Genomic DNA, 223,379 nt, shown 5'->3' with positions numbered 1-223,379 from the left:
AGAGTAATTCAGACTGTGGCCACATGTGACCAACGTGTGGGTAGAAGTCAGTCCCTATTTCACAGTCACACTGTCCTTATTTTTATATATTTCCATTATTATTTCCTCGGCCAACATTTACAATGGGCAGAGTCAGACTGTAATTATAGTCCCATTGTCACCATTGGTGGCGTTTCCCCAGGAGATGTAGTTACAGTGTGACACACATTTACTTAGGAAAAACCCATCATAGGTGTTGAAGTATAAATTTATAATGGAAAAAAGGTGGCAGAAAGTGCATGTAAGATTTTTAACACAGATTTTCCATAGTCCCTGTATCTGGTAACAGCCTCAAAGTATTATCTAAAGCAGCTCTAAATCTGGCTTCAAATCCCCTATCAAAGGGTGTAAACCCCAAAGTGTCAATATCGTCTTCCGTACGGCTGTTTATATACATTTATATCATGTTTCTACATTTTCAATTTTTACTTCTGAATTTGGATCTGCAGGAGGTATCTTCCCAACAAACCCAAACCAATCCGATTCCTTTCCTCTCCAACCAATTACCCTCTCCCCCCAGTAGGCTCCACCGGGGTGATGGTGGGAGGCAGGTCAGGCACAGATTTCCCATTCTGGAGGGTTGGAGAAATTCATATACCTGACGAGGAAGAGCAGGTTCTGGGAGGAAAAGGATAGCCAATCACTAACTGAGCAACTCATTGACAAGTGAAGTGAAACAGCAAATGCTTGGAGATGACACCCAGCTGAGATCAGACTGTAGGACATTTCAATCCAGGGCTGTAACAGTGCCACACTTGTCAGAAAGGCAGAATTTGGAAACTCTAAGGCGGTGTATTTCATTGGCTGGTTGCTAGACCAGCTGAAAAGAACATCAAATCCTTCCATGACCTTTTGTAGAGCATTCATAGGAGAGCGAAAGAGAGATAGAAATAAATGGAGCGTGACAGCGAACACGAGAGAGAGAACATGCAAGAGAAAGACCGAGTGAGCAAGCGAAAGATAGACGAAGAGTGTGCGAGAGAGAGAGACAGAGAGACACGGAGAACGTGTGAGAGAAAGAATGTGCAAGAGAGAGAACACATGCCAGGTACGAGGAGCGCGCGCGGGAGAGACAGAGAGCGCGCGGGAGAGACAGAGAGCGCGCGGGAGAGACAGAGAGCGCGCGGGAGAGACAGAGAGCGCGCGGGAGAGACAGAGAGCGCGCGGGAGAGACAGAGAGCGCGCGGGAGAGACAGAGAGCGCGCGGGAGAGACAGAGAGCGCGCGGGAGAGACAGAGAGCGCGCGGGAGAGACAGAGAGCGCGCGGGAGAGACAGAGAGCGCGCGGGAGAGACAGAGAGCGCGCGGGAGAGACAGAGAGCGCGCGGGAGAGACAGAGAGCGCGCGGGAGAGACAGAGAGCGCGCGGGAGAGACAGAGAGCGCGCGGGAGAGACAGAGAGCGCGCGGGAGAGACAGAGACAGCGCGCGGGAGAGACAGAGACAGCGCGCGGGAGAGACAGAGACAGCGCGCGAGAGAGACAGAGAGCGCGCGAGAGAGACAGAGAGCGCGCGAGAGAGACAGAGAGCGCGCGAGAGAGACAGAGAGCGCGCGAGAGAGACAGAGAGCGCGCGAGAGAGACAGAGAGCGCGCGAGAGAGACAGAGAGCGCGCGAGAGAGACAGAGAGCGCGCGAGAGAGACAGAGAGCGCGCGAGAGAGACAGAGAGCGCGCGAGAGAGACAGAGAGCGCGCGAGAGAGACAGAGAGCGCGCGAGAGAGACAGAGAGCGCGCGAGAGAGACAGAGAGCGCGCGAGAGAGACAGAGAGCGCGCGAGAGAGACAGAGAGCGCGCGAGAGAGACAGAGAGCGCGCGAGAGAGACAGAGAGCGCGCGAGAGAGACAGAGAGCGCGCGAGAGAGACAGAGAGCGCGCGAGAGAGACAGAGAGCTCGCGAGAGAGACAGAGAGCTCGCGAGAGTGAGAGAGCGCGCAAGAGACAGAGCGCGCAAGAGACAGAATGCGCAAGAGACAGAGCGCGCAAGAGACAGAGCGCGCAAGAGACAGAGCGCGCAAGAGACAGAGCGCGCAAGAGACAGAGCGCGCAAGAGACAGAGCGCGCAAGAGACAGAGCGCGCAAGAGACAGAGCGCGCAAGAGACAGAGCGCGCAAGAGACAGAGCGCGCAAGAGACAGAGCGCGCAAGAGACAGAGCGCGCAAGAGACAGAGCGCGCAAGAGACAGAGCGCGCAAGAGACAGCGCGCGCAAGAGACAGCGCGCGCAAGAGACAGAGCGCGCAAGAGACAGAGCGCGCAAGAGACAGAGCGCGCAAGAGACAGAGCGCGCAAGAGACAGAGCGCGCAAGAGACAGAGCGCGCAAGAGACAGAGCGCGCAAGAGACAGAGCGCGCAAGAGACAGAGCGCGCAAGAGACAGAGCGCGCAAGAGACAGAGCGCGCAAGAGACAGAGCGCGCAAGAGACAGAGCGCGCAAGAGACAGAGCGCGCAAGAGACAGAGCGCGCAAGAGACAGAGCGCGCAAGAGACAGAGCGCGCAAGAGACAGAGCGCGCAAGAGACAGAGCGCGCAAGAGACAGAGCGCGCAAGAGACAGAGCGCGCAAGAGACAGAGCGCGCAAGAGACAGAGCGCGCAAGAGACAGAGCGCGCAAGAGACAGAGCGCGCAAGAGACAGAGCGCGCAAGAGACAGAGCGCGCAAGAGACAGAGCGCGCAAGAGACAGAGCGCGCAAGAGACAGAGCGCGCAAGAGACAGAGCGCGCGAGTGAATGAGATTATATAAGAGAGAGGCAGAGATTAATATGAGGGGTGGCAAATGGTACTTTTGTAAAAAAAAAGGTTTACCTGACCAAGTAAGTTTGTGCCGGGTGCCCAAGCTTTTTTTTAAACCCTCCCCCTGACACCCAGAAGCCAACAACTGACCAATACAATGCCCCTACGAACCACAAATCATCGGAGGGGGGTGTGGAGGTCAGCCGAGGTGCTCATTGTAACGGAAGCTCCCATCTTCGGGATGTGGGGGTCAGTCTGTCACGTTTCGCGATGACTACAAGATTCCCTCCCGAAAACGTCACTGGTTCGTTTATAAAAATAAAAAAGGTACAAAAAATTATATAGATGATTTTTTTCAATGTTTTTTTCTTGATACAAACTATAAAACAGTTTGAGCAGCTCTTATATTTAAATAATGATTTTTAGTTTAACTTTTGATTCCCCCCCCAATGTCATTGATACAACTGTATTCAAGCATAGTCAGCGATACAGGGTTCACTCCCTTGGTAAGAGTTTCAGTAATAGATGCAAGGTATTACCACCAATTCAGTTTCCCCCATACCCCCGGGTAACACAATGTTAGTGCACAGGGACATCTCACTGTGTCTGTCAGTCAGCTTACAAAAAAGACAGGCTGAATAGCTCAAAACTGAGAAAGTGGAAAAACTCAAAACTTCAGTACATTAAACCAGCAACTACACCACGACATTACAAAGATTAAGCTACTCTTTAAAGGAAATGTACCCTAATGAGCAGTCGAAATGCTGCAAGGGGGGGGGGATAACAGTACCTACCCCAAATGTCCTTGCTGTAAAATGGACTTTTTATTTATTTTATTCTATCAGTGGAGGTCTAAGGGACATGTTTCAATGATTTTATGCTTTCATCCACCAACACTGGGGTAACTCAATGTCACGCCTACTGGTTTGAAAAGGGTCCAGACTGTAACCACAACCATTGCAGCCGGGAATCAGATAATGGCAGAAATGGCAGGTATTCAGACCAGCAATCAGAACGGCTGTAATTCTTAACCTCGTTCTAGTTGTGTTCAGCAAATGTGCTACACCGGCAGCTTCATGGATTTAGATTCTCTCCCATTCCCTCCTGGAGCTGGCAGGCAGCTGATACGTCTCACAGCTCTGTGCACCCTTCCCAATGCATCAGGCTCCCCAGCAATGGGGCCCGGCAGCTGGGCTCGGGGTAACCGGCAGCCCATCAGCCAATGGCCTGGCTCAGAGTACAAAATCTCAACACACTGACTGAAGGCAGCAAGGGAGCAGGTACGTCCCCCACTGAATCACACTGCCAACTTCTGACTCCATGCCATTGTGAATGGACAGCACTGCCCCACTGGCAGCACAACTAGAGGGTGGTCTGACAACCAGATACAGATGTGACAATCTGTCTTCTTCTGGGTTGGTGCAAATCAGCAGCTGGGAAGTGCAGAGCACACCAACAAGGATCAACGGAGACAATTAGGTGGCAGGGCTACCTCACTCACAGCATTTACAAATAGTGGGACTATTCACTAGAATACAGAACCCTTTTTAAAGTCACTTCCAAACACTTAGTATTGGTGGAGATAGGACTGTCTCCGCTCCTGCTTGATGGGGTAGGATTTGAAGCCCTTGTTCATTGTTTTGTGCTGGGAAGCTTGCTGCTGCTGTTGGGACTGTTGTTGTTGCGTGTAGGAAAAGTTGGAAGAGATTCCTGTAGAAGGAGTGTTGTCACCGGCTGTTGACCACACGGGCGACTGGAGGATCTGCATGGAATCATTCCACTGGCTGACTGGGTTAGTCATCTGATACAGCGAGGTCCCAGGATTGGGCATTGTGTTGGTGAGGGATGCGGAGTGTTGCCAGGGGGCCTTCGGAGGCCAGGTCTTGGTCTTGTTATCCTGCGTAAGAAACTATCACAAATTAGTGTAATAGCGAGGTACATCACAGCAGAACTCTGCAATAAAAATCAACCTAGGTAAGAGGTGCTTTATACAGAGGCCGAGAGGAAATTGATAGAACTTAGTTAAATAAACAACTCAGACAAAAAAGTATGGTAGCAAGACACAGGAAAAGTGATCCACGATAGTACTAGACTTCTATCAATAATACTACGGTCTTAGTAATGGTACTGGTGTGTCTTCTATGGTCCTGCAGTTTCAGCAAAAAAGTGCGGAGTGTGCAAAATCTTTGTATTGGGTCAAATGCTGAAAGTAGTATCCTGATATGAATCCAAATTAAAAACAAAAACTGGTGCAAACACTTCGAACATGGAGACGACCAGCACTGGACCCACAGCAGAAATGTTAACTCAATTCCTCTCTCACCACGAATGCTGCCCGAGATGCTGAGAATTTCCAGCATTTCCTCTAAATTTCAGATTTGCTGCCTCCACAATATTTTACTTTTGTCCTTCAGTCACTCGTTGCCCAGATTTGCACAGGTGGAAAACTGGTTAACAAACAGAAAGGAAGGATAAATGAGGCATTTGCAAGTTGGCAGGATATAATTATTGGACTACCACAGGGTCCATTAGACCATAAGACATAGGAGCGGAAGTAAGGCCATTCGGCCCATCGAGTCCACTCCGCCATTCAATCATGGCTGATTTCAACTCCATTTACCCGCTCTCTCGCCATAGCCCTTAATTCGAGAAATCAAGAATTTATCAACTTCTGTCTTAAAGACACTCAACGTCCCGGCCTCCACCACCCTCTGTGGCAATGAATTCCACAGACCCACCACTCTCTGGCTGAAGACATTTCTCCTCATCTCTGTTCTAAAGTGACTCCCTTTTATTCTGAGGCTATGCCCCCGGGTCCTAGTCTCCCCTGCTAATGGAAACAACTTCGCTACATCCACCCTATCTAAGCCATTCATTATCTTGTAAGTTTCTATTAGATCTCCCCTCAACCTCCTAAACTCCAATGAATATAATCCCAGGATCCTCAGACGTTCATCGTATGTTAGGCCTACCATTCCTGGGATCATCCGTGTGAATCTCTGCTGGACCCGCTCCAGTGACACTATGTCCTTCCTGAGGTGTGGGGCCCAAAATTGCTCACAGTATTCTAAATGGGGCCTAACTAATGCTTTATAAAGCTTCAGAAGTACATCCCTGCTTTTATATTCCAAGCCTCTTGAGATAAGTGACAACATTGCATTTGCTTTCTTAATTACGGACTCAACCTGCAAGTTTACCTTTAGAGAATCCTGGACTAGGACTCCCAAGTCCCTTTGCACTTCAGCATTATGAATTTTGTCACCGTTTAGAAAATAGTCCATGCCTCTATTCTTTTTTCCAAAGTGCAAGACCTCGCACTTGCCCACGTTGAATTTCATCAGCCATTTCTTGGACCACTCTCCTAAACTGTCTAAATCTTTCTGCAGCCTCCCCACCTCCTCCATACTACCTGCCCCTCCACCTATCTTTGTATCATCGGCAAACTTAGCCAGAATGCCCCCAGTCCCGTCATCTAGATCGTTAATATATAAAGAGAACAGCTGTGGCCCCAACACTGAACCCTGCGGGATACCACTCGTCACCGGTTGCCATTCCGAAAAAGAACCTTTTATCCCAACTCTCTGCCTTCTGCCTGACAGCCAATCGTCAATCCATGTTAGTACCTTGCCTCGAATACCATGGGCCCTTATTTTACTCAGCAGTCTCCCGTGAGGTACCTTATCAAAGGCCTTTTGGAAGCCAAGATAGATAACATCCATTGGCTCTCCTTGGTCTAACCTATTTGTTATCTCTTCAAAGAACTCTAACAGGTTTGTCAGGCACGACCTCCCCTTACTAAATCCATGCTGACTTGTCCTAATCCGACCCTGCACTTCCAAGAATTTAGAAATCTCATCCTTAACAATGGATTCTAGAATCTTGCCAACAACCGAGGTTAGGCTAATTGGCCTATAATTTTCCATCTTTTTCCTTGTTCCCTTCTTGAATAGGGGGGTTACAACAGCGATTTTCCAATCCTCTGGGACTTTCCCGGACTCCAGTGACTTTTGAAAGATCATAACTAATGCCTCCACTATTTCTTCAGCTATCTCCTTTAGAACTCTAGGATGTAGTCCATCTGGGCCCGGAGATTTATCAATTTTTAGACCTCTTAGTTTCTCTAGCACTTTCTCCTTTGTGATGGCTACCATATTCAACTCTGCCCCCTGACTCTCCGGAATTGGTGGGATATTACTCATGTCTTCTACTGTGAAGACTGAAGCAAAGTACTTATTTAGTTCCTCAGCTATTTCCTTGTTTCCCATCACAAAATTACCAGCATCATTTTGGAGCGGCCCAATGTCAACTTTTGCCTCCCGTTTGTTTTTAATGTATTTAAAGAAACTTTTACTATCATTCCTAATGTTACTGGTTAGCCTACCTTCATATTTGATCCTCTCTTTCCTTATTTCTCTCTTTGTTATCCTCGGTTTGTTTTTGTAGCCTTCCCAATCTTCTGACTTCCCACTACTCTTTGCCACATTATAGGCTTTCTCTTTTGCTTTGATGCATTCCCTAACTTCCTTTGTCAGCCATGGCTGCCTAATCCCCCCTCTGATAACCTTTCTCTTCTTTGGGATGAACCTCTGTAATGTGTCCTCAATTACTCCCAGAAACTCCTGCCATTGCTGTTCTACTGTCTTTCCCACTAGGCTCTGCTCCCAGTCAATTTTCGTCAGTTCCTCCCTCATGCCCCTGTAGTTACCTTTATTTAACTGTAACACCTTTACATCTGATTCTACCTTCTTTCTTTCAAATTGGAGATTGAATTCTACCATATTATGATCACTGCCTCCTAAGTGCTCCCTTACTTTAAGATCTTTAATCAAGTCTGGCTCATTACATAACACTAAGTCCAGAATGGCCAGTTCACTCGTGGGCTCCATCACAAGCTGTTCTAAAAAGCCCTCCTGTAAACATTCAATGAATTCCCTTTCCTTGGGTCCACTGGCAGCATTATTTGCCCAGTCCACCTGCATATTGAAGTCCCCCATGATCACTGTGACCTTGGCTTTCTGACATGCACTTTCTATTTCGTGGTGCATTTTGTGCCCCCGGTCCTGACCACTGTTAGGAGGCCTGTACATAACTCCCATTATGGTTTTTTTGCCTTTGTGGTTCCTCAACTCTACCCACACAGACTCCACATCATCTGACCCTATGTCATTTAGTGCTATTGATTTAATTTCATTCCTAATTAACAAGGCAACCCCGCCCCCTCTGCCCACCTCCCTGTCTTTTCGATCGGTTGTGAATCCCTGGATGTTTAAATGCCAGTCTTGAACCCCCTGCAACCACGTCTCGGTGATGCCTACCACATCATACCTGCCAGTCACAATCTGGGCCACAAGCTCATCTACCTTGTTCCGTACACTGCGCGCATTTAAATATAGCACCTTTAATTCTCTATTGACCGTCCCTTTTTGTTTTCTTAGTGTGGTGGACCTTGGTTTACTGAGCCTTTCCATACACTGTCATATTTTGTGGGATGGGGACTATCGTAACCTCTCCTGAGTTTTGTCTTTTCGTGCTTTTTTGTATTCCTAAGCAGCTACGCTTCCCACTGATTACTTCACCTCTTGGTTCCCTGACTTTCCCTTCCCCCCCAATCTTTAGTTTAAAGTCCTATTGACCACCCTATTTATTCTTTTCGCCAGAACACTGGTCCCAGCTCGGTTCAGGTGGAGACCATCCCAACGGTATAGGTCCCCCCTGTCCCAAAACTGATGCCAGTGTCCCATGAAAAGGAACCCCTCTTTCCCACACCACTCTTTCAGCCACGTGTTAACTTCCCTTATTCTTGCCTCCCTATGCCAATTTGCACGTGGCTCGGGCAGTAATCCGGAGATTATGACCCTTGAGGACCTGTTTTTTTAATTTGAATCCTAGCTCTTTATAATCTCTAAACTGGTCCTCTTTCCTAGACTTGCCGATGTTGTTGGTACCAACATGGACCACAACAACTGGATCCTCCCCCTCCCTCTCCAGTATCCTTTCAAGCCGGTCAGAGATGTCCCGCACCCTAGCACCGGGCAGGCAACATACCATGCGGGACTCTTTATCCTGCTCACAAAGGATACTATCTATCCCCCTGATAATAGAATCTCCTACAACTACAACTTGCCCCGGGTCAGTGCCGGGGTCACGACAATTTAAGATTTCTATTAAAAACTTAAAGGGCGGCACGGTAGCACAGTGGTTACTACTGTTGCTTCACAATGGCAGGGACCCGGGTTCGATTCCTGCTTGGGTTACTGTCTGTGCGGAGTCTGCACGTTTTCCCTGTGTCTGCGTGGGTTTCCTCCGGGTGCTCCGGTTTCCTCCCACAAGTCCCGAAAGATGTGCTGTTAGATGAATTGGACATTCTGAATTCTCCGTCTGTGTACCCCAACAGGCGCTGGAATGTGGCGACTAGGGGATTTTCACAGTAACTTCATTGCAGTGTTAATGTAAGCCCACTTGTGACACTAATAAAAATTAATTAAGACCAAGAGACAGAGAGTGATGTATCCAGATTTGCTGGCAATGTAAGGGTAGGTGGTAATGCAAGGTGTTTGATAAGGTGCCGCAACAAAGGTTACCACACAAAATAAGAGCTCATGGTGTCAGGGATAACACATCATCATGGATAGGGAATTGGTGAGCTAACAGAAAGCAGAGAGTAGGGATAAATGGGTCATTTTAGGTTGGCATGCTGTATCTACTGGAATGCCACAGGGATCAGTGCTGGGGCCTCAACTATTTACAATGTCCTGGATGGAGAGTACAAAAGTCTGATTGCAAAATTTGCTGATGACACAAAGATAGTGGGGAAGTCAATTGCGAGGAGGAACGAGGAGTCTGCAAAGGGATATAGGGATAGGCTGAGTGAGTGGCCACAAATTTGTCAGAGTGTGTACAATGTGGGAAAATGTGAACTTGTCCACTCTGGAAGGAAGAATAGAAAATCAGCGTATTATTTAAATGGAGAAAGATCACAGAACTGTGAAATACAAAGAGATCTGGGTGCGTGACAAGAACCACAAAAGATTAGCGTGCAAGTATCAGGTTCATGGTGGAAGATATAGGAGGGATGTCAGAGGTAGGTTCTTTACTCAGAGAGTGGTTGGGGCGTGGAACGTAATCCCAGCTATGGTAGTGGAGTCGGACACTTTAGGAACTTTCAAGCGGTTATTGGATAGGCACAAGGAGTGCACCAGAATGATTGGGAGTAGGTTGATTTGATTTTAGTTTCAGACTAGTTCGGCACAACATCGTGGGGCGAAGGGCCTGTACTGTGCTGTACAGTTATATGTTCTATGTTCTACAGTAAGTGATTAGGAAGGCAAATTACATGTTATTTTTGTCAGGAGAATGGAATGGAAAAGTAGGATGTTTTGCAAGAGTTGATGAGATCACATTTGGAGTTCGGAAGAACGAGAGATTATCTTTCTGAAATATACAAGACCTGACGGCCCTTGGCAGGGTAGATGCAGAAAGGATGCTTTCCCTTACGAGGGAGCGTTGAACCAGATAGATAGAGTTTGAAAATCAGGTGTCTCCCATTTAGGCCACAGAAGAGGAGATTGTTTTGTTTCCCAGTGTCGATAGTCTGTGAAAGTCTCTTCCCCAGTGAGCTGCAGAGGCAGGCTCATGAATATATATTTTTTTAAACTTGAGTGCCCAATTCGTTTTTTTCCCAATTAAGGGGCAATTTAGCGTGACCAATCCACTTACCCTGCACATCTTTGGGTTGTGGGGAGTGAACCCCACGCAGACACGGGGAGAATGTGCAAACTCCACACAGACAGTGACCCAGAGCCGGGATCGAGCCTGGGACCTCAGCGCCGTGAGGCAGCAGGGCTAACCCACTGCGCCACCCTTCCCACTGAATATTTTCAAGGCTGATTTAGAACACTGATTGACAATAGAGTCAAAGGGTTATGGGGAGCTGCCAAGAAAGTGGAGTTGAGATCAGCTATGAACTTATCAAATAGAGGAGCAGACTCCAGGGGCCAATGGCATCCTCCAAATTCGTATGTTCATAAAGAGGACACAAAGAGATACAGACACGTTACGTGCGTGGGCTACAAGATGGCAGATGGAGTATAATGTGGGGACTTGTGAAGTTATTCACCACAGTAGTAAGAATGCAAAAATACGTGAGATTCATGAATATTCATGTTGAGAGATTTGGGTATAGAACACAGAGCATACAGATTCTGCCCATCGAGTCTGCACCGACCCACAAGATGGGGCTGGTTTCGCACAGTGGGCTAAGACAGCTGGCTTGTAATGCAGAACAAGACCAGCAACGCGGGTTCAATTCCTGTTCCAGCCTCCCCGAACAGGTGCCGGAATGTGGCGACTAGGGGCTTTTCACAGTAACGTCATTGAAGCCTACTTGTGACAATAAGCGATTATTATTATTATTACTTAAGCCCTCACTTCCACCCTATCCCCGTAACCCAATAACCCCTCCTATCCTTTTTGGTCACTAAGGGCAATTTATCATGGCCAATCCACCTAACCTGCACATCTTTGGACTGTGGGAGGAAACCAGAGCACCCGGAGGAAACCCACGCAGACACAGGGAGAAAGTGCAGACTCCACACAGACGGAGACCCAGCGGGGAATCGAACCTGTGACCCTGGCGCTGTGAAGCCACTGTGCTATCCACTTGTGCTACTGTGCTGCCCCAATTTTGTATGTTCATAAGGAGGACACAAAGCGCTTACAAAGAGATACAGACACGTTAGGTGCATGGGCAACAAGATGGCAGATGGAGTATAATGTGGGGAGTATAATACTGGCTCGGAAAATACAGAACGTTAGAAGGCTGGGACAGGAGGCAATTAGGAAGTCAAATGGTATCCTGGCCTTTAGTGTAACAGGACGGGAACACAAGAATAAAGATGTCTTGCTACAATTGTACTGGGCTTCGATGAGGCCACACCTGCCGCTTTGGTCTCCAGTGAAGGTGGTGGAGTGAAGGTTCACCAGATTGGTCCCTCTCTGGAGTTTAACAAATCAGGGGCGATCTCATCGTAACTTACTAGATTCTGAAGGAGCTCGACAGCGTATTTAACAGGTTATTTCCCTGACTGGGGAACCTAGAACAGGGGGTTGATCATTTAGGACTGAGATGAGGAGAGATTACTTCACTCAAAGGGTTTGCGAATCTCTGGAATTCTCTACCCAGAGGGCTGTGGATTTTCTTAACGTTGATTATATTTAAGGCCGGGGTTGTCGGGGACATTGTGGGTGGGAAAGAGGTATTAAGACCGATCAGCTACATTAATGGTGGGGCTGGCTGCGGGAAGCAAATAGTCCACTCCTGCTCGAATATGTGTTGTTATAACTTGTTACGTGAAGTAGTTCTACAGCAGTGAGTTCTCCCAGTGAGCCAGAGAAGACACAACCAAGAGTGAGTTTGGGAATTTGAATCTAGGTGGAAATTCGAAGCTTTGGGGGGGGGGGGGGGGGGGGGGGTGCTTTTTATCACTGGTAAGTAGTTTTTCTTTTCATTGTCTAATTTATATATTTTTTATTTTGTTTTTTGGAATTGTAGTTGTATAAGTTTACCTAAGGTTTAAGACATGGCAGGAGATCCCAGACCCGTGTCATGCTCCTCGTGTGCGATGTGGGAGCTCAGGGACACGTCCACTGTCCCTGGCTCCTTCACGTGCAAAACGTGTGTCCTGTTGCAGCTCCTGTTAGACCGCTTGACGGCTCTGGAGCTGCGGATGGACTCACTTTGGAGCATCCGCGATGCTGAGAACGTGGTGGATAGCACGTTTAGCGAGTTGGTCACACCGCAGGTGAAAGTTACTGAGGGAGATAGAAAATGGGTGACCAAAAGACAGAGCAAGAGTAGGAAGGTGTCCCCTGCGGTCATCTCCCTGCAAAACAGATATACCGCTTTGGATACTGTTGAGGGAGATGGTTCACCAGGGGAAGGCAGCAGCAGCCAGGTTCATGGCACCGTGGCTGGCTCTGCTGCGCAGCTGGGCAGGAAGAAGAATGGCAGGGCTATAGTGATAGGGGACTCAATCGTAAGGGGAATAGATAGGCGGTTCTGCGGACGCAATCGAGACTCCAGGATGGTATGTTGCCTCCCTGGTGCAAAGGTCAAGGATGTCTCGGAGAGGCTGCAGGACATCCTGGCCAACTATTGTGGTGCACATAGGCACCGACGATATAGGTAAAAAACAGGATGAGGTCCTACAAGCTGAATCCAGGGAGTTAGGAGGTAAACTAAAAAGTAGGACCTCAAAGGTAGTTGGATTGGATTGGATTTGTTTATTGTCACGTGTACCGAGGTACAGTAAAAAGTGTTTTTCTGCGAGCAGCTCAACAGATCATTAAGTACATGAGAAGAAAAGGGAATAAAAGAAAATACATAATAGGGCAACACAACATATACAATGTAACTACATAAGCACTGGCATCGGATGAAGCATACAGGGTGTAGTGTTAATGAGGTCAGTCCATAAGAGGGTCATTTAGGAGTCTGGTGACAGTGGGGAAGAAGCTGTTTTTGAGTCTGTTCCTGCGTGTTCTCAGACTTCTGTATCTCCTGCCCGATGGAAGAAGTTGGAAGAGAGTGTAAGCCGGGTGGGAGGGACCTTTGATTATGCTGCCCGCTTTCCCCAGGCAGCTGGAGGTGTAGATGGAGTCAATGGATGGGAGGCAGGTTCGTGTGATGGACTGGGCGGTGTTCACGACTCTCTGAAGTTTCTTGCGGTCCTGGGCCGAGCAGTTGCCATACCAGGCTGTGATGCAGCCTGATAGGATGCTTTCTATGGTGCATCTGTAAAAGTTGGTAAGAGTCAATGTGGACATGCCGAATTTCCTTAGTTTCCTGAGGAAGTATAAGCGCTGTTGTGCTTTCTTGGTGGTAGCGTCGACGTGGGTGGACCAGGACAGATTTTTGGAGATGTGCACCCCTAGGAATTTGAAACTGCTAACCATCTCCACCTCGGCCCCGTTGATGCTGACAGGGGTGTGTACAGTACTCTGCTTCCTGAAGTCAATTACCAGCTCTTTAGTTTTGCTGGCATTGAGGGAGAGATTGTTGTCGCTACACCACTCCACTAGGCTCTCTATCTCCCTCCTGTATTCGGACTCATCGTTTTTCGCGATCCGGCCCACTACGGTCGTATCGTCAGCAAACTTGTAGATGGAGTTGGAATGGAGATGGAGACGGAGTAATCTCAGGATTGCTACCAGTGCCACGAGCTAGTCAGAGTAGGACTGTCAGATACATAGGATGAATGTGCGGCTCGGGAGATGGTGCAAGAAGGAGGGATTCAAATTCCTGGGGCATTGGAACCGGTTCAGGGGGAGGTGGGACCAGTACAAACCGGACGGTCTGCACCTGGGCAGGACTGGAACAGATGTCCTGGGGGGGGTGTTTGCTAGAACTGTTGGGGAGGGTTTAAACTAATGTGGCAGGGGGGATGGGAACCGATGCAGGAAGTTGGAAGGTAGTAAAACAGGGACAGAAACAAAAGGCAGTAAGGGGGAAAGTGTAAGGCAGAGAAGCCATAGTCAAAAATCAAAAAGGGCGACAGTACAAGATACAGTGATTGAGGGGAGCTCAGTGAATAGGCCCAGTAATACTGAAAGGAATAAAACGGAAAGTAAAAACATTAATGGTAAGCAACTACAGGTTGTTACATGAAGATATGGGTTCAATGACAAGGAAAATTAGGAGAAAAGTTAAGAGGAAATATAACTTAGGATAGGTTACTGATCGAGGTGTTAAGATTCAAAACAGAGGTAAAAAAGCCAACATAAGTGTACTTTACCTGAATGCTCGTAGTATTCGGAATAAGGTAAATGAGTTGATGGCGCAAATCATCGTGAATGACTATGATTTAGTGGTTATTACTGAAACATGGTAGTAACCATGTTTATGGTTATGGTCACGACTGGGAGTTAAATATCCGAGGGTATCAAACTATTCGGAAAGACAGAGTGGATGGTAAGGGAGGTGGTATAGCTCCGTTATTTAAGGATGACATCCGGGCAATAGTAAGGGATGACATGGTGCTATGGAGGATAAGGTTGAATCCACTTGGGTGGAAATCAGGAATAGTAAGATGAAAAAAATCACTGATAGGAGTAGTCTATAGGCCATCAAATAGTAACATTATGGTGGGGCAGTAATTAACAAAGAAATAACGGATGCATATAGAAATGGTCCAGCAGTTATCATGGGGGATTTTAATCTACATGTCGATTGATTTAACCAGGTCGGTCAAGGCAGCCTTGAGGAGGAGTTTATAGAATGTATCCACGATAGTTTCCTAGAACAGTATGTAATGGAACCTACGAGGGAACAAGCGGTCCTAGATCTGGTCCTGTGTAATGAGACAGGATTGATTCATGATCTCATAGTTAGGGATCCTCTCGGAAGGAGCGATCACAATATGGTGGAATTTAAAATACAGATGGAGGGTGAGAAAGTAAAATCAAACACTAGTGTTTTGTGCTTAAACAAAGGAGATTACAATGGGATGAGAGAAGGACTAGCTAAGGTAGACTGGGAGCAAAGAATTTATGGTGAAACAGTTGATGAACAGTGGAGAACCTTCCAAGTGATTTTTCACAGTGCTCAGCAAAGGTTTATACCAACAAAAAGGAAGGACGGTAGAAAGAGGGAAAATCGACCATGGATATCTAAGAAAATAAGGGAGAGTATCAAATTGAATGAAAAAGCATACAAAGTGGCAAACTTTAGTGGGAGACTAGAGGACTGGGAAATCTTTAGGGGGCAACGGAAAGCTACTAAAAAAACTATAAAGAAGAGTAAGATAGATTATGAGAGTAAACTTGCTCAGAATATAAAAACAGATAGTAAAAGTTTCTACAAATATATAAAGCAAAAAAGAGTGGCTACGGTAAAGATTGATCCTTTAGAGGATGAGAAGGGAGATTTAATAATGGGAGATGAGGGAATGGCTGAGGAACTGAACAGGTTTTTTGGGTCGGTCTTCACAGTGGAAGACACAAATAACATGCCAGTGACTGATAGAAATGAGGCTATGACAGGTGAGGACCTTGAGAGGATTGTTATCACCAAGGAGGTAGTGATGGGCAAGCTAATGGGGCTAAAGGTAGACAAGTCTCCTGGCCCTGATGGAATGCATCCCAGAGTGCTAAAAGAGATGGCTAGGGACGATAATTTACCAAAATTCACTAGACTCTGGGGTGGTCTCGGCGGATTGGAAATGAGCAAACATGACACCACTGTTTAAAAAAGGAGGTAGGCAGAAAGCGGGTAATTATAGGCCAGTACGCTTAACTTCGGTAGTAAGGAAGATGCTGGAATCTATCATCAAGGAAGAAATAGCGAGGCATCTGGATGGAAATTGTCCCATTGGGCAGACGCAGCATGGGTTCATAAAGGGTAGGTCGTGCCTAACTAATTTAGTGACATTTTTTGAGGACATTTCCAGTGCGGTAGATAACGGGGAGCCAATGGATGTGGTATATCTGGATTTCCAGAAAGCCTTTGACAAGGTGCCACACAAAAGGTTGCTGCATAAGATAAAGATGCATGGCATTAAGGGGAAAGTAGTAGCATGGATAGAGGATTGGTTTATTAATAGAAAGCAAAGAGTAGGGATTAATGGGTGTTTCTATGGTTGGCAATCAGTAGCTAGTGGTGTCCCTCAGGGATCAGTGTTGGGCCCACAATTGTTCACAAATTACATAGATGATTTGGAGTTGGGGACCAAGGGCAATGTGTCCAAGTTTGCAGATTACACGAAGATGAGTGGTAAAGCAAAAAGTGCAGAGGATACTGGAAGTCTGCAGAGGGATTTGGATAGGCTAAGTGAATGGGCTAGGGTCTGGCAGATGGAATACAATGTTGACAAATGTGAAGTTATCCATTTTGGTAGGAATAACAGCAAAAGGGATCATTATTTAAATGATAAAATATTCAAACATGCTGCTGTGCAGAGAGACCTGGGTGTGCTAGTGCATGAAAAAAAGTTGGTTTACAGGTGAATAAGAAGGCGAATGGAATTTTGTCCTTCATTGCTCGAGGGATGGAGTTTAAGACGAGGGAGGTTCTGCTGCAATTGTATAAGGTGTTAGTGAGGCCACACCTGGAGTATTGTGTTCAGTTTTGGTCTCCTTACTTGAGAAAGGACGTACTGGCACTGGAGGGTGTGCAGAGGAGATTCACTAGGTTAATCCCAGAGCTGAAGGGGTTGGATTACGAGGAGAGGTTGAGTAGACTGGGACTGTACTCGTTGGAGGGGGGATCTTATAGAAACATATAAGATTATGAAGGGAATAGATAGGATAGATGTGGGCAGGTTGTTTCCACTGGCGGGTGAAAGCAGAACTAGGGGGCATAGCCTCAAAATAAGGGGAAGTAGATTTAGGACTGAGTTTAGGAGGAACTTCTTCACCCAAAGGGTTGTGAATCTATGGAATTCCTTGCCCTGTGAAGCAGTAGAGGCTCCTTCATTAAACGTTTTTAAGATAAAGATAGATTGTTTTTTGAAGAATAAAGGGATTATGGTGTTCGGGCCGGAAAGTGGAGCTGAGTCCACAAAAGATCAGCCATGATCTCATTGAATGGTGGAGCAGGCTCGAGGTGCCAGATGGCCTACTCCTGCTCCTAGTTCTTATGTTCTTGTGTACAGCTGGAACCGGTAAAACTGTACCCCAGAGATGTAATATGCCCCCTTCTCCCCAACGCTCATACACTTATACCTCGGACGTTTGACCATGTAACATTTGGAGAGAACAGGACATCTGTCCAACTGCTTCCACCCCGGCAGCAGGAAGGGTGGAAGAGAAAACACAGTATATTTTTACACATTTGTAAAACGCAAAACTTTAATGATTGGAAAAGACGATTTATGTTCATACCTGGCAAAGGTCATCTGGTGTGGGTAAGACAGGAGGAGATGGTAGGTTAGCAGTCTCTTGATCGCCACTGCTGTGTTTTCTGCAGAACAGAACAGAAGTGAAGGTATCTACACACAGCAGGTCCCTCACAAAGAGACGAGAGATGGAATATTTCTCTCGCATCGTTCACAACCTCAGTTTCATGGTCAATGGAAGCACCCACTAACATGCACTGTTGCAACTTGGGAAATGTGACGGTCAACCTGCGCACAGTAAGATCCCCCAAATTGCAATCCCATCCACCTGAAAGGGTAGATGTGGCACTCCCTCAGTGTGACAATGGCAGCGTCAGCCTGGATTCTGTGCTCAAATCGCTAGTCTGGGAATTGAAATCATGACTCAGAGACACGGGTGTGACACCTAACCAAGAATCTCAGTTCAGTACTGAGAGTGCTGCGTGGTCAGCCTGTTCTTTTTTTTCCATAGAATTTGCAGTGCAGAAGGAGGCCATTCGCCCCATCGAGTCTGCACCAGCTCTTGGAAAGAGCACCCCACCCAAGCCCACACCCCCACTCTATCCCCATAACCCAGTAATCCCACCAAACACTAAGGGCAATTTTGGACACTAAGGGCAATTTAGCATGGTCAATCCAACTAAGCGCAATTTTGGACACTAAGAGCAATTTAGCATGGCCAATCCACCTAACCTGCACATCTTTGGACTGTGGGAGGAAACCGGAGCACCCGGAGGAAACCCACGCAGACACGGGGAGAACGTGCAGACTCCGCACAGACAGTGACCCAAGCCGGGAATCGAACCTGGGACCCTGGAGCTGTGAAGCAATTGTACTAACCACTGTGCTACTGTGCTGCCCTGATCCACCGTTCTTGGTGGATGTTATACGTCCCCAGCACCAAAGAACAAGCAGCTCTCTGTGACCTCCGTCAACATTCCTCTCACAGCCAACGTCATCAAAGAACAGTTTAATTGGCCATTCAATACACAAGCAGGTTGCTGCGACAGAATATCTGACCTGTTTATCTATTTAACAGGCACCGCACATTAAAAGTGCAATCGTGCCTCAGCCTGAAGGGCGCTGCATATGTTAAAGTATTATTTATCCAGTAATCATAAAATGAAGGCCAGAGATCAGAATCAGGAATAAAAACGGGAGGGATTTTCAAGTACTTTAAAGTAGAACAGCAATAGAATTTAAATAAGGAGGATTATTATACAGCAGTTGTGATATACAGAGCAGAATGGCCAGGGATTACTCAGCTCTGCAATAATAGGGTCACCACTTTTGACCACCCCCTCCGTTCTTGGGTATAAATTACCCCCATATGAGTCTCAAATGGTCACATGCCATTCAATGGGCAGAGACATAAGCTTAGGTCAGAGTGAGAGTGACAATTACATATTAAAAACCATGCTAGTTAACCAAGTAGGAGAAACCTGGGTAGAGGATTAACTCATTAAACATCAGCGTTAGCAGAACAGCTCGTAAACATGGTCAGTGAACGGTGATAATTCGTTAATACTGTTAAAGATAGGCGATAATTCGTTAACACAGTCAGTGATCGGGGATAACTTGTTAACACTGTCCGTGATCAGGGATAACTTGTTAACACTGTCCGTGATCAGGGATAACTTGTTAACACCGTCCGTGATCAGGGATAACTTGTTAACACCGTCCGTGATTGGGGATAACTCATTAACACTGTTAATTATCAAGGATAACACTGTTAGTGATCAGGGATAACTCATTAACCTAAAATTAACACTGACAGTGTTAAAGATGCTGTTAAATATAAATTGCTGTTGTTGTTAATATTGTCTTTGATGACAGATAAAAATTAAAAATTAAAAGGTTTCATTTAACGTTAGTAACGTGTAGCTGGAGCTGCGACTTGCAAGTCGGAGGAGGTGACGAAATTGGATCTGGTCAATTGAGTAATTCACTTTGGTCTCCATATGACAAGAAAATTAAAAACTGACTGAAGGGGATAACGCTCTGGGATTAACGCAGAGTCCTAGTCCCAAAAGGAAGCAGGGTGAATTTCTGGAGGTTCGGAAATGAACATCAACACCCAACCATCATCAATGGTTGGAAGCTGAATCAGGACCCAGAGTTGTGGCCTTCAGCAATTCACTGTGTCTGGGAATTCATGGGGACAGGATTTTAATTTCACCCCATTTCTTTGGGTTCTGTGTTATAACCCAGGGGGCCCACAGTGGGCGAGGTTGGACACGACGCCCGTCAGGCTAGACAGTTCTCTGCCCAATGGAGCCATGTTTTACATCAAGTCAGTCAGTAAATTAGCTTCTCACCTTCTCTGTTTGACAGCAGCAACAAGGTCAGGCCCTGAGAACATGGAAAATAAGCTGTCTCCATTGGCAGATGAAGCCTCATCGCTGGAGCTGGCAGAATCGCCCTGGGTCCCTGACCAGCTCATCATATCTCTGCACAATACAGGGGTGAGGAGTTTGCAGGTGGTGGGGGAGAAGAAAGAGACATATACTCAGCTCCAGATTCATCCAGGAATTTCAATCCCATCTTTCTCGGGGGGGGGGGCATGCACATAAGACCATAGGACATAGGAGCAGAATTAGGCCACTCAGCCCATCGAGTCCGCTCCGCCATTCAATCATGGCTGCTATGTTTCTCATCCCCATTCTCCTGCCTTCTCCCCATAACCCCTGACCCCCTTATTAATCAAGAATCTATCTATCTCTGTCTTAAAGACACTCAGTGATTTGGCCTGCACAGCCTTCTGCGGCAAAGAGTTCCACAGATTCACCACCCTCTGGCTGAAGAAATTCCTCCTCATCTCTGTTTTAAAGGATCGTCCCTTTAGTCTGAGATTGTGTCCTCTGGTTCTAGTTGATCCTACAAGTGGAAACACCCTCTCCACGTCCACTCTATCCAGGCCTCGCAGTATCCTGTAAGTTTCAATAAGATCCCCCCTCATCCTTCTAAACTCCAACGAGTACAGACCCAGAGTCCTCAACCGTTCCTCATACGACAAGTTCTTCATTCCAGGGATCATTCTAGTGAACCTCCTCTGGACCCTTTCCAAGGCCACATCCTTCCTTAGATACGGGGCCCAAAACTGCTCACAATACTCCAAATGGGGTCTGACCAGAGCCTTGTATAGCCTCAAATACATCCCTGGTCTTGTATTCTGGCCCTCTCGACATGAATGCTAACATTGCATTTGCCTTCCTAACTGCCGACTGAACCTGCACATTAACCTTAAGAGAATCGTGAACAAGGACTCCCAAGTCCCTTTGTGCTTCTGATTTCCTAAGCATTTTCCCATTTAGAAAATAGTCTGTGACTCCATTCTTCCTTCCAAAGTGCATAGCAGGTACAGGATGGTTATATAATAATAATCTTTAGTGTCACAAGTGGGCTTACATTCACCCTGCAATGAAGTTACTGTGAAAATTCCCTCATCGCCACATTCTGGCGTCTGTTCGGGTACACGGAGGGAGAATTCAGAATGTCCAATTCACCAAACAGCGCGTCTTTCGGGGTTTGTGGGAGGAAACCGGAGCACCCGGAGGAAACCTACGCAGACACAGGGAGAACGTGCAGACTCCGCACAGACAGTGACCCAAGCCGGGAATCAAACCTGGGACACTGGTGCTGTGAAGCAACAGTGCTAACCACTGCCCTGCCGTGACAGTGAGGCATGGATTCAGAAAATGGGAGAAATAACAGTGACGTTCTCTGGATTTAAGCAAATGAAATGTTAATCGCTGCATTAAAAAGATTATTAAAACTGGTCACTGGTTCAATCGGCCTGGACTAGCACATTTAGTAAATGGATCACTGAAAGCAACAGTGAGAATAAACTCACGGTGCTCACACTCTCTTGGGACACATGCACCCCACAACTGCCAATACCAATAGCAATAGTCACACACTCACTGCGCCAAGGCACACGTGTGCACCACACCCTCCGCACTCCAGCCAATACATCTGCCCCCTCCCACATGCCTATTGCACATGTCTGCCTATCCCACCCGTGACATGACTGCCTGCCCTCCCCATGCTACAACACTACGGGAGACACATACCACACAATGACACAAAAATACACTGCCCCCTCCAATCCCCCCCCCCCCCCCCCCACACACAGGGAGCCCCCTCCAATCCCCCCCCCCACACACACACACTCACAGGGAGCCCCCCCCCAAACACACAAGGAGCCCCACACACACAGGGAGCCCTCCCCCACACACCCACAGGGAGCCCCCGCCCACACACACACAAACACACAGGGAGCCCCACACACACACTGTGCCCCCCCCCCGACACACACACGGGCACCCCCCCCACACACACACACACACAGGGAGCCCACCCCCACACACACAGGGAGCCCGCCCCCACACACACACACAGGGAGCCCCCCCCCACACACACACACACACACACACGGTGCACCCCCCCCCACACACACAGGGAGCCCCCCCACACAGGGAGCCCCCCCCCACACACACACACACACACAGGGAGCCCCCCCCCCACACACACAGGGAGCACCCCCCCCCCCCCACACACACAGGGAGCACCCCCCCCCCCCACACACACACACACACAGGGAGCCCCCCCACACACACACACACACAAAGGGAGCCCCCCCCCCCCAACACACACAGGGAGCCCCCCGCACACACATTAAGATACTTCTTGCGTTTGATTATACTGCATCATTTTACTCTCCTGCACTAGCCAAGTGTGTGTGAAGACCTATTGCACCTACCCCTCAGTAAAACACTCTGACGGCTGCCACGTCCTGTGAGGCTCGTCGGGGATGGGCCAGTTGGTCCTCGCGGTGCTGTGCCGCCGGACATGTTGCACTTGTCGCTTCTGCTGCATAGCTTGACTAACACCAGCCACGTATCGGGCAAACTCTGGGTCTGAACCAACTAGAGAAAGAGAGAGAGAGAGAGAGAGAGGGAGGGAAGCACCATGGCAGCTCCGGTCATTGACATATTTAACTGTTTCCGAGACAATTCCCAACTGTTTAATCTACTTGGCTGAACAATCTACCACACTGATAACAAATTAATTTAACACCAGTCACCTGTCTATAATCATCTTTGCTGACAGGATAAATAAATGTCAGAATAGGCTGTAAAATTATACACCACAGCCGTCACAATCATCAAGAGGAACAGGAAGAAGCAAAGATCAACTTTGGGTAACTCTTGCCTGTTCCTTCCTTTATTCATTACTCTCTGGCAGCGAATGGCACATTTCAGACAAGGTGTCACAGTTCCTGGGAGTTATAGAGGAGTGAGGGGAAGAACTGTACAAACTAGTAAAGACCCAGGTTCAATCCCTTCAATACATGGTGAGGGTGACAGCGGGACTCGCATCGAATTCTGGTTTTTCTCCCAGCTCCGCTCAGCCTGTCCATCAGCTCATCTCCCGCTTCCTCATCCATATTCCTACTGAACTGCTAACTTCATTCCTGGCCCTGGTGGTAACTGCCCCCCTGCCTTCCTTTCAAATCTGTGGTCATCACCAACAGACCACCCCAATCTGAAGAAACGTCTGTTCGTGGCCCCTCGACCGTTACAAACTTCTCTCCGACCTCCCTTTCCTTCTGCAAAGTCCTCACTGCCTTTCAATTGGGCGCCAATCGTTCCCACCGTGTGTGAATGTCTCCGATCATCACAAATTACAACCCATTTGGTTTCCTGAAACACCAAAACACACACTTTAGTCTGGATTTCAAAGCTGACAGATTGATCACTATCGATCTGGAATGCAACACTACGGAAGGATGAAATCAGATGGAGGACTGAGGGTCACCCAACTCCAGAGCATTTCCTTCCAGTTCAACAGCCTTTGTAAGGCCCATACAAGCTGTGTAAGGAGGTTTCTGACATTTTACTACAGCTGTCTCAGGGAAAAGACCATGTCAATTGTTGATCCACGGGCGAGGAAGTTACACTAAACTCTCCAGATAAACAGGTTCAGCAAGTACTTGCAACCTTTAAAGAACGATGCATGCAAACACCTTGCCAGGAATGGCAAGGAGGGAAATTCCCTCTGTTTGCAATCCCTCCAATCTCCTGTGTCAAACAGACAATGATTTCTTGTCCAATCCGAAAGCTGCGAGCTTCATGCAAGGTCAGGCAGATATTCCTCAAAATCTTTGCCCTATTATGTATTTTCTTTTCAGGTACAGAACGATCTGTTTGAGCTGCGCGCAGAACAATACCTTTCACTGTACCTCAGTACACGTGACAATAAAGTAATCTAATCGCACACCTAAGTCATCATGTCTATCTTTTCATAGGCTCACTGCTGTCCTACCGGCTAATTTAGGAGCATGCATCAAATCTGGGACCTTTGACACAAGGATCCATATGGCCGGAGTGGCCGAGGCCTTTTAAAATGAAGCAGAGGTGTGGAAAACCACTTGGAAATAGTTTACCTGCAGGATCAAAAGGCAGGATGTCTCCCAGCATTCCAAATACGCCATCACTCTGGACCCGATTGGGCCATGTGTTATTCCTGGTGTTCGCCACCTTTGGCCCCAACATGTCAGACATGACATTGTCCATGATGTTGTCCATGTAATTGCCAACGAGACCCAAGCTGTACAAGTCCGAACTCAAGTCGGACTGCACTGCGATGTTGCTCCACTGGCTCATAGACCCAATTGGAGACAATCCTGCTCCTGGGCTCGGTGAAGTCTGCTGAGATGAGCTGTTTGGCCACTTCGCGGGGGCTCGAGGGGTTTGTGGGCGTGCTGGCGGTGGTTGTTGCCCAATGGGTTGAAGGAGGTGCTGGTAATATTGCAATTGTTGCTGCTGTTGCTGGTGCTGGCGCTGTAAGACCTGATGGGAATTCGGCAATGGAGTGTGTGGTACAGTCTGTGGTTGCTGCAAGGTAGCTGATTTCTGCTCTGGCGCAGTGATCGAATTCCTTCTGTTAATGAGAGGCGATGCTTTTTGGGATTTGCCCATGTTGAACCCAGAGAGAAAGTCAATAACATCTTGCATTTCCTGGTCACTTGGCAACTTGATGCCTTGATCGTCCTTCCCATCATCCCCTTTGAAGATATCCCTCTTGTCTATAGAGAAACCATTGACCATTGGGTTGGAAGAGCCTCGGGAGGCTTCCTGTGAATCGACAGTCTTTGGGAAATTTCCAATGTTCAGAATGCTCTGCAGCCTCAGGTCTGAATGGCTGGACAGCTTGGCCTTCCGTTCCTCCTCAGAGCTGTTAATGGAGAAGCCACTCTTGGAGGGCGTGCTTGGGATCGAAAAGCTCCCTCCGCTGCTGTTACTCGTGCTGTTGCTGCTGCAGGAGTTTCGCTTTGTGAAACGAGAGGTAAGCTTCGCAAAAGTCTTCTGCAGACCGCCAGAGGACTTGACGATAGCCCCATTCCCTGTGGGAATATCCACGTGAGTCCCAAAGTCAGTGCATTCCCGTCTTAGCTGGATCTGAATGCTCGGTAAAACCTGCTCCCTGCGAAGTTCAACAAAAATAGCAACTTACTATCCAACAGTGCCACATCGTGTTATCATAGAATCCCTACAGTGCAGAAGGAGGCCTTCCGACCCATTTTGTCGGCACCGGCTCTTAGAAAGAGAACCCTACATTTTTTAAAATAAATTTAGAGTATCCAATTATTTTTTTCCAATTAAGGGGCAATTTAACATGACCAATCCACCTGCCCTGCACATTTTTGGGTTGTGGGGGTGAAACCCACGCAAACACGGGGAGAATGTGCAAACTGCACACGGACAGTGACACAGAGCGGGGATCGAACCTGGGACCTCGGCGCCGTGAGACAGCAGTGCTAACCACTGCACCACCGTGCTGCCCTAGAGTACCCTACTGAAGCCCACACCTCTACCCCATCCTCGTAACCCAGTAACTCCACCTAACCCTTTGGATACTAAGGGGCAATTTAGCATGGCCAATCCACCTAACCTGCACATCTTTGGGCTGTGGGGGGAAACCGGAGCACCCGGAGGAAACCCACGCAGACACGGGGAGAACCCACGCAAACTCCATAGCCACCCAAGGATGGGATCAAAGCCGGGTCCCTGGCGCTGTGGGGCAGCAGTGCTAACCAGTGTGCCACCGTGCCGTCCAATCTAGATTTTAATCTAATCGAGAGACACTTAAGTACGCAAAATTAGAGAGCTGGAACATGAATAAGAAAAGGTTATTTCCATGCGTGAGTGAAATTGTACCAAGAGCAGTAGAAACAAAAAAATTAGGGAGGAGGAAGAGGACCTTTTTGACTCAAATTACAACAGAATTATGGAATACGCTGTATGGGGAGGGGGGGGGCGGGGCTGAAGTGAACAGCAAGGATGACATTGAGACACGCATCAGGTGGGTTTCTGCTTTCAATGATTGGAATGCATCAAGAACAAGAGAACATAGACGCAAGATGAAATGAGTTTGATTTAGAAGAGAGGAGAAACACTTTAAAAATATTACATGGTTGTAAGGCTGACCAGATTCAGAAGATTAGTAAGAAGGTCAATTTCCCGCACATCCCATAACCCTAGATATCCTTAATATCTAGAAATCTATCGATCTCCGACTTCAATATACTCAATGATTGATGCGGTACAGCATTCCAAAGATTCACTATCCCTCGAGTAGAAATTCCTCCTCATCTCTTATTCTGAGCGGTGTCCCCTGGTTCTAGGCTCTCAGCCAGGTGAAACATCCTTTCTGCATCGCCCCAGTAAGAATTTTAGAATCATAGACGTTTACAGCATGGAAACAGGCCCTTCGGCCCAACCAGTCCATGCCGCCCAGTTTTGTATGCTTCAATGAGATCGTTTTATAGGAGAGCACTTAGAAAACAAAACAATGGCAGGATCGGACAGAGTCAGCATGGATTTACAAAAGGGGAAATCATGTTTGTCAAATCTACTGGAATTCTTCGAGGATGTAACTAGTAGGGTTGACGAGGGGGGAGCCAGTGGATGTGGTATATTTGGACTTTCAGAAGGCTTTTGACAAAGTCTTGCATAAAAGATTAATGTGTAAAATTAAACCGCATGGTATTGGGTTAGTGTATTGAGATGGACAGAAAACTGGTTGGCAGACAGGAAACAAAGAGTAGGAATAAATGGATATTCCCGATATTCGAGTCTTTTTCAAATTGGCAGGCAGTGACGAGTGGGATACCGGCAGGATCGATACCAGGACCCCAGCTATTCACAATATACATTAATGATTTAGACGAGGGAACTAAATGTAATATCTCCAAATTTGCAGATGACACAAGGCTGGGTGAAGGGTGAGCTGTGAGGAGGATGCAGAGATCCTTCAGTGTGATTTGGACAAGTTGAGTGAGTGGGCAAATGAATGGCAGATGCAGTATAATTTGGATAAATGCGAGGTTATCCACTTTGGTAGCACAAACAAGAACTATTGTCTGAATGGCCATAAACTAGGAGGGGAATGTACAACAAGACCTGGAAGCCCTCATACACCAGTCACCGAAGGTAAGCATGCAGGTACAGCAGGTGGTAAAGAAGGCAAATGGTATATTGGCCTTCACAGTGAGAGGATTCAAGTACAGGAACAAGGGTGTCTTGCTGCAATTGTACAGGGCCTTGCTGAGCCCACACCTAGAATATTTTGTGCAGTTTTGGGCTCCTTATCTAAGGAAGGATATCATTGCTTTAGAGGGAGTGCTGAGAAGGTTTACTGGACTGATTTCTGGGATAGGGAGAGATTGAATCGGTTAGGATTGTATTCGCTGGAGTTCAGAAGAATTGGGGAAAGCTATAAAATTCTAACAGGACTGGACTGGGTAGATGCAGGAAGGATGTTCCTGATGGTGGGGGGTGTCCAGAGCCAAGGGATACAGTCTGAGGATACGGGGTAGACCATTTAGCACAGAGATGAGGAGAAATTGCTTCACCCAGAGAGTGGCCAGCCTGTGGAATTCATTACCACAGGAAGTAGTTGAGGTCAAAACATTGCATGTTTTCAAGAAGCAATCAGACACAGCACTTGGGGCGAAGGGGAATGGAATCAAACGATATGGGGGGAAAGGCAGGATAAGGCTATTGAATTGGATGATCATCCATGATCATAGTGAATGGCAAATCAGCAGGCTTGAAGGGCTGAATGGCCTCCTCCTGCTCCTATTTTCTATGTTTCTACCTCTCGTTCTTCGAAACTCTCGAACATTCAAGGTCCGGTCTCCTCAATCTCTCTCTTCGTAGGACAATCCCACTATCCCAGGATTCAGTCGGTGAGCTTCATTGCACTCCCTCTATGGCCAGTATATTCTTGCTTAAGGAGATCAAAACTGTCCAGAATACCCCAGGAGCGGTCTCACTATAATTGCAGCAAGATATCTTTACTCTTGGTCTCAAATCTTTTTGCAATAAAGGCCAACTTATCATTTGCCTTCTGAATTGCTTGTTGCACCTGCGTGTTAGCTTTCAGTCACTTATGAAGGAGACCTGGGTTCCTTTGGGTAGGGGCTGGTTTCGCACAGTGGGCTAAACATCTGGCTTGTAATGCAGAACAAGGTTAGCAGCGTCGGTTCAATTCCCGCACCGACCTCCCCAAACAGGCGCCGGAATGTGGCGACTAGGGGATTTTCACAGTAACTTCATTGAAGCCTACTTGTGGCAATAAGTGATTATAATATTATTATAGCAACACATCCCCAATCTCTCACCACTTAAGAAATATTCTGCATTTCTGTTTTTCCCACCAAAGTGAATTCTTCAGATTTTCCCACATTATTTTCCATCTGCCGTGTTCTTGCTCAATCACGCTGTCTCATTCCCTTTGAAGCCTCTTTGTATCCCTCCTCACAACTCACATTCCCACCTCGGAAGAGTGTCAGGCTGGGCTATGAAGTGGGGTAAACAAGCTTTCTCTATTCTTAAGGCTTTTCGAGCTCTGACTGCATGTTCCACACTGTACCTTCTCTCTTTCCAGCTGGACAAGTCAAACACTGCTGTGTATAACACATCCACCAGCCCGAGCGTTTTCTCAGGGTCCAGGCTCCTCTGTAACAGAGACATGGTGGCAGGGTCCTCCTTCAAACACCTTGGGGGGGGGGGGGGGGGGTTTAAAAAAAGATGAATGAGAAAACACAATTACATTTCCACCTCTTATTTCTTTGGTGCCTCTCACCACACACCTTCCTGATGGTGGCTACCTACTCCAGGAGGCAAAACTCACAATCAAGTGGCTGGCTTTGACATTTAAAGGACCCGGTTCTAGCTCAGTGGGTAGCACTCTCATATCAGAGTCAGAAGGCCATGGGTGCAAGTCCCACTCCAGAGAGATCAGCACAAAATCTAGGCTGATAGACTAAGGGAGCGCCGCACTGCCAGAGGTTCAGTACTGCGGGAGCGCTGCAGTGACAGAGGGTCAGTACTGAGGGAGTGCCGCACTGTCAGGGGGTCAGTACTGAGGGAGTGCTGCACTGCCAGAGGTTCAGTACTGCGGGAGCGCTGCAGTGACAGAGGGTCAGTACTGAGGGAGTGCCGCACTGTCAGGGGGTCAGTACTGAGGGAGTGCTGCACTGTCAGAGGGTCAGTACTGAGGGAGTGCTGCACTGTCAGAGGGTCAGTACTGAGGGAGTGCCGCACTGTCAGACGGTCAGTATTGAGGTAGTGCTGCACTGTCAGAGGGTCAGTATTGAGGGAGTGCCGCACTGTCAGACGGTCAGTACTGAGGGAGTGCAGCACTGTCAGACGGTCAGTATTCAGGGAGTGCTGCACTGTCAGTGGGTCAGTACTGAGGGAGTGCTGCACTGTCAGAGGGTCACTAATGATGGAGAGCCGCACTGTCAGACGGTCAGTATTGAGGGAGTGCCGCACTGTCAGACAGTCAGTATTGAGGGAGTGCTGCACTGTCAGTGGGTCAGTACTGAGGGAGTGCTGCACTGTCAGAGGGTCACTAATGATGGAGAGCCGCACTGTCAGACGGTCAGTATTGAGGGAGTGCCGCACTGTCAGACAGTCAGTATTGAGGGAGTGCTGCACTGTCAGAGGGTCAGTACTGAGGGAGTGCTGCACTGTGAGACGGTCAGTATTGAGGGAGCACTGCACTAATAGTCAGTACTGAGGGAGTGCTGCACTGACAGAGGTACCATGTTTCGGATGAGGTGTTAAATTGAGTTCCCACCTGCCCTCGGAGATGGACATAGAACATTCAATGGTACTATTGAAATAATAGCACGGGTGTTGTCCCAGTATCCTGGTTAATATTCATCCCTTTAACATCATCGCTCAAACCATTTAATTAGTCCATTATCTCATTGCTCTTTGCAGGAATCATAGAATTTAGAGTGCAAAAGGCGGTCATTCAGCCATCGAGTCTGCACCAGCCCCTGGAAAGAGCACTCTACCTAAGCCCATACCTCCACCCTATCCCCTTAACCCCAGCTAACCTTTTGTTTTAGATAATAAGGGCAATTTAGCATGGTCAATCCACCTAACCCGCACATCTTTGGACTGTGGGAGGAAACCGGAACACCCGGAGGAAACCCACGCAGACACGGTGAGAACGTGCTGACTCCGCACAGACAGTGACCCAAGCCGGGAATCGAACCTGGGACCCTGGAGCTGTGAAGCATCAGTGCTAACCACTGTGCTACCGTGCCGCTCCTGCTTTTGATGTGTGCAAATTAGCTGCTGCAATCTTTTACATCATAACTACACTTCAACGCTACTTAATTTTGAATACTTTGGAGCATCCCATGGTCATGAAAGGCGCTATATAAATGCAAGTGTTTCTTTCTGGTGCAGAATGTTTTCCATCCCCAAGACACAACTGAATTTCACAGGCATCAACCTGCAACTTATTACTGCATGCAAAGGAACTGCCATTTTGTCAGCATCCTTCCATCTACGCAAGGTGATGGGTCATGTAACAAGCCAAATCCATTGGTAAAGCGGATGTAGCAAGCCAAATCCATTGGGAATGGGGATGTAGCAAGCCAAATCCATTGGGAATGGGGACGTAGTAAGCAAAATCCATTGGAAATGGCGTAGCTTCATGCTGTGTACTTTTGCTGATGGCTGAAGAAACCAATCGGTCTGTGAGAGGCAGGTTCAGCCACAAGTGCTACACATGAAGTGGTTATCAGGGATTGTGGGTTGTTGCTTCTGGTGTTACCAAGCTGCTGTAGCCATTGATGGTGGTGCACATTGGCCCACAGGAGATGTCACTATTTCCCTCTATCATTAGCTAGTGTCCTCCAGGTGCGAGGATCAATGTTGAGGGCCTTCCTATCACACTTGCAAGCATCTTTGAAGTGGAACTGCGGGGCATCCTACTGGCTCTGGCTAACACCCCCCCGACAAAAAAATCCTTGGGCATGCATCGGTCTTCCACTCTGCAAACGTGCTTCAGCCAGTGAAGTCGCCGCTGTTCAATGAGTGTCAAAATACTTGGGAGATTTGAAAGAACTCCCACTATCAATAGTGAAGCAGACTTACGCAGGACTGGTGTGTTAGTACCTGTCACATGCAGACCAAAAACACTGATTTAATAGGTCTAGAAATTACACTCCATAACATGGGTTACAAACACATCAATATGAAATCCCTATTTAAATAGTGGTATTGACCTAGAATAGAAACAAAGATACTGAGGATGCTGGGGATCCGAAAGGGAAATAAAAAGTGCTGGGAGACTCGGCAAGTCTTGCTGCACCTGTGTGAGAGAGAAAGAGAGTTTTGAGTCCAATATGATTATTTTTCTCGAGTTACGAAGAAGAGGCATATTGGTCTCGAAATGTTAACTCTCTCTCCACAGATGCTGAAAGGTAACCCACTTATTTTAAATGGGTTATCTCTTCTGTTAAAGTAGAAAACCAAGAAATTACAAGCAAACTTAAGGACTGAAACAAGTGTTTACGCAATATAATTACAGAATAGCCATAAGTCATATTGAATTGTAAACACTAAAGAGCAGTGTAATTTATAGTTCTACCTTAATAGTCAATCCACAGGGAGAAAGTTTACAATGAAGGAGTTCACAGATCAGGCATGTGCATCTGCACCAAGACCCACAAATCAGCCGTGGTCACCTTTGAGGGGCTCTCTGGACCAATGTTCCCTCTAAGCTGTGTCGCCCCACAGTAACAGTCCCTACAAAGGCTGCGCAGAGTCGGCCCTTTTCAGTGACACCAACCCCCCATATAAACAAATCACCCGGACATTTCAAATAAAACTCAGGGGGAATGTTTATCCCACCCCCAGCACAAGTCTCAGCCTTCAGGAGATAAGACAAAGAAAAAATAATTTGATGTTAGTTCTGGCGTTATAGAAAATTGCAGCAAATAGTACTCATTAAAGTCCAAAGAGAATTTTAAGTGGGGCAACATATTGAACTCAAACGTTACAACCCAGAAAACTTAATAAGCCATTGATTGCTTTCATTAGCACCATCTGTGTAATGATTCAATTCAGTCTGTGTGAATGTGGAGAGTAGTGAACAGGCCCAGAAAGAAATAACTTGCTCACCACATATACTGCGTATATAGTGTGCCTGCAGCCAACATCTCACCATTCTATTCATAGTCAATGTTATGAAAGCTCAAACATTCCATACATTAGCAAGCACTCTCCCCTTAAACCAGAAACCTAGCATGCGGGAGAGAAAGAGTGTCAAACACAGATCTTTCAGCTGCAGCATCTGGGTTTAAACCTAACCCACACAGACTGGATTAAAGACACCTCTCCCTAGTGACTGTCAAAGAAGTTTCAATCTTTTTTCAAAAAAAATTTAGAGTACCCACTTATTTTTCTTTTCCCAATTAAGGGGCAATTTAGCGTGGCCAATCCACCTACCCTGCACATCTTTGGGTTGTGGGGGTATCACCAATGTTGACACGGGGAGAATGTGCAAACTCCACACGGACAGTGACCCAGGGCCGGGATTCGAACCCGGCTTCTCAGCGTCGTAGTCCCAGTGCTAACCACTGTGCCACCCTAAGAAGTTTCAATCTTAATTCAGGCCTCAAATTAACAATCTCACTAAGAAGTCAAAGGATTATTAGCCTGGGAACTGCCAGGCAAGAGACTGAGGACATGTGGCTAGGGCAGTGTCGAGGGAGCTTTCTTCATATCTAACCAATGCTGCACATGGCCTAAGACCTGTTTGGTGTTGAAGCCAAAATTCTGGTCCCGAAAAGCGGGGCACACACCAAAAAATCCATCATGCAGCTCTTAGCTGTGAACTGATATTCCAAAGGCTCGATTCTGCACGTGTCTCTGAGAGTTCTCGCTGCTCCTTTGAGATGGACAAGTCAGCGATCACTTCCATTGTACCCTTTAAAAACAATTACACTTACCATGTTGAAGGGACCTGAACCAAGATCCTGGAGCCCTCCAGGCTGATCTGTGGGGCGTAAGCTTCTTTGTTCTCAATTTGCGCTGTGTCCACCACCACCTGATAATAAAACAAACATCAGAGCAACATCACTCCAATCACTGGCCTATGGGGAGGAATAAATCCCACTCTATTGATGAATCTAAGTTCTGCACAAGTAATTTTCATTAATTTTCTCCCACTTCTCTCCTCCCTGGACTACAAGTGCTCATCATCCCGCCCAGCGACCAATCTGCTGAGTGTATTGAGCAGAGTGGGGAAAGTTTTACCCGATTGTCAGCCGGCACACAGACACATTGCTGGTTATGGATATTTTGATAGTTCAAAGGTCTTGATCGTTTTCTCTCCTGTTTAACTCAAGAGATTTTGGGCAGCACGGTGGGGAAGTGGATAGCACTGCTGTCTCACGGCACCGAGGACCCGGGTTCGATCCCGGCTCTGGGTCACTGCCAGTGTGGAGTTTGCACATTCTCCCCATATCTGCGTGGGTCTCGCCCCCACAACCCAAAGATGTGCAGGGTAGGTGGATTGGCCACGCTAAATTGCCCCTTAATTGGAAAAAAAAATGAATTGGGTACTTTAAATCCATTTTTAAAAATTCAGAGATTTCAGTGTTAACACGTAAATCGAGGGACCTTCCAACCCTGACTCAACACAAATCAAATAATCCAGGAAGAGAGTTCCAAAGACTCATCACCCTCAGAAAAAAACTTTCCGCAACTCAATAATGATACGACAATATTATTAATAAAGAGGTAATGCTTGAAAGGTTAACTTGGTTGAAAGTTGATGAAATCCCCTGACCAATTGAACTTTCCGAGAGCGAGAAGGAAGTGGTGGTTAATCTTTCAAAATTCTACAGACTCTGGAACGGTTCCCGTAGACTGGGAAGTAGTAAATGTCACCCCGACTATTTAAGCAGGAAGAGGGAGAATGGAGGACTACAAACCTGTTAGTCTGAAGTCAGTAGTGGGGCAAATTTTATAATCTATTATAAAGGGAGTGATGACTTGACATTTTAAAAAGAATGTTAAAATTGGGCAGCGTCAACATAGATATAGGTAATGAAAATCATGCTTAACAAACTTGAGTTTGCTGAGAATGTTACTTGCAGCATTGATAAAGGAGAATTAATGCACATACGTGTATTTGGATTTTCAGAAGGCTTTTGATAAAGTCCCACACAAGAGGTTAGTCAATAAAATTAGAGCGCGCGGGATTGGGGAACTATATTAGTATGGATTGAGAATTGATTAACAGACAGAAATCAGAGAGTAGGATTAAGCGGACCATTCGGAGGTTGACAGACTGTTACTGGTGGGGTACCACAAGGATTAGTGTTTGTCCACAGCTGTTCACAATCTATATAAATGATTTGGATGTGGGGATCTATTATAATATCTCCCAATTTTCTGATAACATCAAATACACTATGTGCATTAATTCTCCTTTATCAATGCTATAAGTAACATTCTCGGATAACATCAAACTCGATGGAGATGTAAATTTGAGGAGGATGCAAGAAGGTTTCCAGAGGACTTGGACAGGTTAAGTGAATAGGCTAGATTGTGGCAGATGGAATATGTAAATAAGTGCGAAGTTATTCACTCGGTAGAATACACAAAGATAGAGTATTTCTTAAATGGTGAGTGGTTGGGAAGTGTCCTTGTGCATGAATCACTAAGAGCTAGCATGCAGGTACAGTAAACAATTAGGAAGGCAAATCATATCTTGGCCTGAGCATGGATGTTTCGCAGCAGTAATATAAAGCCTTGGTTAGACAACACCTGGAAAACTGTGCACTGTCTTGGTCCCATTACCAAAGGAAGGATGTACTTACCACAGACAGATGCAATGGAGTTTCACCAGGCGAATCCCGGTGATGGCAGGATTGTCTTATGAGGAGACTGGGTATGTATTCACCAGAGTTTCTAAGAATAAGGGGTGACCTCATTGAAACTTACAAAGTTCTTACAGGGGGCGACAGGCTAGATGTAGATAAGATGTTCCCCCTGGCTGGCAAATCCAAAACCGGTGGACATAATCTAAGAATATGGGGAAGGCCGTTTAGGACCCAGATGAGGAGGAATTTCTTCACTCAGAGGCAAGTCTTTGGAATTCGCTATCCCAGAGGACTGTGAAACTCAATCATTGAGCAGGTTCAAGGCAGACATTGATAGATTTGTGGAAACTGATGACAGAGGGATATGGGGATATTGGGGAAAGTGGCATTGAAGTAGATAATCAGCCATGATCTAACTGAATGGTGCAGCAGGCCCAATGGGCCGAATGGCCTACTCCAGCTCCTATGTTCCATCAATCTGGACTAGATTTAAACAAAAGTCCCATGGGTTGAAGAATACAGACCCAAATTCTAAAGGTGGAAGGATCATGTGTTATTCTTGGTGCACCCCCTGGTATGCAGCTAATGGAATGATGGTTAACACGTTAACTTGTGATTTCAACCAGATGCTGGGCGTTGGATTACAATGGCCAGATTGGCTGGCCTACAGATCTTCCTGCACCCCATTTTTACAGGATTACTTCTCATTGATGATGTTTGGTTAAGAGTAGAATACAGTGAATACAGTTTGCAAACCCTCACCCAGCCACTCCATGGCACAGCTGCTGCCCAATGCAGCCACTGGGCTATGGATTGTGCCATTTCCAATACCGACCGTAACAGAAGGTAAACTGCAGTCACTTACCAATCCTGCCTGTCCAAAAAGCAACTGCACAGCAGTTTTGCAGGCACCACGCCAGGTGGATGGGCAGACCTGATTGAGTATCTCTGTCGGAGATTCATCGCGCGGGGAGACTTCATTCTGTCCAGCTGCCTCCTTGATGAGCTGCACCATGGCTTGCTGCAAGGGGAAGCAAACAACGGCCACGTGAGCTTTCCGTATAACAGTCACACGTTAAAACAAATCCCCTCCCTTTAATATCAACCTTTACAGTTTAAGGAGAAAAATACAGTAGGTTTGCAAAAACACCAAGGTAGTCTGAAGAATGAGATGAGACGGCACCATCTTCGCCTGTGAATCATTTCCTCATATAGCCCGTTAACTGTGGAGCTCAAATAACAACCATTGTGCAAGTCACCAGTGCCGAAACAACTTCACCAAGGAATCAAAGTAGTCTGAAAGAATAGAGAGAATCTAACAGGAAAGGAAAGTTCTAAACCATAACCATTCTTGGTGTACAATCATTACAAAGGAACAATCAAGAAGGCAGAGGGCTGATCTGGAGTGGCAAGCAGGAAGTCAAATGGCAGAGCGCTCTGGTCAAACTGCGTCCAATTCTACTGGCCCTGGAGCAAGTGCAAGCAAGCAAGCAACACGTGACTGATGTCTAACATCAGGGATGCCGAACTGAGGGGAATGATCGGAAAAACCTAGGTGTTTCAGTCTTGTGGATGTTTCAGTCTTGTGGAGAGGTGATTTAAGACCTTACAGAGCAACAAGAGACAATAAGCTGGATAAATCTATAGCACGACTGTAAAGCAAATTGTGAGAATGGTTCATAAGTTGTGAAAGGTACATTTAGGGTGGATGGAAGAGAATTACAACAGAGCAATTATTGAGCAGAGTAGTCGAGACAAAAACCCTGGCATCACTTAAAAACAGCTGGGTGTACCAACTGTGAGGGCAGGCGGTGGCTAGAGTTTTCCCCCAGCTAGACAAGGTACTTTGAGCCAAATGGATCTTCCAGACTCCAACCTATTTGTAAGCAATGTACCCAATCTCATACAGAAACCTTATTAAGGATTATTAAAACAAGAACCATTTGTCCCTTGCAGTGGAGAGTTTGTGTAACATATCAGAGTTCTGGCTGCAATGCGAAGGTGTGATAGGCCTCACAAACACACGCCCCACGAGAGCACAATAAAAACCTGTTTTTAAAAATGCATGTTGACGTCAGTCCTGTGGACGAGTGGAAAATAAGGAGCACAATATCTATTAAACTGACCATTAACCACAGAACCAAACCACTTGGGCTGACCACAAACATCTCCAGCATGCTTTAATCAGCGAGTTTCCCATGCACTTAGTGATTCATCCTTTTTCCATTCAATTTCACTCCAGTTCACCAGAACTTTCCTTCATATCACTCTACTTAAAGATTATATTTACATAACTATGGCCTATTTGTGGCCTAAACGTCTGCAGTGGGGGGGGGAGATGTCTTTGTCTGGAGAGACATGTGGCACAGGAGGCCATTCAGCCCACTGCACTTGTGCTGTTTCTTTGAAAGATCTATCCCAGTAACGCCGCCCCCAAATCTTTCTTTTTCAAGTATTGCCCATCTGAAAGTAACTATCGAGTCTGCTTCCATCCGTTTAAGGCAGTGCATTCCAGATCACATCAACTGACTGTAAAAACAATTAGCCTCAATTAACCCGGCTTTTGTTGTCAATTATCTTGAATCTGGGACTTCTGGTGGCAGCTATGTGGTGAGCAGTCGCACACGCGATGGCTCCCACCAGACTACTTTGATTTTGGTCCTTTTTGTCCAGTGCATGGGCAACCTTTGAAAGGAAATTGGTTTTTCCTTAACTAATAAGGAAGAATTGAAGAATAAGACTCTCTCGTACGCGTAATGTCGGGTAAATATCACACGGCAGAAGTCAGGCAAGGGATCGGCATCAGTCTCAGAAGAGGTTCCTCAAGCTTCAACCGGGGGGGGGGGGAGACACGACGCACGGGCGGACACCACGTGGAGGTTTCTGCTGCACAATGAACCATCTGTGTCCACTGAGACGTGGGCTAGCTTCTTGACAAGACGCAAGACGCATTTAAGCAGCGGCAGGTGGTCACTGAGGACCCGGGGAAGGCAATGGAGGGGGCTTTGGCACCTATTCGGGCAGCCTTGGAAAAGATGGACCGGCGGACAGAGGTACAAGGTGCAGCGATACAGGATATCGGGAATCCAGGTGGTCCATGACTGGGCCTTGCTCCAGAAACCGGCGGCATGGTAGCACAGTGGTTAGCACTGTTACTTCACAGTGCCAGGGTCCCAGGTTCGATTCCCGGCTTGGGTCACTGTCTGTGCAGAGTCTGCACATTCTCCCCGTGTCTGCATGGGTTTCCTCCGGGTGCTCCGGTTTCCTCCCACAAGTCCCGAAAGACATGCTTGTTAGGTGAATTGGACATTCTGAATTCTCCCTCAGTGTACCCGAACAGGTGCCAGAATGTGCCAACTAAGGGATTTTCATAGTAACTTCATTGCAGTGTAAGCCTACTTGTGACACTAATAAAGATTATTATTAAATCAACTTTTCTAACCAGATGGATTGGGCGAAGGCCAACTTGAATAAGTGAAATGCCCGCCCTCTGAAATTAGCAGGAAGGGTACAGACAGTGAAGATGAATATTCTCCCGAGGTTTTTGTTTTTGTTCCAGGGTCTCCCGGACTTTCTTCTGCAGGGTTAGCAAATTGATATGTGCTTTTGTTAGGGCTGGAACCTCAGTGAACCTGTCAGAGAACATTGTCAGTGACCCACAGAATGAGCCTGTGAGAGAACAGTGTCCGAGACCCTCAGTTGGAAGCAGAGGTAGAGAGAGTCAGTGTGATGAGTGAAGTGATTGATTGTTCAATAAGGGTAAGGATAAGCCAAGTGGCTACAGGTCAGTCAATTTAACCTCAGTGATAGGAAAGCGCTCAGAAGCAGCAATTATGGACATAATTAAGTCACTTGGGCAAATGTGGGTTTGCACAAATTTGTTAAGGGGAAAATCATGTTTAACTAACTTGCTTGGATTTTCTGATGAGAGCAGATGAGGGTAATGTGGTGATGTGGTGTACATGGGCTTCCAAAGATAAAGTGCTGCTCAACAGACTTCTGCAATAAAAGGGACAGTGTAGAACTTCAAAAGGACATAGCCAAGTTGGCAGACTGGGTGGACGCGTGGCAGATGAAACTTAATGCAAAGAGGTGCAAAGCGATTCATTCAGGAGGATTTAGTGGGAGAACGCAGAGAGACAGCATAAAATAACAGGTACAATTCTAAAGGGTGCGCAGAGCAGAGGGACCTGGGTGTATGTCTGCAGAAGTCATTGAAGGTGGCAGGACAGGTTCAGTTCATAGAATCTACAGTGCAGAAGGAGGCCATTCGGCCCATCGAGTCTGCACCGGCTCTTGGAAAGAACACACTACCCGAGGTCAACACCTCCACCCTATCCCCATAACCCAGTAACCCCACCCAACACTAAGGGCAATTTTGGACACTAAGGGCAATTTATCATGGCCAATCCACCTAACCTGCACATCTTTGGACTGTGGGAGGAAACCAGAGCACCCGGAGGAAACCCACGCACACACGGGGAGGATGTGCAGACTCCGCACAGACAGTGACCCAAGCTGGAATTGAACCTGGGACCCTGGAGCTGTGAAGCAATTGTGCTATCCACAATGCTACCGAGCTGCCCTTGAGAGGTTGAGAGAGCAGCAATAAAGCATACGGGATCCTGGGGTTTTATAAATAGGGGCATAGAGTACAACAACAAGGAAGTTCTGATAATGTTTATGTATAAAATACTGGTTTCGCTTCAACTGGAGTGTTTCATCCAGTAGTGAATACCATATTTTAGCAGGGCTGTGAAGCTATAAGAAAGGCTACAGGAAAGGTTCATGAGACTTGTCCCAGGCATGGGAAGCTTCAGTTACATTGATAAAAATTAGATTTTACAGGATATGGCCTTTGCTGGCTGGCCAGCATTTGTTGCCCATCCCTAATTACCCTCGAGAAGGTGGTGGTGAGCTGCCTTCTTGAACCGTGCAGTCCATGTGGCGTAGGTATGCCCACAGTGCTGTTAGGGGGCAAGTTCCAGGATTTTGACCCAGCGACAGTAAAGGAACGGCAATATATTTCCAAGTCAGGGTAGTGAATGACTTGATTTGATTTACTGTCACATGTACCAAGGTACAGTGGAAAGCATTGTTCTGCGTGCAGTCAAAGAACAAAGAAAAGTACAGCACAGGACCAGGCCCTTCGGTCCTCCAAGCCGGGGTCCGTATCCCTCTATTCCCATCCTATTCATGTATTTGTCAAGATGCCCCTTAAACGTCACTATTGTCTCTGCTTCCACCACCTCCGGCAGCGAGTTCCAGGCACCCACTACCCTCTGTGTAAAAACTTGCCTCGTACATCTCCTCTAAACCTTGCCCCTCACACCTTAAACCTAGGCCCCCTTGTAATTGACCCCTCTACCCTGGGAAAAAGCTTCTGACTATCCACTCTGTCTACGCCCCTCAATTTTGTAGACCTCTATCAGGTCGCCCCTCAACCTCCGACGTTCCAGTGAGAACAAACCAAGTTTATTCAACCTCTCCTCATAGCTAATGCCCTCCATACCGGGCAACATCCTGGTAAATCTCTTCTGTACCCTCTGTAAAGCCTCCACATCCTTCTGGTAGTGTGGCGACCAGAATTGAACACTATACTCCAAGTGTGGCCTAACTAAGGTTCTATACAGCTGCAACATGACTTGCCAATTCTTATACTCAATGTCCCGGCCAATGAAGGCAAGCATGCCGTATGCCTTCTTGACTACCTTCTGGACTGACTCCAGACAGATCGTTCCATACATGAAAAAACATAGGACATACAATAAATACACAATGAAAATACAGAGACACAGGCATCGGGTGAAGCTTACAGGAATGCAGTACCACTAGGTGGGGAAGATGTGTGAAGAGATCAGTTCAGTCCATAAGAGGGTCATTCAGGAGTCTGGTAACAGCGGGGAAGAAGCTGTTTTTGAATCTGTTAGTGCGTGTTCTCAGACTTCTGTATCTCCTGCCCGATGGAAGAGATTGGAAGAGAGAATAACCCGGCTGGGAGGGGTTTTTGATTATGCTGCCCGCTTTCCCAAGGCAGCGGGAGGTGTAGACAGAGTCAATGGATGGGGGCAGTTTTGTGTGATGGACTGGGCTGTATTCACGACTCTCTGTAGTTTCTTACGTTCGTGGGTCGAGCAGTTGCCATACCAGGCTGTGATGCAGCCAGATAGGATGCTTTCTATGGTGCATCTATAAAAGTTGGGCAGAGTCAATGTGGACATGCCGAATTTCCTTAGGAAGTATAGGCACTGTTGTGCTTTCTTAGTCATAGCATCGATGTGGGTGGACCAGGACAGATTGTTGGTGATGCGTACCCTGAGAAATTTGAAGCTGTCAACCATCTCCATCTCGGCCCCGTTGATGCAGGCAGGGGTGTGCACGATACTTTGCTTCCTGAAGTCAATGACCAGCTCTTTCGTTTTTCTGACATTGAGGGAGGTTGTTGTTGTTGCACCATGCCGCTAGGTTCTCGGTCTCCCTCCTGTATTCTGATTCATCGTTGTTCGAGATCCAACCCACTATGGTCGTATCATCAGCAAACTTGTAGATGGAGTTGGAGCCACATTTTGCCACGCAGTCATGTGTGTATAGGGAGTATAGTAGGGGGCTAAGTACACAGCCTTGCGGGGCCCCAGTATTGAGGACTACCATGGAGGGGGTGTTGTTGTTTATCCTTACTGATTGTGGTCTATAGGTCATAATGTCAAGGATCCAGCTGCAGAGGGAGGAGCCATGTCCTAGGTTTTGGAGTTTTGATATGAGCTTGGCTGGGATTATGGTGTTGAAAGCGGAGCTGTAGTCAACAAATAGGTGTCTGATAGAGGAGTCCTTGTTGTTGAGATGCTCTCGAGATGAATAAAGGGCCAGGGAGATAGTGTCTGCTGTGGACCGATTGTGGCGTTATGCAAATTGCAATGGATCAAAGCATTCTGGGAGATGATGTGTCTCATGACACATAAGGGCAGCACGGTAGCACAAGTGGATAGCACGGTGGCTTCACATCGCCAGGGTCCCAGTTTCGATTCCCTGTTGGGTCACTGTCTGTGCAGAGTCTGCACGTTCTCCCCGTGTCTGCGTGGGTTTCCTCCGGGTGCTCCGGTTTCCTCCCACGGTCCAAAGATGTGCAGGTTAGGTGGATTGGCCATGGTAAATTGCCCTTAGTGCCCAGGAAGGTTAGGAGGGGTTGTTGAGTTACGGGGATAGGGTGGAAGTGAGGTCTTAAGTGGGTCGGTGCAGACTCAATGGGCCGAATGGCCTCCTTCTGCACTGTATGTTCTATGACCAACCTCTCGAAGTACTTCATAATGATCGATGTCAAGGCCACCAGACAGTAGTCATTGAGGCATGTTGCCTGGGTGTCCTTTGGCATCGGTACAATGGTGGTCTTCTTGAAGCTGGTGGGAACGGAGTAGGGAGAGGTTTAAGATGTCCGCAAACACACCCGCCAGTTGGTCAGCGCAGCATCTGACTGCACGAATAGGGACTCCGCCAGGACCCGTTGCTTTCTGAGGGTTCACTTTCAGGAAGGCCGATCTGACTTCAGAGGCTGTGACAGTGAGCTGGGTGTGTCCGAGGCTGCTGGGGCAGTTCAGAACGCTTTGATGATTTCCTGCTCAAACAGAGCACAGAACGCATTGAGTTCATCGGGGAGGGGGGCGCTGCTGCTGAAGATTCTACTCAGCTTTGCAGCCCGTTATGTTGATTGAGCCTTACCACAACCGACGAGAGTCCGTGTCGTTAGTCTGTGACTCTAGCTCAGTAGTGTCTTGGCATCCCTGATGGCTTTGCGGAGGTCGTACCTGGATTTCTTGTGTAGGTCAAGGTCGCCTATCTTTAGCGCCTCAGACCTGGCCTTCAGCAGGGAGTGAATCGCCCGATTAAACCATGGTTTCCGGTTGGGGAACGTACGTACTACCTCCTTTGGCACGTAATCTTCTACACACTTGCTGATGAAGTCTGTGACGGTGGTGGCATACGCGTTTAGGTTGGTGGCGGAGTTCTTGAATATGGGCCAGTCCAAGCAGTTGTGTGGGAGCTCTTCTGTTGCCTCGGACCAACATTGCATGACCTTCTTATCCAGATTCTCCCACTTAAGTTTCTGCTTGTATGCCAAAAGAAGGAACACCATCTTATGGTCCGATTTTCCAAAGTGCGGTCGGGGGATGGATCGGTAGGCACCCTTGATGTTTGTGCAGCAGTGGTCAAGGATGTTGGCGCCCCTGGTGGGACAGGAGATGTGTTGGCGGAACTTTGGCAGTACAAGTCCCCGGCCACGACGAACAAGGCCTCCGCGTGTTTTGTTTCACTTTTATTTATAGCGGGAGACAATTCATCAAGCACCTTCGTCACTTCCGCCTGAGGTGGGAGGTAGACCACAGTGATAATGCAGAAGTGAACTCCCATGGAAGGTATTCCAGGTGCAGGAAGTGAACTTTCAGGTGGTAGGGTTCCCAAATATCTGCTGCTCTTGTCCTTCTAGATGGTAGTGGTCGTGGGTTTGGAAGGTGCTGCCTACGGAGCCTTGGTGAGTTGCTGCAGTGCTTCCTGTAGATGGTACACACGGCTGCCATTGTTTCAGTGGTGGAGGGTTTGAATGTTTGTGGACGGGGGAGCAATCAAGCGGCTGCTTTGTCCTGGATGGTGTTGAGCTTAGAGTATTGTTGGAGCTGCACTCATCCAGGCAAGTGGCGATTATTCCATTACACTCCTGATTTGTGCCTTGCAGACGGTGGACGGCTTTGGGGAGTCATGAAGTGAGTTACTCGCCGTACAAATCCTAATCTCTGACCTGCTCTGGTAGCCACAGTATTTATATGTCTGATCTAGTTCAGTTTCTGGTCAATGGTAACCCTTCAGGATGCTGATTGTGGGGGGTTCAGCGATGGCAATGCCATTGAATGTCATGGGGAGATGGTTTGATTCTCTCTTATTGGAGATGGTCATTACCTGGCACTTGTGTGGCACGAATATTACTTTCCACTAGTCAGCCCAAGCCTGGATATTATCCAGGTCTTGCTGTATTTGCACGTGGACTGCTTCAATGTCTGAGGAGTCGCGAATGGTGAACATCATCAGCAAATATCCCCTTAACTGACCTTATGTTGGAAGGAAGGTCATTGGTGAAGCAGCTGAAGATGGTTGGGCCGAGGACACTACCCTGAGGAACTCCTGCAGAAATGTCTCAGGACCGAGATTACTGACCTCCAACAATCAGAACTATTTTGCCAGGTCTGACTCCAACCAGTGGAGAGCTTTCCCCCCTCCGATTCCCACTGATTGCTGTTTTGCTGGGGCTTCTTGATGCCACACTCGGTCAAATGCTAGTTTGATGTCAAAGGCAGTCACTCTCACCTCCCATAAATAGATGAGAGAAGCTGAGGTTGTGCTTCTTTGCGGAGGTTGAAAGGAGATTTGATAGAGGTATTCAAAAACATGAGGTGCCTGGATTGGGCAGATAAGAGAGAAACTGTTCCCATTGATGGAAGGAACGAGAATCGGAGGGCAGAAATTTACGGTAATTGGGAAAATAAGCAGCTACAGCACAAGGAAAAATGTTTTCATTCAGCTTGTGGTTAAATCTAGAGCGCACAACCCACGAGTGTGGTGGTGGAGGCTGGTTCAAACATGGCTTTCAAAAGGACATTGGATAATTATCTGACGAAGAAAGTTTGCAGGGTTCAGGAGAAAAGACGGCGTGGGACTAGGTGCACTGTTCTTGCGCGAAGCTAGACAGATGGTAGGTTGGATCCTCTGTGCTGTAACCACTCTATGAGCGTATGTCACCCCAACACATTTGTATTCTAACCTTTATGTTGGCAAAATAGCAAGGTGAAAAACAGAGTTTGAGTGTGTTTTTGAGCAGTGTTTAATGTTCTTGTTGGGGACAGGACAGTGGTGTAAGGTGGAATTGAGGTAGATCAGTCTTATTGCATGGTGGAGCAGGCTCAGACACAACTGCCCTACTCCAGCTGCGATTTCTTATGCTTACTTCCTTGGCTACTGAATGTTAAAAGATGTCTGTTCAGTAAATACACACACATGGCACACCTTTACCATACTGTACAAGCTTTTGCAAGTGCTTTCTTTTAGAATGGTGTCACTACAGCCACACAGTCCACGACTTCTACTGGGCAACGCTGCAAAGGTGCTGAGTGAGGGGGAAACATGGTTCACAGACGCTGACTGGAGTGCTCTGCCCTGAGCTGCTGTCACACTCCGCACCCCACCCCGCCACCCTCTCCTTCTGTGCTGTTTTCTTTCAAAGACATTATAGTTATTTCATCCACCGCAAGCTCTCGACAGAAATTAAAGCACTCCGACTTCAGGAACTGGAAACAATGGGGTGAGAGATTAGAAGTCTGCGTAAAAGCCAATCTATCACAGACATCCACCAGACTTTACTGTAGGGACACAACGAGACATAGGAGCGTTGAAACGATGATAGATCCAAGGCCTCAAAGGAAATTACCAGCTGGAAGGGAATGTCGCTGCCCTTTCAAAATACCAACGTGTTGATTGGAAAATTTTATATAATCAAAACCTTCTGTCACATCTGTGAACACACACACACACACACACACACACACACACACAGAACCAAATGCATTTGATATAAGCAGCTGTCAAGAACAATGGTCATTTCAGCCAGAGTACATCACATGCTTGGGATCAGCTCGCTGTTTGCAAAAATAAAACTATTAAACCGTCAATATAATTAACCCTTGAAGAGCTGGAGTAGCATTGCTGCATTATACATTTATTATCCAAGGAATAGTTGAGGTGTACAGACGAGGAGCTACCCCAGACTGTTGCAAGTTAACTGACTGCAGGCAGAGGGGCTGTCGTGGGTGTTAGAACTAGCCTCGGTATCAAAGAATGGGAAAGTCAATGAACGTTTGTTTCTCATGACTATCCAGCGACCCCTGATGGAAGTGCATATGTGGATGTTGAGCAGGGACTGATTTGGGCTCAGCTGTGATGCTTCCTCCAGTCAAACAGCCAGTCAACATTACCAGTAAAGCTCACACCTGGGCAATGGTCATTGTGAGAGGTATTACAGGATATTCGGAGCACCAAAACACGTGCATGAGCATAGATAAAAGTGGGACACAGGCCCAGAAGAAGCACTGTGATTAAACTTAGCCAGTCCCAAAAGGGAAAGCAAATTCCACATTGCACTCTTCCCCAGCTCCCCAGTTTCTATTCATCAAAACCAAGTCCACCCCCTCTGGAATAACCCAGGAACTGAATGCATCTATTCCACTTCGTAATTACTCCATTGCTTTCACACTGAACTGCAGGGCACGCTTCCTTAAAGAATCCTGTGAATGCACCACTGCAAACACGTCCTTCCAATGTATCACCCACTTGATAGTGAATTCAGGCCGGGAATCTCCTGTTATTTGTTCTCGAGCCCAGCACAAGGGGTCGATTGCACATCAGACACACGCTTCTGCACACTTGCACCATTAGCCCCAAGTATTCTGGTAGGTCACATTCAGTGGATGAACAATACGCCTGTTTACTGTCAATAGGTAAACCAGAAACAGTAAACCCTGAGCCGGCCAACTCCCACACGGGGTACAAACTGCTGAATACCGTATGTTGCTTCTGCTAATTTTAATGGTAGAAAAGCACAGTTTCCACTCAAATTACTGTGCTTGTTACAAAAAATAAAACATCTCAATGTTCATCCCACACTCTGCATCATATGATTCATATAGAATCAGTCTTGTGCAGGAGGCTATTCGGCCCATCGAGCCTGCACTGACCCTATGAAAGAGCACACTAACTAGGCCCACGCTCCGCCCTATCCCTGTAACTCCATTTAACCGTTGGACACACAAGGGGCAATTTAGCTTGGCCAATCCACCTGACCTGCGCATCTTTGGACTGGGGTGGGCCATTCACCAACCGTGGCAGCCGGGAACACATTAGCAAGTGGTTTCAGTCTATATAAAGGACAATCAGAACTCTTGTCCTTCTGTGCAAAGTAGTATAGGGTGCTGGAGTACTGTGTAAACCTTTGATCTCCTTATCTAAGGAAGAAAGTACTTGCCTTGGAGAGGGTGCAACGTAGGTTTCACTGGACTGATTCCTGCGGTAAGTGGGTTGTGGTATGCAGAGTGATCGAGTAGAATGGGCCTCTTTTTGCTGGAATTTATTAATAAAATTCTTTATAGAGGTCTGGACAGGGTAGGTATGGGGAAGCTGTTTCCCCTGGCTAGAGAATTTAGAACCAAGGGTTATATTCTCAGGGGCAGAGGTTAATTGTTTGGGACTGAGATGAGGAGAAATTCAGAGGGCTTTGATGTTTGGATTTCTCCATTCCAAAGGGCCATGGATGATCAGATAAGCCTATTCGAGAATGAGATCAATAGGTTTTTAAGCATTAAGGAAATAAACAAATTACAGGGATAGAGCTGCTAAGTATAGTTGAGGTAGAAGACCAGCTCAATGGCCCCCTATGTCGTATATATTTATTTTCACCAACCTGAAGGATCTGTCTATGAGCAAATCATAGCAATATGAATAGCTCCCTTTGAAGTTGCAACCACAGGCAAGACCAAATGTATATATTTCCTCCCCTCGATTGCCAATAGTGTTCCTTAATTGCCAATAGTGTTCCTTAACATAAAAATCTTTAATAGAAATATGACCAAGGTCCATCATCTACCATCCTGGTAGTTGTACAATACAATGACGATGGAGTTGTTGACTAATCACTGTGGTCAGCCTCTACTAAATTATCTAATAATAAGCTTTATTGCCACATGTAGCCTTACATTAACACTGCAATGAAGTTACTGTGAAAAGCCCCTAGTCGCCACACTCCGACGCCTGTTTGGGTGCATGGAGGGAGAATTCAGAATGTCCAAATTACCTAACAAGCACGTCTTTCGGGACTTGTGGGAGGAAACCGGAGCACCCGGAGGAAACCCACACAGACACAGGGAGAACGCGCAGACTCCGCACAGACAGTGACCCAAGCTGGGAATCGAACCTGCGACCCTGCTGCTGTGAAGTAATAGTGCTAACCACTGTGCTATACAACAGACCCACATGAGGTGTGGAAAACCCAGAGTAGTGGAGAGCTTGCGGAACCATAGGCCTCTCAAGCACTCTATAACCACCACACTTCCATGCTCAAATTCCTCGCACACTGCATCCCAAAATATTATTGATTGGAACTCTGACGTGAGGCATAACTGATGCTTGACCCTTCACAGAAAGGGCCGGCAATTAATTGTCCTAGTTCCACTAACATAAATGCCGTAGATTCTGGAAATTTGAAATAAAAGCAGAAAATGCTGGAAATATTCAGCAGTTCTGGCAGCGTCTGCAGAGGCAGCAGCCGAGTTAACCTTTCACCCAATGACCTATCATCAGAATGTTCGAGTGAACGGTCATCGACCTGAAATATCTATTCTGTTTCTCTTTGCAAAGATGCTACCAGACGTATCTCATGTGATTTCTGTTTTTATTTCAGATTTTTACTGTGTGGTCTCCTTCTTTCCTATACTCCAGCTGTGCACGAAGGCTATAGTCTCCAAATCCCCTTTTGAAAATGCTAAAGTGTCATTGTCACCTAAAACATAAAACAGGACATCATCATCATCTCCCATAAACCTGGGCCCCCAGATGTCGTCTCTGAAGAGAGAGTGTGTTCATGGTGGTGAAGTGTACGGAGGTGCAGCACGGAAGCCAGATCCAAAGACAGAACAGCTTGTTGCAAATAAACAGAAGATGATGAAAGGTCGGGGGAAAATCAGGAATAATACTACAATCACACTAATCAGTACAGTAAGAGGTCTTACAACACCAGGTTAAAGTCCAACAGGTTTGTTTCGATGTCACTAGCTTTTGGAGCGCTGCTCCTTCCTCAGGTGAATGAAGAGGTATGTTCCAGAAACACATATATAGACAAATTCAAAGACGCCAGACAATGCTTGGAATGTGAGCATTAGCAGGTGATTAAAGCTTTACAGATCCAGAGATGGGGTAACCCCAGGTTAAAGAGGTGTGAATTGTGTCAAGCCAGGACAGTTGGTAGGATTTTGCAGGCCAGATGGTGGGGGATGAATGTAACGCGACATGAATCCCAGGTCCCGGTTGAGGCCGCACTCATGTGAGCGGAACTTGGCTATAAGCTTCTGCTCGGGGATTCTGCGTTGTCGCGCATCCAGAAGGCCGCCTTGGAGAATGCTTACCTGGAGATCAGAGACTGAATGCCCTTGACTGCTGAAGTGTTCCCCGACTGGAAGGGAACATTCCTGCCTGACGATTGTCGCGCGATGTCCGTTCATTCGTTGTCGCAGCGCCTGCATGGTCTCGCCAATGTACCACGCTTCGGGACATCCTTTCCTGCAGCGTATGATGTAGACAACGTTGGCCGAGTCGCACGAGTATGTACCGCGTACCTGATGGGTGGTGTTCTCACGTGTAATAGTGGTATCCACGTCGATGATCTGGCACGTCTTGCAGAGATTGCAATAGCAGTGTTGTGTGGTGTCGTGGTGCGGCCTCAACCCATGAGTGCGGCCTATACCGGGACCTGTGATTCATGTCGCATTACATTCATCCCCCACCATCTGGCCTGCGAAATCCTACCAACTGTCCTTGCTTGACACAATTCACACCTCTTTAACCTGGGGTTACCCCATCTCTGGATCTGTAAAGATTTAATCACCTGCTAATGCTCGCATTCCAAGCATTGTCTGGCATCTTTGAATCTGTCTATATATATGTTTCTGGAACATACCTCTTCATTCACCTGAGGAAGGAGCAGCGCTCCGAAAGCTAGTGACATCGAAACAAACCTGTTGGACTTTAACCTGGCGTTGTAAGACTTCTTACTGTGCTCACCCCAGTCCAACGCCAGCATCTCCACATCATGGCTACCATCGACACTGCAAACTGCCGGCTCAAAGTGGAGAGGATCTCCAGGAAGATCGCGCATATAGACACTGACATTAAGTTTCTACAAAGATGCAAGAAAGCAGACAAGATCCCGAAAGGGCTACAGATCACAAACCCACTCAAGTCGACCTACAACACAGACTACACTGAGAGACTCTGCCGTCGCACCTCTCTCACACTCCTCAAGCACCTTGTACGCCAGCTCTACAGCAGACGACGCAACCTGGAAACCAAGATAGAGGCCATATTCTCAACTTGCGCTCAGGACGCAGCAGACCAGCTGCGGAACACCGCCAAACAGATGAGACAACAATACTATGCCACCTATATGCATACTAAGAACAGAAAGCTTGAGAAACTCGGCATCACCACCAGCAGCAACCAAGCCACCCCCGGTACCACAGTAGAAAACAATACAGGGAAATCTATTGTCAACTTGTCAGACTACACCCTTCAACCAGACGAAATCGAAGTCCTCAGCAGAGGGCTCAATTTCTGCACCACCACCAAAATGGACCCCATCAGTCTCGCGGCAGACACTGAGGAATTCATCAGGCGAATGAGGCTCCGGGAATTCTTCCACAGACCCCAAGAGGCCAACAGCAAACCCAAGCAGACTACCAATGAACCGGAACAGCAGCCCGAGAGACCTGCGGTGCGGCAACCGAAGAGGAAAGAGTCGATTTGGACCCCTCTGGAAGGCCGCTGCCCTAGACTCGACATGTATGCTCAATCCGTCAGGAGTCGCGTCAATGCCAGATTCATCAGTCGCATTCACAAGACAGCCCCGAACGTCACCCAAGCACAACGCGATGCCATCCGCGCTCTCAAGACCAACCGCAGCATCGTCATCAAACCAGCAGACAAAGGAGGGGCCACTGTCATACTGAACAGAACGGACTACCGCAAAGAAGTATACCGACAACTGAACAACCAAGAACACTACAGACAGTTACTCGCAGATCCGACCAAGGAACACATCCGCCAATTTAACAGACTGATCAAGACCTTGGATCCAGATCTTCAGCACACCATATGTGCTCTCATCCCAGGTACTCCCCTGGAGATCTCTACTGCCTCCCGAAAATACACAAGGCCAACACACCAGGCCGTCCTATCGTTTCAGGCAATGGGACCCTGTGTGAGAACCTCTCTGGCTACATCGAGGGCATCTTGAAACCCATCGTACAAGGTACGCCCAGCTTCGGTCGCGACACGACGGACTTCCTACAGAAACTCAGCACCCATGGACCAGGAACATTGCTCGTCACAATGGACGTCTCGGCACTCTATACCAGCATCCCCCATGACGACGGCATTGCTGCAACAGCCTCAGTACTCAACACCGACAACTGCCAATCTCCAGACGCAATTCTGCAACTCATCCGCTTCATTCTAGATCACAACGTCTTCACCTTCGACAACAAGTTCTTCATCCAGATGCACGGAACAGCCATGGGGACCAAATTCGCACCCCAATACGCCAACATCTTCATGCACAAGTTTGAACAAGACCTACTCACCGCACAGGACCTTCAACCGACGTTATACACCAGATACATCAATGACATTTTTTTCCTTAGGACCCACGGCGAAGAATCACTGAAACGACTACACGATGACATCAATAAGTTCCATCCAACCATCAGACTCACCATGGACTACTCTCCAAAATCAGTTGCATTCTTGGACACACTCGTCTCCATCAAGGACGGTCACCTCAGCACTTCGCTTTACCGCAAACCCACGGATAACCTCACGATGCTCCACTTCTCCAGTTTCCACCCGAAACACATTAAAGAAGCCATCCCCTATGGACAAGCTCTCCGTATACACAGGATCTGCTCAGACGAGGAGGAGCGTAACAGACATCTACAGACGTTGAAAGATTCCCTCGTACAAACGGGATATGGCGCTCATCTCATCGATCGACAGTTCCAACGCGCCACAGCAAAAAAACCGCACCGACCTCATGGGACACAACCGACAGAATACCCTTCGTCGTCCAGTACTTTCCCGGCGCGGAGAAACTACGACATCTTCTTCACAGCCTTCAACACGTCATCGATGAAGATGAACATCTTGCCAAGGTCATCCCCACACCCCCACTACTTGCCTTCAAACAACTGCGCAACCTCAAACAAACCATTGTTTGCAGCAAACTACCCAGCCTTCAGAACAGTGACCACGACACCACACAACCCTGCCATGGCAATCTCTGCAAGACGTGCCAGATCATCGACATGGATACCACCATTATACGTGCGAACACTTCAAGGCGGCCTTCTGGACGCGCGACAACGCAGAATCGCCGAGCAGAAGCTTATAGCCAAGTTCCGCACACATGAGTGCGGCCTCAACCGAGACCTGGGATTCATGTCGCGTTACATTCATCCCCCACCATCTGGCCTGCAAAATCCTACCAAATGTCCTGGCTTGACACAATTCACACCTCTTTAACCTGGGGTTACCCCATCTCTGGATCTGTAAAGATTTAATCACCTGCTAATGCTCGCATTCCAAGCATTGTCTGGCATCTTTGAATCTGTCTATATGTATGTTTCTGGAACATACCTCTTCATTCACCTGAGAAAGGAGCAGCGCTCCGAAAGCTAGTGACATCGAAACAAACCTGTTGGACTTTAACCTGGTGTTGTAAGACTTCTTACTGTGCTCACCCCAGTTCAACGCCGGCATCTCCACATCATGACTAATCAGTACGTTTAGCTAAATGTAAGATTAAATCATTTTTGAAACACAATTAGCGGACGTGTTCTAGGGTTGAGATGCAGGAAGTGGTAAAATCTTTTCCAGACAACACCTAGAGTGTGTGTTCTGTTTCAGAAATTGCATACTTTAAGGTTTTACAATTATTTCAAATAGTTTTTAAACAGTGATGATTAAGATCTTGTGACAGAAAAAGTACAATTTTAAAAAAAAAATTTTTAAGCGTAGTTCCTAACTTCAGTGCCCTGTTAAACCCCAAGCTACATGTCGAACCCGATAATCCCTCTGCCACAAAGAGCACCTATTTCAAACTCTGTAACATTAACCCTGCTTCAGTCCAGCTGCCGCTGATAAATGCATGCATGCCAAACACAGCTATTACTGTACTCTCCCAGATTGCAACCCATCCACCACATTCTCAACTCTGGTGACCGTATCTTCGTTAACACCAAGTCTCGTTCGTCCATCATCTCGGAGCTCACTGGCCTACAGTGGCTGCCAGTCGATCAATCTCTAGATTTTAAAATTTCTCAACCTTGCTCTGAAATCTCTCCATGGCCTCACCCCTCCCCACCCATCTCAATGTACCATTTCCAGCCCATACCACACCTTACCAAACACTGCTCATCGTTGTCTCTCTTGTGCATTCTCATCACCACCCCCCTCATCGCCCTTTTCTTTATCCTGTCAATGGCAGCCAAGCCTTCAACTACCTAATCCTCTTGCTGTGGAATTTCCTCCCTCTGTCCACTTCACCCTCCTTTAAGCCCAGTCCTGGGAACAAGCATTGTCATGGCTCCTAACGTCCCATCTTTTGTTCAAGGTCTATTTTCCTTTTCTCTCTGTGAAGTCCCACGGATCTTTTATTAAAAGGTTTTACATAAACGCAGCTTTTGTTGCTTATTCATTTCGCAGACAACGTCGTGCAATCAGAATGATTATTTTTTTGGAACCATATAACAGTATCAGACGATAACGTCGTAGCCCTCTTCTACACCCATCCAAAATCTCAATATTTCTCATCACACAAGGAAACCAAAACTGGACACAGAATTTCTTTAAAGATAAACAATTGTTAATCAAAGTAAGAGTTATTCAGAACTTTGCAGCTGTGAATAAAGTGATGATCGAGTTAATCACAAGTATCATTGTTAATCTCTCATTTACAAAATTGCACTGTGAAATGTCACATTTTAGATTACATGTAAAAATAAATTCCAAGTCCTTTACAGAATATATTTATAAGGGGTTAGCTACCATCTTAAGCTTCAGATTCTCTGCTCCAGACTCACTGAAGGAGACACCCTTCAGGAAATGAGGTCCAATCTGGACAGGTACAGTGGGAAGCTCACACTGAAGTGGCTGAGCAGGATACTGCCTCCTTCCTGCTTGGTTTACCTCAGCCTCGCTGCAGCAGCCCTGTGAAAGGATCAGAACAGGAGACAGACATGGTGAAAAAAAGACTAATCCAGCAGATTGATCGAGCACCAGACACATCTTAAAAGCACCCCAACACCCAATCAAAAACCCAAACCTCCTGCCACTTTATTGGCAAATCACTCAAACACAATCCAAAGGTGGGATTTTTGTTGACAATCATCCTCCTCAAACCCTTATTTTTGTAGGAAGTCTGTGAGTCAGAACAAGAAGTGGGCCCTGGCTCTCTTCTGTGACAGACTTAATGGACCAAAGGTTCTGCCAGCTGACAGACTCCAGGCAATTCCTTTCTATTTGTACTTACATTTGTCACGTTAGGTCCCTTGTTTGAATTTTGTGGCCTTGGACACCTTGACGTGCTGCTGCTCCATTGATGGATAAACCAAAAATCAGAACACTGAGTTGCGTCAGTATCAGTAACAGCCACATGCGAATTCTCCAGAACATGGCTGCAAACCCCATTTGTGCCCCAAAGGTGTGTGACGTTCCTGCTGTTAACAGCCTAATCCCTGCCCATTTGAACATTTCAGCTACAAATTTCTCCCCTCTGTAATTAAGCTACGGCTTGATTTAATGCACACTTTTACCATACACAAGGAATCGGTCCGGTCACGACTCAGTAAATCCCGCTGGGAAATTTGCTCTCCCTGTCTCTGGAGAAATTTCAGTCAAGGTAGAATCCTCAACCCGGATCAGTGAAATCAGTGTAGACCGAGGACCGAATCTAGAATCCTCAGGCCTGGAGAGCTCAGTGCTGCTGTGGTCAATTTCTCTACCCATCAAAATATTGGAAGCACTGCACAGATTTGGCTGCTTGACTAGCCCATATACCCTTCCTTTTACTTTGATCATCTGGAAATGGCAACTGATGACCTTAGCACAATGTTTTAAATTAAGTAGATTGAAAAACTGCAAATGATGGAAAATAAATCAAAATATAAAATGCTGGAAAGACAAGTCAATTAACACCTGTGATATGAACAGATACGGTTAATGCTTCCAGTCCTAAAAACAACCTCTGATCACCATCTTCTGCTGTCTGCCACTAAGCCTACTTATCTACCAATGGAATTGGCCAGAATTTAACTTTATTTTTTAAATTTAGAGTACCCAATTCATTTTTTTTCTCCAAATTAAGGGGCAATTCAGCGTGGCCAATCCACCTGCCCTGCACATCTTTGGGTTGTGGGGGCGAAACCCACGCAGACACGGGGAGACTGTGCAAACTCCACACGGACAGTGACCCAGAGCCGGGATCGAACCTGAGACCTCAGTGCCGTAGGCAGCAATGCTAATCACTGCACCACCATGCTGCCCCTTAACTTTTTTTTAAAATCAAGAGATCAGTGCAAAGTCACTCTTCAGCTTCTATTGCCGAGAACAAGTCAGAACATTTTCCTAGCAGGTGGCACGGTGGCACAGTGGCTAGCACTGCTGCCTCACAGCACTGAACTCCCAGGATCAATCCCTGTCCCCCGTTTGTGTGGAGTTCGCATATTCTCCCCGTGCCTGCGTGGTTCTCACCCCCACAACCCAAAAGGTATGCAGGTTAGGTGGATTGGCCATGCTAAATTGCCCCTGAAGTAGAAATAAATAATTGGACACTGAAATTTAAAAAAAAAAATTCCTAATGTTTTACAAACTTCCTTCAACGCGTGCAATACTTACTCTTCACCACCAGAGGTCCATTGTCTATTTCAGCAGATTCACATGAAATGAGCAGGTGGGTGCTAAACTCCAGGTTGAAATTACACCTTCCTACTTTGCTCCTTATTGGGTCGTCTGCTCTTTATTCAGCTAAGATCAGACTTACTACCATTATCGTTACCCAACCAACCCAAGGCTGTTGCAACAAGACACCCATCGGATGACTAAAATCTTCACTTACCTGTAAAGATGATTCAATAGCTTTCGGGTTCAGGTGGAATCCTGCCTTGACTGCATATTCGCAGTGACCCAAGCTCTCCAAAGCCACTTTGTAAGCCTATAAGACAATTAAAGTTGGAAAGTTTTAATCAAGAACATAAATCTTCAACGCAGGTACAGCAAGTGATCAGAAAGGCAAATAGAATGGTGTTGATTACAAGGGAAATGGAAATTTTACTAGTTATACAGGGAATTGGTGAGACATCTAGTGTATTGTGCACAGTTTTGTTCTCCTTTTTAAGGATATAAATGCGTTTAGAAGCAGTTCAGAGAAGGTTCAATCGACTGATACCTGGGATGGGGAGGTTATCTTCTGAGGAAAGGTGGGGCAGGCTGGACCTGTATCCAGTCCAGTTTAGAAGAATGAGAGGTGATTTTATTGAAACGTAACCTGAGGGGACTTGACAGAGTGGATGCTGAAAGCGCGATTCCCCCTGTGGAGGAGACTAGAGCTCAGGAACACAGTTTAAAAATAAGAGGTCTCCCAGTTAAGACAGAAATTGTTTTCTTTGAACGTCAAAGAACAACAAAGAACAAAGAAATGTACAGCACAGGAACAGGCCCTTCGGCCCTCCAAGCCCGTGCCGACCATGCTGCCCGACTAAACTACAATCTTCTACACTTCCTGGGTCCGTATCCCTCTATTCCTATCCTATTCATGTATTTGTCAAGATGCCCCTTAAACGTCACTATCGTCCCTACTTCCACCACCTCCTCCTGCAGCGAGTTCCAGGCACCCACTACCCTCTGTGTAAAAAAAACTTGCCTCGTACATCTACTCTAAACCTTGCCCCTCTCACCTTAAACCTATGCCCCCTAGTAATTGACCCCTCTACCCTGGGGAAAAGCCTCTGACTATCCTGACTATCCTCTGACATCATAAGTCTTCGGAACTCTTTTCCTCCGAGAGCAGCGGCGATAGGGTCATTGAATATATTTTAACGCAGGGGTAGATAGATTTTTGACGAACAAGGGGGTGAAAGGTGATCAGGGGTCAGCAGGGATGTGAGGTTGGGGTTATCAGATCAGCCACAATCCTACTGAACGGCAGAGCAGGCTCGAGGGGCCACGCCTGATCCCGATTCATATGTTCATAAGTATGTTCGCATGTTAATTGAAACAGCAAAGACAATGTGCGAATGACCTGTTACACAGAAACAGGTCATTCGCGCTCTCTGCTGGCACTGAGATACCACACAAGTCTTTATTTATTTACGGGATGCACGGATCGCTGGCTAGGCCAGCATTTACTGCCCATCCCCAAATGCCTTTGAGAAGGTGACGGTGGTGAGCCACCAGCATGAACCGCTGCGGTCAGGGAGGGAGGTTCCAGCATTTTGATCCAGCAACAGTATGGACAGTGGGAGCTGGTTCACACACACTCACATCCAAACTAAAATTCCATTATAGAAGGCCCTTGAAATCATCATCTCAAGTTGCACCCACCAGCCACTGATAACCACCTAGAGATATTCAGCTGGGAACATTCTGCACAGACACAAGCCAGGTTTGCAGCCAGAGAATCCATAATTGCACTATTGGATGTTTTTCACATTTCATGAGTGGCATGAGAAGTGTCCAACAGTGTAAGCAGCCTGTTAAGAAACAATTCTTCCGTGTTAACGCCCAGTAAAGTGCTGCTGTTTTATGAGTTCTTTAATACAGAAGGCTTGCTGAGAGCAACATTAAATATGCTGATCCATACCCTCCAAGTCTGCAACTGTAGCTTGTTTTCTCCCCCCAGTCGAGTTTTCAGAGGACATGATGGTTTAACACAGAGTTAAGCAAATCCCTGAGCCTGAGTCCAAGGTAGGACAAAATCATTTAAAAGAATCAGACTTGAATCATTCAAAGTTCACTGAAACAAACACATGAAGCACTAAGCCCTCCTTCCAAATTAGACTTAGGGTAAAGACAAGCGAGTGCTGCTACCCACAGCTATTCTTCAGCTCTAAGCCACACTCATTGTCAGATTCTATGACATGCTCTATTCAAAATGAGCCGTAGCATTGCAGAATGGGAGGTTCTGTCAAAGAAGCTTTGATGTGTTTCTGAGCCTATTCTGTAGCGAGCACAGGCTGCAGTCAGAAAGCAAAGTTGCCATAGTCCCAGATGACCATAGGCTGCTTTCCCCTTTGAGGGGGGAGAGCTGACTGGTGGTGATTTAACCTCAGGATCACCACACCTCAGGTGAGGGGCAAGGTTGAGAAGGCGGGGCCTTCATGAATAACCTCAGCCAGAACGGAGATTGAACTCACGCCGTTAGCCTTGCTCTGCATCACAAACCACAATTGTGGTTGAGGGAATGATCGTTTATAGAGATACTACAATGTGGGTTTTGCAGAATTACTCACCTGCAGAGCACTGTCGATCTTCATGTTTAAATCTTTCAGCTGATGCTCGGGGATGGTACTGGTTTGAGAACAGAACAGCTGCTGTACTTCAATTCCAGCCAGGCAGCCATCGCTTCCCTTCTCACGGAGCCGAGATGTAACCTTTCAAATATAAAGGCAAATATCAATGCAAATGAAGATAAAAATGTTGGAAATACTCAGGTTCACAGCATCTGTGGAGAGAAGCAGAGTTAACCTTTCAGGTCGATGATCCTTCATCAGACGTCAGTTCTCAGTTTTAACTTCAGATTTCCAGCAATTGTAGTGTTTTGTTTTATATTAACGCCAATACACTTTGCCTGCCTGAATGTAGTGCGACTCTAGTCATCAGTACAGAGAAAAAGGGGCCAATCAACACCTCAAACCTGTTCCACAATTCGATTAGATCACGGTGTGGAGAAGCCGGCGTTGGACTGGGGTGAGCACAATAAGAGGACTGGGGTGAGCACAGTAAGAAGTTTTACAACACCAGGTTAAAGTCTAACAGGTTTGTTTCGAATCACTAGCTTTCGGAGCACTGCTCCTTCCTCAGGTGAATCGTTGAATAGAGTGTACAGGGTGACAGGACATTGTCTCAACAGTTGCTCAGACACAGAGCAAGTCCCAAAAGACGTGCTGTTAGGTGAATTGGACATTCTGAATTCTCCCTCCGTGTACCCGAACGAGCACCAGAATGTGAAAAGACTAGGGGCTTTTTACAGTAACTTCATTGCAGTGTTAATGTAAGCCTACTTGTGACAATAAAGATTATTATTATAGAAGTGACATAGAGATGACATTCTAAATAGGAATTGGACAGACAATCTGGGGGTGGGACTACCCATGTGAGGGAAGTAACGATGCTAAATGACTATCGAATGCTGCTTTTCCACCAGGTAGTTAATTTTTTTAATTTATGCATGGGATGGCACAGTGGTTAGCACTGCTACCTTACAATGCCAGGGACCCAGATTCAATTCCGACCTGGGTGACTGTCTGTGTGGAGTTTGCACATTCTCCCTGCGGCTGAATGGTCTCTTTCCGCACTGTAGGAATCTGTGGTTCTGTGGATGCGGGAGTCACTGGCTTGGCCAGCACTTATTGCCCATCCCAAGCCACTGAGTGGCTTGCTGGGTCATTTCAGAGTCAACCACATTGCAGTGCATCTGGAGTCACCTGTCGGCAGGTAAGGACGGCAGATTTCCTTCCCTGGTGGACATTAGTGAACCACGTGAGTTGTTACAACAATCAACAATGATTTCATTATTAATTCCAGATTTATTTTACTGAATTTGAATTTCACCCTGTGCCATGGTGGGATTCGAACCAGAGTCCCCAGAGCGTTACCCTGGTCTGTGGATTACTCGTCCAGTGACAACACCACTACTCCATTCCCTCCCCAATCCAAGACTTATAGTTCCAGCAAAGATAAACACAGAACATCAAGAAACGCTTTAATAAAACTGAAATGCTTTTTAAAAGTGTTAAACTACCCAACGTGCTACATTAGCAGTGTTATTCAGAAAAGGCCGTATAAATGAAATAAGCAGCTGTCTACGAATAAACTCAAACATCATTTTCAATAAGAAGGAATGGCTCTCTGGTGCTATTTCTAGCAGGGTGGGGGAGATTAAAATAAAACAAATAAATGTTCACAATGAGTGCAGCATGATTGCTGCCGTCTCCCAACACTACACAGCCCAGCAGGATATCCGGATGGGAGCCTTTCCTCTTCCTCACCCAGCCACTCCCAGTAAAAGGTCAGGAAAACAAAAACATTCAACTATCTTTCCTTAATTTAAAAGATATCACCAGAACTGCAGTTGTAGCATTTAAATCCATTTATAAAGTGTCATGTTATAACGCACTAGTTTCTTTTCAGAGAAAACTCATTGCAAATCTATGACAGATGAAATACAGCAAAGTTGTCAGGCATTGTGGACAGGAACATTAGCCAAAAGGAAATTGGTTCAAAATCAGAAGCTTGTTCCAAGAAGATAAGCAAATCAGTTCAGACATCTGGCAGCACAAAAAGCCAGCTCAGAAACACCTTGGGAACGACACTTGCTACTTGACTAAACCGTAGATCATTGGTTGGCAGGACATCATAAAATGTACAATCATGTACAGAGCGGCACAGTGGTTAGCACCGCTGCCTCACACCGCTGAGGACCCAGGTTCGATCCCAGCCCCGGGTCTGCGTGGAGTATGCACATTCTCACCCCCACAGCACAAAGATGCGCAGGGTAGGTGGATTGGCCACGCAAAATTGCACTTTAATTGGGGAAAAAATAATTGGGTACTCTAAATTTTTTTTTTTTTAAATCATATGCCTTCTGAGCATTTCACAAGTTTACCCAGTGCCGAACTGAAGTACAAACACCAGGAGGATGTCACGTTTAGTAATTATCCTCAAATATGAGTTCGCAGATCCCAGTCACGGAGTCATTAAAATACTACAGGGGTCTTGGAGAGAGCGAGAGCGCGGGCGAGCCGGGGAGGGGCGCGCGGGCGAGCCGGGGAGGGGCGCGCGGGCGAGCCGGGGAGGGGCGCGCGGGCGAGCCGGGGAGGGGCGCGCGGGCGAGCCGGGGAGGGGCGCGCGGGCGAGCCGGGGAGGAGCGCGCGGGCGAGCCGGGGAGGAGAGCGCGGGCGAGCCGGGGAGGAGAGCGTGGGCGAGCCGGGGAACTGGAGAGAGAGGGGGAACTGGAGAGAGAGGGGGGGAACTGGAGAGAGAGGGGGAACTGGAGAGAGAGGGGGAACTGGAGAGAGGGAGGGGGAACTGGAGAGAGAGGGGGAACTGGAGAGAGAGGGGGGGAACTGGAGAGAGGGAGAGGACTGGAGAGAGAGGGGGAACTGGAGAGAGGGAGAACTGGAGAGAGAGAGGGGGAACTGGAGAGAGAGGGGGGGAACTGGAGAGAGAGGGGGAACTGGAGAGAGAGGGGGAACTGGAGAGAGTGGGGGAACTGGAGAGAGAGGGGGAACTGGAGAGAGAGGGAGAACTCGAGAGAGAGGGAGAACTGGAGAGAGAGAGAGGGGGAACTGGAGAGAGAGGGGGAACTGGAGAGAGAGAGAGGGGGAACTGGAGAGAGAGAGAGGGGGAACTGGAGAGAGAGAGAGGGGGAACAGGAGAGAGAGAGAGGGGGAACAGGAGAGAGAGGGGGGAAACTGGAGAGAGAGGGGGAACTGGAGAGAGAGAGGGGGAACTGGAGAGAGAGGGGGAACTGGAGAGAGAGAGAGGGGTAACTGGAGAGAGAGAGAGGGGGAACTGGAGAGAGAGAGGGGGAACTGGAGAGAGAGGGGGAACTGGAGAGAGAGGGGGAACTGGAGAGAGAGGGGGAACTGGAGAGAGAGGGGGAACTGGAGAGAGAGGGAGAACTGGAGAGAGGGAGAACTGGAGAGAGAGAGGGGGAACTGGAGAGAGAGGGGGAACTGGAGAGAGTGGGGGAACTGGAGAGAGAGGGGGAACTGGAGAGAGGGAGAACTGGAGAGAGAGGGAGAACTCGAGAGAGAGGGAGAACTGGAGAGTGAGAGAGAACTCGAGAGAGAGGGAGAACTGGAGAGAGAGGGAGAACTGGAGAGAGAGGGGGAACTGGAGAGAGAGGGGGAACTGGAGAGAGAGGGGGAACTGGAGAGAGAGGGGGAACTGGAGAGAGAGGGAGAACTGGAGAGAGAGAGGGGGAACTGGAGAGAGAGGGGGGGAACTGGAGAGAGAGGGGGAACTGGAGAGAGAGAGGGGGAACTGGAGAGAGAGGGGGAACTGGAGAGAGGGAGAACTGGAGAGAGAGGGAGAACTCGAGAGAGAGGGGGAACTGGAGAGAGAGGGGGAACTGGAGAGAGAGGGGGAACTGGAGAGAGAGGGAGAACTGGAGAGAGGGAGAACTGGAGAGAGAGAGGGGGAACTGGAGAGAGAGGGGGAACTGGAGAGAGTGGGGGAACTGGAGAGAGAGGGGGAACTGGAGAGAGGGAGAACTGGAGAGAGAGGGAGAACTCGAGAGAGAGGGAGAACTGGAGAGTGAGAGAGAACTCGAGAGAGAGGGAGAACTGGAGAGAGGGAGAGAACTGGAGAGAGAGGGGGAACTGGAGAGAGAGGGGGAACTGGAGAGAGAGGGGGAACTGGAGAGAGAGGGAGAACTGGAGAGAGAGAGGGGGAACTGGAGAGAGAGGGGGGGAACTGGAGAGAGAGAGGGGGAACTGGAGAGAGTGGGAACTGGAGAGAGAGGGGGAACTGGAGAGAGAGGGGGAACAGGAGAGAGAGGGGGAACTGGAGAGAGAGGGGGAACTGGAGAGAGAGGGGGAACTGGAGAGAGGGAGAACTGGAGAGAGAGGGAGAACTCGAGAGAGAGGGGGAACTGGAGAGAGAGGGGGAACTGGAGAGAGAGGGGGAACTGGAGAGAGAGGGGGAACTGGAGAGAGAGGGGGAATGCGAGAGAGAAGGAGAACTCAAGAGAAGGAACACAAGAGGGGAATGATTTACAGTTCTACAGCCTCTCAGACTCAATGCTGAGCTCAAGCACTTCCGACCATAACCACTGCTCCGAATACTTCAGATAGCACGGGCTGGGAACATTAAATGCTGCTGCCGATTACACCTTCTCCATTTTTTCTTTCCTTGCCTTATAGCCACCCAATTTTGCACCATCAACCCTTTGTCATGTGATTCCTCCTATTTCCATCCTATCCCAGAGCTTCCCCTTTTTTCCCTTGCCTTTCCCACTTTTGTACTGGCTTGAAGCCCGTTACATCTCCAGCCTTTTCCAGTCTCGAAGAAAGCTCAGCGACTGAGACTTTAACTATGCTTCCTTTTCCACAAATGTTTTCAGTCCGACTTGAGTGTATTTGTATTTTCTGTGTCTCATCTCAACCGGTCTCTGGTTTGTGCGGATTTGGCTGAACAAGTAAGGAGGCAACTGGCCTCAGTGTCTTCCATTAGTTTTTAAACGTTCAAAGAAATCAAAATATTTTCAGAAGACATACGCGGAGAGTTAAATCCTCAAAAAAGGACAACCTGACTTAAATATAGCAAGTGAGATTCCATTAGGAAACTTCACAATGCAGCACAACAAGGAAGAATGGATCAGCACAGATGGTGTGAAAAGGCCAGACTCCTGTATCCCAGCAAAAACTGACATTAGATAACTAGCCTCTATCGATGGAGGAAATCCAGATCCGTTGTGGAAAAAATGGGTTTTTATTTTATTCATTCTTGGAATGGAAGCATTGCTTGTAGGGCAAGAATTTGTGCAGGTTAGGTGGATTGGCCATGATAAATTACCCCTAGGCGGGGTTACGGGCTAGGGTGGGGAATTGGGCCTGGAAGGGTGATCCTTCGGCGGGCCGGTGCAGACTCAATGGGCTGAATGGCCTCCTTCTGTACTGTAGGGATTCTATGATACTTAAAAAAAAAAAATTTAGAGAACCCTATTCACGTTTCTTTCCCAAATAAGGGGCAATTTAGCGTGGCCAATCCACCTACCCTGCACATCTTTGGGTTTGTGGGGGTGAGACCCACCCAGACATGGAGAGAATGTGCACTCGGCATGGACAGGGACCCGGGGCCAAGATCGAATCCAGGTCCTCGCCGCCGTGAGGCAGCAGTGCTAACCACTGTGCCGCCCTGGGCTTCTACGATTCTAACTATACTGAAGACTGCTGGGCCAGCGCACTATGAGGAGCAATTTGTATCCCATCCGTCTCCTGAGCACTGAAGTGAGCAAAAACTCAGGAGGAAAGTCATAGAAGCCTGCAGACAAATTTGATCTCTTCCCTTTCTTTGAACACTTTTATTAGCTATAAAATCATTGGAAATTGGAGAAATTAAGCTGCTTAACTGGGTTTGGGCAATTGGAAGCGGGAGGCCATGTGATGAAACCTCCAGGAATACGTTCAATCAGATTTGGCCACTTAACTCCCAACTTCAAAGTGGAACCAAAGTGCTCGGCACTCCGCTCTCAGCCCACAATAAGCAAGGAAATCATTTCAGGTGATGCATGTAAAAAAAATCATTACCTCGGAGGCTCCCCCCCATGACTTCACGGCCTCTTCCAATTCTGTCACGTGGCCAGCCTTCATGGTCTCGCTCCCCATTGCGTTCTTCCTCTCCTGGGCTTGAGCCTCTGCCAGGCACGAGTGAGCTATCGGCTGAACTCGATGTAACGCCTGGGACAAGAACTGGAAGTGGACCTGCAGGACGGTCAGGAAACATCGGCCCAGCACCTGAGGAACAGGAAACAACACAGGACATCACTCGAGACCTGCCAGATTGTGCACATGGTTCAAAATTAGTTCAGGCAGCAGCAAACTTTGGCGTGAATGCTGGGCAAACCTGTTGCAGCAGTTCGGTCAGCATATTAGTTTGACATGCACGGCTCAGAGGAGAGAAAGTACCGTAAACTGTTGCCAAATACACAATGAATAGATTTTTCACTCTCCACATAGATCAAGTTAAGGCAAGATAATATACAACAAGATGAGTGGAATGTATTCGATTACACTCCTGACCTGTGCCTTAATGAGCTGGACAGTCAGCAGGTAATTATTTGTCACAGACCTGCCCTGGTAGCCACAGTATTTATATGGCTTGTCCAGTTCTGTTTCTGGTCAATGGAAACCTCTAGGACGTTGATAGATAATTGGATAAATTACTTGAAAGGTAAAAAAAATTCACAGCCATGGGGAGAAAGTGTCCCAAAGCGCTTTACAGATAATTAAGTATTTTTTTTAAAGTATAGTCACTTGCCGATATAAGAAACACAGCAATCATTTTGCGCACAGCAAGCTCCCACAAACAGCACTGTGATAATGACCAGATTCCTCACAGTGCCCTGATTAACCATACGGTTAGCACAGTTGCTTCATAGCATCAGGGTCCCAGGTTCGATTCCCGCTTGGGTCACTGTCTGTGCGGATGTTCTCCCTGTGTCTGCGTGGGTTTCCTCCGGGTGCTCCGGTTTCCTTCCACAAGTCCCAAAAGATATGCTATTAGATAATTTGGACAGTCTGAATTCTCCCTCGGTGTACCCGAACAGGCGCCGGAATGTGGTGTCTAGGGGCTTTTCACAGTAACTTCATTGCAGTGTTAATGTAAGCCTACTTGTGACAATAATAAAAGATCATTGTGTACTCCCTATAACTATTTGACCCCCCTAAATGCATGACTTCACACTTCTGTGTTAAATTCCATCTGCCGCTTTATCACCAACTCCACCAATCCATCTGTATCGTTTGGGAAATTATAGCTATCCACCACACTGACCACCACTCGACCAATTGATGTCATCTGCAAATTTCCAATCACGTTCCCCATTTTCACGTCCAAATCGTTAATATATAACACAAACAGTAAGGATCCCAACACAGAGTCCTCACCGTGCCCTGATCAACCGTTCTCCTCAACATCACCAGAACAGATTGACTGCTTATTCATCGAAACCACTGCAACTTGCACTGATAAAGCACCTTTAAAAAAAAAATGTGCCAAGGTGCTTCATAGGAGTGATCATAAGGAGTCACAAGACAGGAGTCTGCAAGCGTTTCCTCCGGGTTCTCCAGTTTCCTCCCACAGTCCAAAGGTGTGCAGGTTAGGTGGATTGGACATGCGAAATTACCCTTAGTGTCCAAAAAGATTAGGTAGAGTTACGGGGATAGGGTGGAGGTGTGGGCTTAAGTAGGGAGCTCTTTCCAAGGGCTGGTGCAGACTCGATTGGCTGAATGGCTTCCTTCTGCACTGTAAATTCTATGATTCTAAGAGGACATCAAAAAACCTACTTGTTTGACCAAGCTTAAGAAGCATCATAAAGGAAATGGGGAGGGAGAGAGGCAGTGAGATTTAGGGACAGATTTAGGGGTGTCACGGTAGCACAATGGTTAGCACGGTTGCTTCACAGCGCCAGGGTCCCAGGTTCGATTCCCGGCTTCGGTCACTGTCTGTGTGGAGTCTGCACGTTCTCTCCGTGTCTGCTTGGGTTTCCTCCAGGTGCTCCGGTTTCCTCCCACAAGGCACGAAAGATGTACTGTTAGGTGAATTGGACATTCTGAATTCTCCTCCGTGTACCTGAACAGGCGTCAGAATGTGGCGACTAGGGGATTTTCACAGTAACTTCATTGCAGTGTTAACGTAAGCCTACTTGTGACACTAATAAAGATTATTATTATTAGAATTCCATAACTGTTATGTAGGTAAGCACTTAGGATTTCCTAAACAGCAAGATCCCACATATGGCTGCATTGCAGGAACTCTCCAGTGTTACCCTTCAAAAGCAATAGACTGCAAAGTTCATGCAAATCATTAAGAGAAAATAAATAAAGCGAGACACTTTTCAATTTCTTTGAACAGACTGCATTTTTGGCATTGATCGTTATGAATGTTAAAGGATATAAACTAGGGGCATAAATGGAAGATAGCCACTAATAACCCAACACAGAATACAACATGTGGCTACAACTTAGAATTTGCTACCACAAGGGGCAGTTTTCTTTTTATTCGTTGATGGAATGTGGGCGTCGCTGACTTGACCAGCATTTATTGCGCATCTCTGCGGGCATTTAAGAGTCAACCAGTTGTGATGAATAGTATTGATACACCCATGGGGAAATTAAATAAACATGATGGATGGAGGAGAAGGATATGCTGTTAGGATGAGATGAGGTTGGGTGAGAAGTAATGGTGGGGAGTAACAAACACGGGCATAGACCGACTGCGCTAAACGGCCCGTGTTGTAAATTTGATGCAACTTTACGCAAAATATGCCAGTGGGATATTTCAGAGAAAGCTCATACACCAAGCAAATAACCAACCCACAACTTAAATTCCAGCAGAAACGGAGGCTCAGGTGGTCAGCAGTCACTCGGTCTAGAGTCTGGGCCATTAGCTTTAGTGGAAACAGTTGTTCAACGTCATCAATCTCAGACCTTGATCACGGTCACCCCATAGTCATGGTTTCTGTTGGAACAACGTTCCTGTTTCTCTGCAGACCCTTCTTACAGATTGTTACTGAAATAGATATTGCTGCTAAAGGGGGATAGCAACAGAGAGGATTTATCCCCTGCCTTGAAGGATTTGTAACTTAAATCTCTTCAATTCTCTGTTCATAACCCACTGTCCAGTTGACCTGGAACCCTCAGCCCATTCAATCCGATTTTGCAGACTTCCTATATCACAAGCAGCTGTTTCCTCAGGGAAGTATCTGAGAGGGAGGGAGATGCCTGGAAGGGAAATGCTACTGTTGGTGTTTCAGCTCTGACCACTAGCCTTTTCACTCAGACAACCAGATTCCACATTCTTAGCAGCTGCTTTGCTGTAAGAATTATAGATAGAGCTTGCCCTCTGAGAAACAAAACACACAGCAGATTGGAATTGTTGTTGTGAAATGTATGGCTTTTAAAAAACTGGTTGTTATAAAAACATGACAATGAACAGACTCATTAAAAGCACCGTGCATTTTCAATTATCCAATTTCCAATTAGTCCAGCTCCTTCTGACTGAGACCAATTTAGAATGTAATACACATCCCCAGTATTCAAGAAGGGAAGTCGGGAAAAAACAGATAGTTATAGGCCAGTGAGTCTAACATCAGTGTTTACATCAGCTATTAGAAAAAATTCAGACGGACAGAATTAATTTCCACTTGGGGAGCCAAGGGTTAATCAAGGATATTCAGCATGGCTTCATCAAAGGGCGATCGGGTCTTACAAATTTGATTGAATTTTGAGAGGTGGTGACTAGGTGTGTAGTGCAGTTGATGTAGTCTACATGGACCACAGTAAGGCTTTTGACAAGGTCTCCCTCGAATATGAGATTGGAAACCCTTCTTGGGATCAAATGTGAGACCAAGGTTAGGAAGAGACTGGCCTAATCTCAGACTTAACCTAGTTCTCCTGCTATGGAGAGGGTTGATTTAGTAACGAGGGAACATTGGAGCGGGACTGCAATCAATCATTTTGGCTTAGTGGCAGGAGGCAGAGAGTGATGGCTGAAGGTGCTTTTTATGACTGGAAGCCCGTGTCCAGTGGTGTACCGCAGGGATCGGTTCTGGGTCCCTCGCTGTTCGTGGTGTACATTAATGGTCCAGGCATGAATGTAGGGAGTATGATCAGTAAGTTTGCAGATGACACGAAAATTGGTGGTGCAGTAAATAGCGAGAGGAAAGGCCTTAGACCACAGGACGATACAGACGAGCTGGTCAGATGAACAGAACAATTTAACCCTGAAAAAGTAATGCATTTTGGGAGGACTAAAAAAGCAAGGGAATATACAATGAATGGTAGGACCTTCGGATGGACAGAGGATCAGAGGGACCTTGGAGTCCATGTCCATAGATCCCTGAAGACAGCAGGACAGGTAAATAAGGCAGTTAAGGCAGATGGAATACTTGCCTTTGTTAGCCAAACTGTACAGGGATTTTATGATGGAGCTGTATAAAACGCTAGTTAGGCCACAGCTAGAGCACTTGTGCGCAGCTCTGGTCAACACACTATAGGAAGGAAGTGATTACACTACACATGTTGCAGAGAAGATTCACCAGGATGTTGCCTAGGCTGGAGCGTTTCAGTTGCCAAGAGAGGCTGGTTAGGCTGGAGTTGTTTTCCTTGGAGCAGAGAAGGTTGAGGGGGGGGGATCTGATTGAGGTGTATAAAACTATGAGGGACATAGATAGGATGGAAAAGAAGGAGCTTTTCCCCTTAGCGGAGGGATCAATAACCAAAGGGGGCATAGATTTAAGATAAGGGACAGGAGGGTTAAAGGGGATGTGAGGAAATCATTTTCACCCAGCGAATGGTTGGAATCTGGAATCTTACATGGACGAGTGGTATAAACGGAAACCCTGGAAATGTCATTGCATCAAAGGCTAGGCCACGTGCTAGAAAATGGGATTTGAATGTATCGGTGACTGATGGCTGGCATGGACACAATGGGCCGAAAGACCTCTTTCTGCATTATAAAATCTCTCTGACTCCATCTAAACAATATTGAAAACACAATACTGGACAGCACAGGAGCACAAGTGGATAGCACAGTTGCTTCACAGCTCCAGGGTCCCAGGTTCGATTCCCCGCTGGGTCACTGTGTGCGCGGAGTCTGCACGTTCTCCCCATGTCTGCGTGGGTTTCCTCCGGGTGCTCCGGTTTCCTCCCACAGTCCAAAGACATGCAGGTTAGGTGGATTGGCCATAATAAATTGCCCTTAGTGACCAAAAGGGTTAAGAGGAGTTATTGGGTTGTGGGGATGGGGTGGAAGTGAGGGCGTAACTGGGTCGGTGCAGACTCGATGGGCCGAATGGCCTCCTTCTACACTATGTACTATGTACAAGACCTGGACAATGAGAGCATGTATGGCTTTATAAAAGCTTGAGGCTCATAAAAAAGCGATTAAAAGTGATCATTCAACCCTCCAAAGTTTCTTATTTTCAGGCCCTAGTGTCAGGTGGGCGTTTGACTCCCAGTCAGAAGACTGAACGTCCACTTTGGAGTCATGGGCAGAGAATCCAGGCTGGCACTCCAGTGCGGTACAATGTCAGGCATGTCGTCCTTCAGATAAGAAGTTAAACCGCCTTCCTTTGAGGTGAATGTAAAAGGTCACAGGGCACAATGCCAAAAAACACAGATGCTACGACTGTTTTCATCGTAAACCACCCAGATGCCAGTCCCTCATTTCTATTCAGGCAATAGAATGGTATATTTGGTGGACACCATAACCTATGATCAAGTGTTTTGTTCAATGTGAACTCAAATCAGAACGTTAACAGCATTAATACTCATTTTTGGTGCAGCACAAGTGGATAGCACTGTGGCTTCACAGCTCCAGGGTCCCAGGTTCGATTCCACACTGGGTCACTGTCTGGTGCGTTGGGTCACTGTCTGTGCGGAGTCTACACATTCTTCCCTTGTCTGCATAGGTTTCCTCCCACAGTCCAAAGACGTGCAGGTTAGGTGGATTGGCCATGCTAAATTGCCCTTAGTGTCCAAAAAAGGATAGGAGGGGTTATTGGGTTACGGGGATAGGGTGGAAGTGAGGGCTTAAGTGGCTCAGTGCAGACTCGATGGGCCGAATGGCTTCCTTCTGCACTGTATGTTCTGTGTTCTAGATCTAGAGAGATTTATACAGAATGTAATAGCTACAGTGAAGCCTGAGGTACATCAAGACCCAGAGTTACTTAAAATTACATCAAAAGCTCAGAAACTGACCATTCTGCCCAACTGGGCTGTGCGATATTTATGCTCCGCACAAGTCTCCTTTAATACTACCTTTATCTCACCCTGTCAAGATATTCTTCCATTCCTTTCCTCTTCACCTGTTTATCTAGCTTCTCCTTCAATGTATCTTTTTTATTCAACTCAACCACTCTCTACAATAGCATGTTCCATATTTGCACCACCAGTTTCTTTTGAATCCTCTACTGGATTTATTAGCGACTATATCTTACAATTACCTTCTCTAGTTGACACATCCACACATGGAATCACCACCTCGCAACCCCTTTCATATCTCTGTCTTCACTCTTCTGGAGAAAATCGCCCCAGCCTGTTGAGTCTTTTCTGGTAGTTGCACTCTCTCAGGTTTAATATCATGTTTGAGGCACAGGGCACACAGCCTAAGCTAACCTCATGTGTTCTCTATAATTATAACCTGTAGCATCTGCCAAAAGGATTGATAAAAGTGGCCCAAGCTATCATGTCCATCGTCATGACTATTAGTTCAGCTTTCTTGGCAACACAGGCACCTGCAAGTTAAGACGTTTGTGTGTTCAAGCTCTTCTTCCAGAGGTTCAGTAAGTAATCTGGCCAACCCTCCATCACAGCACTTGTTGCAGCCTTCTTGGGATGAAATGTTAAACCATTGCGCCCAAAAACCTGTTCTTGTGTTTAAATGGGTGTTGTTGGCCCTACTGCATTATCCCAAGAGTAGGAGGACATTCACGATCAGTCTCCCAGCCAACATTCCTCCCACCAAAAATAAATAAACTGGCTTTGTGTTGGTCTGATGGCTGCTCGTGGGACTCTGCAATGCTCAAATGGCTGCTCTATTTTACCAGAGTAAAACGTTACTGCATTTCAAAACCAGTTTGTTGTACGTGAATCACTTTTAGCTGTTTGAGAGATGTGATAAAGCACCTCTAAATGCAAGCCTGTCTGTATCGAATGGTACAAAAATGACAGCTAGGCTGCTCAGGGCTCTGCAGTCACAGACAAAGAGTGAGGACACTTTGCCTGCATCACAGAGAACATTAAAAATAACATTACCTCATCATCTGGAAGTCACTGAGTCAACATTTGCCACAAAGTCACTAGAGTTCAAAGAGAATATTTTATTGGCTGAAGTGCTTTGATACAGACATGAAAGGTGCTATAAGTGAGAATGTTAATGTAATAGTGCATTTAATTACTATCCTGCCGGCTTATCTGGGACAGAATTTGCTCCAACAATCTCACCCACCAGGATCTGAATCTAGACAACTACACTAGTATTAAAACCATTTGCAATTCAGCTCTTGGAGGTATATACAGGAGACTGATTATGCACTGGTCTACATGACTATAATCTTTTCAGCAAATACTTGAGACAAACTCATGTGAAACTCTGGGTTTGTGAGCTCCAGTTACACCGAACTGAACAAACACCCACTGGAAAATATCCAACTCCAACTGTCTCTCTCCACCAACAATCTAAACTTTTAGAGCTTCTTTTCAGTCCTTGTGGGTGGATGATACCTTTGCACTGTAGGTGAACACAAGTTATGCTTATTTGCAACAGGGGTGATAATTCACAATTCTAATCGGGCAATATACCAACCCCACTTGTAATCTGCAGTTTTCTGACTTTAGCTTCCTATTAATCTCAAAAGGAATAGAAGGAATTCAGCCCCTCACAATTCAATAAGGTAATGCTTCATCTTGTAACTTCAAGGAGAATGGACAAACTTTATTTTGTATAACAGGCTTTCATGACCATCGGACGTGTCAAACACTTCACAGCCAATGAAGACACTGCAAATGCAACAGCCAATTTGCGTGCAGCAAGCTCCCACAAACAATAACGTGACAATGACCAATTTGCTTTCGTAATGTTGAGTGAGACTCTCCTGCTTTTTTTTCAAAGCAGTGTCATGCGATTTCTTACATCCGCCCGAGGGAGCAGGCAAGGCCTTGGTTTAAAATGTCATCTGAAAGACCACCTCAGACAGTGCAGTACTCCCTCAGTAATACACGAGGATCTCAGCATAGATTGTTGTGCTCAAGTCCAGGAATGGAAATTGAGCCCACAATTCAGCAGCGATGTTACCAGCTGATCCACAACTGAGACACCATCCACTTTGACAATGAGTCATCGGACTTGAAACGTTAGCTCTTTTCTCTCCCTACAGATGCTGCCAGACCTGCTGAGATTTTCCAGCATTTTCTCTTTCGTTTCACCATCCACTCACCTTGATTTCATTACCCTTAATATCTTTTGGCAGAGGGCAGCACAGGGGCGCAGTGGTTAGCACTGCTACCTCACATGCCAAGGACCAGGGATCAATCCTGTATCAGCAGGTTACAATGTAGAGTCTTCTCCCACCACTGTTCTCTCTTGTTCCGCCCTCCCCCAATGCTCAAGTTCCCTACAGCTATCTTTAACGAACAAAGGTTTCATTCCCAGGGAAATAAGTCACTCTGAGCTCACAAGGCCACATCACTGATAAATGTCTTTTGAAAAGTATTACTTTTCCCACAAAGAAATTCAGATGCATGAAGGCATTTTTAAAAAAAACTTAGATTTCCCATCCAGTCGTGAGTCTCCTACCAATCAGCTGATAGGAACTGTGTTCATAGAGAGACAGAGCATGAGAATACGGGGAGAGAGAGAAAAGTGCTGGTGCGAATGACTTTCAGAAAGGCACACTTTCATTTTGCTTTGTGTCTATGTGCGTGTAAGGGGGCTTTATTCTGTCTTCAAAATACAACTTCATGAAAGTGAGTGGAACTAAATAAACAGCCAGAGGTCTGCTTCCCCATCACTATCCAGTTCTTATTTTGGGTACTAATTAAAGGCTATGGGATAGTGTGAGAAGGTGGAGTCGATGTAGATCAGCCATAATCTCATTGAATGGAGGGCAGGCTTGGGGGCCAAGTACACAGCAGCTCCTATTTCTGATGTTTTTATTGAAATGTGATGTTATTCAAGGTCTCTGAGCCTACTAGCACAAAACATCCAAACTCAAAGAATCACTACTTGAGCAAGGAATCAATGAACTCCCACTGCACGTGGAACACAGACATCTCAGAATCATACAGCAGATGATGTGGTCATCTGGTCCATTGCCCCTGGGGTCCCTTGAAAGAGTCATCCATTGAGGTGCACTCCATCTGCTCTTTCCTCATCAAATCATAGAAAGGTCACACAGCACAGGAGGCCATTCAGTCCATCAAGCCCACACTGGCTCCCCATATGAGCAAGCTTGGGCTGACAAGTGGTAAGTGACATTCACACCATGCAAGTGCCAGGCAGTGACCATCTCCAACAAGGGATAAGCTAACCATCACCCCTTGCCTAGATACGTGCAGCTCCAACAACACAAGAAGCTCAACACCGCCCAGGACAAAGTTGCCCACTTGATTGTTATCCCATCCACAAACATCCACTCCTTCTGTCCCTCCACCATTGATGCACAGTGACAGCCGTGTGTACCATCTATAAGACGCACTGCAGGAACTCACTAAGGCTTCTTAGACAACACCTTCCAATCCCATGACCACTACCAGCTCGAAGGACAGGGCAGCAGACACATGGGAACCCCACCACCTGAACATTCCACTCACCATCCTGACTTGGAAATATATCACCATACTTTCACTGTCGCTGGGAGAAAACCATGCAACTCTATCCCAACAGCACTGTGGGTGTACCCACACCACATGGACTGCAGCAACCAAGAAGGCAGCTCGTCATCACCTTAATCATCACTGCTCTGAAGAGAATAATCCCAGCTTCTCTAGTCTCTGCACATAACTGAACTCCCCTATTCCTTGAACCATTCTGGTAAATGTCTCCTGCAACTTCTCTGCAGCCCAGACATCCTTCCTCTAGCGTGGGGCCCAGAATTGATTAATACTGCATCATTCTGTCATTGTCTACCAAAATATATCACTTCAGAATGGCAAAAATGCTTCCGTTTGGGTAGGAAAATTAGACAAAGTGAATAGTAATGAGGAAATTCAAGAGCGTTGCTATTCCTCCCTTCTACAAAACAAAATACAAGTACAACCAGTTCTTGAATGTCAAGTGACCCAAATTTTAAAAATTCAAATTAAACGTTAATGAATATGTGCAGAGTCAAGACCTCAAATGTGACAAGAGCCTGTGTTTAAACACTGTACTAAACCAGACAGAACATACTAGTTCAGAATCACATGTCAAGCAATTAAATTATACATTTACAACATCCGGTCAATAAATCCAGCATTTCTCAGGCGCCTGCTTCATTGGCAGCTGGTTTAACGCTGTTCCAATCAATTTATAAGCAGCCTTGGGTGAGGCTGTGATCTAGTATGTCAGTAAATATTTGTGAGGTGTCAATAAACAAAAGTCCCTGGGCTGTAAAGATCTTCAGCGTTACTCACCTAGATTGCAATTTGTCAATCTGACGGTCTTGCTTCAGGTTAGAAAATATCACTGAGCAAATAACCTGAGACAGGGCGGGACACAGTTTGCTAGCTTTCCCAACATGAATGCTTCAATCATCAAAGCACCAATTTTGGCCTCTACCAAAGTTCCAATCATTTGATCTATTTCCTTGCATTTCCATACTTGCTTTCAAGTCCCTCCCTCACCTGCACCTTCCTCCAGCCCTACAAACATCCGAGGTCTCAATGCACCAAGCACTTTGCCAATTTTATTCTTACCACCATTAGCTGTTGTGCCTTCAGCTGTGAAGGCCCAAAGATTTGGAATACGCTCCCTAAATGACTCCACCTCCATTTCCTCCTTAAGACATTTACAATCATAAAATTTACAGTGCAGAAGGAGGCCATTCGCCTCGAGTCTGCACCGGCCCTTGGAAAGAGCACCCTACCCAAGCCCACACCTCCACCCAACCCCTGTAACCCCACCTAACCTTTTTGGACACTAAGGGCAATTTAGAATGGCCAATCCACCTAACCTGCACATCGTTGGACTGTGGGAGGAAACCAGAGCACCCGGAGGAAACCCATGCACACATGGGAAGAACGTGCAGACTCCGCACAGACAGTAACCTCCAAACCTATCTCCTTGACCAAACGTCTGGTCATCTGCTGAAATATCTCACATGGCTTGGTGTCAAATTCTGTTCCAGAAAAGCTCCTGCACTGCTCCTTGGGTCAGTTTACGATGTTAAAAGTGCTAGATAAACACAAGTTATTATCCTCATTGAAACAGTACTCTCATCCCATTTTATGCTTTGTTTTGCCATCACAGGAGAAAATGCAAAATAAGAAATTGCATCATGAGTATTTGTCAGCAACAGTGCATAGTGAATCCTGCTGGCACAGGTTCCGTCAGGCACAGAGACACTGGGCAACAGTGGGCAAAATCAACATTCCACATGGAAGCCAATCTCTGTTACACTGCCTTAGTACCTGGGATATGATTGGGGGTGGCTTCTATGGCATCAGAAAACAGTGCAGAATGAGTGTCAGCCGACAGAACAACTGGTGGCAATGACAGTTACCTAACAATAATATTCATTTATACAGTGCCTTCATTGAAGCAAAACATGCCAAAATGTTTCACAGGAAGACTATTAGGATACCTCTGGATCGTGTCCTAGGCCCAACCATCTTCAGCTGCTTCATCAATGATCTCCCTTCCATCATAAGGTCAAAAGTGGGGATGTTCGCTGATGATTGCACAATGTTCAGCACCATTTGTGACTCCTCAGATACTGAAGCAGTCCGTGTCCAAATACAGCAAGACCCGGACAATGTCCAGGCTTGGGCTGACAAATGATACGTAGCATTTGCGCCACACAAGTGCCAGGCAACGGCCATCTCCATCTCGTCCCTTGACATTCAATGACATTACCATTATTGAATCCCCCACTATCAACACCCTGGGGGGTACCATGGACCAGGAACTAAACCAGGCTGGCCATATAAATACTGTGACTGCAACAGCACGTCAAAGGCTAGGAATCGTGCGCCCAGTAATTCACCTTCCGACTCCCCAAAGTCTGTCCACCATTTACATGGCACAAGTCAGGTGCAAGGGAATGCTCCGCACTTGCTTGAATGAGTGCAGCTCCAACAGCACGCAAGAAGTTCAACACCATCTCGGGCAAAGCAACCAACTCGATTGGCAGCCCCGTCGACTAACATTCACTCCTTCCACCAATGCACAGTGGTCGCAGTGTGTGTCTGCAAGTTCCCTTCCAAGTCACTCACCATTCTGAGTTGGAAATACACCATCGCACCTTCACTGTCGCCGGGTCAAAATCCTGGAAGCCCCCCCCCATGCAACAGCAGTGGCCTACACCACATGGACTGCAATGGTTCACACTCCCACCTTCTAAAGAGCAATCAGCAACCAGCAATAAATGTTGGCCTCGTCAGCAATGCCCACATCGCATTAATGAATTTTTTTTTAAAGAGCCACATTAGGAAATATTACACCCACACACCACACCCACACACCACCCACACAGGCACACCACACACACACACACCCTCCACACGGGCACACCACACACCCTCCACACGGGCACACCACACACACACACACCCTCCACACGGGCACACCACACACACACACACACACACACACACACCCTCCACACGGGCACACCACACACACACGGGCACACAGGCCCCCACACACCACACACACACACGCACACCCTCCACACAGGCACACCACACACACGCACACCCTCCACACAGGCACACTACACACACGCACACCCTCCACACAGGCACACCACACACACACCCTCCACACAGGCACACCACACACACACCCTCCACACAGGCACACCACACACGTGCACACCCTCCACACAGGCACACCACACACACACACACACCCTCCACACAGGCACACCACACACACACCCTCCACACAGGCACACCACACACACACCCTCCACACAGGCACACCACACACACACCCTCCACACAGGCACACCACACACGTGCACACCCTCCACACAGGCACACCACACACGTGCACACCCTCCACACAGGCACGCACACACACACACACACACACACACCACACACACGCACACCCTCCACACCACACACCCACCACGCAGGCACACACACCCTCCACACCACACACCCACCACGCAGGCACACACACCCTCCGCACAGGCACTCCGCGCGCGCACACACACCCTCTGCACAGGCACGGCACACAGGCACACCCGGCACACCCGGCACACCAGGCACACCCGGCACACCAGGCACACAGGCACACCAGGCACACCAGGCACACAGGCACACAGGCACACAGGCACACAGGCACACACGCACACAGGCACACAGGCACACACACACACAGGCACACACACACACAGGCACACACACACACACACGCACACACGCACACACCACACACCCTCCACACAGGCACACCGCACACCCTCCACACACACACACCACACACCCTCCACACACACACACCCTCCACACACACACACCACACACCCTCCACACAGGCACACCACACACACACACCCTCCACACACACACACACCCTCCACGCAGGCACACCACACACACACACACACACACCCTCCACACAGGCACACCACATACACACCCTCCACACAGGCACTCCGCACACACACACACCCTCCGCACAGGCACACCACACACGCACACCCTCCGCACAGGCACACCACACCCTCCGCACAGGCACACCACACCCTCCGCACAGGCACACCACACACACCCTCCGCACAGGCACACCACACACGCACACCACACATGCACACCCTCCGCACAGGCACACCACACACACCCTCCACACAGGCACACCACACACCCTCCACACAGGCACACCACACACCCTCCACACAAGCACACCACACAGACCCACACACATAGGTAAACCACACACACACACACTCCACACATGCACACCCTCCGCACAGGCACACCACACACACCCTCCACACAGGCACACCACACACCCTCCACACAGGCACACCACACACCCTCCACACAGGCACACCACACAGACCCACACACACAGGTACACCACACACACACACTCCACACAGGCACACCACACACACACACCCTCCACACAGGCACACCACACACCCTCCACACAGGCACACCACACACACACACCCTCCACACAGGCACATCTCACACACCCTCCACACAGGCACACCACACACACACCCTCCACACAGGCACACCACACACACCCTCCACACAGGCACACCCTCCACACAGGCACACCACACACACACACAGGCACACCACACACACACACACAGGCACACACACACAGGCACACCACACACACACACAGACACACACTCCCTTCTCTCTCACACGCACATCCTACCCCTACATGCCCATCCACACTAAATGGCCTCCTTCTGCAGTGTAGGGGGTCTATGATTTCACCCCATCACGGTGAATATCCAGAACTTACCACTTAGGTGATGGTATCGGTATAAACACTTTATCAGTGGAGCATCAACAACTGAGCCTATTGTAAATTCAAACTAGTACGCTGTTCCAGCCATCTCTCCTGCATTAAAATTGTTAAATATTTCACCATTACTTTGTAAAGGAAACGCTACAAGAGGGGACATCAGAATAATGCGCACAGCTGCAGTGACTGAGACGCACACAGTGATATAGGTTTCTAAATGACTGTAAACAGAATCATAGCACCGGCAAGTGGATTTGGCGTTGCAAATTAAATAAAGCAATGCTTAAACACTGAGGGTATGTGTGAACCGGGATAAGCTGAAGGCTGACCAAGGTTCTATAGTGAGGAATATTCAATTGTCCCCTTGCACTAACGAGGCCTTGTTCCAGCAGCCGGGCTCCCTCACTGAGGTCATACACTGACTTAGTCATGAAACAAATGTCGTCTTTCTTCCTTCCTTCCATTACAATTTAACAAGTCAATTCTGCATTCAGCATCGTATTTCCTCCTGAGGCCAAACTAGGTTTCCACATATTTCTAATTTTGTATCTGATTTTCTTTAAAACAATTCCCTTTTTTCGGGAATTCTTCCACTGCATTAATCCTCCCAGCATGGTAATAACTCTTCCCCTCTTATGTCAAGCTCTGAAGTGTAACTCAGCTCCAAGTTTTAAATGGGCAAAATGTGGACACCATACATTATTGTCCATGTATATTTCAAAAACATAAAATGAATATTTGGCATGAATGACCTTTTTTGCTCTTTCAGCATGTCCTTCCACTACACGCTGTACAATCTGTACCATCAGGGTTACACTGGTTGCTCTGTGCAGCACAAAAATGGTAAATAACGTTCAGTTGGAAATGCTTTTGCCTCTGATAATGCAATGCCTTCAAATTCCATTCTGGAAACTCGAGAGTATAATCCAGACTGATAGTCCAAAGTATACTGATCGAGTGCTGTACTGTTGAAAATGTTGCTACTGTAGGCCAAGGCCCTAGCTGCCCTTCCCAGAAGGTGTAAAAGATTCAATGGTACTAATCAAGAAGAATGAGATGATCTCTGGTGTTCTAGTCAATATTCTACTCTCAACAACCAACTAAAACAGATGAGTATTTCATCAACTGTTAAGGTTTTAATGGAATCTCTACAGAGCAGGAGGCGACCATTCGGCCCATCGAGTCTGCATCGCCCCTCTGAAAGAGCACCCTACCTAGGCCCACTGGCTGCCCTAACCCCGTAACCTCACCTAACCTGCACACCTTTGGACTATGGGAGGAAACCAGAGCACCCGGGGGAAACCTACGCAGACACAAGGAGAATACAGACAGTCACCCAAGGACGAATTGAACCCGGGCGCTGTGAAGCAGCAGTGCAAGCGGCTGTGCCGTCCGATTGAGACATCCTCATACAAAGGAACTGCAGGTTGTTATATTCAGCTTCAATTTCTTTACTACATTAATGGTGTCACTGCATAGTAACCAGTGTAATTGTTCCCTCACCCCCTCACTGAGTCCAATTAATTGATTTTAGTTTTAATCAGTTTGCTATTCAATCTGCCAACTTAAACATCCACTCCCTCCATCACTGATGCACAGTGGCAACTGTGTACACCCTGGAACCTCCCAAACCTCTACCATCCAGTAGGGAAAGGGCAGCAGATACATGGATGGGGACACCGCCATCTGCAAATCACAACCCACTGTTCCTTCTTTGTCATTGGGCCCAAAATCCTGAAGTCCCTCGCTGACATCACTGTGGGTTAGTTTTCTGACACCACACAGACTCCAGCAGTTCAAGAAGGTGGATCACCACCATCATCTCCAGGGCAATTAGCGGCAGACATTGCCAGTGCTCCTCACACCCAGAGAATCAGAACTCTACAATATGGGTATTTGTGGGAGGGGTTGACAGTGAGTGAGTGTGGGATAGCTATTTATGGACCAGGCCTGATTTTCACCTTTCCCAATGTCACAAATGTCAGTTCTCAGCAAAGATTACAAAGTGATCAGGAACTTTGCCTCAGCGTTCTCAGTTAGCCGAGTTGAAAGTGCAGTGCGATGGCGCAGTGGTTAGCACTGCTGCCTCACGGTGCCGAGGTCCCAGATTCAATCCGGCTCTGGGTCACTGTCCGTGTGGAGTTTGCACATTCCCCCCGTGTTTGCGTGGGTTCTGCCCTCACAACCCAAAGATGTGCAGGCTAGGTGGATTGGCCATGCTAAACTGTCCCTTAATTGGAAAAAATGAATTGAGTACTTTAAATTTATAAAATAAAAGTCCTGTCTAGCCGAATGTAGCCAATTCCTTTTCGTTGAATCACATTACCCCCACCTCAGTAAATACAAACATACAAGAACATAAGAACTAGGAGCAGGAGAAGGCCATCGGGCCCCTCGAGCCTGCTCCACCATTCAATGAGATCATGGCTGATCCTTTGTGGACTCAGCTCCACTTTCCTGCCCGAGCACCATAACCCTTAATCCCTTTATTCTTAACAAAACTATCTATCTTTATCTTAAAAACATTTAATGAAGGAGCCTCTACTGCTTCACTGGGCAAGGAATTCCATAGATTCACAACCCTTTGGATGAAGATGTTCCTCCTAAACTCAGTCCTAAATCTACTTCCCCTTATTTTGAGGCTACGCCCCCTAGTTCTGCTTTCACCCGCCAGTGGAAACAACCTGCCCGCATCTATCCTATCTATTCCCTTCATAATCTTATATGTTTCTATAAGAACCCCCCTCATCCTTCTAAATTCCAACGAGAACTCAATCTCTCCTCGTAATCCAACCCCTTCAGCTCTGGGATTAACCTAGTGAATCTCCTCTGCACACCCTCCAGTGCCAGTACGTCTTTTCTCAAGTAAGGAGACCAAAACTGAACACAATACTCCAGGTGTGGCCTCACTAACACCTTATACAATTGCAGCATAACCTCCCTAGTCTTAAACTCCATCCCTCTAGCAATGAAGGACAAAATTCCATTTGCCTTCTTAATCACCTGTTGCACCTGAAAACCAACTTTTTGCGACTCATGCACTAGCACACCCAGGCCTCTCTGCACAGCAGCATGTTTTAATATTTTATCATTTAAATAATAATCCCTTTTGCTGTTGTTCCTACCAAAATGGATAACCTCACATTTGACAACATTGTATTCCATCTGCCAGACCCTAGCCCATTCACTTAGCCTATCCAAATCCCTCTGCAGACTTCCAGTATCCTCTGCACTTTTTGCTTTACCACTTATCTTAGTGTCGTCTGCAAACTTGGACACATTGCCCTTGGTCCCCAACTCCAAATCATCTATGTAAATTGTGAACAGTTGTGGGCCCAACACTGATCCCTGAGGGACACCACTAGCTACTGATTGCCAACCAGAGAAACACCCATTAATCCCCACTCTTTGCATTCTATTAATTAACCAATCCTCTATCCATGCTACTACTTTCCCCTTAATGCCATGCATCTTTATCTTATGCAGCAACCTTTTGTGTGGCACCTTGTCAAAGGCTTTCTGGAAATCCAGATATACCACATCCATTGGCTCCCCGTTATCTACCGCACTGGTAATGTCCTCAAAGAATTCCACTAAATTAGTTAGGCACGACCTGCCCTTTATGAACCCATGCTGCGTCTGCCCAATGGGACAATTTCCATCCAAATGCCTTGCTATTTCTTCCTTGATGATAGATTCCAGCATCTTCCCTACTACCGAAGTTAAGCTCACTGGCCTATAATTACCCGCTTTCTGCCTACCTCCTTTTTTAAACAGTGGTGTCACGTTTGCTAATTTCCAATCCGCCGGGACCACCCCAGAGTCTAGTGAATTTTGGTAAATTATCACTAGTGCATTTGCAATTTCCCTAGCCATCTCTTTTAGCACTCTGGGATGCATTCCATCAGGTCCAGGAGACTTGTCTATCTTTAGCCCCATTAGCTTGCCCATCACTACCTCCTTGGTGATAACAATCCTCTCAAGGTCCTCACCTGTCATAGCCTCATTTCCATCAGTCACTGGCATGTTATTTGTGTCTTCCACTGTGAAGACCGACCCAAAAAACCTGTTCAGTTCCTCAGCCATTTCCTCATGTACCATTATGAAATCTCCCTTCTCATCCTCTAAAGGACCAATATTTACCTTAGCCACTCTTTTTTGTTTTATGTATTTGTAGAAACTTTTACTATCTGTTTTTATATTCTGAGGAAGTTTACTCTCAATCTATCTTACTCTTCTTTACAGCTTTTTTAGTAGCTTTCTGTTGCCCCCTAAAGAATTCCCAGTCCTCTAGTCTCCCACTAATCTTTGCTACATTGTATGTTTTTTTCCTTCAATTTGATACTCTCCCTTATTTCCTTAGATATGTAGCAGAAGGCCATTCGGCCCCTCGAGCTTGCTCTGCCATTCAATATGATCATGGCTGATCTGATAGCAACCCGTCCACCCAATGACCGATTACCCTCTTCTCATGAATCTATCCACCACCTCTGCCTTAAAAATATTCAAAGGCTCTGCTTCCACCACCTATTGAGGAAGTGAGGTCCAATGACCCACGACCCTCCGAGTAAAAATATTTCACCTCATCTCTATTTTAAACGGGCGACCCCTTATTTTTAAAGTGACCCCCCCCAGTTCTAGATTCTCCCACAAGAGGAATCACCCTCTCCACATCCACCCCCTCAAGATCCATCAGGATCTTTTATGTTTTAATCGAGTTGCATCTCCAGTAGATACATGCCTAGCCTTTCCTCTAAGACAGCCAGCACTGCCTGCAGTGTGCGTCTGGATTATGTACTCTGGATATCTAATTCTGTAACATACACTCAGCTCCAGGGCCGTTGACAGAGGCAGGATTGATGATAATAATAATAATAATAATCTTTATTATTGTCGCAAGTAGGCTTACATTAACACTGCAATGAAGTTATTGTGAAAATTCCCTTGTCGCCACACGCACAGCACGTCTTTCGGGACTTGAAGGAGGAAACCCACGCAGGCACGGAGAACGTGCAGACTCCACACAGACAGTGACCCAAGCTGGGAATTGAACCTGGGACCCTGGCACTGTGAAGCAACAGAGATAAGCTTTCACCAAACCAAAGTTTATTTTCCTTTTCGGGAAAACCAGGGTGAGGGTTAAAAAGTAGAGGATTGGGAACAATTACTGGAAACTGCTTTTATCATATCCCAAGCACATTTCCTGCTGATTCCTGGCCATTGTGTGCTGAAGGAAGTACAAGCACCCACTTTAATGGTATTCACTCTAAAAGCCTGTGTTAACATTAAGAATTGAATACACATCAAGTGTAATAAGCTATTGTGGTGACTGCAGGTGGCTGTACACACTTAAAATACGTCCTTTCTTCTTGGTTTTTACAAAGCTTAGCATTGTACAATTTAAAACTCTTGTCAGTATCCCATCTCACTCCCAAATCCCACTTACCCATCACCCTATACTCTGGAAACTACATTGGCTCCCAGTCCAGTAACACCTCAATTTTAAATTTCACAGCCTCACATTCAAATTCTTCCAAGGCCTCACACCTTGATTTCCATCACTCCTCCCTTGGCCATGCCTTCACTTGCCTTGGCCGGAAGCTCCGAATTCCCCTTCCTCAGCCTCTCAATCTCTTTCCTCCTTTTAAGACACTCCTTAACCTACCCTCATGTTTTTATTTCAGGTGAGAATTTGATCAGATTACATTTTCCATGTTAACAACACTATACAACGGCAATTGTACTTTCAAAGGTAAATCAGTGAATTGGAATGTGTGTCTTAAGGGCACAAGACGTTAACAAGTTTATGGCCTTGCATTATATGTTGTCACATACAGCAATGCAAGTCACTCCAGAAAGCATTAAAAATTTTGTGGGAGTGCCACAAAGTCCAACATTGCAATTAGTATAATACTTATAGAGAACTTTTAAGGTAATGAAACATCCTATAAGACCGTAAGGTATGGAAACGGGGGTAGGCCCTTCAGCCTGCTCCGCCATTCAATAGGATCATGGCTGATCAGACATTCCTTATATCCACTTCCCTGCCCTTTCCCAGTAACCCTTGATTACTTTCCCAAGCCACTTCCCAGGAATATCATAAAACAGGCACGCCACCAAACCAGATAAGGAGATAGGTCCGGTGACCAAAAGCTTGGTCAAAGAGGTAGGATTGAAGGAGTGTCTTAAAGAAGGGAAGTGCGGTTGAGGTTTGTGAAGGGTATCTCAGAGCTTCGGGCCCAGAAACTGAAGGCATGGCCACTGATGGTGCAGTGATTAAGATTGGGGATGCTCAAGAAGCTAGAATCAGAGAAGCACAGAGAGGGTTGTGGGATTGGAGAAGATTCCAGAAATAGGGAGGGGTGAGACCATGGAGGGAATTACAAACGAAGATGAGAATTTTAAAATCAAGACATTGCTTGACCGGGAGTCAATGTAGGTCAGTGAGCACAGGGGTGATAGGGGACTTGCTGCGTGTTAAGACCGAGCAGCAGAGTTTTGGATGATCTCGGGTTTATGGAGGGTAGAATGTGGGAGAACAATCAGGAGCCCAGAAGCCAGTAATGCAACAATTGTAGTGCCTTGTGATCTGAAACCTCAGACATATCTATCTTCAAGTGCCTTGCCAACTCTTCAAAAGAGAACGGAGTCAATGCCTGATAAGGCAAAGGAAGATACAAATGTCTGAGCTGCTGTATTTCACAGCATGTGAACCAGTAACAGTTACAATCACATTCACTTAGTTCAGTTGGTAAGCCTCCATCGCCCTGGTGAGAATATTCTACACACATGTATTAACGCAGAGACTGAAAACCTACACCTATCAAGTGTATGTACTTCTCCAAAGAGGGGGAACAAAAAAACTCTGCCGACAACATTTTGAAGAAGCAAATTTAAGATTGTCAACTAATGGAACAAACGGATAATGGGGAAGAAACCGCTACTCAGTGGTGAGAATGTGGAATTCACAACCCATGGAATATTTGACGTGAATAGCATAGATGCAATTAATATGTCTCCAGATACATATATGAGAGAGAAAGAAACAGAAGAATATGTTGATGGAGTTAAAGGGGGGTGGGAGACGGTTTGCATGAAGCATAAACAATAGCTTTGATTGGCTGGGCCAAATGGCCTGTTCCACTGCTGTAAATGGGCTGGTTTAGCTCAGTGGGCTAACACAGCTGGTTTGTAATGCAGGACAAGGCCAGAAGCGCGGGTTCAATACCCGTACCAGCTTACCCGAACAGGCGCCAGAATGTGGCGACTAGGGGTTTTTCACAGCAACTTCAAACATCCAATCAGTTGCCACATGGAACGCCTTGTGGAATACGCCAGAGTAAATCTATGGCCTGGCAACCAACACCACCATCATTTATATAATGCCTTTAATATCATAAAACATCTCAAGGTGCTTTACAGGAATATTTTGCAAGGAGTTCTGCACTTAGACGACATTTTCTTTGAGACATAAGTAAAAGGAAACACTACTGTTGACCTCAAACTTTCGCCAGGAATTTATCTTAGTAAAAGTTATAAACCTTCCCTCTCCAGTACTTGGCTGATGGCTCAGCAGGTTAGGGCAGGAAGCAACTGAGCCACACAGACTGCGAAAGACCGCAGTATCAATCTGTGGTTGGTGCCAGTTAACCAGACAGTGGCGACTGGTGACTGTTTGGAAAGAGAGAGAATTGGACGTTGTTCTGATTCATGTCCATAGAGCCAATAATCACCGTCCAGGCTCAAACAAGGACAATTACCCAGGTGAAGTTATTGGAGAAATGATAGTATAGGATCAGAAAAGCAAAGAAAAGTCATGGAGATACAGCAGCAAATTAAATCAGTTTAGTCAGTGCAAGAGAACAGTCCCATAGTGAAAATGTTCAGCGCTAGCAACGTGATACCAGAGGCAGCTGGAAGAAAAGCTAACAATGCCTGTTCGTGCTTTTCTCATTCAACTGGGAGACATTAGTCAATGTTTCAGCAGTTGTTTAAGTGAAACACAAACCCTTCCTCATAGGGCTTGCTGTAGTGCTCAGAGCTTCAATGGCGTGCTTCCCTCTCTCCACAATCAATCCTTTCACAGAACGCCCACCTGAAAAAATATTTTGTTCTACAAGCATATCAGCATAAAGATCAACAACTGCTCATTTCCTACATTGTTCTCTCATCCTTTATTCAACTTCCTCCACAGCCTCGCCTTCAATTACTGCAACCCTGTCCAGTTCTCCAGCCCTCACATATCTGCACTCATCGGATTCTGGCCTCTTCCTAGCCGCTATTTTTCGCTTCATCATTGGTGGCCACGGCCCCAATCACTGTCCTTGTGGAGTTTGCACATTCTCCCCGTGTCTGCGTGGGTCTCACCCCCATTACAAATGTGCAGGGTAGGTGGATTGACCGCGCTAAATTGTCCCTTAACTGGAAAAATTAAAATAAAAATAAAAATTGGTGGCCATACTTCAGCTGCCCAGACCATAGGCACAGGACTTCCTTCCCCAAGTCATTCTGCTTCTGTACCTCGCTCCGCTCCTTTAAGACATCCTTAAAAGCTAACTCTTTGACCAAGCTTTAAGTCATCTGTCCTTATGTTTCCCAAGTAGTTGTGTGAACTAGTAACTGAAGAACACTTTGGAATGTTTTGTTGTGTTAGAGGCACTGACTGTGTGAATGCAAATTGTTGCATGTTTTGTTTGAACAGCCATCAAGTGTGCATCAAGTCTTCCAATACGTTGCATTTCCAGCGAATCAGAATCTCGATCTATCCTGCCCAGCACCTCATAGCAGCCAGCTCCAGAATAGTGGTGGCACATATCCTCCAGGCCACATCGAGTCATACCTTAAGTCACAGAAAGATGGTCAGCACGGTAGCACAGTGGTTAGCACTCCTGCCTCATGGCGTTGAGGTCCCAGGTTCAATCCCGGCTCTGGGTCACTGTCTGTGTGGAGTTTGCCCATTCTCCCCGTGTCTGCGTGGGTTTCACCCCCACAACCCAAAGATGAGCAGGATAAGTGGATTGGCCACGCTAAATTGCCCCTTAATTGGAAAAAATGAATTTCATCACCCAATGTAGATGGAACATTTGCCCCTAAAGTCCCTTTAGGCTGCATTAATGGAAAAAGAGCTTTGCAAGCAAGCTGATCCCACGTGTCAGGGGGCTGTGTTAGAAGGATAGATTCATGAAAGCTGGGCTTTTGAGTCTGCAGAACACCCACCTGAAGACTGAATTTTGGAGGTACTTGAGACGGCGATGTGAATGGAAAAGTAAATCTAAAACATGTCCAAACTCAAGAATAGTGTGTGCAAAGGGGAAATAAATGGTAGTTCTGCTGACTAATTAAAATGGGGTTGAAGTGCTTTGTGATTTTGTGAGTCTCGTTACATCCCAGAGGAAGAATCACTATCTTGCTGTAGCTGTCATCTTTGGACAAAGGACTGTCTAGTATTGAGGTTGTTTAAATTGGCATGAATTAAATTGCGGACTCCCTTTTCCATCGATGTCCTCCCAACTCTACCAAAATGGCAACTCCTTGCTGAATTTGAAAATTACGTAGGTTAAAATTAAACACCACAAGTTCCCTCCAAGCCACACACCATCCCAACTTGGAACTATAATCGCCGTTCCTTTACTGTCATTGGGTCAAAATCCTAGAACTTCCTTTCTAACAGCTCTGTGGGTGTAGTCACACCATATACACTGCAGCATAGATCATCATAGAATTTACAGTGCAGAAGGAGGCCATTCAGCCCATCGAGTCTGCACCGGCTCTTGGAAAGAGCACCCTACCGAGGCCCACACCACCCTATCCCCATAACCCAGTAACCCCACTCAACCAACCCTAAGGCCAAGCAGCAGCTCATAAGGTAGCTCATCAACACCGTCTCAAGTTCAGTTGAGAATGGGCAATAAATCCGTGGTCAGCACTGCTGTCTCACGGCACCGAGGACCCGGGTTCCATCCCGGCCCCGGATCACTGTTCGTGTGGAGTTTGCACATTCTCCCCATGTCTGCGTTGGTCTCACTCCCCACAACCCAAAAAGATGTGCAGATAGGTGGATTGGTCATGCTAAATTGCCACTTAATTGGGAAAAAAATTGAGTACTTTAAATTTATAAAAAGTAAAGAAAAAGAGTATGGGCAATAAATGCTAGCCTACCCGGCGACCGCCGCATCCTATGAATTATTATTATTATCTTTTTAAAGTGATGTTATGGGGGGGGCACGGTGGTTAGTTATCACTGCTGCCTCACAGCACCAGGGACCCGGGTTCAATTCCAACCTTGGGTGACTGTGTGGAGTTTGCATTTTCTCCCCGTGTCTGTGTGGGTATGCTCCAGGTTTCCTCTCAGTCCAAAGATGTGCAGGTTAGGCCGATTGGCCATTCTGAATTGCCCTTTAAGTGTCCAAAGATGTGTCAGTTAGGTGGACTGGCCATTGTCAGGGCTGTGGAAAAAGTACAGGGGAGTGGGCCTACGTAGAGTGCTCTTTTGGGGGGTTGGTGGGACTCGATGGGCCAAATGGCCTCCTTCTGCACTGTCGGGAGTTCTATGAGTAGCCTATTAAGTGCAAGGGGCATGGCTTCCTATTCCTCTAACCAGAATGAAAGGTTCTGGTGGACAAGCAAGTTTGATATAAGAACGGAGACACATGAAATGTGACAAAGAATCAAGTGGGTTGCATTACAAAAAGGTTACATTAGCAATTCATGATTGTACACCTCTGCAGAAAGCTCCCTATGTGGTACTGCCTACGTGGCACCTGCTCAGTATTTTGTTAACCAAATGATTGCTACCAAGTGTAGCTGAACACCCTACAACCATTGCACTAATATAGCAGCAACACTCCACCTCGAAAGAGTGCTGAGAAATAGTTATACACCATGCAAACTGTTACAAATTTCACCAGTCCACACTAGATATTATCCTGTATTTTGCTTCATAGGTCACATCAAGATTTAAATGTTAGATGTAGTTATGCGCAGGATGTAGTTAAATGGCTATTGGCCTGGGGGTCAACAACTTGGAGGTCACCAGTATAAATGCCACCACGGCAAGTTATTCTAACAATCTCATTTTAACAAACCCAGTAACCTGTCATACGATGTGTGCTTCTGACTGACCTGTCAGTTTCTCAAGAGTAATATGGAGAGCGAGAGAAAACCATCTGCCCTGTTAGCTCTAGATGTTGATGACTAATTGATAGCTGAGAAACCAAAGTAACTACCTTAAATGGAGTGTCCCCAGCATCCGCACTTCCCAACCTCTTCCAATGTGGAAGGTCACGCCACTTGCACCATCTCTTCAGGATAAAATCAATGAAAACATTTTGCCATCAAGCTGTGACCGATATGCTGCATCCAATAATTTCCCATTGTTTTCACGAGGATATTTCCACTTGTAGGAAAAATTAGAACTCGAGGGCATAGCCTCAGACTGAAGGGACGATCCTTTAAAACTGAGATGAGGAATTTCTTCAGTCAGAGGGTGGGGGATCTGTGGAACTCTTTGCCGCAGAAGGCTGTGGAGGCCAAATCACTGGGTGTCTTTAAGACAGGGATAAGACAGAGAGTGTCTTTAAGACAGGGGCTGTTTAGCACAGGGCTAAATCGCTGGCTTTGAAAGCAGACCAAGGCAGGCCAGCAGCACGGTTCAATTCCCGTAACAGCCTCCCCGAACAGGCGCCGGAATGTGGCGACTGGGGCTTTTCACAGTAACTTCATTGAAGCCTACTTGTGACAATAAGCAATTTTCATTTCATTTCATTTCATAGATAGGCTCTTGATTATAGAATCCTGACAGCGCAGGAGGACATACAGCCCATCGAGTCTGCACCGACCATCTGGATGAGCACCCTATCTAGGCCCAACCCCCACCATATCCCTGTGACCCCACCTAGGGACAATTTAGCATGTCCAATCCACCTAACCTGCACATCTTTGGATTATGGGAGGAAACGATTATGGTAGGAAACCCACGCAGACACGGGAGGAATGTGCAAATTCCACACAGTCACCAGAGGTTGGAATCGAACCCAGGTCCCTGGCGCTTTGAGGCAGCAGTGCTAACCACTCTGCCACCGCTCTTATTAATAAGGGGATCTGGGGTTATGGAGAGAAGGCAGGAGAATGGGGATGAGAAACATATCAGCCAAGATTGAATGGCGGAGCAGACGCGATGGGCCGAATGGCCTAATTCGCCTCCTGTGTCTTATGGTCTTATTGTCTCGAAGTCAAAACATCATGGAAAAGTGCACAAACTGTTGGCTGTTTAATCAGAGTCTGATCTAAGCATCTGAATCAATGCTATAAAAGGCTTGTGCCTCAATGCATATCTGGTAAGTTGAATACTGTATAAGAATATTAACTAATATAGGTAAAGATCCCAAAATGTTACAGCAACTCAGTGTCCTGGCCAATACTTGCCCATCAATCGAGATCACGAAAAACAGTTTATCTGGGCATTTATTTAATTGTCCAGTTGCATATTCTCAATAAACATCGTTCCACCATTGATGTCTCGGTCTTAATCTCTGGAATTCCCTCCCTAAACATCGCTGACTTTACTTCTCGCTCCTTCTTGAAGACCATTATTAAAACCTACCTCTTTGACCAAGCTTTTGGTCAGCTATCCCAATATCTCCATTTATGGTTGCGTTAAATGTAGTTTGATAACAACCACGTGAAGCACCTCGGGACCTTTTACCACGTTAAAAGAGGATATATAAATGGAAGTTGTTGCTGCAGGTTTCCAATTTCATGAGGGAGAGAGGCAAAGGCAAAAAAGGAAATTTATAGGTGGTTATGCGTGTACAAAAGATTGAACGTGCAGGAGATAAATACAGGACGTCCTCAGTTAATGTCATCCCACATGACATTATTCCACATTGACATTGATCTCCAATTAATACCTGGCACTCAATGTGATGCTGCTGTTTTGCATTAACAAAGTCTTACTCCTGGACATTCCCGCATTACACCCGTGTCGAGGTAGCGAGAGCTGGGTCTCGGGAGCGGCGCTGAGCTCAGCAATCTTGGGAGGAATCAGTCACTGGAAGCAGCCCAGAGTGCACTATCCTGTAGTGGTCCCCAATGGGTTTTTTAAAGGCCGCTAGGCTGGTTAAACACGCAGCACCCTGGACAGTGTAGAAGGGTGATGTGTGCACGGTGACATCGAGAACCCTGCAAAACAGCATCTTCCTCCTGTCACGGTCTTGGTTGTCCTAAATTGTTGTGGCATAGTTCATTAATTTTACCTATAATATTTGTTCATAATCAGCCGATAAAGAGGCAGTGATTATGAAATGCTTTTTTGCTAAGAAAAGTTAAAAAAAATAAATTTAGAGTACCCAATTCTTCTTTCCCCCCAATTAAGTGGCAATTTAGCGCGGCCAATCCACGTACCCTGCACATCCTCTTGGGTTGTGGGGGTGAGACCCAGGCAGACACGGGGAGAATATGCAAAATCCACACGGACAGTGACTCGGGGGTGGGATCGAACCTGGGTCCTCGGTGTCGTGAAGCAGCAGTGCTAACCACTGCACCACCATGCCACCCTTTGCTGAGAAAAGTAACACATCAAGTGAAATAAAGAACAAAGCAAAGTACAGCACAGGAACAGTCCCTTCGGCACTCCAAGCCTGCGCCGACCATGCTGCCCGTCTAAACTAAAATCTTAAAACACTTCCGAGGTTTGTATCCCTCTATTCCCATCCTATTCATGTATTTGTCAAGATGCCCCTTAAACGTCACTATCGTCGCTGCTTCCACCACTTCCCCTGGTAGCGAGTTCCAGACACCCACTACCCTCTGTAAAAAAAAAAAAACTTACTTCGTACATCTCCTCTAAATCTTGCCCCTCGCACCTTAAACCGATGTCCCCTAGTAATTGACACCTCTACCCTGGGAAAAAGTTTCTGACTATCCACTCTGTCTATGCCCCTCATAATTTTGTGGACCTCTATCAGGTCGCCCCTCAACCTCCTTCCTTCCAGTGAGAACAAACCAAGTTTATTCAACCGCTCCTCACAGCTGATGCCCTCCATACCAGGCAACATCCTGGTAAATCTCTTCTGCACCCTCTAAAAAGCCTCCACATCCTTCTGGTAGTGTGGCTACCAGAATTGAACACTAAATATCAAGTGTGGTCTAACTAAGGTTCTATACAGCTGCAACATGACTTGCCAATTTTTATACTCAATGCCCCGGCCAATGAAGGCAAGCATGCTGTATGCCTTCTTGACTACCTTCTTCACCTGTGTTGCCCCTTTCAGTGACCTGTGGACCTGTACACCAAGATCTCTCTGACTGTCAATACTCTTGAGGGTTCTACCATTCACTGTATAATCCCTACCTGTATTAGTATTAGACCTTCCAAAATGCATTACCTCACATTTGTCCGGATTAAACTCCATCTGCTATCTCGCCGCCCAAGTCTCCAAACGATCTAAATCCTGCTGTATCCTCTGACAGTCCTCATCGCTATCTACAATTCCAACAACCTGTGTCGTTCTCAAACTTACTAATCAGACCAGTTACATTTTCCTCCAAATCATTTATATATACTACGAACAGCAAAGGTCCCAGCACTGATCCCCGCGGAACACCACCAGTCACAGCCCTCCAATCAGAAAAGCAGCCTTCCATTGCTACTCTCTGCCTTCTATGACCTAGCCAGTTCTGTATCCATCTTGCCAGCTCCCCTCTGATCCTGTGTGACTTCATCTTTTGTACCAGACTGCCATGAGGGACCTTGTCAAATGCCATACTGAAGTCCATATAGACAACATCCACTGCCCTACCTGCAATCATCTTTGTGACCTCCTCGAAAAACTCTATCAAGTTAGTGAGACACGACCTCCCCTTCACAAAACCGTGCTGCCTCTCGCTAATATGACCACTTGCTTCCAAATGGGAGTAGATCCAGTCTCGAAGAATTCTCTCCAGTAATTTCCCTACCACTGACGCAAGGCTCACCGGCCTGTAGCTCCCTTGGTTATCCTTGCTACCCTTCTTAAACAGAGGAACAACATTGGCTATTCCCCAGTCCTCCGGGACATCACCTGAAGACAGTGAGGATCCAAAGATTTCTGTCAAGGCCTCAGCAATTTTCTCTCTTGCCTCCTTCAGTATTCTGGGGTAGATCCCATCAGGCCCTGGGGGCTTATCCACCTTAATATTTTTCAAGACGCCCAACACCTCATCTTTTTGGATCTCAATGTGACCCAGGCTATCTACACACCCTTCTCCAGACTCAACATCCACCAATTCCTTCTCTTTGGTGAATACTGATGCAAAGTATTCATTTAGTACCTCACCCATTTCCTCCGGCTCCACACATCCCTCCCCTGTCCTTCAGTGGGCCAACCCTTTCCCTGGCTACCCTCTTGCTTTTTATGTACGTGTAAAAAGCCTTGGGATTTTCCTTAACCCTATTTGCCAATGACTACTCGTGACCCCTTTTAGCCCTCCTGACTCCTTGCTTAAGTTCCTTCCTACTTTCCTTATATTCCACACAGGCTTGGTCTGTTCCCAGCCTTCTAGCCCTGACAAATGCCTCCTTTTTCTTTTGACGAGGCCTACAATATCTCTCGTTATCCAAGGATCCCGAAATTTGCCATATTTATCCTTTTTCCTCACAGGAACATGCCGGTCCTGAATTCCTTTCAACTGACATTTAAAGCCTCCCACATGTCAGATGTTGATTTACCCTCAAACATCCGCCCCCAATCTATGTTCTTCAGTTCCCGCCTAATATTGTTATAATTAGTCTTCTCCCAATTTAGCACATTCACCCTAGGACCACTCTTATCCTTGTCCACCAGCACTTTAAAACTTACTGAATTGTGGTCACTGTTCCTGAAATGGTCCCCTACTGAAACGTCTACCACCTGGCCAGGCTCATTCCCCAATACCAGGTCCAGTACAGCCTCTTCCCTAGTTGGACTATCTACATATTGTTTTCTGAATCCCTCCTGGATGCTCCTTACAAACTCTGCCCCGTCCAAGCCCCTAGCACTAAGTGAGTCCCAGTCAATATTGGGGAAGTTGAAGTCTCCCATCACAACAACCCTGTTGCTTTTACTCCTTTACAAAATCTGTCTACCTATCTGCTCCTCTATCTCCCGCTGGCTGTTGGGAGGCCTGTAGTATACCCCCAACATTGTGACTGCACCCTTCTTATTCCTGATCTCTACCCATATAGCCTCGCTGCCCTCTGAGGTGTCCTCCTGCAGTACAGCGGTTATATTCTCCCTAACCAGTGGCTCAACTCCTCCACCCCTTTTACATCCCCCTCTATCCCGCCTGAAACATCTAAATCCTGGAATGTTTAGCTGCCAATCCTGTCTCTAATGGCAACATCATCATAGTTCCAAGTACTAATCCAAGCTACAAGTTCATCTGCATTACCCGTTATACTTCTTGCATTAAAATATACGCACTTCAGGCCACCAGTCGCTGTTTTCAGCAACATCGCCCTGTCTGCTCTTCCTCAAGAGCCATAGTGGCCCTATTTCCTAGTTCTCCCTCAATTTTTTCACCTTCTGACCTATTGCTCCGGTACCCACCACCCTGCCAAATGAGATATTATAAAGCACTCTTAAATAGGTGAATGCGCAGTGGATATCGCTGGAGCTTTGACTTGTCAACAACAATGGTGAGAACAATTATTAAAAACACTGATAAAAGAATAGTTGAACTGGCAACTCCTTTGACTGCTGTTAGAGTAACAAATAATCAGATGTGGAAACACTGCTAACTATTTTGATTGAACATCAAACTCATCAACGCATGCGTCTTAGTTTAATCTTATTTAACAAACGACAAGGTGTTCGTATGATGATCGTAAGAAAGGCTATGGTGAAAATTCAAACACAGAACCATTTGACACTAGTCATGGGCAGTGTGCAAGGTATAGCTAACTTGCGTAAGTTGTCTCTGCCTCGCTATTGGAAAGGAAAGTGCTGAGAACACAAGCCCGCTGTACACAGAGCTTTGTATTTCTGGTTGGTTTGCTTTCGGTCCACACACAACTTCTGATGTGACAGCTGAGGCCTTGGCAATCCTGTTGCTGATTTCAGCATCAAGGGAAATATTGCTGGTAATTGTTGATCTGAGGTATGTGACGCTGTTAATGACCTCCAGAATGAGGTTATCAACATTGATGCAAGGTGGAGCCTCTATGCCTTGGCCAATAATATCCTGATGCTGATCATCATTCTACCCTACTCGCAGGCCCGGGAGAACTACCCTACCAGCTGTTGCAAGTGAACTTCAGTGTGGGATGCTAGCATGGCGGAATCAACAAACAGCAACCCACAGACTAGGACATTGTACACTGGTCTTGGCATGCAGTCATACCAAGGTGAACAGGTCTGGCATGCAGGTAGACATTATCAGTCGCCGAAAGCATACAATAGCAGCGCTGGGAAAAATCGTCACAGGGAGTTGGCATTCAGATGCAGATTTATCCTACTGCCGCTGAACTTGAAAGCCTCCAATGATGCTCCATTGTCACTGATGAAACTGTGCATGTTCTTGTGGCAGCAGTGCTAACCACTGTGCCACCGTGCTGCCCCTTCCATACAATACTTAACAAGGAGTTCCCTCGGTAATTGTTAGTTATTGTGATCCCCTTTGTTTCCGTACACGGTGACTATTTTTGCATCACGCCTGTTGTGAGAAACAAATCTTTTCTTCCAGAAGAAATATGCTCATGGTGGTGCTGCAGTGGTGCCAGGTTTTCACTTTTGATAATTTTGGGTGGAATACCATCATTTCCTAGGGCTTTATACTGTTAAGACAATCCATGGCCTTGTTGAGCTCTATTATGGTGGGCTTGCAGGGTTTCAACCTGTATTGAATGGCACAGTGCCGAGCAGTCTGCTGGGACTTGATTCAGGTAGCTCTGCAATTGTGTTTGCTTTTGTTCATGAGGATTCTCCTCTTGGTTGCAGTAACTGGCTCCATTGGAGTCCAATAAGCCTCTAACCAATTAACATTCCCCTGAGCTCTCTGCCCATGCACACAGTACAGTTATAGATAGTGTTGAGCAGATGATCCGATATTGACCCCAGACAAGAGCCTGATCGGGGATGCTGATGAACTTCTGGATCCTTTCTGGGTCAGTGGTATGGCAAATGTTGATCCAAGGATGACCTTTCTTCTTGAAGCGTTCAACACTTTCTTGAAGCGGTAGACACTTTCTTGAAGCGGTAGACACTTTCTTGAAGCGGTAGACACTTTCTTGAAGCGGTAGACACTTTCTTGAAGCGGTAGACACTTTCTTGAAGCGGTAGACACTTTCTTGAAGCGGTAAACACTTTCTTGAAGCGGTAGACACTTTCTTGAAGCGCTAGAGTTTCCCTGGCTGAAGCCGGCCTTGCTACGCACCAGGAAATGGTGTCAATCAGTGCCACGAGAGCTAGTTGTAATGAGGACACTGTTACGGTTGCTGATGGTGTGATCTAGCTGGTGCCAGTGACATGATCTTGGGTGTATCCAGGACATTTTGAAGTAGTTGTTTGTTACACAGAGTCCATGGCAGCAGCATAGCTCCAGAAATCTCTGTCCACTTCCATTAATCATGCCAATTCCCTGGAGATTGGCCAAGCTGTGTTGTCGGTATCCAGCATTGTCCAGGCTGTGTTGGCAATACCTACCTTTGTGATGACGTCCCCCAGAAGGAACAGTCCCTCAATACTGGGAATTCTGATGGCAGTGTCAAGTACCTCATCAACTGGGGTGGAGGCGAGTGTCGGGCAGAGATGCGCGAGGTTAATTGGGCCTGTGGTTCTTGAAAAGTGTAGCCTCTTGTGATGGATTCAATAATGGAGTGTATTTGTTGCTGCAAAACCTAGTTTATGCTCAAGTGTTGCCACGTGGGTTTTCCCCTGTCAGAAGAACACGTTGTGGTTTCTCTTCAAGGGATCCACTTTGAGTGAGCCTGGTTTCTTACAGCACAGCAATGTCTGCGTTGAACTTTGTAGGTTCTTTCTCGATCACCGCTGCCTTGACTACATCACCTAGAAGATTATAGGTAAGGCCAGGAGACATGGTCCTTATGTTACAGCTTGTGATGCACCAGACTGATGCCTTCATTGTTGAGTTTGTCTTTTCTGGTGCATAGACAAGCATCATGCCCGTCGAGGGGACGGCTCCCTAATCTCCAAACACCATTTAAAGTGAACAGGCCGTGGTGGAACAACAGCTCGAGATGGGCAGTAGTTATCCAATGAGATGCAAATCTCTCCCACCATCGGAAGTAACTCATGGCAGTCATGCTCCATTAACTCATTACGAAGTCTTACAACACCAGGTTAAAGTCCAACAGGTTTGTTTCGATGTCACTAGCTTTTGGAGCGCTGCTCCTTCCTCAGGTGAAGGAGCTCCTTCCACAGCTCCTTCCTTCACCTGAGAAAGGAGCAGCGCTCCGAAAGCTAGTGACATCGAAACAAACCTGTTGGACTTTAACCTGGTGTTGTAAGACTTCGTACTGTGCTCACCCCAGTCCAACACCGGCATCTCCACACCATTAACTCATGGCAGTCATGCTCCATACCAGTGAGAGCTTATAACTGCCGACTGTTTCTTCCCATGTTGTATCAGCTCCACTGCCTCAGACACATATTGGGCATCTCCTGGCAACGCAGACACATATTGGGCATCTCCTGGCAACGCAGACACATATTGGGCATCTCCTGGCAACGCAGACACATATTGTGCATCTCCTGGCAACGCAGACACATATTGGGTATTTCCTGGCAACTCAGACACATATTGGGCATCTCCTGGCAACACAAGAGTGCTGAAAATGGAAGTATGGCAGAGGGCAGGGATCTCTAGCATTTTTGCCCTCGAGTCAGCAGCGACTCCATTGACTGGGTGAGTTGAATGGATGACAGCTGCATTCCTAAACCCATGATCTGGGGTCAGCTTGCACACGGCCAATAGGTTGCCCATGTCTGAGATACAATATGTCTGCAAGGGAGACTTCAAGTTGTCTTGGATCAGAGTCGATGCATGGGAAGCCCTTGCCGCTGATTAGTTTTTAAAAATTCATTTATGGGATGTGGGCATCGCTGGTTAGGCCCGCATTTTTTGCCCATCCCTAGTTGCCCTTCAGAAGGTGGTGGTGAGTTGCCTTCTTGAACCACTGTGGTCCCTGAGATGTAGGTATCCACTGTGCTGTTAGGGAGGGAGTTCCAGGATGTTGACCCAGTGACAGTGAAGGAATGGAGATATATTTCCAAGTCAGGGTGGTGAGTGATTTGGAGGAGAACCTCCAGGTGGTGGGGTTCCCAGGTATCTGCTGCTCTTGTGCTTCTAGATGGTAGTGGTCATGTGTTTGGAAGGTGCTGCGTAAGGAACCGTGGCAAATTCCTGCAGTGCATCTTGTAGATGGTACACACGGCTGCCACGGTTTGTCAGTAGTGGAGGAACTGTGGAAGGGGAGCAATCAAGCTGGCTGCTTTGTTCTGGATGGTGTCGAGCTTCAAGTGTTGTTGGAGCTGCATTCCTCCAGGCAAGTGGAGAGCATTCCATTGCACTCTTGACTTCTGCCTTGCACCTTTGACCTGCTCTGGTAACCACAGTATTAATATGACTAGTCCAGTTTAGTTTCTGATCATTGGTAACCCTCAGGATGTTGATTGTGGGGGATTCAGCGATGGTAATGCCACTGAATGTCATGGGGTAATGTAGGAGATGATCATTGCCTGGCACTTGCGTGGCGTGAATGTAACTTGCCAGTTGTCAGCCCAAACCTGGAATTGTCCAGGTCTTGCTGTATTTGGACACGGACTGCTTCATTATCTGAGGAGTCGCGAATGATGCTGAACATTGTGCAGTCATCCGCAAACATCCACACTTCTGACCAAATGATGGAAGGAAGGTCGTTGATGAAGCAGCTAAAGATTGTTGGGCCGAGGACATTACCCGGAGGAACTCTTGCAGTGATGTCCTGGATCTGAGATGATTGACCTCCAACCATCACAAACATCTTCCTTTGTGGCGGGTACGACTTCAACCAGAGAGTTTTTCCCCTATTCCCATTGACTCCAGTTTAGCTAGGGCTCCTTGATGCCACGCTCAGTCAAATGCTGCCTTGATGTCAAGGGCAGTCGCTCTCACCTCACCTGTGGCATTCAGCTCTTTTGTCCATGTTTGAACCAAAGCTTTAATGAGGTCAGGAGCTGAGTGACCCTGGCTTAAGCGCTGCATGATAGCAATGTTGATGACTCCTTCCATCACTTTGCTCATGATGGCCAGTAGAACTGATATGGCAGTAACATGGTTGAGTTGGATTTGTTCTGTTTGTGCACAGAACACACCTGGGCAATTTTCCACATTGCCGGGCAGATGGCAATATTGTAGCTGTACGAGAACAGCATAGGTAGGGGTACAGCGAGTTCTGGATCAGTACTATTGCTGGAATATTGTCAGGGCCCCATAGCCATTGCAGTGTCCAGTGCCTTCAGCCGTTTCTTGATATCACGTGGAGTGAATCGAATTGGCTGAAGACTGACATCTGTGATGCTGGGGACCACGAGGAGACTGAGAAGGATCATCCATTTAAAAAAAATAAATTTAGAGTGCCCAATTCTAATTTTTTTCCAATTAAGGGGCAATTTAGCAAGGCCAATCTACCTACCCTGCGCATCATGGCGTTGTGGGGGCGAGATCCACGCAGACATGGGCAGAATGGGCAAACTCTGCACGGACATGACCCCGGACCACGTTCGAACCAGGGTCCTCGGCGCCGTGAGGTAGCAATGCTAGCCACTGTGCCGCCTCTAGATGGATCACCAACTCAACACTTCTGGCTGAAGATTGCTGCGAATGTTTCAGCCTTGTTGTTTGCACAGATGTGCTGGGCTCCTCCATCATTGAGGATGGAGACATTTGTGGAGCCTCCTCCTCCACTAAGTTGCTTAATTGTCCACTACCATTCATGGCTGGATGTGGCAGGACTACAGAGCTTAGATCGGATGCATTTGTTGTGGAATCGCTTAGCTCTGCTGCTTATACTGTTTAGTACAAAGTAGTCCTGTGTTGTAGCTTCACCAGGTCGACACCTCATTTTTCAATATGCCTGATGTTGCACCTGGCATGCTCTCCTGCACTCTTCATTGAACCAGGGTTGATCTCCTGGCTTGGTGTTAATGGTAAAGTGGGGGATATGCCAGGCCATGAGGTTACAGATTGTGGTTGAGCACAATTCTGCTGCTGCTGATGGCCCATGGTGCTTCATCGATGTCCAGTCTTGAGTTGCTAGATCTGTTCGAAGTCTATCCCATCTAGCATGGCGGTAATGGTACACAACACGATGGAGGGTATCCTCAATGTGAAGGCAGGACTTTGTCTCCACAAGGACTGTGTGGTGGTCACTCCTACTAATACAGTCATGGACAGATGAATCTGCAGCAGGCAGATTGGTGGGGATGAGGTAAAGTGTGTCTGTCCTTCTTGTTGGGTTCCTCACCACCTGCTGCAGTCCCAGTCTAGCAGCTCTGTCCTCTAGGACCCGGCCAGCTCGGTCTGTGGTGGTACTACCGAGCTGCTCTTGGTGACGGGCACTGAAGTCTTCCACCTAGAGTACTTTCTGCACCCTGTCACCCTCAAAGCTTCCTCCAAGTGGTGTTCAACATGGAGGAGTACGGATTCATCAGCTGATGGTGGCCGGTATGTGGTAATCAGCAGGAGGTTTCTTTGTCCATGTTCAAGCTGAAACCATGAGACTTCATTGGGTCGCGAGTTGATCTTGAGGACTCTCAGAGCAATTCCCTCCCAGCTATTTTCCACTGTGCCGCCACCTCTGCTGGGTCTGTCTTGCCGGTGAGACAGGACATACCCAAGAATGGAGATAGTGGTGTCTGGGACATAGTCATACTCACAGAATCATACCTTACAGACAATGTCAGGCTGTTGCTCGACAGTTCTCCCAATTTTGACACAAGCCTCAAGGTGTTAGTAAGGATGACTCTGCAGGGTCTGCCGGCGTGCCTGTGTCGATGTCCGGTGGTGCGTTCAGGCTAATTCCTTTTTTGCATTTTGTAGCAGTTGAATACAACTGAGCGGCATGCTAGGCCATTTCAGAGGGCTGGGTCAAAGAGTCAACCACATTGCTGTGGGTCTGGAGTCACATGTAGGCCAGACCAGGTAAGGATGGCAGATTTCCTTCCCTAAAGGACATTAGTGAACCAAATGGGTTTTTACGACAATCAACAATGGTTTCATGGTCACCATAGACTTTTAATTCCAGATATTTTATTGAGTTTAAATTCCACTCCTGCCGTGGTGGGAATTGTACCGGGATCCCCAGATCATTACCCTGGGTCTCTGGATTACTAGTCCAACGACAACATCACTACTCCACCGCCTCCAGTACCTGGAGACAAGCAGTCAGGAATTACATGGAAAAAGCAGAGAACAAAATAAATGGCCAGATGGCAGAAGAGAGACTACCAGAAGGAACAATGATTAGTTGATCTCAGGCTAGCGATATTCATGTGCCAGCTGTGGCAGAGGTTGCCACTCACCAATCGGCCTCGACAGTCACAACAGACAATGTTGCGTCTAAGATTGGGTGGGCGTGGGAACCTTGCCAGTGCCGATGATAAAGCAACTGATTCCTTAACTAAAACATGAAGTGAAATCATGGAGGAGGGTGGAAATATTCCTCAACGAGTGTTTAATATTCCCCACTTGCCTGGATGAGTGCAGCTCCAATAACACTCAAGAAACTCGATACCATCCAGGACAAAGCAGCCCCGCTTGATTGCTCCCCCTCCCACACACATTCAAACCCTCCATCACCGACGAAGTGGCAGCCGTGTCTCCCATCTACAAGATGCACTGCAGGAACCCGTTCCTTAGACAGCACCTTCCAAACCCACGACCACTACCATCTAGAAGGACAAGAGCAGCAGATACCTGGGAACCCCAACACCTGGAGGTTCCCCTCCAAGTCACTCACCACCCTGACTTGGAAATATGTCGGTCGTTCCTTCACTGTCGCTGGGGAACTCCCTCCTGAACAGCACAGTGGGTGTGTCTACACCTGCAGCGGTTCAAGAAAGCAACTCACCACCACCTCACGAAGGGCAACTGGGGATGGGCAATAAATGCTGGTCTAACCAGCGATGTCTACATCCCATAAATGATTTTTTTTTTTTTTTTAAATTAAAAATGTGGATGAGACTGGCTTATTCTGGAAAAGGATGCCTTCCAGTACATTTCAAAAGGTGAAAAGAGAATGCCGGGGGTAAAGCAGAACGGGACATTGTTGCCTGTTGGGAGCGTAGCAGGTGATTTTAAACCGAAGCCGATTCTTGTTTATCCCAAACACCCAGCACAATGAAGGGTTATTCAAGGAACAAGCTACCTGTTGTGTGGAGGGCTATCAAGATGACATGGATAACCCAGCAATTGAGGATTGGTTTACATCCTACATCTGTCAAACTGCCGCAGGCTATTGTTCAGTAAATGATCTTGCCAACAAAACTTTTCTCCTGCTGGACAATGCTGAACGTCACCGTGAACGTTCTTCCACCTAACACCACCTTCATGTTTCAGCCTATGGATCAAAGGGCAATTGCAACCTTTGAGGCCGATTCCCATCCAAGAGGTTTTGGACAGACCATCAGAGAAACTGAAGGCGAAGATGCCTCTATCCTAAAGTAATTTTAGAAGAATCACAACATCGGTAAGGCCATTGATAACATCCCTGTGGCATGCAATGAAGTTACCTCATCCAATAAGAATGGTGTGCTGGGGAAGTGTGGCTAGATTGCAATAGAGTCAAAGGTTATGTAGAGCCTATTGAGAAAGTCAAGGGATGATCCTAGAAATGGTGAAGCAAATGGACTGGATCAGATAAAGGCCGAAGACTGTTTGTCTCCTGTGTAGAGGCTTTGTCTACAAGGACCAGAAAGAAATGGAAGCGGGCCGTGGGGGGGGGGGGGGGGGGGGGGGGATGAGCAATAGGGACAACCAACCAAGTCATTGCTCAAAATCACTCAAGAGATCGAAGAGACAATGACCATCTTTGATCAAGAAGAGCAAGACAGAAAGCATTGTTCAAGAGTGAACAGAAAGATTAACAATGCAGTCAAATGCTATAGGGAGTTCTATAGGAGGAAAAAATGCAAAATTGCAGCTGTTACTGGAAAGATTATTGAAAAGCCACACTGCAAAGAACCCTTCAAAGGATGCTGCAGTCTTAGTAATAGTCCAGGAAAAAAAACCTTCCAACAACCCTCCAAAATATCTTCCCAACCTCCAACAAAACCCACCTCCACTCATCCATTCCCCAAAATGGCTTCACAGCTTGGTGAATATCTAAACTCTCTTTTCTTAACTTTATTACGTCATTTATTGATGTTTTATACATTTTCTTAACTTTAAAGCATTAATGTGCATGTTGGTATGGAAAGATATATACCAAAAGCCTCGCCCAAGAAACGAGCACAGGGCAGTAGAGCGGAGCTGCTGATTGGCTGTTGTGGGGGAAATGTCATAGAATTTACAGTGCAGAAGGAGGCCATTCGGCCCATCGAGTCTGCACCGGCTCTTGGAAAGAGCATACGTCCGTGTGCTCACCCTAACTTGAAGGTGTACCTGAGCAAGAGGCCCTAGCTGTTCAAGTGAAGACAAGCATCCAGCAGAGGGCAGTAGAGCGGAGCTGCTGATTGGCTGTTGCGGGGGAAATTTGCATACGTCTGTGAGCTCACCCTAACTTGAAGGTGGTTTGTGGAGGAGCTGTTGTCAAGTGACACTTAAACCCAAAACACTTCAGTGTTTCCATCCCTCCCCCCTCCTCTAACCAAAAAAAACCAACTGCTGTAAAGATCAAGGGGAAGGCTCGAGGGCAGGTAGAAGTAGAAAGAAGTTGAACCGTGATGTCACAGCCTGCAGGTAAGAGATTGGCTGGTGACTGGTAAGTACTTTTTCTTTTATTTTCCCTCAGGTGTTATCGTGCGGGGCGCAGAGGTTGCTGAGTGAGTGCTTGCTGAGAAGGGGAGTGAATAACAGGTAAGCTCTTGCTTTCTTTTTCTTTTTTTATCTAGAGGGGATGGCAGGGAAAGTAGTGCAATGTTCCTCCTGCAGAATGTTTGAGGTGAGGGACACTGTCAGTGTCCCTGCTGATTTCATCTGTGGGAAGTGCACCCATCTCCAGCACCTCAGAAACCACGTTAGGGAACTGGAGCTGGATGAACTTCGGATCATTCGGGAGGCAGAGGTGGTCTGAGATAGAAGCGTCAGGGATGTAGTTACTACGAAGAATAAAGATAGATGGGTGACGGTGACAGGGGCTGGGAGGAAGCAGTCAGTACAGGGATCCCGTGGTCGTTCCCCTTAGTAACAAGAATACCGCTTTGGATACTGATGGGGGAGGGGGGGGGGGGGGGGACTTACCAGGGGTAAGCCATGGGGTACAGGTCTCTGACACAGAGTCTGTCCCTGTTGCTCAGAAGGGAAGGGGGAAGAGGAGTAGAGCATTAGTCATTGGAGACTCCATATTTAAGGGGATAGATAGGAGATTCCCTGGGAACGAGAGAGACTTGCAGTTGGTGTATTGCCTCCCAGGTGCCAGGATGCGTGATGTCTCGGATCGTGTTTTCGGGATCCTTAAGGGGGAGGGGGAGCAGTCCACATAGGTACCAACGACATAGGTAGGAAAAGGGATAGGGATGCAAGGCAGGAATTCAGGGAGCTAGGGTGGAAACTTAGATCTAGGACAAACAGAGTTATTATCTCTGGGTTGTTACCAGTGCCACGTGATCGCGAGACGAGGAATAGGGAGAGAGAGGAGTTGAACACGTGGCTACAGGGATGGTGCAAGGGGGAGGGTTTCAGATTTCTGGATAATTGGGGCTCATTCTGGGGTCAGTGGGACCTCTACAAACAGGATGGTCTACACCTGGACCAGAGGAGTACCAATATCCTGGGGGGGAAATTTGCTAATGCTCTTCGGGATGGTTTAAACGAGTTCAGCGGGGGCTTGGGAACCCGAATTGTAGCATACAGGAGGTTGAGAGTTGTGAGGTCATGAGTAAGGTTTCAAAGTTACAGGAGTGTACCGGCAGGCAGGAAGGTGGTTTGAAGTGTGTCTTCTTCAATGCCAGGAGCATCCGGAATAAGGTGGGTGAACTTGCAGCATGGGTTAGTACCTGGGACTTCGATGTTGTGGCCATTTTGGAGACATGGATAGAGCAGGGACAGGAATGGTTGTTGCAGGTGCCGGGGTCTAGATATTTCAGTAAGCTCAGGGAAGGTGGTAAAAGAGGGGGAGGGGTGGCATTGTTAGTCAAGGACAGTATTACGGTGGCAGATAGGACTTTTGATGAGGACTCGTCTACTGAGGTAGTATGGGCTGAGGTTCAAAACAGGAAAGGAGGTCACCCTGTTAGGGGTTTTCTATAGGCCTCTGAAAAGTTCCAGAGATGTAGAGGAAAGGATTGCAAAGATGATTCTGGATAGGAGCGAAAGCAACAGGGTAGTTGTTATGGGGGACTTTAACTTTCCAAACATTGACTGAAAACGCTATAGTTCGAGTACTTTAGATGGGTCCGTTTTTGTCCAATGTGTGCAGGAGGGTTTCCTGACACAGTATGTAGATAGGCCAACGAGAGGCAAGGCCATATTGGATTTGGTACTGGGTAATGAACCAGGACAGGTGTTAGATTTGGAGGTAGGTGAGCACTTTGGTGATAGTGACCACAATTCGATTATGTTTACTTTAGTGATGGAAAGGGATAGGTATATGCCGCAGGGCAAGAGTTATATCTGGGGGAAAGGCAATTATGATGCGATGAGGCATGACTTAGGATGCATCGGATGGAGGGGAAAACTGCAGGGGATGGGCACAATGGAAATGTGGAGCTTGTTCAAGGAACAGCTACTGCGTGTCCTTGATAAGTATGTACCTGTCAGGCAGGCAGGAAGTGGTCGAGCAAGAGAACCATGGTTTACTAAAGCAGTCGAAACACTTGTCAAGAGGAAGAAGGAGGCTTATGTAAAGATGAGACATGAAGGTTCAGTTAGGGCATTCGAGAGTTACAAGTTAGCTGGGAAGGACCTAAAGAGAGAGCTAAGAAGAGCCAGGAGGGGACATGAGAAGTCTTTGGCAGGTAGGATCAAGGATAACCCTAATGCTTTCTATAGATATGTCAGGAATAAACAAATGATTAGGGTAAGAGTAGGGCCAGTCAAGGACAGTCATGGGAAGTTGTGCTTGGAGTCCGAGGAGATAGGAGAGGTGCTAAATTAATATTTTTCATCAGTATTCACACAGGAAAAAGACAATGTTGTTGAGGAGAATACTGAGATTCAGGCTACTAGACTGGAAGGGCTTGAGGTTCATAAGGAGGAGGTGTTAGCAATTCTGGAAAGTGTTAAAATAGATAAGTCCCCTGGGCCGGATGGAATTTATCCTAGGATTCTCTGGGAAGCTAGGGAGGAGATTGCTGAGCCTTTGGCTTTGATCTTTCAGTCATCTTTGTCTACAGGAATAGTGCCAGAAGACTGGAGGATAGCAAATGTTGTCCCCTTGTTCAAGAAGGGGAGTAGAGACAACCCCGGTAACTATAGACCAGTGAGCCTTACTTCTGATGTGAGCAAAATATTGGAAAGGTTTATAAGAGACAGGATGTATAATCATCTGGAAAGGAATAATTTCATTAGAGATAGTCAACACGGTTTTGTGAAGGGTAGGTCGTGCCTCACAAACCTTATTGAGTTCTTTGAGAAGGTGACCAAACAGGTGGATGAGGGTAAAGCAGTTGATGTGCTGTATATGGATTTCAGTAAAGCGTTTGATAAGGTTCCCCACGGTAGGCTACTGCAGAAAATACGGAGGCATGGGATTCAGGGTGATTTAGCAGTTTGGATCAGAAATTGGCTAGCTGGAAGAGACAAAGGGTGGTGGTTGATGGGAAATGTTCAGACTGGAGTCCAGTTACTAGTGGTGTACCACAAGGATCTGTTTTGGGGCCACTGCTGTTTGTCATTTTTATAAATGACCTGGAGGGCGTAGAAGGATGGGTGAGTAAACTTGCAGATGACACTAAAGTCGGTGGAGTTGTGGACAGTGCAGAAGGATGTTACAAGTTACAGAGGGACATAGATAAGCTGCAGCGCTGGGCTGAGAGGTGGCAAATGGAGTTTAATGCAGAAAGGTGTGAGGTGATTCAGGAATAACAGGAAGACAGAGTACTGGGCTAATGGTAAGATTCTTGGCAGTTTGGATGAGCAGAGAGATCTCGGTGTCCATGTACATAGATCCCTGAAAGTTGCCACCCAGGTAGAGAGGGTTGTTAAGAAGGCGTACGGTGGTTAGCTTTTATTGGTAGAGGGATTATTGAGTTTCGGAGCCATGAGGTCATGTTGCAGCTGTACAAAACTCTGGTGCTGCCGCATTTGGAGTATTGCATGCAATTCTGGTCGCCGCATTATAGGAAGGATGTGGAAGCATTGGAAAGGGTGCAGAGGAGATTTACCAGAATGTTGTCTGGTATGGAGGGAAGATCTTATGAGGAAAGGCTGAGGGACTTGAGGCAGTTTTCGTTAGAGAGTAGGTTAAGAGGTGACTTAATTGAGGCATACAAGATGATCAGAGGATTGGATAGGGTGGACAGTGAGAGCAATTTTCCTCGGATGGTGATGTCTAGCACGAGGGGACATAGCTTTAAATTGAGGGGAGATAGATATCGGACAGATGTCAGAGGTAGGTTCTTTACTCAGAGAGTAGTACGGGCGTGGAATGCCCTGCCTGCAACAGTAGTGAACTCGCCAACACTAAGGGCATTCAAATGGTCATTGGATAGATGTATGGACGATAAGGGAATAGTGTAGATGGGCTTTAGACTGGTTTCACAGGTCGGCGCAACATCGAGGACCGAAGGGCCTGTACTGCGCTGTAATGTTCTATGTTCCATGTAACCCCATTCATAACATCGCGTCTATGTTTTGCATGGCGTTGCATTTTCTAGGAAACAATTAACGGCACAGAAATCAGAAACAAAGCAAGTTGGAAATAGACAAACAGCCCTTCTGCGCGTGAAGAGGAAATAGAAATTGACTAAAGCCTGGGTAATTGACGCAAGACATGAGCTTACTGCATATGGCCAACATATTCCACTCATACTACTTTAAACCAGCTGTGTTATTGAACTGCAACACGAACGGCCCAACTGAAACCTGCTCCCGAGGGTCAAGTCTAAGCTTTTACATAGTCACAGGACCTGTTCCTGTGTCACACCACCCCCAAGCAACCCCCCCCCCCCCACCCCTCAGAAAACCTCTTCAACCTGGACACTACAAGGTTACCAAAACATAAAGACCATCACAGCTAAATGTAGCTATCTTGGTCACAGGCAAACTTCTACCACGGGTAATCGGATAGTGAGGAAAAATTTCACCTTCCCCTGACCCAAGGGTTTGAGGCCAAGTGCGGCCCACTAGCTACTACCCTGGCTGACTACCAGAGTATACCAGGGATAAAACCAGAGACCTACACAGCTCAAACAGCACTATATTCTCCAAAAAGTTGGAACTTTTACAAAAGTGCCATTCAAGGTGTTAGCAGAGGCTCTGTGAGGCGTGCTCGCACTTCCGAGTTAGTTTGTAGGTTCAAGTGCCATTCCGGAGACTTGAGAAAGCAACCCAATGCAATCCTGAGGGAATGCTGCACTAGAAGATGAACTTCAGATGGAAATGTTGCTCTCTCAGTTGGAAATAAAGTTCTCACCAGCACCCTGGTCAATATTTAATCTACAACCTCATCAAGAACAGAATATCTGGCTATTTATTTCACTGATATTTGTGGGTCCTTGTGCACAAATTAGCTGCCAACTTTCCCTCCATTACAACACCAAATGTACTTCAGAAATACCATATAGTCTGTTAAGTGCTTTGGGACATAAAAATATTGAACAATTCAAGAGGAGGCCATTCGGCCAATCGACCCTCTGAAAGAGCACCGTACCTAGCCCCACGTCCCTACCCCATAACCTGCACATCTTTAGACATTATGGGGCAATTTATCATGGCCAATCCGCCTAACCCGCACGGGGAGAACGTGCAAACTCCACACAGTCTCCCAAGGCCAGAATCAAACACGGGTGTTAACCACTGTGCCGCCCGAGGTCGAGATTCTGAGAAGTTCCATCGAAATAAAAGTCCTTTCTCCTTTCCAATAAGGGCTGTCAGCAATAATACAAATTCAAATGCGAACAACCCCCACACACAGTTGCAACAATTCTTGTAAGATTCACCACACAAGCTCTTTGGACAATCCCTCTCCAACAAAACATAAAAAAGTTTGAAACAATCCTATTTGTTTGTATTTTCAATAATTTTATGTCTACAGTAACACGTCTCAGTTAGTTAAGAAACTCTTGTCAGTTTCCTTACCTCAATATCTTGAAGACTGAAGTCATTCTGATCTTTGAAACTTGCTGTCCCTGCACTCAGTTCCATCAGCATTTTCGCAATTTCTGGCTTTATTGCTGCTGTGAGTCTGCTTGCTGCCTCCATGACATGTACCTGCACGTCTTTCAGTTGCATAGCTGCTTTAGAATAGTGTGAGTTTCGAAAAACACTGCTGAAGAGGTCGGTGAGGAGCGTGCTGGCTCGGCAAAACACGTTCAGTGCATCCAGGTATTTGGAAATTCCCTGCTGGATGTCAGCTATCTGGGTGGTGGGTGCCAGCGGAGGTGTGATGGCAGCGGTGGATGCCATAGGTGCGCTCAGGGTCCTGCCTAGCTCAGGCATTGGGTACTGCTGGTGTTGTTGCACTTTCTGCTTGGACCCGCCAAGCAGAAACCGCCGCTTATAGTCCATTTTATTTTCCCGCGCACTGCAACAATACATAAGTGACGGTGCTTTATCCGTGAGTTGTTGTTTGCTTCGGGTTTTTTTGTATAAAAAGTCTTATCAAGGTAGCAATTTTCTTCTGGTCAAGCGTTTCAAACAACTTTGAACATGGTATGTTCTGCAAATAGAGTCAAGAGTATCACGTACATAATTCTAGCTCTAGAGCATGCCTGAAGGCAAGCATTTCCACATATGCACTGTCCGTCAGCACAGGAGTCAATTGCGGAGTGGGCCAACTGTACTAGTTGTCTGTAGGTGCAGCCCTGCTGCAACCAGTCAAGTCGGGAGAGATAATAATTAAAAATAAGAGAAGCTTTTCAGAATTGGTTACTGGTGCTCTGTCTCCGACTTGCACATTCATAAGCAGCTTCTACTTTTCAGAAAGCTACACAGCAACGCGTGGAGGGGTCTAGCAGAGCCTCATGCTATTCCAATGATTGCAATAAAACCTGTCACAGTGGCCAACCAGGGGAGTCAGTGCCATTTCACTCCCTAAAGAAATGAGGGTTGGGGAGGTGAAAGAAAGTGAGCAGACCCAGGAACAATGGAATCGGCTCGCCAGTTCAATTAGTATTAGAGCAGTGTCTTTTTGTTTTGAATCATACGGTGTTCATTGAACACTTGCTAGTTCCAACACAGAAGCCAGAACACCTTCACAGAGCAAACACACAAAAAAAAATCTAATCAGCAGACCTACCAAAATGGACTAAGACACTGATCAACAGCGAAAGTTAAACTTAAAATATTAACTACTCAGTGCTTGGACTACTGCTCGAAGCTGTCCACATTACTCCTGTCCCGTGATCAATTCAAGTTCTTCAAAGAATTTTTGACAGATCCAGTCGGTCAAACGTAATTAATTTGGATGTAGTGTTTCAACCGTAACACTGAAACAGGAACCCTCGAGTGTCTATGTTCCGACTCCCGTAGATTTCACAGGCTGCCTCCTCCTCCCTTCATACGTACTGGGTTTTTAAATCCTTGGTGAGGTAGTTTGGAATCGACAGCGGAAACAAGTGCTGCTTCCAAATTGCTTTATGCATTCAGTTGCAGTGTGAAGCAGGACAGCACTAACGTACTGCTAAGGCCTCTAGGTCATTTCCTGAAATAAAGAAAGAGAAATCAATCCAAACAATACATTTGCAGAACGGAAGTTAGAATTCTGGCTTAAAACATCCCTTGAGATTATAACTGCCACTGCTTTAGGGAAGTGGCAGGTTGGGAAACCAACTATTTGAACTTTTATTTTTCAAATTATGCCTGATCTTTTTAAGGAGCAGTTAGATAAAAACAAGGGAGCGTTGATATGGATCGGGTGAGGTCGGATTGGAGGAGGATCATAGAACCATTCGGCCCATCGAGTCTGCACCAGCCCTTGGAAAGAGCACCCTGCTTAAGTCCACACCTCCACCCTATCCCCATAACCCAGTCACCCCACCTGACCTTTTTGGACACGAAGGGCAATTTGGCGTGGCCAATCCACCTAACCTGCACATCTTTGGACTGTGGGATGAAACCAGAGCACCCGGAGGAAACCCATGCACACACGGGGAGAACGTGCAGACTCCGCACAGTCACCCAAGCTGGGAATTGAACCTGGGGCCCTGGAGCTGTGAAGCAATAGTGCTAACCACTGTACTGCCGTGCCACTCCATATGGAGAACAAACAGACCAGCTGAGTTACATAACCTCTTTCTGTACTGTGCATTATATATAGAATGCTTCCTTTCCTTCAACATTGGATTTCAATGTTAAATTAAAGCTGGTGTCTCCCCTATTCGCAGAGCATCAACTTTATTGGGGTTTGTGAACACTGGCTCCAAGGACCTTTTTTATTCATTCTCGGGAAACCCATGCAGACACGGGGAGAACGTGCAGACTCTGCAAAGACAGTGACCCAAGCAGGAATTGAACCTGGGACCCTGGCGCTGTGAAGCCATAGTGCTAACCACTATGCTACCATGCTGCCTAAAGGATATTAGTGAACTGGGTGGGATTTACAATGATCTGGCAGTTACATGATCATTACTGACACTATATTTATTTAAAATAACTAAATTCAAATTCCTCAGCTCCCTGGGTGAAATGTGAACTTATGTCTCAATCATTAGTCCAGGCTTCTCAATTATCTTTCCTATAACATAACCATGTTGCATCTGAACCCCGAATGATGTGCTAATAATTAAGTGGAGAGATTACACAAACTAGGGCTGTATTCTCTAAAATGTATATAGGTACAGGACAATTTGACTTGAAGGGGAACTGATAAGGCCGAGTCTAGATCTGGGGCACAACCGAAAAGTAAGGCCTTCCAGAAGCGAAGTTAGGAAACAGCTCGATCAATTGTTCATTTTAAATCAGAGATGGATAGACTTGGCTAACCAATGGTGTCAGGGAATATGGAGGAAAGAAAGGCATTATGGATCACGCATCAGCTATGATCTCACTAAATGGCAGACTCGAGGGACTAAATGGCCTATAATGATGTTATTATATTCCTGTATGAGCTGCTCCTCACTATTATGATGTACAGGCATCAATGGTTATGGAACAATGTCAGGTACATGAGATTGACATATAGATCAACCATGTTCTCATTGAATGACAAAACAACCTCAAAAGGTCTAAATAGCCAATTGCTGTTCCTGTGAGGCAGTAGCACACTTGAATGGGAAGCACCATGACTAGCACTGTTACTTGGTACATACACACCAGTCAGAATGTCATAGTTAGCCCTGCACAAATATTGAATTCTCGGTCCCCTTCCCCACTTCCAGCAGAAAGTTTAGCCGCACATTACTAAATGAATGCAGGAAAGCTCACTGGGAGTCACTCTTCCAAGACCTACGCTGTCAGCTAACAGAAGCTTTAGCTGTCCACCTTTAGCAGGATGCTATGCAAATAACGCCCTCATTATGGCAGCCAAAATTTGAATACCTTTGCCAGTATTTTATTATTTTCCCCCCTTTCCTGAGGTGCAGTTCCATGATCCTCACTGTCTTCTGGCGTCTTGCCAAATTAGTCAATCTTCATGACCCCCCCCCCCCCCCCCCCCCTCCCCACCATTCTCTATACATGGGCATCGCTGGAAAAATCTAGAATTATTTCCCATTCCCAATTGCCCTCAAGAAGGTGGTGATGAGCAATCTTCTTGAATGCTGTAGTCCATGTGATGAAGGTATACCCACAATGGAGTGGGTATTAGAGTTCAACCCCGTGACAATCAAGGAACAGGCAATAAATATCCAGGGCAGGATAATATGTATAAACGTGGAGGTTAACTTGCTGGTGGTCCCCATGCACCTGCTGTCCTTGTCCTTCCAGGTGGAGATGTGCAAGGGTTTGGAAAGTGCTGATAACCAGAAAGGCATTTTGAAGACTAGCTAAAATGATTGCTGTCCTCACTGGATGTACACATGGACAGTTGCCAGTGAGTGTCGGAGACTGACCAGGTGCCCTTTCCAGCATTAAGAGATTGTCAATTGAGTACTCAAGCTACTGCTCCAACTGAAATTGGTCAACTGGGCACAGGCCGGGGATCCAACCTGTAGGACTGCATGGTTCAGCAATATAGCAGCCTGTTCCTATACCCACAACCTTTAATCAAGCTGGGGCTGTGTGTCTTACGTACAGAGGAGATAGCCAAAAGCCTTTGATTTCTTTCTCCCTTTCCAATGCACAAATAGAAAATATAGTATGTCTGCCAAAAGAGGTGTGCCAACTTCCAAGGCCAAAGTCTTGAAAAACTATTAAATCTTGTAGCACTACCACTAAAAACAGGTTCATTATTCAAATCTATGCACGTTCATGGAGGTAACGAAGGGGTTGGAGCAATCTCGGGAATAATAGTCTTTCCAATCTCAATTTTCACTCAGAAAGTAGGGTACTGGAAGCCATTACATTTTTATTTAATTACATTTTTACTGGTTGTCGGGGTTTAATACTCAGAATGACAGATTTACAGCACAAGTATCAGTCATTACACAGCCTGCGATGTTGAACCAGACAGAAAAATGCCACGCATTCCTATGATGCCTTTCACAATCTTAGTATTTCCCAGACGATGAACTAAACATTTCATGGTCACTCAGGTGTTTGTTGTGATAGACAATCAGGAAACTTAACGTAATAAATACAAACGCGTCGGCAATTTTTCCCTTTGCGCCTTCTTCACCACTATGATCAGGGCTGATCCTCCTTCTCAAATCGACCTTCCCACACAATCACACGCCATTAACTGCCTAGACTATTGCAACATTTTCCAAGATTTACAGTAACACAGGAAATTTGGGCAGAAAATGCCAGTCAGGGTGGCATGGGGTGCAGTGGTTAGCACTGGGACTGCGGCGCTGGGGACTCGGGTTCGATCCCGGCTCTGGGTCACTGTCCGTGTGGAGTTTGCACATTCTCCCAGTGTCTGCGTGGGTTTCACCCCCCACAACCCAACGATGCGCTGGCTAGGTGGTTTGGCCACGATAAATTGCCCCTCAATTGGAAAATAAATAAATAATTGGGTACTCTAAATTTTTTTAAAATAAGAAAAAAAAATGCCACAGTCCAGTGGCTAATCCCAAAAACTAGCTCCTGCAAATTGCTCACCCTATCAAATCATTCTCCAATTTTACCAATCATTTGCCTCTGTCACAGCAATGCAGTTGACTCTTAAATGCCCTCTGAAATGGCCTTACAAACCAGTCGGGTGTATCCACCCACTACAAAGGAAACAAAAAGGAATGAAACCGTGCGGACTGCCCAGCATCGACCTGGGACTGGAAATTACAAGAGAAAACCCAAACTTGAAAAGTCCTTTTTCCCAACATCTGGGGGCTTGTGCCAAATTCGGGAGAGCTGTTTCACAGACTAGTCAAGCGACAGCCTGATATAATCGTACTCATGGAATTATACCTTACAGTTAATGTCCCAGACTACCATCCCTGGGTATGTCCTGTCTCACCTGCAGGACAGACCCAGCAGAGGTGGCGGCAGTGGTATACAGTCGGGAGGGAGTTGCCCTGGGAATCCTGGGCAACCACCTGCTGATTACCACATCCTGTTCCCACTCAGCTGATGTCAGTCCTCCTCCATGTTGAACACCACTTGTAGGAAGCACAGAGGGTGACAAGGGCGCCGAATGTACTCCGATTGGAAATTTCAATGTCCACCACCAAGAGAGACTCGGTAATAGCACCAGCGATGAAGCTGGCCGGGTCCTAAAGGACGTAACTGCTCAACTGGGACTGCAGCAGGTGGTGAGGGAACCAACAAAAGGGAAAAACACTTGGCATCATCCTCACCAACCTGCCTTCCACAGATGCATCTGGCCATGATAGTATGGGTAAAAGTGACCACCGCACGGTCCCAACTTCACAGTGAGGGTATCCTCCATCGCTTGGTGTGGTACTACAACCGTGCTGATGGGATAGACTTTGAACAGATCTAGAACTCAAGACTGGACATCCATGAAGCACTGTGGGCCATCGGCAGCAGCAGAACTGAACTCAATCCATAGAGACCACAACCTCATGTCCTGGCATATCTCAATTACCACCAAGCCATGGGATCAACCCTGGTTCAATGAAAAGTGCAGGAGAGAATGTCAAGAGCAGCACCAGATACACCTAAAAATGAGGTGTCAACTTGGTGAAGCTACAGCACAGGACTGCTTGCATGCCGAACAACATGAGCAGTGATAGACAGAGTTAAGCAATTCCACAACCAACGGATCGGATCCAAGCTCTGCACTTCTGCCACATCCAGTCATGAATGATGGAGGATAATGAAACCACTCACTGGAGTACAAGGCTGCACAAATATCCCCATCAATGATGGAGGAGCCCAGCACATTAGTGTAAAACATACAACTGAAATATTCGCAACAATCTTCAGCCAGAAGTGCCGAGTGGATGATCCGTAGCAGTCTCCTCTGGAGGTCCCCAGCATCACAGATGTCAGTCTTTAGCCAATTCAATTCACGTGATATTAAGAAACAGCTGAAGGCACTGGATACTGCAAAGGATATGGGCCCTGACAATATTCCAGCAATAGTACTGAAGACTCGTATCCCAGAACTAAACGCGCCCTAGTCAAGCTGTTCCAGTACAGCTACAACACTGGCATCTACCCGGCAACATTGAAAATTGGCCAGGTATGTCGTATATCCTGTACACAAGAAACAGGACAAATCCAACCCAGTCAATTACCACCCCATCAGTCTTCCCTTGAGCATCAGTAAATTGATGGAGTCATCATCTACAGCACGATCAAGCCGCATTTACTCAACAATAACCTGTTCACTGATGCTCAGTTTGGGTTCCCCCAGGGTCAGTCAGTTTTTGACTTCATTACAGCCTTGGTTCAAACGTGGAATAAAGAGCTGAACTCCACAGGTGAAGCGAGAGTGACTGCTCTCGACATCAAGGCAGGATTTGCTGAGCATGGCGTCAAGGAGCCCTAGCAAAACTGGAGTCAATGGGAATCAGGGGGAAAGCTCTCCACTGATTTAGAGTCATGCCTGGCACAAAGGAAGGTGGTTGTGGTGGTTGGAGGTCAATCATCTCAGTTCTAGGACATCACTGCAGGAGTTCCTCAGGATAGCATTTCGGGCCCAACCATCTTCAGCTGCTTCATCAATGACCTTCCTTTCATCATTCGGCCAGAAGTGGGGATATTCAGCACAATTTGCAAATCCTCAGATAATGAAGCAGTCCCTATCCAAATGCAGCAAGACCAAGACAACAGTGCCACACAAGAGCCAGACAATGACCATCTCCAAGAGAGAATCAAACAATCACAATCTCCCATCCTGGGGATTACCATTATCAGAAATGAACTGGACTAGCCATTTAAATACTGTGGCTTCAAAGAGGAGGTCAGAGGCTAAGAATCCTCCGGTAAGTAACTCACCTCCTGACTCCCCAAAGCCTGTCCCGCCATCTACAAGGCACTACTCAGGAGTGTGATGGAATACTCTCCACTTGCCTGGATGAGTGCAGCTCCAACAACACAGAAGAAACTTGACACCATCCAGGACAAAGCAGTCCGCTTGATTGCTACCCCTTACTCAAATGTTCACTCCCTCCACCACCAGCGAATTGTGGCAGCCGTGTGTACCATCGACAAGATGCACTGCAGGAGCTCACCAAGACTCCTTAGACAGCACCGTCCAAACTTGTGGCCGCTATCATCTGGAAGGATAAAGGACTCACCTTCCTGACTTGGAAATATATCATCGTTCCTCACTGTCACTGGGTCAAAATCCTGGAATTCATGCCCAAAAGCACTGTGGGTGCACTTACACCACATGAACTTCAGCAGTTTGAGGCTCACCACGACTCGGGCAATAAAGTATGGGCAATATTCGCTGTGAAAGAGTGTATGAAATCCTTCCAAACTGGAGCCTGTCCCCACCCCATCAGAGCCCATGCTTCCTTTCAGGTGAGATGTTACGCTGTGGCTCCATCTACTCTCTCAAATGGACGTAACAAATTCTCTGGCTCCAGAGCAGGAGATTTAGCCCCCAATGTCCTGGTCGACATTTACCCCTGAACCAACATCACTAAAAAAGATTTTCTGGTCATTACCATATTGCTGTTTGTGTGAATTTGATAGGAATAAACTAGCTGCTGCATTTCCATCTATTAGAACAGTGCTCACATTTCAAAAGTACTCCATTAGTTGCAAATTGCTTTGGGGAGTGTGACGGTCATGAGAGATGCAATATGAATGCAAGTTTTTTTGCATCGTTTTGTGTTGTTTGATTCTGATTAAATGTATAGAATCTTGAATAATGTCTCCCTGAGCTTGCCCTCCTATCATCAGCTCTCTACATCTCTTTATAGCTAAAATGCTATAAAGCTCTAAGTTCAGTTCTCAATTCCTGTTGTGCTTCAAATACAGCAGATTTCCAGGTCGATATTTGAACCATACACAATATCCTACAGTATCCACACCTTGAGGGGTCTTGACAGGGTGGATGTGGAGGATGTTTTCTCTTGTGGGAGAATCTAGAATGAGTCATTGTTTAAAAAAAAAAGAAGTCGCCCATTTAGAACAGAAATGAGGCAAATTCTTTTGCACTCAGAAAGTTGCGAATCTTTGGAACTCTCTTCCTGAAAGGGCGTGGCAGAGTCTTTGAATATTTTTAAGGCGGGGGTAGATAGATTCGTGGTAAGCAAGAGGGTGGTAGGTTATCAGGGATAGGCAGGTTGCAGATTTGAGGTTACTGTCAGATCAGACATGATCAGCTTAAATGGCGGAGCAGGCTCGAGGGTGGAATGGCCGACTCCTGCTCCTTGTTAGCTTCTGGAATCCATTCCTGACGATACCTGTCACAACCTTGTTAACTTTCCTTACTGCTGGGGGCACATCCTTTGTTGCTGACACAAGTGAACAGATATCCCAATTGCAAAACACCACAAGTGTGTGTGAAGTCAGTAGCACAGATGGTGGAATTAAATCTCAAACAGAAATAGTCAGGGCAAATGTGGAAGCTTTTTTTGTGCTCTACTTCGATTCTACTTCATTTTAACTGGTTACAAACTCAGGACACCACAGAACATTGTGCAGCAAGACAAGCTGGTCTTTTGAGTGTTGTCACTGTTGTAATGTAAGGAATGCAGCAGCTAATTCACAAACAGCATTTTTTTTTAAAACAATTTTATTGAGGTATTTTAGGCATATATAAAAAGTGACATTGTACAGTACAAAAAGAAGTCAAGACACAAATTAAACATAGTGCAAACCACGGCTCTGTTCACGCATGGACCTGCCTCAATATCCCCCTACTCTACCTACCGCCCCCCCCTTGTTGACGCTTACTCCTCTGCAAAGAAGTCGATAAATGGCTGCCACCTTCGGGCGAACCCTAATAACGAACCTTTCAAGGCGAACTTGACTTTCTCTAGGCCAAGAAAGCTCGGCATGTCCGATAGCCATACCTCAGCCCTCGGGGGCTTGAGTCCCTCCATGCTAACAGTATTCGTCGCCGGGCTACCAGTGAAGCAAAGGCCAGAACGTCGGCCTCTCTCTTCCTGGACTCCGGGTTCCTCTGAAACCATCTCCGGGCTCATTACCACCCCAGTTTTCAATACCCGGGACATGACGTCTGCGAAGCCCTGCCAATACCACGAGTTTAGGGCACGGCCAGAACGTGTACATGGTTAGCCGGCGCATCTAGCACACTTGTCCTCCAGCCCGGAGAATTTACTCATCCGGGCCACCGTCATGTGGGTCCGGTGCACAACCTTAAACTGGATCAGGCTGAGCTTGGCACATGTTGCGGTCGTGTTTACTCTGCTCAGGGCCTCTGCCCAGATACCGTCCTCCATCTCTCTTCCCCCCCCCCCCCCCCCCCCGCCCCCCCCGGAGCTCCCCCTCCCACTTCAGCTTCAGGTCCTCGGTCTGCGTATCCTCTGCTCCCATTAGTTCCTTGTAGATGTCCAAGACTCTACTGTCTCCCACCTCTCCCCTCTAAACTACCCTGTCCTGCCTCTCCTTCGGCGGGAGACTGGGAAGGACGGCACCAGTATGCGTACAAAATCCCACACCTGTAAGTATATAAAGTCGTTCCCTCCCGCCAGCCCAAACTTCTCCTCCAAAGCCCTCACGCTCGGAAAGCTCCCTTCCAGGAACAGATCCCCCATCCTCACAATCCCCGCCCTCCTCCAGAGTCGATACCCCCCCCGTCCATGTTCCCCGGGGCAAATCGGTGGTTGCCGCAGATTGGGGTCCACACCGATGCTCTAACCTCCCCTACATGCCTCCTCCACTGGCCCCAGATCCGAAGAGCCGCCACCACTATCAGGCTGGTGGAGTAGTGCCGGCGAAAGCGGCAGAGGCGCCGTGACCAGGGCTGCTAAGCTAGTGCCCCTGCACGAAGCAGCCTCCACCCGCTCCCAAACCCACCATCCATTTCCTTATCATCGCTATGTTGGCCGCCCAGTAATAGTTGAAGTTCAGCAACGCCAGCCCCCCTTCTCCTCTTCCTTTCAAGCATCACCCTCTTCACCCGCGGGGACTTCCCTGCCCATACAAATCCCAGAATAATTTTATTCAGCCTCTTAAAGAAGGACCGCGGGAGAAAGATGGGGAGACACTGAAAAACAAACAAGAACCGCGGGAGAATTGTCATCTTAACAGTCTGCACCCTCCCCGCCAATGACAGTGGGAGCGCATCCCACCTCCGGACCTCCTCCCTCACTCGTTCCACCAGTCGGGACAGGTTGAGCTTGTGCAACCTGCCCCAGTCCCCTGCCACCTGAATCCCCAAATATCGGAAACTCTCCCCCACTAGCCTGAACGGCAACCCCTTCAGTCTACTCTCCTGCCCCCTCGCCTGAATTACAAACAACTCCCTCTTAGCCATGTTCTGTTTGTATCCGGAGAACCGGCCAAATTCCCTCAGGGTTGCCATAATACCGTCCATCCCGCCCCCATTGGGTCCAATACAATAACAGCAGATCGTCTGCGTATAACGAGACTCTATGTTCCACCCACCCCCGGACCAGCCCTTCCCAGCCCCTAGAGGCTCTCAGTGCAATTGTCAGTGGCTCTATGGCCAGCGCGAACATCAGTGGGGAGAGAGGGCAGCCCTGTCTTGTCCCACAGTGCAGTCTAAAGTAGTCCGATGTCATCCTGTTCTTCCTTACACTTGCATCCGGGGCCTGATATAATAGCCTAACCCAGTCGATGAACCCCGCCCCGAACCCGAACCGTCCTAGTACCTCCCACAGATACTCCCACTCGACCCGGTCAAAAGCCGTTTCAGCATCCATGGCAACCACTATATCTACCTCTCTACTCTCCCGGAGCATCATAATCACATTGAGCAGCCTTCTTAGGTTGGCCACCAGCTGCCTCCCCTTTACAAACCCGGTTTGGTCCTCCACAATTACATCCGGTACACGGTCCTCAATTCTAGTCGCCAAGATCTTGGCCAGTAACTTGGCGTTTACGTTGATCAAAGAGATCGGCCTGTATGACCCACAAGCCTCCGGGTCCTTATCCCGTTTCAGAATAAGCGAGATGGTGGCCTTCGACATGTCGGGGGTAAACTCCCTCTGTCTCTTGCCTCGTTAAAGACCCTGACCAGTACCGGCCCCACTACCCCAGCAAATTTTTTGTAAACCTCCACCGGATACCCGTCCGGCCCCGGGGCTTTACCCGGCTGCATGACCTTCAGGCCCCCCCCAATACCTCTTCAATCCTGACCAGAGCCCCCAGTCCATCCACCAATCCCCTCCCCACTCTTGGGAAGGTCAGTCCGTCCAGGAATCGCCTCATCCCCCCCCCCCCCGGTCCCCCGGGGGGTTCCGAAGTGTACAGCTTCCTATAAAAGTCCCTAAAGACCTTGTTCAGCCCTGCCGGGTCACCCACTAGATTACCCTCCCCATCCACTACCCTCCCTATTTCCCTAGCCCCTTCCCTCTTCCTTAGTTGTTGCGCAAGCATTCTACTGGCCTTCTTCCCATGCTCATAAATCGTGTCTTTTACCTTTCTAAGCTGCTCTACAGCCTGGCCTGTAGTCAGCACCCCAAATTCGGCCTGCAGCCTCTGCCGCTTCCAAAGTAACTCTGGCCTAGGGGATTCCACGTAACTCCTGTCCGTCCATAGTATTTCCTTAATCAGTCGGTTAGTCTCTGCCCTGTCTGTCCTGTCCCTGTACGCCCGGATTGAAATCAGCTCCCCTCTCACTACTGCCTTCAGTGCCTCCCAGAGCACCGCTGCCGAGACTTCTCCAGTATCGTTTGCCTGCAGGTAATTCTGCATGCATTTCCTCAGCCGCTCACACACCGCCTCGTCCGCGAGTAATCCAACTTCCAGCTTCCATGGTGGGCGCTGAAAGCTGTCCTTACAAACCTGCAGGTCTACCCAGTGCGGAACATGGTCCGATATGGCAATTGCCAAATATTCTGCCCCCACCATTCCGCCCAGCAGGCCCTACTCACAACAAAGTAGTCAATTCGGGAATACATCTTGTGGACGTGGGAGTAGTACGAGGACTCCCCCACCGTCGGCCGGCTAAATCACCACGGATCTGCTCCCCCCGTTTGCTCCATGAACCCTCTCAGTTCCTTTGCCATCGCTGGCAACCTGCCCGTTCTTGAGCATGACCGGTCCAGGCTTGGGTCCAGGACCGTATTAAAGTCCCCGCCCATGATCAGCTTACGCGAGTCCAAGTCGGGGATCTTCCCTAGCATCCTCCTAATAAAATCCACATCGTCCCAATTAGGGGCATGCACGCTGACCAGGACTACTCTCACCCCTTCGAGCTTGCCCCTCACCATAACAAACCTGCCACCCCCATCCACGACTGTGCCCTCCGCCTCAAATTGTACCCTTTTATTAATCAGGATCGCAACCCCCCCCCCGTCTTAGAATCAAGCCCCGAATGAGAGACCTGACTGACCCAGCCCTTCCTTAACCTAACCTGGTCTGCCACTTTCAGGTGCGTCTCCTGCAGCATGACTATGTCTGCCTTCAGAACCCACAGATGCGCAAAGCCCTCTTCACTGGCCCATTTAACCCTCTAACATTCCAGGTGATCAGCCTGGTTGGGGGGCACTTCGCCCCCCTCCCCCCTTTGCCGATCAGCCATCCCCTTTCCTTGGCCAGCCCCCCAGCCATGTGTCGCGCTTCATCTGGCCCACCTCCTGGCCGGCTCCACCCATGACTTCCTCACTGTTGCCATGCCCAGTTTCCATTCCCATCAGCAGAACAACTCCCCCCCCCCCCCCCCCCCAGCAACACCATCCTTTCACCTAACCCCTGCTCTAATCTAACTAGATGTACACCCCCTACCTCACCTTCCGTTGACTAGCCCCACTCAGCTAGCCTGGGGCTCCCAGCCTCGGCGCCAGCACGTCTCCCACCCATTGTTCCCAGTCACCCCTCCCCCGACCCATCCATACCACTTCCCCAGATCAGCCCTACTTAAGCAAACACTCTATACAAGTCATAAACAACTCCCACAATAGCACAATTCAAGTTAAACGAGAAAAAAAAAGATAAGAAATAACAGGCACTCTCAGTCCTTCCCATACAGACACAGAAAAAGATTGCACAGTTCCCCTGAAGCATCCATCTCAACCCAACCCTTTTAACTGTTTTCTTTATTATTCTCCCCCAGCCAGACTCCGATTAATCAAAGAGTCCAAAAAGGAAACATTCAGGTAAACCGCGTAAAAAAACCACATCTCTACCACCTTCCAACACCCTAAAAAGGTCTAAAAAAGAAACGACAAAAACGGACCCAAACATGCCGGCAATTTTCAAACCGGGAGACACCACCTATACTTAAAAGTTCTAACATGAGTCCAAAAGTCCTCAGCTCAGGGCCAACCCTTGCTTCTTAACGAAGTCCATCGCCTCTTCGGGTTCCTGGAAATAGTGGTGCTGAACCTCATACATAACCCAGTCGCGCCGGAAAAAGCAGCCCGAATTTCACCTTGTTTTTATACAGCATCTCCTTCACCTGCCTGTAGCTTCCCCTCCTCCTGGCCACCTCAGCGCTCACCTGGTAAACACGCAGGGTGGTATTGTCCCAAGTACAGCTTCGTGTGCTCTTTGCCCATTGCAGCACCCGTTCCTTGTCCAGGTACCACCATCGCTCGTGGGGGACCCACTCGTCGCGGCTGTCTTACCTGCACGGTGTGTGCCATGTCCACCACCGGCGGGTGCAGGAACACCTCGTTCCCCAGCAACTTCTGGAACACAAATGCGGCAGCGTCCAGCCCCTCTGCCCCCTCCGGGAGGCCCACGGTTCTCACGTTCTGCCGGCGAGATCTGTTGTCCAGGTCCTCCAGCCTTTCCAGAAGTACTTTTTGCTGGTCCCTCAACCTCCGAATTTCCACATCCGCCACCGCTTGAAAGTCAGCCTGCTCCTCCACGGACTTCTCCAACTGATCATCCAGCCTTTTTTCTATCCGGTCAATTGACTTCTGTAGCGGCTCCAAGTTGTCACGTTTAAGAGCCAAAAAGCCCTCCTGCATAGTCTGCAGCAGCTGCTCCATTGTGGGTTGGGCTGTTGGCGCCTTGCTCTGAACACCAGACATGCTGGTCCCCCTCAGCCTCCACTGTGCCCTTACTCGACCACTTCTTCTGCTGTTTACAGTCCCTCCGCTTCCTAGGTCCATATAATTCTGTATGGGTCCTGTGCCTGAGTACTATTGCTTTCCAGTTCTGCGCTCAAAAGCGCAACAAAGTGGTGGTGGTGGTGGGGGGGGGGGGTCCAAAAGTCCGACCGAAACGGGAGCCACCAAATGTGTGACCTACTCCCTCATAGCCACCACTGGAAGTCATTCACAAACAGCATTGAGATAAATATCCGCATTTGCTGGCATAGTTGCTGTAGAATAAATGTTGGTATAATGGAAGGTCTATGCATTTTCATACTTTGTCCACTTTTAACTGCTAAAAACCTAACTGTGCATTCGGAGCTTTATGACACGGAGAACAGTTTGATTTGTATAACACCAGGAGTGAAGGTGATGATTTAACTTGTCACTTTTCTTAAAGCACAGTGTGCCAATATCCCATGTCAGTAATATCAGAGTCAGAGCTTCACAATAAAACTGGACGGTCATTCATACGCAGTCCAGGAGGAGGATCACCCTGTCGAAGGTGTTTCCCCCTGAATGATGTGTTAAATGGAGCCTCTGACTGCCTCTTCCTGTGGCTCAGGTGGACATCGTGGCACCGTTAGAGAAACAGCAGCAAGTGCCCTGGTCATTATCTTTTCATCAAATTAAGTAGTTGCTCATTACACTGATATCTGTCTGACTTGTCATAATGACTCTCTACAGAAGTGATTGCACTTCAGAGCAGTTCCATTGTATGAGATACAATGTGACTGAAGGTGCAATTAAATGCACATCCTTTTATCCTTCCAGTGACAACACTGAGCTAGGCATTCTCATCATAGAATTTACAGTGCAGAAGGAGGCCATTCGGCCCATCGAGTCTGCACCGGCTCTTGGTAAGAGCACCCTACCCAAGGTCAACACCTCCACCCTATCCCCATAACCCAGTAACCCCACCCAACACTAAGGGCAATTTTGGACACTACGGGCAATTTATCATGGCCAATCCACCTAACCTTGGACTGTGGGAGGAAACCGGAGCACCCGGAGGAAACCCACGCACACACGGGGAGGATGTGCAGACTCCGCACAGACAGTGACCCAAGCCGGAATCGAACCTGGGACTCTGGAGCTGTGAAGCAATTGTGCTATCCACCCACAAGTTTCCTCCCACAATCCACAGATGTGCACGTTAGATGGATTGGCCATTCTAAATTGCCCTTCGTGTCCAAAATGTTTGGGTGGAGTTACTGGGTTACAGGGATATGGTGGAGGTGTGAGCTTGGGTGGGGTGCTCTTTCCAAGAGCTGGTGCAGACTCGATGGGCAGAATGGCATCCTTCTGCACTGTAAATTCTATGGTTGCACACGGAAGCGGAGCAGACTCGATGGGCCGAGTGGCCTAATTCTGCTCTAATGTCTTATGGTCAAAGTGCCCTGGAAGTTAATCTGGGAGGGGGGGGAATAGATAGAGAACTGTTCCAGAAGGAAGGCAGAGGAAAGTGACATATAAATAGCAAGCTTGCAGATTTGGCTTTTGTTGAAACTCTGACAGAGCTTTTATCCTCAAATGAAAAAAAAAATCAACTGTGACAAGGGGCTAAATTAGGATCGAGCTATTGACAATTGGCTTTGTGCATGTAAATTCCGGGGGAAGAGAAAAAAGGGAATTTAGTATTATGCTCACCATCTACAAAATGTGTGCGAATGATAATGATTGTGCGACAGACCACATTATGCAGCATTTATTGCACTGGATAGAAGTAGCACTGACTTTGGGCATACAGAACATTATTTTCTGCAGTTACAGAGCATTATAGGCTGAGCTTTCACAGTGCAGCTCTGCAGTTAGCGCTCCCAGAACAGAATATCTCTTGTCCTTGCTCCTGGCTGCAAATCAATAGAAAATCTCCAGAAAGCGTAAATCCAAAACAGACAATGCCTGAAATCATCAGCAGGTTCACCTCCATTTATGAAAGAAAGTAGGCCATGATTTTAGCAAACGTGCAGCAAACTCAGAGGGTTCTCGGCTGGTGAAGGTTACCGAAATAGGGAGGGGCGAGGTCATGGAAACAAGGACTGGGATTTTCAAATAAAAGTGTTGTCAGGTTAGGTGCCAATGTAGGTCAACAAGCACAGGGGAGATGGGGAAAAGGTGTTTTTGCTGTACTGAGCCTGCCATTCCATTATATACTCGAACTCATGAACCTTCACATTCTAGCTAAACGAATTAAATGCAAACTGCTAAAAAAAAATGTCCATGTTTGGAAAGTGAATGCACAAAGCTGTGAAATAACTCAAATTACTGTTTCGGTACATATTATAACAGATGATCTTGTCATCGTCTTGATGTTGTTTGTGGGGCTCTGCTGCACCCAAATTGGCTGCTGTGTTTTCTATACGACAACAGTAACAGCACTGCACTAACTACTTTCCTGCTGTAAAGTACTTGTGGATGCTCTGAGGTCATGGCAGGAATGCAAGTTCTCTGATGGCTATTTACGAACACCTCGAATGTGAATGTAGCAAGTCATCAGAATTATAGCAACTTTCTCGCGCTCTCTTAAGTTTCCATGGGAAAGCTTGCTTTCTGATAGGTCCATTATAATAAAAAATAATAATAACCTTTTATTGTCACAAATATGAAGTTATTGTGAAAAGCCCCTAGTTGCCACATTCCGGCTCCTGTTCGGGTAAGCTGGTACGGAAATTGAACCCGCGCTGCTGGCCTAGTTCTGCATTACAAACCAGCTGTCTAGCCCACTGAGCATTAAGAGGCCATTCTTCATTTGTGAACTTATGAGAGGGTGAAACCTGCACCATGGCCCAGGTCACTTCTGATCTCAGCTGACATTCACGCACAAACATCCACAAACATCTCCCAGTGTCTCTGGATATCACTGAGGCAAGACCTGTAGCTTATTCATAGAACTTTACAGCGCACAAAAAGGTCATTCAGCCCATCATGCTAGTACCGATTCTTATTAATAATAATACTAATAGTAATAATAATCACTTGTCATCCTTCAGCAGGAAGCTGTTAGAAGACGGCGGAGCTAAGCTGATGCCGGAAGCAATACTCACATTCCCCTGCTTGACCTCAAGTCCTCCAACATTTGCCTTTTCAAGTATTTACCATTTCCCTTTTGAAAGTTTTTTTTCGAAACCCAATTCTTTTTTGTTTCCCAATTAAGGGACAATTTAGCATGGCCAATCCACCTACCGAGCGCATCTTTTTGGGTTGTGGGGGTAATACCCACGCAGACATGGGGAGAATGTGCAAACACCACACCTACACTGACCCGGGGCAGGGATCAAACCCGGGTCCTCGGCGGTGTGATGCAGCAGTGCTAACCACTGCACCACCGTGCTGTCCAATCCCGACTGAGTCTGCTTCCATCGCCATTTCAGATAGCACATTCCAGATCGTCATAACTCGCTTCGTAAAATAATTCTCAACTCCCCTCTGGTTCTTTTGACAATTACCTTAAATCTGTGTCCCCAAGGGTGGCATGTGGCACAGTGGTTACCACTGGGACTGCGGCGCTGAGGACCCGGGTTCGAATCCCGGCCCTGGGTCACTGTCCATGTGGAGTTTGCACATTCTCCCCGTGTCTGTGTGGGTTTCACCCCCACAACCCAACGATATGCAGGGTAGGTGGATTGGCCACGCTAAATTGCCCGAATTGGAAAAAAAAGTAATTGGGTACTCTAAATTTATATATATATATTTTTTAATTGTGTCCCCAGGTTACTGAACATCTGCTAGTCAAAACAGATTTTCCTTATTCACTCCAAGAAATCCCTTCACAATTTTGAACACCTCTATTTTTAAAAATAAATTTAGAGTACCCAATTCATTTTTTCCAATTAAGGGGCAATTTAGCGTGTTCAATCCACCTAGCCTGCACATCTTTGGGTTGTGGAGGTGAGACCCATGCAAACACGGGGAGAATGTGCCAACTCCACACGGGCAGTGACCTGGGGCCGGGGTCGAACCTGGGACCTCGGCGCAGTGAGGCAGCAGTGCTAACCACTATGATCAGCGTGCTGCCCACGAATGCCTCTATTTTAAGCAGTCTCTCCACGTGAATGAACTTTCTGAGGGCGATGGAAGAGGATTCAAACTCTTTAAAAGCAGTGATGCAACTTGATAATAAAAAGAAACAAGCAGTGGGGTTCATTTCTAGAGCAGAAAATTTCAATAGCAGCACGGTTATATTCAACTTACACAGAGGCTTGATTCAACCACCGAACAATTCTGATCTTCACATTACAAAAGGGATAAAAGATCAAATTTGAAAATGATTTACAAGGATGCTACCAGAAGTAAGTGGTTACAACGAAGGACATAATGGGCTGGCAGGGATCTTCCAAAAATGTGAAGTCTTAGGGATGACCTGAAAGAGATATCTATATCTACCCCAATCAAATATTTCCATACATTAAGATTTTATTTCAACTCATGAAGGAATCAGAAACTATTATTTTAATTATTGTCCATTCCTAACTGCCCCGAGGAAGGTGGTGACACTGTGTGCTGGGAGGGAGGGAGCTCCAGGACCCTGACTCTGTGATAATGAGGGGACAGCGACACCGTCCCAAATCATGGTGGTTTGTGGATTGGAAGGAAACCTGCAACTCGTGGCACACCCGTGAACCTTTGGTCTTTTTCCTGCTGGGCAGAAGAGGTCACAAGTTTGGACAGTGGTGGCAAAGAAGCCTTGGTGAGTCGCTGCAGTGCGTCTTGTAGATGGTGCATGCTGCGAACACTGGGCACCAGTAGTGGAGGGAGTGGATGGGGTGAAAATCAAGCAGGGCTTTTTTTTTGTTGCCCTGGATGGAGGCGAGCTTCCTAGTGTTTTCGCAGCTGCACTTACCCAGTTCATGACTTGTGCCTTGTGGGCAGGCTTTTGAGAATCAGGAGGCAAGTCGCTCACTGCAGAATACCCAGCCTCTGACCTCCCTCTTGAGCCTATGGCATTTTTAAGCAATGTACTTCTATGTCAAGAATTAACGTTCCAGGACTTCCGGGAGTGACGGGGTTGTGTAGGGTGGACACAGGAATGTGGCTCTCCTCCTGGAAACTTGAAATTAGGCACTTTTAGCCCCCCAAAAGGCTGCTAAAAACCAGGGGGGAAAACCATCCTCCTCCCAACACCATCACAACGAATAAGGCATGCCAGGCAACAATTTGAGGAGCCGAAAGGTAGGCAAAACCAACAAAAGTCATGAGAAGAATAATGAGGCGACGGTGAACACATGGGATGAAGAAGAATCGGCCGCAACCGAACAGGATGGGCTGCCAGAGCATATGCCGGGCTACCCCCGATAAACGATTGGGTGGACTTCCTAACACAGGAGTTCCAATTGCACAGAGATGCCATCACATTAGAAATGATGGCGACGGTGAAGGCGGCGGTAACAGAGGCACGGGTCCCCTTTCAAGTGGCGCTGGAAAAGGCAGAGCGACAACTGGAGACACAGGAAGCGACGATCATAAAACTGGAGAAGTTTGCGACCGACCAATGCGACTGGGTCGCCTCACTGGAGACAAGAGATGGCAAGGTCGATGGCGACACAAGGGACCTGAAGGGGAAGGTTGAAGACCAAGTGAACTCGATGCACCATCAAACCCTCCGCATTGTGGGCCTACTGGAGGGTACCAAGGGGCAAGAACCTGACGTTACGTGGCCCAGATGCTGGGCAAGTTGGCTGGAGGGGAAAGTTTCCTCAAGTGGACAGAGCCCACGAGTCACTCCGGCCAAAGCCCAAAACCGGGGAGCAGCTGCGAGCCATCGTCCAAAACTGAACCAAGACCGGGAAAAGATCCTGAATTGAGCAAGGCACAAACTGGTCCTATAGGTAGGACGGTCGCTCGATCCGTGTGGACTAGGACATTGGGGCAGACCTGGCCAAACACAGTGTGAATTCACTGCAGCCAAGGTGGCTCTATGCAGAAGCCAGGTGCGGTTTGGGATGCTGTACCCCAAACTCGGTGACTTTCCCGGGTAAGGAGTTCTACTTCACCGCACCGCAGAAACAGACAATTTCTTGCATAAACACGGGCTGGGATGACAGCAACACCAGCAGTAAACTCGAAGGGAAATCCCGGAGTACGGGGTGGGGGGGGGGGGGGCGTCAGAATACTCAGCTGGAACATCAGGGGACCTCACGGCCCAGTGAAAGATCCAGAGTCTTCCCCCATCTGAGAGCTGACATAGTCTTCCTCCAGGAGAACCACCTGAAGGAGAAGGACCGACGGCGAGTAAGAGAGCGCTGGGTGACAGACTTGCCAATCGTGCTACAGAACAAGGAGTAGGGAGGTGGCCATGCTGCTCAATAAATGGACAGCATTTACAGTGCCGAGGGCGGTTACGGACCAGGGGGGACGGTATGTCATGGTTAGTGGTGTCCTGGAAGGGGCACCAGTGGTCCTCGCAAACGTGTACTCTCCCAACTGAGACAGCATGGAATTCATGAAGAAAACCATGGCAGAAATCCTCGACATATATACACACTGACTCATCACGTTTTGGGAGGCGGGGGGGGGGGGGGGGATATTAACTGCGTACAGGTCCCACAGACAGACAGATCCAACCCCAAGTCAGGGAAAAGATCAAACATAGCGAAGGAATTGACCACTTTCATGTGACAGGTGGGGGCAGTGGACCCATGGAGGTTCACACACCCAAAGGAGTTCTCCTTCTTCTCCCGGTACACAGGAATGGCCTCTTCGCAGTGGGGAAAGCGGAGCTTCCAGGAATAGGAGGAGAATCGTAATCTCCGACCACGCTCCTCACTACCGTGTGAGCTTGGTTACCAAGAGGAGCTTCCCACAGTATGTCAGTAGGCAGAGGAAGATCACAGAAGATAATAACCTGAGCTCTGTCCTGCACAGCGTGAAAACTGCCAGATCAATGACTCGGCAATATTTATGCACAGTAAAGTTTGACGTTTAAATGAAGATTTCCAACGGAGCTTGACATCTACAGACAGCTAATCCTATAGTTCTATTTTGATTTAACTATCTTATAATCTATTTAAATCTGCCTTTAGAGGACGCTGTATTTAGAGGTCCTGAAACACAGCAGAACTTAATACACAACACAGATTATCGATCGGTTCCTAAAGGGCCCAGTTAATTCACAAGATATTTTTCAGAATGAAGGCAAAAAAGTTTTCCTTGGCTTTCCCAACAAATCCAGGCCGACCTGAACAGCACAGTGCTGCCTCCGTCACAGTTAAACCCACAGCCGCATTTCTTTTATACTCCATGCCACTCAATAGCCCGAGTTACTCAGTGTGACCATTTTGTTCAGAAGCTAAATTCTCCTATAAATACACTGGTAGAAAGGAATTCCAATGAGTCATACTGAACCTTGTCTTCTGATCTTCAAACGGTACAATTCTATCAAATATACACAATGTTCTTGCAACTAAATCCCAGTGTACATACTGCCACTGAAACCACAAACAGGTCCATGAGTGCACAATGTGACTACACTAACTCCAGCAGCCTGCAGCAGTCACGTGGAAGCTGCCATCTGAGTGATAAGAGCTTGCATTTATATAGCACATTATCACATGCTTCAAAATATCCCCCAGCACTCCGAATACAATAAACTACTTGAACATTTCATGTAAATGTGTTCTTTGGACAGCTACAACAGAACTAAGGCTATATTTATTGCTCGCTTTTACTTGCCCCGAGGTGGTGACAAGAGACACAAGGGCGTCTTGTGGTAGGTGAGGGTGGCGAGACAAGGGAGCCTTGAACAAATTAAGTGGCCTGCCAATCTTGTAGCAGTGATGCAGAAAGAACCCAAAGTTCCCCACTTCATCATTAGTTGTTCAAATGGTTTCAGGATTTACCCCTCTCGTAGTTGGGCCCGGAGTCCAATCCGGAGGTTGTAAACTCAAATCGTACCCTGGTAAAGTTGTGAAAATCAACTCAACCAATCCAGCAGCACAAAAAAAGACAAGGCAAGCTGCCAGAATGTTATAAACACCCAGTAGATACACCCAGACCCTTCAGCAAAGGGGAAATTCCTAAACTCTGGTACTTGGGGCTCCAGGCCAACCGTGTGGTTGGTTCTTAATGTCTTCTAAAGTGGTTTAACAACCAACCACGGCAAAACACAAGAGGAGGGAGAGAAAAACTATTTTGAACAGCCAGTTGTCGTGCTCTGGGATGCCTTCAGGCTTTCCTGAAAGGGATATGGGAAAGTAGAAATAATTGGTCAGTTATGCCAAAGAGCTGGCACAGTCACGATGGGCTGAAGGACAAGCTTCTATAACGTACGATTAATTCTTTACTATATGTTTGCTTTCTAGATTTTTCTGAGTAGATCGCATCAATCTCGGGTTCAATCCCTGATCTATGCAGAGTTAGTTGAACACAGTAGATGGAGGGATGGGGTGGTGGGGGCGTGCCGTGGGGGCACGCGATGTGCTGTAGTTGGTCTCAGTCGCACCCTCAAAGGAAAATCTACAAGGGTTCCCATTGCTCAGTGTTTTCCTGTGACCTTGTCTGGAGGTCCAGGCGTCAGAATATTGATGAGGACAAGATTAGGGTTGGTTAGAAAACCCCACCCTGGGCAGCACGGTGGAGCAGTGGTTAGCACTTCTGCCTCATGGCGCCGAGGTCCCAGGTTTGATCCCGGCCCCCGATCACTGTCTGTGTGGAGTTTGCACATTCTCCCCGTGTCTGTGTGGGTCTCGCCCCCCAAACCCAAAGATGTGCAGGGTAGGTGGATTGGCCACGTTAAATTACCACTTAGTTGGAAAAAATGAATTGGGTACTCTAAATTTCTTTTTTTTTTTAAACCTCCCTTTAACCTCTTTACCCAGAATGTGACAGGAATGTGGAAAATACTACCATAAGGAGTCGTTGCATTGATGACTTTAAGCAGAAGTTAAATAGGCACGAGGGAGAAAGGGGTAGGAGTGAGAAGAGGCTCCTATGGAGCATAAATACAAGCATGGCGTTACTGGGCTCAATGGCTTGTTTCTGCGCTGTAAATTCTATGCAAGTGATTTGACAAATTTATGAAAAGAACTGGTGTTTGACCCAAAACCATTGTGGAAACGTCTTTACCAGAAAAATTATAGCAATTCAAGGAGAATAATAATAATCTTTATTATTGTCACAAGTAGGCTTACATTAACACTGCAATGAAGTTACCGTGAAAAGCCCCTAGTCACCACACTCCGGCGCCTGTTCAGGTACACAAAGGAAGAATTCAGAATGTCAAATTCACCTTTCAGGACTTGAGAGAGGAAACCGGAGCATCCGGAGGAAACCCACGCAGAGACGGGGAGAACGTGCAGACTCCGCACAGTCACCCAAGCCGGGAATTGAACCCGGGACCCTGGCGCTTTGAAGCACCAGTGCTAACCAGTCCAACCGGGATGGGCAATGTTCAGCCATGCCATGGTTTTCTTCGACAAATATACAAAAATAAAATACATATGTTGAACACTGTCAGAACGCAACTGCATGAATGTACCTTTTACTAGTATGAACCCGTACCTCCTTCAGCTAGTTTCACAGCTCGGTTTAAAGCTACTTAGCTTTTCCATACACTTACTTTCTGATATACCGCAGTATCATCTCTCTATATGTCTCCTTTCAAAGCTTATAAAGTCTGTTTTCTTCAGCACTCAAAGATGAAGGATCAATCTCCTGGCACATCAACTCAGTATACAGATATCTCCCTTTGGTTACAGGGATCAGCAGTCAAGGTAGTTTGACCAAAGAACTGTGGACTTTGACCGGGGCTTCCTTTAAGTTGCATCCCAGTGTGTTGGTTATTAAGTTAGTTATTCTATTGGCTTTGTGGATTTGCTGCTCTGCATTGATTGGATATATTGAGCGTTCAATTTCTTCGTTATTTTTGCATCATTAATGATTACGTTACTTGCCAATTTTCCCCACCCGTGTGCAATATTTTACACCAGTCTGGATTGCATTGCATTTAATCTTCCACTGTTCTACCCACTTACATATTTTGTTCCATTATAATACAAGGGAAGCCTGCTGACCGACCCACAGTAAAACACCAGGCAGCCCAGGAAGGCAGCAGGCCTCTGCACCAAATAAAACAGAACCCCTCCACAATAATTCATTCTGGCAGTTTCAAGAGCGACTTTCCGAACTCCGCATTTTTGTTTTTTTTCATGTAAATCCATTCGAAATTTCACAGGCCAGAGGGCAAAATGCAAAATCCATTGCAATTTAGTAGAAAGCGGAACTTGCTTACCCCAACAGTTCCGACTGCTTCAAATTAAATAGAACTCATTTTGAAAATGTCACTTTCATGCACCAGTGAAGGAAATTCATCAAACACCCATTTCCTTAAAAGTAAAGAGTCATACACACGCATCCTTTGTTGAGTGCATATTATGCAGCATCAAAAGTTGACTCAGACAAATCGATTAATGCCGAATATATCCATCAATACATATATTAAAACCAAATTCAGTCTTTAAAAGAATAACATCCAACAGGGAAACACCAAATACTGAAAACAGTGGTACTCAAAAGGCACCAGATTGAATGAGTCATTCATTGAGAGAATTTACAAATTGCACGACTTCAATCACGCATTCATTCACTCACTCTCAAGTCACCTACTACACCATCTGTAGTGAAACATTTGCAGCACTGTCTATTCCCTCCATTGTATTGTCAGCATCATTCCATCAGCAATTAGCTGCAATTATAGTTGACAATAGTGACTAAACCACAATTTGATGTTCAATATTTCCCAATTTCCTTTCCAAGGTACTGTCAATCAAGTTTTGCTACTGGGATTGCCAAGAGCAAAAACTGTACTGATGCCAAGAACCAAAACTAGTAAAGGTATGGAGAGTTTAAACTGATGACAGATTTCAGATTACCTACAACACTCAATGCTACCCACAGCTCAGTGGGTAGCATTCTCACCTTTTGATCAAAGATATTACAGGTTCATGTCTCACTCCAAAGCACAACAAAGTTGACAGGCCCAGAACACTACCTAGGGAGTGGTGTGTTGTTGGAACTACTTTCAGATTAGATATTAAAGAAAGGTTCCTAACATGGATATAAAGGATCCCAGGACATTCATTTGAAGGGCAGGGGAGTTCTTCCCAATAACATGGGCAATATTTATGTCTCCATCAACATCACTAAAACACAGATTAGCCGGTCATTATCACAGTGCTGTTTGTGGGAGCTTGCTGTGCGCAAATTGGCTGTCACAACCCTTACTTTATCACAGCGAATACACCTCAGAAAATACTCAATTTCATGTAAGACACTTTAGTGTTCCAGAGTGTGTGAAAGACATGTTATAAGTGCAAGTCTTTCTTTCAATATTGTGGAAGTTTAGTTATGAAGGTCTTCTACATTCATTTTTTGCAATTCCACCCAACAGTCATTTCCAAATCTGACTGAATCCCAAACCCAAAGATCCAGGAGCCCTAGTTTGAAAACCTGTGCTATAAACTCTACCTGTAGATCCTCTGCTTCCCTGGACAAGTTACCTTTAGACTGACTTTTCTTTCATGACCTATGCATGATCCAAGTCATGATATAAAAACAAAATGGATCACTACAGATCATTTGTGACCGACAGATCCAAGCAGATGGCAGAACATTTTTTTCTCACCAGTTCTTTTTTCTGCCTCCTCCGTAAGACATTCACTCCTTGCTGGGGCTAGTTTCCACAAACTCGGATTGCCACTCCACATTTTAACCTAGATAACAAGTTATTCACCCACAGTAGTCCTCACAGTTTAACCTCATCCTGTTCTCACCCAACATACAGAGTGGTCAAGCTGCGCTCTAACAGAGTCTCACAATGCAGACCAGGATCAGGTTACAGAACAGCACTCTCGCCATAAACGTGAGCAGCTCATGCAGACTGCAAACAACTATGGTTCAATGGCTAGCACTCTTAAGCATTCTCGCTTCAGAAGCTGCAAGGTAATTGGTTCACAGACTCAACTCCAGAGACTTGAGACATTATCTTGACACTCCAGTGCAGTACCACGGCAGTGCTGTATTGTTGGACGGTGCCATCTTTCACATGAACCAATAAACGAAGGCCCTTTCTACCCTTTGAGGCGGGCATTAAATAGTCCCATGATGTTAATCACACAGCATGGGAGTTCTTGCCTCATATGACAAGACTAAAACAGATGACCTGACCATTTACCACATTGTTGAGGGAGCTCGCCGAATGCAAATTGGCTGCTGCTTTTCCTATATTAAAACAGCGACTACACCGATTGTGAAGCACTTTGGGCCCAACCTGAGTTCGCAAAAGGCGCTTTGTAAATGGAAGCATTTTCACTTAATGATGAGGTGCTCTGACAGACTTAAGTGCCCCTGGTTGAGACCCACTCTCCAGCAGTCAGAAAATGAACATATTTAAACACTGCTTTTCCATAAGGGGTGTAAACGTTCTGTTCTTTTACAGAAGCACTTACCTAAAAAGGTAAAGCTTTATTCTAAAATATTTTTCTCAAAGTGGATTATTTGAGTCATCAAACATGCTAACTGAATAGTTTTTCAGCAGTACACAGCAGAAGCTTTGACTGTAGCTATAAATTGAACTGCAGTGTTAGGACAATGGATCAACTCCAGGTGTGAGTAATTTAAGTTTGGTCAAGGGAGGGGTTCTGAAACATTAGGAGGCAGACTTTGAAAGTTTCTTCCCTCAGATTTTCCTCCCCTCTAGTCCCACTCTTCAACACAACAGGGCTTCCAGAGAAACAGATGAAGGCAACAAAGAGAGACACAGACTCCACAGGTTGAGGCCTCCTTTTCGGTAAGATTCTACGAAGACAAAGATAAAAACACGCCTGTACACACAGCCAATCTTGCCATTCATGTAGTACAGTCACCTGACTGTATTTTGCAGAATATTAGGTTTGTAAACAGAGACACTCAGGTTAAAATCACTCTAACCTCCCCAGTTGCCTCAGCAAAAAGTGCGTCATATGATTAGGACGGTCATAGTTTGCTGCTTGCTCTGTGCAGGTTGCTGACCAATATGGGTGAAGCAGCAAGGGCACATTCAATTTGGCCTCTGCACTATGGAGGCAAATAGCAGATAGGATTTTTGCCCTGATCAATATTGCCCTGTACCTGCTAGAAAAGCATCCTCAAGTGGAGTGAGGACAACATTCGGCTAGATTCAGACACACGCACCTCACCCAATCCTCTTGTAGTCAAATAACCTGACACCATCCACTGTCCAAGTTCTCACAGAGCTAATTGGCCTTTTTGGAAAGGGCCATTTCACTCAAATTGCAAGCCTTTCAGTTGGGAGAGAACTAACAAGGAATTAAAATGTTAACTTCACCGTTAGAAAACTGCTCAAAATGTGGTCAACAGCAATGAAACATCTTGTATGAATGCTAATAAAATACACAGTGCATTAATTTGTGCAAATTGCCCTAATGTAGTTTAAACACGCCAGCCATAGCAGCTTATTCATGTTTACTGTAACACTCACCCAGTCCAGCAGTCACAACAGCTTTGACTATTAAATCCCCAATGTGATTATTCTCTAAAACCATTAACCCCTCTTCAAAAGGTATTAAGTCGTCACGCGGACTAAAATAGCAAATGAAATCATAGTGGAATGCGACAGTGAAATAACTCCTCTCGGTATCCTCTTTTTTAAAAAAGGACAGAACACTAAATTCAGAATGTAACTATTTTTGTTTTTAAATAAATGATTCAAAAAACTAAGCATATAACATGTACACCACCAGTACAATCAAACTTTTATATGCTAGTTGTCGAGTGTACGGCAATTCAATTGAAAAAGGATGGGCCTGTTTAGCCTTGTGCTCCTAAAAATTCTTCTCTGTGAATTTGTCCAATTTACATTCCAAGTTGAATTCCACAATATCAGAGCAGCAAATTACTCTTCAAAAGCTATTTGAACTGATTTCCGACCTTACTCCTGGCCACAGACCTTACCTCCAATAGTTAGAAAGGGCAATGATCTGTGCAGACCAGATTAGATAACTGCACAATACAGGCAGGTCACAGGAACAGTGGTTAGCACTGCTGCCTCAGTGCCAGGGACCCGGGTTCAATTCCGGCCTTGGGTGACTGTGTGTACAGTTTGCACTTTCTCCCCGTGTCTGCGTGGGCTTCCTCCGATTTCCTCCCGCAGTCCAAAGATGCAGATAAGGTGGATTGGACATGCTAAATTGCCCCTTTGTGTCCAAAAGGTTAGGTGGGGTTATGGGAATAGGGCGGAGGTGCGGACCAAGGTAGAGAGCTCCTTCGGTGGGTCGGTGCAAACTCAATGGGTCGAATGGCCTCCTTCTGTACTGTAGGGATTCTATGAAATCATTAGCGAATTCATTGCCGATGCAACAGAAACATTTATACACATGCTATGTGGTGCGGTTTAGTCTAAAGTTGCAACCCAACTGGCTCACTAATGCCCTTTAGGGAAGGAAATCTACCATTTTTACATGTGACTCCAGACTCTTAATTGCTCTCTGAAATGCCCTGGCAATCCACTCAGAACCACCAGTATAAAGTAAAATACTGCAGATGCTGGAAATCTGAAATAAACAGAAAATGCTGGAAAAACACAGCAAGGTCCAGCAGCTAAAGGAGCTAGTTCTGAAGAGTCATGCGGGCTTGAAACGTAGCTCTTGTTTCTCTCTCCTCAGATGCTGCCAGACCTGCGGGATTTTTCCAGCATTTTCGGTTTAAACTCAGTTGTTACAAACGGCTACAGAAAAGTCCAACCAGCTGAACTACAGCGGTTCAAGGCAGCAGTGCACCACCTTCTCAAGGGCAAATAGGGATGAGCAACAAATGCTGGTCTTGCCTGTGATACTCACATCCGATGGAAGATTACATAAAAAACAAATATGGCAAAACAAGCTCAACCTCTCCTCTTACTCCTAGTTCCCATGCAAACTTTTTCACGAGCCTTGGTCATTTTTTTTGCAAGCAGCACCTCCACCACCTCGGCTAGTTTGCAGTACTACCTGGGCAGCAGCGGTCAGTGAGGCAAGGACACCAAAGGTAACACTTCAGTGAAGAAAAGGCTGCACCGAGTTTCAGATGAAACCTTAAACAAGGCCCTCTCTGAATGTAAAACAAAAGCCACATGTCACAACAGGAGAAGCAGGGAGTTCTTTAAGATACACCAGCCAATGTTCATACCTCAAAACAAAAGCAGCGAAGCAGATTAACTCGTCATAATCTGATTTGGTATGTGTAAATCAGCTGCCAACTTTTATTACAAAAACTGCGACTACATTTAATTGGCTGTGAAATGTTTGGGACATTTTGAAGACATGAAAGGTGCTTTAAAAATACAATTTTTTTCTTCCTTTAATGAGCAACTTGTCTCAAGTGAAATTGTCATCTATTGCTTAGTGATTGAAGTCATACTTCTGTTAACAGTCTGTGCTAACCATATCAGAGAAGCAGCTGGAGTCAGCAGAAAGTCCAACAATGCAAGAGAACTGAATGAACAGGAGTGGAGGCATGGTTATTAATCCAATAGATGTTCAACATGACTATGTGCATTAATTCATATCGGGCAGGAGGAAATGGCATAAAGACAGGAACCTATCTAGCAATCAGACCAGCAAGAGAAAGGCAAAATTAATTATTTTGTTCCCCCCACACCAATGTTCTCCCTTGTACATTGATCCCTGCTATGATTCAGTCCAATGACACCTAATCTCCAGTTTTCACACAAGCTATGTTTTTGGAGTTTAGAATTTAGACAGTGAGCATCAGTTGGCTACTGGTTTGTGAACAGCATTACTATCCAGCTCAAATAGATGGTCAAATTGACACTCATGCTTACACAATGCAGAGGGCAGCATCGGGTGGCAGGTATGGTACTGTATTGTAATGTTACAAAACGGTTAATAGAGAGATTGGGATTAATAATCCAAAGAATAGAAATTAAAATCCCACCATTTGAATTCAGCAATTTGAGTATTTGAAATTCTGGTTTAAAAATTTGGAAATTAAAAAGCTGGTTTCCGTAAAGTGATCATGAAGCGGTCTAGTTGTTGCAATTGTAACTGTCCCTTCTCCATAACGAACCATGGACCTTTCCTAGTCCAGAGAAGCACGAAGGCCCTGGGAATAGGTGACTCAGCTGCTGACTTAGTTCGTTGTTCAGATAATCCAAGTCACTTTTACACTTTGCCATGGTTTAGTTCACTTCTGGCAGAAGAATCTTTCATTGGAGCAGCAGACTATAGAATCACAAGAAACAGGGCCATGATCCAGGTACCAGGTTAAAGGGTGCAAACACCAATGTGCATGGATCCAAACTAAAGCAGCCCCAGCATGGAAACAAAGTTAGGCAAGGCAGAAATATTCTACATTTTGTTTTTAGGCATGTGGATAATAGCCCCTGCATTTTATTGCCCAGTATCCTAATCAGTAAGATTGATTTTACCTTCAGCTTCCTCCTCCACTCTATGCAGCAGCTCCTGGTCTCTCATCAACCTCCAAAGAATGGCACAGATAAGGGATTTGCAGTGTATAAACAGCCAGGCTAGGCTAATGTCAGTATTTATGTCCCACACGAGCTTCCTCCCACACTTTCAAAATATCCCTCCATTTCTTTCCTCCCTCGTGGACATATATAGCTTCCCCTTATATACATTCGTTATTTAACTCAACCACTCCATGTGGTAGCATGTTTCACATTCTAACCATTCTCTGGGTAAAGAGGTTTCTTCTGAATGCTTTCTTTGATTTATTAGTGACTGCCTATCTTGCTTGAATTCAACTGAAATAAAATATTGAGAGGTGCAAAATGGGCGATTGACTCAAGTAGCTGGGATTAGCACAGCAAGTGGATGTTTCCATATGAAAATCTACATGTTCTTCTTTTAAAAAAACAACATTTTCTCTTCCTTATAATAAGCAACGGCATCAAACATGAGCTCACATCAAATAAATTGAACTCTCTGAATTCATATCTTGATGGGATAAAAGACTCACTGTCAGTGAACAATGCTCAATGAGAGATGATAAACAAGTCAAACAAGGGAGGTCTTGTATCTCAGCATTTTTTCTAAAACATCCCATGAATTTATCAGCAGAACAGGCAGACAATACACACATGCAACTCGGGGGGGGGGGGGAAATATCTGCACATGCAGCATTCAGCCAAACATTGTCCACAATAGAGGAGAGATAGGACATTGCACGTCACCAACCAGACCAAATATTTCTGCAGTTGTGGGTATATGAACACGCTGACAAGGTTATTATTCACTCCTAGACTCATTCAAGCAAAAAAACAACTTGCCTTTAATGCAGTAAAATGCCCCAAGACACTTCCAATTGTTGCCAAACAAAGCACAATGGTGATATAGGCAGGTGACCAAAACTTGGTCAAGGAGGCAGGTTTTTAAGGAGCATCTTAAAGGAGAGGAAGGTAGAGAGGCAGAGCAGTTTGGAAAGAGAATTCCATAGTTTCAGACCTGTTGGTTGGTGATATCTCTCCAGGAATTTGAGGTCTGCTGTACCGTCCATGTTTATGATACATATAGGCGGCTGGGACCACCGCTGCCCTGTAGATCATGAGCTTGGTGCTGGATGAGGTATCGGTCTTTGACCACTGTTCCTCAGTCGTCCGAAGATTGCGCTAATACATTGGAGTTGATGTTGAATTTCACGGTCAACGTCTGCTCATGCCAAGAGGAGGCTACCGAGGTATGGGAAATGGTTCACGTTGTCCAGGGGCATGCCGTGGATCTTGATGGTCGGGTGGGGCAGTTTTGGGTGAAAGGAACGGGCTGATAGAGAACCTTTGATTTCTCTATCGGAACAAGGTGTTTGTTCTGACATGGTCATGTTTCAAGCATTTCATCAGGAGGATGTCTCCATTGGCGTCTGTTTTCCCTATGGCTTCAAGGCTGAAGCACAATGCCTCTTTTATCTTGTCTGTCGCATCTAGGGTCGGGGCATAGGCACTGCCGGCTGTGATGTGCTGCTCCTAGGCCAGGGTGAGCCATAGGGTCATGAGGCGCTCACTGACCCCACAGGAGAATTTGTGAAGCCATCCGACCAATTTGTTTCTTTTTACAGCGAAATTGACCCCATAAATACTACCTTCTTTTTCTGGTTGGCCTTTCCAGAAGGTGTATCCGCCACTTTGCTCTTTAAGCTAGCCTTCTTCTGCCTGTCGCGTCTCGCTCAGGGTGGCGATGTCAATGCTGTAGCACAGGAGTTCCAGGCTATGATGACAGTGTAACAATTCTATGATTCTATGATAAGGGTCCAGAGGTTCCAGGTCCCCAAATTAATTTGGATGGGTGGAAGATGCAAGGGTTCTTTTAACATGGGGTGGTTGTTGCACCACCACACGGTCCCAAAGGAGCGAGGTCTTGGCCCAATGACAGGGAAATCGAGATGACTGGAGACCGGGTTCTGCTGTAGGACAGGGACTAACAAACACTCGGTCCACAAGTCATCAGCCTGCCCGTCAATGACGTCTTTTTTGAAGTGTGTTGTCACTCGCTGGGCACAGCCAGCAGTGGTGATCTCCCTCTGCTCTCGCCACTCCCTGGGTTCTTTTGTTCCTCTCGCTGCTCCTTCTCAGCCTTTTTTGTGGGCCCAACACTGTCTGGTCATGCCCAGATTGGGTACCTGGTGCTCTCGCCGCTCCCTGGGGTCTTTCGCTCCTCCTTCTTGGCCTCTTTTGTGGGCCCCACACTGCCTGTCCTTGCCCGGATTGGGTACCTGGTACTTTTGCTGCTCCCTCAGCATACCCCACACATGGGGCAGCTGGGTGACCTCTTGCGTCAGGGAGTACAGCAATCATCAAGCTCCTGCTTTTCTCCAGCACCCAGACAGCCTCTCCTGTGCCTTCATGCTACTCCCTCGCTCCCCCCATATTCTCATAGATAGATAGAATTTACAGTGCAGAAGGAGGCCATTTGGCCCATCGAGTCTGCACCGGCTCTTGGAAAGAGCGCCCTACCCAAGGTCAACACCTCCACCCTATCCCCATAACCCAGTAAACCCCACCCAACACTAAGGGCAATTTTGGACACACTAAGGGCAATTTACCATGGCCAATCCACCTAATCTGCACATCTTTGGACTGTGGGAGGAAACCGGAGCACCCGGAGGAAACCCACGCACACACGGGGAGGACGTGCAGACTCCGCACAGACAGTGACCCAAGCCGGAATCGAACCTGGGACCCTGGCGCTGTGAAGCAATTGTGCTATCCACAATGCTACCGTCAATATAATCTACGCGTAAATCTCCAACACTAATTTCTAACACTATTTTCTGTTCAGCCAACTGAGCAGCACTTCTGTGAATGAAATGGATAAAACTCAGTTGGTTGTTTGGAACAAAAACTTTTTGTTTATTAGCCAAAAGCAACAAGTCAGTGACAGGTTTACAAGCAGATCCAAGCACTCCTGGATGGCATCTGCATAGTCACTTTTGAGAGAAAGAAATTATGGCTCCTAGGAGTTTTACTAGTGGAAATAACATTTTCTCGTAACATTCATTCTGCGTCAGCCACACAGTTTAAAGTCAAATCCCAATCTATGAGAACTGCTGAAACAGTTCATTTATTCAGACTGATTTGCAGATTTGTCTCCCACCTTGCACTTGAGCGCATTCCCAAAATGCATATTTGTACTGCTGAAGAACATCGCTACAGATTTATTCATTCTCGGGAGGTGGGGTTCACAACAAGGTTGGCATTTATTAAACAAATTATTGGATCAGCATCAAACCATTGTTTGTGGGAGCTTGCTGTGTACAAATCAGCCATCACATTTCATACATTACAACAGGCTTACACTTCAAAACTACTTCACTGGTTATACAAAGAACATTACAGCACAGGAACAGGCCCTTCGGCCCACCAAGCCTGCGCGATCCAGATTCCTTATTTAGACCTACTGCTTATTGCCCAAACGATCTATATCCCTCCATTCCCCACCCATTCATGTGTCTATCGAGATACGTCTTAAACATTGCTATCGTGCCTGCCACCACCACCTCCGCTGGTTACATTAAAAAGGTTACCATTTACTTGGCTACCATCCCTCCACCCTCCTCACCGCCCCTTTCCCACACGCCATCCCATGACCCAAGAGCGAGCAAAGGATCGGTCCCATCTGAGAAAGTGCACAGCAGCCAAAATCTTTAAATTGTCCAGATAAAGTTTCTTGCACTTTTATTTATTCACTCACCAGATCTTAACAATGTTGTCAAGGCCACCCTTATTGGGAAATAGGTAACGACCCATCTGCTTGACTGTCTGCTCGACCACTTCACTGAATGAGACTCAGCCACCTGGAGTCGAACTGCAGGAAGCAGGAGCCACATGCAGGACAGGTGGGTAAGGCTGGCTGCTTCCCATTCCGAGCCACACGAGTGACCATTGGCCCTCTACTGACAATTTCTTAAGTGCTTTTAAACACCGAGTTCATGAGAGACACAACTGAAATACAAGTCCTCCTTGTCTGGAAAAGCTCTGAAATGGAATTCAATAAATTGAGTAATGTGTGGACTGGCACGAGAAAAATAGCTAGCTGTAATCAAAACGCGACCAATCCACTACCATGGGAAGAAAACCTGCCATTTTCATCCAAATCTGACCACGTGAGTTTAACCCCCCATTGTGTGGGTGTCTGGTAACTGAAAAAGCGAAAGCATGGATTGTCACAAATACAATCACGCCAATGTCATGTCACACTGCACTACAAGAGAACCAATCGAAGGAATGGAAGTGTTTTGGGTTACAGTCCACTGTCCTGTGACACATGGCAGAAGAGGTTGTGAGCCAGGAAGATCAAACTAGCTGAGCTGTAACAAGTGACAATGTACTCAGAAACTGTAACTGTGGAACATGTATTTGTGCAACACTTCTAATATTACAGAACTCACCAAAACACTTGGAAAATGGCAGGAAAAGTGCCTGGAAATCATGAAAAGATTAGGGTCTCAGCAAAATTCATCTTATTAACCATCTTAAGCTGCCTAAGAAAATAACATTTAGTCAGCCAGTATTAAGCTTGAGTCCCAAGTAAACCATCTGTTTCTTTATAATTAGAGGATTAATGTTCATTTCTTACATACGGTAGCACGGTAGCCTTGTGGATAGCACAATTGCTTCACAGCTCCAGGGTCCCAGGTTCGATTCTGGCTTGGGTCACTGTCTGTGCGGAGTCTGCATATCCTCCCCGTGTGTGCGTGGGTTTCCTCCGGGTGCTCCGGTTTCCTCCCACAGTCCAAAGATGTGCGGGTTAGGTGGATTGGCCATGATAAATTGCCCTTAGTGTCCAAAAATTGCCCTTAGAGTTGGGTGGGGTTACTGGGTTATGGGGATGGGGTGGCGGTGTTGACCTTGGGTGGGGTGCTCTTTCCAAGAGCCGGTGCAGACTCGATGGGCTGAATGGCCTCCTTCTGCACTGTAAATTCTATGATAATGCATTCATCACCAAGCAAATCATGCTGGAAAAATCACTCGTCATTAATTTACCTCTAGCATGCAAGTCATGAAGTTCAGTAAAATAGTGAAACGGAAACATATGCAGAGAATGACTTGCAAATTCATGAGGAATAAGAGAATTTGCAGTTGTTTTTTGAAAAAGAAACCCATGCCAAGAGTGTCAATACAACTGGCAGACCATTTTGAAAATGAAGTTTCTGTACCCTTTTTGCAAAGTACCATAAGAATAGTTTTAGCTCAGAAATTAAGAGTACAAGTCCCTGAAGCCGCAGCCACAAGTGGAAATTTCCAAATGGAGCCACACAGCCAAGAGGCAGAATAGTTATATTGTACTACTGACATTGCTGTCTAGTTTTGTATCCGGACCAGTCGCCTACATATTTGCATCAAAGCACATGGTCCAGCTCATAACTGGGATTTGATGACAGCATGTCAGGGGCAGCAGCAGATGTACCTGAAAATGGTGAGGCCAAATACCTTGCAGTGGAAACAGCATGCTATATTCAGAGCTAAGCAATTCCACAACCAATGAATCAGATCGCGGTTCTGCAGTCCTGCCACACACAGTCATGAATGCTGGTAGCCAGTTAAATAACAAATCAGAGGAAGAGGGTACATGAGCCCAGCCAATTGCCGTCCTATCAGTCTACTCTCCATCATCAGCAAAGTGATGGAAGGAGTCATCAATAATGCTATCAAGCGGCACTTACTCAGCAATAACCTGCTCAAGAACGCTCAGTTTGAGTTCCGCCAGGGTAACTCAGCTCCTGACCTCATTATAGCCTTGCTTCAAACATGGACAAAAGTGCTGAAAGCCAGAGATGAGGAGAGAGTGACTGCCCTTGACATCAAGGCAGCATTTGACCGAGTGTGGCATCAAGGAGCCCGAGCTAAACTGGAGTCAATGGGAATCAGGGGGAAACTCTCCCCTGGCTGGGGTCATACCTGGTACAAATTCAGATGTTTGCGGTGGTTGGAGGTCAATCATCTCAGATCCAGGACATCACTGCAGAAGTTCCTTAGGGTAGCGTCCTAGGCCCAAACATCTTTAGCTGTTTCATCAATGTCGTCCCTTCCATCATAAGGTCAGAAGTGGGAATGTTCACAGATGACTGCACAACAATCAGCATCATTCGCAACACCTCAGATAATGAAGCAGTCCATGTCCAAATGCAGCAAGACCTGGACAACATCCAGTCTTGGGCTGATAAGTGGCAACTTACATTCGTGCCACACAAGTGCCAGGCAATGACCATCTCCTACAAGAGAGAATCTAACCACCGCCCCTTGACATTCAATGGCATTACCATCACTGAATCCCCCACAATCAGCATCCTAGGGGTTACCATTTATCAGAAACTGAACTGGAGGGCAGCACGACGGCGGTGGTTAGCACTGTCGCCTCACGAGGTCCCAGGTTCGATCCCAGCTCTGGGTCATTGACCGTGTGGAGTTTACACATTCTCTCCGTGTCTGCGTGGGTTTCGCCCCCACAGCCCAAAGGTGTGCAGGGTAGGTGGATTGGCCACGCTAAATTGCCTCTTAATTGGAAAAAATGAATTGGGTACTCTAAATTTTTTAAAAAAGAAACAAAGTGGACAGCCATATGAATACTGTGGCTGCCAGAGCAGCTGAAAGGCTGGGAATCCTCCCTTCCTGACCCCCGCCCCCCCCATCCCCCCCATCTACAAGGCACAAGTCAGGAGTGTAATGGAATACTCTCCACTTGCCTGGACGAGTGCAGCTCCAACAACACTCAAGAAGTTCGACATCATCCAGGACAAAGCAGCCCACGATTGCTCCCCCTTCCACAAACAGTCACTCCCTCCATCACTGATGCACAGTGACAACACCTTCCAAACCCACGACCTCTACCATCTAGAAGAACAAGAGCAGATACCTGGGAACCCCACCATCTGGAGGTTCCCCTCCAAGTCACTCACCATCCTGACTTGGAAATATATCGCTGTTCCTCCAGTGTCACTGGGTCGAAATCCTGGAACACCCTCCCTAACAGCACTGTGGATGTACTTACACTTCAGGGACTGCAGCGGTTCAAGAAGGCAGCTCACCACCACCATCCAAAGGGCAACTAGGGATGGGCAATAAATGCTGGGCCTAACCAGCGATGTTCACATCCCATAAATTAATTTTGAAAAACAGTTGCAAAAGACAAGGCTGAAGCATTTGCAACCATCTTCAGCCAGAAACGCTGAGTGGGTGATCCATCTTGGCCTCCTCCCTCGGACCCTAACATCACAATGGCCACTCTTCAACCAATTAGACTCACTCCAAGTGACACCAAGAAATGGCTGAAAGCACAGATACAGGAAAGGCCATGCCCCTGACAATATCCCAGCTATAATACTGACGGCCGAGAAGGTCATGCCCCTGACAATATCCCAGCTATAATACGGAAGGCTTGTGCTCCAGAAGTAGCTGCACCCCTCGCCAAGCTGTTCAGGCACAGCTATGAGTGCTCCCACACTTACCTCTGGTGTCCGCAAAGATCAATCAATGGTCCCCCCCCCGTATTTCCCATTTACACATTGTCCCTTGGCAATATCATCCAAAGATAGTGTTAGTTTTCACACATACATTGACAACACCCAACTCTAGCACACCACAAACTCTTCCTCTGTTGCTTCCAAATTGTTGGACTGTTTATCGAACATAGAGTACAAGATGAGCAGAATTTTCTAACTAAATTTTGACAAGCCCAAAGGAACCATCTTCAGTTCGCACTGTAAACTCTGTTCCCGGACCACTGACTCCATCCCACTACCAGGCAACTGTTTGAAGCGGAATCAGACTGTTTGTAACCTTGGCGGAATATCTGACCCCGAGCTAAGCACAAATCCTCACCATCATTAGAGCCACCTATTTCCACCCCAGTAGCACTGTCTGACTTTGTCCCTATTTCCATTAACCTGCTGCTGAAATTGTCATAGAATGTTATGCCACTGTTACGTCTTGCCTTTGTTACCTCTAGGCTTGACTATTCTAGCATACTGCTGGCCAGTCTCTTTCACTGTACAAAGAGATTGCCTTGGTGTCCTGGTCAATGCTGATCACTCAACCAACATCCCAAAGACAGATTATCTGTACATAATCACGTCTGTTTGTGGGAGCTTGGTGGGCACAAAATGTCTGCTACACTTCTTATATTACAATAGTAACTACACTTCAATAGGACTTCATACACTTTATGAATTATATCAGGCCTCAGCGAGAATACAGAAGAAATATATTTAGAATCTCACCAGGGATGAGGGTCATCAATTGTGAGACAATGCTGGGGTTATTCATAGAGCAGAGAAGGTTAGGAGATTCAATAGAGGTGTGCAAAGGCATAAACAGATTTGATAGATTAAATAAGGAGGAACTGTTTCCAGTGGCATAACATTCTATGACATGGAGAGACAGATTGAAATTCACTGCAATATTGGGAAGCTTATTTACATAGCGTGTTGTTGTGATCTAACATGCTGCCTGAATGGGTGGCGGAAACAGATTCAACAGTAATTTCAGAAGGGGGAAAACTGTCCCCAAGGAGTTAAAACCTTGGCTGATTTTTCCGCTCAGTGATCGAGGAAAATCGAAACAGAAAGTGTAACCACCGTTCCACAATTCAACTGATAGAGCAAAAGACTATAAACGGAGATATCGCGGTCTACACAACTCAATTTCATACCACAAGATCCTAAATTGGAAACCACAATTACAAAACCAACCACTAAGTCAAGTCAACATGCAATTACACATCTGTATTCTCTCCCTTTTCAAACCAAAAAGACACACATACTCAATTTCCAAATTGGGCAAAGTGCTTCCAGTAGGGATTTGGATGGGGGGGGGGGGGGGGGGGGAGAGAGAAGGATAATTTATTACAGTCTCTTCCAAGCGGCTTATAATCAGGCTGATTCACCAAAATGAATTCATGTTGCAGAATGAAGCTACAACCTTTCACGTTAATACAAACTGAAAACAGACTATTACTGTGTTTTAGGCAACAGGCACAGCTCACTAAACATCCCAAATCCTTCCCTTCATGCTGCACAAGTGGCTTCAACAAGAATGAGAAAAGCGAGGGAGCCTGCGAATGAGTTTGCCAACAGCCAGAATGCTCACAGTCTGCCATTTGCCCAGTTTCTTGTTCCTCGCAGGCTCGAACAGAAGGTGGAGCTAAGGAAATCCACATCTGCTCAGCACAGGAACCCACTCAACAGGCTGGGAAAACAGACAAATTTTGCGCTTCGGTAACAACCTTCTTGACCATGGGACATCCCAATCAGGTACTTTTCAAAGTGAATCACTGTTGTAAAGTAAGAAACAACAGGCAGCTCCCACACATGACAGGAACATAAATGGGACCATTTGTTTTAGGGATATTGATCGAGACACAAATGTTGTGCAGGACAGTGGGAAGAATTACCATGTTCTCCGAAATAAACAGACAGCATGGTAACAGTGGTTAGCACAGTTGCTTCACAGCTCCAGGGTCCCAGGTTAGATTCCTGGCTTGGGTCACTGTCTGTGCGGAGTCTGCACGTTCTCCCAGTGTGTGTGTGGGTTTCCTCCGGGTGCTCCAATTCCCTCCCACAGTCCAAAGATATGCGGGTTAGGTGGATTGGCCATGATAAATTGCCCTTAGTGTCCAAAAAGGTTAAGTGGGGTTACTGGGTTATGGGGATAGGGTGGAGGTGTGGGCTTGGGTAGGGTGCTCTTTCCAAGGGCCGGTGCAGACTCGATGGGCCGAATGGCCTCCTTCAGCACTGTAAATTCTATGAAAAGGGCCACAGGATCTTCTACAAATACATCCACCCGAAGGGCAGCACAGTGGGCAGTGGGGGTAGTTAGCACTGCTGCCTCACGGCGCCGAGGTCCCAGGTTCACTCCCGGCTCTGGGTCACTGTCCATGCGGAGTTTGCACATTCTCCCCATGTTTGCGTGGGTTTAGCCCCCCACAATCCAGAGATGTGCAGGGTAGCTGGATTGGCCATTCTAAGTTGCCCCATAATTGGAAAAATTTAATTGGATACTCTAAATTTTTTTATTTTTTTTAAATACATCCACCCGAGAGAGTAGACCAAGCCTCTATTTAATGGTTTTACTGAAAAGCTGCACTTTCGACAATGAAGCAAGCCCCTGGGAATGGAAATCTAGATTATGGGCTGAAGACTCTGGAATGGGGCTTCAAACCCACAACTTTCTGAAACAGAAGTGAGAGTGCTACCCAGAGACCCAAAATGCAATTCCTTGAAAGATACAAATAGATAAAGCCACAAAAAGGCTAATAGAGTTTGGAGTTTTACTGACAGGGGAGTGTGCATCAGCAGAACACGGTGGTAATGATGAATGTATACAAAACATAGAGCCGTGTCCAGTTCCACGCATTCCGTTATGTGTTTTAATACTCAAAGAGCAGGTAAGTTCTCCCTCGTGTTCTGGCTAATATTTATTTCTCAAACCTCACTAATAAACAGACTGTGTTCAAATATGTCAGTTGATTGGGGGTTCTTGCTGTGCACAAATTGGCTGCCACATTCCCTACTTCAGCAGTTGAAGTATTTCGGGGCAATGAGAAATGTGCTACATAAATGTAAGCGTTGCTTTATTAGTATGAGTGATTTCATGGAGGTGATTAAAATTGCGACAGGAAGGAGTCAGCAGACACAGATTGTTTTGAGTGATCGAGAAGTCTAAACCAAACAGACATTAATGAGATTTAGGAGCCAGGAGGAGAAAGTGTTTTTTAAAATAAATTTAGGATACCTAACTAATTTTTTACCAATTAAGGGACAATTTAGCATCGCTAATTCACCTACCCAGCACATCTTTGGGTTGTGGGGGCAAAACCCACGCAAACACGGGGAGAATGTGCAAACTCCACACGGACAGTGACTCAGAGCCGGGAGTGAACCTGGGACCTCGGCGCTGTGAGGCAACAATGCTAACCACTGTGCCACCATGCTGCTCCTGAGAAAGCGTTCTTTTTTAAGGATAGATAAATAGATAGAGTGTGGTTGAAAGATTAGGGAATTAAGGGACGCAACTAAAAGCAGGCACGTGGGATGGTCAGATGGCTGGTTTCTGTGCTGTAATTCATGCATATGTGCACCTAATCAATGCTACATTAAAAAAAACTGTAGGAGAAAGCAACAGATCTGTCGCCTAAATCTTTCTTTCCCCTTGTCTGCCGAATCCAGTATTTGGACACAATATAGGCTGACATATTACTGTGATGTTGAGTGAGTGTAGTAATGCCAGAGACACCATCTTCCAGGATTGTGTTCATAAAAGCTCCCATCAACAGACGGTCTGCTAATGTGCTGACCAGCATCTATCGATCAATAGCCACCACTAGGCATTGGCTGGGAATTTATCTTATTACAGTTTGTGGGACATTCCTTTGCTTAAATTGGATGCCAGATTTATCCACATGACTTGTAACAATGTTCCAAATATTAATTAATTGGTTGTGAATAGTTTTCTGATGGCCTGGAGGATATGAAGGGTGCTATACAAACATACAAAATGAGCAGGAAAGGTCCATTATGCCTGCCTCACACTAAGATGGCAAAACATTTCTCTTTCCCTGGCCCCTAACCATCAAGATAACAGAAATTCATCCAGGGCCAATAAGAGAAAAACCCAACTTCACTAACCTCCTTGGACGATCAAAATCAGTCCTGTAGTTATTTGCATCAAAAGCAGGGGTCTCGGCAAGACAAGGAGCCGATAATGAAATCCGTCGTGTTGTGTAAACAGCTGCAATATCAGCCAGAGACAGCCAGTGAAAAAACTATCTGACAGCAGACATTTCCTCAGCCAACCACAACAGCACCAGTACATTCCAAGGGTGCACTATCTTTAGTCACGAAAGCACACATGCATCATACTTATCCTAGGGACAGGTAACTAGAGACTAGCAAACCCTGACTGAACCAGTCTCTTCCAAAAAATCCTTTGAGAAACATTGTGTCACAAGTTACTTTAGAAGACCTCCCCTCCAATCCTGAAGGTGTAGGATCATGCCGGGAGACTTATCCACAAGAGATGAAGGCTCCTGACAACATTCAAGCTAAATGTTCACTTTGTGAAACAAAGAGGGCACAGGTTAAAGATTAGGATATTAGCAGCAAGAGAAGTCAGGTGGAAGATATAAATTTGTAGAAATGTCCAATATTAGCTACCAGGAAAGGCATATGAAGCGAAGCTATGAAGCGTTGAATGTCAGGAGGCACTTTAATAATGTATTTCTTGGGAGAAAAGGGGATGCGAGATGTGGCAAGGTGGTGGGGTGAGAGGTGTAGCAAGATGGTGGACAGGTAGAATTAAAGAACAGTGAGACGGCATGGTTGGTTTGTCAGAAGGGATGGGTTTGTTCTGCCCAATGTGCTCATCCTGTTCCTAATGATTTAGACTGGTAGAAAAATGTTACACCCATACAGTAAGCTGTGGGCACACACATACATTCTTCTTCATTTAAGTACTCATTGAAACAGCAAATGGTTAGTGCTTCAGCTGCCTTGCCATAGTCTTGAACTCAAATCACCTTGCAATGAAGAATCATTCATTCCGATTCATAAATCACTAACTACTAAAACCCTACTTGCCGAGATATAAACGGTTAAGCAATTCACATTAAAAGCACTTCAGCTTGCCATAAAGGGAGAACAACAGCGCGGTGGCACAGTGGGTTAGCCCTGCTGTGTCATGGCTCCGAGGTTCGATCCCGGCTCTGGGTCACTGTCCGTGTGGAGTTTGCATGTTCTCCCCGTGTTTGCGTGGGTTTCGCCCCCACAACCCAAAGATGTGCAGGCTAGGTGGATTGGCCACGCTAAATTGCCCTTTAATTGGAAAAAATGAATTGGATATTCTAAAAAAAATTTTAAAGCACTTCAGCTTGAAGTGTGCTTATTTACCTGGGTGCTCGACAGAACTAGTTTACACGTGCACTAACCAAAAACTAGACTCATTGCATAATTTCAACGGATCCCTACAATTCACTTCAGGGTCACTATAACCTGCTAACAGAATGCCCACCTCACAATCATTTTATAGGAACATAGGATGAGTGGGCCATAAAGCTTTCAAGCTTCATCCACCATTCAAACTAATCAGCCACCTCTTAAACCACTTTCCCCACTATTCCTGATGCCATTAATATCCAGAATTTCTGTTTTGAGCATGCTCAATGATTGATCACAGCCCTCTGGCGTAGAGAATTTCAAAGATTCACCACCCTCGAGTGAAGAAATCACCTCATCACAATCTTAAATGGTCTGCCCCTCATTCTGAGACTGTGTAGCCTGGATCTAGACTCACATGCCAGGGGAAACATATCATCCACATCTACTTTGGCACTCCCTGTAAGAAGTTTTAAAGTTTCAATGAGATCACCTCTCATTCTTCGAAACTCGAGTGAATACAAACCCAGTCTCCTCAATCTCCCTTCATGGGACAATCCCGCCATCCCAGCGGTTAGTCTGGTCTGTTGTTCTCCCTCTATGGCAAGTATTCCCATCCTTAGATAAAGGAGATCAAAACCATGAACAATACTCCAGGTGTGGTCTCATCAAGGCTCTAAACAATTGCAGCAAGGCATCTTTACTCTTGCACTCAAATCCCCGTGATGAAAGCTGACACGCCATTTGCCTTCCTAATTGCTTTCATTATTTTTTTATTTTTAAAAAATATATATTTATTAAAGTTTTTTAACACAATTTTTCTCCCTTACAAACAATAACCCCCCCCCCGGTAACAAAAAAAAACAAGAAATCGCGCAGAGCAAGATATATACATGGCAAAATGATATATTTACACAGCTTTGTACACTGGACCTCACCCGTACATGCCAGTTTCCCCAACCCTTCATGTTATCTCTTGCTCATCCACCCTCCCAGGCAGTCCTCCCTTTCTCTCTCTCTCTCTTCCCCCCCCCCACCCCCCAGGACGTCCCCTCCACCTCCACCCCCCCCCCCCCCCAAGGATGTCCCCTCCACCTCCACCCCCACCCCCCCCACCCCCAAGGACGTCCCCCCCACCCCCCCCCCCCCCAAGGACGTCCCCTCCACCCCCCCCCCCCCCACGACGTGTTCTCCCCCCCCCCCCCCCCCCCCCCGGACGTCCCCTCCACCCCCCCCCCCGCAAGGTTGCTGCTGCTGCTGACCAACCTGCCTCTAACGCTCCGCGAGATAGTCTAGGAACTGCGCAGACCCTCTCAAGGCGAACTTAATCCTCTCCAACTTTATCAACCCAGCCATATCATTTATCCAGGCCTCCAGGCTGGGGGGCTTCGCCTCCTTCCACATTAGCAAGATCCTTCGGCGGGCTACTAGGGAGAATGCCGGCCTCTTTCGCCTCCTGCACTTTCAGTTCGTCCACTACTCCAAATATTGCTAGCCCCCAGCTTGGCTTGACCCGGACTTTCACCACCTGAGATATTGCTCCCGCCACTCCTCTCCAGAACCCCTCCAGTGCCGGGCATGACCAAAACATATGGACATGGTTCGCCGGGCTCCGTGAGCACCTTCCACATCTGTCCTCTACCCCAAAGAACCTACTCAACCTCGCCCCCGTCAAGTGCGCTCTGTGGACCACCTTAAATTGTATCAGGCTGAGCCTGGCACACGAGGAGGAGGAATTAACCCTACCTAGGGCATCAGCCCACAGACCTTCCTCGATCTCCTCCCCCAGCTCCTCCTCCCATTTACCCTTCAACTCTTCTACCAGCGCTTCCCCCTCTTCTTTCAACTCCTGGTGTATTTCCGACACCTTGCCCTCCCCGACCCATACACCCGAGATCACCCTGACTTGAACTTCTTGTGCCGGGAACAACAGCAATTCCCTCACCTGTCGCCTCACAAAGGCCCTCACCTGCATATATCTAAAGGCATTTGCCGGGGGTAACTCGAACTTCTCCTCCAGTGCCCCTAGGCTCGCAAACGTCCCGTCGATGAACAGGTCCCCCATTCTTCCAATCCCCGCCCGATGCCAGCTCTGGAACCCCCCTGTCCATCTACCCCGGGAAAAACCGGTGGTTACCCCTGATCGGGGACCACACCGATGCTCCCATTGCACCCCGGTGCTGTCTCCACTGGCCCCAGATCCTTAGCGTTGTTGCCACCACCGGGTTCGTGGTATACTTTGTCGGCAAGAGCGGCAACATGTCCCGTCTTTTGAAATCCTCCTCCATTTGCTCCACCAACCTCGTCAGATTCAGTTTACGTAGGGTCCCCCAACTCCTGGCTATCTGGATCCCCAGATACCGAAAGCTCCCCTCCGCCCTCCTCAGCGGTAGGTCCCCTATCCCTCTTTCTTGGTCTCCCGCCTGTAATACAAAGAGCTCACTCTTCCCTACATTGAGCTTATAGCCCGAAAACTCCCCAAACTCCCTTAGAGTCTGCATGACCTCCACCATCCCCTCCATTGGATCCGCCACGTACAGCAACAGGTCATCCGCATATAGCGACACCCGATGCTCTTCTCCCCCTCAGACCACCCCCCTCCATTTATTAGACTCCCTCAATGACATGGCCAATGGTTCGATCGCCAATGCGAACAACAGGGGGCACCCCTGCCTCGTCCCTCGGTACAGTCGAAAGTACTCCGACCTCCGCCGGTTCGTCACTAGCTTTCATTATTTTTATTAGTTGGGGCTAGGTGCCCAGGTAAAGGTGAATACTCAAAGCTGGTGCTTTCAATGTGAGCTGTTTAGCCATGTGTCTCCCACAAATAGAATTTTGCAACTCCTAACCTACAGATCTGAATGAATGCTTCTTCCAGGATTGTGCATGGCGACAGAAATACTAAGTGTGTCGTTTCAGTGAGTATGTCAACCAGGAAGAAAATTGTTGCTGCTAGAAAGAGTACTGTGGATGAAATATTAAACTCACCTGCAATACCGCCGCATGAACAGTCTGGTGACATTCACCATGTCTGTGGGTAGCATTCTCACCTCCGTCTCAGAGGTTTGTGGATGAAAGTCTCACTCAAGTCTCCAGCTATAATCTAGGATGAAACTCGCTGCACGAGGGATGGACTGTTTCCCAGATGAGGCAATTTGAGGCCCCATCCGCTCTTTAAGTTGGATGGAAAAGATTGCACAGCATTATTTTAAAGGCCAGTGGAGTTCCCCCCAGTACAGCAGGGATGTCTTGCTGAAATTATATAGGACCTTGATGAGGCCACACCTGGAATAGTGCGCCGTTTTGGTCTCCTTATCTGAGGAAGGATATTCTTACTTGTGGAGGGAGTGCAGCAAAGGTTTACCAGACTGATTCCTGGGATTGCGGGACCGACGTATGAGAAGAGATTGAGTCGGTTAGGATTGCATTGGCTAGGGCGGCACAGTGATTAGCACTGGTTCGATCCCGGCCCCGGGTCACTATCCATGTGGAGTTTGCACATTCTTCCCGTGTCTGCGTGGGTCTCAGCCCCACAACCCAAAGATATGCAGGATAGGTGAATTGACCACACTAAATTGCCCCTTAATTGGGAAAAAAAGAAATGGGTACTCCAAATTAAAAAAAAAAAGGAGTTCAGAAGAACGAGGGCAGATCTCACAGAAACCTTTAAATTTCTAACAGGATTAGACAGGGTAGATGCAAAAAGGATGTTCCCTATGGTGGGAGCGTCCAGAAGAAAGGGTCACAGTTTGAAGAAGACTATTTAGGACAGAGATAAGGAGAAATTTCTTCAGATTGGTCAGCCTCTGAAATTCGTTAACACAAAGTAGTTGAGGCCAAAACATTGTATGTTTTCAAGAAGCAGTCAGACATTGCACTTGGGGCGAAGGTGATCAAAGGATATGGGGGAAAGGCAGGATTAGGTTATTGAGTTGGATGATCAGCCATGATCATAATGAATGGCAGAGCAGGCTCAAAGGGCCGAATGGCCTCCTGCTGCTCCTATTTTCTATGTTTAATATTCATCCCTCGCTGTCATTGCTAAAACAGATGATTTGGTCATTATCATACTGCTATTAGTGGAGGGTTTGCGGTGAACAATTTGGCAAGTTACCACAGTAACTACACATCAAAGCGTACTCCAGTGGCTGTAAAGCGCTTTTGAATGCCCTGAACACACAAACGAGCTATTGAAATGCAAGTCTTTCAAGATTTTCCATTACAGTGCCTGGTCTTACACAGGAAGATTGGGCACTTGGGACAAGGTATTAAAAACAGAGCTGCCAGGGCAGCACAGTGGCACAGTGGTTAGCACTGCTGCCTCACAGCACCAATGGCCCAGGTTCAATCCCAGCTCTGGGTCACTGTCCGTGTGGAGTTTGCACATTCTCCCTGTGTTTGCGTGGATTTCACCCCCACAACCCAAAGATGTGCAGGGTAGGTGGATTGGCTATGCTAAATTGCCCGTTAATAGGGAAAAATGAACTGGGTACTCTAAATTTTATATTTTAAAAAAAAGAGCTGCCTTCAACACAACTGTATACCAGCACAGGCCAGCAGTGCTGGAAGAGATGAATGGGAAAAGGTCAATAACGCATACTGTGCAAACTACAGGTGCAGACAAATTTTATTGAATGAAGTGTACAGTTGAATTGACACTGAATAACACAATACGGTATAGCATCAATTGAAAGGTTTTTTTTTTTTGAAAATGCAGATGAGCCATTGATTGTTGGAAATTTTGGATAGACTTGTTCATTTTTGTATGATGTTTCAAATTCACCAAACAACTTTCACTAGTTTAGTAACAAATTTGTCATTTCAGTGCAAAATTCCTGGTAGTGCAGACAAGACAGTAATCCAGGTGAATGTCACCAATAAAATATAAATCAGGGTGCAGCACGGGAGGATGCGCAAACAAGGAGGAATTGCTAATGGAGGGACAAAACACTGACAAGCCTGCCCTTCTGTGAAGTGGAAGTGCAGAAAGCTCCTTACCTGGTCTGGCCGACATGCGACTCCAGACCCACAGCAATGTGGTTGACTCTTAAGGGCCCTCGGGGATGGACAATAAATACTGGCCCACCCAGCGACATCCACACCCCATGGACGAATTTTTAAAAAGCTAGTCTAGCTGCTCACACCGAGTCTAGAAAAGCATTTGTGCTGCATGGGGTAGAGGTAGAAAGAGTTATAGGAGGAAAAGGAATTGCTGGAGCATTGTGAGAAAGTTTGGCAATTCAGCCACCAACCTGTAGACACCGTCAAAATGGCATTCAACGTCAAAAGCACTTTTTTTTTTTAAATCCTGGTTTGAAAATTAAGATCTCTGTGCACCAATCCCTCAAAGCCCAGGAAAGAAATCCTTCCTCATCCAGCCTGCTGTAATCTCCATTCCAGCTGATAAATTAGCACAACGCAACAGTGAAGGACCACAAAACAGCGTATCCTGACCACCCATCCCCCCAGTTCACCTGCGAAACCAGACACAAGAGGATTATTTCCTCACCGGGAGGGAGTAATAATGTGATGGAAGTTTTACAAAGAACACAATAAGATTCCTCAAGAGTCTAGTGGTTTAATGCACCACGTTCTATGATGTTAAGTCATTCAGACAGGGGTGGCACAGTGGCGCAAAGGTTGCACTGCTGCCTGTGGCGCGGAGGACCCAGGTTCGATCCCGGCTTCCGGATCACTGTCTGTGTGGAATTTGCACATTCTCCCAGCGTCTGCGTGGGTTTCACCCCCACAACCCAAAGATATGCAGATTAGGTGGATTGGCCATGATAAATTGCCTCTTGGTGTCCATGGATGTGCAGGTTAGGTTGGGTTACAGAGATGGGGTGGGGTATTGAGCCAGGGTCGGGTGCAGATGCATACACTGCAGGAATTCTGTGGTTCTACTCTATTCACAGCCCCAGGGTCCCGGGTTCGATTCCCGGCTTGGGTCACTGTCTGTGTGGAGTCTGCACGTTCTCACCGTGTCTGCGTGGGTTTCCTCAGAGTGCTCCGGTTTCCTCCCACAAGTCCCGAAAGACGTGCTGTTAGGTGAATTGGACATTCTGAATTCTCCCTCCGTTTACCCGAACAGGCGCCGGAATGTGGTGACTAGGGGCGTTTTACAGTAACTTCATTGCAGTGTTAATGTAAGCCTGCTTGTGACAATAAAGATTATTATTATTCTATGGTTCGATTCACTCAGCTGGGTAGTGGTCACAATTAGACTTCGTATTCCATAATGAGGGAGAAGTGAATCAGCCAAGGTTCCTGTTATTCAGCATTATTCAGTACTCCTAACAAACCTTGCAGTTATATAGTACCTTTAATATCATTATGTCTCCTGCTAACACAAGACCCACTGATATCTGCCTGCTCATACGCAGAAAACCAATAACATTCTTAACAGAAGCGTGAAAGATTTTTGGGCCAAGAAGAAACGTGGGATTGAGGTTACAATCAGATCAGCCATGTTCTTATTGAATGGCAAAGCAAGCTCGAGGGGCTGAATGGCCTCCTCCCACCCCTAATTCGTATGCTTTTTATTTATTAAGATTTATTGTCACGTGCAACGAGCTACAATGAACAGTATTGTTCTGTGTACAGTCCAGGCTGATCGGCCCATACATGAAAACATAGAACATATAATAAATACACAATGTAAATACATACACACGGACATCGGGTGAAGCATACACAATGTAGTGCTACAACTGTAGAGAAGGTGCATAGAAAGATCAGTTCAGTCCATAAGAGGGCCATTCAGGAGTCTGGTAACAGACAAAACATTGTACGAAGTCTTACAACACCAGGTTAAAGTCCAATAGGTTTGTTTTGGTGTCACTAGCTTTCGGAGCGCTGCTCCTTCCTCACGTGAATGAACTTCGTACTGTGCTCACCCCAGTCCAACGCCGGCATCTCCACATCAAGACAAAACATTATCAGCCTAAACTTTACTCAGATCCACTTATTAGGACAAAATGGCCAAAAGCTTGTCCAAAGAGGTAGGTTTTAAGAAGTATCTTAAAGGAACATAGTTACGGAGAGGTTTAAGGAGGGACCCCAGAGATTAGGGACTTGGCGGCAGAATGTACAGCTACCAATGGTCTAGCGATTAAAATTGAGGATACTTATGGGGCCTGAGACAGGAGGGATTGTCACACAGGAGAGATAGGGAGGCATGTTGCCAGGCTGGTGGAAGTTAGGAACAGGAGGCGAGTTGTCGGACTGAAGGTGGTTACAGAGGTGCGGGGAAGTTGCAGAGGCTGGAAAAGGTTAGAGAGATGTGGTGGGGGGGGGGGGGGAAGGATTTGTAGGGGCTCAAGGAGGAATGGAGATAGGGAGGACAATGGGGAGCAGTTATGGAAGCTGGAATTTAGGAGATGAGCACGGGGGAGAATTGTTGGCTGGAGGAGGTTACAGAGATGAGGCATCTGTGGAGTTGAGAAACGCTGGGGTCAGCTGCAAGTTCGCTATGAGATGGCATTCTTAGCCTAGGCTCATTCTTGAACAGTACTACAGGATGCTGGAACGAGTCTTAGTCAGTGTATCTGGAAGGAGAGAAGTGTGTGTGTTGGGGGGGGGCAATTCACATACCCTGCACATCCTTTTGGGCTGTGGGGGTGAAACCCACACAGACAGAGAATGTGCAACCCCGCACGGACAGTGACCCAGGATCAAACCCGGCTCCTCGGCGCTGTGAGGGGCAGCAGTGCTAATCACTGCGCCACCGTGCCGCCTGATAACATTCATTTCTAAGTAGTATATCAGACAATTATATTCGGCAATTTCTTTTATTTTTCCATGGCATGTGGGCATCACAGGTAAGGCTAACATTTGGTACCCATACCTCTCTGCCTTTCTGACGAAGAGTCAACCAGACTCAAAGAACAGAGACCAAAGAAATGTACAGCACAGGAACAGGCCCTTCGGCCCTCCAAGCTGCCCGACTAAACGACAATCTTCTACACTTCCTGGGTCCGTATCCCTCTATTCCCATCCTATTCATGTATTTGTCAAGATGCCCCTTAAACGTCACTATCGTCCCTGCTTCCATCACCTCCTCCGGCAGCAAGTTCCAGGCACCCACTACCCTCTGCGTAAAAAACTTGCCTCGTACATCTCCTCTAAACCTTGCCCCTCTCACCTTAAACCTATGCCCCCTAGTAATTGACCCCTCTACCCTGGGAAAAAGCCTCTGGCTAACCACTCTGTCTATGCCCCTCATAATTTTGCAGACCTCCATCAGGTCGCCCCTCAACCTTCTTCGTTCCAGTGAGAACAAACCAAGTTTATTCAACCACTCCTCAGAGCTAATGTCCTCCATGCCAGGCAACATCCTGGTAAATCTCTTCTGCACCCTCTCTAAAGCCTCCACATCCTTCTGGTAGTGTGGCGACCAGAATTGAACACTATATTCCAAGTGTGGCCTAACTAAGGTTCTATCCAGCTACAACATGACTTGCCAATTTTTATACTCAATGCCCCGGCCAATGAAGGCAAGCATGCCGTATGCCTTCTTGACTACCTTCTCCACCCCTGTTGCCCCTTTCAGTGACCTGTGGACCTGTACACCTAGATCTCTCAGACTGTCAATACTCTTGAGGCTTCTACCATTCACTGTATATTCCCTACCTGTATTAGATCTTCCAAAATGCATCACCTCACATTTGTCCGATTTAAACTCCATCTGCCATCTCGCCGCCCGAGTCTCCAAACAATCTACATCCTGCTGTATCCTCTGACAGTCCTCATCGCTATCCGCAATTCCACCAACCTTTGTGTCGTCCGCAAACTTACTAATCAGGCCAGTTACATTTTCCTCCAAATCATTTATATATACTACGAACAGCAAAGGTCCCAGCTCCCTGTGGAACACCACTCGTCACAGCCCTTCAATCAGAAAAGCACCCTTCCATTGCTACTCACTGCCTTCTATGACCTAGCCAGTTCTGTATCCATTTTGCCAGCTCACCTCTGATCCCATGTGACTTCACCTTTACCGGTCTGCCATGAGGGACCTTGTCAAAGCCCTTACTGAAGTCCATATAGACAGCATCCACTGCCCTACCTGCAACAATCATCTTTGTGACCTCCTCGAAAAACTCTATCAAGTTAGTGAGACACGACCTCCGCTTCACAAAACCATGCTGCCTCTCACTAATACGTCCATTTGCTTCCAAATGGGAGTAGATCCTGTCTCGAAGAATTCTCTCCAGTAATTTCCTTACCACTGACATAAGGCTCACCGGCCTGTAGTTCCCTGGATTATCCTTGCTACCCTTATTAAACAAAGGAACATTGGCTATTCTCCAGTCCTCCGGGACATACCCTGAAGACAGTGAGGATCCAAAGACTTCTGTCAAGGCCTCAGCAATTTCCTCTCCAGCCTCCTTCAGTATTCTGGGGTAGAACCCATCAGGCCCTGGGGGCTTATCCACCTTAATAGTTTTCAAGACGCCCAACACCTCGTCTTTTTGGATCTCAATGTGACCCAGGCTATCTACACACCCTTCGCCAGACTCAACATCCACCAATTCCTTTTCTTTCGTGAATACTGATGCAAAGTATTCATTTAGTACCTCGCCCATTTCCTGACTCCACACATAGATTCCCTCCCCTGTCCTTCAGTGGGCCCACCCTTTCCCTGGCTACCCTCTTGCTTTTTATGTACATGTAAAAAGCCTTGGGATTTTCCTTAACCCTATTTGCCAATGACTTTTCGTGACCCCTTTTAGCCCTCCTGACTCGAAGCATTAGCTCTGTTCTCTCTCCACGGGTGCTGTCAGGCCTGCTGAGATTTCCCAGCAATTTCCGTTTTTGTGCCCTTCAACTAAGTGGCTTGCTAGGCCACTGCAAAGCACAGTTAAGAGTCAACACCAGATGTAGGCCAGCCCGGGTAAGGACGGCAGAGTTGGTGAAGCAGGTAGGCTTTTACCACGGTTGATGATAGTTGTGATGGTCACCATTACTGAGAGGTGCTTTACTTTAAGAATTATTAATTGAAATTAAAATCCATCTGCTGCCGTGGTGGAATTTGATTCTGTGCCCCAGAGTGTTAGTCTGGGTCTCCGGATTACTAGTCCAGTGACTCCACTACATCACCCTCCCTGTACAGACAGCAATCTATCTCCAGCAGTGGGCCACATGGCCTACATCAGACATGTGTGGGTTTGCTCTGACATACTGGGGACTAAAAGTCCAACTTGCTGTTTATAACGGGTGCCTGAATTTAGTCCTAAAAGAAGCCATTATAAACAGGTTCCCCTGTGCTGTGGCCAGACAAGCATCATCTAACCATTCTGGAATGCCTGGACGATTGCCCAAGATTCTGTCAGTACCACTAACAGTTCCCGTTGCCTAAAAATCATTTCACTGAAAGTCTACCTCTCCCCTGTGCTCATTCATATCCAAAACAGTGGATCCAACCGACAGTAACTGGACTCAGCTGCGTCACGGTCATCTGGCAACCCACTATTCTGCTGGAATAGTTCACTTTCCCAAACACACCTTGCATCTAGAAAGCGCCTTTAAAGTAAACATCGCAATATGCTTCACCAAAGTGTTATCAAACAGAACATGGAGCTGAACCCCACATGGGAGTTCACAGTTGACTTAAACTTCATCAAAGAGGCAATAAGATAAGGAGCATCTTAAACAGGTGAGGGCCTTGAGAGGATTGTTATCACCAAGGAGGTAGTGATGGGCAAGCTAATGGGGCTAAAGGTAGACAAGTCTCCTGGCCCTGATGGAATGCATCACAGTGCTAAAAGAGATGGCTAGGGAAATTGCAAATGCACTAGTGATAATTTACCAAAATTCACTAGACTCTGGGGTGGTCCCGGCGGATTGGAAATTAGCAAACGTGACACCACTGTTTTAAAAAGGAGGTAGGCAGAAAGCGGGTAATTATAGGCCAGTGAGCTTAACTTTGGTAGTAGGGAAGATGCTGGAATCTATCATCAAGGAAGAAATAGCGAGGCATCTGGAAGAAAATTGTCCCGTTGGGCAGGCGCAGCATGGGTTCATAAAGGGCAGGTTGTGCCTAACTAATTTAGTGGAATTTTTTGAGGACATTACCAGCGCAGTAGATAACGGGGAGCCAATGGATGTGGTATATCTGGATTTCCAGAAAGCCTTTCACAAGGTGCCACACAAAAGGTTGCTGCATAAGATAAAGATGCATGGCATTAAGGGGAAAGTAGTAGCATGGATAGAGGATTGATTAATTAAAAGAATGCAAAGAGTGGGGATTAATGGGTGTTTCTCTGGTTGGCAATCAGTAGCTAGTGGTGTCCCTCAGGGATCAGTGTTGGGCCCACAACTGTACACAATTTACATAGATGATTTGGAGTTGGGGACCAAGGGCAGTGTCCAAGTTTGCAGACGACACCAAGATAAGTGGTAAAGCAAAATTGCAGAGGGATTTGGATAGGCTAAGTGAATGGGCTAGGGTCTGGCAGATGGAATACAATGTTGACAAATGTGAAGTTATCCATTTTGGTAGGAATAACAGCAAAAGGGATTATTTAAATGATAAAATATTAAAACATGCTGCTGTGCAGAGAGACCTGGGTGTGCTGGTACATGAGTCGCAAAAAGTTGGTTTTCAGGTGCAACAGGTGATTAAGAAGGCTAATGGAATGTTGTCCTTCATTGCTAGAGGGATGGAGTTTAAGACTAGGGAGGTTATGCTGCAATTGTATAAGGTGTTAGTGAGGCCACACCTGGAGTATTGTGTTTTTTGGTCTTCTTACTTGAGAAAGGATGTACTGGCACTGGAGGGTGTGCAGAGGCGATTCACTAGATTAATCCCAGAGCTGAAGGGGTTGGATTACGAGGAGAGGTTGAGTAGACTGGGATGTACATGTTGGAATTTAGAAGGATGAGGGGGGATCTTATAGAAACATATAAGATTATGAAGGGGATAGGATAGAAGCGGGCAGGTTGTTTCCACTGGCGGGTGAAAGCAGAACTAGGGGGCATAGCCTCAAAATAAGGGGAAGTAGATTTAGGACTGAGTTTAGGAGAATCTTCTTCACCCAAAGGGTTGTGAATCTATGGAATTCCTTGCCCAGTGAAGCAGTAGAGGCTCCTTCATTAAATGTTTTTAAGATAAAGATAGATCGTTTTTTGAAGAATAAAGGGATTAAGGGTTATGGTGTTCGGGCGGGAAAGTGGAGCTGAGTCCACAAAAGATCAGCCATGATCTCATTGAATGGTGGAACAGGCTCGAGGGGCCAGATGGCCGACTCCTGCTTCTAGTTCTTATGTTCTTAAAGAATTAAAGGAGGGCGGTGTGGTTCAGGGAGAGAATTCCAGGGCTTGGGGCACAGGCAGCTGAAGGCATGGTCACCAATAATGGAAATTCAAAATCAGTGATGCCCAAGAGGCCAGTATTGGGGATCAGAAGTGTTGAGGGTTGTAGAGTTGGAGGAGTTTAAAGACAGAGAAGGATTTGAAAAGGAAGATGAGAATTTTGAAACCAAGGCAGTGCCAGACCAGGTGTCAATGAGTATAAGGGTGATGGTTGATTGAGACGTGTTGCAGGCTAGGCTATATTAACTGGATCAGTTTGACATCCTAAGGCTACCAATGACCAGAAACCTATCTGGGTCAGCCATTTAAATACTGTGGTTACAGGAGTAGGCCAAAGGCTGGAATCCTTCAATCAGTAACTCACCCCTTGACTCCCAAAAGCCTGTCTGCAATCTACAAGGCAGGAGTGTGGTGGAATACTCTCCATTTGCCAGGATCAGAGCAGCTCCAACAACATTCAAGAGGCTTGACACCATCAATGACAAAGCCCAGTTGATTGGCACCCCATCCACCGCCTTGAACATTCACACCCTTTGCCCACTGACCCACAGCGGCAGCAGTGTGTACCATCTACAGGATACACTGCAGCAATTCGCCAAGGTTCCTTTAACAGCACCTTCCAAACCCATGACCATGTCCACAAGGGCAGCAGATACCTGGGAACCCCACCACTTGCAAGTTCCCCTCCAGGCCACAAACCATCCTGACTTGGAAATACATCGCCGTTCCTTCACTGTTGCTGGATCAAAATCCTGGAACTCCCTCCCTAACAGTCTGCGGGTAACAGCAGTTCAAGGCAGTTACTCACTGCCTTCACAAGGACAATTAGGGATAAGCAACAAATGCTGGCCCAGCCAGTCACACCCATATCCCATGATCGAATAGAAAAATAAGTGGTGGTGGTTGTCCACTGACACTGACCAGCATTTATAAAACATGAAACAAAACCAGATGGAACAAATTTCATAAGAACTGAACAAGCCTATCACATGCTTTACACTGCAGGCATGAGATGAGATCACAAGTTCCATGAAGAAATGCTGTACGGTTTATTTCTAGAACGAAAACAAGGAATTTGAATGTTGTATAACTATCGAGTTGTCAGGATAGTAGCAGGTGAACAGTGGTGCTCTTTTCTGCACAGTGATACAATTTTCTCTTTGACTTCAACGCTAAAAGCATCCTCCTCCTGACAGCTGTTCTCCATCCCATACATGACCCATGACCCAATTCTCTCACACTGACCACAAGAACAAAACCAGCAGGATTGAAAGCAATGATGCATAAATCGAGTTTGCCTTTCACAATCTTCCATTCAATTCTGTACCTACCAACTGCACCGCTCCCTGTGACACAGGTTTGTCCTGGGAGTGATATCACTTGTTTTACTGTGGATGTACCAAAGGGAATTGAGAGGAACACTGAAATCGCCCCCTGTACATCTCAGCATCATAAACTTTCACAGCAACATTGCCATGGCAAAAGGTTCCACCAATAACCTAGGCACTTTTGAGGGTCTGTGCCAGAGGACCAAAGAAGGTCCATGGTTCGATCCTACCCTGTGATGAATTAATTGAATGGCGCCATTAACAGTGGGATCTGTAACACAATTTGTCTCGACTTCCTTAGCTTAACCAAGGGAGGACGGAGGTAACCAGGATGGTTCTTGATAGTGGGGGAGAGTGTAGAGGTCAGGGAGGTTAGAGCGGGTGCTAGGCTTCCCAATAAAAACAGCTGACATTCACTATACTCAGAGGGTTACATAGAGAATCAGCACCTGAATAATTAACAAAAGCTCAAGTTGGCGCATTTTGTACTCCGAGCAGTGAAAACTGTGAATGGGTTGAAGACATCGGTTAAAATGAAATATTTTCACACAATTCAAAGAACTCGATTGGGTGAAATCCACTGCATGTGCTCATTATTTAAAATCTTTTCAGCTGCGTATTCTGTAAATTAGACAATTTAAACTTAAATTCTGGAAAGTGGACAAACCTTTGAGTCTTCTTTTACTCAACATTTTAAGTGAATCCCAAGGAAACTGATTGGATTTCTCAGCTGCTAATGCTGGTGGATTACTAGATCACAGTAACAAGAGTAATAATTCCACCCCTCAAGCTAATTCAGTCAATTCCATTCGATGATTGATATGTATCTTAACGTTTTCTAATACCTTGATGCCATAATCCCAAATATCCTTAACTAGCAAAAATAACTTTGATCAAAAACTTAAATTTTTCATACAGACCATCAGGTTAGAACACAGAATATAGCACAGGAACAGGCCCTTCGGCCCTCCAAGCCTGTACCAGTCATGATACCAATCTTTGCCAAAAACCCTCAGCACTTCCTTATGCCGTATCCCTCTATACCCACCCTATCCATGTATTTGTCAAGATGCCTTTTGAACGCCGTTAATGTATCTGCTTCCACAACCTCCCCTGGCAACGCGTTCCAGGCACTCCCCACCCTCTGCGTAAAAAACCTGCCTCGCACATCTCCTCTAAACTTTGCCCCACGGACCTTAAACCCATGTCCCCTGGTGACTGGCCCCTCCACCCTGGGAAAGAGTGCCTGTCCATCCACTCCATGCCCCTCAGCTACAATTCCTGCCCAACTGAAACCAGGTTTCAGTTGTTGCAGTGTAGTGGTCTGTACTTCACCTGAGAGAGAATTAAAATCAGCCAGGAGTCCCCGCTGGTTTAGGTGATGTGCTGCGAGTCAGGCCGACCCTAGCCTGTGTGAAATAAGGGTGGTGCTTGAACATAACCTTTATCAACTTGCATTTCTATAGAACAGTTAACACATCCCAAGATGCTTCACAGGAGCATTCATCAAACAAAACTCGAAACTGAACCACCTAAGGAGAACAAGGCATATGACTTGTTTAAAGAGCTAGCTTTATATAGCAGCTTAAACACGTGCAGAGGTGGAGACCAAAAGAGAAAATGCTGTGAAATCTCAGGAGCTCTGGCAGCATCTATAAGGGGAGAAAAGAGCTAACGTTTCCCTTTGGGACCTTTGTCAAAGTTGGAGGTGGAGAGTTGTCTTTTACAACTTGTCTAGTTAAGCAAGCTCTTTAGCTTCTAATTATTTGCAGGAAGCAGACAATAACCAAGGTGAATAAATGAGATTTGATAACAATTGGAATTCTTACGTTCCAAAGAACAAAGCGACTTGACGAATTGGATCAGCCTTCGCCCTTTCAAAGTTTTTCCTGGTCCAGCTTCAGACCAACTGAAGTGTGAAAAATACCCGTTTCCAATCCAGATTACAAAAGTGAACTTAAATAACCCAGTGACGTCACCATATGAGCAGATACAAGGCACAGAAAGTCAACTCCCATTAAAGTAATAGCCAAGATCACATGGGAGTGATTAACATTACTGAACCAAAGGTTGGCAACATCAGATAACACAGAGCAAATGCGTCTCGAGTGAAGAGGAGGAAAGTAGCAAAATGAAGGTCCTCGCTGAACAGTTGTCCAATTTTGATCCTCCGACATTTTTTTTTTCAAGCATCAATTTGTAGACTTGCGAGTTTATTACAGCTTTATCTCTTCACTATTTACTGTAAACACGCGGCCTACATTATCCGCACTGCAGTGAACATCATTCTGTGTATTATCTCCTTGTAAATTCATGTTGAAGTATTCTACTCTAACCCAACAAGCAGGGTGTGTGGCTGCAAGTTGGATTTCTCTTACATTCACGAAACAGTCCATGGTCTAGTCTAGGGCTCTTTCTCCACCTGCTACAGTTGTTACGCTCTCAGCTTCAGAAACTCTACATCTGTTACCAGTTACTGCACGGCTTTCTCTGTTGGATGCATATTTTCCGATCTTTTTTTAAAACTCTCCCCAGAGAACTTGCCTCTTTCAGTCTTGTTATTGCTCACTCCCCACCCACTCCCCTCAATTCCCAAACCCGCTTGCCCCTTGCAATCTATCTAATCCAGAGGGAGGAATACAGCTTTCATTTGGGACATTTTATTAAAATTAAAATGATCTGATGTCAGTTTGCCACTCCTCTTCAAAGTACAACTCTTGTGATATAGTTAATGAACAGCCAAGATCTGGAGGCACTTAGTTTGAGACCATTTCTTCCAGGTTAGCTGATCTCAACTGATGCAGACGTTAGTGACCTCAACACCCAAATCCTGTACAGACGGCTGACCCTACACTCAATATTCACACTTGAATATTAGATGAAAATCTGGTCGTGTTCACTTCTGACCCTCACCACAGTCAACAATCCTGGCGATATCATCTCGCTCACACTCAAACTTGTCAAAGTTCTTGAGAATGGCTAGCGTCTGCTGGGCTGTATCTCAGCAAAACTGACATCTTCAGAAAGGGATGATGATGTTAAAAGAAAAAGAATTACACTGCCATAAATACTTGTCCATTTGTAGCATCAGATCCTCAGACGATGCTATTCTAATTTCCAATCAAGTATTCAGGGAAAACCTTTTTACGAAGAGAGAGAATCTAGAACTCACAACCCTCTGGAGCACTGATAGGCTAGTGAGTGCCTTCATTTCAGTGGGCCACAATATTGAAATCATTAACCATGACCCCGTGAATAAGTAAGAAGTATTACAACACCAGGTTAAAGTCCACTATATATGTGTTCCACAAACACATATGGACAAATTCAATGATGCAAGATGATACCCCCACCATCTGGCCTAGGCTTGCGAAATCCTACCAACTGTCCTGGCTTGAGCCAATTCACACCACTTTAACTGGTAATTATCCCTCTCTCCAGTCGCACCGTCCAGACCTGTAAAGACTTAATTACCTGCAAAGACTCACATTCAAAGTACCATCTCGCATCATTGACTTGGTCTGTGTTTGTGGAACCCACCTCTTCATTCACCTAAGGAAGGAGCTGCGCTCCGAAAGTTAGTGATTCAAAACAAACCTGTTGGACTTTAACCTGGTGTTGTAAGACTTCTTACTGTGCCCACCCCAGTCCAATGCCGGCATCTCCACACCGTGATTAAGATTCAATAAATTCACTACATGCCCCGAATATTTCACAACGAGTTATCGGAAATGCTTAATCATATATATTAATTAATTGAATCAACTTCAAATGGTAAAAACAGAACAAATATTTACACTCATCTTACCTTAAATTTAGAGTGACAAATTCATTTTTTTTTTCCAATTAAGGGGCAATTTAGCGTGGCCAATCCACCTACTCTGCACATCTTTGGTTTGTGGGGGCGAAACCCATGCAGACACGGGGAGAATGTGAACACTCCACACAGACAGTGACCCAGAGCCGGGATTGAACCTGGGACCTCGGCGCTGTGAGGCAGCAGTGCTAACCACTGCGCCAGCATGCTGCCCTCCGCTCATCTTACCTACATCAGACGCAGTTCAACTTCTGGTTGGACCTGTCCTCTGCAAGCTTTCTTAGATTAGGACTCAGCCTTAGTTTTCAGCGCCTCTTGCATTTGATTTGCCCCATAGTAGGACAACGCTCATGTGTGTATATTGATAGGACAGCACGGTAGCACAGTGGCTTCACAGCTCCAGGTCCCAGGTTCGATTCCCAGCTTGGGTCACTGTCTATGCGGAGTCTACACGTACTCAGTGTCTGCGTGGGTTTCCTCCGGTTTCCTCCCACAGTCCAAAGATGTGGTTAGGTGGATTGGCCATGGAAAATTGCCCTTAGTGCCAAAAAAGGTTAGGTGGAGTTACTGGGTTACGGGGATAGGGTGGAGGCGTGGGCTTAAATAGGGTGCCCTTTCCGGTGCAGACTTGATGGGCCAAATGGCCTCCTTCTGCACTATAAATTCTACGATTCGATGATGCAAAGATTGGAGAACCGGACCTGGGATATTCAACCAAAGTTCTCATATACCTTTATAAAAGCACAGTTACAAGTCTTACAACACCAGGTTAAAGTCCAACAGGTTTGCTTCAAATCACTAGCTTTCGGAGCACTGCTCCTTCCTCAGGTGAATGAAGAGGTAGGTTCCAGAAACATATATATAGACAAAGTCAAAGATGCAAGACGATACTTTGAATGCGAGCATTTGCAGGTAATTAAGTCTTTACAGATCCAGAGAGAGGGGTAATCCCAGGTTAAAGAGGTGTGAATTGGCTCAAGTCAGTTGGTAGGATTTTGCAAGCTCTGGCCAAACGGTGGGGGGTGAATGTCATAGATTATCATAAAATTTACAGTGCAGAAGGAGGCCATTCAGCCCATCAAGTCTGCACCAGCTCTTGGAAAGAGCACCCTACCCAAGGTCAACACCTCCACCCTATCCCCACAACCCAGTATCCCAACCCAACACTAAGGGCAATTCTGGACACCAAGGGCAATTTATCATGGCCAATCCACCTAACCTGCACATCTTTGGACTGTGGGAGGAAACCGGAGCACCCGGAGGAAACCCACGCACACATGGGGAGGATGTGCAGACTCCGCACAGACAGTGACCCAAGCCGGAATCGAACCTGGGACCCTGGAGCTGTGAAGCAATTGTGCTATCCACAATGCTACCGTGCTGCCGTAATGTAATGCGACATGAATCCAAGGTCCCGGATGAGGCCGTACTCGTGTGCGGAACTTGGCTATAAGTTTCTGCTCAGCGATTCTGTGTTGTCGCGCGTCCTGAAGGCTGCCTTGGAGAACGCTTACCCGAAGATCAGAGGCTGAATGCCCTTGACTGCTGAAGTGTTCCCCAACTGGAAGGGAACATTCCTGCCTGGCGATTGTCGCGCGATGTCCACTCATCCATTGTTGCAGTGTCTGCATAGTCTCGCCAATGTACCACTCTTCGGGACATTATTTCCTGCAGCGTACGAGGTAGACAACGTTGACCAAGTCGCATAGACTCGTACCTGGTGGGTGGTGTTCTCACATGGAATGGTGGTACCCATGTCGATGATCTGGCACGTCTTGCAGAGATTGCCATGGCAGGGTTGTGTGGTGTCGTGGTCACTCTTCTGAAGACTGGGTAGTTTGCTGCAAACAATGGTTTGTTTTCAGGTTGCGCGGTTGTTTGAAGGCAAGTAGTGGGGGTGTGGGGATGACCTTGGCAAGATGTTCATCGTCATCGATGATGTGTTGAAGGCTGCGAAGATGATGTCGTAGTTTCTCCACTCCGGGGAAGTACTGGACAACTAAGGGTACTCTGTCAGTTGTGTCCCGTGTTTGCCTTCTGAGGAGGTCGGTGCGTTTTTTTGCTGTGTCGCGTTGGAACTGTCCATCGATGAGTCGAGCGCCATATCCCGTTTGTACGAGGGCATCTTTCACCGTCTGTAGATGTCTGTTACGCTCCTCCTCGTCTGAGAAGATCCTGTGTATATGGAGGGCTTGTCCATAGGGGACGGCTTCTTTAATGTGTTTAGGGTGGAAGCTGGAGAATTGGAGCATCGTGAGGTTATCCGTGGGCTTGCAGTAAAGTGAAGTGCTGAGGTAACCATCCTTAATGGAGATGAGTGTGTCCAAGAGTATACACAATAGACATTCGCTGCTCCCAATGTGGTCTATTGCATTCGCTGCTCCCAATGTGGTCTCCTCTATATCGGAGAGACCAAACGCAGACTGGGTGATCGCTTTGCTGAGCATCTCCAGTCTGTGCGCATTCAGGACCCGGACCTTCCCGTTGCCATTTTAACAAAAGACCCTGCTCCCATGCCCACATGTCTGTCCTTGGCCTGCTTCCAGTGAAGCTCAACGCAAACCGGAGGAACAACATCTCATCTTCCGGTTAGGCACGCTACAGCCTTCCAGCCTGAACATCGAATTCAACAACTTTAGATGATCAGCTCTACCCCACCTCGACCCATATGTTTTCATCCCATTTTAACTGTGTTTTACCATTTCTTTCTTTATATATATTAACCCCCCCCCCCCCCCAACCATCTTATCCACCTTTCCTTACCCTTTCTCCACTTTGCTTCCCCCTTCCCCTCACATCTACATCTGTCAGAGTTTACCCTCTGTTGGCAGTTTCTCTGCTGTTTGGCCTTTCACATGTTTTGTCCTCTCTGGGGACTGCCATTAGCACTCTTTCCCCTTGGTCTCTGTGGCCATTAGCACCCGGTTTCCCTGGGTTTCTGCGGCTATGACTCATTTTTCATTCACACTCCACAGTATAAATATTTCCCACTTTCTCTGTCTGTTAGCTTTGACAAAGAGTCATCGGACTCGAAACAAAGAACATACAGTGCAGAAGGAGGCCATTCGGCCCATCGAGTCTGCACCGACCCACTTAAACCCTCACTTCCACCCTATCCCCATAATCCAATAACCCCTCCTAACCTTTTTGGACACTAAGGGCAATTTAGCCAATCCGCCTAACCTGCACGTCTTTGGGAAGTTAGCTCTTTTGAAACGTTAGCTCTTTTCTCTCCTGCCAGACCTGCTGAGATTTTGCAGCATTTTCTTTTTGTCTCTTATACCTTTGCTCTTTAGCTGGGTAATTTTGTCTTCAGCCAGGACACGAACGTGAATTAATTCCTCCTCAAACATCCTTTTATCAACCCCAAATCTTTGGCATATTATGCCACATTTGCTCAGATCAAGTTCAAATGGATTTGAGACCATACAGAGGAAGGGCTTCAGATCACAGAGAGGAAAAGTGGTTCTATGAATGCTCTGCCAGTGAACGGCAGCAGTTGTGTGTGAACTGATGGATCATATTCATTTCCGACCAGTGTTTTTTCAGCATTTATTTTCACATGAAGCTAACAGAGTGGACATTAATTGCTGATGAGGTATGAATTTTCCGGCACTAGCAACTAGTGTGGATAAGATGGGATTTTTTTCCTTCTGCAACAATTCGTCCAACTCATTCGGGTGACCAACAATGTCAGTGAGAAAAGCCACGTCCAAAATTCAGGTTTTCATCTTCTAACTCTGGGTATATTTGAGATTTCTGAGCAAACAGCAGCATTTTAACTGGACGCAGTCTCACAGTCAGTGTTGTGTGAAATCAGCATTCACCTCACTTCACGTTGCCCTGGCTTTATGTGCATAATACTGGTAGGAAAAAAAAACATGGACAGAGTCCAGCAGAATCTGACAACCCTGTACATGGACAACGGTCAACAAAACGTGTCGGACGCAAGAGCCCTGGTGGGCCGCATGCGGGTTGCCTGCCCATCACTGTGCTGGAGTATCAAAGTGAATAGCATAAATACATTTAAACTGGAGGAGTTAGATCAATCCATGTGGGTGAAAGGGGAAGGAGGGTATGCTGCTGATAGGATGAGAAGTAGGATGGAGGTTAGAGTATAAAAACAAAAATAACCCGTTTTGCATGCTCCACCACACTACGAAAATCTATGTAATTATTTTCTTATACTATTGCTAACCACAAACTATTACACACCAAGAAAATTCTCAATTTTGTTTTACTATTCTGTCTGAAAATTCAATTGGAATTAATTCAGACTGAATAAGAAAACAGCAACATAGGTCAGTCAAGGCTCTGAAAGAGAAAGGCGGACAAGGAACCAAGATGCTTTTTATTTAATATAAATCAGAAACTTTGAAGCAATTCAGGACAGTTTTTATAAAAGTTGCCTTTCTTATTGTATTTATATATTTTTTTATTCATTCATGGGACGTGGCAGTCGTTGGCTGGGCCAGCATTTATTGCCCCTGCCTTGAGGGGACAGTTAAGAGTCATCAGACATTGCTGGTCTGGAGGTCACATGTAGGCCAGACCGGGAAAGGTTTTTCCCTGAAGGACATTAGGGAACCAGTTGGGGTTTTGCGACAATCGACAAGGGTTTCATGGTGATCTTTAGACTTTTAATTCCAGATTTTAATTGAATTCAAATTTCACCATCTGCAGTGGCAGGATTCGAACCCGGGTCCCCAAGCATTACCCTGGGTTTCTGGTTTACTAGTCCAGTGACAATACTGCTACGCCACTGCGACCCCATGCATTTACACCATAGTAAAATGTCTACAAGTGTGTCACGGGTGCTTAATCAAACAAAAGTTTGACACCAAGCCATGCAAGGAGATATTTGGATAGGTGACCAAAAGATTGACCAAAGAGGGAGTTTTATTAAAATTCTTTTTAAAATTTTCCCAATTAAGGGGCAATTTAGAATGGCCAATCCACCTACCCTGCACATCTTTGGGTTGTGGGGGTGAGACTCACGCAGACACGGGAAGAACGTACAAACTCCACATGAACAGTGACCCGGGGCCGGGATCGAACCCGGGTCCTCGGCACCGTGAGAAAGCAGTGCTAACCACTGCGCTACTGTGCCACTCCGGTCAAAGAGGTAGGTTTTAAGGAGCTTTAAAAGAAGGAAGGAGGGTTTAAGAGAGAATCCCAGAAGTTAGGGCCTAGGTAGCTGGAGGCTGAAACACCAAAGGAGTTAAATAATTAAAATAGGGAATGGACAAAAAGCCAGAAGTGGAGGAGCGGTGATATCTCAGAGGATTGTTAGGCCAGAAAAGATTACGAAGTTAGGAAGAGGCAATGCCATGGAGGGATTTAAAAACACGGATGGAAATTTAAAATCGAGACGCTGGTGAAACAGGAGCCAATGAAGGCCAGCGAGCAGACGAGAGAGTTACAACACGGGCAGCAAAGTTTTGGATGAGCTTCAGCACCATCAGTGGTCCTAGAAGAACAGCTGCCAGTTGAGCAGATAAGCAATTAAGGCAAAGATTTGGGGAGGAGAGACGGGAAAGAGTGACAGGATGAGACGATTGATTTATTGGGAACAAAACAGAGGTTAAAAGAATGCTTTAGTAGTCAATAACAGCAGAAGCACCAATGCGCGGCGAGGAGAGTTTGGAAAAGTGAATGAATGTCAGGTGAAGAGAGGATTGGGCCCGACTACAACATGTTTCCCCAAGTCAAATAGGTTGGAGTCTCACCAGGCAGGATCATGCACGAGGAAATGTAGAAGAGCATGATCAGCAGCAGTGACACCAACAAGGAGCTAAAGTAGGTAAGGAAAAAGTGACAAAAAAAATACGGTATTGATATACAGTGGACAGTGAGTGAGCATAAAGTTAGCAATAGAATGATTCAAGAGATGCTGAGAAAACACAGCAAAGGAATGAATGTGCAAGTTGGTATCAAAGGTCTTCACTAGTCATAGGTTTCCATACAGTAGCAGGTTTCCATACAGTAGCAGGTTTCCATACAGTAGGTTTACTTCAGAAGTTATGTTTACTGTGCTTTAGCTTGAAGTGAATGAAACATTGCGCGGCATTGGGATACCATGACACGCAGGAATCCAGATTTTAAAAATGTAGTTCACTTTCAAACGGCAACATTTCCACAGTAATGGAATCAGAACCACCCACGCCAGCAGAGTTATTCGTAGCTGAGACAATTTGAGTCTTCCTTAAAGGTGGCCAGGAGGTCAGTGTACAAATAAGCAACAGGATTGGATGGAAAGCGTAGAGGCCAAGTTATATTTTGCTTTACTAATGTTTCAACATCACAAAAATCCGATGCTCATCACTTATCATCTAAAAGCAACTAAAGGGTTTCAGTGTATTTGCCACTCAGCAGTATTGAAATCCTCTCCATAAAGCAGCTTTTCAAGTCTTTATCTGCAGCTCATTCATTGTTAAAGCCAAAAAACACATGCGTAGCACAGGGCAGAACACACAAACAGGGAACTGGGAGAAAGGTTCTACAGGAACACAACAACCACAACTTGCATTTAGATAATGCCTTTAACATCGAAAGATGTCCAAAGGCGATTCACTGAACATCAAACAAAAGCTTTGACAAAGAGTCACCTGGACTCGAAACGTTCGCTCTTTTCTCTCCCTACAGATGCTGCCAGACCTGCTGAGATTTTCCAGCATTCTCTCTTTGGTATCAAACAAAACCTGACACGGAGCTACAAGTCGAGGTTAGGATAGATGACAGGTTTTTCTTTATTCTTTCATGGGCTGTGGGAGTCAGTGGCAAGGCCACAGCTACATGGTCAGAGGTTGGTTTTAAGGACCATCTTAAAGGAAGACGCAAAGGCAGAGATGCGAAAGGAGTGGATTTTGGTGCTAACTAGCCATCTCGATACAGTGCACCTTGACCTAGATGGTTGGGCTACTCACTGATGAGCTTGTTCAGCATCTGTGGGTGCTCTTAAAGTTCAGCAGCATACAAAGTCAGTCGGCAGGCAGACTTTGGCCCTTCATACCACTGAGCTGCTTCATTTTCCGAGAAGGCAAGTCACATCACATTGGAGGAATAGGGAATCACCCTGAATCATTGGCACATGCCTCTGACTCAAAGACACTTTAAGGCTTGAAGTTTGAGGGAAGTCAGTCAACCAGCTCACCACCCCAAAGGAGAAATGGAAGTTGATTTCATAAATATTTTCCATAAGGAGTTGAACAGATGTTTGAGGCTAAAGAACTTGTAGGGTTACGGACACAAAATAACGGACACAATAACTGTGGAACAGGCCACTGGAGCCTGATCTGTCCACCATTCACCATAATGGCTGATCTTCTACCTCACCTTATCCCCCCATGTCCCTTAATTCACTCAGTGTAGTATCCAAAAACCCATCAATCACAGTCTTGAATATGTTCAACAATTGAACACCCAGGCCAGGCTCTCTGGGGTAGAGAATTCCAAAGATTGGCTATTTCCGCATGAAGAAATTCCTACTCATCTCAATCCTAAAAATAAGGGCTGTGGGACGAGGCATGACTGCACTTTCAACAGCCAGCACAACAAGCCAGGTGGCCTCTTTCCATGTTGCATGAATCAAAGAAGAACAATATAGCACAGGAACAGGCCCTTCAGCTCTCCAAGCCTGCGCCGATCATTTTGCCTGTCTAAACTAAAGTCTTCTGCATTTCCGGTGTCCGTATCCCTCTATTCCCATCTTATTCATGTATTTGTCAAGATGCCTCTGAAACGTCACTATCGTCCCTGCTTCCATCACCTCAACCGGCTGCGGGTTCCAGGCACTCACCACCTTCTGTGTAAAAAAACTTGCCTCGCACATCTCCTCTAAATCTTGCCCCTCGCACCTTAAACCTATTCCCCCCCCCCCCCAATAATTAACTTTTCCACCCTGAGAAAAAGCTTCCGACTATCCACTCTGTCCATGCCACTCATCATTTTGTATACTTCACACAAGTGCCAGGCAATGACCACCTCCACGAAGAGAGGATCTAACCATCACCCCTCGTCATTCAATGGCATTATCATTGCTGAACCCCACTATCAACATCCTGGGTTACCATTCACCAGAAACAAACTGAATCAGCCATATAAATACTGTGGCTACCAGCGATGAAATAACTAACCCAGCAAGAGAGCACAAGGGCTTGACTGAGAATGAGGACAAAACCATGCCCACAGAAATACAACTGTTAGCTAGCTGCTAGGGTAGTGGGTGCTCGAAACCCGCTGCTGGAGGTGGTGGAGGAAGCAGGGACGAGAGTGACGTTTAAGGGGCATCTTGACAAATACATGAATAGGATGGGAATAGAGGGATACGGAGCCCGGAAGTGCAGAAGATTTTAGTTTAGACGGGCAGCATGGCCAGCACAGGCTTGGAGGGCCGAAGGGCCTGTTCCTGTGCTGAACCTTTCTTAGTTCTTTGTTTGCATTAACTACGCATATTCAGTTTCCAGACAACCTCCCAAGAATAAATATGGTCGATAGGATTAAATATTTCTAAAGTTCAGTCAATGGCTTCTAGTAGAAGTTCACTGGTACAGTTTACATGTGATGAAACCTGAAACTTCAACAACAATTCACTCTTCTCAAACCTTCATACCCAAATCTCTGACATGGATATCTTTCATTGTCCCCCGAACACACCACCCTTCCTCTAACAGCTTTGAAGATCTCCCACACTCGAGAAAACCACCAAATCAATCACTCAAAAGTGCCACAAAAATCGCCAACATTTTCTTGCATATTCCTCCTCACACCGTGGAGCAAAAAGCATCTCAAGAATAGTAGAAAGGAAGAGAAACATTCAAAAGCATCAGAGAAAAATTACTAAATTTTAAACTAAAAATTACTGCAGGTAAACTGATGGAAGTAAAGGCTGATAAATGACCCAATGGCCCACACCCTTGGTTTTTGAAAGAAGTGGCTACAGATAACACAACCTTCCAAAATACCCTAGATTCTGGAGAGGTCCCAGCAGACAAAAAAACAAAAATGTAGCACTTCTGTTCAAGAAAGGGGAGAGTCAGAAAGCTGGAATCTGAAGGCTGGTTAGCCGAACAGCTATCATTGGGAAAAATGCTAGAATTTATTGTTAAGGAATTAATAGTCGACACTAGAAAATCATAATAAAATCATGTGGACCATGCCTCATTGCATGAAGGAAAAATTGTGTTTGACAACTTTAGAGTTCTTTTGAGAATGCAGGGTGAACCAGTCGGTGTCTTTCCAAAAAGCATTGATCAGGTGCCGCATAAAAAGTCACTACACAAAATAAGCTCAGGGGTAATGTAGTAAGTATGGGCAGAAGATTGGTTGATTAACAAGAAACAGTGTGGACAAATGGGTCATTTTAAGGTTACCACACTAAAACTAGAGAGCTGATCTTATTGAAACATAAGCTTCCGACGGGGCCTGACAGGGTGACCTTGATCCTCATATAGACATATAGAAGATAGCCACGTTAAGGCACAAGGGAACATGGCACGGCTGGATGGCATTTATTTCAATGCAAAGAGTCTTGCAGGTAAGGCAGATGAATTGAGGGTATTGATCACCATGTGGGAGTATGATATCACTGCTATCACAGAGACATGGTTGAGGGAGGGGCAGGGCTGGCAGCTCAATATTCCGATTAGAGAATCTTCAGGGGTGGGTGGGTGTAAAAGAAGTGGCGGCGTCACAATATTGATCAACGGGTCATTTACAGCAGTGAAGAGAGATGGTATGTTAGCAAGTTCCTCAACTGAGGCCATTTGGCTGGAACTTAACAAAAGGGGCAATCATGCTGCTGGGAGTGTACTGTAGGCCCCCAAACATTCATTGAACAATACGTGAGCAAAGATTACAGAGAACAGGCAGGGAAGTGAATTTCAAAACCTTTTTCCAATTAAGGGGTAATTTAGCACGGCCAATCCAACTACCCTACACATCTTTGGGTTGTGGGGGTGAGACCCACGCAGACACTGGGAGAATGTGCAAACCCGGGGCCGGGATTGAGCCCTTGTCCTCGGCGCTGTGATGCAGCAGTGCTAACCACTGCATCACGGTGCCGCCCGGCAGGGAACAGCGATGATATCTCACAGCCATTTCAAAGATCCTGACATTGCGGGTTTCAGATCATCCACTCACAGCTAGCTGAACCCTGACATGGAATTACAGCCTTGAAACCAATCTCAGGTATCAATTATTCTCTATATAGAGGCTATGGAGTAATTACAAAGCTGCGATCTAGCTGCAGGCTCAAGTGGCAAAGCCACAGGAGTAATTAATAGTCACCTGAATCTCAGGGGGTGGGGGGGAAAATCACAGCCTTAAAAATCACCAAGATTAGTTGAAATGTTATTCCTTATTACCAAAGCTTTTTTCAGTTTATTTCAGCATCAAAGGCCATTCAGCCCATCACATTCATGTTGATCCCCCACAAGAGCAATTTAGCTAGTCCCTCTGCCCCATCTTTCCCTGTAGCCCTGTTACCTTTTTTCTAATTCAATCATGGAACTGCCTTTTGAAAGCTATGATGAAATCTTCCTCCATCACAGCCTTGGCAGTCCATTCCAGATCTAACTACTTGTTGCATAAAAATGCTTTTCTGTTGCCTGTTTTACCAAGCCCTTTAAAATCTGTGCCCTCTAGTTAGAGCCATACAGCACAGAAAATACCCTCCGGCCCATCAAGTCTGTGCCGGTCAAAACCACCACCTAACTATTCTTTTTTTAAAAATATATTTTTATTCTCCTTATTTTCATCAATAAATAACCAAAGAAAAAAGAAACAAAACAAATACAACAACAATCCCCCACACACAAACCGCACCCCGTTCAATATACAGACCAAAATATCCAGCCGTACATTCCAGGTAAAAAACAGAGATTATCAATCCGTAAACAGTGTAACCAAAGACAGAATACCGCGCCCCCCACCCCCCCATGATCAATGGCAGCCAATTCTTGGAAGTGCATAATAAACTGTTTTCACTGTAATTTCATTGCAGTGTTAATGTAAGCCTACTTGTGACATTAAAGATTATTATAATAAACAGCCACCATGAATTGTGAAAGCCTTCCTTCATCTCCTTCAGCTGAGACGTCTTGCTAACATTTCGGTTGGTTCAATTGCTCTGTTTTATTACCTTTGCTCTCGAGTTGCCAGGTATCTTTATGATACCGCCACGAGGTTCAAGTCCAAGTAATGATCAATAACTCAATACACCGATTAGTAAGATTCAAATCAAAGCACATTTATTATACACAGTAATCGCTACTCATGCACAAATTCTACGTCTAAGCTACTTCTATAACTAACAGGCCTATACTTAGCTTCGGACTGGCCCACCAGGTCAGGGGAACAAATGGCCTTTCGTTCGGGTTCTGAGTCTGCGGGATTCGAAGTTGGTACGGATTGGTAGCTAGGAGCGCCTATCTCGTAGCGAGCGTTGAATTAAGACTTACGATCTTTCGGCGGTCACTGCACGAGTCACGGTCAAGGTTGGTTCGCGTTGCTGGGTGACCCGGGCAGGAAGAGAGCGAGTTGAACTTGGGGGCTTAACTTTATAGTCCCCAGGGGCTTCCCGCCTTTCGGGCGGACCCCGTACCAGGTCCCAAGTGATTGGACTTCGTCCCAATCGCTTGGTTCGATTTCTCCAATACTGGAGCGGTTCCCTGATCGATGGGCGGTCTTGAGGTGTCCGTTAACCTCTTTTGTGTTGGCCCCTGCTGGCGCCGGGGAGTCTGGCTTGGCTTTGTTTATCCATAATGTTTCAATTGCACCCGGGGATTGCGCATTAGTATGTAGATGGCTGCTACATTATTATGCTGATGGTCGCTGGTATCGTGCTGTCTGGGCTTTTGCAGAGTTTTAATACACAGCAAACCTGCACCTGCTGGTTTCTGCCTGTGTTGGCTGAATTTCCCTTCAGCCTTTGCCGTTCGCCATTTTAAATCGGGAGTTGGCCAACTTAGGTGGCTACAGACGTCACCTTCCCGAGAGTCAAAGAAATTCAAGTAGGTGTCCGCCCCGCCAAGCTGTGTCACAGGATGGACAAGCTGACCTCCGCCCCAATAGGATCCGCCTCCGGACAATCAGCGAGGCAAAGGCTAACATCTGCCCCCACAACCGCCTGCCGCCCAAGCCAGTCTGACCCTCCGAAAATGGTTTCTAGGATCCCTGATTCCAAGTTCACAAGCACTACCCCCGAAGCCGACACTGAAAACCTCCCTCCAACAAACCCCTCACATTCCACGTAACTATCCTAACCGCCGTGGTCTCACACAACTCCGCCCCTCCTATCCGTCATCCTCATAACTCCGGGCCCCACCCACTGGACTTGGCTCACCCTATCCAATTGATACCATCGAACCCCTCTCCTCGTCCCAGAATCCCCCCATCCACTTCAGTCTCCCATGTGGAACCTTATCAAAAACCTTGCTGAAGTCCAAGTAGACTACGTCAAATGCATTTCCCAATCTGCACAAATGGTCGCCTCTTCGAAAAATTCAATCTAGTTGTTCAGACATGACCTCCCCTTAACAAAACCATGTTGACTGTTCTTGATTAAGTCTCGATACATCTGCCAACATGAATAGTCTCTCCCTGTCTACTCAGTCCAGCCCCTCCTGATTTTGAATACCTCCATCAAATCTCATCATCTCTCCTCTCAGCCTTCTGTTCTCCAAAGAACACAGTCTGGACCTCTCCAAGCTGTCCACGCTTTCAAGTTCCTCATCCCTGGAACCTTTCACATGAATCTTTCCTGCACCCGCTCCAATGCCTTCATATTCTTCCGAAAGCGTGGTTCTCAGAATTGGACACAATTATACAGATCTAGCTAAGAACAATACAGCACAGGAACAGGCCCTTCAGCCCTCCAAGCCTGTGCCGACCATGCTGCCCGTCTAAACAAAAATCTTCTACACTTCCAGGGTCCGTATCCCTCTATTCCCATCCTATTCATGTATTTGTCAAGATGCCCCTTAAACGTCACTATTGTTCCTGCTTCCACCACCTCCTCCGGCAGCGAGTTCCAGGCATCCACTACCCTCTGTGTAAAAAAAACTTACCTCACATCTCCTCTAAACCTTTCCCCTCTCACCTTAAACCTATGCCCCCTAGTAATTGACCCCTCTACCCTGGGAAAAAGCCTCTGACTATCCACTCTGTCTCTGCCCCTCAACAAAGAATACAGCGCAGGAACAGGCACTTCGGCCCTCCAAGCCTGCGCCGACCATGGTACCTGCCTACACTAAAACCAGTTGCATTAACGGAGTCCATATTCTTCTATTCCTACCCTATTCATATATTTGTCTAGATGCCCCTTAAATGCCGCAATCGTACCTGCTCTCACCACCTCCCCACGCAGCGCGTTCCATATACTTACCACCCCCTGCGTAAAAAACTTGCCTCGCACATCAAAAATTCCTTCTCTTAAATTCACTTTACTGATAGTGTCTCAAGATATCCTGAAAACTTGATGAGCGACTACAGAAAAATAAGTTATTTCTTGCACTGCACAATAAGGAAGGCAGAGGGACATTTTGAGAAGATGTGGGGAGGGGCTGTTTTGGAGAAAGCTGTGGAGAGAGACAGTGTTTTGGAGAAAAGATTTTTGGAAGTGAAGTCTGACCTGGCAACCGTGTTTTTTAGAACAGATAAAGGGAGTTTTCTTTCCAAGTAGGGGGGGGGGGGGGGGGGGGGGGGGGGGCGGCGGCGGCGGGCGGGAGAGAAAGAGAGGTAATAATATTTTTAAAGCAGAGCATTCTTGTCTGCAAACAAGAGGCTGAAACAGTCCAGTTGAAGCAGCTATTTGAAGATATTCAGCCAGAGTTTGAAGAGGTTACAACTGGAGTCAAATCGGTTTTATAAAGCAAGTATTACTCCATGGCCTGTTAATCTTAAACCGGATTAAGAGCTGTATGTTTCCTGTATAGTTGTGTTACATGCTGCCCCTCAACATCTGACAACTGTTTCCACATGCGACACCTGGTTGTTTTTAAATAAATTTAGAGTGACCAATATTTTTTTTCGAATGAAGGGGCAATTTAGTGTGGCCGTTCCACCTAACTTGCACATCTTTGGGTTGTGGGGGTGAAACCCACGCAGACATGGGAAGATTGTGCAAACTCCACACGGACAGTGACCCAGGACCGGGTTCGAAACTGGGACCTCAGCGCCTTAAGCAGCAGTGCTAACCACTGCGTCACCGTGCCGCCCTGTGACACCTAGTTTTAACTCACCACCACCTCTCGTTCCATTTCCAAATTGTCAAACTCCTCGTCTGACATCCAGTATTGAACAAGGAGAAATTTCCTCCAACTAAGTATTGGGAATACCCAACCCATCGTGTTTGGTCCCTGTCAAACCCAATTCCCCAACCACCAACTTAACCCCTCTCCCCAACAACTGGCTGAGGCTGAACCAAGATGTTCACATCCTTGCTGTCATATGTGACCCCGAGATGAGCTTAGAACATAGAACGATACAGCGCAGTACAGGCCCTTCGGCCCACGATGTTGCACCGAAACAAAAGCCATCTAACCTACACCATGCCATATCATCTATATGCTTATCCAATAAACTTTTAGATGCCCTCAATGTTGCAACCTACTGTTGCAGGTAGGGCATTCCACGGCCTCACTACTCTTTGCGTAAAGAACCTACCTCTGACCTCTGTCCTATATCTATTACCCCTCAGTTTAAAGCGATGTCCCCTCATGCCAGCCATTCCCATCCGTGGGAGAAGGCTCTCACTGTCCACCCTATCCAACCCCCTAATCATTTTGTATGCCTCTATTAAGTCTCCTCTTAACCTTCTTCTCTCCAACAAAAACAACCTCAAGTCCATCAGCCTTTCCTCATGGACTTGAGCTTCCACGAAATATGCACACCATTAAGACCATCCATTACATCATGCAAATCTGTCCCTGCCTCAGCTCACCTATTGCCAAAATTCTCATCCTGGCTTTATCTTTAATCTTGACTTTCTATTGCACGTCTGGCCAGCCTCCCATTCTATCCTACATAACTTGACATCAGTCGAAATTCTGCTGCCCATGTCCTAACTAGTACTAAGTCCCATTCACTCATCATCCCTGTACTTACTCACCTATAATGCCTCCTGGTTGAGCAATGTCTCGATTTTAAAATTTGCATCCTCATTTCCAAATTGCATCATGGCCTCACCCCTCCCCTGTCACTAATCTCCATCAATCCACAACCTTCCAAGATATCGCACTCCTCGTATTCTGGCATCTTGATTTTCATTTGCAATTGTATTCGCGCCATCAGGGGCAGCTGTGCCTTCAGCTACCTAGACCCCAAAGCTCTGGAATTCCCTCCCTATACCTCTGTCTCTCTACCTCTCATCCTTCCTTTAATGATTTTACAATCTCTACTTTTGCCATCTGCCTTAATGTCTCTATGCGGCACGGTGCCAAATTTTGTTTCTTTAACACTACTGCGAAGCACCTTGGGATATTTTGCTATATTAAATGCACTACATAATCAGAAGATGTTTCTGCCCTGACCCGACACACAGTGAGGGACAAGGAAAAAGCAGTCGGGAAAACGCAACTGCATCTCATTTGGCTTGTCACTTGTGAAATGAATTCCACACATTCCTCAATAGGTGAACATTCACAGGTTTCATTCAACCAACAGTTAAAAAACACTTGGCAAAGTCAGAGATGCTCATCGCCACACTTTCTAACCAATTCCAAGAATGGCACCAGAAGCAGAAGCCTTCTTTTAAATTTATTTCTCAAAGTAAAGCCTCACCCAACAGAAATTTAAACAGCTGCAAAGTCTTCATTTTAAAAAAAATATCGAGAATCAGGAGTGCACTCTCATGGTTCCTCTTACAATCTGACTAGTTGGACCATATCACCATGCTTCTGTTCCGACTACAAGGGTAGTGGAACACAGAATTAAGTGTTGGTTTCTGCCCATGTGGGGCAGCTAACGAACGGGAACATTTACAGAGAAAGCTCTCACAGACTGCAAAGCAGCCATCCTGTCCACCTCAGGTCAGGCAAGAGTTCCACTTACCACAGGAGCCTCCATCACAACCGCAAGTTTCTTTCAAATGCATTACTAATGCATGAAAAAATGTGGAGAATGCTGGTTTGCAGTTTTTGAGGAGCCAGTGTAAACAGGAAGGGACTCAACCCCAAAGGCAAATTGCAGCAGACACTTAAATGACAGCCTATCACACAATGATTGAGCAGTTTTGTTGTTTACACATTGGGCTATGATATCTGGTATCCTTCACTCGATAAATATATACATATAATATATACATATACACACACATGCATGTAGAAAAGACAGCCACAAGACATTCTGCCAGAAAAAATATGTTCCCAACATTCTAGCATGTTTAACCAGCAAGATGCTGGAACCAGCACTGCCCAGATCCGATCTAAATTTGGTATCTGCAACTCCAGTTTAAGGAAGAAAGACTTGCATTTATATAGAAATTTCTACGACCACTGGATGTCTCAAAGTGCTTTACAGTCGCTGTTATGTAGGATTCACAGCAGCCAATTTGCAATCAGCAAACTCCCAGAAATATCAAGGTGGTTAAAGACCAGATCATTTTTTTTGCGATGTTGTTTGAGGGATACATATTGGCCAGGACACTGGGGACAACGTCCCTGCTCTTTTTCAAAAGACTGCCATGAGATTTTTCACATTCCTCCCAAGCAGGCAGAGCTTCAATTTGAAGTCTCGTCCAAAAGGTAAAAAAGAATCCCAAGCTGCTCCTCTTGATCACTCCCCAATGCCTGCTGGATACATTGGTGTGGATATCAGGTCATGACTGCAGACACTCAAGACTACTTGCCAGGGTGGTGAAGAGCCACTAGCCCAAACAAAATTGCACCTCCAGCAAGAAGTCAATATCAACAACTTTTTAACTTAGATGTTCAGTCAAAATTTGACACTGAGGACATATTAAGGATGACCATAGATATTGGTTTTAAAAAACATCTTAATGGACAGAGGGGGGTGGTGGACAGTGAGGTTTAGAAAGGAAATTCCAGAGCTTAGGACCAAAGCACAGCAGCCAATGGTGGCACAAGATTCCAGAATTAGACAGCACTGAACTCAGAGGGTTGTAGGGCTGGAAATGTATCAGAGATAAGGAGATTTGACCACAGATATATTTGAATACAAGGACATTGATTTTTTTTAAATTAAGCCTTGGCAAACCAGGAGCCAATGTAGGTCAGAGAACAAGGGTGAACTGGAGTCAGCAACTTTTTTTAAATAGATTTTCATAAATAGATAGAGCTGAACTATATCTGCCCTAAATTGATAAATTTATCAGACTGAGCACACTGCTGACCAATAGGTTCTGTTCTGGAGTCTCCAGTCATCCATTTGCTGTGCTGACATTGCCAGCGTCACAGCGGGAGGTCACGGCAGCCGAGGTCCCAGGTTCGATCCCGGCTCTGGGTCACTGTCCGTATGGAGTTTGCACATTCTCCCCATGTTTGCGTGGGTCCCGCCGCGGCCACAACCCAAAGTACTTCTTTAAAAAAAATTTTTTAAGCAGTTACCTCGAGTAGGTTTTCTCCAACACTGCCAAAGGGTCATTTCAACCCAAATAAAACATCCCATCAATCATCAATCCAATTCTTACCACAAATGGGAAATGCACTGATCTTTAATTTCAAGGACTATTTGATTGGCGACTGTTGAGGAGTCAACTGAAAAGCGTAACAAAGAGAATGAGGAGAGGGGTTTGAAGAAACTGCTTTAAGCAGAGGTCCGTGGGAGCATGGAATGCGCTGCCACAGATAGCACTCGAGACAGAGGCAGTTGCACCTTTTAAGGAAACATTGGATAAATATTTGAAACAGAGGCAAATATAGGACTCTGGGCGGGAGGATAGGACAGTGGGATTAGCTTTGGATTGTTCCGACACTTTCAGCTCACACACAATGGCCCGACAGGCGTGTTGCAGCACTAACAATTTTGATGACTAAGTACCGCACTGCTTGCGACACAGTTCAAAAGCACTGATTAGTAGGAGCCTCTGCCATTTTCTCAATGTAACCAATAATAATGCTCCTATAAAATATGGTCAATGGCTTTGCGTTGAATCAGTTTGGTTGAATCTAAAGGGCAGCCAGGAAAGCCAATGCTGCCAAATATATTTTTACGTATAACTTTGCACTCAAGTGGTTGACCCATGTCAGTATTTCTTCCATTGCTTGAGCCGCTAACCTCTGCCCTCAGTCCTAGTTTTTGCATGGTGATCGATTAGAACACAAGAGGGGTCACCACGGTGTATGAAGATAGAGGCACTTCCTGAAATAGCATGCCCTGTCCAATCTTGAAAATGCCAACGGTTTGTTTCTGAAACCGCGAGTTTGATTTCTTCAGCTTCAACCTTTAGAACCTTTATCACATACATCACAAGGTCAAAATACTTTGCCCCATGATCTTTTTCCCTTCATTCACAGCGTGTCTCATCAACTACTCAATTATTCCCAAAAGTGAACATCTCCCTCATTCCTTCGGACTTTACTCACTCCCTCCTGTAATCTAATCCCAATATTGATGCCAGGTAATCAATATTTCTCTCCTGCTCTTGCTCAGCTTTGGTGGTACTTACAACTCGATCATATTGCTCAGACGGCCATTTGGCCCTGCGTGGGTTTCAAACAAGCTTCAGGCTGGACTATTTTAGCAGTTCTATATTATCAATTACTGCAAGATCCGTTCTCACCTAAAAATTGAAACACCTCACAAAGGAGTCGTCACCTTACTTACAATGTGGGGTTGGCAATGGAGCCAGATGGTAGCGTAGTGGTAATGTCACTGGACTATTAATCCGGCTAATGCTCTGGGAACACAGGTTCAAATCCCACCAAGACAGCTGGTATAATTCAAATTCAATTAATAACATCTGGAATTGAAAACTAGTCTCAGTAATGGTGCCAATTATGATCAACTGTCATCAAAATCCATCTGGTTCACCAATCTCTTTAGGGAAGGAAATTTGCCATCCTTACCTGGTCTGAGGGTTGACTCTATAAAACCCTCTGAAAGGGCTTTGCAAGTCACTCAGTTCAAGAACAACAAATGCTGACCTTGCGAGTGACACCTACATCCCAAGAAAGAATAAAGAAAAAGGATTACGCTCAATATCTCTGTTGAAATCATACCTGCACTAAGTTTTGGAGACCATTAGTTCAAACTAATGTAGCACAAGTTACTTTCCAGAAAAAAGCAACGGAAGTTAACCGTGCAAATCATACAACCTTCTGTAATAAATAAAAAGGAGGAGCAGGGGGGTGGGGGGGGGGCACGGTGGTGCAGTGGTCAGGTCAGTCATGATCTCATTGAATGGTGGAGCAGACTCGATGGGCCGAATGGCCTACTTTTGTTCTCGTGTCTTATGGTCTTAGCCCCATTTCATATTTCACACTGGAGCAATGAAACTTCAAACTTTAGATTATTGGCCAATGTGAATATTTTCCACCTCGCGCACATCACACCACCAACCCTATTCTGACACAGGGTTATTCCCCCCTCTCCAATAAATTAAGTCCATACCGAATCGAACAATCACAGGAATGGCACAAGAGAGAACCACCAAGCATAGGCCAACACAGATATGGGGAATAGAATCATAGAATACTTACAGCATAGGAGGCAGCCAATCAATGTCCTACCCATGTGAGCTCTCTGCAAGAACGATTCAATTCGTCCAGCTACCCTCCCTTATCCCTACAGCCCTGCAATTGTTTTCTCTTCAAATAAATATCCAATTCCCTCTTAAGAGCCATGACTTGAGTCTGACTCCACCACACGTTCAGACAGTACCGTCCAGATCCTAACCATTCAAATGAGGAAGAGAAAAATAAATTGATAATCAAACACCATATCCAGCACCTATTCTCCCTCAGCCATTCCAGGGTGGGAATGGTCAAGCCAAGGTCATCCATTTCTTCCGCAAGTGGAGGAGGAACTTAAGAGGAAGCCACTCAACACCATTCCGGGGCCAAATTTGGAGCAAAAGTGATAGGAGCCAGCAATCAGGCTGCAACTTGTACAGCGCCAGCTCATTATACTGAGGTGAAGACAACAGTTGAAGGAAAAAATGCAATACATCCAGCAAGCATAATAAATTCAATGGGGAATTAAGGAGAAACACCTTTACCCAGAGAATGGTTAGAATATGAAACTCACTACCTCAGAGAGTAGTTTAGGTAAATAGCATAGATTCAGTTATGGGAAGGTCAGGGCAGCACGGTGGGGCAGTGGTTAGCACTGGGACTATGACGCTAAGGACCTGGGTTCAAATCCCGGCCCAGGGTCACTGTCCGCGTGGAGTTTGCACACTCTCTCCGTGTCCCCGTGGGTTTCACCCCCACAACCCTTAGGCGGATTGGCCACACTAAGTTGTCCTTTTATTTAAAAAATAATAATTGGGTACTCTAAAAAAAAATTTAAGTTATGGGGAAGTCAGATAAAGACAGATATAAGGTATAAGGAGCACAAGCAACCACAGAGATAAGTTGGACCAAATGGCCTGTTGCTGTGCTGTAAATTCTAAGAAATTAAACTGCCAATTGATTACTGAATCTATGAAGAGTTCCTCTAATTGGTAAAAGAGCCCATACCTGACAGGAATAAAGCACAAGCAGTAGGTGCCCAAAATAACTTGTATTTTATTACACCTTTCATACAGCGGAATATGAGGAAGACAAGAGCAATATTAATAAAAACATTTTTACCACTGAGCCACGGAAAGAGACATTGGGACCGATGAGCAAAAGCTGGGTAAACGAGGAGGTTTTAAGGAGCATGGAAGAGATGCTGGAGGCCAGAACTGAGTAGTGCCAAGATCTTGGAAGAGTGAGGGACTAGAGGAGGTTACAAAGATAGAGAGGAACAAGACCATGGATTGGAAAACAAGGACAGGGGTTTTGAAATTGAGGAATTGGTGGACCAGGAATCAGATTAGGTCAGCCAACACAGGTGTTGGGAAAATTAGATACATACTTGTATAGTTCTAATATATTTGAATAAATATACACATATATGAATACACAAAGATCACAGACGTACTCCTTGGCATTCTTCACATGAAGCAGTCATTTTTCAAAACTTTGACATGGTTGAAATCCCCCCAACACCCCATCCTAACTGCTAATAAAACAGCTTCAGCTCCCCAAACTGTAAGTGTCACTGTTTTTAAAAAACTGGTCACCGAACAGCAACAGTAATCATGTTTTAGCAAATTGCAGAAATCTAAAGAGTTCAAAGATACTCTGGGATATCCCATCACCACCGACCCCCGCTTCCCCCACAGACCCAGCGGAGTCAGAGAATGCTAGCTTGATAATCTAGATGAAACCAATTAGCAGGACATATGCGTATTCGTTGCATTCTGGGCATCGTCAGAACCAGCATCACTGGAAGCTGCAAAACCAGTTGTTTATCAGTGACTGACAGCTGCTGCCTAACATCAAAACATTGTGAGCATTTCAGTGAATGAACAGTCACTGTCACACAGGACTCACAGAACACACAGACATTTCAGAAACCTGCCACAAGAAATCTACTTTGCGACTTTAAAGCAAAAGAACAAAACATTAAACCCAAAAGCCTGATAAGAAAACAATATGCAATGTATAAGACAAAAGGACTCCATCACATCATAATACTGCAATTGGACTGGGTTTGTGAAGTCCAACTGCAGAGTAAAGGGTGTACATGGGTTTATAATTTTGCCAAATCTACCAGTACGTTTTGAGGGAAAATGCTGCAACATTCATACCATCAAACATCCCATTCAAATGCAGTTTCTCCAGTGAGTATATTATAATGGAGACACAGTACAGTTTAAACTAAAAGTGTTTCAAGGTATTTGTTATAAGGATTGAAATTTATTCTTTATAAAACTCTCCATGGTGTGGGCAGCACGGTGGCGCAGTAGTTAGCACTGCTGTCTCAGTGCCAAGGACCCGGGTTCGATCCCAGCCCCAGGTCACTGTCTGTGTGGAGTTTGCACATTCTCCCCGTGTCTGCGTGGGTCTCACCCCCACAACCCAAAGATGTGCGGGGCAGGTGAACTGGCCATGCTAAATTGCCCCTTAATTGGAAAATAATAATTGGATATTTAAATTTATTTTTTTCTCTATGGTGAGAATTGCAACACAAGAACGGAAAATGGACTGCTAAAGCCACTAACCGCTGGTCTCATTTCTAGCTTTTGCATGGTGAATGATAGGAACACAAGAGGTCCAGTTAATTTCAAAACAAAAAAAAGGCCCAAGTCAGTGATTTGCTTCTCACCCACACTGAAGGCTAACAATCGGTCTTTATATAGCATCTTCAATACAGTAGAATGTGTCAAAACATTCCACAAGAACAAAATCTGACACGCAGCCACACAGGGAGACATTAGGACAGGTGCTCAAAACAACAGTTAAAGAAGTAGGTTCTACGGAGTGTCTTAAAGGAGGAGAGAGGGTGGAGAGATTTAGGGAGGGAATTCCAAAACTTGACGGCCAGGCAGCTGAAGGCACGGCAAATAGTGGAGGAATTAAAATCGGAGGGGTGCAGAGATCTCAAAGTGTGTGTGGCTGGAGGACATTGGGGAGGGCATGGCCATGCAGGGCTTTGAGAACAAGGATGAAAATCTTAAAAACTGATGTACTGCCAAACTAGGAACCCATGCAGGGTCAGTGAGCCCATGGGTGCTGGGTGATCAGGATTTGTTGGTAGTTAGGATACAGGTGGAATTCTGAATGACCAAGTTTTCACCTCGTCTTTCTCCCCCACTGACAGAGATAGGAATTGTTGGGGACAATTCCATGGTTCCCTGGCATCCTGCCCGAGTGGCTACACACAGACAGCATCAGGAGAGACCAGGAAGGCCCCTCAAGTAGTGATCAGGTACGGAAAACTGGCTCTGTTCCCTGCCTAATCAGAGAGGAGCCGTTTGACCAACAAGAGACAAAGTCAAATGTTTGAGCCTCTCATCTGTAATAACTCAAGTGTTATACAAGGCAGGGTCTGCACTAAAAGCGACTTTTCATCTGGCCACCAAAGTAACCACTTTTGTGCCGAGATGTCCTGTATCGCTGTCGGCATTCCTGTACAGTAACTTCATTGCAGTGTTAATGTCATCCTACTTGTGACAATAATAAAGATTATATGTGCACAGTATCGCACAGTACAAAGCAGTCTCTCTCTGCTTTGTTGCCCCATGTTAGTCAAATAAATGCCTGGAAATCTTTGCAGAAGTTTGGTTTCCCCCCCCAATGCTGAAACTAAGTCCTAAGCATCAATGTGCATCCAACCAGTCAACTATTGTTTAATTGAAACTGACAAATGTACAATATAGAGACATTGTCGAAACAAAATGTTCACTGAATGCTAGCAGAGACAAGAAGGGCGGACTGGCCTATTTCTATGATGTGGACTCAAATAATTTTCCAAATATTAAAGGCAGGGAATAAAGGACGGGAAGGGTCACGCAGAAGTGTTGAGGCCCTTGCTTTCTATGAGTGATTTAGATGTGAATGTAGGAGAGTTGCTCAGTAAGTTTGCAGAAAATTGGTTGGATGGTAAATAGTGAGGAGGATAGTCTTCGAATTACAGGAGGATATAGACAGGCTGGTCAGTGACAAATAGAATTCAATCTGGATAAGTGTGGTGATGCACTTGGCAGGACAAACAGGGCAAGTATTTGATAAAGGGCAGGATGCTGGGAAGCACCGAAGATCAGAGGGACCTTTGTGTGCATGTACACCCGTCTCTTAAGGTAGCAGAGCAGACGGGTACAGTGGTTAAGAAGGCATTATGGTGTTGAAGGCGGAGCTGTAGTCAACAAATAGGAGTCTATCGTAGGAGGCCTTGTTGTTGAGATGCTCCAGGAAAGAGTGTAGGACCAGGGAGATGGCATGTTCTGTTGACCAGTTGTGGTGGTATGTGAATTGCAGTGGATTAAGTGATTTTGGGAGTACAGAGGAGTACGGAGTTGATGTGTCTCATGACCAACCTCTCGAAGCACTTCATAATGATCGATGTCAGGGGCTGGTTTAGCACAGGGCTAAGTCGCTGGCTTTGAAAGAAGACCAAGGCAGGCCAACAGCACGGTTCAATTCCCGTACCAGCCTCCCCGAACAGGCGCCGGAATGTGGCGACTAGGGGCTTTTCACAGTAACTTAATTTGAAGCATACTTGTGACAATAAGCGATTTTCATTTTTTCATTTCATTTCATTTCAAGGCCACCGGACATAGTCATCAAGGCACATTGCCTGCTTCTTCTCAGTCAACGGTACGATGGAGGTCTTCTTGATGGTGGGAACCTCGAAACAGTAGGGAGAGCTTGAAGATGTCCACAAACATACCTGTCAGTTGGTCCGCGCAGGATCTAAGTGCACGACAAGGGACTCCATCAGGACCTATTGCTTGCCAAGGGTTCACTTTCCAGAAGGCTGAGCTGACTTCGGAAGCTGTGATGGTGTCTATGGGCGTGTCCGAGGCTGCTGGGGCAGTTGGCAATGATTTATTGCTGTGATGGTGAGTATGGGCGTGTCCGAGGCTGCTGGGGCAGTTGGCAATGATTTATTGCTGTGATGGTGAGTATGGGCGTGTCCGAGGCTGCTGGGGCAGTTGGCAATGATTTATTGGTTTCCTGCTCAAAACGAGCATAGAACACATGGAGTTCATCGGGAGGGATGCGCTGCTGCCAGAGCTTCTACTCAGCTTTGCTTTGTAGCCCGTTATGTTGTTTAAGCCTTGTCACAACTGATGAGAGTCCATGTTGTTAGTCTGTGACTCTAGCTCAGTGTGATATTGTCTCTTGGCATCCCTGATGGCTTTGCAGAGGCCTTGCCTAGATTTTTTGTATAGGTCAGGATTGCCTGTCCTGCAAGCCTTGGACCTGGACTTCAGTTGGGAGTGAATCGCCCCATTAAACAATGGTTTCAGGTTGGGGAACATACGTACTACTTGCTTTGGCACACAATCTTCTACACACTTGCTGATGGAAGTCTGTGACGGTGGTGGCATACTCGTTTAGGTTGGCCGCTGAATTCTTGAATATGGACCAGTCCACTGACTCCAAGCACTCGCGTAGGAGCTCTTCTGTTGCCCTTTGTAGATCTCGACTGATCTGCACCGAGCTCCATAGCCCTGGGTGCTCCATAGCCCTGGGTGCTCCATAGCCCTGGGTGCTCCATAGCCCTGGGTGCTCCATAGCCCTGGGTGCTCCATAGCCCTGGGTGCTCCATAGCCCTGGGTGCTCCATAGCCCTGGGTGCTCCATAGCCCTGGGTGCTCCATAGCCCTGGGTGCTCCATAGCCCTGGGTGCTCCATAGCCCTGGGTGCTCCATAGCCCTGGGTGCTCCATAGCCCTGGGTGCTCCATAGCCCTGGGTGCTCCATAGCCCTGGGTGCTCCATAGCCCTGGGTGCTCCATAGCCCTGGGTGCTCCATAGCCCTGGGTGCTCCATAGCCCTGGGTGCTCCATAGCCCTGGGTGCTCCATAGCCCTGGGTGCTCCATAGCCCTGGGTGCTCCATAGCCCTGGGTGCTCCATAGCCCTGGGTGCTCCATAGCCCTGGGTGCTCCATAGCCCTGGGTGCTCCATAGCCCTGGGTGCTCCATAGCCCTGGGTGCTCCATAGCCCTGGGTGCTCCATAGCCCTGGGTGCTCCATAGCCCTGGGTGCTCCATAGCCCTGGGTGCTCCATAGCCCTGGGTGCTCCATAGCCCTGGGTGCTCCATAGCCCTGGGTGCTCCATAGCCCTGGGTGCTCCATAGCCCTGGGTGCTCCATAGCCCTGGGTGCTCCATAGCCCTGGGTGCTCCATAGCCCTGGGTGCTCCATAGCCCTGGGTGCTCCATAGCCCTGGGTGCTCCATAGCCCTGGGTGCTCCATAGCCCTGGGTGCTCCATAGCCCTGGGTGCTCCATAGCCCTGGGTGCTCCATAGCCCTGGGTGCTCCATAGCCCTGGGTGCTCCATAGCCCTGGGTGCTCCATAGCCCTGGGTGCTCCATAGCCCTGGGTGCTCCATAGCCCTGGGTGCTCCATAGCCCTGGGTGCTCCATAGCCCTGGGTGCTCCATAGCCCTGGGTGCTCCATAGCCCTGGGTGCTCCATAGCCCTGGGTGCTCCATAGCCCTGGGTGCTCCATAGCCCTGGGTGCTCCATAGCCCTGGGTGCTCCATAGCCCTGGGTGCTCCATAGCCCTGGGTGCTCCATAGCCCTGGGTGCTCCATAGCCCTGGGTGCTCCATAGCCCTGGGTGCTCCATAGCCCTGGGTGCTCCATAGCCCTGGGTGCTCCATAGCCCTGGGTGCTCCATAGCCCTGGGTGCTCCATAGCCCTGGGTGCTCCATAGCCCTGGGTGCTCCATAGCCCTGGGTGCTCCATAGCCCTGGGTGCTCCATAGCCCTGGGTGCTCCATAGCCCTGGGTGCTCCATAGCCCTGGGTGCTCCATAGCCCTGGGTGCTCCATAGCCCTGGGTGCTCCATAGCCCTGGGTGCTCCATAGCCCTGGGTGCTCCATAGCCCTGGGTGCTCCATAGCCCTGGGTGCTCCATAGCCCTGGGTGCTCCATAGCCCTGGGTGCTCCATAGCCCTGGGTGCTCCATAGCCCTGGGTGCTCCATAGCCCTGGGTGCTCCATAGCCCTGGGTGCTCCATAGCCCTGGGTGCTCCATAGCCCTGGGTGCTCCATAGCCCTGGGTGCTCCATAGCCCTGGGTGCTCCATAGCCCTGGGTGCTCCATAGCCCTGGGTGCTCCATAGCCCTGGGTGCTCCATAGCCCTGGGTGCTCCATAGCCCTGGGTGCTCCATAGCCCTGGGTGCTCCATAGCCCTGGGTGCTCCATAGCCCTGGGTGCTCCATAGCCCTGGGTGCTCCATAGCCCTGGGTGCTCCATAGCCCTGGGTGCTCCATAGCCCTGGGTGCTCCATAGCCCTGGGTGCTCCATAGCCCTGGGTGCTCCATAGCCCTGGGTGCTCCATAGCCCTGGGTGCTCCATAGCCCTGGGTGCTCCATAGCCCTGGGTGCTCCATAGCCCTGGGTGCTCCATAGCCCTGGGTGCTCCATAGCCCTGGGTGCTCCATAGCCCTGGGTGCTCCATAGCCCTGGGTGCTCCATAGCCCTGGGTGCTCCATAGCCCTGGGTGCTCCATAGCCCTGGGTGCTCCATAGCCCTGGGTGCTCCATAGCCCTGGGTGCTCCATAGCCCTGGGTGCTCCATAGCCCTGGGTGCTCCATAGCCCTGGGTGCTCCATAGCCCTGGGTGCTCCATAGCCCTGGGTGCTCCATAGCCCTGGGTGCTCCATAGCCCTGGGTGCTCCATAGCCCTGGGTGCTCCATAGCCCTGGGTGCTCCATAGCCCTGGGTGCTCCATAGCCCTGGGTGCTCCATAGCCCTGGGTGCTCCATAGCCCTGGGTGCTCCATAGCCCTGGGTGCTCCATAGCCCTGGGTGCTCCATAGCCCTGGGTGCTCCATAGCCCTGGGTGCTCCATAGCCCTGGGTGCTCCATAGCCCTGGGTGCTCCATAGCCCTGGGTGCTCCATAGCCCTGGGTGCTCCATAGCCCTGGGTGCTCCATAGCCCTGGGTGCTCCATAGCCCTGGGTGCTCCATAGCCCTGGGTGCTCCATAGCCCTGGGTGCTCCATAGCCCTGGGTGCTCCATAGCCCTGGGTGCTCCATAGCCCTGGGTGCTCCATAGCCCTGGGTGCTCCATAGCCCTGGGTGCTCCATAGCCCTGGGTGCTCCATAGCCCTGGGTGCTCCATAGCCCTGGGTGCTCCATAGCCCTGGGTGCTCCATAGCCCTGGGTGCTCCATAGCCCTGGGTGCTCCATAGCCCTGGGTGCTCCATAGCCCTGGGTGCTCCATAGCCCTGGGTGCTCCATAGCCCTGGGTGCTCCATAGCCCTGGGTGCTCCATAGCCCTGGGTGCTCCATAGCCCTGGGTGCTCCATAGCCCTGGGTGCTCCATAGCCCTGGGTGCTCCATAGCCCTGGGTGCTCCATAGCCCTGGGTGCTCCATAGCCCTGGGTGCTCCATAGCCCTGGGTGCTCCATAGCCCTGGGTGCTCCATAGCCCTGGGTGCTCCATAGCCCTGGGTGCTCCATAGCCCTGGGTGCTCCATAGCCCTGGGTGCTCCATAGCCCTGGGTGCTCCATAGCCCTGGGTGCTCCATAGCCCTGGGTGCTCCATAGCCCTGGGTGCTCCATAGCCCTGGGTGCTCCATAGCCCTGGGTGCTCCATAGCCCTGGGTGCTCCATAGCCCTGGGTGCTCCATAGCCCTGGGTGCTCCATAGCCCTGGGTGCTCCATAGCCCTGGGTGCTCCATAGCCCTGGGTGCTCCATAGCCCTGGGTGCTCCATAGCCCTGGGTGCTCCATAGCCCTGGGTGCTCCATAGCCCTGGGTGCTCCATAGCCCTGGGTGCTCCATAGCCCTGGGTGCTCCATAGCCCTGGGTGCTCCATAGCCCTGGGTGCTCCATAGCCCTGGGTGCTCCATACCCCTGGGTGCTCCATACCCCTGGGTGCTCCAGGAAGGCAGCTCACCACAACCTTATCAAGGGCAATTAGGAATGGGCAATATATGATGGCCCAGCCAGCAACTCCCATATCCGACGAATGAATGAAAAAAAATCCATCTATCTCCAAATCCCAGCATCCACAGCGTTTTGGGGAGAGCGTTTCAGATTTCCACTCCTCTTTGAAAGTATTTCCTGATTCTGCCCTGAATGGCCAGGCTAAATTTTTAAGATTCTGCCCCCTTTGTTCGGAATTGCACCCAGTTTCTCTGTACCTACAAATCACCTTAAACACCTGGGTCAGGTCACAACTTCAATCGTCAAAACTAAGTTGGTGCAATCCTCATCTTTTAAGATCTGCTGTGGGTTAGAGAGGGTAAATGGGTAAAAGCAAAGTTGCTAAACTCAGAGCGACAAAAAGCTTCACCTCATGATATCACATCCCAAGAATGTGCACAAGCCACTGCAAACCACACCAGCATTCCACAGAATCCCAACAAAGCTATGCCCAGGGGAAGCAAGGCTCAAAATTCATCAGGAAAAAAACCCTTCAGGCCCACAATCAATGTGGTTTTAAATAATTGTTCCACATACATACTTCAAATGGCCCAGTGGAATAGCAAGAAACAACAGAACACTCTTGGAAAACAATTAACAATTAGGACTGCGAAGATGAAACGTACACACAAACTGGGAAAATAATAACAGCTTGTGATTGTCTACCTGTCGCTTCATAAATTAAATCATGTTAAATGCAGCTGAATCAAACCACAGAACCATGAACAGATAAAGCTTAAAGCAAAACACAGCTCTATAATTCGATGAAACCACTTCTTCAATTGACACAAAAAAACCTGTAAACCAAATCCACCTGTTGGCCACGATTTGTTCTCGTCCATCTCTGCACCCCACCCTGAATTACTGACTGGGAGCGAGGGAGGGGGGTTCTCCAACTTGCCAGCTCTCTGCCCCCTGGGGAGAGGGAGCATGAGCAGTAATTTGCCCTCATCCTCCTACCAGCCCTGAAACCGCATCCCTGCACAATGAACACCCATGTACACTCCCCAATACCCTGACACTCTTCAATATACACAGCCTCCCCGAATGATCTGATCCCACCCCTTTCCCTGATACCTGGCACACTCATACCACCCATCAATCCATAAAATACCAATGTACCCCCTCCATACCACATGGAACCCCCACCTTCCATCCCTCCCTTACATGCCTCTCTCCGTTCATCACATGCCCCATCCCACCCAAATAAACCCACCCCCCTTCCCTAATATACCCCCACCAAACCGCACACTCACCCCCAAGCTGGGTATAACTCCTCCCTCGCTAAAATAACCATTCCCTCCCTCCTACACTCCATTAGCCCCTCGTTCCTATCACCCCACATAGCCCACCCCCTCCCTCATATAGTCTGCCCCTCTCTGAGCCCCATTCCCTCATTCCCAGAGCCCCTTTCCCACCCTCTCCCGCCCATAGCCCCTCCGCTCCCATAGCCACCTCCACTCACCCTCCCTCCCATAGCCCCACCCACTCACCCTCCCTCCCATAGCCCCTCTGACTCACCCTCCCACCCATAGCTCCCCCACCCACTCTCCCTCCCATCTTTTTTTAAATTTAGAGTACCCAACTATTTTTTCCAATTAAGGGGCAATTTAGCGTGGCCAATCCACCTAGCCTGCACATCTTTGGGTTGTGGGGGTGAGACCCACGCAGACACGGGGAGAATGTGCAAACTCCACACGGACAGTGACCCAGGGCCGGGATTCAAACCCGGGTCCTCAGCGCTGTAGGCAGCAGTGTGAACCACTGTGCCACCTTGCTGCCCCTCTCCCTCCCATTTTTAAAGAACTCAATTAAGGGATGTGGGCATTGCTGATTAGGCCAGCATTTATTGCCCATCAGAAGGGCCACTCACTCTCCCTCCCTCCGCCCCCCCCACTTGCCCTCCCTCAGTCCTCCCATACCCACACCCAACTCTCTCCCTCCCTCCCATAGCCCTCCCACACTCGCTCCACTCCGTAGCCCCTCCTCTCCCATAGTTCCCCCACTCCCCCTCCTAACCATAGCACCTCCACTCTCCCTCCCATAGCCCCTTGGTTCCATCATAAAACCTCTCCATTCACTCCTCACAAAACCCCTCCACCTCTCCCCCTCCCCCAATCGGCCCCCCTCCACGTCCCCCTCCCTCATTCTGCCCTTCCATCACTCCCTCCCTCATTCAACCCCTCATAAGAAATAAGAAAATAGGAGCAGGAGGCCATTCGACATTTCGGGCCTGCTCCACCACTCATTATGATCATGGCTGATCACTCAACTCAATAGCCTAATCCCGCTTTCCCCCATATCTTTGATCCCTTTGCCCCAAGTGCTATATCTAACTGCTTCTTGAAAACATACAATATTTAGGCCTCAACTACTTCCTGTGGTAACGAATTCCACAGGCTGGCCACTCTCTGGGTGAAGCAATTTCTCCTCATCTCTGTGCTAAATGGTCTACCCCATACCCTCAGACTGTGATCCCTGGCTCTGGACACACCCACCATCGGAACATCCTTCCTGCATCTACCCTGTCCAGTCCTGTTAGAATTTTATAGATTTCCGTGAGATCCCCCTCATTCTTCTGAACTCCAGTGAATACAATCCATTTTTAAAATAAATTTAGAGTACCCAATTCATTTTTTTCCAATTAAGGGGCAATTTAGCGTGTTCAATCCACCTACACTGCACATCTTTGGGTTGTGGGGGTGAAACCCACGCAGACACGGAGAGAAATTGCAAACTCCACACGGACAGTGACCCAGGGCCGGGATTGAACCTGGGACTTCGGCGCCGTGAGGCAGCAGGGCTAACCCACTGCGCCACCGTGCTGCCCTAGCGAATACAATCCCAACCAACTCAATCTCTCCTCATACATCCGATCTGCCACCCCAGGAATCAGTCTGGTGAACCTTCGCTGCACTCCCTCTCGAGCAAGAACATCCTTCCTCAGATAAGGAGAGCAAATCTGCACACACTATTCTAGATGTAGCCTCACCAAGGCCCTGTATAATTGCAGCAAGATATCCCTGCTCCTGTACTCGAATCCTCTCGCTATGACAGCCAACATACCATTGCCTACCTGCTGTACCTGCATGCTTACCTTCAGCGCCAGGTGTACGAGGACACCCAGGTCTCATTGCGCATTCCCCTCTCCTAATTTATGAGCATTCAGATAATAGTCTGCCTTCCCGCTTTTGCTACTAAAGTTGATAACGCCACATTTATCCAAACTATACCGTTTATAGCCCCTGCACCTCCCTCCCTTAAAAACCAACCCGCCTCCCTCCTAAAACACAACTTTCCCTCCATAACCGCTCCCCATTTATACAACAGTTACAGCACAGAAAGAGGCCATTCAGCCTTTCTTGCCCATGCCAGCCCGAGGCCTCCCTGATGCCTTTTTAATCCCACCATCCTGCACCCAGTACATAGCCCAGCAGCTATGGTGCAGATCCAGGTACCTTTTAAAAGAGTTTTCCACCATTCTCCAATACACCCGCACATCGCCACCCCTCCCCAATACACCCCTCACCTCCCCCCAATACGCCCCTCACCTCCCCCCAATACGCCCCTCCCCTCCCCCCAATACGCCCCTCCCCTCCCCCCAATACGGCCCGCCCTCCCCCCAATACGGCCCGCCCTCCCCCCAATACGGCCCGCCCTCCCCCCAATACGGCCCGCCCTCCCCCCAATACGGCCCGCCCCTCCCCCCAATACGGCCCGCCCTCCCCCCAATACGGCCCGCCCTCCCCCCAATACGGCCCGCCCTCCCCCCAATACGGCCCGCCCTCCCCCCAATACGGCCCGCCCTCCCCCCAATACGGCCCGCCCTCCCCCCAATACGGCCCCGCCCTCCCCCCAATACGGCCCGCCCTCCCCCCAATACGGCCCGCCCTCCCCCCAATACGGCCCGCCCTCCCCCCAATACGGCCCGCCCTCCCCCCAATACGGCCCGCCCTCCCCCCAATACGGCCCGCCCTCCCCCCAATACGGCCCGCCCTCCCCCCAATACGGCCCGCCCTCCCCCCAATACGGCCCGCCCTCCCCCCAATACGGCCCGCCCTCCCCCCAATACGGCCCGCCCTCCCCCCAATACGGCCCGCCCTCCCCCCAATACGGCCCGCCCTCCCCCCAATACGGCCCGCCCTCCCCCCAATACGGCCCGCCCTCCCCCCAATACGGCCCGCCCTCCCCCCAATACGGCCCGCCCTCCCCCAATACGGCCCGCCCTCCCCCCAATACGGCCCGCCCTCCCCCCAATACGGCCCGCCCTCCCCCCAATACGGCCCGCCCTCCCCCCAATACGGCCCGCCCTCCCCCCAATACGGCCCGCCCTCCCCCCAATACGGCCCGCCCTCCCCCCAATACGGCCCGCCCTCCCCCCAATACGGCCCGCCCTCCCCCCAATACGGCCCGCCCTCCCCCCAATACGGCCCGCCCTCCCCCCAATACGGCCCGCCCTCCCCCCAATACGGCCCGCCCTCCCCCCAATACGGCCCGCCCTCCCCCCAATACGGCCCGCCCTCCCCCCAATACGGCCCGCCCCTCCCCCAATACGGCCCGCCCTCCCCCCAATACGGCCCGCCCTCCCCCAATACGGCCCGCCCTCCCCCAATACGGCCCGCCCTCCCCCAATACGGCCCGCCCTCCCCCAATACGGCCCGCCCTCCCCCAATACGGCCCGCCCTCCCCCAATACGGCCCGCCCTCCCCCAATACGGCCCGCCCTCCCCCAATACGGCCCGCCCTCCCCCAATACGGCCCGCCCTCCCCCAATACGGCCCGCCCTCCCCCAATACGGCCCGCCCTCCCCCAATACGGCCCGCCCTCCCCCAATACGGCCCGCCCTCCCCCAATACGGCCCGCCCTCCCCCAATACGGCCCGCCCTCCCCCAATACGGCCCGCCCTCCCCCAATACGGCCCGCCCTCCCCCAATACGGCCCGCCCTCCCCCAATACGGCCCGCCCTCCCCAATACGGCCCGCCCTCCCCCAATACGGCCCGCCCTCCCCCAATACGGCCCGCCCTCCCCCAATACGGCCCGCCCTCCCCCAATACGGCCCGCCCTCCCCCAATACGGCCCGCCCTCCCCCAATACGGCCCTCCCCCAATAAAAGACACCCCAACCTCTTTCCCCAATACACCCCCCCAATACATTCCCTCCCCACTTCCCCAATACACCCCTCCCCCTCTTCCCCCAATACACCCCCTCCGCTCCCTCTCAAATCCCCCCTCCGCTCCCACTCCAATCCCCCCCCCCCCTCCGCTCCCTCTCCCCCCTCCGCTCCCGCTCCACTCCCCAATACACTCCCCTCCCTTCCCTCCCCAATACACCCCCTCCCCTCCTCTCCCTCCCTCTCCCCAATACACACCACCCTCCACAATGCACCCTCTCCCCTCCCTCTCCCCAATGCATCTCCTCCCCTCCCTCTCCCCAATGCACCCCCCTCCCTTCCCTCTCCCCAATGCCTCTCCTCCCCTCCCTCTCCCCAATGCATCTCCTCCCCTCCCTCTCCCCAATGCACCCCCGTCCCCTCCCTCTCCCCAATGCACCCCCGTCCCCTCCCTCTCCCCAATGCACCACTGTCCCCTCCCGCTCCCCAATGCTGCCGCCTCCACGCCCTCTCCCCAATACCCCCCCCCTCCCCTCCCTCTCCCCAATGCAGCCGCCTCCCCGCCCTCTCCCCAATACACCCCCCTCCCCTCCCTCTCCCAATACACCCCCCCCCTCCCCTCCCTCTCCCCAATACATCCCCCCTCCCACCCTCTCCCCAATACACCCCCCCTCCCCTCCCCTCTCCCCAATACATCCCCCCCTCCCCTCCCTCCCCCAATACACCCCCCCCCCCTCCCTCACCCCAATACACCCCCACCCTCCCCTCCCTCTCCCCAATACCACACCCCCTCCCCTCCCTCTCCCCAATACACACCCCCCTCCCCTCCCTCTCCCCAATACACCCCACCCTCCCCTCCCTCTCCCCAATACACCCCCCCCTCCCCTCCCTCTCCCCAATACACCCCCCCTCCCCTCCCCTCCCCAATACACCCCCCCCTCCCCTCCCCTCCCTCTCCCCAATACACCCCACCCTCCCCTCCCTCTCCCCAATACACCCCACCCTCCCCTCCCTCTCCCCAATACACCCCACCCTCCCCTCCCTCTCCCCAATACACCCCCCCCTCCCCTCCCTCTCCCCAATACACCCCCACCCTCCCTCTCCCCAATACACCCCACCCTCCCCTCCCTCTCCCCAATACACCCCCCTCCCCTCCCTCTACCCAATACACTCCCCCCCTCCCCTCCCTCTCCCCCCCTCCCCTCCCTCTCCCCCCCTCCCCTCCCTCTCCCCAATACTCCCCCCTTCCCCTCCCTCTCCCCAATACTCCCCCCCCTCCCCTCCCTCTCCCCAATACTCCCCCCTTCCCTCCCTCTCCCCAATACTCCCCCCCTCCCCTCCCTCTCCCCAATACACCCCCCCCTCCCCTCCCCTCCCCTCCCTCTCCCCAATACACCCCCCCTCCCCTCCCTCTCCCCAATACACACCCCCTCCCCTCCCTCTCCCCAATACACTCCCCCCCTCTCCCCAATACACTCCCCCCTCCTCCACTTCCCTGTCCCCCCCCTCCCCAATACTCCCCCCTCCCCTCCCTCTCCCCAATACTCCCCCCTCCCCTACCTCTCCCCAATACTCCCCCCTCCCTCCCCCTCCCCAATACACCCCCCCTCCCCTCCCTCTCCCCAATACTCCCCCCCTCCCCTCCCTCTCCCCAATACACCCCCCCACCCCTCCCTCTCCCCAATAACAACCCCCCCCTCCCCTCCCTCTCCCCAATACACCCCCCTCCCCTCCCTCTCCCCAATACACCCCCCCTCCCCTCCCTCTCCCCAATACACCCCCCCCTCCCCTCCCTTCTCCCCAATACACCCCCCCTCCCCTCCCTCTCCCCAATACACCCCCCCTCCCCTCCCTCTCCCCAATACACCCCCCCTCCCCTCCCTCTCCCCAATACACCCCCCTCCCCTCCCTCTCCCCAAAACACCCCCCCTCCCCTCCCTCTCCCCAATACAACCCCCCTCCCCTCCCTCTACCCAATACAACCCCCCTCCCCTCCCTCTTCCCAATACACCCCCCCTCCCTCCCTCTCCTCCAATACACCCCCTCTCCCCCCTCCCTCCCTCTCCTCCAATACACCCCCCCTCCCCTCCCTCTCCCCCCCCCCTCCCCTCCCTCCTTCCCCCCTCCCCTCCACTCCCCAATACTCCCCCCCTCCCCTCCCTCTCCCCAATACTCCCCCCTCCCCTCCCTCTCCCCAATACTCCCCCCTCCCCTCCCTCTCCCCAATACTCCCCCCCTCCCCTCCCTCTCCCCAATACTCCCCCCCCCCTCCCCTCCCTCTCCCCAATACTCCCCCCCCCTCCCCTCCCTCTCCCCAATACTCCCCCCCTTCCCTCCCTCTCCCCAATACTCCCCCCTCCCCTCCCTCTCCCCAATACTTCCCCCCTCCCCTCCCCTCTCCCCAATACTCCCCCCCTCCCCTCCCTCACCCCAATACTCCCCCCCTTCCCTCCCTCTCCCCAATACTCCCCCCCTCCCCTCCCTCTCCCCAATACACCCCCCCTCCCCTCCCTCTCCCCAATACACCCCCCCTCCCCTCCCTCTCCCCAATACATCCCCCTCCCCTCCCTCTCCCCAATACACCCCCCTCCCCTCCCTCTCCCCAATACACCCCCCCTCCCCTCCCTCTCCCCAATACACCCCTCCCTCTCCCCAATACACCCCCCTCCCTCTCCCCAATACACCCCCCCTCCCCTCCCTCTCCCCAATACACCCCCCTCCCTCTCCGCAATACACCCCCCTCCCTCTCCCCAATACTCCCCACCTCCCCTCCCCTCGCCCCAATACACCCCACCTCCCCTCCCTCTCCCCAATACACCCCACCTCCCCTCCCTCTCCCCAATACACCCCCTCCCCTCCCTCTCCCCAATACACCCCCCTCCCCTCCCTCTCCCCAATACACCCCCCCTCCCCTCCCCTCCCTCTCCCCAATACACCCCACCCTCCCCTCCCTCTCCCCAATACACCCCACCCCTCCCCTCCCTCTCCCCAATACACCCCACCCCCCCTCCCTCTCCCAATACACCCCCCCTCCCCTCCCTCTCCCCAATACACCCCACCCTCCCTCTCCCCAATACACCCCACCCTCCCCTCCCTCTCCCCAATACCACCCCCCTCCCCACCCTCTACCCAATACACTCCCCCCCTCCCCTCCCTCCCTCTCCCCCCCTCCCCTCCCTCTCCCCCCCTCCCCTCCCTCTCCCCAATACTCGCCCCTTCCCCTCCCTCACCCCAATACTCCCCCCCCTCCCCTCCCTCTCCCCAATACTCCCCCCCCTCCCCTCCCTCTCCCCAATACTCCCCCCCACCCCTCCCTCTCCCCAATACTCCCCCCACCCCTCCCTCTCCCCAATACACCCCCCCTCCCCTCCCCTCCCCTCCCTCTCCCCAATACACCCCCCCTCCCCTCCCTCTCCCCAATACACACCCCCTCCCCTCCCTCCCCCAAAACACTCCCCCCTCTCCCCCAATACACACCCCCTCCACTTCCTGTCCCCCCCCCCCCAATACTCCCCCCTCCCCTCCCCTCTCCCCAATACTCCCCCCTCCCCTACCTCTCCCCAATACTCCCCCCTCCCCTCCCTCTCCCCAATACACCCCCCCTCCCCTCCCTCTCCCCAATACACCCCCCCTCCCCTCCCTCTCCCCAATACACCCCCCCACCCCTCCCTCTCCCCAATACACCCCCCCTCCCCTCCCTCTCCCCAATACACCCCCCCTCCCCTCCCTCTCCCCAATACACCCCCCTCCCCTCCCTCTCCCCAATACACCCCCCCACCCCTCCCTCTCCCCAATACACCCCCCCTCCCCTCCCTCTCCCCAATACACCCCCCCTCCCCTCCCTCTCCCCAATACACCCCCCTCCCCTCCCTCTCCCCAATACAACCCCCCCTCCCCTCCCTCTCCCCAATACAACCCCCCTCCCCTCCCTCTACCCAATACAACCCCCCTCCCCTCCCTCTACCCAATACACCCCCCCCTCCCCTCCCTCTCCCAATACACCCCCCTCCCCTCCCTCTCCTCCATACACCCCCCCCTCCCCTCCCTCTCCCCCCCCTCCCCTCCCTCTTCCCCCCTCCCCTCCCTCTCCCCAATACTCCCCCCCTCCCCTCCCTCTCCCCAATACTCCCCCCTCCCCTCCCTCTCCCCAATACTCCCCCTCCCCTCCCTCTCCCCAATACTCCCCCCCTCCCCTCCCTCTCCCCAATACTCCCCCCCCTCCCCTCCCTCTCCCCAATACTCCCCCCTCCCCTCCCTCTCCCCAATACTCCCCCCCTTCCCTCCCTCTCTCCCCAATACTCCCCCCTCCCCTCCCTCTCCCCATACTTCCCCCCTCCCCTCCCTCTCCCCAATACTCCCCCCCTCCCCTCCCTCTCCCCAATACTCCCCCCCTTCCCTCCCTCTCCCCAATACTCCCCCCCTCCCCTCCCTCTCCCCAATACACCCCCCTCCCCTCCCTCTCCCCAATACACCCCCCTCCCCTCCCTCTCCCCCAATACATCCCCTCCCCTCCCTCTCCCCAATACACCCCCCCTCCCCTCCCTCTCCCCAATACACCCCCCCTCCCCTCCCTCTCCCCAATACACCCCCTCCCTCTCCCCAATACACCCCCCTCCCTCTCCCAATACACCCCCCCTCCCCTCCCTCTCCCCAATACACCCCCCTCCCTCTCCGCAATACACCCCCCTCCCCTCTCCCCAATACTCCCCACCTCCCCTCCCTCGCCCAATACACCCCCACCCTCCCCTCCCTCTCCCCATACACCCCACCTCCCCTCCCTCTCCCCAATACACCCCCTCCCCTCCCTCACCCCATACACCTCCCCTCCCTCTCCCCAATACACTCCCCCCTCCCCACCCCCCTCCCCCCCCCTCCCCAACACACCCCCCCACCCACCCTCACCCCAATACACCCCCCCACCCACCCACTCCCCCAATACCCCCCCCTCCCCTCCCACTCCCCAACACCCCCTCCCCTCCTCTCCCCAATACTCCCCCCCTCCCCTCCCTCTCCCCAAAACACCCCCCTCCCCCTCCCTCTCCCCACCCTCCCCACAACTCCCCCCCTCCCCTCCACCAATACACCCCCCCTCCCCCTCCCTCCCCAATACTTCCCCCCCCCTCCCCCTCCCTCCCTCCCCAATACACCCCCCCTCTCCCCAATACACCCCCCCTCCCCTCCCTCTCCCCAATACACCCCCTCCCTCCCTCACCCCAATACACCCCCCCTCCCCTCCCTCTCCCCCAATACACCCCCCCTCCCTCTCCCCAATACACCCCCCCCCCCCTCCCTCTTCCCCCCCCTCCCTCTTCCCCCCCTCCTTCTCCCCAATACACCCCCCCCCACCCCTCCACCCCCCAATACACCCCCCCTCCCCTCCCTCTCCCCAATACTCCCCCCCTCCCCTCCCTCTCCCCAATACTCCCCCCTCCCCTCCCACTCCCCAATACTCCCCCCTCCCCTCCACTCCCCAATACACCCCCCCCTCCCCCTCCCTCCCCAATACCCCCCCCACCCCCCACCCCCACCCCCCACACCACCCCCCCTCCCCTCCCCCCCCAATACACCCCCCCCACCCCTCCCTCTCCCCAATACACCCCCCCCTCCCCACCCCTCCCTCTCCCCCAATACACCCCCCCTCCCCCTCCCTCTCCCCAATACACCCCCCCTCTCCCCAATACACCCCCCCACCCCTCCCTCTCCCCAATACACCCCCCACCCTCCCTCTCCCCAATACACCCCCACCTCCCCTCCCCTCCCCCCAATACACCCCCCTCCCACTCCCAATACACCCCCCTCCCCACCCCTCCCCCCTCCTTCTCCCCAATACTCCCCCCCCTCCCCTCCCTCTCCCCCAATACCCCCCCCACCCCTCCCTCTCCCCAATACTCCCCCCTCCCCTCCCTCTCCCCAATACTCCCCCCACCCCTCCCTCTCCCCAATACACCCCCCCTCCCCTCCCTCTCCCCAATACACCCCCCCTCCCCTCCCTCTCCCCAATACACCCCCCCCACCCCTCCCTCCCCCAATACACCCCCCCCCCCTCCCTCTCCCCAAACACCCCCCCACCCCTCCCCTCCCCAAACACCCCCCCTCCCCTCCCACCCTCTCCCCAATACACCCCCCCTCCCCTCCCTCTCCCCAATACACCCCCCCCTCCCCTCCCTCTCCCCAATACACCCCCCTCCCCTCCCTCTCCCCATACACCCCCCCCTCCCCTCCCCTCTCCCCAATACACCCCCCCCCTCCCCTCCCTCTCCCCAATACACCCCCCCCACCCCTCCCTCTCCCCAATACACCCCCCCCCCTCCCCTCCTCTCCCCAATACACCCCCCCCTCCCCTCCCTCTCCCCAATACACCCCCCCCTCCCCTCCCTCTCCCAATACACCCCCCCCTCCCCTCCCTCTCCCCAATACACCCCCCCTCCCCTCCCTCTCCCCAATACACCCCCCCTCCCCTCCTCTCCCAATACACCCCCCCTCCCCTCCCTCTCCCCAATACACCCCCCCTCCCCTCCCTCTCCCCAATACACCCCCCCTCCCCTCCCTCTCCCCAATACACCCCCCCTCCCCTCCCTCTCCCAATACACCCCCCCTCCCCTCCCTCTCCCAATACACCCCCCCTCCCCTCCCTCTCCCCAATACACCCCCCCTCCCCTCCCTCTCCCCAATACACCCCCCCCTCCCCTCCCTCTCCCCAATACACCCCCCCCTCCCCTCCCTCTCCCCAATACACCCCCCCCTCCCCTCCCTCTCCCCAATACACCCCCCCCTCCCCTCCCTCTCCCAATACACCCCCCCTCCCCTCCCTCTCCCCAATACACCCCCCCCCCTCCCTCTCCCCAATACACCCCCCCCTCCCCCTCCCTCTCCCCAATACACCCCCCTCCCCTCCCTCTCCCCAATACACCCCCCCCCCTCCCCTCCCTCTCCCCAATACACCCCCCCCTCCCCTCCCTCTCCCCAATACACCCCCCCCTCCCCTCCCTCTCCCCAATACACCCCCCCCTCCCCTCCCTCTCCCCAATACACCCCCCCCCTCCCCTCCCTCTCCCCAATACACCCCCCCCCTCCCCCTCCCTCTCCCCAATACACCCCCCCCCCTCCCCTCCCCTCCCCTATACTCCCCCCTCCCCTCCCCTCCCCTCCCTCTCCCCAATACACCCCCCCTCCCCTCCCCTCCCCTCCCTCTCCCCAATACACCCCCCCTCCCCTCCCTCTCCCCAATACACCCCCCCTCCCCTCCCTCTCCCCAATACACCCCCCCTCCCCTCCCTCTCCCCAATACACCCCCCCCTCCCCTCCCTCTCCCCAATACACCCCCCCCTCCCCTCCCTCTCCCCAATACACCCCCCCCTCCCTCCCTCTCCCAATACACCCCCCCCTCCCCTCCCTCTCCCCAATACACCCCCCCTCCCCTCCCTCTCCCCTCCCTCTCCCCAATACAACCCCCCCCTCCCCTCCCTCTCCCCAATACACCCCCCCCTCCCCTCCCCTCTCCCCAATACACCCCCCCCTCCCCTCCCTCTCCCAATACACCCCCCCTCCCCTCCTCCCCCAATACACCCCCCCCTCCCCTCCCTCTCCCCAATACACCCCCCCCTCCCTCCCCTCCCTCTCCCCAATACACCACCCCCCTCCCCTCCCCTCCCCTCCCCTCCCTCTCCCCAATTCTCCCCTCAATTCCCCACCTCCCCCGCCTCCCCTCCCCCGCTCTCCTACCTGGGCGCTCTGGGGCCCGGGCTCCGGTGGCGCGGCTCGGGGGGGGGCGGGGGAGGCCGCCGTCTCTCTCTCGCGCACTCCTGTTGCCGCCGCTCGTTCCCGCGCCACTGCCCCGCGCGCGCTCCCGCTCCCGGACCCGCGCGCCCGCCGCCGCCTCCCGGTGGCGCGCCGCGGAAATCGGCCGCCTCCACTCCGTCCAGGGGGGGGGGATGATGCGGCTCGATTTCCCCTTTTAGACACTGCTGGCCTCAGATAAAGGGGAACAATAAGCGCGTGAAGTGAATATGAGGGAGTTACTTGTCCTGAAGCCTCTGCATAGCCTGAGGCTCGGGATAAGGGACTGAGTTCCTCCTCTCTGGGACTGATTCACCCCCCTCCCGCTGCTAGAAATGGCCTCGCCCGGCACCAAAACACTGAGGCCCCGAATTACGTCATTGATACCATTTCCCCCCCAAATAAATGAGTTTAGAATCGCTGGGCGCTGAGCGACGATGTATTTTACTGTCTGTTTACCGCGGCAGTGATCTAAAATTTCGAAAATTATCTCTAAACCTTGATGAACCCCTTGGTGTCATGGCGCGCGTGCGCGGCGCGCCGCCCCCTGGGATTTGTAGTCCTCGGGTTAAAGGGCCAGCAGCCCCAGGTTTCTTAAAGGGGCAGCTGCCATCTGCTGTGGGTTTTTTTTTTAATCCAACCATGAAAAGGAAAACCTAACAACGGTGCTCCTCTTTAGAGGACCAAAGCTATAGAGAAATAAATCAGCGGTTACCTAAACTGTGTCACCAATTGGGAAATCTCTGAAGGCAGATCTCCTTGCATGTCCCCTCCACTCACTCTCTCTCCCAGGTAATATCTAAGAATTAGAACGAGGCCTTTCAAGAGCAAAATTTGGAAGCACCTATTCACACAAAGAATGGTAGGAGTCTTCATCCTGTGGCTTTCAACGCCCTGGGGGTTTCCATTGAACTAGACGAGCCATTTAAATACTGTGGCTACAAGAGCAGGTCAGAGGCTGGGAATCCTGCAGCAAGTAACTCACCTCCTGACTCCCAAAGCCTGTCCACCATCTACAAGGCACAAGTCACATATGTGATGGAATACTGTAGACTTGCCTGGATGAGTGCAGCTCCAACAACAGTCAAGAAGCTGAACGCCATACAGAACAAAGCAGTCCACTTGATTGGCATCCCTTCAACAAACATGAAATCCCTCCACCACTGATGAACAGTAGCAGCCGTGTGTGCCATCTACAAGATGCACTGCAGGAACTCACCAAGGCTCCTTCAACAGCTCCTTCCAAACTCATGAGAAGAATTCTTGAGGAGAAGTTTCTTCAGCCAGAGAGTGGTGGGTCTGTGGAATTCATTGCCACAGAGGGCGGTGGAGGTCGGGACGTTGAGTGTCTTTAAGACAGAAGTTGATAAATTCTTGATTTCTCGAGGAATTAAGGGCTATAGAGAGAGAGCGGGTAAATGGAGTTGAAATCAGCCATGATTGAATGGTGGAGTGGACTCGATGGGCCGAATGGCCTTACTTCCGCTCCTATGTCTTATGGTCATGACCACTATCATCTAGATCTAGAAGGACAAGAGCAGCAAATACCTGGGAACCCCACCACCTGGAGGCTCCCCTCCAAGTCACTCAGCATCCTGACTTGGAAATATGTCGCCGTTCCTTCACTGGCACTGGGTCAAGATCCAGGAACTCCATCTCTAACAGCACTGTGGGTATACCTACACCTCAGGGACTGCAGCTGTTCAAGACGGCAGTTCACCATCACCTTCTCAAGGGCCACTAAGGACAGCCAATAAATGCTGGCCTAACCAGCGACAAAGAACAAAGAACAGTACAGGCCCTCCAAGCCTGCACCGATCATGTGTCCAATCTCGACCAACCGCCTGTATCCTTCTATACCCCGCCTGTTCATGTGTCTATCCAGATAAGACTTAAAGGTCGCTAACGTATCTGCCTCAACCACCTCACTTGGCAGTGCATTCCAGGCCACCACCACCCTCTGTGTAATAAACTTCCCCCGCACATCTCCACTGAACCGATCCCCCCTCACCTTGAACTTGTGCCCCCCTTGTAATTGTTATTTCCGCCCTGGGAAAATGCCTCCGACTGTTCACTCTATCGATACCCCTCATAATTTTATAAACTTCTATCAGGTCGCCCCTCAGCCTCCGTCTCTCTAGGGAGAACAATTACAGTTTATTCAATCTCTCCTCTCCTCATAGCTAATAGACTCCATTCCAGGCAACATCCTGGTAAACCTTTTCTGTACTCTCTCCAAAGCTTCCATGTCCTTCTGGTAGTGTGGTGACCAGAATTGAACACAGTGTTCCAAATGTGGCCTAACCAACGTTCTATATAATTGTAACATAATTTGCGAGCTTTTATACTCGATACCCCGTCCAATGAAGGCAAGCATGCCATATGCTTTCTTTTTTATATATAAATTTAGAGTACCCAATTCAATTTTTCCAATTAAGGGGCAATTTAGCGTGGCCAATCCACCAACCCTGCGCATCTTTGGGTTGTGGGGGCGAAACCCACGCAAACACGGGGAGAATGTGCAAACTCCACACGGACAGTGACCCAGAGCCAGGATCGAACCCGGGTCCTCGGCGCCGTGAGGCAGCAGTGCTATCCACTGCACCACCGTGCTGCCCTATGCCATATGCTTTCTTTACCACCATTTAAACCTGTGCTGCCACTTTTAAGGAACTGTGAACCTGCACACCCAGATCTGTGTGTGTGTATATGCTCCTGATGGTTCTATCATTTATTTTATAGCTCCCACCTGAATCGGATCTACCAAAATTAATCACCTCGCATTTGTCCGGGTTAAATTCCATCTGCCATTTCTCTGCCCAATTTTGCAGCCTATCTATATCCTACTGTATTCTCGGACAATCTTCATTACTATCCACAACTCCTACAATCTTCATCACTATCTGCAACTCCTGCAATCTTAGTATCATCCACAAACTTGCTAATCAGACCCGCTACGTTTTCTTCCAAGTCATTTATATGTATTACAAACAGCAGAGGTCCCAGTATCGATCCCTGCGGAACAACACTAGTTACAGACCTCCATTCAGAAAAACACCCTCCCACTGCTACCCTCTGTCTTCTATGACCAAGCCAGTTCTGACTCCATCCAGCTAGTTCACCCTGATCCCGTGCGATTTAATCTTTTGCACCAGCCTGCCATGAAGGACCTTGTCAAATGCTTTACTAAAGTCCATGTAGACAACATCCACAGCCCTTCCCTCGTCAATCATTTTTGTCACCTCTTCAAAAAAATCAATTAAATTAGTGAGACATGACCTCCCTTGTACAAAACCATGCTGTCTGCCGCTAATAAGACCATTCACTGCGAAATGTGTGTAGATCCTATCTCTGAGAATCTTTTCCAACAATTTCACTATCACTGATGTCAAGCTCACTGGCCTAAAATTATCCAACTTATCCTTGCTACCCTTTTTTGTTTAATAAATTTAGAGTGGCCAATTTTTTTTTCCCCAATTAAGGGGCAATTCAGCGTGGCCAATCCAACTAATCTACACATCTTTGGGTTGTGGGGGTCAAATCCACGCAGTCACGGGGAGAATGAGCAAACACCACACAGACAGTGACCCAGGGCCGGGATTTGAACCTCAGCGCCATAAGCTGCAGTGCTAACCACTGCCGCCCTACCTTGCTATCCTTCTTAAATAATGGGACAACATTGGCTATCCTCCAATGCTCTGGGATCTCACCTGTGGCCAACGAGGAAACAAAGATTTCTGTTAGAGGTCCAGCAATTTCATCTCTTGTTTCCCTCAGTAATTTGGAATAGATGCCATCTGGCCCTGGGGATTTAACTACCTTAATACTTTTTAACACACCTAACACTTCCTCCCTCGTAAGAATGACCTGCTCTAAAGTGTTTACACATCCCACTCTGAGGGGTCATAATTTGCACATGCTTTTTGTCCTGCATCTGTGGTGTGGGAGACTAAAATACAGGTCCATTTGGTCGTATTGTCTGCAGTTAAATGGGTGGGGGCTAGATCTCCAATTACTGCTGTGAAGTGTATCCAGAGGCGTCCAGCAAATGCTGTTGGATGCTCTCCTTTCTTCTGCCTACATCGGTTGAGTCCTTCTACGGGATCTCCTCTATTATAGCCAATTGCATCTAGGACAGCTGTCTTCATATCCTGGAGACTACCTCCTCCTACATTTTGTGGGTCGGGAAAGGCTGAACTAACGGATGGGTCCATGCTCATTACTACGAGTTTCACTTCTTCCTGCTTATCCAGACCGTACATGACTGTCTGTTGTCTAACTCGCTCAAAGAAATGGTGTGGGTCTGATGTGGGTTGAAAGGTTTCTATTTTATCACAAGCATCCCTTGACTGGGTGATGGTTAGTGGGGTGGTGTACACAACATCGGGTTGGTCTTCTGTCGGTACTCTGCGCTGCGTGGTGACTGGATTCATAGGGTTGGGTGCTGCCTGTGCAGTCGGTGGTGCGGGTGCTTTCCTTTTCGGGGCCTGGGGGGCTCTATTCTGAAGTTAAGTACAGGTTGTCATAGTTGTTAGGTGTAGTTTAACTTGTAGTGTTTATGTTGCATGTATAAGTTAATCTTGTAGGCTTAGGTCAGAGGAACAGTGGCCTTTGTTCGAATCTGGATCTGCCGGGTCTGGAGAAGTAACTGCGGTTCAGCTGGGCTCATCCGTCTGGTCGCGAACGTTGAACTTGAACTTGTTTCTGGTCGTGGTGCTGCGATTGGAGATGGACGTAGCCGGAGCGCCAGGTCCAAAAGAGATCGAACACATGGCCGTGTCTCTCTTTATCCTTGGGGAGGTTCGCGCTCTTTTGGATGGTCCTTAGGTTTGGACCCAATCAATTGGGCAGTTCTCGATCACTGCCTTCGATCTGAGCCAATAAAGGGGCGGGTGCCTTGATGGCTGGGAGTGTCCTAAGCGGTCATTGACCTTGCTGTTTATGCTCCCTGAGTAAAGGGAGTGGCGCCGATGTGCCTGGACTTGTATCAGTTACCTGAGTATCAGTCCTTTGTCTTACGGAGATGGGCCAGTAAATGCTAATCGGCTGGGAGTTTGGATGCTGTCTGGATTCTCTGCTCACGAATATACATTCAGGCTCTGTGCCTGCCTGAATCTTACATTGTCCACATTTCCCTTTCGGCTTTACGAACGTCCATGTCTCTTGTTGTAAGTGGCCATCCCAGATGGCTACACCTTCCTCCCTCGTAATAATGACCTGCTCTAAAGTGATTACACATCCCTCTGAGACACCACCAATCAACGTGTCCCTCTCCTTTGTGAATATCAAAGCAAAATACTCATTAAGGACCTCACCTTCTTCCTCTGGTTCTACACATAATTTCCCTCCTTTGTCCTTGAGTGGGCCAACTCTTTCTCTAGCTACCCTCTTATTCCTAATATACATATAAAATGCCTTGGGCGTCTCCTTAATCCTGTCTGCTAACGACATTTCGTGACCCGTTTTGCCCTCCGAACTCCCTGTTTGAGCTCTTTTCTACTTTCCTTGTATTCCTCAAGTGCTTTATCTGATTTTAGTTATCTAGACTCACGTATGCATTTTTTTTCTTTTTGACTAGATTCTTAATTTCCCTGGTCATCCATGGTTCCTGAATCCTGCCTTTCCTGTCCTTCCTTTTCATCAGCACATGCCTGTCCTGCACTCCCATCAGCTGCTCCTTAAAAGACTCCCACATGCCAAATGTGGATTTACCCTCAAACAGCCTCTCCCAAACAACAGCCTCCAAATCCGGCCTAATCTGGTTGTAGTTAGCCTTCCCCCAATTTAGCACCTTAACCCGAGGACAGCACAACATATACAATGTAACTACATAAGCAGCGGCATCGGATGAAGCATACAGGGTGTAGTGTTAATGAGGTCAGTCCATAAAAGGGTCATTTAGGAGTCTGGTAACAGTGGGGAAGAAGCTGTTTTTGAGTCTGTTCGTGCGTGTTCTCAGACTTCTGTATCTCCTGCCCGATGGAAGAAGTTGGAAGAGTGAGTAAGCCGGGTGGGAGGGATCTTTGATTATGCTGCCCGCTTTCCCCAGGCAGCGGGAGGTGTAGATGGAGTCAATGGATGGGAGGCAGGTTCGTGTGATGGACTGGGCGGTGTTCACGACTCTCTGAAGTTTCTTGCGGTCCTGGGCCGAGCAGTTGCCATTCAGGCTGTGATGCAGCCCGATCGGATGCTTTCTATGGTGCATCTGTAAAAGTTCAGTAAGAAGTGTTACAGCACCAGGTTAAAGTCCAACAGGTTTGTTTCGATGTCACTAGCTTTCGGAGCGCTGCTCCTTCCTCAGGGCTCCGAAAGCGCTCCGCAGCGTTCCGAAAGCTAGTGACATCGAAACAAACCTGTTGGACTTTAACCTGGTGTTGTAAGACTTCTTACTGTGCTCACCCCAGTCCAACGCCGGCATCTCCACATCTGTAAAAGTTGGTAAGAGTCAATGTGGACATGCCGAATTTCCTTAGTTTCCTGAGGAAGTATAGGTGCTGTTGTGCTTTCTTGGTGGTAGCGTCGACGTGGGTGGACCAGGACAGATTTTTGGAGATGTGCACCCCTAGGAATTTGAAACTGCTAACCATCTCCACCTCGGCCCCGTTGATGCTGACAGGGTTGTGTACAGTACTTTGCTTCCTGAAGTCAATGACCAGCTCTTTAGTTTTGCTGGCATTGAGGGAGAGATTGTTGTCGCTACACCACTCCACTAGGTTCTCTATCTCCCTCCTGTATTCGGACTTATCGTTATTCGAGATCTGGCCCACTATGGTCATATCGTCAGCAAACTTGTAGATGGAATTGGAACCAAGTTTTGCCACGCAGTCGTGTGTGTACAGGGAGTAGAGTAGGGGGCTAAGTACTCAGCCTTGCGGGGCGCCGGTGTTGAGGACTATTGTGGAGGAGGTGTTGTAGTTCATTCTTACTGATTATGTCACAGATGAGCCATGATCTCACTGAAGAGCAGAACAGTTTTCAAATGGTCTCCTCTGTTCCTATAAATATGAAACCTCCACAGGAATAAAGTCAACCATGGTCAGCAATCTTAGGCTAAAGGGAAGCAGGGTGTGAAACCTGCTTGTTCTATTTTCAACTCCCTCTTCCCAAACTCACTGATGAATAATCTTATACCTAATTGGCCTCATCTTCTCAACAAAAATAGGCATTTTACTAAGAGTGACTATTCCTCCACCACATGTGAGCAACCAGGTATTTTTTTTTAAATCACTGAAAATGAATGAAAAGAACGACAATGGACCACTTTGCAGAATCAGAGGCTTGTTCCGGTGCAGAAGGAGGCCATTCGGCCCAGCGGGTCTGCTCTCCAAATAAGCATCATGACTTAGTGCCAATTCCCCGGCTTTTTCCCTGTACCCCTGCACATTATTTGAAAATGAAATGAAATGAAAATCGCTTATTGTCACAAGTAGGCTTCAAATGTGAAGTTACTGTGAAAAGCCTCTAGTCACCACATTCCGGCGCCTGTTCGGGGAGGCTGGTACGGAAATTGAACCGTGCTGCTGGCCCGCCTTGGTCTGCTTTCAAAGCCAGCGGTTTAGCCCTGTGCTAAACCAGCCTCTTCTCCTATTCTATTCCCCTATTTCTATTCAGATAATCATCTAATACCTTCTGGAAAACCGCGATTGAACCTGCCTCCACCACAGGCCGTGCATTTCAGACCCCGACCACTCGTCAAAATGTTTTTCTCACATCACATTTGCTTCTTTTGCAAATCACTTCAAATCTGCGCACATTCGTTCTTGATCCATTTCCAAGCAGGACTTTTCTCCCTATTTACTCTGCCCACCTTAATAGTTTGATTAGTGTAGTTAGCTTCTGATCAGTTTCTTCGTAAACTAAGTATTTTTTGATATGAAACTTCTTATAAAACTGTAGTCTTAGCGGCTATCAGTTATAGCACTGATGCTTCACAGCTCCAGGGTCCCAGGTTCGATTCCCGGCTTGGCTCACTGTCTGTGCGGAGTCTGCACGTTCTCCCCGTGTCTGCGTGGGTTTCCTCCGGTTTCCTCCCACAAGTCCCGAAAGACGCGCTGTTAGGTGAATTGGACATTCTGAATTCTCCGTCCGTGTACCCGAACAGGCGCCGGAGTGTGGAGGCTAGGGGCTTTTTCACAGTAACTTCATTGCAGTGTTAATGTGAGCCTACTTGTGACAATAAAGATTATTATTAAAAACTATAGTGCCATAAGCCTCAGCAATTGGACAGAATTTGAAGAGCTTCCCTGAATCAACACAATCAATGGATACTTGTCCCTTCCACTGCAGCCAGAATTTTGGGTGATGGGGCCTGGTCCACACAAATTGGATTTTGAAAATTGTAAAAGATCATAGAAAACGCGGCAGGTGGTGCAGTGGTTAGCACTGCTGCCTCACGGCGCCGAGGGCCCGCGTTCGATCCCGGCCCCGGGTCACTGTCCGTGTGGAGTTTGCACATTCTCCCCGTGTCTGCGTGGGTCTCATCCCCACAACCCAAAGATGTGCAGGGTGGGTGAATTGGCCACGCTAAATTGCCCCTTAATTGGAAAGAAATACTTGGGTACTCTAAATTTATTTTAAAAAAAGAAAACGCTGACTCTCGTGGTTTTTGGCGTAACTCAACTACATTTAAAATTCCTCTGATCTTTTGAACGGATGTAACTCGAGGGAACAAAAAGAAACTCAACCTCTCCATGTTTATTTGGCTCACATCAGAATGACACTGCCACCTAGTGCACTTGTGTGTATTACAGGCTCTGAGCCGAGTTAACATCGAGCCTTTGAGTGAGAGGCAATCTAACAATTGACTCTATCTTGACTTCCAAAAGGCCTTTGATAAGGTGCCTCACGGGAGGCTGCTGAGTAAAATAAGGGCCCATGGTATTCGAGGCAAGGTACTAACATGGATTGACGACTGGCTGTCAGGCAGAAGGCAGAGAGTTGGGATAAAAGGTTCTTTTTCGGAATGGCAACCGGTGACGAGTGGTGTCCCGCAGGGTTCAGTGTTGGGGCCACAGCTGTTCTCTTTATATATTAATGATCTAGATGACGGGACTGGGGGCATTCTGGCTAAGTTTGCCGATGATACAAAGATAGGTGGAGGGGCAGGTAGTATGGAGGAGGTGGGGAGGCTGCAGAAAGATTTAGACAGTTTAGGAGAGTGGTCCAAGAAATGGCTGATGAAATTCAACGTGGGCAAGTGCGAGGTCTTGCACTTTGGAAAAAAGAATAGAGGCATGGACTATTTTCTAAACGGTGACAAAATTCATAATGCTGAAGTGCAAAGGGACTTGGGAGTCCTAGTCCAGGATTCTCTAAAGGTAAACTTGCAGGTTGAGTCCGTAATTAAGAAAGCAAATGCAATGTTGTCATTCATCTCAAGAGGCTTGGAATATAAAAGCAGGGATGTACTTCTGAAGCTTTATAAAGCATTAGTTAGGCCCCATTTAGAATACTGTGAGCAATTTTGGGCCCCACACCTCAGGAAGGACATACTGGCACTGGAGCGGGTCCAGCGGAGATTCACACGGATGATCCCAGGAATGGTAGGCCTAACATACGATGAACATCTGAGGATCCTGGGATTATATTCATTGGAGTTTAGGAGGTTGAGGGGAGATCTAATAGAAACTTACAAGATAATGAATGGCTTAGATAGGGTGGATGTAGGGAAGTTGTTTCCATTAGCAGGGGAGACTAGGACCCGGGGGCACAGCCTTAGAATAAAAGGGAGTCACTTTAGAACAGAGATGAGGAGAAATGTCTTCAGCCAGAGAGTGGTGGGTCTGTGGAATTCATTGCCACAGAGGGCGGTGGAGGCCAGGACGTTGAGTGTCTTTAAGACAGAAGTTGATAAATTCTTGATTTCTCGAGGAATTAAGGGCTATGGAGAGAGAGCGGGTAAATGGAGTTGAAATCAGCCATGATTGAATGGTGGAGTGGACTCGATGGGCCGAATGGCCTTACTTCCGCTCCCATGTCTTATGGTCTTATGGTCTTAATTGGCAGAAAACGTTTACATTAAATAGAAGTTCAAAATTCATTTAAGGGATGTTGGTATCGCTGGCAAGGCCAGCATTCGTTGCCCATCCCTAATTGCCCTTGAGAAGCTGGTGGTTGTGATGAGTGTAGGAATTTCAGATATATTGTGTTATATGTATTGGGTGCAGTAAGGGTTAGAAGTTTGTATTAGTTTTGACTGCTGCACTCATGTTTTTAAAAATCCTGGTTTGAAAGACAGCTG

At 47.9% G+C, this 223,379-nt stretch overlaps 1 protein-coding gene across 4 annotated transcripts; it reads right to left on the bottom strand.

The window, feature by feature from the left end:
* Positions 1–3,164: 3,164 nt before the first annotated feature.
* Positions 3,165–213,193, bottom strand: garre1 (granule associated Rac and RHOG effector 1). Of its 4 annotated transcripts, none has more exons than XM_072517783.1 (14): positions 213,086–213,193; positions 110,259–111,822; positions 64,229–64,435; positions 58,205–58,345; positions 55,813–55,908; positions 53,745–53,906; positions 35,707–35,862; positions 32,961–33,058; positions 28,574–28,699; positions 24,081–25,120; positions 22,395–22,560; positions 19,951–20,082; positions 17,640–17,718; positions 3,165–4,671 (listed from the first exon to the last, which is right to left on the bottom strand). In XM_072517783.1, the coding sequence occupies exons 2-14, from the start codon at positions 110,715–110,717 to the stop codon at positions 4,330–4,332; spliced, it is 3,204 nt and encodes a 1,067-aa protein (XP_072373884.1). In that variant the 5' UTR covers positions 110,718–111,822; positions 213,086–213,193; the 3' UTR covers positions 3,165–4,329. The 4 variants fall into 4 exon arrangements, with proteins under 4 accessions (XP_072373884.1, XP_072373886.1, XP_072373885.1 ...); XM_072517785.1 differs by having other exon boundaries at positions 3,165–4,659; XM_072517784.1 differs by lacking the exon at positions 213,086–213,193 and adding an exon at positions 134,391–134,519.
* Between the last annotated feature and the right edge of the window lie 10,186 nt (positions 213,194–223,379).

Source organism: Scyliorhinus torazame, chromosome 10 (genome assembly GCF_047496885.1).
Source record: "Scyliorhinus torazame isolate Kashiwa2021f chromosome 10, sScyTor2.1, whole genome shotgun sequence".
NCBI classification, from domain to species: Eukaryota; Metazoa; Chordata; class Chondrichthyes; order Carcharhiniformes; family Scyliorhinidae; genus Scyliorhinus; species Scyliorhinus torazame.
The sequence above is the reverse complement of the archived record's forward strand: the minus strand, read 5'-3'. Positions and strand labels throughout refer to the sequence as shown.

Coding starts and splice junctions, on each gene's coding strand:
- garre1 (XM_072517783.1), bottom strand. CDS start 110,717: ATGTATTGTTGCAGTGCGCGGGAAAATAAAATGGACTATAAGCGGCGG. Junction 58,346..64,228: donor CATGGGGGGGAGCCTCCGAG/GTAATGATTTTT, acceptor TATATTTGAAAG/GTTACATCTCGGCTCCGTGA. Junction 33,059..35,706: donor TTTTTGGACAGGCAGGATTG/GTAAGTGACTGC, acceptor TTTTATTATCAG/GTGGTGGTGGACACAGCGCA.